Below are 223,003 nucleotides of genomic sequence, written 5' to 3' on the forward strand. Positions count from 1 at the left end.
AATATTACGTGTGACTTCGTTAGCATTATCGATATAATTAGCCTATACTCAGCTAATCAAATATCTAAAGAGTATGTTTTCGATAATAATGCATATGTTGACTCGTTATATTAGCTGAAATTGGTTATAGATCGCCCCTTGCTGTTGAAGCATCGGACAGAGACAAACAAATCCATTTGCTCGTATCAACATCATCATACGCGTGCCAATGTCCCTAATATTCCTGCGCATTTGACAGCGTACAGAACCCACAAATGATGGCCTTGATTAATCTGGTTCTCTCATGCTTGCTATATGTCACTTTCTGTCCAGTGCATTCGCAGCTAACTTCGTGTAAGGATGCCTATGTACAGGGTACAGAACCAAAGCTCCTCGAGGACCTATACGGGGGACACTTAGTCGTTCTTTTGGCGGATGTCTACACATTCCAGAAGGAAGGAGACATTGTTGGCTGGCAGCTATACAACGCTTGCAACTGCAGTAGTTATTACGTTGATGTGTTCAGGCCAGTGCCAGTGTTTGATAATTCGAATACCTTTGATTTGGTTCATTCCACAGAAGTTGCGGCACCATGTGCTGGACAAATGAACATAGTGGAGTCTACACCATTTAAGGTACGTACATGTATGCCTAACTAGATATCGCAAGAACATCTCGTTAGGTTTTTGCTTCCGTTTTGTTCAGGACACTGATTAAGAAGTTACTTTCATGTGAAGCACAAAAGCAGTGTGTTGGAGTGTTGATTATTTCAAATGCATTTAGCAGTAGTGTGACTGATACCGCTAGGCAATACGCAATGTTTCATATTGACAATATCTGTATGTATAAAGGTCCTTGCTTTCAAGGTTCTTCCTGGTGATCACATCGGCTTTCACAGCGTTGGGAAGGATGATTATGGGCTATCACATTCTAAAGAGTCAAACGAAAACCAATGGCCAGTGCTGGCAGAAGGGAAATATAGCAGCGATATCACTGGAAGCAACAACAGGGTTGTTTTTGATGCTTCTACCCAAGGGAGGCAAGTTGCTGTCAGAGCCATTCTCATTACCAAGGATGCTGATGCAGGTAAGAAAACGTCCGAGCTTTGGAAACTGTTCAGGTCATATTAAACAAGTGTTTCATAATGTTGTTACTGAAATTGTTGAAAGGTTTGTACCTTATGGGCAAATTCAAAATTCTACTTCAATTATTTAGAGTATGGCCTTGTTGCATCAACTTTGCATTCACACCCTGCCGTCCCACACTTATAAATATGTACAAAAGCAAGGAGCAATTATATGTTAGGGTTAAACTTCTCTTTCTTTAAGAATTATCATGAATTTTCTTTCAGAGGAAAGTTGTCATCTGTCTTTCCTCCAGCGGGAATCGTCTACCATAACTTCAGCGCCTTTTCAAACAAATCCCTGCTACAGTGAGCTCGAGTGTGCCCGGTCCTGTACGCACAGCCTTGCTTGTACTGCATTCCAGTTCGATTCTGACAAGAAAACTTGTGACATGTACCTCCCTGAGTTCACAGCGGTAACACAACAAAATGTGACACAGACATTGTCTGTATTTACAGCAAACTGAGTTTGATGGTTAGTCGTAGCCAGATATTGAAAGCAGCCTCTCTTGTTTTAAAAACTTGTTAAATATCGGTACAACTTTTAAAGGATGTTGGCGCGCGAGTTTTACGATATAGAGCCGTAAACTATTTTCATTGGCTGGGAGATGGCAAACACGGACCAATGATATTTAACCGTACTCGATCACGTAAGAATGCTTGTTAACTCGATAATAAACTTAGTTGCTACCAAAGGAAGTACTGCTCATTCTGTAGCTCAGTCCGTGTAATGGCCGCTCGGCGCAGAAACCGTTCTGTTTTAACGGAAACAAACGACAATCTATCGGCGGTAATAGCCTTGTTTATGCCGGCGACGTGTTGTGTGGTATAATCACCTCAGTGGCCCTATTAGGGTAGTTTGTTGTATTGGCTGTCTGATTTAGTGCCCAGGCAGTTTCCGGGCGGACCCCGTCAAATGAGACATTAGTTCTCTACGTGGACCTTCTCTAACGATGTTTACTTCGCTCTGTAATGTATCGTGGACGGTGGCGGTGGCCATCTTGTGGTCTTGCGAAGTTATCAAGAAAGTTTTAAAAGCTGATGCAGTTGAGTCATAACAGTCAATACGTAAACTCTAACAGCTTGAACCAAAATACGCTCAATGTATCTCTCTCTTCCTCTCGTTTTCATTCTGCCGAACACTGTAACAAAAAACACATTAGTCAGCAATCTTGTTAGAAGATGTGATGTTATCAAGACCATATGATGATGACGATTTATTGACTTGTCAGCCCCGTCAAAGTAAGATCCTTAGACTTATGATGTGACATAAACTGCCAAACAAGCATGCAGCATACAAGCGAAAACACTGTAATTGGTAATTTTCATTTTCTCGTCTTTCATCAGCCTGCAATCCACCGTACTGGAGCTGGGCCAGCATGTTATTAAATCGACGTCAGCTTCAAGAGCAAAATTACCATATTCTAATAAAAAGGCTTCCCTATGAAGAAATTAGTCCAAAAGTAATTAACTGGGACTCAAAGCGGTACAACAAGATGAGATGTCTGTCCTCTATTATCTTACGCTGTTGCTAGTTGATGGCTGCGGTGAGTGGAATAACTAATGAACTCTGAGCGTTGGGTTTTGGTCAAAGAGAAGAAGAACAGAGATTCTGGGAAAAACGTTTTCTCAAGCCGGGAAAAACAACGTAGATGCAGTGGTGGCCTTCGTATTCAAACATCTTCATTATTTCACAGAAAATAGAAAGCCGTTTCTTTGCAGAATTCGTCATTTGAACACAAAGATTCTCTTATTCAGCTTTTAACAAAGCCTCTGAATGTTTGCATTTCTTTTAGTTCAAATTAAAGGATTGAATGATGCATTGCCGAAGTCAACTGTAAGAAGCATGACATCATAGCTTGATAGTCTTTTCATGGCGACACTCACCGTAAACAGCATTTCATACTTTGCAGCTCATTCAAGATGATTATTTCCTTTGCCCCTGAAATCAAATTACCTACTTCAAACAGAATCATACTCTCAACTGGAAAATGTAATCGTCAACATCAGAATAATTGATGAAAGGAATATGTTTGCTGTGCATTTGGCTTCCATTGACTTTGAGTGCAAAGTGTTGTGGTGAAGAAAACCCACACCAGAGTGAATGTGCAATCTAGCGCCTTTTCATCGACTTCTTAAGAATATCAGGCCGCCAAAGTAACAGCATTATTATTAGAGAGTGGTTTTATCTTGCTTCATGAAATCCGCTTGTGTGATGGTCTCTTTCTCTTCTGATTCTAAGGCTTCGTGCGCTATTGGAATTTAATGTTATTATTGGAATTAAATGAACATGCAAGGCAGGGATCTCACAGGGACTTTTGGTTGTATGGCAAAGACTGATCGGGAGACCATGTACGAGCTTTTACATTCGTATAGATCGCATTATATTCACTTAAAAATAGAGAACAAGATTTGCATCTTCTTGTTAACGGAACTAGGTTATTAATATGAGACTAAGAGCTGTTGTTCTGATGTTCCAGGTTCCATTTGTGAATGCCATTGGCGCTTCGTGTCGAATGAAATCTTAGACAAATGGCTACGATTCGCGCAAAAATGAAAAAGGCGACAAAAGTGACAATTTAGACGAGAGTAATTTATTGCCGCCTCGAAATGCAGCATCATTATTTTTAAGAAATAAAAAGGCAACAGCGCTTGCTGCAAAGATTCAACTCCGTACATCTACTCGTTCAAGGTCTTCACCAACAAATGGTATAAACAGGTGAAAGGTGAAATAACTTTTAAGCACAAAAAGTAGCCTCAGACACTTAATTCCCATCCTCCGAACCACGGCTGACATTCAAGTATCCTTGTCTCGTTACAGCATCAGTAGCGAAGCCTCGCAAGGAACCATCCGTGCATGCAGAGCTGATTACAGCCAACAACATACAGCTCAGAGGACTAATATCATTTGACGTCTACTGTGGCTGAGGCCCTGGGCGGCACAAGTTGACATATCGGGATCTCGGCGCCGCATGAGGAAGTCATTTCCCAAAGCCACAGGGCGACAAGACTGTTTGTGCGCGGATGATCACATTCACAGGGTTTCATATCACAATTGCCTCAAGCTCGTGTCACAGTTTACTTGGATTTTACCAAACTTCGTTCCGACTAAAGTGAGCTGCGACATTTCCAATTCCCAATATCGAATTCGATTTAAATGTGTGATAGCTTTGTAGTTGCGCCGTTTGATGTTCTCGCGTGACAAATTTATTGTACATTTACATCGCGAGTTGGAATTGGTAGTAATGAAGGTTCGTGGTGGTGCCATTATGTTCCTTTTCTTGTGGCAATGGAGTAGTTGTTCTTTACACCACGTACATGTAGACATTGAGTTGCACATTAACTACGCTGTGTATCTCTCACTTGTTGCCAATTTTGGAAGAAGTAGACACTTGATTCGATTTCTCCGAAGCCCAACGCAACATACGAATTGACTAATATGTAGTTGAACTTGCAACGCGACTTTGTGCCTTATAATGCAGTTGAAGAGATCTCGACAAAATCATGAAATGAGACTTCTGTCTTTTCCCGAAGGTTAAGAAGGAACCATTCGGCGTCATTGTAAATATAACGCTAATGGTGATTACAGTATAGAATTCCACCCTCGTTATTGGAAGTGGCGCATTTAATGGAGCAGAAAACCTATTCAGATCAAAACCAATTTCACCAAGCATTCATCTTGATCCAAAAGCGATACGTTTGGAAAATTACCCATTTGCTGTAATTAACAAACTAAATAGAAGACAAGGCAGTAAATATTCCATCTAATCTTACTTTTAGATGTGGAGATTGCATCTTGTTCCCATGTGATTTTACTAATTACACAGCCTCATTTTAAATTTTGAAGTTTCATGCTGATAACAGAACTTTGGGTGAGATATCAATGTTGAACGCGAAAAATTGCGTCTGGCGTCTGGCACATCAGGTGGTGTTGATCAAAAATGGTCATTCCTGCAAGACAATTGTACAATTTTATCGCCACGGTCCATTGTGTAAAACTGAGTAATGAGGCTGAATTTGCACCATATCATTTAAGCTATTTGAAATTCATGGCTAAACCTCCGCTCACTTATCCACCTTCTATAAGTACTTCTACTAAATCATAACTATATCATTCATCATCATCGCAATTTCCCGAAAACACGATTCCAATCATGCTCAAACTTTAGTTACAGTTTTTCGCTCATGATTTATCGAGCAATCGGGAGACAGACTGATCGAGTTGGCCGGCCATTTATTCACGAAATCCTGAAGAAATGTGTTTATTTTACGTCGAGGAAAGATATGATCAAATTCGAGTGATGCGCTGTAATAAGCCTCGAGTAGATCGATTTCTTTCTCTAACAGGAGAAATCAATTGGAAGCAAGCGTTTCTTTCAGAATGTCAACATTTGCGTTTAGAGAAATCTGCATAGCAAACAGATTGAAAACATATGACTGTTTAGAGTATTTTTTATTTTTGTGGAGCCTTGCTTGTTATGAGTATCCAATATGGGGTCTGGAAGTCGACCCCCTTTATATTTCACTCTGAGGTCACCATTCATACTTAACGTAATTTGTCTGCCATTTGTCTGCCAGTAGTTATACCCATCAGCCTTTACAAATAGCCACCAATAGCAAAATGGGAGGGTCCCGTGATGCCATCTATAAATTCAACGTTCAGCTGAACCGTTGCAGCCGAGGGGCTGGGTTCTCATCAAGAAAACCAATGCAGTACATTAACGGTAGCAATGAACAGCCAATGTGATCTTGATACAAAAGAAATATTTTATTATCAAAAAAGGTATACTGAAGATGTGACTCAACTGGTTGCTAATGACTGTATCATGTCGGTAGCTTGAACCCGAACATGATCATGCCGTTGTCGTTTTCCCGGACAGAAGGGCCCCCTACTTATTTCAGTTGAGCAATTGATGCTTCGTTTATCTCTCCAGTCACATGTTGCTTAGTGTAAGACGCTCAGCCATCCGATGTGCTATTTCCTGCATGAGTGTCGGATGAACCCAAGTCATCATGTCACTTCACTTGTGAAAATAAACGCCGACATCAGCTGCGTGCACTGAGTATTTTGGGCTGAAAAAATAACAGAGTATAAAGTTGCAAGATGAGACAAAACTAACCACCGTAGATAATGTAGCCTTATTTGATTAGCCTGTATGGTATCCATATGAACTGACCTTGGTCCTATTTTGTTCATAGTTCTAACAAGATACGATCGGGGCGTGTATTGAAATGTTGAATTGGCAATTTACAGACATATATAGGAGTGACCATCGTGACAATATCAGGCCATTACACTCCATACATATACTTACTTCCTCATGCGTAAGGAGGAGTCGTGTAGAAGACCCCGTTTCAAGAGGATGAGGAGTGACCAAAACAATTACCTTTTTAAAAGCCTTCTTCTGTGAAAGAAGATGATGAAGCCTGTCACGGCGACAGCTAGGAGGCCTAACACAGTTACTCCGATACCAACTCCTAGCATGGTGTGGTTGCTCACAGAAGCATCTGAAGTAGTTACAGAACACGATTTAACAACTGAGGAAATGAAGAAAATAAAATCGTTGAAAAAGATTTGAGGACCTTGAAGTTCAGAACCCTTCATGAACTTCATGACGGATTATATGGAAGATATAGCCTAGTTTGAGTGTTACTCTTACATATCCAACAAGCAGCTATTAACTGTCACTATAGTGCCAAATGATCAGAGAAGTGCCCTAATATGGAGTCGCGGGACAGCTTTTCAACAATGCCTTCTTTCTAGCAGTAGGGTGAATGAGTGCCGCGCTACATTATCGCTAGATGCCTACGGCTGAAATTGCAAATTACGATTTCAACATCCACAACACTTTCCTTACCTTGGCCAACGGGGGTGTTTGTCGTCGATGTTGTTTGTAAGTTGGTTTGAGTTGACTCAGGGAAAGTCTGTAAAGTTGAGGAAGGTACCCGATCTGTGACAGCATTGGTGAAGTCGGCAGTCGTATGCTCTGAAGTTGGGCCAGATGAACTTAGTGGCTGCTCCGACATCACTGTTGATGTCACTGTTGGGACAGTTGTAGGTAATGGACTCGAAGGCTGCACAGTTCCTGTTGATGTTGTCGATTGCCCATCGTATATGTATGTGTACATTGCTCTAAATCCTTTGGAATTGATCGAGCTATCAGTGTGGAACTCAACGTAAAGATAGCGCCCCGAGGAGACCATGCTCTCAAGGTATTGTCCCTCTCTCCCGCAAAACCTTCCTATAATTTCCCCTTCCGCACTTTCTCCGTCTCTGAGTTGCACGTAATCAGTGTCACATCTCAACGCCACTGTGATATTCCTTCCCACAAGCTGTTCGTATGAAGGTTCTTCCAGTTCGAAATCCGTGAAGTTGAGTGCGATACGCGAGTTTCCCGGTGCCGTTAGCAGCCAAGCTTCATCTGTGTTCTCTTTGTATGAGGGAAAGCCAGGATTTGTGAACTCGCCTGACCCAGTCTCTGATGGCTTTATCAAAATCAGCGATTCGTTTTCTGAAATTGTAGATAGGAGAATGATAGTCAAGAGTTTTATTCTGGAGCCCTGAACGCACAGTCTGTCAAGCAGAAGACAGGTTTTTACACACGGAAGTGTTGGTGATTAAACTAATTATTTTGACAATTCACATATTACCTTTTTTTTCATTCGAATTAGGGATCATATCAGGTTCAGCAAAGTATAGGTCTGCCTACCTTCTGTTGTAGTGAAGTTATATCCGTTATCTGAGAACCGAACCAAGGCATCAAACCCTACACCAGTTGTCCCTTGTTGAGCTGTAAACTGAATGTAGACCATACCGCTGGGCACGAGGATGGTCCTGTTTGTCCCTTGGTCGCCGCAGAATGTTCGGAGAATCTTCCCTGATGAGGCATCACGACCTGATTTAACACGCAGAAAAAACAACAACCGATATTAGAATGGTACTGCAAGGAACAATGAATGCCACATTTGCGACGATATTGTCAAAATCGATTACTCTAAACTTAAATTGAAAATAGCTGCAACACTATAACACCTTACCTTCGTAAATGTTGATAAAATCTTGATCAGCACAGTCCAGCTTGCTCATCCCAAGTTCAAATGTGTGGAACGTAACTTCAATCGGGAAGGACTTTGGATGAGCTATAAACCAATAGCACGAGTCTCCGGTTCGGTAAGCCGTGGGGAAGTTGGGCGAGGCGATGTGTATGGTGTCTGTTCGGAGTGTTGAGGTGACATTGCATGCCCAATCTGGAAGACAAAACCATGGAACATAAGACACACACAGAATGGATCAGATGGACAAATCAGGCATGTTCATTGATGACAGGTGCTTCTTATATACTATGCTCATTGGTTGATATACTGGCCACAACAGCCCTCACCACATCAACGCCGCCCTATCAAATTAAGTGCTATTCAGTATCTCTGAGCCGGTACATGTCGATTTAAAAGGACAAATCACCAGGTTTACCATTTGTGTAAAATGCCCTAAAGCCTTGACCATGTCCAAATCCATTTGACTCGAAGTCCACGCGCAGTTGGCTATCATCAGAAACGAATGTCGCTTCCGTCGTGTTGGGGATGTGGCACAGTGAGTGGTAGAGGCTGTAGGAGCCCAATAGAAACACTTTGTCAATGCAAGCTTGGCCAGTCCTCTCTAGATCAAGATGGGAGAACTTCAGCCGGATTACTCGGCCTGGTTTGGTCTGTATGAGCCACTTGCACTTCTGATTACGTAGATAAGCCTGGGGCCAACCAGGTGATGCTATGGAACCTTCATCATCATGCAGAACGATCGGGTCGCCGCAATCTGGAAGAAAGTGCTTGCAAATTATCACCAAAAGGAGTATCGCATGTTGATCAAATTCACTCGTTCATGTGCATTTGCCATTATGATAAAACACGATGTTGGCAACGCGGTGCCGTTAGCATTTTAGCCATAGGTCATATACGGAGGTTCAACTTCTCTCGTTTCTGACGTTGCATTTACAAATTAGCTTATGTAGACCTTCAATATGGATAACAGATTTCGAAAGACGCAACGAGTTCCGTTTTGAGGTGCTCACCGTATACCGGATCCAGTTGAAAATGAAAATATGAAACAATTTCCATGTAGGAGAAGATACTGAATATGGTACTCTCTGTGACCGTGTGTAGACGGCAAGTCTTATTGGCCATGACGAAGTCAAACGAGCGACATATCATACTCTCGTTCCTGGCGCAGCTGGTGGAGCAGGCCTCCAGTCCATCACGGGAAAGCTCCACGCTGCCATCCTTCACTGTGATCACCACGCCCGCACTGGCGGAGAAATGAGACATATCGCCAACTGCAAACAGACAAAACTATGGATGATGACTTTGTTCACGTGTAGAGTTTCGTGATCTTGATGCATCAATATTATTATTCAGAGAACTTAAGGCTACCGTGTCAACAACGAACAAAATCGGTGCTACACAATTCTTTCTGAAAATGGGCTCTGCGTTTGTGAGGTCAGGGGCAGAAACAGCTAGCTGAAATCATGAAGTTCCATTTCTACCTTCATGTAGTCTATCTGGTATTTGGTCCTAAGGACACGCCAATGACATCTAGAGCCAAGTGACATATCTGAAAGGTTTAATCTCAGGAGGTTCTCTTCCTGAAAACAAGTTAACGGGTTACTTACGAAGTCGTTCAAAATGCCCACCAGTTGAGCTAAAGTCGAATTGATTCAATCCATCATCCATCTTATACTCGAGAAGGTCTGGGTTATCGCTGGCAGTTACGCCATACAACTCACAGGAACCGTTGTTTGTGGAGTAAGTAAAGGATTTGCACAAGAATGTGGTCTCCCTTTCGCAGCGATTGGCACACTGTTCCATTGTCAAATCCTCCACGACTTTAGTAGGAGATATCTTCAATGTGTATGGTCCGTACGTGAAGAAGTCAGCAAAGGCAATACCTTAGATAAGAAGAAAATGTCATTTCAGTACCGAAATCTTGGACTTGACTGCAAATAGAATCAGATCTATATTTGGTAGCTTCTGTAAGAAGAGATGAGCCCAGTGCTCAAAACAGCGAGTGCGTTTGATATATTTGATACCACTCATGAGTTTGCTTCGGTTTCGGTAATTTGACACAAACTGATATTAACAATTTACTAGAGCATTCTTTTGCCTACCTGCTCTTCTTTCGAATAGATTAATTCCGGGCGCATGCACGACGCCTCCATTAATGTTGATATTCCTTGGTGTGAGGGTACAGATGGGGTACCCGAACCGAAAGTCATGGTTGAAGGATAAACATGTGAAGGTTGTGGTAAAGAGACACTCCCTGGCACAGTCTTCTTCAGAGATGAGTCTGTCGATGATGAGGATGTCAGGGTCTGTGTAGCCGATGGCATGGTTGGGGATCAGGGTGAAGAGGTTCTTGTATTGAGCTGAAGAATAACATGCACTTCGTTTTAACTTTGTTCCGCTCATTCTCCTTCAGGCAACAGTGTCAGGGTGTACCAAGAAGCTCTGCCTGCAAATTAGGTTCATGCTGATACTATGCATGTTATACTTACTGAGGTATACGTCGTAATCCGGTGCTGATTGAATGTCATCTTCAAAATCAGCATAGTTGTTGTCTGTTAGATAACATATATCTGCGTCGCCGGTCGATGCATGCTGCGTCAGGTAATGCATAAACGATCTGAAAAACATATTCATCGAATGAGACCATCTTTGGAAGATGTTAGAACTATGCTATTCGCGATCACCTACATGACTATAAACTACTGAAAACCGTTGTATCGTGAGAGGAGACGCCTGTTTGGCTTGCAAATGAATTCTCACCTACAGTCAATCTGAACACTCGTAACACATCGTTGAGCGCATTCCTCTACCCCGATATCGTAAATGACCACCACTCCTGGGTCCGAGGTGGATACGACCCAGTCAAGAACGTACGACTCGGCTCTCCTGTCAAATAGCTTTAGATAGGTATCTGGAACCAAAAGCGCAACTCAAAGAAACGGTTTCAAACGATATTTAGGTGTGCAATGATGATTTTAACAAAGTGTACATATAATACGTCATAAATACACAGCGACACTGTACGTAATAACATGATAATACCAAGACCAAAGTTAAGATATGTCAGGTCGGGTCGATTCGCCCGCGTTATCGCCTTGTCTTTACATAACTTTCTGCGGTGGGTGCAGTGTCCATAGTTAGGATGGACTTCAGCAGTTATTACCAGATATCATTTTGTATATGTACAAGCTTGCCCGCTCGTGGTTGTTCAATAGGGCGACTTAATGAAACTTTTAAAATGTACTTATCATGAAAGATATTCGTCTTCATCGAGTACTCACTTTGAACAGATGATACTAATGTCACTTGAAATCCACTTAAGATCAGCGTCAGGAAAGAGTAATAGTAGCATACACGCATGGTGACCAGCGATTGGGTGGATTGATTCTGTGCAAAATATGATAAAGATGGTTTCAGAAATTACGATGCATAGCCAGATGACGAATTATGGCAGGTTTGAGGTATTGCTCGATGATAATTTGCGCCCAAATGCTTCAAACAGAAATAACGGCACCTGTGTGACTTTTAAAGAAGGGTACGTACCTCTCATGATTCCAAGTGTCATGTAAACGTTTAAGAATGCCAAAGTGACCTCATGTCAGCATTCAGTTGCTGACAGAATTGTTGTACTTACCCAAACTATTCAAGGTGCAGACGTGAAAGACCTGCTAGACAATTTCGTGCTTTCCCTCTTGCTTTCCTGCACATGACTCCCACATTTCATGTGCAGCCTTCCTCTAGGCCCAAACCTGTTTGCCCGATAGGCTTGTGAGCGGACCATGATCGTTGGCTCCTTGGTCAGGAGTCCCGAAAATATCAACATGTTTGACAACAATATTGGTGTCGTTATCGCAAATGTTATCGGTCGGTGATCAGCGGGTTATTATACGATTATGTGCGCAGTGGTGTTATTATGGTACGACAGCAATTTCTCCATCCTATCCCAATGGCAATATTCTACTTCATACTTCCACAAGCCATGTTAGTAGAATACGTTTAAGTGATTTCAAGGTTGCATCATTCAAATGCCACCTGTTTGACATCAATTGATACTGTAAAATAGTCTTCGCTCGAGGGACATTGTAGACAAACTATTAGGACCATGATCATCACATCAACATCAGCATTGGCTGAGGACTCCATTAGTTTATTACTCTCAACTTGACAATGACATGAACGGGAACGCCAACAATGAAATCGTCATGACGTGAAAGAGTGCCATTGATCAATCAGCATGGAATTACTGACTATTGTCTGAAAACAAATGATCTTTAGCGGTGCCATTTGGATAATCATGAGACTGTTTCAGATACGAATGCTGTCAACAGCAACAATTTCATAACAGATATTCTGTAGTTCAGAGGAGGCCGGCCTGTGACCAATTGAGTAATTCCCAAGTGGACCAACTTCAGAGACCTGTAGGCTGTATTACGTACGACTCCGGGCTACACCAGTACCATACTAACATTGTGATAGTGAGATCCCCATTACTGACGGCTGTTACATACATGTGACAATCTTTACCATGAATTGCTATTGTATCATTGTTTGTTGTGACGGTGACAGCAGTGTGGTCTATGTAATAAATAACATCATATGGTGACACCCTCACTTAACGTTCTTTCAACTTACGTAGACCAGTTCCGAGTTCTGATCTGCAACACTAGATAATACGATAATGGAAGTAACGGTACTACGTGAATCGTTCTGTCTATTTCACATTATGGCACGTGTTGTCTCAAGGGGATATACCAGTGTGTGGTGCACACCACGTTACTTTTGAGACTGGGCGTTTCCACAACGGAACAGATCATCGCTTATGAGAAAGTATGCCCAAGACAGGATATACATCTCAGTCGGAACAGGTGGCATGGGCCATTGTCATTAGCTTTTATTCGAATCTTGTAAATATGTTTTAAAAGGCAAACAATAATGCAGCTGACCTCGATATTCGCCAATCAGAAGCCAGTCGATATCTAATTCAAGTTCTCGCTTCACTAGCGTTTAGTCATAGCGTAGGGCGGACAATGAAGCAATGTGCCGCGCCGCTCAACCCTTTCATGAACCAGAGCTATCAAGCATGGTATTGGGTGGGACAGGTTACGCTTTGGATATGTATGTGAAAATATGTGATATTGCCCAATGACCTATTTAGGCCTACCGATAGAGAATATTCGGATTTCCTCTTGTCGTGGGGATTATAGAATGACTTGACAGGTATCAATTTTGACTTGAGGATTATCACTCGATTACCGTGACTGAGGAAAGAAAAGGAAGATGGGGTCAAACTGTGATATTCATTGGACAAAATGGACTTTTAAAATCCTCGCTTTTATGTCAATATGGATTTGTTCATTATGTCAACAGGTAAGAAAACAAGTTACAAGAAGTGTTGTATATGATAGTCACTTATACATGTAGGAATGCACTATCGTTTGCATTTTTCATTTTTTCCCAAATATTCCGAATTACCAAACGTACACAAATTGTTAGTAAAAGAAATATGGTAAATTATGTGAAGTTTTGTTCATAGGGCCTATCACCTGGAGAAGAAGCATCATTTCAAAAAGCGTTAAACATTCGCTGAGTAAATCTGTGTTCTGTGTTCTGGACAAAGAGGTCATTCGTTCTTTATTTCATGTTTCCCGTTCAGTCCTTTCTGTCATTATTTGTACACACGAAGACAAGACACATCGCAATAATATCAAAATATAACCGTGGTCGTCACCGCCTGTATATGGAAAGACAAGTAAAAATACAACCCAACGGCCTGAGGCATTCTTGGAGCTAGCTGACGGTGTATGAACGGCCTATAGCTGGGCAAGAAGTGCAGTCCACCTTTGAATCTCTTTGGTATAAGGGAAGCCAATGGCTTTAAACCCCTCCCTTCTCCCCCGCCCATTCGTCGGCATTCCGTGGATTTGAGGTCGGCCTACTGAATACCAGTATGGGATGGTTGACCAAATCAGAGTACCGGTGTGACAGCGGATATAGTCCCCCTGGAGTCATAGTCCGGTAGCATTGTATTTGATCAATTAAGCAGCATGATCTATTGTACCGCTAACCCTAACCAAAACATTTAGCAATGCGGGCTATTGTTACACGGACTATCAGCCCTAGGACTACTATCCCTTGCACACCTGGACATATCAACACCGTTTTCGAAAACTTGTTCAAGAGGTTGCATATGAGTGATTGAAACATTACAAGCCTGCTCGAAGATATCATAACGACTGCAGGAAAGCAGCAGTATAATAATTCAAAATAAAGTTCAATACAATAACAGTAAATATATACTTAACGGCCGTACATGACATATCATTCGCCTTATATCGCAGAACCACAATATCATTTGGTTATAAAGCTTTATTATCAAATCAATAAAAGTAATGGTCCAGTGGCAATATCAGCTCGTGATTATTACACCTAAAATAGGCTGTGTTAGATCGTTCAATGTACAGTGAGCACCAGGAGGCAACTAGAGAAACCCATTAAATAGATTGAATGAATGTTTATACAATAAAGTACGGTGGCTGTATGGGAGAGACCCTATTGGCGATTTCGTGTAACTTAATCTTGCCCATACCTGCCTATCTTGGCTGCTGCCTCCAGACTCCCTTTATGGGTCCGCTAAAACTGGCTTGATATTTTCAATTGCACCAAGTGCTACAAGACCTTGTCCATCAATATATCATTTCTGTCAGTGTAAGGAAGGTTTAACCAGTTTACCCCGAATGACTGCATTATTGTACGCGTATACATTTAAGGATAGTCAAGAGATTTCTCGCTATATTGTTCCGTTACAATCATTTTATCTTGCAGGGAACAATAAACGTTTCGTGTCCAACGGGTAAGAGAAATAGATAGTTTGTATTTCCTTTCTCCAATTCAGTCATCTCATACACATGTTCTCTGCATTTTCTCACTATCAGTAAGGGATAGTTTTCAGTAGATATCTAGTTGACCACATTTACCTTGACTATCAGTAAGGGATAGTTTTCAGTAGATATCTAGTTGACCACATTTACCTTGACTATCAGTAAGGGATAGTTTTCAGTAGATATCTAGTTGACCACATTTACCTTGACTATCAGTAAGGGATAGTTTTCAGTAGATATCTAGTTGACCACATTTACCTTGACTATCAGTAAGGGATAGTTTTCAGTAGATATCTAGTTGACCACATTTACCTTGACTATCAGTAAGGGATAGTTTTCAGTAGATATCTAGTTGACCACATTTACCTTGACCAAGAAAACAGTACTTAACTCTTTGAAACATGTTCACGTGGTGATAGCTTAGCTTCAAGGCACAGTTTGATGCATTTAGCCCTAAATTCAAAAGCTGTGATTGGTTTGTCACAAGAAAATGTATCACGATAAAAGCCATGGCAAATTCACTTGCGAACTGACTGATCAGTCGACGAAGACGAAGAAAACTAAATCTGTTTCTGGGGTCTTTGCCCTTATCAGCCTAATATCAAAGAAAACGTTTTAACTGTCTCAATCAGGTTGGAAGAAGGTGGATCTCGACTGCTTCCAACTCAATACAGCAAAACTCACATGGGATGGTGCTCTACAGCAATGCCAAAGGTATGCATTTCCTTATATTCTTCATAATTCTCATGGTTGACTCCAAAATGTTATTGACATTAATTCATAGAGCGATAATGTATTGGTTCTCTTGATAATAGACAACATTGTATGCCATGCAATGCTGTCGATGCGATGGTGATCGAGCACTGTCAATTGGGTGAAAAGCCCTGCCGAGATAAGGCTGAGTCGCAAAAAGAGCATCTATTCTATTCTAGTCGTTCATTCTTTCTAAAGTATGCATTCGTGACACAATATCGGCACGGGGCCTAGTGATATGCAGATTACCGGCAAACTAAAAATGCTTGTCCGTCGAATTTCACTTTTTAAACCAGTTTCATTGATGATCTATCCCTTTCAAAAATGCTTTATGTCCTTCCATTTTAGCGTTGGTGCAACTTTAGTGACATTAAAAGATATATATGATATAGAAGAGATAGCAAATTACGTCCTGACTCAATCAAAGGGCAGCATCAAATCATACTGGATAGGTAAATTGACATTAACATTAACAGCAACAAACTTTCACCACATCTCCGGAAACATCTTGCTGTTGTCACAACACATATATCGGGCAATTTTCCTTTCTTGGCTAACTCTGTCAGGAATGGGGTGTGCGGCAGGACACATCGATAGCCTGACTCTCTTAAAACTTGAATTAAAACAGGGTAAATGTTGTACTGGTATTATGTTGAATTCCTGGTCAAACAACATACAAATGCATTGCATATAAAAAGCATATTTTGGAGTCTGCTGTTACTTGCCCCAATTTACCATTCATCGTCTCTTGCAGGTCTTTCAAGAAAAGGGGCCTCAGCAAACGATACAACGGCAGTCACTTGGAACAAAGTGACGGCTACCAGTACAAAACATGGCTACTGGAACATCTACCAGCCTGACTTTGACTTCAACAAGGAATGCGTCAAGGCGCAGGAAGGCACCAATTTACAGCAGTGGTCCTTTTACAAGCCGGGGACGCACTTATGGTCTTTCACACTCTGTTCAGACAGGTTGCCATTCGTGTGCCAGCTGCCCGTGTGCCCGGCAGGTAGGTAATGTGTTGTAACATGGCGAACGATTCGATAAAAGAAGATCGGAATCATTGATATTTCTTGTCTAGGACATCAAGTCTCGTCAACTTTGTGGGCGTGCGGTGATTTGTATTATGATTGAACTTCCTGGTTCCTTGGCGAATATTTCTGTTCCTCGGAGAATTTTATTTGTGGCACATCTAAATAACACTGTGATTTCTCTGCGAAGTTATCAGTTGGCGCTACCTTTCGGCAGATTACCATGCAGTTGATTGATCAAATGATATATTAAATGAATATATCAGTCTAATTGCTTATGTGATTACTATCGACATCCACGGTATACTGATTTCCTTCATTGCCTTCAGCTTTCTTCCTTATCTCGTAGATTAAAACCAAACTGTTGCATGAAAACTATAATAAGTTTGCTCTAGCTTCAGCAGGCTTTATTGCTCTGTCAACGGGGCTTTTGTCATTGACAGGTTCTGTGCGTTACCTGTATACTTATATGTACATATATTTTCATTTTACTCCAGGCTACTTCCGCTGTAGTGATGGCAAGTGCATCCAGCAGTCGTGGAGATGCGACGGTTATAATGACTGCTCAGACGGTCAGGATGAACTACCCGCAACATGCCGTAAGTAGTTGCGAAAATGAAACGGTCTTGTGATAACCCAAACAAGCATATTTATGACTCTCCACGCATTACAGCTCTGGGTCTGGTTGTGTCATTAACTTAGCTTTAACTTTAAATCTGCGTTATCCCCCTCAGTTGTGTCCATTAGACTAAATGCTAAGTTCAAGTACTGTTGGGGCAAATTTATTTTGAACAACCCGGCCCTGTTCTGCAATATGAGGATGAGAGTGTCCCCGAGAAACCGATGGTGGACTGTGAAGTTGATATATATCCTTTGTCACGAGTCGTCTCATCAGGTATTTTGCTGCCAACTAATCAAGGCTTGAGGTGTGTGGCAGTTGTATAAATATGCGTTCCATCAAGTGGAGACTGGCGGGCAGAAGAAGGTTTGTGGTTCTGGTTGTGGTTGTGTTTGGCGGATCCACTATTATAGAAGATGTAGAATCGATATTGTGGACATATTGACAAAAAAATTATACTCGCCGACCTTTCCCAAAAAAATTGACATCGGTCTTCTCAATGTTTATTTTGCAGCTGAAAAGTGTGATTATACACTGAGTGGTTCAACTGGTAATATCTCAAACACCGATTGCAAACCGCAATACGAAAACAACATGAGCATTGTGTGGAAGTTGAAAACGAATTCGGCAACCCGTATATCTCTGAAGGTATGCTCCAACAAATGTCCGAACTTGCCTTAGTTAATACAATCTTGAAAAAAACTTTTAGCGACATACTGCTCATCTTTGCTTCACTCATCCCTGGTCTACATAAGTTGGATCTTTATTCGGTATTCGCCGAGAACGTAATATCGGATAGTCATCTCTTTGTAACCGCAAGGTAACAGTAATGACTCGGTTGTTCACTGTTAGAAACATACATGTGTCGCATGCGACGCTGATCTGTAGGTGTTGCATATTGTTCGTCTTTGCTTCTTAGATAAACACTATTGACATTGAAGAAGGGCATGACACTCTCACCATCTACACTGGAGATGTACAGCTGTCCATGAGCAAGGTCCTTGCCCGAATATCAGGGTCAAATCGGCCATCCTTACGAAACCAACAGTTTGTTAGCGAGAATAATGTTATGGTTGTGCGATTCCAAACTGACAACTCAGTGACGAAAAGTGGTTTCAGTGCGACTTGGACAACTGGTAGGTACCTGCTGTCAGTTATCGAATAGTGTAACAATGAAACAACAAGATTCGATTGCGTATTTGAAGTTACCTACAACATAGGAGATATCAATTAAGTGGAAGACCGTAGCGATTGCTTGCCGCACTTGATGCTGCAAGGAACTGATATTGAACTCTTTCATGTTGATGGTTGTTACAATCTCCAATGATATCTCAAGGTGATTGACAATTTACTGCGAGGATATTTTTCTTCTTTCTTATCTGAGTACATGACAGTGCATATCAATATGTTTAAGGCTATGAATGTAAAACGCTGTCCCTACTCGGCCGGGCCCAAACTGGAGACGCAGCAGAGGAAGTAGCAGCTGCTGATGCATCCACCTGCGCAAGCCTGTGCAAAACTAAACCAGCCTGCATCACTGCGGTTTTCTCGGCCGCGAAATGCAAGATTTACAATGATAAAGGGAAGATGACAGTTACTTCTGGAAGCGAACTGATTGCCAACTCTTGTCCAAGTAATTTGAAAACCAAACCAGGTAAATCTCCAGACCCTACCAATGAACGACGTACTCGTAGGGTGAAGACTCTGAAGGAAATATTTGAACACATCGTTAGCCGTGATGTATCATACCAAGAAAGAGTGTCCCACACTTAAATAATACTGGTACCTACTGTATATACAGTAATAATCACAGTAATGGCTACAGGATAGAGTGAATGTTGAATTCTACATAACACGATTTAACAACATTGGTTTTCAGTGATAGCAACTTCACCAATTTACGGAGGAGCACGGACAGCTACTGGTGTTTGGAAGTCCATCTCATCCCCTCTCTATCCATTCTACATCCCTGGGTACCAGAGTGTCACATGGACTATTGATGCAAAAGACGCAAAGAGTTACTTGTCTATTCGGGTAGGTACAGATTCGTATGTTCTCAGAGCATATAAAGCAGGCCTGCTGGAGTCTTACTATAGAATTTTCATATTAGCATGCATGTACGTCATCTTGATGCACGATCTCTTGGCAGCTATAGTAACACAAAATAGACAAATGTTACTGAATCAGGCTGCCGTTGACTACTACTGTCCCTAATCGCATGGCCAGATTGCGTGGGGACGACATTTTTTGGTGACAATGGACCAGACTGGTATCTTGTGACTAGTGTGCTTTAGAAACGTACGGAGTGCACCCGTCTAGGGTTCGTTTGAGAAAAACGAGCGGGTCTATTGTTGCCGGAAATGTATTCCTCGTCCAATACGGTCGCACGATTGAGTACCGTGACCATACAGTTCATTATTCGAGGTAAAATCTGGGAGGTGACTGAATGAATATTCGTGTATTGAAATAGATATATCAATGCGTCAATCATATCCAAATAGAAATGTCAAGTGATGAAACGTTACGTGCTCTTGTCGAATGCTGGACTGAAGAGTTACGCAAATTACGACCCATCTCTTAGAAATAAATAAAAGTCAAATTATTTTGGACTGATGTGAGCCTGAATGCACATATTCCAGATCGATGACCTTGACCTACAGCTTCCTGAGTACCTTGAGGTCAAGGATGGCAATGATAACAGTGCTTCCGTGCTCGCCAAATACCCGGGCTCTGGCGGGCCGACCACTTACTTTACAACTGGGGGATCAGCTACAGTTACTTTAGTCACCAAGCAACAGAACGAAAGGAGAGGATTCCGCCTGTCTTATATGCAGAGTAAGTGGCTATTTCATTCGAAAGACAACTACAGCAACATTACTAAAAAAAACATCCGAAAGGATTCCTTCTCTTATATACATGTACGCAGGGTAATTCGCTATTTCATTGGAAAGACCGAAAGATCGCTTCTGTGGAGCTGTTGTTTGTTCTATCCTCTTTAGTATTGCCTCTAAGAAAGATCAGACTCGTGAAAAAATCTTCATCCGCTAATTTGAGAATTGTTTGGAAATGACGTACGAATGAGATGATGAACTGAGCCACATGTAACATGTCAAAATAGTCGAGTTTCACTGCCTGTAACTATGAAATGTGTGAGTTAGAATTAAACAGCTCCAAGGACTGAGCAAGCAAGTATTATACTTGTTCAAACTGTGCTTTTATTTTGTCTTTCCAGATCAAATGACCTGTCCCTCTGGAAAGGACTTCCAATGGTATACTAAAGCTGATACAGTACTGAATACAACGCTGACGAAGAAGACAGTTACAGCCGCAACCCTTGCCGAATGTCGCACCAAGTGCAAAGATGAAACCAGCTTCGTATGCAAGTCAGTTGAGTTTGCTGCTGGCAATTCAACTATGAACTGTGCCCTGTCTAAGGTCAACCGTGTATACATAACGGTGCTGGGAGTCGTGGAAGAGGCCAAGTCTGGGTTCACCTACTCGGATTGGGTGTGTACCAAAAGTAAGCAGTCTGATTATTATTCCAGCATGTTTTTAACTTCAACCTCTCATGGTCATTTAGTTATAGGCAAACGAGCGACCTTCAGCGACTGGGTGATCAAGTACATTGTATCAGAAAACATCATTCAACATGAGTTGAATCAATTACATTGTATAACATTTGTATCGGAGAGAATCATTAAATATACGGTGAATCAAACTCCATACGTGCTGCATTCACCAAATTTGAAAAATCGAAAGACTCCAGATGAATTGTTTAGAAGGTTTAAATCATCGATTATCTGATGATCTTTGGTTACAGAATGTCCGGCAATCTCTGTCGATGCTAATGCCAAGATGCACCCATTACCTCTATCTGTGCTCTACCAGAGCAAGGTTACCATATCATGTAATGATGGCTATTATTTCGCTGTGGACAAGTACACCAGTAAGACGTCAATATCTGTCGAATGTTTGTTTGGCGGGAAGTGGAGCATCTGGAACATACCAAAGTGCACTCGTAAGTCCGCCGCACACCCCTATTCGATGAAGAATTAAGATTGCATAATCACTTGTAATGTGTCACTCTCACTTTTATCATCCTTTTCCTTGTCATGCTGTCAGAATCAGTCTCACTTCAACTGTCCAGACAGTAGGGCCTAAGTTTCGTCTATAAGCAAGTTGCACATAGAAACCCTGAAAGTACGCCAGTGTAATGATTATCAAAATAGTTGCTGTCTTCAGTCATCACCAATTAAAACTCCTTCATGATTGCAGCTGTCTACTGTGGTGTTCCTCCGGCGGTCACAAATGCTTATCTGAAGTCAGGTGGTGTCCTCTATCCAACAACAGCAGAATATGCCTGCTTTGAGGGATTTGATCTACAAGGAAACTCGACAACGGCTTGTCAGAAGGTGGCAAATTGGACGGCACCACCTACATGCAAGGGTAAATTGTAAAAATATACCATCATGTCCAAGATATGCAGTGCCCAGTGAAAGCGTTAGATTAACCAAGATTGGAATAACTGTTCCATGTTGCTGGTGAATACTGACGTTCTTGTTTCGACTCTTCGTTGTCAGTGGCATGCCGTCATGGATGAATCGCATTTCAAGTTGTCATTTAACCACGTCTCAACATGTCACACTAACGCTAGTATCATTGAATACGTGTTTGTTTTCAGCCGTGGTATGCCAGGCCCTCTCTAATGTTAACCTGGCCACTGCTTCAAAAACTGGCACGGGGACATCCGTTGGATCGACGGTTACCTACAAATGTGATGCTGGCTACCAGATTGTGGGAGCACCTAAATTAGTGTGCAATTCTAGCAGTCAATGGGATAAGACGCAACCAACATGCACGAGTAAGTTTAACACGCAGTCTGTTGAAGGGTACACATGACATCTTTGTCAACAGCATAATATCTATCATTGAGGAAGCTACAATCGAATAGTCGTCAGTTAGACACATAGATATTGAGATGTCCCAACCAGTTGACAGAAACACAGGGCGGTTCATATTGGTTTCATCAGATCAAGTCTTGTACCATCCAGTGTTGCAAAGCGTGTGGAGTTCGAAGTCTTTGTAAAGAATCTGTAAAGAAACGAAACAGTTATTATTAACCCCTCAGGCTGCAGCGTTCACGATCAGCTTAAAATCTTTAAATAAATGTACGATTTTCAGAGCTTCAGTGTAACGTACCAACTATCATCAATGCTATACTCTCAAACCAAACTGGTCCGTTCTTCTTCGAAGACAAAGTGACAGTCAAGTGCAATGACGGATTCAACTTCAGCGCAGGGTCTGGAGACCTAACTTGTGGAGCAGATCAGACGTTCGGGGTGCTTCCAAACTGTACTGGTAGGTGGTGTCAAACCGATAAATAAGACAGCATCGTGCATTATGCTGGAAATTCGCGCGTGGAATACTTACTTATTGCTTATTATCACTGTGCCTCTTACCAACACATCAAATGTCTTGAACAACACGGGCAACACACCGAATGTGTTACACAACTCGGGTAACACACCGAATGTGTTACACAACTCGGGCAACACACCGAATGTGTTACACAACACGGGCAGCACATCGAATGTGTTACACAACACAAGCAACACATCAGACATTGAAATACGATCGATACACATCATTGTGTTTAATTTAAAAGGAATGTCGAATAACGGTGTGGGTGGGCACTCTGAAGTTCAAAGACATTGCCTTTTCTCTTTCATGCATGCCTTTATTCAGTCTTGTCTCATATATCTATTCTTTTCAGATATCGACGAATGTCCGGCTAAATGCCAACAAAAATGCGAGAACAGCATTGGTAGCTACACTTGCAGTTGCGATGCAGGGTACACTCTGCATAGTGATAAGATATTGTGTGCAGGTATGCCTATGTCTTTTATCCATTTAGACTAGCCCTGGTGACATCAGTTAGATTGACACATACCTCTCCTATCTTCTAGGATCTATACAAAGGACAATGATATGCGAAGGTTTAGTTACCCACAGTGCAGGAGCAAACGACGGAGTCCGTGGGTTATAGTCACCATTAGCATGATGGCGTTCTGTGAAACACAAAAATAAAGAGAGCTCAAAAGTACTTGCAGTCCTTTAATTTCAGTTCAATTATAAACTATGAAGATATCGCAGACATTTTGAGAACTTCCTTGTTCTCCGTCAGCTATTTCTTCCAGCATCAATGCTTCTTTACATTTCCGCACAAAAAGGCACGTTTTGAACAAAAACACCGCTTTGGGTTTGAGACAGACACCTGATTATGGTTTGCATAGCTGGACATGATTCGCCAACACCCTGACTATACATCTCCCTGACATGGTATTGATGTATTTGGAATAAATCTTTAGATATAGATGAATGCACTACTACCAATAAGGGAGGCTGCGGACAGAAGTGCGTCAACTCGGAAGGTTCCTATACATGTAAATGTGATACTGGCTTCACCTTGTTCACGAGTGACGGTGTGAATGGATTCAATGTCAGGAGCGGCGAGACGGGAACACGAGAGGGAGACGTTTACTACATCAATCACACTTGTGTTCGTAAGTAGAGGAGAAGGCAGCCTCTTCTTTCACCAATGAGAAATTGATACCTCCGCTCAATATACCTTTTCTAAAATTGTTTGATTTTATTCTTCCGAGCGAGATACACCAACCAGGGCACGATAGTGGTCGTTTCGTAGTAAACTGATGGCACTGGACTTTAAGACAACATTCAAGATCCAGCAACAGTATGTTTATCCGTTATGCCAAGTATCGATAAGTTTGAGAATCGACATCTCCAATATACACTTGGCTATACTTCATAAATATCGAAACGTATTCTCAGTCTCAGTATATCTCTCGTTTTATAAAATGTGACGAAATGTCATTGATTTGCAGCTAACAAGTGTCTGCCACCGACTTCCTTTGCTAACGGCGTGGCAACTCAAGACCTGAACAGCCTCTACCACAACGGCAAGATCACATTTGATTGCAACATTGGCTACAGTCTCCAGGGAGCGTCAACCATAACTTGCAATGATACGACATGGGACTACCCCGCTCCTACGTGTAAAGGTAAGTTCAAGTCCAGAGAATAAGATATTCTATGGCACGAAAGTGTCAAAGTTTATGGTCTCGCTGGCATATATCGAACTACAAGTAGCACAAAACAAATAATCGTTCTCGGGATGGCTGCTGTTGACTTTCACAACGGCAGACATGTGCTTTCAAATTGGTCTAGGTGAAGGAGGTACGTTGCCTGCAAAACATATTCGTATACTGAATATGTTAGTACTGTAATATGCTAGTTCCAGTTGGCAACATTGCCTTTGACTCGTTTCTCCAACTCAACCCCTGTGTCTTATCCAGTGGTGCGGTGCGATGCTGATGATCTGTCTGGTTTGAAATACAAGCCGACAGCCAATCCGACAGGGAAGGTCGACTATCTGGCTGACGTCACTTATACCTGCACCGCCTTCCTACCATCGCAAGTGGTGAGGAAGAGAACGTGTAGATATGACAGCAAGACGAAGACATACGTTTTGATGGGAGACCAACTTGAATGTCCAGGTACGTGAAATCGATAGAGGTGTGGATTACATGCGGACAGATCTTCCCAATTCCATATTCCTGTACTGACTTGGTAATTCCCAATATTCCGAGATGCCCGCCTCTACAAATACATGTACTGCATGTCCCAATTGTGATTTCATTTCGAGCTAGCTAGCTAGCTTTGAGCAGGAAAGTTGGCTAAACCAACCATTCGGAAACGTCTTCGAAAGCCGATGACACCATAACTACTCATAAATACCGTCAGCTTTCTTCTCCTCCAGTTGTTGATTGTGGACCTCCAGCAAATGTATCGGGCGCCCAGACACCGTCACCAACGAATACCTTGTTAGGTACCAATTACACTTTCGAATGTGTCAATTCTAAGTGGAAAATTCTTGGGAAGTCCGAGCTGAATACTACGGATGTGATGTGCACCGCCGGTGGATACTGGGACTACGGAGATCTTAGGTGTTCTGGTAAGTAGTAGAAAGCCTATAATGCAATGTTGTTGTATTCACTTTCTATACGAATTTGTCTCTGGAATATTATTAAGTTAAAGCCTTTAGATCGCTGCGGACAAGGAAAATGACACCGAGATGACTCTATTTGTATAACAATCAGTAGGTTGTTACAGCGCTAGTCGACCATGCTCTAAGGCTGACGTTACATAGGCCTCATTCGTTCACTTCCCACATGTCACGTTCCCCTTAATGCGTTCGTTCCTCACTGAATGCATGCCACAAGGCCGTGCATTCACCGAGGAACGTTAAGTAAAGCTGGAACGTGACATGTGGGAAGTGAACGAATGAGGCCTATGTAACGTCAGCCTAAGTTCTGCGACATAGATTATAGGACGCTATTGTAGGCGATTCTGTGGATTTGGTGAGGAAATGAGATAACCAGAGGAGTATCAGTCCTACATTTACGATGCCTGACCACAATACCATACAGCTGCTCGAACGACATCCAAGGTAAGTGAGGTTTGGAAAAACTCCCTCTCGGAGAAGAAGCTGCATGCATACGCAATGTATATCGCACACCGTAAAAGGAAAAGGTGTCGGATCTTTTCTTTTTTTCAACCATTTTGATAGCATCGCACAAAGTAAGGTCTACTCTCAATACGTCTTCTCTCGCAGGTGCCACTTGCAAGGACCCTGGTCGCTCCCCTGGCAGCCTTCAGCAAGCAACCAGCTACGAGCTGGGGAAGAATGTCACCTATACCTGCTCCAGGGCTGGCTACGCCTTGAATTCTTCCGACCCACTTGTCTGTACGGAGGGTAGTGGATCACCCCAGTGGAACAAGCCGATTCCAATATGTGTCGGTATGTGTTTGTGGTCTATCAAATATACTTGGTTTGACTATCCATAAAATCGCTTAATTGGTTTGACAAACTGTTGATAAAGTCCTTTAATTCGACATTTTTATATCTTTATGAGAATTGCCTTCTGTTCTAACCAGTTTGATATGCGAATTCTTCACCTTGATTTCAGACAACGAAAAGCCTAAGATCACCTGTCCTACCGGCCAAACTGTTAAGCTACTTAACAAGGTCATGTTAGCGCTGCCTACATCAAGTGATAACACTGGTATTGCCTCAATGGTAACTGACCCTCCAGGATTCCGCGTCGACCAGATTATTAACAAAAATACCAGTGTCAAGTTCACTGTCCAGGACTTCGCCGGCTCGACTGCATCCTGCACTGTTGACATCAACGTGAAAGGTAAGCTATAGCTAGCATTCAATGGGCTTTTTTCTGGACTGCAAATGCATAATGAAAGAGCCACGACGTCTTCAAATCAATCTTGAGATATGGTTTATTGGTAGCCAGCCTTGTAAATGTTCTCACCTGTGTGTAGCGATGGTAACTCAGTGTGTAGGAATTTCCCGGAGATGATTGCCTCTCCAAAGTAGTATTTTCTGTGCTTTTTTTCAGATGATCTTGATCTTCTCCCACCAACTGTGAACTGTCCATCATCCTACACAGATTACGTAACCCAGTCGGGGCAACAGACCATAACGTACCAAGGCGCCGCAACAGGCAGTCATGTTGGTGGAGATAACGTGACCTTGACTTACTCGCCAGCTGACAAAACCCTCCAGAAGAGTGAGGCCTCACTATATGAAGTTCATACTGTAACAGTAGAGGCCACGTCAAAGGCAGGACTCAACGCCACGTGTCAATTCCAAGTTGATATCAAGCGTGAGTAATGTCCTGACGAAAAAAGAGAATAGCGTACTGACATGACTGATATATTCTTGCTTGCTGTCAAACGTTTCATATGTGCCTTTGTTTTTGGCGGCGCATTGGTTTCTGTGAGTAAGCTACGCCTGTACAGTACAGCTGTTGCCCACAGACATACAGTTTAATACCGACCATGAGTTTACGCACAATTAACATGGTTTAAACCATTAAACCCAAGCATTTCATCTTTGCATTGTAACATGAAGGTCCTTGGTAGCTCGAATGCAAATATAAAATAGATACACATGATACTGTCGCTATTATCATCGTTAAGGTGTTATTGGCCATCTTGGGTTTTTGCCTTGTTTTTTATTATTTTACTCATCCAATTCCTCCTTCAAAATGTTCTCCAGCTGCCCTTTGCTCCCCGTGGTCACTCCCTGAGGCGAAAAACGCCACGAAGACATGTGTTGGTAGCGCCGGCTCCAATTACAGCTGCGACTACGAGTGTGACACCGGTTACCTCTTCCACGACAACACCGCAAAGAAGAGCTATGAATGTGAACCAGGGAAGGCTTGGACTCCTAACAGTTATGTGCCAGACTGCAATGGTAATTGATCGATAATAATTGTTCTTTAGGTTTATGTAAGAGAGAGATTGATAGATGCCGTTTCGATGTGAGATTTCTCGTCATTTGTCAGATAATTGAAGAGGATGGAAGACATTACGTGAACTGAGTTTCTATCACATGTGTGTAACCGTGGCATTGCTCCTTTGAAAACAGTTGGATTACTTTATCGATGTGTAGAAATCGTTCATTAATAATGCCGTCACACTCTTACTTCACCAATAGAGGATTCGGTCGGCTACATATCAACATGGAGTCGGCTCTGCTCACCAGTACTCTCATGTCGGACAGGCTTCCCGTAGAAAAAGCGACCTTGTTTGCTATTCTAGTCAAATCAGGTACTTTTTGGTTAAAATTTGTAGAAAGATCACACCTCGCTTTATTGTTTCAGTGCCATTCCTCTCCCCCCAGATGGAGAGGTTCACCATAAGATATACAGCCTCAGCGGCACTCACCGACTCGTGCGCAAGTAGCGCAATTGACGAATTGAAAACGAGGGCTGTGACCTTTGGAAAAGATTTGACCGCTCTTTGCCATTCCACCATTACCGGAGCTGCAGCTGATAACGTGAGCATAACAGTGCACCAGGATCGGATCATGACAAACTACAAACATGTTCCGCAGGTGAGGTTTTACTTTAAGTTGCTGACGACAGGGCGTACATTTTCATTGATTGTGTCAAAATAAATTTTAGCAACTACTCTTGCCTTATTTGATTCATAATATAGTGCACTACTGTATCTCTTGATGATCTGGCGATGAGGTAATTTAAAACTTTTGACTGATAAGGGTAGAGAGAGTAATGATAGGTATTCGTATTTTACTCCAGAATGCAGGTTTTATGAGGCTCTCCTGTTGAAGATGCTCTCAACGATAAGATGTTCAGCTCACTGTCTCTAAATAAAACCCCCATATGATCAGTCTGACAAACTTCATGCGTTCTCTCTCCAGCCGACAAACAACTACATTTTCATCAATATTTCAATCTCGTCTGCACCAGCCAGCAGTAAGGCCGACAAGGCTTGTGCTAAGAGCATCAAAGATCACTTGGACGGTGGTGACCTATCTCTCAATATCCAAGTGGCCTCCATCAACAATATCACGGTACTGACCTGTCCAATACTTAACAACCCATTTGGGGAACCGAACCAATACACTGATGTATTACCGTGCCCTCCAAATACAGTCAGGGTGGCACAAACTGGGAACGATAATGACTTGTGTCGTAAGTATGACCGGACTCCGTCTGAAATGTACTAATATATTCACGTGATAGCTGGGTTCAACTGACGATTTACTACGAAATCTAACTTGAAAGTCATTTTAATTTCTTTAAGGTCTAAATATGACGTGACTGTAACTGTTCTTCCACCAACCAGGTTATGCTGTATGTTGCAGTTCTATATAGCGCTAACACTTGCGCCAACTATCACAGTCTGTATAGGTTTGTCAACACAAGTGTCTTTTTCTCTTCAGTGTCGTGTTCAGCCGGTTATTTTCTGGACGCCGCCAATCAGACCTGTGAGATGTGCCCAGCGGGAGAGTACCAAGCTGAGAGTGCGAAGGGCAAGTGCGAGAAGTGTCCTACTGGAAAATGGACTTACGGACGGCAGTCCAAGTCAATCTCAGACTGCCATGGTAAGATACCCAATCTATCACAAAACTCGTCACTTTGGGAAACTTACAGAAGTCATGCTGCGGTGAAACCAAATACTACAATAAGTACCGTAAGAGTGATCGCCGGAATCACTTTGGCATTCCTTCTCGTGCGATCACTCTGGCGGTACTTATAGTGCATGAAACGTCTTCCCCAGCCCATGCAGACCAAATACGGTGACCTTTGCGGCCAACTAAAGCACGGTCACTGAGATTTATTCGAATCGTTATCCTGATCATGTCCATCAAGAGCTTGCTAGTTTGGTCCGGACAAATCGTTGGAAGCTGTAGATGATGTAATGCCAATGACATGAGCGTTTTATTTTTTTTTATGATCTCTTGTAATTTACTGTATTATATCTGTGTATCACTTGCTTGTAAACATCTAATGGGTATGATACATTGCCTTTTTCTCTAGATACTTGTGACAAATACGCCATGATATCGAGCACCAAGCTTCCGCCGTGTCACCAGTGTCCGGTAGATCAGACTGTTGATGATAGCACCAAGTGTAAGAACTGTCCTGGAGACGAGAAGACCTTGAACACAGGCAATTGCACTGGTAGGTACTTTGTACAGGTGAAGACCTTGAACACAGACAGTTGCACTGGTAGGTACTTTGTACAGGTGAAGACCTTGAACACAGGCAGTTGCACTGGTAGGTACTTTGTACAGGTGAAGACCTTGAACACAGGCAGTTGCACTGGTAGGTACTTTGTACAGGTGAAGAACTAGAATTAAAAAGATGGAAGATAGAAGAACTGCTTCGACGAACTATGTTGTTGAAGTTAAACATATGTTCTATGATGTATATGTCTCTGTCAAAGAAGTGTAGAAGGTGCACGGCAAACGTTTTATCGTACGTTTATAAATAACCCTGTCTTCTCTACCATTCAAATACTTTAAAGTTCCTGTATTTTCATCATCTGGTGAGACTGGTGGTAGTTTGTTTCTTGTATTGTTCAAGTGTCATACTCCCTTTAGGAAAATGTCCCGCCGGCGAGTATTCCCCAGGTGGATATCCTCCGTGTACGAAGTGCCCCCAGGGCTACTACCAAGCTCTCACTGGACAGAACAACTGCAATGAATGCCCGCATGGTCAGGTCACACCTACTGAAGGGGCTAAAGCTTCGACTTCCTGCGTAAACGGAGGTAGGTGTTCATGACATCATATTTTCATTTCGAGGGTTACAATGTGACGTATGTCAACTCGTCACTGGTGAGATCTATGCTTGCTGTATTCCCCGTCTTAAGACATTGATCCCAGTGATGATGGGAAAGCTGTTAGAGGGATGGCATTCTAGTTCTTCAGCTAGAAAGTAACACCGGTAAACTACGACATCCCAGTAACCCTAATTCATTAAGAACTGAAGTCAAAGATCTATACACAAAGCTGGGTAAGGTTGATGTGAAATGTTCCTGGCACGAAATGAGGGATATATGCATTGAATGTTGACATCTTAGTGTTTACGTTGCAAGATATCCATTGGTTGCATTACTCTTCTTGGTTATTACCGGCCCGTTGAAGATTGACTTTTTTCATATTTTATCATTATTCACTTACAGTTGCCACCCTGTGTAAACCTACCGACCCCTGTCAAAACAATGGCACTTGTGATGTACCGATACATAACGTGGTGTGCAACTGCCCTAAAGGTAACTATGTTTTGGATATATTATGTTGCTTAAAATGCATTAAACCCAAGTTGGGATCAATAATTTTTCCATCTTTCCTTGATTGCCTCATATTCTAAAGCATGGATGCTAGTTGTTTGAGAAAATGATATGCGCCTTTTTCATATCTGAAACATGATATTCAAAATGGAAGCCATTCCATACGTCTTCTACTTTGGTCCTCATTACCTTTATTTCAGGCTGGAGTGGTTACGGATGTGAAGACAACATCAACGAGTGTCTCTCTCAACCGTGTTATAATAATGGCACGTGCACCGAAGGGACAACTCCAGGAACATACAAGTGCGCCTGTAAAACTGGTAAGATGTACAGGTTTGGAAACTAACGCCGCTACCCATCACCCTGATTACCAAAAACACTATTATTACTGCCCTTAAAGTACGGCTCGAGACATTCTAGAACATGTTGCTCCACCCTAACACTTGTACAGTCCTTTGGTTATCTTCTTCAGTTAATCGTATATATCACTCATAGGATATTCAAAAAAGGCTTCGATAATGTTGTTGTTGTTGTTGCTGTTCAGAGGAACTGAGTCTATGGACATACCATCCATTTGGTTCCATCATTTGCGTGATGTCAACGTGTTCTCTTATGCATGTCCCACTCTTGTCTGAAGGTTTCTCAGGGGGAAACTGTGAGGTTGATACCGATGACTGTACAACATCATCTTGCGAGAATGGTGGTATGTGTCAAGACAAAGTCAATGCAGTCAATTGCATGTGTTTAAGTGGATATACAGGAGCTACGTAAGTGAAGAACTTTCTCTGAGAATCATGAGAGTATTCGATACCTCGATGGAGTGAGCCTTTCCTTTCACTTTAAACTCGTTTAGGGCTTTTCCATCAGATGTAACTACATTTTTAAAAGACGGAATGAATTATCATTTCAAATACAATTAGTTGTATTTGAGGTAAAGTTAGTGTTTATTTCTGTTTCTAGTTTTGGCTTTCCTCAACTTTGCCTTACCTTATTCAGGTGTAACACAATAAAAGATATATGTAAGCCTACCCCATGCGAGCACTCCGGCGAATGTGTCTCTCTGGGGAACGTACGCTACAGATGTAAATGCAAGACAGGTTACACTGGTCTGAAATGTGAAACAGACATTGGTAAGTCCAAGACATTGATAAGTCCAGATCTTTTTGGATTTGATAGCTGCCGCCAAGGTTTGGCAGGGCCTCCGTCTTTACGGCATACACGGGCTTTCTCACGATCAGGATCACTTACCACTGCAAGAGTGAGAAATTATCACTGTGATTCGATGCATTTCGCTACTGTAGCCGCCAACGACCTCAGGGTCATGCGCATGTCATATTGAAGGATCGCTTAATCATTTGTAAAATTATGAGAACGGACTTATAAATCAATACGATAAATAATGTAAACAAACAGAATTTTGATACCAGCCTATCATCTCTTCAAAGCTGTTTCACTTTGGATACGTTTTTCAACAGAAGATGGCCTACTAGAGAAATAGTGTTGCTGATAATGATAGAGGTAATATGACGTTAATGTTTTGGGATGCTTGTTAGAGGTGAGACCTTTCATCAAATACCTCATATTGTTTCAGACGAATGTGCTCCTAATCCTTGTCTTAATGGTGGCACGTGCACACAAGCTGTTGGAAACTACAGCTGCAAGTGTACCGACGGCTACGAAGGCAACAACTGTGCGATCAGAAAGGACCCATGTGCAGTAGCGGGAATGTGTTCTGGGAACGGCCAGTGTATAGACGTCTTTCTGAATTCTACCACGAAGTGCTCCTGCACACCGGGATTCACACCAAGTAAGGCACTTCTTGGCTTGAAGCGCTCTCTCTTTTGTCTCTGATTGATTTCATTTGACACGAAGTACTTTTTCGGTTTTTATCTTCATAGTCTCGTTAATTAACTTGACTACGCAGTTGATATAATTATGAGTGAGCTGTATAGAGAGGTCTTCATTGGCAGACAAACGTGACTGTACATCATCGTTTGTGTCCTAGAAAGATGGGATTCTTATCCGAAAGATCTACATTGTAAGTCATCAATCAAGTCGTAGTATAGCTGACCTGCTCTGTCTTCAGATACGTCGAGCAACACTTGCGACGCCATCGATTTCTGCAGCAGTAGTCCGTGCAATGAGAGTAAAGCTTGTGAGAGTTTGGCCCTGGGTTACAACTGTACCTGCAGGACTGGCTATGAAGGCTACAACTGCCAGCATAACAAGGATGACTGCGCCAGTAAACCTTGCCTCCATGGAACCTGCCAGGATCTTCTCAACAGCTACGAGTGTTCTCCGTGTGATGAGGGATGGGAAGGTAGAGTCCTCTTCAAGCATCTGAATGCCAATTAGCCGTTACACCATCTACTTATAATGAATTGTCATACCGATCCTAAAGACCATGAAGTGGTTTCAGGTTCACAACATTGAAAGATTCTTGCAAGAGACCATTGGTTGCGTCCACCTAAGACCTACCGCTTCTTAAGGATAATAGGCGTACTATTATAGCCAAGCTACATGTAATTCATCTTCTTTTTTCCAGGCCCGAATTGTGATAAGAAGAAAGATTACTGCATGCCTTACCCATGTAGTACAGTTGGTACTACAAAATGTAACAGTCTGGCGACCACATATAGGTGTGACTGCAAATTGGGGTATCAAGGGAGAACATGTGCTGTGAGTAGGACGGTGGTTCCTTCATAGATGACGCAAACAGCATTCAAAGGGCAGTTGCGGATGTGAATTAGGCTGTGACCGAACTTCCAGTTACAACCTGTATCCTAAGATGAAATTTGCTGACGTTCTGTTCTATGGGCTAGTAGGCTGGGGATGTAGCGACCTGCATTAGTTTATCTTTTGGAAAGTCATGCTTTTCAACGTTCATGGTAACTATAATATTTACCATTTACGATATCCATCGTTACTCTTTGTCTTTTACCGACGTCTTCAACCTTGCAGGATAACGTAAACGACTGCGACTCATTTCCTTGCCTGCATGAAGCTAAATGTACTGACCAGGTGAATGACTTCAAGTGTGATTGCAAGCCTGGTTGGGAGGGGAAGCGGTGTGAAAACATTACTGATAGCTGTAACAAGACGCCATGCACCTCCAACAACTACGACTGCTACTATGGTTTTATAGACTCGGTTTGTGTGTAAGTAAAGTGGAACTCCGGCCGGCGACCACCCGGTAACGCGACTGCCCCGCTATGACGACCAAGAATCGTCGGTCCCGAATGGTTTCCTCTCTAATTACCATTACAAGGCCCCCGGTAACACGGCAACCCCGGTACCCAGACCACGACCACTGGATTGGGCCGTCCCAATGACCGAATTCACCCCTTTAACCCGACCAAAGGGCCTAATTGCCGTGAAAAAACGAATGCTGCATCGACTTCTGTTGAGAAATTGATTGCGGCAAATTTGTCATACAACAGATGAAAAAAAAATGATCAAGCCTAAATATTTTTTCACTTGTTTTTTTCTGCTGAAAATGAAATAACAGCATCAGCCCCCCAAAAATGTTGGCTTTGAAAATTTTTCAGAATTTTGAACTTTTTCGTCATTTCCCCGAAAATTCTTGAACCTGCCAGCCTATTCCAAACCAAATGTACCGCTTCATTTCAGCTGTAAGGCTGGATTCTTTGGAGTCAAGTGTAACGAAACCTTCGATGCCTGCTCCACTCTGAAGCCTTGTGTCGGTAATGGGAGTACGTGTGTCGCAACTGCTGGCGTTCCAAAATGCACTTGTTCAAACGGTAAGGTATGGTTAACCCTCCCGTCTAACAAAATGGCAATGCAATCTCACATCATGACTTCGATGACACCAATAGTGTTCTGCCTCAGTTTAAAATACCCGCCAAGTAACTCAATATGGCGATAAAACAGGTGGTTTCATCGGCAAACCAGAACTTTCGTTGAATATTCTTGACTCAATTCGTTTATTGATTAATAATGCTGATCAATCCGACATTTTCATAACGTGTTTGCCCCTTACTTCCCAGTTAAAATAATTCAGACCTATTGACTTTAAACAAAGTCGCCTCGCAACTTTTCCCGTTGTTCTTCTGTGGCAGTGTCTTATCAAAGGGTTTGAGGGCAAATCTTGACAACATTGTCCCCCCGAGACAGCTTTAATGGCGGTCAATAGGCCAGACGGCAAACGCACTATTGATCGACCTTTGGAAGGTTTTAAACAGAGATTCACTGATGGCAACTAGTAGGCAGGGGATAATCCCATGCCAACCTGGAAAATACGAGAGAAACGCCGATACCTCAGACGCAGCTGTCTCAATCAAACTAAATAACTGACGAGTGGTTGTGTAGGGCCCTTCTTAACTGTATGTTGCTTTAAACCGCGAGCCTTTAGTCCCTTCTGCTCCCAACTTAGTACCAGGAAATCGACATTTACCTCAGCTGACGCAATTTTGCAATGAGAAATTAACGCATTTTCATGTATGACCCTTGATCTTCGAGAAAATCGTTATACTTTCATATTCTACATTCCCATGTACAGAGCATTTTTTAATGAATAATAGCAATGGACTTAACAGAACATGAGACATTATGACCCCAATCAAATGCCTGTTCGTTATATTGACTTCTTCTCAAGAGGCCCTCGACCATCTGGCTTCTCCATGCTCATGCTGGTTCTGTTAAGTACAAGTACATTGAGCCATGCATTCGATACAATCATATGAAATACCTATGTGTGAACATAACCTTATATGCCAGTAATGCCAGCAACAAGCCTTTAAAGGTGCGGTATGGTAGATAGTTCACATTCAAGCCTACGCAACGTATTTGAATTGCCACAGAACTGAGAACGACCATCTTTTTTGTAAAATCATTGTACAAATGTCATTTGTTAACAAATATTTTACCCTTTGAATGGATCGGTCTGATTGCAAAAGGTGGAATTCGATAAAACCAACTACGATTCTTCGTGGTACGATGATTTATTTGAGGAAACGTTCACGGACTTGGTCACAGTATAGTCAAGTACCAGCCATGGTTTGCCTGTAAAACGATTGTTTGGAAACCTTGACCTAAGGGTTAATATAGCATCGTTGACTTTTTCGCAATCACTTAATGAAGTTACGAACAACAACACTGGAAATGCTGACTTTATCTGTGAAACCCAGCATCAGAATGCAGCTACGTATTGTATCGATGATATAAGTGCATCATCAAAAAGTATCAGTTGATTGAAAAAAACACACAAGTTTTTAGGAATACAATATATCAGCGTAAATCGATATGCTGGTATAGACGCCCAATTTAGGCAGCGCAGCTATCACATTTAGAAGTATCACCGGCAGTAGTGTATCCCGATTCATCTTTCCCGTTTCTTGTCAAAGTATCCAAGTGCACCAGTGGTATTCACTCCACAATCACCTGTCAGACTAGCCAAGTACTCCACTCACCGATGTCTTTCACTGAGCAATCCCCTGTAGGTAACCAAGTACACTAACCTTTGACATTGTTTACTCAGCATCATTGCTTTAAGTGATTATCCAATTTCACCACTCCTTGGTGTAGGTTCGTTTCGCATCTTAGTACATCACTCTAACTTGTCTTTTACTCTGAAATTATCTGTTAAGTACAGCCATGTTCATCACTCGCCTATGTCTTGGGCATCCGCAACTTTTCCTCCAGTTCGTTGAATTGAAATGCCCCGTTGTCAAACCCTTGTCCCCGACCTTTGTTTTTGTTTCCCTTAAGGTCATCCGTTGGTATGACCTTGATCCCGACCTTGGTAGCGTGTTCAGTGGCATTACTCTCAGGTATCTTGTCGTCCAGTTCGTTACCTTGTGACAGCCGCCTCTCGTTAAGAACTGCGAACTTCTGTGCCTCAAGGGAGACTTTTCGTTTCATGTTCTGAAGTGTGCTACACTTACTTACGTCGCCATCATCAACGCAGACTTCTCCGTCATTTTGTTCGTCTCTTGGATTCGGCGGTGGGGACCCAGGCGCCATGTGTCTGTCAAAGGAACTCAGCTGGGCGTCGCTGACTTGCTCGGCGTCAGAGTCTGCACTGAAAGCCAGCTGAGCTGCCTGGACGTACTGCGGTGGCCCAAGGTATATGGGAAGGCCAAATTGGACTGCTTCCGGCGGTAGGCCAGCAACCTTACCTTCTATATGACCAGAGTAAGAATTCCCTTCGCTCCCCTTACCCTTTTCCCCTTGCTGATTCGGTGTCGGCATAAAGACGGGGATCAGCACGAGATTAGGTGTCTTGTCTTGCTTTATTTTTCTTATATACCTCATGGCAGTCGCTTTAACCCACTCCTCTTGCTCCGGTAGCTCTTGAGAGCAACCAAAGGCATCACCAGCTTTTACAGATTGGCCAATACTCGGTGGTATTTCCAGCAAGGCACATATGATCAACAGGGCATCAATTACGACACGTGATTCTAACCCCACGGCTGTCTCCAAGTCATTTGTCTTGTAAGCATTTGCTTTGGCAGCTTTATACTTCATATTGTCCCTTTGCAAGGCCACAACATGTACAATTAACATCCCCGCCGCACAAGCCACGGAAAACACTGACAGTGCTAGGCAGAATATGATCTGTAGCCTGCTCTTACTGCGCGCACTCACGACCCCTAGGCTCCCAGCGCATATGAATATAGCACCGCACCACACTCCCATGGCGAAACCACTATTCCATATTTCGTTCACGATGGATGGTATCCCAATTAGGAAGGATAGAATGCCCACTGCTATCTGCATGCCGCCCCATCTTGTCGCCCAGTAGTCGTCGTATGACCAGTAGATCTGGGTCTGGCCAGGAGACACGGGAGCAACCTTTACGTTATGTCTCTTTAGCATGATGACCGTATGTCTTGCTTGGCAATAGTCACCTCTTTGAATTGAGCCATCATTTATTCTTAGACCTTTAAAGAAAAAGAAATACATGTTTTGAACATGTGGGCATCATATCATCATCAGTAAATTGATAGGCCATTAGTCATCATTGAGCTTGTCCTCGACAAGACACTTTATTGAATAAACCAAACATCGCAATACCCGGCATCAGGCATTTTTCAACTGGTCCCTGTTAACGATTCATTATGAAACAATAACTTAAGCCCTACCTCACTCTCCTGCTGCACTGGTGTCTTACATTGTCCCCTTCAATTCCCGATGTCATCCACAAACGATTCACCAACAGTAATATAAATTTAATCCAACTGGTGTTGTGTCTTCCTCTCTTTCTATTAAACTACACCCCATACCTAAAGCTCAGTGCAGACATGTGTCCAAATTAATCTCACCAACGACGCAGATACTAGTATCATTATAGGCGTATACCGAGCACATGTTCCAATCAATCTTTCAATGGTACTTGATTCACATTTCGTACCATTTCAATTTATCTCTCGACGTCTAGTGCTTCCTTTCCTACTAATAATTTGATCATTATTGTTGTCGATAGAAAAGTGGAAAAACAAATTATCGTTACATCTCACATTTTAGATAAAGATGAATACAGGAAACGGGATTGGGCAAATGGGTGCGAGCGTTTCAAAAGCGGCAATACACAAAGGTGTTGTACCTACGTCAAAGGGTCTCTCGTTCTCCTGAACCCTTGGTCTCTCGTTCTCCTGAAGCCTTGGTCACTTGATCTCATCCGTAGAGAGCTCCATCGTCAGCACCAATGTGACATTGTAGACTTGGCCGTTTACCTTTGCTTGTTCATGTAGTCAGCGTATGGGTAACCTCATGACTTACTGTGTGCTGGTATTCCCGTACTGGCACCCACCACCCACCTCGACCGTAAAATATGACAAAACTACGGTACTGTTTGTTGCGCTTGGTCTGCTATTTCCTCATGTATTTACAGATTACATGGACACTGGCTGTCATATTCGGAAAGACAACACTATTATCAACGTAGAAGACCCGACCAGTTCCGTTGGGAACTACAGTTGCCTGAATGGTTTCTCGGGCAAGAGCTGTCACACAGTGGACATGGTGTGTCCTACGGCCACGTGCCCTGCTGGGGCCACGTGTCGTGATGACGTTGTGGCCCACCAGTGCGTTTGTCCAATTGGAAAGGCGGGACCTACATGCAAAAGTACGTACAGTCTTATGTCAGCCTGACCTGTTTTGGTCATCGTTTATTCTGATCTCTGTTTGCTCTCAAATCAACGTTTATCATTTGACTGCTGTGAACAGTATCCTTCTCATTGATAAGGTGATTTGTATCTAGGTTTCATCAGTACCTTTTTGGGAATGGTTAGGTAAAAAAAGGGCCACTTTAGTAAGCCGAAAATAAGATAATATTGTTCTTAGAGAAAATGCAAGACTGTCCAACTTTGATTCTGAACATCAGTTTCATTTCCCCAGCCATTGCCCAAGCGTACGACCTGTGCTTCAGAGGCTCAGAGAAGGATTCCTATGCCATGCTATCCCAGCCATTCGCCATGAAGACTGCCACCTTAACGATCAGCCTGGCAGTCCGCTTCTTCGAGGATAAGACCAGCGGAGGAATCTTCACTTTATACGGGAAAACGTAATTATTCTCTCTTCTTTCTGCATCTTTATCGAAAGTATGACCATGAATTTATTCATTCTATTCACACCCAAATAATGCCAACATGTCTTATCGACATCTTTCCAGGAAAGCCTCTCCATTTTCATAACCCTCATTGCTCATGAATATTTTACCCCAGCTTTAGGATTCACATTCAGTGTATGTTGAGAGGCCTAAAACTGGCGCAATTCATGTCATCATTATTTCCTCAAATTAAGATGCTGCATTGGTCTTACTTAAGTGGTTACTTTTCCAGATTCTGGCAAGACAAATCCGATGCCACCGAAATCATCCACATAGGCACTTCAGGTGTCAATGTCACCTTGGGTGGTGTCACAAAAACCCTGCCCTTCCCTCATGGTAGTGTTATTGCCAGTGGAAAATGGTTACGTATCACTGTCGAGGTAGATAAGGGGAGTGTCAATGTACGTCTGAAAATTATGGTCGACAACAAAAGTGCGGCTAATTTTTCCTTTACAAGTGACCTTCCAGCGTTGTAAGTACCAATAATCGCCAAATCACACCATAAATGCCATGTCGCCTTATATGACTAAATCCATCTCCAGCACTGAGCATAGAGATAATAAAGCTGATGCTTTGGTCTCCTCTTGTAATCGTTGTGGCTGCAGGCTGTTGCCTGCATTCACAAGTCAGTTTTTACAGATTCTTTCCCTCTATTTCCACTCTTGAGTAATGTTGTCTTAAAAGCCATCATGGCAATCAATGAACGAGTTGATATCAGTTTTAAGATAACGAATGCATTGGAGGGTAGTCGGTTTATCTTTGACAAATGTATAGCATTACTTTTGCTTCACGCTTTCAGTGGTTTGGTGGTACTGGGCAGCGAATTGGACATGGGTACGAAACAACCGAAAAAAGGGACAGGTTTCAATGGCTGCATCGCCGAAGTTGGGGCGTGGAATAGAACTATCACAGATCAGGAGATCCTTGACCTCAGTGCCAGCAAGACCGTAGTCGATGGACAGCTCCTCGGGTGGGCGGGCTATGAGCTGTACGGAGATGTAGCGTACACGCCGTCACCACCAATCAGGGGCCTGGTTTGCCCAGTTGGTACTGGAGGAGCCAACTGCGCAGATTCAGTCCCAGGTACATCCACTAGAATTATAAAATATAATCGAATCAACGTAATCTTGTGATTATTGACATGAATAATTCCTGATAGCTCTCAGGATTTCAGTCTCTCGCAGTTGCTTGTCCAGAAACGAATGCAAAAGAAAGAACAGTAGCACGTCTTCGACAGTGTTCATTGTAATGCCTATACATTTCTATTCTGTTTCAGACAAACGACCCCCACCTATAACTTGCCCGAAAGATGTCCACAAAGACCTTGGTGAGGGGTTCACCGGGGACTCGACTACCGTCACTTGGTCACCTGCCACTAGTACGGAAAAGTCATTAGCCACGAAATATAGTCATTCACCAGGTAAGCACATCCTTCGCCATGTTCTAGTTATTCCGCCCCAAAACCCAATGGCTTTATCGTGTGGTGTCATCAGGTGTCATTGGCAAAGTTTTTTCTGTTGACTTGCAGGTGCTACGATGACCTGGGGAAGACATACAGTGGTTTACGAAATGAAAGATGCGAGTAACAACTCTGCTTACTGCCGATTTCATGCGTACGTCCGTGGTAAGTCAAAATAACGATACCGGTAGTGAAGATGTGTTTTATTTCGTTAGTTAATGAACAGGTGATTGTTAGAACCAGAATCAGAAATTGTGTGAGGAATGCTGGGTTGCTGTCTTCATCTATGAGTAATGATTATTTCATGATTTTATCAGTGACCTCCGTAATACAATCAAAATAATCACTTTACTAAAAGTGATTAATTGATGGTGACTGTGGTGTTGTTATCTTTAACGACATTATCAACTCTTGTCTTTCGGCCTGGCAGATTGAAACTTGTGCTTGTTTGGCATATATCGTCTTCTACAGAATGTCAGATCTCCTTACTTCGAGCAGGAGTTAGTTATGACAATCATAGCTTTTCTCTTACACTACAGTCCAGCAGTGCTCTACACTGAAAGATCCGAAGGGTGGAAATCAGACTTGCGAAACAGAGGGGTCCTACACAATCTGCAGTCCAAGTTGCAACTCACCGAACAGAACATGTGTACCTACTCCTAAATTCTACACTTGCGGCCCGTCGGGGCAGTGGAACTATCAGGATAAATTCTTGAGCATGAGATACCCTACTTGCAGCGCCCGTAAGTCATGCTGATTCAAAGTCAATGCATTTGCTGTTTAATGTCACAATATATAAACTGACACAGCTGAAAAACTATTTAACAATGTTTTTCGATGACCTTAATGTCTGTCTGGTATGTTGTCATTTAAAACAGAACATGGCTGCTACAAAAGTTCCCGTCTTACGTAGGCATATACGTGATGATTTCAACAAGCTTGGAATGACCATAATTTGTCACGCCTTCTTAGTTGATACTGCCGCTATACGACTCCGCACGTTTTCCAATCTTCTTGTCACTCTGAAAAACTGAATAATATACCAGGTCAGTATGCTACATGTATGATACATTCAGTGCATCATTTCGTCTATACGTATTATCAAGAATTGGTAACACTAAGTCTTTAAAAACTCTGCTTATACTCTCCTTCAGCTACGACCTTGCCTGTGAACTACACACTGCGCTTCAAGTTTGTCTATCCAGGTCTCTCAAATTCGGTGACTCCAGAAAAATTGGCTGATGCTGTAAGAAGTGTATTCAACACTTCCACTACCGGCATCAACGACATTTGGAAGCCATCACCATGTCCATCAGAAACAACTTGTAAAATCACAGCCACTTGTCCAGCGCCTTCCACCAAGAGTGATTGTTCTGTGCTCATCGTCTCGTCTCCTGTACAGTAAGCAAAACTGATACTTCCTCCTTCATCTTATTATTTCGCAAGATAGTTTTGGAACAGTTCTCATAAAGCCTCGCAACAAACTGACTATCATAAACCAAGAAAATTTGTGTGAATGACCAATGGCCAATGTCTGGACCAGTTTCTTCATCCTAGGTCTCTATGCTGAGGTTTAGAAGTTGATGTACACAACTCCTCTTATACGCTGTGAAAACTCATTGCATTTCTGACCCGTTTGTGGCCTGTTATAAATACCGATGAAACATTTTGTGTCAAATTCGGTTTTGAGTTGCGTCAAGCAAGCATCTAACTACGTTTCAGGGCATCGGTAAATTCGTCGAGTAATGGAAGAAGAAGGAAGCGAGCAGCGAATACCATTGATGTCGTCCTCAGAGATTATGCGACCAATAAGAAGTTCAATAAGTTGGTGAGTAAAAACTTGATACAATAAACCACGTACCTGATACATTGTCCTTTAAAGTGACCCGTATACACCCTTCTCCGTATGCAGATGGTCGGGGGGGGAGAGGGTGATACCTGTTCTTTCACCAAATAGTGTGCAATTGTGTATCTCTTGGTGATTATAACATAATTCAGATTAAATTGATCCTATCTGCTATTTCAGCCTCTTGCACCATCTGAGATTGATCCGAAACAGACCCTAGTCATCCTCGAGCCAATATGTGAGCGGCTCTACCAAGCAGTGGGCGATACCTGCGGTAAGTGTTCAAAAGGAATCTTCCGAGAAGCGTTCGCGAGAAGTTGATGTATTATCAGGTCTACGATTTAAACAAAGCTGTTTTAACTCGTGAGAAGATCGAAATACGAACATGGTCCCAATCGGAGACATTCTTGAACTCTAACGACTATTGCAGAGCAAGTTACCATCTGCGAACCCCTGAGCCCGAGGACGATCTGCTCTACAATCATAGCAAATAGAAACTCGGACCAATCTTATATCAACTCAGCGCAACGGATGGCAATGTACCATCCACGGCCTGAAATCCCAAAAACCTTATCCTGCTAAGTTGGGTGAACCCACTGGTATAATGCCATGGACACAGACCACAGGTGCCGGAGTACGAAACATCCGACCAGAGAAAAGAAAATGATATGGATCGCCATTTCTTACTATATTTCTAAATTTGCAATGCTTTCTGTTTCCAGTCATCTGTGGCCCAGGTTATTTCTACCAAGAGACCACAAAGACATGTGAGAGATGTCCCAATGGAGAGTACCAGCCTGACTCTGGGCAGACTGAGTGTATACAGTGTACGGGTCAAGGCCAGTCAACTAAACTCCCAGGTTCATATGAAGAATCAGACTGTAAAGGTACGGTCTCCGCCTTGGCCTTTATCTTGAACACGCTCAACCACCTCTCGGCGTCAGTGTCATTACGCCCTTTAAAAGGACCACATGATTCATGAATTCATCTGCGATTTTAACCTGAACAGCTTGGAAAATACTTTCGATTTAACACATCATCTTACATGTGGTTACTTCACAAGGCCTAACGTAGACGTATGTGTCCAGTATTCGTTCTGTCTGACAGCGAATGAATTGTGAGACTCTAGTGTTCTCTTCTAGATCTATGTTTCATATTGCACGAGATTATCATTTTACCATTGTTTACTTCAGTAACCTGCGGACCAGGAACCTTCTTGTCCACCAATAAAACTATGTGCATCCCATGCCCGAAGAATAAATACCAACCACTAAATGACACGACCGTATGTATCTCATGTGCTGCTGATCACATCACCAGGAACACAGGCTCCAAGTCTAAATCACAGTGCATCGGTGAGTGAATCGTATATTTCACGGATCAATTATGAAAAACGAAATATAACCAAAGAGCGAATTAGACTTGTGGTGTCCGCTAAAACTGCTGAAATCTGTCATTTTCATTTTTGAATACTATTTTGTGCATATTTCTTGATTTAAGTCTCAAGACAACTGGAGAGAGTTCGCTTATCTAAATGTTGAAGGCAGCCGTCGGAGGGCTTTGCCTGGCTCCACTACGTGACAGTATTTTGTTCCTTACAAGTTTTTATCAACTTGAAACGTAGGATGAAAACGCAACTAGGGATAAGTCTGCCTTCAACATGATTCATACTATCTATGTATTCTCATCACAGAGGATTGTCCATCAGGCCAAGGTCTAAACGCCACAGACGCATGTGTCACTTGCTTAAAAGGGACGTACCGAACTAAAGGGGACACATTGGAGTGCCAACCTTGCCCGGCCAACTTCACCACAGAGTTAACTGGGTCCACCTCAAAGGACAACTGCAGTGTTGGTGAGTAAGATATCGCGTGAATATCTTATTTTACGAGTGATTTTAGGCTGTTGTGTTTCTTAATAAAGTGAGATTTGCAGATCTACTAATAATGTTGCGGTGTTTCTGACTCATTTGTGTGCGATATAGTCGAACCGGTTTTATGGACGATGTAAAGGAATGGACGGGAAAAAGGACCGGAGATATGCTGATCTTTCCCCTCCTTAGCATTATGTCTTTGGTATCACCATGCTTATATACCATTTTAAACACTTTCAGGCGACTGTAGCGCCGGGAGCTACAGAGATAAGCTCACTGTGGTGGAGAAATGCATCCCCTGTCCGAACGGCCAGTATCAGTCGGACAAGTGGCAGCTTGAATGCAAGAAATGCCCACCGGGGAATGACACTGGCGGTAAAAATGGGTCGACGGCAGCCACAGACTGCATCAGTAAGTTCATGGGAATGTGCTCGATTGTTGAATGATTATATTGATTTACTGGCCTTTTGCAAAGCAGTCTCCCTTTAAGCGTGCAGGTGCTAGTCTTTCCCGAAACAGGCTCTTCTTTAGCAAGCGTTATATGTAGTCAAATGGTTGCCATATGTTGATATCCTTGCTGAAGCATTTTCACAGACTCTTTAGTGTGATCAGACACATAGTGAGATATACATTTGATAGAACAACTACATGTATCATGAGCAGCAAATGTGTCCCTAGTAATCCATCAACACATCATTTTGCCGTTTTCTTTCAAGCTTTGAACAAATGTACTACGGGTGCGATAAAGTGTTCGGCCAACGCCAAATGTGTTTACAACGACCAGTCTACTGTGACGACTTGTGTTTGCAAGGCAGCTTACAGTGGTAATGGATTCACATGTAAACGTAAGTTCTCCAACAACGAAATGGCATTATGAGAATTCGATTGTCAAAGAACGTAGATATCATTCGTGACAGGCCAATGATGACAATTACTGTAAATGCCTCAAGTGTGTCAGTCACGATCAGTTATATTTTTACAGGTGATGTTTTCCTATCGATCCCATCTCTGGATGGTCCATGCGTTAACTGGTAAACTGTGTCCATGTGCACCTTAACCAAATCAATGCTTGAATTCGTTTGGTTACCTTCATTTGTGTAGCACCTAATGTCGTTATCTTCTCTCTAGACCTGTGTGATGATGCATACTGTAAGAATGGCGGTACCTGTAAACCGGATGGTGTCAAGGCGGTGTGTGAGTGTGCTGAAGACTACGAGGGCGATACCTGTCAGACTAGAAAGTGTAAGTGTGGGTGGATGAACTTCAGAGTTAGTGAAGAGGGACTTGATTTGCAATCCTCAACACGTCAAGAGGACTAGACGAGCACTATAACATGCGACACGTGATTGTTTTTATTTCCTTTCCCTATATTTGCTTCACGTTTTCCAATATGATTTTGCAGAACTGTGTTTTACGTTGTTGCTTTGATATTGTTGATACTGGTGATGCCGTTATTTATGTGATACTGTTCCCAAGGACAATAGCACTACCGTTATCCCAATTCATGTCTCGTACATTACATGAATTGCCCTCATGGCATGTGGTTGTGTACCTTCGTGTTAGCAATCGGAGGTAGTCCGGCCACATTCTGTCCTCATTTGCCTCCAATGAAGCTGCAGTGTCCGTGTTTCCTCCACATTCCATGTAGAAAAGGATAGAAAATTTGATTTCATCTCCTTCCAGTCCCAAAGACAACTGACAAGCTTCCGCTGATCTTTGGTATCATAGGAGTTCTCGTCTTCATCATATTGGTGGTCCTGCTGGCTGTCTGGATCTGTTACTGTCTCAAGTAAGGACTGTTTGGTCATAGGGGTCGTTAAAACAGATTAGGAGTCTTGGAATCTGATACAAGCAAAGTGTTTTTATCCTCTTTTAATGATTCTGGATTCAATTTACTTAGGAGGCGATCATCACATAATAATGAAGCCGATCTCCCCAACCAGTAGTGAAACGCAGTTCATCATATAATGACCAAACCGAAACACAAGTCATATATTCTGACAGATGTAAAGTTGACACATATCAAGAGGACACTAGTTACGGTAGTCGGAGATCCGAGGAGTCTGTACTTTTCTTTCCTTTCACTTCAGGAAACGAGCGGAGAAGAAGCCGCCATCGGTAGATCAAGACGAACATGACGGAATTGGCGCCTATCTTAACCCATTGTACGATGACAAGCGATCTATAGCCGCGACACCATTTGCCTCGCAACAGTTTTCTTCGGGGACCATGCGAAGCTTCTTCGCTCCCTCCTACACTCCTTTCAATGATGACACAAGCTCAATGGTCGGAGGAGGTGTTGCACCCTCTGTCATATCCGCCTCTGGATCGATAGCTGTGTTCGCGCCACATGATCGCTGTAAGTGTAGCAGATGTATGTACATGTGGCATCTTACCTTAACGTGAAGTAACAAATTCATGGTTGCATTGCTGTTGGCTACCACACAGTTGATACTTTGGCAAAGCTCCGTGTCCTCAGTGGTTTTCATCAGAAAGCTATTCTGCAGTGCTAAGTCCTACTTGAGAAACGGCACTCTCTACATCGTTGTTATCATTTCTTATTTCAGACTCTACCAGAGGAATACCCGAGTAAGTGAGTCGTCTACAGTTTGAGGGAGGGGCTTTCATTGTCTCTTCAAATTTATTTTTGCTGTTGATGTGTCCATCTGTGCTTACGATATAGCCTTCAATGCCTATCCTTGGGCCCTATTCATATTGTCCTTTGCTTCCGGGGTAGTTTTATTCAGAGATGGAAGGCACGGGTGACAAATACGCTAAAAGGAAAGTAGGCCAGCATGGCTTTACCGACTTCACCCCAACCAGCTATGGTGGGTGTGAGCAAAGCCATTTTCGCACATATTCATTAAATCATTGTTTTATCTTCTTCAAGTGGAGGTCAGATGACCATGGGTAGGAGCCCCAAAGCGCTGCACTTTGATGACGACACCAGTGATCTATTTGATCCAAACGCGGAGCCATTAAAGTTAGAGTAAGGTAAGTCGGGCAGTGAATCTAGTTTCTTTACTTGTAAATACATGCTTTCTTTTAGCTGTCGGTTTTAAGTCGTACTTTGTGTATGCTGCTCATGTAATATAACATTACCTTGTCCTCTCTAATCAAACGCTTCCTTCTGACTTGCTTTATCTGAAGCTTTACCTAGGATATGAGACAAGGATTAAGAATCAAACTTGGCGTGAATTTCGTCTGATCATAAGTTATCACAATGCATTCTTAGACACCAGTGTTCACAGTGTATAATGCACTGTGCGCCGTTTTGGCGTCGGCAGTTATTGTTAGGTATGTTTGAGGTGTTGTGGAATAGAAACTGATATCTAACTTAGTTTCACCAAACACCTTTCACAGTGGAGTTGTCATTCGCCCCTAAACCTCTACGAGGCGCCTCGGTTTTTGTATACATTGAGCTCCAATCTCTCGGTGTCTGGTGAGAAAACCAATACCTCCTCCAGTTCGATATCAATTCCTTATAACATACGTCAGGTACCGAAACAAATGAAGCGCGTGCATTGCCTTATAAAATAAATACAGAGCAAATTATTTCATTTCAGCACTTTTCTACTTCTATGGTAATATATATTGGGCATGATCTCTTCCTTGGAAGGTTCTCTTTTCTTTGGTGACAGACATTATCTTCAATGCGGTGTCTCCTTTCACTTATTCACAAAGCTTGCATACATCATGTACATGTACATACTATCACAAAACAAAGTACAAGGCGGCACATTTGTAATCATCACAAAGCATTCCACCGGCAATAATTTACATGTAATACAAAGCAAAGTGACCAAAAGAGGATATGTTGTGTACATTGACATGTGTTTCGCATCCCCTAAACGGTAAAAAGTGAGAAAGCTCTATCTTTTCGAGGTAACCGTATTATCGTTACAGCCTGTTCTTGAATTGGGTGGATGCCATCTAACTGCGGTGTGCGATGCCATCTAACTGCGGTGTGCGATGCCGTCTAACTGCGGTGTGCGATGCCGTCTAACTGCGGTGTGCGATGCCATCTAACTGCGGTGTGCGATGCCATCTAACTGCGGTGTGCGATGCCATCTAACTGCGGTGTGCGATGCCATCTAACTGCGGTGTGCGATGCCATCTAACTGCGGTGTGCGATGTCGTCTAACTGCGGTGTGCGATGCTATGTAACTGCTTTTTGTGTCTAGCACGAAACCTCAAGGTTGCTGGGACTTGCTTGGAATATAGATTCTGAAAGATTTAGCGCTATATATAGTCATTCCTTTATCCTGGTTTGGTTATGTTCTTGTCGGAATTACATGTATTACCAATAAAGCAGAATCGTGTAATGGACGTGTCTTTACTGCTTGAGCACAATCGGGATAAATTATCGGCTTGAAGTCTGCTGCACCTGTAATGGCCGAAGGGCAGAAGTAATAGTGACCATTGACAAAATCATTCTTCGTGTTGACGTGTCGTAATGCTGGCAGCGCAAAACATTGGAACTAGCAGCCAAATCTTGTATGGTTATTCTTGAGTAGCAGATATAATGTTGTAATATGCGGTGCCTGTCTCTATATATTCCAGTTTGATGCAAGATAACGTTTCAGTCGGCGGAAGCAGTTGGGTGGCTTGAGAGGAAGGGAGCAAAGGCTAGCTTGTTCTTCATGTCTACTCCAAGCGACGAGTTCGATTGGCCAGTTCATATCACTTGTTTTGATGATTGACTAAAGATTATATGCACTTGACTTTGATATCATCATTTTGTGTAAATAAATGCATATTAATGCAGGTAAAGTTATATATTTGAGCAGCTCATCTCATGAGTATCTGCTGAAAGGTTCCTGGATAGAACCGGGTCGAAGTGTGGAGCGATAACCTCCATGTTAAGTTGATATCAGACATTAAGCTTTATTCCGTCCGTCTTGTTTTGAGGTCATCGCCTACAGTAAGGTCCATATTGATAAAGTGGTCGGCACGCGGACTGATGTATGAAGTCAAAGACTCATAACTGCGAATGCACGAGATGTCTGATCGTACATTGTGATGTACATTCTTGGGGTGGGGTGGGGTGGGGTGGGGTTGGGTGGGGTTAGGTGGGGTGCCCTATGTATGGGTCCATATATCACAGAGTAGGAGAACGTTCCGTCTACTCCAGAATAAACCGGTTCAAGTGATGTGAAGAATTATAATGATATATGTTAAATAACGAATTGTTTGTATACAGACACATTTTATATGTTAAATGTAGATTTGATACCAAAATCAATTCAATGTTTTATGTAAACACACTGTAAAATAAAATCATTTTGAATAAATCATATCGGATGCAAATTTTCAGCTCAGGTTATTTTAAAGAACGGACGCTAGGTCAATGTGGGAGAGATGAAGCATTCTCACCTCGATCTTGATCCTGATGTAGAGGATGAAAGTCATGGTTGGTAACACAGTGGCATCAGCTGCTTTGCATAATAATGCATGTATATAAACCCTTGACCACCACATGCGATGACAGGGTCTGCGATGCCATGCGTAATCAACGTCCACTTCGTGCGTAACGCTGTCAACCTTTTTCAAAAGTTGAGTCATTTCCGTGGGGGATGAGATTGGTAGAAGCTTATGTCCCATATAATTGTCTGACACAGTTGGCCAGTTATTTTACTTGGTATGTTCATGATTTCCAATGCAAATTTAGCCATAAATTGTATGAGATCGCTCGTGTGGCTATGATTTATTTGATAGGTGTCTAATCCAAGTTCGACTATGTTATCATATTTTGTCCTGTCGGCAGCAAAATCTTCTATACATGCATTTTGTAATAAATCAAACGTTTCGTCGCATTCTCGAAGTTATGTATGAGAAATAGAACTTTCGCTCAATCAACACGGATGAGATATTTGACATTTTAGCTGTTTAAATGACTTTGTCACCAAACACAATATAGCGATAGACTCGCTCCATGCACTCAGTTTTGATAGGTCTGGCTCGTGATTAAAGTTGCCAAAGCACTAGCATATTATCTTCAACGAATGTTAGAGAAACTGACTGAACTCGTCCTGCTCAAGGCAGTTGAAGTCCGATGCATTTTTCTTATTGGCAGAATCGGACAAAGCATGAATAAGAACGAACCATTTGAAACGAATTACTGACAACTATGTCCCCGTCCAAGCCATTTGGATTTTTTGCGAGCAGTACCATTTTTCGTGAAATGGACTATATGTCTCATTAACCCATATTTCGTATCCTACACGTATCTGTTATGAACAGACCTACCTAGTGGGGTGTCCAGAGTAGATGCAATAATGTCATTCATCTGTACATTAACTGTGAATAACCACGGCAAGTAAAAGATGTCAACTTTACAATATTTCTGTCCACCATTGATAAGTAACTGTTAGCCAATGAGACCAACGTGTAGTTGTATGGGTGAGTATTGCACGAGTTATAGTTATGACAGCCTAAAGTTTATACAGCAGAGTCTTTTGCTTCGGCGACGGATATGACCGCTGAAACATTTGTCACCTTCTCAGTCGCGCCTGGTGGTGTCTTTATATCGAGGCTATGTACCTGTTCTTCTGCGGGCTCGTTGTGGCTGGCTTCTTGGACTTGTACGACCGTGGCCTTGTTTTCTGGATTTTTGTCCTGCATCTCATCAGCTAGACCATCAAGGTCATCATCATCCGACTCCTCCTCGCAGCACCCTACGATACACATCCGGTAGAACTGGAGTATAATCGTGAAGATATTCTTGGAGACGAAGAAGAGTAATGTGTTGCTGAACTCCTTGAAGCTTATCATGATGTAGAGCCTCACGACTAAAAAAGGGATGTCCTGGAGGAACAAGGTCATGACGAGGGCAGAGACCTCGACTTTATCACACCGGCGCTCCTCATTGTCATCGATCGTCGGGGAGATGGAGGTCTTTCTGTGGCTGAGGAGCATGTGGCTGTGCTGCTTATTCTCAGGTGTGAAAAACGCCATCCGCGATCTACGGGCGCCTGACGACGCCAACAGAAATATAAACTGAATCAAACTAACAGTCCAGACTGCGAGCACAGCTATGAAGACGGCTTTGTCTTCCATGACGGCCGGTATGTCGTACACGTCTAGCAACTCGATGATGTCAGCTCCCAGGGCGATATAGACCAGTAGGATCTGTGAGAGACGGTCGCGGGTGATCTTACCCCTTGGTAGGATCCAACGGACGGGGATGAGGAGGAGGATGAACGTTTGTTGTAGTATCTTCACCCACATATCGCTCTCGAGTAACAGAGGGATGTTAAACTGAAAGAAGAGATAGAACACTGTGTTGATGGTTTAATAGACTTAAATTCATTGCTGGGTTGAAAGGTAATAATAGAATGGCATAACCAATTTGCTATATAATCCCGTATGCTTAAACCATACAAATCAATATTTCTTAGTTCTCCAAGCTGATACAGGAAAGAGCAATAGTCCAAATGTGTTGTTTCCGTTCGCCAGGTCTTTTTGTTTTTAAAACCATTTGGGCTTGAAGAAAGATATGTTGATTGTCATGCTGATATATACAATTACGAAGCAATATTTAACATATTTAGTTGAGGCAGAAACATAAACATAAAGCCCCTTCTTACCCCGGCCAAGCTCGCGAGTCCTTCCGCCTTCGATTCGTCGTCGGTTCTGTTAGTGGCATCTTTCAGTTGATGATAGCGCTCAAAACGGTGCAACTCCAACAACCATATGGGAGGCACGGCCGCGATCAAGAAGGTTAGGAAACTAGTAGAAGCCCTGTGGAAATGAAGTGGAATGGATCAGTTTCATTTTTAATGCCGGAGAAGATTGTTTGTGGATGGTCACGGTGGACAGGTAGAGATTTGTGACACTACAAAATGTTCTCATAAAGTTGTTGATCTTTACTTACCACATTTGTTAATACGTTAAAGCGACAATGTCATGTTTATGATAAAAAAATATCCATACTTAGGATCGAACGTTGATGAGGAACTTGTTAACACATTTCGCTAAGGCATTGCTTGCAGGTTAATTTTACCCAAAATATGAGCACTGCATACGATGGCAAAGTGCACCATGGCGGTTTGCAGTTTTTGCATTCGATCGGAAATATCGAAATTGTCGCCACGTTCCCAATGTGGTGGAATCCAACTGAGTAAAGTCAAGCTGAGTCAACTGAGTAAAGGCGTACTGTGGTTGAGCGTGTGGACTTACCATTTGAATTCTTGACCTTTCCTCTTGGCGATGGTAAAAACAGTGTCAATGATCAGGAATATGACCAGCAGCATGAGATACCAGTAGACTTCTCCTTTGACTGTAGCCACCCTCCACACAGACATGAAGATGTGGATCAGGAAGAAGAATCTGGAAAAGAGCGTCTTCAAGATGTTGAAGCTCACGTTGTTTTGGTCGCATTTACCCATTGTCTAATGTTACTGCTAACGGTCTCGCGATTCTCTATAAAAATACAGTTTTCTCCGATTCCGTCAGAACATCATTTGGTTCATCAAAAGTGAAAGGTGGTCAAACTACGCACCAGGTTCGGCAGCGAACGTATCCTGAACTGGTTGACAAGCGCGTTGGAGTCTAGGAGTTTCTCTGTGGAACTATTCGCTTCGATTGCCTTACGAGAACATAATGATCTCGACGTTGGTATATATATCTTTTTTTTTACTCTCGCATGTCAAAAATAATAGATCACATCATTGTCACGATCTTACGCTTGGTCAACTGAATTGATCCATTTGGCAAAACTTATTGAAAACCCATTAACCCACGGTTAATAAATGTTTTTTTACAGATGTGTTGTTGTGACATTTCTGGCGTTTGGAGGATATGCAAGGCCGTAGCTTTGAAAGGCGTGTCTGACATAGATATTAATAGAGTGGATTATATGAATAATTTCCGAGAAGAGTCGAATCAAATACGAGGAAATGCTCAAGTTTGCATTGATATAAACCAGAAGTAAACTCTCCTGATCGTTTACGGTGATATCTTTGGACGATTGGTCGGATTGGGTAATTTTGAAAATATGTTGGAAGAATAACCAGAAAGGAAGTACGAACCTTAACAAAGAAATTCGAGAAATTGATAGAATTGCACATGCGTGTATGACAACAACAATAAAAGCCAACTTTCTTGTTGTGTCAAGTCTATACACAATGACTCACAGGTTTTCTAAATCGCTGGCATCAGTAGTGATTCTATTCAGCTACGAGTTGGTAAAGTTCGAATTCAGAGGTTTTCTTCAAGATAGTAATGATAATGATAATGATATTAATAAGAATAATATATGACGTACATGAATGAATAGATAACAACAAAACAACAAAATATGAAGAGAAAAATGTAGTCGTGGATTCACGGGGAATCGAAACTGTGACTCCAGCATTCTAACCGTTGAGCCACCAGTCAGTTACAGAATCGCTCGCAGGTTTTTCTGAATCGCTCAGCCGGCACGCTCATACCAGACTCAGTTTTCAAATATTTAGCTGAACACAGTTTTCACGGTTATTCGCTGAAGTGTGATATAAGTGTCAGACGTAATTCACTTTTTGAAACTCGTCCATATGTTATCGAGATAGACTTGGTGTCCCCTGTCCACGCTCGGCTAAACAAAACACGATAACTACACTTAAACCTCTTCTTTATCTCTATCCATTTCCCTGAGACTGACCCCATTTCGGACTGACACTTTGAAAAGAAGCAAAGAGCTGTGTCGATACTCGTCGCGAATTCGATATCAATGACACGGACATATCTGGACACATTTAAAACTGCAAATTGTGTGGCTGTTTATTCTAATAGATTGTCCTTTTTCGCGTCAACGCATTTCTCAGCGTATACATGTGCATGTGTGAGTGTGTTCATGTGTGAATTCGTAGAGTGTTTGGAACCTTTTGTCAATATTTGGGGCCTATTTGTGTAAAGCCATACATCCGACACACACATAGGCATTTACACTCCATACCCGGGGTTGCCCACTTTATGACTTCCACTGAAACACGACCTAAAAGTAAAAGTAATCATGTTGATGATGTGCGCTCTCCTCTTGCTGGGCAAACTGATGCTTGCTTCATCAGGTAAGTCGAAACTTTCAGTCCTTTCAGAGTTGTTGAAGTTGCGAGATCGGTATATGAACGAATCGTAAACTGTTCTTCACGGACGTTCGTTTCTATCACCAAAGAAGTTATAAAGTGCCTCCATGCTGTCCCATAGCGCATTTTTCGCCAGACGGTACCACATGTACGACCATTCTGACAGCTGGGTGCTGCATGTTTTGCCCTTTGGACTTCGCAATGACATAGGACATACTGTAACTATAAAAACAGAATTGATTTCTAAATGAAGCTGTCTTGTGAGTGCTTTCGTCAGCGACTATGGGTTATCAACTTCCCTGCAGCATGCTTGGCTTTCATGTCCTCGACCTTAGGCGGCCCGGGTGTATTTTTGAACCACATTGTGTCCATCCCATAGTTTGTTTCTTTATTTACCTGCGGTCAGCGGAAACAGCGCAAACAGCGGCACCCAATACCAAGCCAACGATCAATGCCAAGACCGTTGACGCGGAATACATCAGCGATGAACACACCCTGCGTCAGAAACTCTTTGCCAACTATGACCCAGACATGCCACCCTTCAAAAGTGCGAACGACAACCTTACTCTTCAGTTCGAAATCGTAACGCTAAAAGTGGCTGATTTGGTGAGTTGGTTCATAACATCAGTGAGCTCTGTTTGCAAAGTGAGGCCATGCAACTCCAAGATACAAGTTGCTGTCTCTGTCGAAGTTCATGGCATTGATGACTTACATGACTGGTCTATCAACTTTTCCATGATGCACTTGGTGTATATACTAATCTGATGTAAATTTTTTTTTAAAGTATGGTAGGAGAAGAACGCCCACGCGATCACAACTCTTGAGTTGCATGACTTGATCACATTAATTTTTGTTGCGGATTCGATAAACCGCGTAATCACAGGGTGACGGCGTGACGGGTGACTGATATTCCCTTCCAAATTTGAAACAAATAACCAGTGTATGTAGCGCCTTTTCATTACTTAATTCAGTTATTCTTACATATATCACTCCAATTTCAGGATGAGACCAAGCAAACGTTTACCGTAGATGGGTGGGTCAAGATGGTGAGTTGTACATATATTAAAGGGACTTGGTAGAATTAGACAGGTCCCGTGTTCCTGGTCTAGTGATAGGCTGTAGAGGTTTGAAAGCCTGGCAAGGTACACTGATATTGACACCAACTGACATGCTATAACCTGCTGCTGGACTAGACTGTAACGAAGCTATAGCCAAAGATCACGTTCATTCTGATCGCTGTCGTCTTACCGTGTCTCGTTTATAGACACGTCTCTTTTCCTTGCATTTAGCCATGAAAAACCTCAGTCCTAAAGCGAGAATCATCTTTTTGATTCTTCAGGGTTGGGTGGACGTCCGCCTGGCATGGAACGCTACAGAGAGCAAGGTCAACCAGATCCACGTCTCGCCGAAGAAACTATGGATTCCTGACATATCTCTCTTCAATAAGTAAGTATCATAACAAAAGGTGACGCGAGTCCATGATGGTCCAGGGATAGTCACATCAACAAAGTACTGTTCAGTATGTTTAAAGACGGTTACCAACACTGACGTCGTTTTCTCAACCATCTTTATGGTCCTTGTATGTTTGAGGAGTACTAAAATGACACCTTGTCAACCACTCGTTCTCCTACGCTACATAACGTAACGTAGAACGTTTTTGCCAATCTCGTGGGTTGAAGAGAAAATATTTAACCCGTTTGTTGGACTCCTGGCTTTTCTTCGCACTGGTGTAACGATTTGAGTGTTCCGAGTGTTTCCCCTCATTGTTCAAGGAAAGATTGATTGACTGGTTTATTTCTCAGTACTTCCCCCTTTTGAAAATCATGGTCTCTCTAGCGGCTGTTGTATGGAAACACTGAAATACGACCAAGAACATTACACCGGGAATGGTTTCTAGTATACAATCATTGTATGGTTTTCATCCTTGATTAAATATTAGCGGAGACGGCAACTACTCCCCTCACAGCCTTGAACACCCTGCGTTAGTCTTCCCGACTGGCTATGTACTCTTCGTTCCGATGGCGAGACATGTTTCCCATTGTGAGATGGACATCAAGAGGTTTCCTTTCGATAAACAGTTCTGCCACCTCACCTTCGGATCGTGGACCCATGATGCGCACAAGGTAGGCTTTTCTCGAATATTTCAACATAACCTAGTCTCAATGAGGTCGGACCTTAAGGAATCTCTTACGTGCATGAATACTCTGATGAATGCAGGACCATGCTGCGTTCGCAAATACTGCTCTCGACCTCGGGCGCCAATATAAGCTACTTAATGTTCGGTGTCTTCAAATTATAATGAGTGGATATAGAGGCTTGCCATTTGGACCGGTGCTTTGGAACCATATTAGTTTCGTATCTTGCAGACTCACATCACTCTGTATATCTCTGTATACTTCTTGCTGACATTTTAGTCCTTTTTATGAGACTATACGCTGTGGCACAATGACCAAATGATGTACGAGCGCACGTTGCAGATTGCATCTGGCTCTTTAGTGAGTATAGACATCTGACGATATAAGCTTACTCTACGATTCCTTTCTTCACAGCTAAATGTAATCCCTTTCAAAGGAAGGGATTTCACCGTGGATACTTCATATATGATGCACCACACGGAGTGGGAACTTTCGAAATCTAACGGCACCAAGAGTCTGCGGTACTACGCCTGCTGCCCAGAGACGCCCTATGCCGATGTGACATTTATCTTCGAGTTCGACCGCAAGTCCGGCTTCTTCGCACATGTGTTTATTAGTCCGGCGGTGGTGTTAGCTATCCTGATTCCGTTCATGTTTACCATGAATCATGAGTATGGAGAGAAGACCACTTTGGGTAAGAAACTACAGTCTGTTTCTACGCCTTCATCTATGTCTGTTCGATGCGTGGCTGACGCGACAAGTGTCTTTCGGAATGAAGGGATACCAGTATCCCAACTGTCTGATTTAAGATTTGGTCTAATCATTGACAATCAGATACGCACGACATGTTCTACTTCCTTTTGTGTTCTATTTCAGGGGCTGGCATCATGATCTGTCTGGTGCTTATGATCCTAATTATGGAGAACATGTTCCCCTCGGCTATGATAGGTACCCCTCTTCTCAGTAAGTTTCAGAAGGGAGATCCCAATCCGATAGTAGCATGGCTAAACTTAGCTTCTAAAATAATTCCTTCAAAGCAGTGATTTAATTGTTTGACGATTCTGTAGCCGTTTCTTATATGGCATATTCAATGTCGTGGAGGTCATAAGGTGCCAAGGTGTTTTGTCGACAAGTGCAACCTCAAGGAATTCTTCCGTCAAGTGCATTTCAGATTATTGGCAGCATGAATGATGTTAGTGCATTGTTTACACCGCCACTTGATATCAGTATGTGTCAAACCCAAAGTGTGGTAATCGTAGCTTGATTTAAAAGTACCAGTATGCACACGTTGGTCCGAATGTTGTTAAAAATTAACTTGATAATTCATAGCTGATTGCTGTAGTTATCGCTGACTGCCGCTATTTTGGACATTGGAAATCAGTAGTTGTTATACAATATTAATCGTATTTCCAGCCCAGTACTATGCAGGATCCTTCGTTCTGGTTGCGATATCTATCGTCTTGAATATCTGCACGAACAAGATGATGCGGACTCGCACACGGGCTTATCCCAATAAGGGAGTGTCGTGGGTATGTGATATAAACGATTTGTTTAGCTACATCTTCGCCTCGTGAACTGTGAGTGAACTATCTTCGTCAAGTCCACTGTGCAACATTGAGTGAAGATCCGCCTGACGCGGACAGTACAAGGAAATTATTGTTAAGGCCACAATTGACGATTGTGGAGGATGTCACCAAGGTCTGTCTTGGCGCAGACGAGTCGAAGCACATGCTCCTCACACCATAGTGATTGCAGATCGATTTGGCCGTGAATTCTTAGGTGAAAACACGTGTTCGTCCAAGACATACAAGCCTGCCAAGCTAACATATCATTGAGATTCGTTAATTTCTTCTTTTCAGTTCTTTATCGACTTGATGGGGAAGTTCCTCTGTCTGAACAAGGATGCATACCGCCAGACAGCAGAGGAAGATATGCCGAGAAGCTTCGAGACGGAACTAGGTGATGATATGGATACCCCTAGGGTCCAAACCATTGGCAAGATGAAGCCTGCTCAGCTGGAGTGGATGATGATAGGGGTGGTCCTAGACCGGTTATTCTTCCTCATATTCCTCATTCTTGTTAGCATTGTTACCATTGCTATGCTGAATAATTAACCAAGCAAAGCGAATAGATTGGGATTTCGTGAATCTTTTCAAAACATTTGATTACGCACGCCGGCATATTTTCCTGTGAGATCTAGATAACGCTGTACATTTGTATTGAGTGGAAACAGCGCCAAAAAATGTAACGGCCCTTACTCATATACTAGGCCTCTGTGAAACAGACACGCCAAAACCGGCTAAATAGCGCCTACAGTATTCTAACTTACTGTTGTTTTAGTATTGTAAGAGTTTCACGTCCGAATCGATAGTAAATTGATCACTAATAGATTGCGACTATGACGCCCTGTACAACATGTTTATACATGAACATGTAGATCAATATCAGATTGCATGAAAGATACCTTTATTCGCAAACAATTTAAACCTACGCGGATCCTTCTTCGGGTTAAAGCAAACTGCTTATGCGATTACAAGAATGTACAAAGAAACAAAGAAACAAATATAAACAATACAAATACAAAGAATAGAGAAAAGTGAGAGGTAGAGGAAGGCGATTAGGCTAAGACCCTGTTAATGTTAAAAAGGTTATCACTTCCAAAATGTCGTATGGCTAACCCTTACCAAAACCGAAGCATTTTCCAGTGACTCTTCAATCAAGCCGAATGGGGGATTTGTCGAGATTCTGCGAGCCAGTCATTCCTTCATTCTGGTTTTAGTTGTGGTTGTATATGTATATTGTATACTAGTACATGCTAAATAAATATATCTAACTTTTTAACTTTGCGTTTACGTAAATCTTTGTCCATGCCACGTCGGATTCAAATCATGCTAAATAAATATATACTGTAGTTAACTTTTTAACTTTGTGTTTATTTTAAATCTTTGCCCATGGCACATCGGTCGGATTCAAAATAGGTAGAACCAGTAAAGCACCATTATTGACATTAGTGACGCCGTGAGTCGGGAGGCCACCAATCCGAAACCTCCATTCAAAATGGCGAACATCCGAACTGGTGCACCACTTCCGTCATATATTTTCATTGGGAATGCGTAGACAGTGGCGCCGGCTGGTGGTACTCTACTGAGATTGGCGACCATCTCGAAGCCCACTCTGTTTTTCTCTCCGAGTAAGTACCTGCAAATGTGTAAATCACAGTTTAGGAGACGATATGGTGGGTCTACTGACTCCCATCGGACCCATACTTATATACATATACGTATATCGAGCATTAGGAGAAAGACCCTCGGTCGGACCGCAAACTAACCAACAATGAAGTGTTAACATGCCTGCCTTTCAGGCGATTATAACGGGCAGTTCTGCTCCAAACATGAATGTTTAAACAACTCTCTGGTTGCATCAAGTTGACCCTATTATATCAGCTTTTCACCGCACCTGTGCACGGGGAGTGTTTTTGTGTGTGTCTTCTCAAACGAAACGGTATCGGTACCAATACCAATAATGTATCTCTGCTCCACCAGCCATTTCGTTGCCTCCAGGCTGAAACCGGGAGAGTGTAATTCAGAAACTATGTTCCATTGGTCGGTTCCAAGAAACGCTTTCTTGTCCATCCAATACTTCTCCCAGCCCGAGTTGCAAAAGACGAATGCTCTGTAGGAAGTGAGAATAGATATTTGAAGCCTGTTCCGAATCAAAACTCTCAAACTTTAAAATTATTGCACAACTGACTTTTAACGCAATGAAACGCAACGTATTACGACCCTAAGTCATACGAAATATATATTTTCCCAACATCTTCTTTGCTTCTTGTTAGAGCTTGGAAATGGTCCTCCTAAAACCCGTTCTTTTGTTGTATAAAATAGCTTTATATAAATCACCAAACCGGGGGGGGGGGGGGGGGGGGGCATGTAAACCACGTAAACCATGTAACGACGCCTCATTGGCACCTCAAGCCAGAACCTACCTGTTCGGAATTCTCCCGTACGTCTCTTCATACTTAAGAACATCTTCCAGCAACAACTCTGCATCCTTGTCCATTTTTGCCTTTTCACTGATATCGATCACGACACCGGGGCCAATGAGGTCTTGGTCAGGAATCTGATGGACACGGCTTTTGCCGCCGACGTGGGATGGCGCGTCAATGTGGGTGGCAGTGTGCTCCGAAAGGAGAATTGTGTTGAGCTCCACACTGGAAAACACGTATGGTGTGATTCTTCAACACTGATATCAGTTTGGCTTCTGTTTGTTTTTGCATAATCGTTGGCAGAATTGCTTATAAATTGCTGGTGAACTACAACAAGTCACGCACGGATATGCTGACTTTGCCGACAATGCTTTCACATATCGCATAGGATTCGAATTTCATGCAGTATTTTATCAGCGCCCAATAGTAAAGACTCGGCAGAGCATGGTGAGACCCTATCAAAAAAGCATGTGGTCGAGACTTACTTAACATTATTCAAGAGTTTGTAAGGGCCTCTCACATTGATGGTGAAGTTGTACGGTGTGTGGCCTGGGTAACTCGGCATCTTCCCATTGTCGATCAGTGCATGGGTCATGTCGATCATGTGCCGCCTGGCGGGGGCAGTAGTAACAAGGACTGGCAGCAGCGCCAACAGCAGTAGGGGAACCATATTGTGATGTTTGGAGGGCTGAAAACAAGTTACTGCTTGCAGTTTCTGTGATGAATGCAAACCTTTCATGTGTTGCCATACTCGGATGGCGTTATAACACAATGTTCAAGCCTATGTTTGACAAGCCGTGGGTTTATTCTAGTGCATGACCTGCATGTACGTACATTGCCCGTAGTCGCAAATGCCGAAGTAGTAATTGAAGATGCTAGTGCACGAGCTAGATGCTAGTGTCTTTCTATTTGAGAAAGAGTGAAACCAATACAGTGGGGGCCAATGGAAAATGTATGAAGATAACTAAGTTCAATGCATCACACTGGCTTACTGTCCTTGGCAATATGTATTCACGCTCCTGGAAAAGACTAGTAGGCCTACGCATAATCAAAGGCCAACTCGACCTCTTCTTGCACTAGGTTATATCTCTCTGTTCCTCGACCGGCTACATTTTACGAGCTTAATGCCAACTAACAGTAGTATCGGCCTTGAACACTGCGACTTCAGGTGTCAGCAAGAGGACTCCTCTTTAATACTTGAGAAAAACCTGTTAAAGCTTCTCAATGCACTCGATCTGTCCACACTTACCTTATCACGTGAATCAACGAGCCGCTTCCTCATAGAAAGAGCGAGACGGAAGGCCACATTTCAGGCACTGGCATTTCCGCTTGGTGTTAATTGTCTTTAAAATTATCTGATGAATAATCAGTTAATAATTGATAATCACTGAACCAATTTCACCAGATCGAGCTTGTATGGTCTTCAATCTCGACATTGTTTCAAATTATGCGCTTGCCGGCGATTGCAGGAAAAAATCTATTGCCGAAAAACAGGTCAGTGGAACGCTATCTATTTGAATATGATTTTTGATATTTTCATGTGATCAGTGGGTTAAATCTGCATCGACTTGCCACCAGCTCAGTGCAATACGTTTGGAAAGTGTTACGATTCTAATCAAAGCGTTCACAGGGAAGCCCCAGTGTTGCTGAACATTGGAATACATAGCTCGGTCGTGTTTCAAGCTTTTTCCATCATGACTACAACTCCTCTGCTGTCGACCCTCTGCAAACCTGGGCTCAGTATTCCATTGAAGTGATGACCGTCCCGAGCAACAATCTCTGGCGTAGTGTCCCATTTTTCAGCATTAGAAGCAAGATGATTCACAACTGATGCGATGGCCAGGCCTCACGCTCGCAGCCCGGTCCTCATAGCCCTGTCATGCTTTGATCTACAAAGGGAATTTGCCAGTGGGTCCATCACGTCTGCAGACCACTTCGCCATAAACTTGAGTGAACCTAGCAAAGAATTTGAGCTAAAACAGTCAGTCTGTTGATTTATTTCAGTACTACATGTACAAAATAGTTTCCCATCTGGTTTTCGACCTCTGTTGCTTCCCTGGCCGCCAGACAGCAGAATGATGTCCCAGGTTAGACAAAGGGAAATCGTTGTATCATCATACTGTGCGAGAGGAGCCCGACAAAGCAAAGAATGTGGACTAAGATTTTTGGACTAAGGAAGGAGCAAAAAGGCAAATTGAAAGGATTAAACAACACAACTTTGTATCACGATCGAGCCTCTTGATATTAAAATGGTTCACATCCTCAAACCATGCTGATCACATTTCAACTCCGCATGCCATGTCTATGGCCGTCCGACGCGACGCTTACATCCCGACCGAATACGGTTATTATAAACGAGTTATTTATCTGGATGGTCGAGGTCCATAGCGACGTTCACGTGAGGTTCTGGCAGTCCCGTGGTTCTGAAAGTATTGAAAACTGGCTTTGTACAAGAAGCAGGCAAAGAGGAAATCGCCAAAATAAAAGCAAATAGATGTCAATTGTATCGACATTGATAGATAGCTAGATCCATTAGCGTTGGTGATCGGACACATCGAACGCTTTGCCTCAACTTTGCTCTCCTCGGAGTGTAGTTCGGTGCTGGCATCGGAAAAGCCAACGTAATGTCGACTATATATGTCAGAGAGGCGGGTCGCCTTTCTGTTTGACTGCCACAAAACACATAAATACACGAACGCGTTCTCCTTGGACGATATCATAGTCCATTTATCACTGTTTACTTACTCTGGTTCTGAAAGCGTAATCGAGCCTTTACGACGGAATGGTGTCGGTTCTGGCTGCAGACCGCTGACGACTGTGCAAGATCCCATGCCAGTGATGGACGTGCGAGATGGACGCTGTCAAAAAGAACATAACTCAAGGCATCAGTAACTTGGCAGAGTAATGGCATATCTATATAGACACTGCACTCCATGGAGATTGTCTTACTTCACGATTATTGAAAAGGCCTCGATCCTTGTTATAAAAGGGACAGTATCTTAGAAAGACATTCGCGGGCCTTCACCAGAAGTCATGTCTAACGAATTTGAATGCATTTCATAGGATCCAACTTACCTGACCCAGATTCGGCGGTAGAGGTCGTCTCGGTAAAGGCGGCCTTCTTGAATATACGCCAAGGATTATGCCATAGGCAAGGAACGCTGCACCGAACCCCATCAGAATCGGCCCTCCTGCTCGATGTCCCCGAATGACTCTGAAATGCAAGATTCAGCACTGAACGGGTCGGTGAAAGCATTTTCCTTCACCCTGTTTCGAAACTGACAGATATTCTATAACTGTGCTTCTGCATGCAGTTACAAAGAGTTTGGCTAAGTTAGAGCAAAACTGCGCATGAGTGGAGAAAGAGCTTGAAATTCTTTTTTAAATTGCCAGCACCTTTCAAGACACCTAACCATGAACGAGTGCTTACACGATTTCCAATGCACTGTAAGGAGTCGTAGAATGTCCAACACAAGTTAACGCTAGTCCAGTCAAGAGAAAGACTATCCCTACACAGATGAAGCTGGCGAAGATACAGATTTGGAGGTGTGCCATGTCATAAAGGTCACCTCCACTTTGTTTTCTATGCTCATGTTGTTCTTGTCGGCAGATTGTGTTCTTTGTTATATGCGCTACTGTCGGCTCTGTTCCGCTCTTGGGGTGATGTACCGCTGATGCAGGCTCCGTAGTGACCTCCAGAACTGGCGGTTCTGAACGTGCCTCGTCTTGGTGCGAGATTATGACGTTCGGAACATCCTGCTGGTGTTTCTGCCTATCTTCGTGAGCCATGTTCACGAGTTACTCAAGAAAACTGGAAAAGAACTTTTAGAATTAGATTACAAGTCAAGGCTTTGATCATCTCGTAGCTCTCAACTATAAAGAACATATCACTGACGAATACCTCCTCCGTTGCACACTGTATACACCAAGTAAGCCCTATATCACATATCATCCTAACTTGCAACCGACTCCCAGCCCCCCTTCCTAGGCAATGCAGTCTACCAGCAGCAGAATGCAGTACAACCTCATTGGCCAGGCGAGAAGCACCGAGTAAGAGGACTACCTCAAGGGCTGCATATCCACATGTGATCGTGTGTGTAGGGATTCCATGCATTGATCATTGAATGCACAGATCAATCGACTTGGCAAGTACTTCACTCATCAAGTGGCACAGGTTTGCAGCATGTGAATGTGTACCCGCCATTGATACACTAGGCCTTATAGATACTTAAGTGCTGATCCTATCGAAAAACTAGCAACAACACTGGCACCACCACATATCGTCGGTGATGATGGAGAGAGCGGTAGCTGGTACTTATTCAGCACGGTTCACTGGCAGTTCAATGTGCTCATGACGTGACGAGAGCAAATCTTTCGGGTGGGGCGGAGTCCGCCATATTGCTGACATCATCGGCGCCAACAACTATTTCTTTTGACCCTGCCCGAGTCTATCAAAACAATTCATTGATTGATTCTGACCCTGCTGACCTCGATTTTTAAAACTTTTAAAAAAAGGCCATTTAAACTCCAAATCAACTGCAAGCATAATCTTTTATATCACTGAGGTATATGGATACGATATGTTGAGAAAAATCTATAGAACTATCGAAATATAAGACTGCTTGGAACTATTTCGGCGAATCACTCTGCCACCGGCGCGACCTTGTCACAATTGCGGCGCGCTCTTTTGCATATCGCATATAAGTGGCGAATAAAATCTCCCTTATCGTATGAAAGCCTTGACGGTTCAGTGCTGAGAGTGTATGACTGTGGACCGGCTGGTCACGGGTTCGACTCCCGATGAATCTGCCGTAGTTCTTTCTTCTTTTTTTTCTTCTTCCGAATCTTTTATCTGATCATCCATGTACGGATGTCAAAATTTTCATTATTATCCGTATCATATACCGCACCCAAACTTTTCAAACTGCAGCACATACTGATTCTGGGCGTTCGAGTACTACCGAGGATGGTTGGAATCGGCAGCTAGTATTTTCGAGGCTACATTGCGGCAAAGAAGTATAAGTGTCGGACCGTGACTTTGCCAATCAGAATTAGTCAAAGGGTATCCTGAGCTTCGGGCTTTTTATACTCCTTCGTCATATCGAGAGGCGGAGGATATTGAAAACCACGGGTGCCTGGATGGTTAAAGGGGTACGGCACATATCGTCGGTGATGATGTAAAGAGCGGTAGCCTGTACATATTCAGCGCGGTTAACAAGCAGTTCAATGTGCTCATTACATGATGAGAGCAAATCTTACGGGTGGGGCGGAATCCGCCATATTGCTGACATCATCGGCGCCAACAACTATTTCCTTTGACCCTGCCCGAGTCTTTCAAAACAATTCATTGATTGACTCAGTCTGACCCTGCTGACCTCGATTTTTAAAACTTTTAAAAAAAAGGCCATTTAAACACTAAATCAACTGCAAGCATAATCTTTTATATCACTGAGGTATATGGATACGATATGTTGAGAAAAATCTGTAGAGCTATCGAAATATAAGACTACTTGGAACTATTTCGGCGAATCACTCTGCCACCGGCGTGACCTTGTCACAATTGCGGCGCGCTCTTTTGCATATCGTATATAAGTGACGAATAAAATCTCCCTTACCGTATGAAAGCCTTGACGGTTCAGTGCTGAGAGTGTTTGACTGTGGACCGGCTGGTCACGGGTTCGACTCCCGATGAATCTGCCACAGTTCTCTCTTCTTTTTTTTCTTCTTCCGAATCTTTTATCTGATCATCCATGTACGGATGTCAAAATTTTCATTATTATCCGTATCATATACCGCACCCAAACTTTTCAAACTGCAGCACATACTGATTCTGGGCGTTCGAGTACTACCGAAGATGGTTGGAATCGGCAGCTAGTATTTTCGAGGCGACATTGCGGCAAAGAAGTATAAGTGTCGGACCGTGACTTTGCCAATCAGAATTAGTCAAAGGGTATCCAGCTGAGCTTCGGGCTTTTTATACTCCTTCGTCATATCGAGAGGCGGAGGATATTGAAAACCACGGGTGCCTGGATGGTTAAAGGGGTACGGCACATATCGTCGGTGATGATGTAAAGAGCGGTAGCCTGTACATATTCAGCGCGGTTAACAAGCAGTTCAATGTGCTCATTACATGATGAGAGCAAATCTTACGGGTGGGGCGGAATCCGCCATATTGCTGACATCATCGGCGCCAACAACTATTTCCTTTGACCCTGCCCGAGTCTTTCAAAACAATTCATTGATTGACTCAGTCTGACCCTGCTGACCTCGATTTTTAAAACTTTTAAAAAAAAGGCCATTTAAACACTAAATCAACTGCAAGCATAATCTTTTATATCACTGAGGTATATGGATACGATATGTTGAGAAAAATCTATAGAACTATCGAAATATAAGACTGCTTGGAACTATTTCGGCGAATCACTCTGCCACCGGCGCGACCTTGTCACAATTGCGGCGCGCTCTTTTGCATATCGCATATAAGTGGCGAATAAAATCTCCCTTATCGTATGAAAGCCTTGACGGTTCAGTGCTGAGAGTGTTTGACTGTGGACTGGCTGGTCACGGGTTCGACTCCCGATGAATCTGCCGCAGTTCTTTCTTCTTTTTTTTCTTCTTCCGAATCTTTTATCTGATCATCCATGTACGGATGTCAAAATTTTCATTATTATCCGTATCATATACCGCACCCAAACTTTTCAAACTGCAGCACATACTGATTCTGGGCGTTCGAGTACTACCGAGGATGGTTGGAATCGGCAGCTAGTATTTTCGAGGCTACATTGCGGCAAAGAAGTATAAGTGTCGGACCGTGCCGACTTTGCCAATCAGAATTAGTCAAAGGGTATCCTGAGCTTCGGGCTTTTTATACTCCTTCGTCATATCGAGAGGCGGAGGATATTGAAAACCACTGGTGCCTGGATGGTTAAAGGGGTACGGCACATATCGTCGGTGATGATGTAAAGAGCGGTAGCCTGTACATATTCAGTGCGGTTAACAAGCAGTTCAATGTGCTCATTACATGATGAGAGCAAATCTTACGGGTGGGGCGGAATCCGCCATATTGCTGACATCATCGGCGCCAACAACTATTTCCTCTGACCCTGCCCGAGTCTTTAAAAACAATTCATTGATTGACTCAGTCTGACCCTGCTGACCTCGATTTTTAAAACTTTTAAAAAAAGGCCATTTAAACACTAAATCAACTGCAAGCATAATCTTTTATATCACTGAGGTATATGGATACGATATGTTGAGAAAAATCTATAGAACTATCGAAATATAAGACTGCTTGGAACTATTTCGGCGAATCACTCTGCCACCGGCGCGACCTTGTCACAATTGCGGCGCGCTCTTTTGCATATCGCATATAAGTGGCGAATAAAATCTCCCTTATCGTATGAAAGCCTTGACGGTTCAGTGCTGAGAGTGTTTGACTGTGGACCGGCTGGTCACGGGTTCGACTCCCGATGAATCTGCCGCAGTTCTCTCTTCTTTTTTTTCTTCTTCCGAATCTTTTATCTGATCATCCATGTACGGATGTCAAAATTTTCATTATTATCCGTATCATATACCGCACCCAAACTTTTCAAACTGCAGCACATACTGATTCTGGGCGTTCGAGTACTACCGAGGATGGTTGGAATCGGCAGCTAGTATTTTCGAGGCTACATTGCGGCAAAGAAGTATAAGTGTCGGACCGTGACTTTGCCAATCAGAATTAGTCAAAGGGTATCCTGAGCTTCGGGCTTTTTATACTCCTTCGTCATATCGAGAGGCGGAGGATATTGAAAACCACGGGTGCCTGGATGGTTAAAGGGGTACGGCACATATCGTCGGTGATGATGTAAAGAGCGGTAGCCTGTACATATTCAGCGCGGTTAACAAGCAGTTCAATGTGCTCATTACATGATGAGAGCAAATCTTACGGGTTGGGCGGAATCCGCCATATTGCTGACATCATCGGCGCCAACAACTATTTCCTTTGACCCTGCCCGAGTCTTTAAAAACAATTCATTGATTGACTCAGTCTGACCCTGCTGACCTCGATTTTTAAAACTTTTTAAAAAAAGGCCATTTAAAAACTAAATCAACTGCAAGCATAATCTTTTATATCACTGAGGTATATGGATACGATATGTTGAGAAAAATCTGTAGAGCTATCGAAATATAAGACTACTTGGAACTATTTCGGCGAATCACTCTGCCACCGGCGTGACCTTGTCACAATTGCGGCGCGCTCTTTTGCATATCGTATATAAGTGACGAATAAAATCTCCCTTAATGTATGAAAGCCTTGACGGTTCAGTGCTGAGAGTGTTTGACTGTGGACCGGCTGGTCACGGGTTCGACTCCCGATGAATCTGCCGCAGTTCTCTCTTCTTTTTTTCCTTCTTCCGAATCTTTTATCTGATCATCCATGTACGGATGTCAAAATTTTCATTATTATCCGTATCATATCCCGCACCCAAACTTTTCAAACTGCAGCACATACTGATTCTGGGCGTTCGAGTACTACCGAGGATGGTTGGAATCGGCAGCTAGTATTTTCGAGGCTACATTGCGGCAAAGAAGTATAAGTGTCGGACCGTGACTTTGCCAATCAGAATTAGTCAAAGGGTATCCTGAGCTTCGGGCTTTTTATACTCCTTCGTCATATCGAGAGGCGGAGGATATTGAAAACCACGGGTGCCTGGATGGTTAAAGGGGTACGGCACATATCGTCGGTGATGATGTAAAGAGCGGTAGCCTGTACATATTCAGCGCGGTTAACAAGCAGTTCAATGTGCTCATTACATGATGAGAGCAAATCTTACGGGTGGGGCGGAATCCGCCATATTGCTGACATCATCGGCGCCAACAACTATTTCCTTTGACCCTGCCCGAGTCTTTCAAAACAATTCATTGATTGACTCAGTCTGACCCTGCTGACCTCGATTTTTAAAACTTTTAAAAAAAAGGCCATTTAAACACTAAATCAACTGCAAGCATAATCTTTTATATCACTGAGGTATATGGATACGATATGTTGAGAAAAATCTGTAGAGCTATCGAAATATAAGACTACTTGGAACTATTTCGGCGAATCACTCTGCCACCGGCGTGACCTTGTCACAATTGCGGCGCGCTCTTTTGCATATCGTATATAAGTGACGAATAAAATCTCCCTTACCGTATGAAAGCCTTGACGGTTCAGTGCTGAGAGTGTTTGACTGTGGACCGGCTGGTCACGGGTTCGACTCCCGATGAATCTGCCACAGTTCTCTCTTCTTTTTTTTCTTCTTCCGAATCTTTTATCTGATCATCCATGTACGGATGTCAAAATTTTCATTATTATCCGTATCATATACCGCACCCAAACTTTTCAAACTGCAGCACATACTGATTCTGGGCGTTCGAGTACTACCGAAGATGGTTGGAATCGGCAGCTAGTATTTTCGAGGCGACATTGCGGCAAAGAAGTATAAGTGTCGGACCGTGACTTTGCCAATCAGAATTAGTCAAAGGGTATCCAGCTGAGCTTCGGGCTTTTTATACTCCTTCGTCATATCGAGAGGCGGAGGATATTGAAAACCACGGGTGCCTGGATGGTTAAAGGGGTACGGCACATATCGTCGGTGATGATGTAAAGAGCGGTAGCCTGTACATATTCAGCGCGGTTAACAAGCAGTTCAATGTGCTCATTACATGATGAGAGCAAATCTTACGGGTTGGGCGGAATCCGCCATATTGCTGACATCATCGGCGCCAACAACTATTTCCTTTGACCCTGCCCGAGTCTTTCAAAACAATTCATTGATTGACTCAGTCTGACCCTGCTGACCTCGATTTTTAAAACTTTTAAAAAAAAGGCCATTTAAACACTAAATCAACTGCAAGCATAATCTTTTATATCACTGAGGTATATGGATACGATATGTTGAGAAAAATCTGTAGAGCTATCGAAATATAAGACTACTTGGAACTATTTCGGCGAATCACTCTGCCACCGGCGTGACCTTGTCACAATTGCGGCGCGCTCTTTTGCATATCGTATATAAGTGACGAATAAAATCTCCCTTAATGTATGAAAGCCTTGACGGTTCAGTGCTGAGAGTGTTTGACTGTGGACCGGCTGGTCACGGGTTCGACTCCCGATGAATCTGCCGCAGTTCTTTCTTCTTTTTTTTCTTCTTCCGAATCTTTTATCTGATCATCCATGTACGGATGTCAAAATTTTCATTATTATCCGTATCATATCCCGCACCCAAACTTTTCAAACTGCAGCACATACTGATTCTGGGCGTTCGAGTACTACCGAGGATGGTTGGAATCGGCAGCTAGTATTTTCGAGGTGACATTGCGGCAAAGAGGTATAAGTGTCGGACCGTGACTTTGCCAATCAGAATTAGTCAAAGGGTATCCAGCTGAGCTTCGGGCTTTTTATACTCCTTCGTCATATCGAGAGGCGGAGGATATTGAAAACCACGGGTGCCTGGATGGTTAAAGGGGTACGGCACATATCGTCGGTGATGATGTAAAGAGCGGTAGCCTGTACATATTCAGCGCGGTTAACAAGCAGTTCAATGTGCTCATTACATGATGAGAGCAAATCTTACGGGTGGGGCGGAATCCGCCATATTGCTGACATCATCGGCGCCAACAACTATTTCCTTTGACCCTGCCCGAGTCTTTCAAAACAATTCATTGATTGACTCAGTCTGACCCTGCTGACCTCGATTTTTAAAACTTTTTAAAAAAAAGGCCATTTAAACACTAAATCAACTGCAAGCATAATCTTTTATATCACTGAGGTATATGGATACGATATGTTGAGAAAAATCTGTAGAGCTATCGAAATATAAGACTACTTGGAACTATTTCGGCGAATCACTCTGCCACCGGCGTGACCTTGTCACAATTGCGGCGCGCTCTTTTGCATATCGTATATAAGTGACGAATAAAATCTCCCTTAATGTATGAAAGCCTTGACGGTTCAGTGCTGAGAGTGTTTGACTGTGGACCGGCTGGTCACGGGTTCGACTCCCGATGAATCTGCCGCAGTTCTCTCTTCTTTTTTTTCTTCTTCCGAATCTTTTATCTGATCATCCATGTACGGATGTCAAAATTTTCATTATTATCCGTATCATATCCCGCACCCAAACTTTTCAAACTGCAGCACATACTGATTCTGGGCGTTCGAGTACTACCGAGGATGGTTGGAATCGGCAGCTAGTATTTTCGAGGTGACATTGCGGCAAAGAAGTATAAGTGTCGGACCGTGACTTTGCCAATCAGAATTAGTCAAAGGGTATCCAGCTGAGCTTCGGGCTTTTTATACTCCTTCGTCATATCGAGAGGCGGAGGATATTGAAAACCACGGGTGCCTGGATGGTTAAAGGGGTACGGCACATATCGTCGGTGATGATGTAAAGAGCGGTAGCCTGTACATATTCAGCGCGGTTAACAAGCAGTTCAATGTGCTCATTACATGATGAGAGCAAATCTTACGGGTGGGGCGGAATCCGCCATATTGCTGACATCATCGGCGCCAACAACTATTTCCTTTGACCCTGCCCGAGTCTTTCAAAACAATTCATTGATTGACTCAGTCTGACCCTGCTGACCTCGATTTTTAAAACTTTTTAAAAAAAGGCCATTTAAAAACTAAATCAACTGCAAGCATAATCTTTTATATCACTGAGGTATATGGATACGATATGTTGAGAAAAATCTATAGAACTATCGAAATATAAGACTGCTTGGAACTATTTCGGCGAATCACTCTGCCACCGGCGCGACCTTGTCACAATTGCGGCGCGCTCTTTTGCATATCGCATATAAGTGGCGAATAAAATCTCCCTTATCGTATGAAAGCCTTGACGGTTCAGTGCTGAGAGTGTTTGACTGTGGACTGGCTGGTCACGGGTTCGACTCCCGATGAATCTGCCGCAGTTCTTTCTTTTTTTTTTTCTTCTTCCGAATCTTTTATCTGATCATCCATGTACGGATGTCAAAATTTTCATTATTATCCGTATCATATACCGCACCCAAACTTTTCAAACTGCAGCACATACTGATTCTGGGCGTTCGAGTACTACCGAGGATGGTTGGAATCGGCAGCTAGTATTTTCGAGGCTACATTGCGGCAAAGAAGTATAAGTGTCGGACCGTGACTTTGCCAATCAGAATTAGTCAAAGGGTATCCTGAGCTTCGGGCTTTTTATACTCCTTCGTCATATCGAGAGGCGGAGGATATTGAAAACCACTGGTGCCTGGATGGTTAAAGGGGTACGGCACATATCGTCGGTGATGATGTAAAGAGCGGTAGCCTGTACATATTCAGTGCGGTTAACAAGCAGTTCAATGTGCTCATTACATGATGAGAGCAAATCTTACGGGTGGGGCGGAATCCGCCATATTGCTGACATCATCGGCGCCAACAACTATTTCCTTTGACCCTGCCCGAGTCTTTAAAAACAATTCATTGATTGACTCAGTCTGACCCTGCTGACCTCGATTTTTAAAACTTTTTAAAAAAGGCCATTTAAACACTAAATCAACTGCAAGCATAATCTTTTATATCACTGAGGTATATGGATACGATATGTTGAGAAAAATCTATAGAACTATCGAAATATAAGACTGCTTGGAACTATTTCGGCGAATCACTCTGCCACCGGCGCGACCTTGTCACAATTGCGGCGCGCTCTTTTGCATATCGCATATAAGTGGCGAATAAAATCTCCCTTATCGTATGAAAGCCTTGACGGTTCAGTGCTGAGAGTGTTTGACTGTGGACCGGCTGGTCACGGGTTCGACTCCCGATGAATCTGCCGCAGTTCTCTCTTCTTTTTTTTCTTCTTCCGAATCTTTTATCTGATCATCCATGTACGGATGTCAAAATTTTCATTATTATCCGTATCATATACCGCACCCAAACTTTTCAAACTGCAGCACATACTGATTCTGGGCGTTCGAGTACTACCGAGGATGGTTGGAATCGGCAGCTAGTATTTTCGAGGCTACATTGCGGCAAAGAAGTATAAGTGTCGGACCGTGACTTTGCCAATCAGAATTAGTCAAAGGGTATCCTGAGCTTCGGGCTTTTTATACTCCTTCGTCATATCGAGAGGCGGAGGATATTGAAAACCACGGGTGCCTGGATGGTTAAAGGGGTACGGCACATATCGTCGGTGATGATGTAAAGAGCGGTAGCCTGTACATATTCAGCGCGGTTAACAAGCAGTTCAATGTGCTCATTACATGATGAGAGCAAATCTTACGGGTTGGGCGGAATCCGCCATATTGCTGACATCATCGGCGCCAACAACTATTTCCTTTGACCCTGCCCGAGTCTTTCAAAACAATTCATTGATTGACTCAGTCTGACCCTGCTGACCTCGATTTTTAAAACTTTTAAAAAAAAGGCCATTTAAAAACTAAATCAACTGCAAGCATAATCTTTTATATCACTGAGGTATATGGATACGATATGTTGAGAAAAATCTGTAGAGCTATCGAAATATAAGACTACTTGGAACTATTTCGGCGAATCACTCTGCCACCGGCGTGACCTTGTCACAATTGCGGCGCGCTCTTTTGCATATCGTATATAAGTGACGAATAAAATCTCCCTTAATGTATGAAAGCCTTGACGGTTCAGTGCTGAGAGTGTTTGACTGTGGACCGGCTGGTCACGGGTTCGACTCCCGATGAATCTGCCGCAGTTCTCTCTTCTTTTTTTCCTTCTTCCGAATCTTTTATCTGATCATCCATGTACGGATGTCAAAATTTTCATTATTATCCGTATCATATCCCGCACCCAAACTTTTCAAACTGCAGCACATACTGATTCTGGGCGTTCGAGTACTACCGAGGATGGTTGGAATCGGCAGCTAGTATTTTCGAGGCGACATTGCGGCAAAGAAGTATAAGTGTCGGACCGTGACTTTGCCAATCAGAATTAGTCAAAGGGTATCCAGCTGAGCTTCGGGCTTTTTATACTCCTTCGTCATATCGAGAGGCGGAGGATATTGAAAACCACGGGTGCCTGGATGGTTAAAGGGGTACGGCACATATCGTCGGTGATGATGTAAAGAGCGGTAGCCTGTACATATTCAGCGCGGTTAACAGGCAGTTCAATGTGCTCATTACATGATGAGAGCAAATCTTACGGGTGGGGCGGAATCCGCCATATTGCTGACATCATCGGCGCCAACAACTATTTCCTTTGACCCTGCCCGAGTCTTTCAAAACAATTCATTGATTGACTCAGTCTGACCCTGCTGACCTCGATTTTTAAAACTTTTTAAAAAAAAGGCCATTTAAACACTAAATCAACTGCAAGCATAATCTTTTATATCACTGAGGTATATGGATACGATATGTTGAGAAAAATCTGTAGAGCTATCGAAATATAAGACTACTTGGAACTATTTCGGCGAATCACTCTGCCACCGGCGTGACCTTGTCACAATTGCGGCGCGCTCTTTTGCATATCGTATATAAGTGACGAATAAAATCTCCCTTACCGTATGAAAGCCTTGACGGTTCAGTGCTGAGAGTGTTTGACTGTGGACCGGCTGGTCACGGTTTCGACTCCCGATGAATCTGCCGCAGTTCTCTCTTCTTTTTTTTCTTCTTCCGAATCTTTTATCTGATCATCCATGTACGGATGTCAAAATTTTCATTATTATCCGTATCATATACCGCACCCAAACTTTTCAAACTACAGCACATACTGATTCTGGGCGTTCGAGTACCACCGAGGATGGTTGGAATCGGCAGCTAGTATTTTCGAGGCGACATTGCGGCAAAGAAGTATAAGTGTCGGACCGTGACTTTGCCAATCAGAATTAGTCAAAGGGTATCCAGCTGAGCTTCGGGCTTTTTATACTCCTTCGTCATATCGAGAGGCGGAGGATATTGAAAACCACGGGTGCCTGGATGGTTAAAGGGGTACGGCACATATCGTCGGTGATGATGTAAAGAGCGGTAGCCTGTACATATTCAGCACGGTTAACAAGCAGTTCAATGTGCTCATTACATGATGAGAGCAAATCTTACGGGTGGGGCGGAATCCGCCATATTGCTGACATCATCGGCGCCAACAACTATTTCCTTTGACCCTGCCCGAGTCTTTCAAAACAATTCATTGATTGACTCAGTCTTACCCTGCTGACCTCGATTTTTAAAACTTTTAAAAAAAAGGCCATTTAAACACTAAATCAACTGCAAGCATAATCTTTTATATCACTGAGGTATATGGATACGATATGTTGAGAAAAATCTATAGAACTATCGAAATATAAGACTGCTTGGAACTATTTCGGCGAATCACTTTGCCACCGGCGCGACCTTGTCACAATTGCGGCGCGCTCTTTTGCATATCGCATATAAGTGGCGAATAAAATCTCCCTTATCGTATGAAAGCCTTGACGGTTCAGTGCTGAGAGTGTTTGACTGTGGACTGGCTGGTCACGGGTTCGACTCCCGATGAATCTGCCGCCGTTCTTTCTTCTTTTTTTTCTTCTTCCGAATCTTTTATCTGATCATCCATGTACGGATGTCAAAATTTTCATTATTATCCGTATCATATACCGCACCCAAACTTTTCAAACTGCAGCACATACTGATTCTGGGCGTTCGAGTACTACCGAGGATGGTTGGAATCGGCAGCTAGTATTTTCGAGGCGACATTGCGGCAAAGAAGTATAAGTGTCGGACCGTGACTTTGCCAATCAGAATTAGTCAAAGGGTATCCAGCTGAGCTTCGGGCTTTTTATACTCCTTCGTCATATCGAGAGGCGGAGGATATTGAAAACCACTGGTGCCTGGATGGTTAAAGGGGTACGGCACATATCGTCGGTGATGATGTAAAGAGCGGTAGCCTGTACATATTCAGCGCGGTTAACAAGCAGTTCAATGTGCTCATTACATGATAAGAGCAAATCTTACGGGTGGGGCGGAATCCGCCATATTGCTGACATCATCGGCGCCAACAACTATTTCCTTTGACCCTGCCCGAGTCTTTCAAAACAATTCATTGATTGACTCAGTCTGACCCTGCTGACCTCGATTTTTAAAATTTTTTAAAAAAAAGGCCATTTAAACACTAAATCAACTGCAAGCATAATCTTTTATATCACTGAGGTATATGGATACGATATGTTGAGAAAAATCTATAGAACTATCGAAATATAAGACTGCTTGGAACTATTTCGGCGAATCACTCTGCCACCGGCGCGACCTTGTCACAATTGCGGCGCGCTCTTTTGCATATCGTATATAAGTGACGAATAAAATCTCCCTTACCGTATGAAAGCCTTGACGGTTCAGTGCTGAGAGTGTTTGACTGTGGACCGGCTGGTCACGGGTTCGACTCCCGATGAATCTGCCGCAGTTCTCTCTTCTTTTTTTTCTTCTTCCTAATCTTTTATCTGATCATCCATGTACGGATGTCAAAAGTTTCATTATCATCAGTATCATATCCCGCACCCAAACTTTTCAAACTGTAGCACATACTGATTCTGGGCGTTCGAGTACCATCGAGGATGCTTCGAATCGGCAGCTAGTATTTTCGAGGCTACATTGAGGCAAAGAAGTATAAGTGTCGGACCGTGACTTTGCCAATCAGAATTAGTCAAAGGGTATCCTGAGCTTCAGGCATTTTATACTCATTCGTCATATCGAGAGACGGAGGATATTGAAAACCACTGGTGCCTGGATGGTTAAATAGGTACGCCGGTCGTTGACGTATATTTACTGCAGTTTGAAAAGTTTTGGTGCGGGGTATGAAATAAAATGTTGACATCTCTACGTGGATGATAAGATCACAAGATAAGAAAGAAGGAAAAAAAGAAAACTTCGGCAGATTCACCGGGAGTCGAACCCGTGACCTGCCGATCTACAGTCATACACTCTCACACTTAACCGTCAAGGCTTTCATGCCGAAATGGAGGTTTTATTTACTTCTTATATGCGATATGCTAACGAGTGCGGCGCAATTGTGACAAGGTCGCGCAGGTGGCAAAGTGATTGACCGAAATAGATCCAATTAATCGTATATTTCGATAGTTGTACCCATTTTTCTCATCATATCGTACCTATATACCTCAGTGATATAAAAGATTATCTTTGCAGTTGATTTAACGTTTGAATGGCCTTTTTTAAAAGTTTTTAAAAATCGTGGTCAGCAGGGTCAGAGTCAATCAATCAATTGTTTTGAAAGACTGAGGCAGGGTCAAAAGAAATAGTTGTTTGCGTTGATGATGTCAGCAATATGTCGGATTTCCGCTCCACCCTTGAGATTTGCTCTCGTCACGTCATGAGGACATTGAACTGCTGGTGAACCGTGCTGAATAAGTACCAGCTACCGCTCTCTCCATCATCGCCGACGATATGTGACGGTGCCGGTTATTATGACAACGGACAGCTTGATATTCAAGGCATAATTATAGTTGATGTAAAATGAGCGGCAAAGAACATAAATAACTTGTTTATTTTGATTATTCCAACAATTATATTCAACTGTTTCTAATATTTTAGACATGTGCATGCCGTGTGTTGGGATACGAGCCCAACATAACCCATATGCATGTAAAGTATTTGTACTATGTCGGTGTATATCAATACATTGTACTGATTTGTCATGTAAGAGAAGTTTTTAAATTAGGCCTACTGCCGCTTCATGGACAAAAAGGAGGCCTACAAAGGAGTGTTATTACTTTATGGTCAAATAGATTACTACAAACAAGGTAAGCTTTTGACACATAATGGAAATAAACTGAGCATATCCCGCTGATGATATACTCAATAAATGATTGATTTTCAAAAATTCCAATCTGGTTGGCTGAGTTAAATGACGTATCTACCGGTAAAGATACTCCGCAAATGAGATGGAAATATCAAATTTTCTAACCAATGAGCTCTAACCTGCTTCTTAACGACGAACTAAATAATACCCTTTGTTGTTGGCATATCATATCACCGATCAGCCGTCGTGACCGATTGTAGTCTTAAAGTAAAGCAGACCAATTGAATTCCACGTAAAGTTTTAACTTGACATTGATTTCATTGAAGGGTTTTGGAGATCAGTTAGCTTTGGCGACAATCTTCACACCTTGATCATGGGATGCTTGCTAGCCCTACTGTGCTGCTCTGCTTGCTGTGACGCTATGACGAGCAATAGGGTTGATGTTTTGGAGACCGACGGTAAGTTACCCTCTACACACCAGTTTCCTATGTACCTCATCCCACCGCTTTGGCAGGGGCGTGAGACTGGAACAAACGTACTACGGTCCATGGTGCCACTGACTACCTTCGATTCTAACATCATCTCCATTATGACTCTCATGTTATCTTACATATTCTGGTCATGACGTATAGGCTCTGTATTTGAAAGCGTCAACCAAGGACCAGTGAGAAAACAACGTACAATATAATACGATTTAATCCACCAGGATCTTTCACATGAGGAATTGTAATCTCCATATCGAACCCAAGGACCCATGCGCGGGTTCAGAGGTGGCGTTGCTGATATATAGCATGTATCGTATCCAAGACTCTAATCCACCACATTACGCGTTCTACAACAGCAACCAACGAACGGGCCCTTTGACACATTTCCAAAAGACTTGTCCCTTTTGTACTGCAGAATCTGATGCATTTTTTGTTCTGCGTTTAAGATGGAGAAGTTTACTATGTCGAGAGGGGCTTCCTCAACGACACCGTCACCAGGGTGGTATGACCCTGAAGGACGCGATGAGGATACGGACGGCACATTCTCTGCTTATCAACACTACTGTAATAGGGAACGTATCTTTAGCATCTATCTTACATTCAGTGAACATCGTTTTCCTGATGATGACCAAACGCCCATGAGCAGATGTACGAACTCTCCGTTCTTCATTGACGAACCAATCTTATCTTTATTCCAGACTTAGTGCGTATCAGACAACTTGGACATTTTCATCTCCAAGAGAACGTAATGGACATTTATTATCAGCAAGTATCGCTAATTTTGGTTACATGAGGAATGAAAATATGCGATGTCTGATTCTTATGATAAACATTTATTTTTGATCCCATTATGAAATGTGAAATGTTGTTATTGCTCTGTTCAGTGCCGACCATCAGTAGCTATCCTTTAAAAAACCCAGGAACTTGGCCTACCACAGATGTACAATTATGTTCTGTCTCTAACTGTGACAATAAGTAGGCCTATTCCCAGGGGCTAAGTTTACTTTAATAGTTTACCAGATTTATCATGGTGAGATTCTTCTTTGTGAGAACCAGGAAGTTTGGAAGCTTTTCATAAAATGTAAGTCAAACTTGATCATCTGAAGTCCTAAAATAGAAAAGAGCAACGTTTTATAAACAGACACATATTTCAGTGATCTTTTCACTCGTGTTAATTCATCATTTCAAAAAGGAAATATCAACGTTTACCACTTGGCGACCATGCGAATGTATATGGAGTATGCTGTAATCTTGTCAGAGACACAATACATTTGTGTTGGCCTTCCTGTCAAAACAATTTCACTGAATGCCGAAGTAATCCAAATGGATGACACTCAGTTGTAAGCTTGCATGTACTGAGGAACAAGTGCTTGGCCGTCATTTGAAAAAAATAAAATTTGCGTTACTAGATGCCTATTTTTGTAACCTGTTGTTTCAGCTTGTTATTACGGTGTCACTTGCAAGTCATGGCAGCTCGTCGCAAAAAGGGTAATGATTTCGATCGTAATATGGGTTCCTGACACGGACACAGCAGGTTAATCGTGAGGGTAAACAGCTTCATTTCTTTCGCCTCGTCATCCTCCTTGTAAAACCGGGATTCCTTCCTCATACATTGCTACCGGTCTGGTTCCTCTCATACATGGATGCCCGGTGTGAGGGGGAAGTTAGTGGAACGTTTCTGTCATACCCGTAACTCAGTGTTATTCCAACTGCAAGATTCACAGATGCCTCCTGTAATCATAGATTCTTGTAGACAGAGACCTACTTGGGCCTTTTGGCAACTCCTCCAAATCATTTCCACCTGATGCATCAACTACATGTACAAGCTGTTTGTTTCGTCATATGTAAAATAAAATACACATGCGTAGACAGAGACCTTTCTGAGTTACTTTCTTAGGACAATTTGTTGTTACAGCTCAATACAAACTAGTCTCACACCAAGCATTTGCCTGATGCATGCAGCGCTCTCTGCATCCAGGAGGAGAAGTGCACTTCTTTCAAGCAGCCAAACAGCGCCAACTTCCGAGTGGTTCTGTACTTGTGTCGTGCTGGTACAGGCGGCTGGTGTAGGCGACTGCATGCTGGATAAATGCATGGCGCAGGAACGATGGTGTGGTTTCAAATGTACTGTTTAACAGTTACACGGCTAGAAAGCTTCCGTTTTTTCAAGTATGTTTGTTAGTCCAGTGAAAATGAACGGAATTATGAAGCTAGTGGATGATACCAGAAACAACCTGCTTTTAATCAGTAAAAAAGCGGATGGTCGGTTTAACATGATCTCCAAAATGGACTTCTAATATGAAGGTCACGTCTCCGTGTAGAACTTGAGAGGGATTATCGAATCTAGTGTTTTGATTTGAAAGCAACTTGCTCAGAGTCAGCCGTAGGGCGTACGTGTGTATGATCTCCGAAATAAACTTGGAAATTTGAGAACTCTTGTGATATAAGTGAAATCTGTGTTCCGGTGTTGAGTATAGGAAAAGGATTTCTCGAACACCATTGACAAGATGACACGGCGGACGACCAAAGTTAAGCGATGCTGCAAGAAGTTCTTCTCCTTCGTGGCGATGGTGAAGGCCGTCATTGCCAGGTTTATCTTCTTCCTTCACGGGTTGGTAGCGATATGGAGAGTGTCAGACATCACAGGGGAACCTCTCTTCTGGATATTAGCAATAGCATTACTGGCCCTGATAGCCGAGTTTATCGTCTCGCTAAAGTTCAAAGGAGCAAACGAATCGAAATGGTAAGGTCATCTCTTGTTTGTCCTGCTGTCTTTGTCTTTGTTCTTCCTTAAGATAAACATTCTACTCTTCAAAAGTGTCACAGTTGAAATATTTGATTTACAAGCTATAAATTTCAAATTGACTCGCCCTTACTTTTTTCATTTTCTTGAAACGGACAATGAAGCCTTTTGTGAATGCAGATGAGTCGGGCTTAAGATGAAAGTGTATGAGTGGTTTGCTGGAAGCGGCTCTTGCTATGGCTAAACCCAAGATACTGATTTCAGTAAATTATCATTGAGCCGCTTGAACCTAGGTTAACGAGAAACATGATAATGCATCCTTACTCGTTTATGTGAGAAGGAGAGAGATTGCCTTCAATTGGAAGGATTAAACTGTTCAGGTCACTCTGCATCAGAAACTTCCCGAGGGATCTCCGCGCAGCTTCTTGGATTAAAAAAAAACTTTTATGCCGAGTGATATTTGTTTCTGTGGGCAGAGAAAGTTTATTCGGAAGAACTTTATACTGCAATTTCAAGCAAATACATGTTGCCCCCGACAGAAATTTATCGTGGCCACGAGCTGGCTTTTATTCTATACACATGTAAGCTGTGGTCGGTGGGTAATTACAATTTCCTTTGACATCAAATAACACTTAATGACATCAATCTTGATTTTAAAACTTTTCATAGATTTTACGCCGGTAAAACATGGCATACCTGAATCAACAAAACATAAAACGAGCCGGGCGCAGTTGGCAATGACAGATGTAATCGGTTTTCGTCTGGTTGCCATCTGCAGCATTGTCATCGCCGAATGGCCCAACTCCACGGTGCCCTCTGTCAGCATTGTTCCAAATCGATTTTCGTTTAACTTTTGCTTGTGTGCGCAATATGATTAACTTGAAACAAGCATACATTAAGAGTAAAACAGCATATGTGCAGATGCTTCAACGACCATTTTTCTTTTCCGCAAACATTTGAATGGCTAAGTATATAATAGGCTTGTCCAATGATTGCCAAGACCAGGCATATGTGTAAATTGAAAAAGACGCTACTGCCAGTTGTTGATTGCAACCATCATACAGAAAGCCAACCTTCACCTCACAATTTCACCTGGTCACTTATAATCGAAGTAAATACCTTCGTTTCTAGGTTCTATAATCATCTTTTAAAAAAACTTTTAGTTATTGGTCTCGCCAAGGAAGCCATACATGAATAGTTTGGGCTAGAAGTGCGTACTTCCCAGTGCAGACAGAGATACGAGATGTTGCAGCTTTTATAATTCATTTTAATATTCTCATCAGCCTCATCATTTCGATGTAACTGTCATACGATAGTCTATAGGGACCTGTTATCATTACTTATTAAAAGCACATAATGACGCAGCAACATGGTGAGGCCACCCTGATTCTGTATCAGCTACATGTTACTGCTAATAACTTGCGCCGAGCATCACTACTTTGTGTCTTGAGAATGTCTAGAACTGAAGAAGACGGACGTGTGGAAGAAAGGAATAATGGATATGTTTACCTTTCCGACGAACTAATGAAAAGGTCAAATTGATTAACAAATATGCCGTCTCGAGACTCGGGCATTCATTTTTAATTCCGTCTTATTGGCAGCTCAGAACAAAATCTTGGCCAATAATACATAGTCTGCTGGTGTAACCGGCTGATGATTTACCTAAATGTGAGTCTCACTATCGGACTATCGTCGACAACAGACAGACAAGTAACCCCATTCCTTGAGAACCTCTTATCCCTTGCTACATGTACAAGAGGATTGGCCAATTTCGGTCATAAATAATCAACCTACATTTCCAGCCAATTCAAGAAATGGAGAGAAAAAACTCCAGTTAACAGAAGTCCAATATAAACAGATGATTGTTTGACTGTTTTCAAGTGACAGCAATACTGTTTCACAAAGTACATATGTATAGTGTTACGCACTTTTCTCCTAATTAATACATTGCTAATTACACTACCAGCCAAAGCTTCGACGGAACAGCTGCATTATGATGTTGCGTTGAGTACCACAAAACATGATCACGAAGAGTCTCTAAAACTACAGTCGGTAAGAGTAGAAACGAAAGTGCTAATGATATCCAAACCGTATGTGTTGGATATGGTAAAGGCTTCAAAGTAACTTGTGACGAACCTTTATACCTTTCTATGAATATGTACTCGGAAGTTGACACTGATGGTATTTACTACGTATGTTGCTAGCGAATCACATGCATTTCACAATTATTGGATTATTATTTGACAGCATAAACAATTCCTCCACATTTAGTTCATTTCATGATTACATGCAGTTGCAATTTAAATCATGTAAGTGTTCGCAAGACCGTTACAACACTGCACCAGTATTTAAGCAGAAACTATCAACTTGTGAGCGAGGTGGATTTCAGTATTTTGGCAAAGCAAAAGCCAATTCATGAAAGCTATGACGGTTCTTTTTAAAAGCTTATCGACCAGTTCGTGGAGGATACTCAACAACAACGATACTACGAGTAATGGCCTCCATGTGATCTTCATCTCCTTGACACTAGTCTCCAATCAACCCAGAAAGGAGATTGGTGCTAAACGTCTTACTGCTATCTTGAAGATTTCTCAATTCTTTTTATTCTTGTTTTCATATTTTGTACTGTCATACTAGCAGAGTGTCAATGGAACATACAGAGAGACAGACCAGCCAACAGTACACTGTAAGGTTTGCCCTTCCCTTGAGTTTTAGATTACTCTATGCCGTGACATGAACCGCGTTACTGGTGGGTCAATGTGATGACTGCGCTGGTACTGGCCGGGGGTGAAGATCGCTCCACATCTATAATTCTTGGTGAAAAAGCAGATTCTTAGATTCGATGGGATGTAATGGTGATATACTGCTGGATGGAGCAACTCCTGACAGGGAAGATAAAATATGAAGTGCTGGTTGTTTTAGATGATGCTGTGGCAAAGACATAAAAAGGAGCTTTATAACCAACGCTGCAGGCAAATAAGAAAAATGTATTGGGTTACTCAGCAGATTATCTAAACAGAGCGTTGTGCATCTCTGACATCCATGATTCAACGCCTGCACGGCACGTGGTTGCAGCTAACATGACCGAGGAATCACTTCGAATCGAAGACCAGCGAGTGGGACAGTGATTAAGGGTAGACGAACAATTTCAGATCATTTCCTGGATGTATTCATGCCTTGGGCCTTCTGGAACTGTCATTACTTACCACACCTTTTCTCTTGGTCGATATAGATGACGCTTACGCATTAGCCAGAGAGTGTCGGCATGATTCTTTGAAAAGTCGATTTGTTGCCAAAGACCAAGAATATTGGTTCACCACATTCTGAGAATGGTGTCCCTAAAAGTGATGCGTGTGACCGCTCCCCGCTAATGAACGATCAGAAACCTTGATTCGGGTGAATGTGGATCGCTTGAAAGTAAACCCCACTCCCCAGGGGAACATGATGACTTATTGGAGTAGTTATGCCGAGGATTAATAGAATTATTTCCGTTTTATCAAATCAAATGCTTGAAATGGACAATCGTATATCTCGGACATATCCGATTACCAATTCCTGCGCTGCCGGAACTGGCCAGAGTAGGGAATACATCGCCGTAGATTCCACCGTACGCCTTGTGCATGGTCATGCATTAGCGATTGTATCTGACAGGTCAAGATGACAAAGTTCATTGTGCCCTGGTTCGTTCTAATATTTACCTCCCCTTCCATGTCTACAGCCACTCAAGAATTAGTCCGCCGAGGCTGACGAATGTCACATTTACGGGATGTTAGGGCGAATTTGATTTGACACTTTGCACGGACACCAGCGTGCAATTTATTGAAAGATTCTTGTCTACAACTCAAATGCATCCAGGGACTTTAAAACACTTACATTCACCAGCACAAAGTGAAGAAGAATTAAAAGCATGTCAACGCCTAGGGGGTGACGCCGACGGTGGACGGGTCGAACCCAGCCTTGCGAGCGCTTGCTCTACAAATATCAACACAATATTGGTTTCGCAAGCATTTTTCATGTAATTAGCGTTTTGATCTCTGTTCTCCGATAAATATTGAAATTGTATTTGCATTGAACAGCTGTTGCATGATGTTTTTTTTCAACTTGGCCTATTTACCTCCATTCTAATTGTCAATGGAAATCATTTAATCGGACATCAGGTTTATTTGATGGTTGTTTGGCGTTTCGATGATGTTTGTGTGAAAAAAATAATGTTATCGGGCTGGAGTCTAGGCAGACCACTCGAGAGGATGGTTTGAACCGGAGAATGGAGTACGATGTTCCATCTTACGTTAACTTTGTCGACGGGGAAGAGAATCTTAGTGGTATCATCCAGGAGTATTCCTTCTCCAATTGGTGGTGAGTGCTTTCGCATGCCACTACGGTTAAGTACTTGGATTTGCTAGCCGAGGGAATCCGTCTTCGGCCGGCAGACTTTCATCGATGTCACTACTGCTGAAACGTTTGCGCGACGAGTTGTATCGCTGTTTACTTCTCTCTAATCAAGAGACAATGGTCGTCCCCTAATTGATATGGACCACAATAGCTCTCCAGCCATTCAATGACATGTACTCAGCAATAAAAGTCTTAAATGCTCCAATGCCAGCTGCAATTTGACTTCTTCTTTGTGACCCTTCTAGACTGTTTCGGCTCCTTCTTGAGTCGTACTCACGTCTCTCAACACCTCTCATCCCCATCTCGATCACGAGTGGACCTATAATGGTCGGACACATCTGAGAGCCTGACCATTGTTAAGAAATTAGATTGCTGGTCTTAACCGCCACTTTGGCACATGGTTGTTTGTAGCGGCGAATGTTTGGTGCTGTTTCTTTGAACAAGCGCCTGTTCGGTAGTCTCCAAACGTTGCGGTCTGATAAAGTATGCTACATGTAATCGTAGCGTCATGTAGCCTTGAGATACAAGGCCGAGTCTTTGCTTTGAGATGGCTTCTTGGTTTGACCATATTTCAGAAAAGGTTTCCTCCGTCGTCGATCGCTGCGTATTTCAGAACGCAAGGGTAATTATGATGTCCTGCTGCTGTCTAAAGCTATATGTACGTTGAGAGCACAGCAACTAGTCGACTTAGATAACATTATTCTAAGGAGGTACCATTCTACAAACGAAGTCCCTTTGTGGTACACCACTAGCACTGACTCGGATTCCTTGATGTCTCCTTCTAAATATTACAGGCACAGAGACTCCTTTGTCTATTCTTTCTATATTATAGCTGAATAAAAAGTGATGATGAAGTGCCATCCAGCTTTATTTGGCAGTGAAATGAAACCACAGTTGTTACAAAGTGCCAGGGATGATGACGAAGTGTTATCAAACGAGATGGTGGCAGGCCTCGCGGCGAACAAACCGTCTTTATTAATATCACTATTCGAGTTAAGGAGCTCCAACATCAAATATCAAAAAGCTTCTGCGGAAGTACGTCAACAGTGTCATGATGAGAAACAATTGAATGATGAAGTATGTGTCAAATATTGGGGAAGAACTTCATTTTCTCATTCAGTGGTAATTTGCAGCTGCATGTTCTTCTACAAACGTTAGGAAGGCACGTTCTGCCCAGCCGAGATGTAGGTGTAATCTGAACCGTGTTGTTATGTTTGTGGGGCAAACAAGGCGTTTTGCGTGTAGGTTTAATATGCGTTCAATCAAGATTGAACTCTTGATGCAATATCCACACCTGGTCATTTGTCCGCAGTTTCATGCTCCATCGGTAGATGAACAATCAGTTATGCAGCTATCTGGATTACAGTAAATTCACAATTCTATTTCCGTTTAGTCGCCACATGACTACTAAATAGAAACCGGCGTTGGATTCTGGTATCTTTCGCTTATCCCGATTAGCAGCCTTAACTATCTCACTGAACAGCTCATTTGGGCATTGATACATGATGCTAAATCTTCGGAATGGACGCGATGTAATTTGCAACACATTCACTGGGATTTGCAGAGTCGTACGTTATCTTTTTTTGTAGCTAAATGGAGCGGTAGGAACCATCGGTAACATAAAACATTGCAACTCATCACCTTTCTCGCAGAATCTTGACCTTGCCTAAAAACAGGATCTACTGGTGAAGTTCTATACTCCGTTATAGCATGCCGGACGAGCCAGCTGTGTTGATGAACGGGTTGGTCTCCACAAAGGGGCATTACACCCCGGACGCAATGGTATGGTCTCGTCTCATCAGGCTGCTTGGGGAGCCAAGCTGACACTTGCTCGTCCACAACACGAACTTTGATGGGAAAATAGTAGCAAAAACACTGACTGAATAACGTGTCGCCAAAAAGGCGGCCGAATTACTAACCCGTTATACAAAGAAAAGCCCATTAACAAGAGGAAATCACGTTATATCCTCTTGCCATTAATCATATTGACATTTGGCAGAATGTCTTTTGTTGTTGGTAGTTTAGTTTTTTTCAGTATGACTTCGTCACTTTACTAGAGGTGGTGACGTATCATCGATTACTGGCATTGATCTGCTAATCTGGAACACCGTTACGCTCGCATGAATCCAGCCGTGGGTTTATCAACAGCATCAGACACATAGTTCAATAATCAATGCGCTAATGACCTGACTGATGCCAAATAACTATAAATTATTTTACCATTGAATGCTTCAGTGGCAACAAGGAAGAGTGGACATGTCGCCTCTTGTGGCGTGTCTGAGTGGATGTTAGAGCAGACGGTAACTTGATATGCAGTTAAATGCCGGTGTAGAAGTAGAAAGGTTTCCGGCCCTACTCTATTCTGACGGATCATGGTGCATGCATATCGTTCCATAGAGGTCATTATCGTCAATAGCTATATAGAGATTTATAAGCACGTAACAGAATCCTCTATTCCCTGGATCTTCTACCTTAGGACATTTCAAACTAGCCGGCTTATTAATGTACATGTATCTGCATTCTTAATCTTTCCTGCCTTCTCAAGGTCGTCTTGGCGATAATATAAAGCATGATATTAAAATCTTTCTTTATGTTTTGACGGGCCCATTTTCTTTCTTCACCAAAACTGAAATTAATATTGACACTGCAATATCAAGTGGCATACAGTGTATTACATGGTCTTGGTATGAACAGAAGCCAGATCCTATATGCTGTGTACAGGATCTACCTTCCTGAATCTTCTACAACATGACTTTCACATTCCATCGTCCGATCTTACTTTTATCGTGGGTTAATCTAATCCAGCAATACATGATCCTGACTACCCATTCCTCGGCTAAAATTATTTCACGTGGTCGTATATTGATGGATTTCTTAGCTATCGTGATACTCCATAGGAGTGCCTGTTAAGGAAACGTTTTCCAAAGGAGAGTTGACGATCTCGGCTCAAAAGTACATGTAATGTACACTGGTCCTCTCAGCACACCAATAGCGTCAACCAAACGAGGAAGAGTTAGCAATTGACCTCTCATGTAGCCAGAATCCGTGTCATACAAATCATTGAAAATGTTCTTTAAAAGGTTTCAATCTGAAAACAGATATAAAATGTTTTGGTCGGTTTGCATGAAACCTCAAGGGGTACAGGTCAAATGCTGAGTTGAACGAGGGTTTCGGTAAATTTCGTTGTGTTTTGTTGTCCCAGACATTGATGCTTCAATTCGAGAGAAAAAGACATCAAACGATGTGGCGAAAGTGGCCAAAGACAGAAGGTTGATATAGGTTGTTAGCATCTTCAGCTCAATATTATTTAATGTTCGGTTCAGTGCCGGAGCATAGAGCTCTCTCTCTCTTAGTCAGTGATGCTTGTCTGCAGTCATGGTTCTTTCCCATCCGACGAACCTAAAGGTTGTGCCTCTGCCTACTTGGACTAGCATTCATACTCTCGTCGTCCTAGATCCCGAACAACATTTGTCATGGCAACACATTGATCACCAATGATGATACATGATTGTACAAAACGTGTGGGCCCACCCTTGATGTGGTGGAACGAACCCCACACCACTGTTTGTACCATACTCGAAAGAGCCATTTAGTTGCCACTTTCCAAGACATGCAAACATGAACAGAACACCAATGACTTTATGCTTCTCTCAAGCAACATAACATGATATGTTAAGAAGTGGAAGCCGATAAAGCTTGTACCAACTACATGTATGTACGAATGTCGTGCCACCTTCAAGTACTGTTAGTCGACTCGATTGATTTGGCCTTGGTGGTGCTTCTTGCATGTGAGATCGCAAATTCTTTAACATACTGGTATAAGTTTGTTTTATATCTTGCGATATTCGGCAGTGGATAGTGCTGGATGCCAAAGTGTGGATCCAGAGGAAATTTGCGTGGTTCCGCCTCCAAGTATTGCTTTGCAATAGATTGGTCCTGTCAGTTTGGAGCTGATTGGAATATCTCCACCTATCAGTCTAGGCCTGGAAAGACTCACCGATATTCTTGTTGATAACACTTAGGTCAACACACCTGGCTGATGAGGTAAAAAGCATTTACCACAACAGCACGATGGCCCTTTTGATTATCAGAAGAACATAGCCACCCAAGACTTCGGTGAAAGACAGGTTTATCAATTCGGTATGGATATTTTCAAAGCTATGGCGCAGTGTACGCCACTTAGTCGGCCGAAGAAACTTCTTGTTATCGTTGAAAATGGATAAACACTTTCTGATATCCCAGCGAACGTACAAACAGTTATTGGCTGCTGTTATAAGAAAGCAGTTCCTCCTGATGATACTTTTACTGTTCAAAATACTGAAGAGAGAGGTGGGCGTACTAGGACATTACTCGACAATGCAGGAAAGTTTCTCAGCAACTGATGGCGTTTGAGGAATTTTTACCCAAGGCGATTAATTAATCATATCAACAAGGTAAATGTCGTGGGTAGTACAGATTGAATTAGCCGATTAGTCTTGGTAAGAAGCATGTCCTTAGAATGGTAGGATCAGTGGTGATAAAATACCTGTGGTTTGAAGGAATTACTCGATCTGGAGACCGACCTGTGCGTCAGAAGCCATCTGACGATATGCTCTTATAACTGCAATGGATGATAAAACTAATGATATCAGTGATAACTGGTAAATGCAAACTCACCGAGCGGCCATTAGGTGTGTTTCAACCGCGGGAGTACTCTGGGGAAACCATGTAGCAGGTGAAAAGGATGGTAAAGTAAGAGCAGATAGAAGGCACCTCGAGACTGGGCGTGAGGGGGAATACAGTCATAAGATATCGATGAACACCGGTACCTTTATTATCATACATTATGATGTTAGGGAAAATCATATACATGTAGTGGTCGAACGTGCCTTGCCAACTTAATAGGGAAGTGGCGCTGTCGTCTCCAAACCATTTACCACTCTCCTCCTGATCAATTGACTCATTCATTGATGGACTGGCTGGCTGGCTGGCTGGCTGGCTGGCTGGCTGACTGATTCTGATTCGGCAAATTGGACCGGAAGGTTAAAACAGCTGCTTGATGACAGTGACGCCATCCCTATGTTCTGGTTATGTTTTTGAGATTCTCATTCTTTGGCAGGAATGAAAATTTCACATTAAACGCTTGTTTATTAATAAATGAGGTTAGGTTTCTTCAAATATTTGTAGTTACTGTCATTTATTACGTTGCCTCTCGAGAACGGCCATCATCATTTACGACCTTCGGCAACAGATTTTAGAAACATGATAATCTTATTGAAGTGCTGTTTATACGTCAAACATGATAAAGTCCTCCCAACGTGCGATTCATCATTTCGTATTGCGATGGGCATCTGTTAATGGGGTGCGACATGGTCGATATAGCAACAACCTCACACCATCATCGCATTAATAACTGTATTCTTGGTATGATGAAATGAACTCTGAATATTAAGAGGTGATCTGCGCTCTTGCTGGTGACCCAACTCGGCTATCAACCGAGGCCGGGCAAACAACATTAACTCATCAAGGTTGTGACGTCAAAGCCTTATAGAAAATAGAGTGAACTTTTCGTCTTTGTTGACCTTGGTGAGAAACACTTATTTGGCTTCATGCATAGCAATCTGAAGTAGTGGTTTCGCTTCCTCTAAGCGAACCTCCTTCAGGAGCAGTGATTCTTTGAAAACCTCATCATGGTGGACCACATGATCAACTACGATGTCAATGGAGTAGGTCTCATCGATTCAGTTTGTGGTAACTCAGCCTAGTAGGATCTGATTGAGGAAAGGCAAACTATACACACCATCCATGCAGCGTCCAATACCAGTGCTACCGAATAGTTGTCTGAAGCGCTTATGCAAAGTCCTTTTGATAAGTAGCTAAAATACCGCATCATCTGCATTGAAGAATCTAACATGAGTATTGTCTAACCCAATACTACTGATAACCCGTTACACTTATTGTCTTTTATTTGCCAACCAGAGTGCCATGAATGGTTGATGAGAACCAGTATGAATAATAACTAAGAGGTTACAAGAGGAGAACATACACCACTTTCAGTATCTTCTTCCAGTTGGCTTCACCGGTTCATGTTTCGTATCATTGGCATGTTGCTTAGAGTCAAAGAAGAGGGAGAATACACGATTGTCTTAACCATTTGCTACCTTCTTTTTGATAAAATCAAATCAGCCAGCGACCAATCAACCTCAGTCCCATGAGTGCCGTGTTACCGGGGTTCCACTGTATTTGTTTCCAATTATTTTTAATCGTTCTTCTTGCCTCTTCAGGTTCTCACCAGTGGTCCTCCTGTACCTGGCGTCCGTGGTGCCCGCCATCTGGTTCCTCGAGCTTGACTTGATGAAGAAGCGGATCCTTGTCAGAGACATGGAACAAGCCAACAACGGTTCGCTCGACCTGCCAATGGTCAGCGCTCTGGGGAAACCAGCGCTTGAGTCCGAACACGGTCAGCCTGTCAATGACACCAGCGGTGAGGATTTGGATCACGCAGAGGGACTTTCAGGCATACACGCCCTGGGAGTAAGTTGTTTCTGTTATAAGGCTCTTTCCGTTGAGCTACAAGGTGCAGTTTTTAATTCTAGACTACTGACTGCGGATAGAGTATCAGGTCAAAGTAGGCTCAGATGTATGTGTGCTACTGTGCAGACATAGCCCATCAGTCAACTAAAGGTTGAGTGAATCTCAACATCTCCTCTATTCGGGAATATTCACAACTTAACTTAGCAATATTGGACATGTTGAAAGCAATTACAAATTTCCTGACATGAAGTGTTGGGGATCGATGAAAGTACATCCGTCGCATTATCAGCCAATTTCTCAATATAACATGAAAAGACTACACATAAGTATATCATAAAAAAGTATGGAAGCCTGAATTGCGGCTCTCCGGTTGCCTACAGTTATTTGGCACCAAGCAGCGAAAGCTGTCCCCATTTCAAATCGTACTACAACTACAAGAAATCGTACACTGTGACGAAAGGAGAAGTTAATGGCATCATTGAACTTAATCAAAAGGTTCTGTTATCACAAGCAAAGTTCTGAATCTATGTTCTTCTGTCTTCAACGACATGACTAGCTTTCACAACCTCGTCTCTGAATTTCAGCTGGACATTCACATCCCAGTCGTGATGGCGCCGAGCGAGTGGGCAAAGATCCTGGAACAACTTCTTATGCTTTTCCTCATCGTAGGAAGATGGCTGCTTCCCAAGGGGGACCTGACACGTGACCAACTCTCGCAGCTCTTATTGGTCAATATTGGAATGGCCGCTGACATCATTGAACTATTCGAAGCATTCAGGGAAGAAAATGTGAAGTATAATAAATCGTTGACGGTTGTGATTCTGTCGCTTTGGACGTCGAGTTTGATGCAGTTTACGTTGATAATGACGGCGACAAAGGCGCGGAAGACGCGAGTGGCCATGACCCGAACTGATGAGGAGGATGGTAATGTGCGCTGCTTCTGTTGCGAGACCGAAATATGGGCCATCATGACTGTCCTCTTCCTACAAGACGTCCCGTTCCTCTGTCTCAGGATGACACTCATCTTCCATTTCTCAGTCGTCAGTTATATGAATATATTTTTCACATGTAAAAACTCGTTGGTTATCATGCTACAGCTGTATCGTATAGGCGTCATCCAAATGGAAGAAACCAAGAAAATAAAGAAGAAAAAACGTGGCGAGATCTCAGACAGTGACGATGATGAGTCGGGAAGCTATATGAACAGGTCCTATCCGCACAACCTGAACGCGTGTCGCGGACCACCGCCTCAAGTCACAATCGTCGAAAACAATGAATATGAGCGCAATCCCGCGGTAAAACCAGTTTTGAAGAGGAGTTATGGTTCAAAGGAGGATGCCCTAGACTCGAGTGAGGATATTCCAACGCGACAGGGGCCGTATTTCCGCAGGCCCCCAAACCCGTACCGCGAGTCTACTCCTCCGCCGAGAGGCGTGACCGCTAAGAAAAATAAGGTCGGGGAGATGAATCCGGGCATGAGCGAGCCCCCGGGCTGGCTGGCTACGGGCGAGGACAGCCCCAGTCCGGTGGTCAGGGAGAAGCTCCCGGAGAATCATGCCATGGCAGAGTTGGACAATGCCATATCAGAGTTACAAAACATTCACGCTTCCATCGATATCAAAAATGGGATTAATAATGCCAACATGAACAATGCGGCCAATGTGTACGTAGTAGGGAATGATACTGATTGATGGCGGGGGTAGGGCAGCCATCATATCTAGATGGGGTCACCTGACTTAGAGGAAGAGTTGTTCCAATCACGTTTTACACTGCAACTTACCTCAGTCCTACAAGAATGCCAGTGGTATGCAAAATAAAAGCTACTGGTCACAGCTAGCTGAGTCAGGAGACGGGAATTCACTGAGAACATCCATTGGTAGGCCTACAGGCGACTGACGTCGAGGCTTGGAGAGACAGGTCAAGTTCTTGATGAACGGCAATTATCTACTTAACGTTAACGATTGAACAACTCTGCCTGGTTTATGCTCAAAGTTGTGCAGCATCTCGGATTAGGAACTTCGATCATGGCGCATTCTCGGCGCATATTTGTCAGTTGGGGGAGTTGTTGTTTATAACGTTAGCTACATATCAAGAGTTACTTGCCACAACATCATTTAAATATGTAAATATTGAGTTAAATATAAGGTAATGAGAACAATAAGATTAGTGTAGAATAGGTCATAGTATGTTGTGGTGACATTGATAGAAAGACATAAATGAATTGAATGTTGATGAACAGCAGCTTAGCAAACTAATAAAGGGAGGCAGTCATATTGGATGTATGCATTCATAGGCCAACGTTGGAAAGTAATGAATGATATAGGAGCTTAGCTGATATAGGACAGCCTTGAAGACACTTCTTAGTCTATGCCAACTCTGTAAGATTCCTCACGCTTACAAGACAGATAGAGACTTTATCTTCCGCTTCATTAACCCTCTCCTTCTCTCATTGTCATGGCATCGTCATCTACAAGTTATTCCACCACCATGATTGCACATTTCCAATGATCAAAGTTCGACGAAGCTGTCATATTGCACAAAAGTTTAAACTTCTGTGACATTCATCGACCATGGCATTACTCATCAGCCTTCTTTCATCTCACGTACATGTATAGTTCATTATTCATTTCACTCATTACTCTCACTTTATCTGCTAAGATTGGCAAGCCGCCGGAATAAGACCTGGTATACAGCCACCCCTTCTTCATCTTCTGACGCCTTCAAATCTCTGTAGAAAATTCCATTGAGAAAACATACCACGTATTTCCCGCGGCTCAAATAAGACTATTTGATTTGGCTCCTTTGCTAGTGAGAAAGAGACTTTCATCTCATGAACGAACCCCGTGACATCTCAAAAACTCATCAGTTGCTTTCATCAACGCATCCATATGTCTAAACTCGTACCGTAGGTCGAGGTTGAATAAAGGAGATGTATGTTTATTTGCTCATCCTTCTTTTGATGTCTTCTGTATTCTTGAGTCGAACCTTTACGGCTCCAAGTCCTTGGGTCGCTTGTGCTGCAGTTGCAGTCCAGAATGCGAAATCTAAGATGGCTTAAGTGCCTGGCGGCCATACTTAAGGGCGTTATCGTTCAAACTTGTTGAATGGAAACTGCAGCAAATACATAAATAGCTTCATTGTTTTCCAGGGACAAAACTATTAGTCTCTTGGCGAAATGTACATCCTAACTCACATCTGATTGACAGGCATCAGAAATAATTCGCTACAATTATTTGGGGGCTCAGCTGGTTGATGTGTCTCTTAAAACCAACAGGGTGCGAATACACGAGTTCAAAATGGGAAGTGTTTTGACTGCATTCCTTCTAATTAAAAAGATGGTTGACTTTTGCCGCAAGTCTTTTGCAGAGACGGGCAATCCGGCGCACATGCTGCTCTGAGGTCTAATGAAGAGACCTGCAGTCGTTCCAATGCTGCAGGGACGGCAACAAGAAGATTAAGCCAGATATCGAGACGAACAGCCAGATGGGTTATGCCTCGTGGAGAATGGTTGATGCAATTATGATTGTAGACAAGTTCGTGTACATTCGTTCAGTGCAGTCTCATTCACCCACGAAGAGATCAGTAACCTTTTGTTATGAACTGCCAGTTGATCTTTGAGCATGAGACTAATCCTAGGGCTCCTCTCAACGTAATAAGTGCTTCAGTATACACCTTTCCAGAAATGGGGCGCCGAGTGTCCGAAATAGTGATGTCATAAGGGGAAACTAGGTGTAGGGACAAAGGTGATAGTCATGGTTGACCAACACACTTGAATGCCTTTAATGACGGACAAGGGGGAAAAAGTTAGTTCCAATGCAAGCCACCAATTTCGGGAAGCATGTATAGGACGTTATTTTGGGTATCTCAGTGATGAAATTCGGGCATGTCGTTAAACAAATGAAACAAAGCAATATTTTTTTCAAAAAGTAAATTTATAAAGTCTAAATCCTACAAGAATATATTTTTATAAATAAATAGAAAACTTCGAAAAGGTTATCCACAATCCGTTATATCGGAAAATAAGTTGAGGGACAAAAATTCTCCAATTTCAGCAAGTCTGGATTGAAAAAACAAGACTGTCGTGGCAAAACATGGTACAATGCTTTATGCATTAGAACCAAAGCTACATCGTGATATGCTACAACAGGTTCATCATAAATAAGTAACTGTCAACTAATGTAAACCTAACAACTTGTAAAGTAATAAAGTGTATAAAATATGGCATACCTGTCATGGCTTGGACGGTGGATAATTTGGTATCAAACTTATATCACAGCATCTCAATAGTATTATCATATCATATTTTCAAGAAAATATTTAAAACTTCCAAAACCTAAATTTATTGTTTGTAAGGTTTTCAGAGAACAACATTGATTACATCATTCATTATGGCACATTATGTACATGGTTGAAACTGCCTTTTCTTACAAAAGCAGCTGTATAATACAGCACTCACAAACAACCATAGGCAAAGTTCTATCACATATAGCTATTAATGAATAATAGCAACTGAACAATGTTTACAAAGTTTACATAAAGATTATATTACATGTACTAGGCTCATCAGAATCAAGTTAATGAGCTGTACCATAGGTGAGACAGCTGTCAACGTATATACTGAATCATTCACAGCCAGTAATTATCTTGACATGTTTGATGATGGAGTGAAGCTCCACCTATTGAATGCTCAATAACTTGACTGTCTCTAAATGACCCTCACATATCAGGTTCGTAGGCCTTGTTCACGAATACTCCAGAGTCCTGAAATTAAATGTGATATGATTTACAGAAAAATAATAGACACTTCATAAATTACATCTCAAACATATGAAGACATGATATGATCAGTTCTTCTACCGACACTCGAATACTTGGAGCATGTACTCGTTGATTCAGGCAACACTGCCACAGTTTGATAAAGATGAAAATAATGTCAATTATTGTGACGGCTAATTCAGAAAATTGAGTGTTCAACAAGAGGAAACTGGTTAACCACGATCTGAATTAACTAATCAATTACCTTGTCCATTCTCTCTTTCCAAAGTGGATTCACACTGAAAAAGTTCAAAGATTAAATAAGTGAGTGATTGAGAATCCAAAGAAGTTCTATACTCAGCATGAAAGATTGAATTCCATTTGCCCAGGCTAATCAATATGTCTGCTTTCTATTTGAAGGGCAACAGAAATAGATAAAAGAAAGTAAGCCTATAAAGGACTGTTGCTTTCATGTCGTGGACACCTCTGTAAGCACGACACCCTCACTGGTCAAGACACTGATGATAGTCTAAAACTGTCCATACATCATCACCTAAGAGGAGGGAATCTCTTTACTGAGGTCACTCAATCTGAGAAAAACATCTCAAGGCAGATGGTCACAAAGGAGATGATGTAAAAATACTTACGTTCCTCCTGGAGTGGAGGCCATTGGACCGTCATTCACTGAAACAGACAAGAGCATGGAGTCATTATCTCGCAGAATTTAATATCCTCAACAAAATCTAATAAGTCAAGAATATTAAGCAAAAGTCTGCAGCTATGTTTTGTCTGACTTGTTCGAATAGATGTCTTGTGACCAAGACTAGACTCTAGCAGCAACTTCTCCATGCAGAAGACCAGTGAGCTTTGAAAGTGGCAAAAGATCTTCCTCTGACCTTGGGAATATGTAATCAACTGACCATGATGTGACAATCACAGATCTACTCCCAAACTAGATCTACACTAAACTCAGGTAGCATTCTACAGAAGATGCCTAGCTATAAAACACATACAAAACAGAGACACTCAAATCTATGCTAATTCAACGGAAGAATGGGAGGAGAGATTATTCAACATTTCCAGCTACTATCAGTTCTAAATCACACACAAAGCCTGAATACAATCTCACACAGTAAACACTATGCAAATCCCTTCAACTGTTACCTGCCAACTGGACATCATACGAAAACATGATCTGAGACTCAACTAGAGATGACAAGATGAAAGAGTGTGGGCAACCCAAATCCATGTTAAAAGGGCGAATTTGATCAATTTGGGACATGTATATCACAGTATACAAAGGACCTGGGCATGAACTGCCCAAAAAGATTAGAACAATACTGTACTCCATAAATAATCATGTGTAGTTTGACACCCTTTCTCCAGTAATTGCACAATCATGGATTGGAATCAACATGATTGTGTTCTACATGAGTGACTAGAGAAGCCCTGGGGTCTGAAGGACTCACAAAACAGAATTGTGTTTTCTTACGACACTTGAGCCATAGGCCAATTGCCCTTCCTCAACTATCAGTATAAACAGTATTTATGACTTACCATATTTTGCCTTTCTCATCTCCCTCTTGTACCTGAAGAACAACAGGCAATGCATGAGACTATGGAGTAGATAAATCAAAACAAGAACAAAAATCTCAAGGTCAATTGACAACTCTCATTGCATGTAGATTTCATTCACTCAGAAACATGGCAGTTATTATAAGAATCAAGGACATGTTTTACTACACACCCAGTAGTATAGGCAAACATTCAGTTGACACTAGATTGGTTTAGCAGCACTGAGGGATGAAATGTGGCCATCTAGAAACTGTGTCTTGGTGCAGTTATTCACAAGATCAGAATTGACTTAGATGGACTTCATCTCAACTAACATCAGTAAACTCAGCCTATCTGAGAGTACAGGAGAAGATGATTGATGGACAGGTATTTGACTTACTGCCTGTTCAGAAAGAAGCAGATGAGGCCAAGGAGGACGAGGGCCACGATGAGGATGACCACGATGATGCACATGATGATAAACACGGGATGCAGCGTCATCTCCGACTCCTTTACTTCCTGGAAGACAAAAAGGTAATGGCACATGACGGTCTGTGCTTAAACAACACAGAGGAAACCCCATTGAAGGCCACCAATACTGAGCCCAGATATGAACGGTCTGTGCTTAAACAACACAGATGAAACCCCATTGAAGGCCACCAATACTGAGCCCCGATAAGAACGGTCTGTGCTTAAACAACACAGAGGAAACCCCATTGAAGGCCACCAATACTGAGCCCAGATAAGAACGGTCTGTGCTTAAACAACACAGAGGAAACCCCATTGAAGGCCACCAATACTGAGCCCCGATAAGAACGGTCTGTGCTTAAACAACACAGAGGAAACCCCAATGAAGGCCACCAATACTGAGCCCCGATAAGAACGGTCTGTGCTTAAACAATAGAGGAAACCCCATTGAAGGCCACCAATACTGAGCCCAGATAAGAACGGTCTGTGCTTAAACAATAGAGGAAACCCCATTGAAGGCCACCAATACTGAGCCCCGATAAGAACGGTCTGTGCTTAAACAACACAGAGGAAACCCCATTGAAGGCCACCAATACTGAGCCCCGATAAGAACGGTCTGTGCTTAAACAACACAGAGGAAACCCCATTGAAGGCCACCAATACTGAGCCCAGATAAGAACGGTCTGTGCTTAAACAACAGAGGAAACCCCATTGAAGGCCACCAATACTGAGCCCAGATAAGAACGGTCTGTGCTTAAACAATAGAGGAAACCCCATTGAAGGCCACCAATACTGAGCCCCGATAAGAACGGTCTGTGCTTAAACATCACAGAGGAAACCCCATTGAAGGCCACCAATACTGAGCCCCGATAAGAACGGTCTGTGCTTAAACAACACAGAGGAAACCCCATTGAAGGCCACCAATACTGAGCCCAGATAAGAACGGTCTGTGCTTAAACAACAGAGGAAACCCCATTGAAGGCCACCAATACCGAGCCCAGATAAGAACGGTCTGTGCTTAAACAATAGAGGAAACCCCATTGAAGGCCACCAATACTGAGCCCCGATAAGAACGGTCTGTGCTTAAACAACAGAGGAAACCCCATTGAAGGCCACCAATACTGAGCCCCGATAAGAACGGTCTGTGCTTAAACAACACAGAGGAAACCCCAATGAAGGCCACCAATACTGAGCCCCGATAAGAACGGTCTGTGCTTATACAATAGAGGAAACCCCATTGAAGGCCACCAATACTGAGCCCAGATAAGAACGGTCTGTGCTTAAACAATAGAGGAAACCCCATTGAAGGCCACCAATACTGAGCCCCGATAAGAACGGTCTGTGCTTAAACAACACAGAGGAAACCCCATTGAAGGCCACCAATACTGAGCCCCGATAAGAACGGTCTGTGCTTAAACAACACAGAGGAAACCCCATTGAAGGCCACCAATACTGAGCCCAGATAAGAACGGTCTGTGCTTAAACAACAGAGGAAACCCCATTGAAGGCCACCAATACCGAGCCCAGATAAGAACGGTCTGTGCTTAAACAATAGAGGAAACCCCATTGAAGGCCACCAATACTGAGCCCCGATAAGAACGGTCTGTGCTTAAACAACACAGAGGAAACCCCATTGAAGGCCACCAATACTGAGCCCCGATAAGAACGGTCTGTGCTTAAACAACACAGAGGAAACCCCATTGAAGGCCACCAATACTGAGCCCAGATAAGAATGGTCTGTGCTTAAACAACAGAGGAAACCCCATTGAAGGCCACCAATACCGAGCCCAGATAAGAACGGTCTGTGCTTAAACAATAGAGGAAACCCCATTGAAGGCCACCAATACTGAGCCCCGATAAGAACGGTCTGTGCTTAAACAACAGAGGAAACCCCATTGAAGGCCACCAATACTGAGCCCCGATAAGAACGGTCTGTGCTTAAACAACACAGAGGAAACCCCATTGAAGGCCACCAATACTGAGCCCCGATAAGAACGGTCTGTGCTTAAACAACACAGATGAAACCCCATTGAAGGCCACCAATACTGAGCCCCGATAAGAAGCCCTTTACTCCACCAATAGATACAGTTAATACAAGACTGCCCAAATGAGACGACTACAATCAAATACATCTTCTTGAATGTCTATGAGTAACTTGGGACACACTTTGGATATTGCCAGAGACACACACCCTCAACACAAGGAGCTTCTGCACCTGTAAGGGTCACATGAACTTACATTAGCCATATGAAGACAAGATAATGTTCTATAGAAGTTCATATTGCTGGAGTCTTCAGTGCCAATGATATAACTCCAGTGATCCCAACCATGGATTTATGTTAACTGTACTGTAAGGAAACAAGTGAGGCTGGCAAGAGGTTCTTATACCACAAAAACAGATTCACTTACCACAGGATTGATATCAAAGATGAAGAGGACCTTGTAATCTGAGAGGAGGGCTTTTTCAGAAGCAGCTTTCATCATTTCGACGACATCACTAGCAGGGTAGATCGAGTTCTGGTTCATGTCCACTACATGCACAATCAAGTCAGCTCTAAAAAAACATTGACTAGGGGTGAGCAGGGCATGGAGGGTGAGAGAATGAGAGTACAAATGGTAGCACTTTAGACCCAACTTGAAAAGGGTGGCAGATCAGTCGGTCTATCTGGACAAGTTGCTGTGGAGGTAGATCCTGATAGAGATCTCAAAGAGGGTAGTAACTTCACACAAGGTACATGTCCACAGTTAAAGTATCAGAGTGGATGTTCACCCTCACCATGTGTAATCATCTCTAATCCTACATGTAACCTTGTTACCACTTACTTGTCAACTTCAATGATGTTTTCTGCATTGATATGATATCGCGTTGCTTCCACGCACACAACCTTTGATTTCAGCGACTCAGCAATAACCCTCTTGTAATCCTTGATATAACGGTTCACCTCATCTGGTGACCGGTTGATGCTGACTTTGACCCTTGTGGCCGACTCTGTCACATAAACCTGAAATATGCAACATATGACAATCATTGAGAGATCACTGTCGAAAGTTTACTAGGAAGAAACAGGAGCCTGAGAGGGACTATTTCATCAGAGAGTTGTCTTCACTCTGGCCTTCAAATGAGACATGTAAAGCTGAAGGTTCCTTGTGTCTGGTGCCTACGCCATGGCAAGCAAGCAAGATCCCACCCGAGTGGACTGTAGGCTGAGAAGGACTCCTCCACATGACCAATTGGTGCCTAACTGGAGTGGCACATTAGAAAGTTGGGTACACACTTACACAGAATGAGATGCTGTGAGCAACAGTAGAGAAGAGGAGACATAGATTAATTTAGTCGCTGCTTGGGCAGAGGATTTAGGCAAACCACTGACAGCTTCATTTGAGAGCAGTAGCTGAAAAGTCAGTTGATGCTTACCCTAGCACTGCTGGTACCTTCTGTTTTGGTGGAGTCATTATTGTAACCAACGACCTGCATATCAAAGTAAGACTTGCCATCCTGGTTATATAAAGCATTCGTATAGATGGTGCCATTGAGTTGACTGACAATGAATGCTTTCTGTCTCTGGGTAGACTGACCATCTTGGCGAATGTTCTTAATGTCACGCAGCATGTAGAACACCCTCCCCGCTTGGCCTGTGTCCTTGTCGTGTGCTTTTACATCCAGGATTGGTTTACCAAAAGGAGCATCTACAGTGACACCTGTACGAGAAACACAACCTGACTATGAATATTGGAAACTCAACTGAGAATGGTTTACGCACCCTGCAGTCTGGCAGTACAGACTCATATCAAAAGATATCAGACAAGACATCATCTTCAGTATTCATCCTATTTACCTCATGGTTTTAACCTTGGTTACAATTGCATGGTCGAAAAAGTAGCCTTGTCTATATTGCGCGTGTACATTTCTATGTAAATGTATATCTGGGCATGACGTTTCTACCAGACACACCAGATGGCAGTCGGTTTGAACTCTGTTAATTGATTTAGGGAGATTTTTGTACAGAAATCTCTACTTTGAAGACTTACAAGACCTGTAGTCGGGGAGTTCAAACTGAGGTGCATTATCGTTCACATCCGTCACCAGTATCTTCACCACGGTGGCGCTAGCATCTTCCACGGCCCGCTTCTTTCTCCCAGTGTTGAGGGAAAAGCTTGTTGCACGGTTCGATGCCCGACACAACAGTTCAAAATTTGAAATGTCCTCCCTGTCGACGATCTTGTTGATGTAGATATAGCCTTTGTTGTCCCTGTTTTCAATCCTGAAGGTATCCCTGATGTTGCCATCTGAAACACGAGGAAAACAATGGGATCAGCCAGAGCAATAATAACAGCACGACAGGCTGTCACTTCAGATCACAACTCCTAAAAGTCTTTTTGAGAAAGCTCCATTCTTGCGCTGTTGATCATCTAGTCAGCATTAGTTGAACTGGAGCAGTTCCAACCTCTTCTGAGAAGCTGTCACCTCATGGTTGCTTTCCACACTCACAGGACCATACATTTATGACGAAACAACAAGTGGTCCATGACAAACACGACAGACCCACTGACCTCACTGGTCGACTGACAGGTGGCAGTACTACCAATGTTTACATACTTACTGACGATCGAGTACTTGATGGCTGTGCTAGCCTTGGTGTCCTTGTCTGTAGCTTCAATGATACCAACCAGAGAGCCTGGCCTTGCATCCTCTCCCACTGAGAACTGGTATGGCAAGACGGATCCATTCTGAAACAACAATGGTTACCTTACTGCAAGAGATGGTGAAGACTTTATCTCGAATTTGATCAACCCAATTCTGTTGTTACATCTTCATGCAATGAGATGGATGTGTCTTGATCCAGGCAGTTTAGTCATGGTCTAGATCATGACCTCATGGAATTACCCTGTGTGTAAATGGTTCCAAAAGGTTCAAGACAAAGGAAAAGTAGCACAATCACTTACTCTGAATCTTGGGAACTCGGGTAGGTTGTCGTCAACGTCCAAGATGAGTACAACAAGGTCGATGGTTGTGACAAATGATGGGACACCATGGTCGGCAGCACTCACGTGCAGCTGGAACAATAACAAGTGGTCACTGTCTTGTGAGATCTGCAATCTTCGCTACAGGTATTCATAGTCATATATCATACCATTAAGATATAAAATCTAAAGCAAACTTCTTAACCTACAGCTCACATTATTACTGAGGGCTCGGTTGCTCAGTTGGTGTCAGTCGTCACGCTGGCATTAAGTCCTAATGATATATTCTTAATGAAATAGGAGATACATGAAGATGAGCTAGTGCTTGTGTCTTAACATAGCTGCTAGTAGCTTTCACATAAAGGGAATGAACTTACAAGATACTTATCTGTTTCCTCACGATCAAACACTCGCTGGGCTCGAATCTGGCCGGTTATGTTGTTTATGCGGAATTCATTGGTTTTTTCCACCATTTTGTTGTTGACGCGGAAGCCGTAAGTGATTGGGCTGTTCAAGTCGCTGTCAGGGTCTTTCGCACGGACCCTGTACACCAGGAGACCACGGTACTGGTTCTGTATGGAGGCATGAAGATACAACAGATGAAAGACATCTCAGTACATATAAATATGCCAAATCAAAACCTGGGTGTTGTTCGTCAACCCAAATAACTCATCAGTAACATTAATGACACTCATTCTATCAGCACCATAGGATTACAAGTTAGTCACTAGATTGTTGCAGTTTCACTTGTGAAAGTCACTAAAGCTCCATAATGGCTTTGATCTCTCAAATGCGGGTAAAACTGCCAATCACTGATTTTGATATTGCTCTCGTGCTGGTGTGATCATAGATTCTTGTTGAAGGGGGTGATGTTAAACAAGCCTTCTTTACATGAATGCAGATCACGTAATTAAACCTGCTCCTTTGTGGGGTGCTTTAGCTTCAATTGGGTAGACACAGTATTCTGTCACCAATGAACAGGGCATATTATACCTAGATGACTGAATCACCTACCTCAAGCACAGAAATAGTATAGTTCCCCAACGGTGGGTGAACAAACACTGGTGGTTTGTTGTTTGCATCAATGACACTGATCGTAACCGATGCTGACACACTAAACTTCCCGCTGCCAAAGCCATCTCGTGCCATGACATTAAAACGGTGGGAATAAGACTCCCCAATCAGTGACTTATTGACGGTGATTCGACCAGTGGTGCCATTCACATTGAAGAAGTCTGCAAATAGGAAAACAAACTTAAAAGAAAGTGTAGATGACTTGCTACACATAGGGACCATGGTTTCCAAGTGAAGGCTGGCCATTGTCATGAACAGTCACAGCTTTGAAAGCTTTCAATCAACACTTTATCCGAGTATTATCAGTTTCCCCATTTTATTCCAGGTTTGACCTTTGTTAGCACCTACCTTTTACATCACCAGTATTAGGGATCTTAGTATACTTGATCTGTGCATTGATACAGTTGCACGTTTTGTCTCCATCAGTTGCCCGAAGCTGAAGGACCGACGAGGTTATTGGGATGTTTTCTGTGATCTGGGCGTAATAGTTCTGCTCATCAAACTTGGGAGGGTGGTCATTGATATCGAGTAGAGTAATCACCACCTACATGTAGAGCAGAGGAGAAATCACTTATTACCTGACTCTTGAGCATATCTCTGTCTACCAAATAGATTTGAAGAGAGCTGCAGAGTAAACTTGCTATTATCGCAAGTCAAAATATGGCTGAGTAAGATATAACCACAAACTAGTTTTACCTGCTGTGACAGAGGAAATAAAGTAAATAATTGGTGATAAGGATTTTTCATATTTACATTAGGATTTTATTTCCTACATCTCTTATGTGAACATTGTCACTGTCTTTATCACAAGTAAAATATTTAAAAATCTCAAATTCAAGTTCAATTTTCAAATTTTGAACTAACGATGAAGGCCTTTAGGACACATTCCATCCTCTCCTTCTTTGTGCTACCTTGCATGAGGTGACTGTAATGATGAACCACTTACAGAGACATAATTAAAGTTTCTCCCCTGAGCTTTCAATGGACTGTCCCAGGCGGCCACCTTCACATTGATAACTGGAGTGAGCTCACGATCCAACACGGCACCTTTGGCGACTGTGATGACACCCTGCAGTATAAACACGTCGACGGTTATTTTACATACATTGTAGGGGGGCAGGGTCTCTGGAAGGAAGAAACCTAAGAGCCAGATATGTTATCATTACCTGGTGCTGTTGAGACAGGTTGTTCCAAGAGCACCAAGTTGAGACTTAAAACTCTTCCAAAACGTGGAAGCAACTTTGAAAGTGACATACTATCCTTAACCACTGACAGTTCTACTTACGGTAATGTTGTCGACTACGAATCTCGGGTCCGTCATACTAAAGCGGACGACTCCGTAATCACCAGAATCAAGATCAGACGCGGAAACTGTAGTGACATAGGTCCCTTCTGGAGAGTGCTCTTGGATAACTGATCTGTAATCAGACTGAAATAAACGTTTTTATGACTTAGAATCGTAGCAGGGAAGTGAAAGTCAGACCCTCCATCTGTTTCTGCCGATATATCTCACTCATTCGTGGCATGGCGCCTTAAGAGTAGCGATGTTATTGTCTAATTGATGGTGTGATAGATGGCCATCTTTTGATGCCAAAGATCCAAAAGGATCAGAAAGGCCTAGATGATGATGATGATGACCATGGACAATCAGTAACAGGGAATTAAACCCATCTTGACAAACAAGACATTGCCATATTCTAAAACCTCTTGCTTTTGGACTTGGTACAGCAAAATGGCAAGGATGTCCACAGTCAATTACTCAAAAGACAAGGAAAGATCTTTCTTGAGGCACGATATCCCAACATCAATATGAATTATCATTGCGGACAGTTGCATCGACTTACTTGATTGAACTGTGGCACATTATCGTTCATGTTGATGACGGATACAAACACAGTGGCACTCGCTGATCGTATTGGAACACCCACGTCATACGCCATGACAGAGAACTGCAGTTTTTTAATCTTTTCATAGTCGACGCGCTTCTTGATGGTAACGACACCTGGAAACAGGTTTACACAACATAAAAATATATTCTAGAAAACCATTCGCTGATGTCATGACACTCTCCTTTTTATATTTTGATCTATTAACATTTCCTGCACATTTTCACTCACGCAGCCCCCCTCCCTCCACACACACACCCCACACAGAAACTCTGTAACTATGAGCTGGCCTGAAATGATTACAACACAATGCTCATAAATATCATGAGGTTCTGATAGTGTACCTGTTCTTGTTTGAATGCCGAAAAAGCCATTGTCATCATCAATCATCTTGTATGCTGATATCTGAGGACTGTCAACATCCGTGGCAACCATCGTGACAACAAATGTATTGAGCGGGAGCTCCTCCTGGAGGGTGATGTTGTAGTGAGGGAACGATAACTTCTCAGTGTCAATGAAGACAGGGTCGTGCTCATTGATATCCAAAATCCTTAGATACAATGTTCCTAGAGAAGAGAGGCAACAATGAACAAGACTTTACTGACTGACTTTATACAAGTTCCAATTTACACCATTTTCAGGGGAATGTTAAAGAGCAGCTACTGAGCGCTCACTTAAAGTGCCTCAGTCTAGGAAGGGACATAAACCCACAACCTCTAGGTCAGGAGTCTGATATACTAACCAATTGCCAAAACAATCCCCAACCGATTAGTCTTTGTACATGAAAAACTTAATGAGGAGTCTTACTAATTCAGAGAGGAATTGATAATGTCCCAAAATGGCTATAACCAATGACAGATATTGGCCGCAAAGCTCATACATGTCAGCTTAGTGCCTTCATTAGACAACGTGTCCACCAACCTGTTCCAGTTTGGAGAGTAGGAGCAGCAATATCCGTCACCACGATAGGGATCTCAAGTTCAGCAGCCTTCTCGTAATCTAACGGCAGAGTCGTGCACACTACGCCAGTCGTCCGATTCAAGCCAATCAGTTTCTACAATAAAGACAGAAGTTATATACTCTACAGTGACAGACCTCTTCCTAATATGCTCTATAGGCACAGACCCTTAGAGTTGGCAAAAGCCAAGATTCAGGAACAAAAAGTAACTGCTTCAAATAACTCTAAATTTTACATTTTTCAGTAGATGGCAGGCTTAAGTTACTCATTCAGTAGGCAGCGCAACTGCAGATTATCATAAGTTTCCATATGTCTCAGAATCTTAACATGGCTTCCGTTTGATGACTCTGCTCTGTCATTTAACGTGACATGATATTTCAATCACTCACATCAGTGGAGAAACTGATACTTACTGTAAAATCAAACGCTGGGGTCTTATTGACTTGGACACGACCTGCTAGGTACGCCTTCATCCTGGAGAGATCAAAATCGTACACCAAGCTGGCATTGGAGTCGGGGTCTTGTGCCTTCAGGGTCGTCAGGCAAGTGCCAACAGTAGCATCTGAAAACAAGCAAAGCTTCGGTATCAAATAATAACATTATTCCTCTTCAGTGCGTTCAACACTGGCCACCGTAAAACTCAGTCAAAAAGACAGCAAGTGTAGCTCTGGTTAATTCAGTATGGTCAACACGTTTATCCCTCCATACATGGTAAAGTGGCTAGCAGATACAACATGTAGCAGTGTTCCATGTCACATGAATGTCTCACATTGTTTTCCTCGGGGCTGAAAGAGAAGGAGTTGCCTTGTGTGACTGACTAAGTGGAGCAGGACGGGGTATCCAAATAAAGTGACAAGATTAAGGATTGGATACGATTATCTAGACAGACGAGGCTGTACTTACTTTCAAGGATACTCTCCCTGATGGTCGATGGTAGGAGAAGTGGAGACTTGTTGTTGCGGTCAAGGATATTGATCGTGACAGAGGTTGTACCCGTTTTTGCAGGGAAGCCCAAGTCTTTGGCAACAACCTGAAATGTTATTGAATTTGACCAGTGTAATCAGGACACCGCTTACATTGTATTGTGAAGCAGAGCATTTGTCGAGTTCCAAATGTGTCTACAATGTGTTTGAGACTATGACAATTCTTTATCTCAGTAAGTCACTCATCGTGCCCTTGAAACACAAACTAAGCAGGAAAAAGGGAGTCAAGTTCAAGTTTGAAGATCAGCCAGAAATCATTATCAAAGGATGGCAATAAGTGCTTCAATGAAAAATACATGTGATTGTGTGTTGAATTTAGTGGCAGGTGCCACATCTCACCTTCATTAAATATTGCTTTTTGTTATCGTAATCAAATGAGGCTCCTCCTGTTACCGTAATATTTCCTAAAAGAGGGTCAATTTGGAATTTTCCAGCAGCACCGAGCTCAATGCGATACCTGATCTTTCCGTTGGATGAGGTTTTCAAGTCCTTATCAGAAGCCGAGACGGTCAGGACGAAAGTCCCCGGGGGAGTGGTCTCAGGTATCGACTGCTCATAGTTGAGGTTATCAAATGCTGGCGTGTTGTCGTTCACATCCTGAAAAAGTCATGAAAAACAGCTAATGCCACTTCCTTCCTGATTGATAGAGAGGTTGTGCATGCTTCCAACTCCAACAGCATCACCTCATTTTGATTGACATATAAAATACAACGCATTCATCACTGGAGCACGAAAGTAGTTACATGTAGTAAGTGAATTCTTCAGTCAGGCTGAAAACGTTTGAATCAAAGTTGTCTCTTGACGACTGTGATTCACTCTCAAAGTTGAAGTAATGTGGGGGTGATAAATGATGATATAAAACCTCTGTAATACCACTATTATGCGCTATTACCTACATAGGGGTTCAGTCTCGGCTGCCATTTGGCAGTCGATACAGTTTTACTGCTTGCTGAGAAGCAGTTGATAAGGGTCTTGATCAAAGGGAAAAAAAAAGATGGATCGTCACTCACCAGTAGAGTGACGACAGCTTGGCACTGGCTACTAAACTTGGCATCTCTTACTTGAACTATCATCCGGAATCTAAAATAGAATAAGGCAAGGACAAGAACCCTTCCAGCAGGTTACTCACATAGTGTGAATGCCCTTAGTGAGTCGATGGGTGCAGCTTTTATCAGTAAACTCACTTCGAAGAAGACTAATATGCATATTTAGATGTAGCGCAAATATAAACATAATCATAAATTTCTTTGCTCAAACAAATTATCTACAATATCATCAATTAAAAAACACTGTTAGTTCTCTAAAATATTAAAGAATAAGTAATCCTACATTGTAACTTCTCGTTGACGTGTATATGAAAATTGAAATGCAATGGAAACTCCACGTTCTAGCTATGGCCTACTTACACTCCACCATTTGGTGCAGATTCGAAATCAATAAGATTTCTGGCAGTAATGTTGCCAGTTGAGGAGATGTCAAAGTAGCTGGCTGCATTGCCACTGATGATACTGTATTGGATGGCATTGTTACCATTCTTGTTGCTGTCTGCATCCTTGGCCTGCAATGACATTTCAAGTTCATTTACTTGCAAGTTGACTCTCAATTAAGAGATTAGAGACAGAAACCTCAGACCACGCTCCTGATATGTTACTTTACAATGCTTGTACAAATATTACAATTCAAAATGACTTTTACTTATTCGTGAGCACAGCATTTCACACCTTTTTTGTCCAATGCCCTGTGTCCCTGGTGCCCTGTGTCCCAATGCCCTGTGTCCCAATGCCCTGTGTCACAATGCCCTGTGTCCCAATGCCCTGTGTCCCAATGCCCTGTGTCCCAATGCCCTGTGTCCCAATGCCCTGTGTCCCAATGCCCTGTGTCCCAATGCCCTGTGTCCCAATGCCCTGTGTCCCAATGCCCTGTGTCCCAATGCCCTGTGTCCCAATGCCCTGTGTCCCAATGCCCTGTGTCCCAATGCCCTGTGTCCCAATGCCCTGTGTCCCAATGCCCTGTGTCCCAATGCCCTGTGTCCCAATGCCCTGTGTCCCAATGCCCTGTGTCCCAATGCCCTGTGTCCCAATGCCCTGTGTCCCAATGCCTTGTGTCCCAATGCCCTGTGTCCCAATGCCCTGTGTCCCAATGCCCTGTGTCCCAATGCCCTGTGTCCCAATACCCTGTCAGTGTCCCAATACCCTGTGTCCCTGGTGCCCTGTGTCCCAATGCCCTGTGTCCCAATGCCCTGTGTCCCAATGCCCTGTGTCCCAATGCCCTGTGTCCCATTGTCCTGTGTCCCAATGCCCTGTGTCCCATTGCCCTGTGTCCCAATGCCCTGTGTCCCATTGCCCTGTGTCCCAATGCCCTGTGTCCCAATGCCCTGTGTCCCAATGCCCTGTGTCCCAATGCCCTGTGTCCCAATGCCCTGTGTCACAATGCCCTGTGTCCCAATGCCCTGTGTCACAATGCCCTGTGTCACAATGCCCTGTGTCACAATGCCCTGTGTCCCTGGTGCCATGTGTCCCAATGCCCTGTGTCACAATGCCCTGTGTCCCAATTCCTTGTGTCCCAATGCCCTGTGTCCCAATGCCCTGTGTCCCTGGTGCCATGTGTCCCAATGCCCTGTGTCCCAATGCCCTGTGTCCCAATGCCCTGTGTCTCATTGCCCTGTGTCCCAATGCCCTGTGTCTCATTGCCCTGTGTCCCAATGCCCTGTGTCCCAATGCCCTATATGTCCATCATATTAGGAAAATAACATCAGGAATGAGTACCTTCCAAAAGAAGTTCATCTTGAAAGAGAGATTATCATAGCCATTCCAATAGGGTTTAATTTGCATGGAAAAACATATGAATCAATAATGTCGATGATGATATACTTACGGCGACAACCAGAGGAGGATCAGGATACAAACTAGTCTCGAGCATGTCTGACTCATAACTTGGACGCACACAGTATGGTCTATTATCATTGACATCGAGTATTATAATCTTTAGTGGTGTTATAGCTTGACCACCAACGTTATTGGCAAACACGGTCAGTCTGTACTCTCTGGTCTCCTCGTAATCGATACACTTGCCACTTCCAGGTTTGTCGGGCGAGCAGTCTGCCACTGATACGACACCGGTCTTGGGATCCATATGAAACCTGGCAAAGAAAGTATAGCAATGCATTGTACTGGGGAACCTCTCGAAGATAATACACATCGGTCGATATATACAGTCAAAAAGTTTGTCAAATTATGCGTTGAGCTATCAAAATCTCGGATTCATTGAAGTAGAGGACTGGTGTCAGCTTTTTGCATTACGTTCTCAGTATCAATTATTCAAAGCACCGTGGAATACAACAAACAGACTTACTTCTCTTCGCCAATTCCCTCCAATTTGTACACAATGCCATCTTGACCAAACGCTCCCGAATCTTTGTCAGTTGCCTGAAGGTAGTCGACACACGAAGTTACATGTATGACATGTATGATATTTTGACATATACAATGGAAAAGACTTGTTCGTCTTTCCAGTGACGCAAGACCTGACAATACCAGTCAACGTACATGGCCCTTTGCGTCCTCTGACCAATATTTCCTCAGGCTCACTTCAAATGATTATTTCCTAGAAGCAAGACAACACTGATATTTTCTGTCAGGTTTTTTCCCTCTTCCTGACCGTTTAGCCTGGGACACATTGCCTACGGGGTCTCTCCAGTGCTTTTCCTGTTCCAGACTGCCATGTGACACATTCTGGTCTATGATGGTCACATTCTTGGACGAGTGTTCCAGAGACAGCCTTGGTCTGATATTGTGACCTCAACTTACAGAGACGGTGATGATGGACGTATTCATAGGCGTATCCTCTGGGATCGCCTTCTCATAGCTCTTGCCAAACACTGGTGTGTTGTCATTGGAGTCTGTTAGCATGATCGTCACAGAAGCAGTGCCAGTTTTGTAATTTGGCGACGTCTCTTTTGCTAATAGCTGAAGTTCAATCATCAGAATTAGTTGGTCTTGCACTTACGTTATTGCTTCTCACCAAACACTGCTCACATTCTACATAATTATACAATTGTTTGTAAAGACAACTAATCCGTGACATTTTGGTATCGAGTCACAATAACCAGTCGCAGGGCTTTGATGTTTGCACCTCTCCTGCTTTTAAACTTCAAATTTAGCAGTTATTAAACTGGAGTAAACTTCTTACCGGCAAAATGTATGTTTTGGGGGTGTTAGGATCATCATAGTCCAACTTCTTTTTCAGTTTGATATAGTGAATGCCAGATTGAGATACGTTTGGGTTAGTAATGCCGAAAATATCATTATTCCTTGTGATAGACACAACATATCGTCCATAATCACCCTGCAATAAAAAACAATTCTGTTAGTAATAACCCAAGAAAGGTTACGATGGGTTGGATTAGCCGAAGATGTCAGAAATATCTAAACGTCTACCGTGATGCGAGTGTGACCTAAGTCTCTCGAGAGTAGGTCACTAAGATACTGCCCTTACATGGGGTAGAAAGCCCTATCTGCTTCACAATATGATGTCACGCAGTGCATATAGTAAGTGATAAAATATCATTCTAAATCTCAAGCTGGCCTAACGCATTGTTTGGCAAGCTTGAATAGACATTTAAATCCCATGTTTTACTGCGCAGGCCTATATCTCAGGAATTTCTAATTCTGGCAGCATTTTTCACAAAATACCAAATTTACTGACCGTGTCCTTGTCAAATGACTTGATACTTGGGTCAGTAATATCGCTGTTAACATCCTGACTTTCAGACATCTTGATCACCATCCGATCCGGGTCAAAGTACGGTGCATTATCGTTTACGTCCACGATGTTGACCTGAAGAGTACCAGTAGCAACCTCATCTGCCCCTGTACCACACTTGTTCGTTGCTGGAATGACTTCACTCACCTACAAAGACAGACAATCAAAGTGACAGCAGTCAAAGATATTTCCAGAAAATATCTGCGCTCACCATCTCCAAGTGTTAACTTCATGTAAAGCTCAGCTGGGAGCGTCACCAGTTGTTCAATAGCTTCAACTCGATCAGGTGTATCAACCAGAGTTGAGGTCAGTGCCTAGTGAGAGAAAGACGCTGGCACGGGAACCTACGATTGAAGACTCCAACAAAGCTGACAGCACAATCCACTAATGACGATCATTGCTTAGACAAAGTTGTCCAGGTATCTTTCAACTCAAGTTTAACCTTTTTAAACTGTTTGGTGATGGCCACATTGTTCTACACTAGACTACCAGAGATGTGTCCTTACCTTGAAGAGGACAGAAATGGAATTACCAATGGTTTCCCGGTCGAGATGTTGACTGATTGTAATTGCGGGTTTTCTCTCATCACTGATAATGAGATAATCTTTCCCAGTCCCTGAAGAGTCACATTGAGTTATAGATTAAATAATCATTCAGGCATGGTACAGTATCACAACGTTTCAGTGTGCCCTACCTTACGGTACCTGATCATTCCAGTTATTTGAATTATTCATAAATACATCTTCATCTAAGTTGTTCTCAAGCAACTTACATTATTTTTTCCACAAAAATGACTACGAATAGCACTCTGCTAGCAATGGACATAGTTACCAAAATCTTAGCAAAACTACTCGGTATAATAACACATTGTGAACCTTGAAGTGTTTGTGTACCGTCTATTTTTGCTTTTATTGAAAACCATGAATATATGGCAGCAAAAAAGAAATCAAAGTTAACCTAGTTTTACTGGGTTAAAGGGCCATTGACAAGTAGGTCTCCTCCTATGATACATATTGGTGTGAGAAGCCTCATTGACTTACCGGATATAATGTGGTAACATAACTGTCTTGGTGCTCCAGTATCACCATCTGCGGCTACTATGTCATAAACGTTATATCCCTGAAAGGCAATGATACCCGGTCATATACAAAATGACAGAAGATGGTAGTGTGTTAATGTGATAACAACAAGAATATTTTGAGGCATTCTTGTTCTCAAATTGGGGGGGGGGGGGGCACCTGGGTCCATTGAATCTTTATGTTGCGGCTAGATAAGGTTAACAAATGGATAAGACTCTATCTTAGCCTTGCCCTTTTGGGCATGGCTGCATTGTCTTCATCAGTTACAGCTACTTACAATCGCTACGTTCTCCTTGACCGATTTGATGGCGTGAGAAGGGTCGATAACTGGAGGTTTATCTTGCTGGTCAGTTATTTCCACCAAAAGAGCCTCAGTATTGTTGTTCTTACCATCCTTTGAGGAGAAAGAAATGAGTAAAGGAATGCACTCTAAAGTGGTTAAGTGACTGGTTTACGCTTTCTTTAACAAGTTGAATCTCTCATAAACGAGGTCCACAATGTTCAGTTGGTATTAACTTTATGATTCTGAGTGACCTTCTTTAACTCAGTCCAAGCAGATGATTTAAGCTCCAATGAATCATGTCTGAAGTTCAATCAGTAGGAAAACATGACCACCATTTTGAAATGCTTATAACAATTTTATGTTCAAGGCAATGGTGCTTGGCTTGCCTTGTGCTTGTCTTTCCCATTCTACCATTTGTGACAAACAGATAATACTAAATCAAACAGATGCTAAATCAAACAGATAATACCTTCACCAAAAGACATTGATTAGTCTACCCAAGGTGATAAATGCACAGGTCAAAATGCGATTGTGAAATAAAGGCTACTGATGTCGACCTCACAGACACTTACGAAGGCTTTGACTGGAATTGAATATATCGCCCGAGTTGTCTGACTGCTGCCGCTTTTTTTAAACTTCTCATAATCGATTAAATTCCCATTAGGGACAATGACTTTACCAAGCCAGTCTTGATTGGAGCGCCTGATGGTCACAATGGAGAAGATATCACATGGATGGAGATGGCCAGGCTGAAGAAGAACACAGTTAAGTTTGAGGTGCCTTATACATGTTTAACCAACGTTTTTCCCAAATTTGTGAATAATTTGATTATTTTAATTTATCTTCAGTTACAAACTGAACAGACAGAAAGGACTAACTTACCTTGAGTTCAGCTGATTGAGCAGACAGAAAGGACTAATTTACCTTGAGTTCAGCTACGGACTGAGCAGACAGAAAGGACTAACTTACCTTGAGTTCAGCTACGGACTGAGCAGACAGAAAGGACTAACTTACCTTGAGTTCAGCTACGGACTGAGCAGACAGAAAGGATTAACTTACCTTGAGTTCAGCTACGGACTGAGCAGACAGAAAGGACTAACTTACCTTGAGGTTAGCTACGGACTGAGCAGACAGAAAGGACTAACTTACCTTGAGGTTAGCTACGGACTGAGCAGACAAAAAGGACCAACTTACCTTGAGTTCAGCTACGGACTGAGCAGACAGAAAGGACTAACTTACCTTGAGTTCAGCTACGGACTGAGCAGACAGAAAGGACTAACTTACCTTGAGTTCAGCTACGGACTGAGCAGACAGAAAGGACTAACTTACCTTGAGGTTAGCTACGGACTGAGCAGACAGAAAGGACTAACTTACCTTGAGTTCAGCTACGGACTGAGCAGACAGAAAGGACTAACTTACCTTGAGGTTAGCTACGGACTGAGCAGACAGAAAGGACCAACTTACCTTGAGGTCAGCTACGGACTGAGCAGTTTTCTCACATTCCACACGCAACGGAGCGTTAGAAAAATCCTTATCCTTCACTTCAATGATAGGAAAAACAACGGTACCATTGGCAGGATTCTGTAAAACAGTGTGTCATAATCTTTGGTTGATATTTTAAAAGGAAACTTGTTTAAATATCAACTTTATAAACAAGGGTTTTACTCTAGATATGCAACTCATCCCTAATGGCCTGGGGAACTCTTTTGACTGCTATAAAGTGTACATAAGAAGCGACTGAATCAGTAGAGACAACTCTTGCAGAAAATAGCATTCTGCCAATATTGACATTTGAAAGCTACAGATTGACCCATGCAGATTGTGTCACCTCATGAAACTAATTTTCAATGAATTGAGGCACAGCATTGATGGAATATCAGCAAACATGAGGCCAAACATGACTTCACCTCAAAAATAGGTATTCTGGTCTTAAGACTGTAAACTTGCATTTGATCAAAATTCTGGCTTATTTTTCATTCTGAACACTACATATAATGTCCTTTCAATCTCAAATATAAATATTCATGAGAAAGAAATGGGTTACCTCAGGAAGATACGTGAGGTATGTTTGTTTGGTGAAATAGGGCAGCTCATCATTCTCATCTTGCAGGAGAACCGAGCATGAAAGTTGATCAAAATCGTTAGCGGAGACAAACGCCTTCACTACAAACGACAATTTGTTGTCCTCCTGTATAGAAATGGGAAAACATCAAGATTAAATGAACCACTAGACAGGTTAACAAGAGGTACTGAATTATGTTTTGTGTTCCATCGCTCCACCTGCCTTGACATGCAGTAGCAGACACACTTGAGTCAAAGGCGATGGTATTCAGGTGTCTGACAGGTGAGTCAGAGGCCACTCAACTCAGATTTCTGTTACAGTCCAAGAGACAAGTGAGTTAGAGGCCACTCAACTCAGATTTCTGTTACAGTACAAGAGACAAGTGAGTAAGAGGCCACTCAACTCAGATTTCTGTTACAGTCCAAGAGAAAAGTGAGTAAGAGGCCACTCAACTCAGGTATTCGTTACATTCTTTACAACGTTTTATTGCAACCTTTAGATTCATAGGTAAGCTGACCTGAATAATGACACAGTCTGTGATTCATGCTTATTGTGAGGAAAACTACAAGACCCGATATTAGCATTACCTCATAATCTAGTCTTCGCTGTGGCCCAATTATTACTATACTACCGCCAGTGTTGCTGTATCTAACTCGGATAATAGAAAATGCATCTGTATTCTCTAATTCAAATTGAACTCTAAGACCCCTATCATGGTGAGCCTCAATCGCAATTATTGAAGTACCTGCAACCAAGAGACATATCTTTACACGATGAAGACTGGCAGAAGATTGGGGAGAGTGGCAATGACGAATGTTTGCTCTTGTCATTAAATCATTGATTAGAATTTTCAAAAGTCAAAATTTTCAAAGGTACGCTCTCAAGAGGAAGGGGTTGCCCAAAAAGGGTCAGTCCCTGTTGATTTCAAGTTGTGTCCCTACGAAAAAATCAATGGCCATTTTGTTTCCCCACAAATAGTACTACTTACCAATTGGAGTGGATTCTGAGAGACCACTGATTCTACAAAGTCTTGTTGTGAAAGTTACTCGTCCTGATGCATGACCTAGAAGTTGAAATAGAATTAATGAACTTGAAAATCAGTCTGTACCAAATCCCAGTATGAGTTGATATACTGAATCCTAGGGTCATCTGAGTAGTCTGAAGAACTCTCAACCAGGGATGGCAGACAAATAAGTGACAGGGGTTGGTATCGGGCAGTCGCAGAGAACCTATAAGGATGTAGTGGCATCATAGATGATTTCAGTCAAAAAGGTAACAAAATATGAAACCTACCTAAAATAGCGAGGAGCAGAGTGGTTGCCAAACCAAATCCACTGAGTCCCTTCATACTGGTGTGGTGAGGAGGGGCACCAATTGGCAATCTGCAATGAAGACCACACCAGTAAGGTTGTTATGGTTTATCCAAGGTAGAACACCAGAGCGCAGAGGAAAATAGACTTCATGCACTTGACATGCTTGAACACTGCTGGTAGGTCAATTCAGGCCTATGTAAGGCCTGAGCAGCTAAGCTCAGTTTCATTTCTGAGACGAGCTGCATGAGACTGCAAGTTACTGTCACTGTTCAATCTTTGAGCTTGAAGGAATCAGATGGCATTGGGGGGCGCCATTGGCATGAAAATATAGCGGGGTGACGAAGAATAATGATGTATGAATGAGAGCGTGATGATAGGCTTATCATAGTGATAGACCTCTACTGGGACCAATGAAGAAATAAATGCCTACCTTATGATTATGTATAAGTCGTCCTCAGCAGTGTTGTCAGATTCAGAATTGGCTACTGAAATAAGGATGACCTGATAAACTAAACTGCCTCAGAGATGAATCCCGCCCTTAGCTCAATTTACCATGATTTGCATCATACAGGACAGAGGAATTCAAGGCAATAGAGACATGTATACAACAAAATACACCTGGACCCCAGGTGTTCAACAAGATCATCATGATTTCTAAAGAACAGGTAGATTTACTGTCACAAAGTGGGTCATCTTTTGTGGGTCATCATTTTTACTAGAGGCTCAATAGTCTGGCACTCAGCTGATCATATTTAATCAGGCTAGCATGGTGAGTTTTACCATGGCAATTTGATCAAAACAATGCAGGGTCAGGATGCTTTGATCAAACTTTTGGCATGACAACCAGCGTATCAATATTTTAATACGCATTGATGTTTTGAAACTTAAGCCATGTGAAACCATTCTTGATGACCTCCTTAACATGTGAATAGTCAGCTGAGCAAATTGATGCTGGTTACTAGCTTTAAGGGAAGATTTAGATAAATTGCCATTGAGGAGGCAATTCCCGAGGGAATTTATGTATTTCATAGCAAAGTATTTCATTGGAAATGTTAGTATATCCTCCCCCATCCCCCCCCCCCTCCCCCTGTTAATGTGCGTTCTGGGATTGAGTATGAATCTGTCATAATCAGTTTTATTGCATGATATGCCGCTTTAAAAGTTGCTGTTGGATGTAGTAGTATACTGTTAAAATACAGTCCCAGTTTTACAAATGGAACTTTATAACCGTTTGGTTCGTCTGCTCAGTTGTCTATATTTGTCAGAAGATACCAGTGCGATCGCCAAGAGCGTGAAGACATGAAGACGGTCTCAAAGGCACAACCTGTCCTCAGTTGTGGGGTACTATACAACTATCGATGCCCCACGCACGCATCTGACCTGATGCCTGTGTCTGGAGATGACAGGTGTGTTACCATGGTTGCACACGTGCACGATTGATCACTGGTCCAGGTTGCCCTTGGTGGAAGGAAGCGTGTTGCGCTAGTCACTCTACCAGGGAGGAAGGGAGAGCTCTGACCCCACAGAGGCTGAACATGTGAAGCACCTTAGAGTGAGGAAGCACTAGTGATGACAGGTAAAGTTGCAGTTTGGCCTCTCCATCCATTTCGCCTAGAGGAACGCCATGGGAGTTCAACTTTCATATTCCCACAACTTGTGCTGACCAATAGGGCACGCCCCCTTCTGCCCCCCCCCCCCCCCCCCTGTAGGCCTATTGATTCTTCCTTTCTTATTCTATGACAATGTGAAGCATACATCCCATCTTTCTTTGATCATGAGGAGGAAATGGACTTCCCCTTGAGTCTACATAACGAATTTGCATATATGTATATATTCATTGGAATGGTGACCAGGTGAGCACAATGCACCCCAAAAGTTTTTTCTTAAATTCTCAATTTGTTCATAGGCCTTAGACTACATGTAGAGCCTATAATACCTGGGACCAAGATTGCAGCCTACCATACATTTATGTCACTCACACTTTGACAACTTATAAAACAGTAGACCCTCCGTGTATATGGCATTGGCTGGAACAAGAATGAAATGTTTATGCTTGGCTGAACCTACATGAACCCGTGAGATGATAATTTCAATTGGAATTTCAATATCGGGCCTCCTATTCAACATCTCAATAGACTGAGTCCTTTCTTCTGTGTATGTTGGTAGGCCTATGTCCAACATGCATCATTGACATTTGGTGGATTTAGGCCAGATTGACATTATGGAATAACAATTTAGGCAGGGCATCTTTCGAAGGATATAAGGTAAAGATATCAACTTTTAACATCAAAGTTTGATTTTTTTGGGAAATGTCCGTGTACATGTTAGGTTTTTTCTTCCTCAAGAATGTTCTTCTTCCCTCAGTATTAAACTGTGTCAAGAGTTCCCTAGACTGCTAGGTCTGTTAGACCTTTCAAATCTGCTGCATTTTTCAATGAAATTTTCTCTTGGTAGCTTGTACATAGTAATATCTTGTTATAACAAATCCTGAGAAATCCCGCTTCTACTCTTTGATTATACATATAGAGTGTCGCAAAAAATGTTTCATCGACCCAGCGATGAAGTCTGTTCGTTGTGAAAGGGTAACTTATTTCATTGCAGAGATTTAAATACTACCCACCATGGCTCCAGCCATCAGTCAGTTGATCCAATGGCAGGTGCTGGTCGTCCTCTTCCTCGGTAAGTTTGATACTTTCATCAACTCCCACATTGTGACAGTCACATACAAAAAGAACATCCTTCTTGGAGACATGTCTTCTGAAGACCAGTCTGAGATGGTCTCCTCAGAAGAAGAGTCCAGCAGCTCTGAAGAGAGGCATCTGTTTTTCTGAAGACAGTCTTCTCCAAAAGACAAGCTCCTCCTGGGTGACATTTGTCTCCAGCTAGGCCTATATTGTGAAAACTGATCTCACAAAGGCCCGGTTGTCCCTATTGTTTTGACACATTCTGTGAAGCAGCAGTTCCAAGGGCAATCACCTTCAAAGACATGCTTTCCTTGTTAAGTTCAAGACAGATTGGTTTCCACAGGGCCCTCTTTACGTTTTCAGTCCCAGTCCAGGGGGTGGTAGGCTCTCTGGGGGGGGGGGGGCAAAACACCAAAAACACGTTTTTTTTCGGCCATGTTTGGGAGGCCTGTCGTTCTGAAGACGAACTCAAGTGACAGTATGTTCAAGCTACAGCTGAATAAAGTTTCTTTCAAAGACAAGGTCCTTGTATGTTGGTTGTTAGAGACTTGGTCTGTCGACTGATGCGGTTAATCTCCGATCGTCCTTGCATTGCATATTTCCCCTCTTCTGCTCTTACTACATGTGACTTATAGACTTGCCCTGTTCACAGTAGTCATATGAGATATGGAGAGACAGTGGTAGTTGGGAGAAATTGCTTTTTACAGGAGTAAAAATGTGATGTAATTTCTATTCAAGTTGAAGCAAGGATGGCCACAGGAGTTGTCCATCACTCCCGACAGAAAGTAAACAAAAGTTTCCCAGAGCAAAGTGCACTACCATCTCCTGCTGGCGACTGGACTCATGCTGTATTATTTTCCCAATATTGTCCTTGTTCCTTTTTCAGCTTGCCATGTCATGTCACAGCGTTTGGTTTGGGCACCTAATGGCGAACCGCCCGGACGTTTAGAAGTTCTGGAGAGTGCTTCTGAAGGTATGGGCACTCCCCAATGGCAGAGTGAAGGTCTATTTGGGGACAGAACTAAATCCAAAGTCTTCCAGCAGGACTTGCAAAGGAGGTCCAACGAAGACCTTCTTTATAACAGAAAATGGCATTAATGTATGACCCAAACTCCGAGAGTAACAATTCTTTATAGGCAAATGCTGTCACTCCATCAAATCTACTACTATAAGAATGCACTAGTACCTTCGCTGGCATAATGTCTTCTCTTTATTTCTAATGACAAGGTGCTGTTGTATGGTGCTGCATTGAGGCTGTTACCATGGGAGTTTCCTCGTCCAATCCAATTACATACACTGTCGACTCGACCATTTTCAAAATTGGTGGAGCGAACAATAATGCGTTGGAGCTTCGTGCCCCACTTGATAGAGAGGTATGTAAGCTCAGGACCAGCTCAATACACACTAATTGGGGAATATACCCTAACCTACTGTACAAGAGTTGTCAATTGTTTCAAGGCGCAATCGAAACTGACTGAGCCATCCTTCTTCAGATGAAGGACTGACTCGGTTTTGCCTCTAGGATTTTATGGGTTATTTGAAGATGTCTCCGAATAACACACAGTTGGTAGGTCAATAGCCAGTATTGGCAAATTAAAAAAACACACCCATATGAGGATTTGTATCAATTTTCATATAACCATAATGAAATTCCATCATGTCGAAGTGATACAAATACACTGCTGAAACTGTTGCATTTTCTGCCGTCTTATTCCGTTTTGGCTTGATTTGCAGGAGACAGGTACTGTCAAGCTACGTCTGTCAGCCAACACCAAAACCAACTCAGGAGATCCGGTAACTTTTCATTTCCTTTTACATGTAGTGCAGGTGTCCTCTTTAAATGAGTCTGTGACGTCAAACATGATTGTTTATTCCTTACTGTGTACATTCCACTTGATATAACTGGTCATTACAACTGGTGACCAACCAATAGAATTTACTGTCTTGTAGAAAGGTTTTGATTTGAAAGACTTGGTGCATGTCTGGTTCTTCCAGCTTCATTCCAAAGCTATCCTGACATCATGTATTGCCTGCCAACTCACTGAGACAAGGGCACATCATGTTTTTGGACCAAAAGCAGCTTTCCTATTTATATTACATTAGACAGGTCATAGATCTTGAGGCTGGAGCTTCTCTCTGGTGGAGTCATTCAAACTGCCTTAGCATCAGAGATCTTGAGGCTGGAGCTTCTCTCTGGTGGAGTCATTCAAACTGCCTTAGCATCAGAGATCTTGAGGCTGGAGCTTCTCTCTGGTGGAGTCATTCAAACTGCCTTAGCATCAGAGATCTTGAGGCTGGAGCTTCTCTCTGGTGGAGTCATTCAAACTGCCTTAGCATCAGAGATCTTGATGATTGTGTTTGTTTGTTTTAGGTCGTACTTGACCATGACATCTACATCGCCATCGTTGATGTCAATGACAATGCCCCCGTGTTTACAATACCAGGGGCCAACGGTGCTGGATACAAGGAGTTTTCCACCGAGATCAAGGAGGTAACATATAATTGCATCAAGGCTGATGATTATGAAATTTAAGACTAAGAGTTTTGCATCATGATGTAATGCCTTGTCATTATGATAAGCTTAGTTCAGAGAAAACCTGTTGAATATGCTAAGAGTACCAGCCTAATGCTATTATGTGTGTTGGAGGTTCTACTGTTGGCTATTGCCCTAAAGCAATACTTTACCTAATTTGCATCTGTCTCGCCGAAGAATCAAAAGTGTACATCCATAATTTCAAAACAAAACAAAAAGCTCTTTTCCTTAGTGATTTATATGTCAGTTCATGATGATGAATTATCTATGGCACCAGAGCACCCTAACCAGCAGAGAAACATTTCAACTGACCTACTGTCTTACCATTACAGGACACCAAGGTTAACACCACGTTCTACGCTAATAAGATGTGGGGCATTGATCGAGATGCCTCGTCAACCTTCAGTCGGATTGTTTTTTCTTGTGATGCCGATGGTGATCAGAATCAAGGCAACAATTCTGTAGAGGTAGGTGTTGGTAGCTTCTGCCTTCTCTGGTTACTGGAGAGGTAGGTGTTGGTAGCTTCTGCCTTCTCTGGTTACTGGAGAGGTAGGTGTTGGTAGCTTCTGCCTTCTCTGGTTACTGGAGAGGTAGGTGTTGGTAGCTTCTGCCTTCTCTGGTTACTGGAGAGGTAGGTGTTGGTAGCGTCTGCCTTCTCTGGTTACCGGAGAGGTAGGTGTTGGTGGCTTCTGCCTTCTCTGGTTACTGGAGAGGTAGGTGTTGGTAGCTTCTGCCTTCTCTGGTTACTGGAGAGGTAGGTGTTGGTGGCTTCTGCCTTCTCTGGTTACTGGAGAGGTAGGTGTTGGTAGCGTCTGCCTTCTCTGGTTACCGGAGAGGTAGGTGTTGGTAGCTTCTGCCTTCTCTGGTTACTGGAGAGGTAGGTGTTGGTAGCTTCTGCCTTCTCTGGTTACTGGAGAGGTAGGTGTTGGTGGCTTCTGCCTTCTCTGGTTACTGGAGAGGTAGGTGTTGGTAGCTTCTGCCTTCTCTGGTTACTGGAGAGGTAGGTGTTGGTAGCTTCTGCCTTCTCTGGTTACTGGAGAGGTAGGTGTTGGTAGCTTCTGCCTTCTCTGGTTACCGGAGAGGTAGGTGTTGGTAGCTTCTGCCTTCTCTGGTTACTGGAGAGGTAGGTGTTGGTAGCTTCTGCCTTCTCTGGTTACTGGAGAGGTAGGTGTTGGTAGCTTCTGCCTTCTCTGGTTACTGGAGAGGTAGGTGTTGGTAGCTTCTGCCTTCTCTGGTTACCGGAGAGGTAGGTGTTGGTAGCTTCTGCCTTCTCTGGTTACTGGAGAGGTAGGTGTTGGTAGCTTCTGCCTTCTCTGGTTACTGGAGTGGTAGGTGTTGGTAGCTTCTGCCTTCTCTGGTTACTGGAGAGGTAGGTGTTGTTTGCGTCTGCCTTCTCTGGTTACTGGAGAGGTAGGTGTTGGTAGCTTCTGCCTTCTCTGGTTACCGGAGAGGTAGGTGTTGGTAGCTTCTGCCTTCTCTGGTTACTGGAGAGGTAGGTGTTGGTAGCTTCTGCCTTCTCTGGTTACTGGAGAGGTAGGTGTTGGTAGCTTCTGCCTTCTCTGGTTACTGGAGAGGTAGGTGTTGGTAGCTTCTGCCTTCTCTGGTTACTGGAGAGGTAGGTGTTGGTAGCTTCTGCCTTCTCTGGTTACTGGAGAGGTTGGTGTTGGTAGCTTCTGCCTTCTCTGGTTACTGGAGAGGTAGGTGTTGGTAGCTTCTGCCTTCTCGGGTTACTGGAGAGGTAGGTGTTGGTAGCGTCTGCCTTCTCTGGTTACTGGAGTGGTAGGTGTTGGTAGCTTCTGCCTTCTCGGGTTACTGGAGAGGTAGGTGTTGGTAGCTTCTGCCTTCTCTGGTTACTGGAGAGGTAGGTGTTGGTAGCGTCTGCCTTCTCTGGTTACTGGAGAGGTAGGTGTTGGTAGCTTCTGCCTTCTCGGGTTACTGGAGAGGTAGGTGTTGGTAGCTTCTGCCTTCTCTGGTTACTGGATTGGAGCGATTTGCTCAGAAAGATGTTACCTTTATCCCAAATTTAAAGATGTTTGTGACACTTAAATTGCTGCAAGAATGACATTTTACATATCAGTACTTCCCCGATTCTGACTTTTTTGGGCAATTTCCAAGATGTAATTGTCAACAATTGTCATTTGTTGCATAATAGATCATACTATATACAATACATGTATAATTGAGCCAGAGCGAGTTGGATGATATTGCCAAAACTTCGCTGTGATCACCTTTTTAATACAGTAATCCTTTTATGATGCATTCATAACTTGACTTTGTTTTTGATTTTCAGGCAAAGATTGCATGTGAAACATTTAGTGTTTCAACCCAACAGTTGACAGGAAATGGCAATTTCTCCGCTCAGTTCAAACTGAAAAAAAAACTCAACTACAGGAAGATTAAACTGTACATCATGACTGTGATGTTGAATGTAAGTGGATATGCCTGTACTGATTAACCCTTTCCTAGCTTCCTATCTTCTATTGAAACTGACACCTCTCTATTAAGGACACTAGTTTTGGTCCCAAATATTTCATTCAATTTGAACTCTCTAATCAGGACACCTCTCTATTAAGGACAGTATTTGTCAGTCCCGAGGGTGTCCTTGATAGAGAGGTTTTACTTCACTCTTTTTGTCTTCTTGTCACTGTTAATTTAATAGTCATTCTAAAAATTAACTGAAGATAATGGATACTGGTACTATTTGCTTTATTTTCAGGACTTCAATGAAGATGGCACCGTCAAACATCAGGTGAATGCTTTGTTGCTTATCAAAGTGATTGACATTCAGAATGAGAGTCCAGTCTTCTACCCTCCAATCATCACAGCTAATCTCAAAGATGGCACCGAAAAGGTTAGAGAATATTATATTGTTCTTTTTGTCAAGGAAAGTTGCATGTCATTCAGCTACCGGGTCATGCAGTGATACCACCAGAGTTGTTAGGCCCAGAGCTTAACAGCCTTATACAACATTAACCATTCCATGTAAAAGTCGTCTCAAGTATTATTACCTGAGAAATGATGGTTGAAATAAATGTCTCATTTCTAAGTCATGATGTTGCATGATTTTGTTTTTAGGACGTTACTGTGGCCAATGTCAGAGCTCAAGATCAAGATATGGAGAATCCGATTGATAAAAATCCGGTTATATTGAGTATCTTGAAAGTTGAACCAGGTAAGAAAATTGACCTATGATCCTTATTAACACATCACTACTTTTGCTTAATCTAAGAAGTTACAATCATCAGGCAGACGTGGCAGGAATTAAGGCATGTTGAACTGTAAAGCATCTCGATATACAGTATATGAAAGTTGTTTTTCAAAACTTGATTTCATTTCAGCCTTAAAGAATGGTTTCTATCTGAAAGATTTTAACTGCACTAAAGGCCAGTTATTTCCGGAGAGTTACTGTAGTGCTGTAACTACCAAAGAAACCTTCGATCGTGAGATGCATCCGAATGTTGGTACATATACGATTTTTGTCCTTGTAAGTACTGCATGAAATGTATTGAAGAAGTGTCATGCTGGTTTAAAATTATTTCAAATGTGATACCTCAGAAATCTAGTCCCATTCGATCGACATGACAGGCTTGATTCCACATCTTTAACCCCTCATCCGATGGAAAGAAAAGATGGATTCTTAAAACTAAGGAGTTTAACTTTGATTGTGGATCTGAATTCTCTTTGTGTTGGCCTACATCAAAGACATGATTGGATTTGTTGCAGACAGTCCTAAAGGGGAGTGAACTGAGGTAGTCAGCACTCAAGATAATGGGTTGTGGTGCCAGGATGCCTTCATTCTTTCATCTTGATTGATTGCAGGCCAAAGAAACTTTCAAAAATGGAACACCTAATGGATATGACGCCACCTGTCAGATCTTTGTGAATATAATTGACAGCAATGACAATGCTCCGTTGATCAACCCAGCGAAAAAGACTGTGAGCATTGCAGAGGGACGCACTGATGCCTTTTTGGCACTGGAAGTTGTAGACCTGGATTTAGTGAGTTTAAACTATTTGAAGTCAAGTTTTACCAACTTGATATGATTTGAATGCCATCCTGCTGTGCTAACTGAATTGCAGTCATGTTATGGTTTGTCTCAGATAGTAGTTATGAACTGACAAATGCCTGAATCGAAGCCTATTACATGGAGCTACAAGCTGTTGGATGAGTTGCCATGTTTGCAAGAGAGCCTGAGTCCTTGATTGCAGAGAACAAAAGGTTTGTTTAATCTATTAGATTGACGCAACTAAGCAACTCTATTTCAGCCGGAAAATGGGCGTTTCAACCTCAGTCTTCAGCAGCCTAATAATAAAGCATTTAAAATCATACCGCAAAATCCACACGTTGGGCGGACCAGTGCGCAAATTACGGTGGCAAACCAGACACTCATTGACTATGAAGTACCAGCATATCGGAAACAAGTCATAAGGGTAATTCGTTTTCACACTGTCTCATCCTTATGATAATTTCAATGATAGACCCAGGGAATTCAATCTTTGCCTGTTTTGTGATACATTGTTTAGTATATCTCAAGAAATGCAGCAAGTATAGCGTTAGAGTCTTTCAATGAGACATTCTTATCTGCCTATTCACATGCAGAAACTATGCAGAGCAAATGGAAGGTTTACCCATAGGAGACACAATAGCTATCTTTCTATCTCTTAGATGAAGTTGTCAGTCAATTTCTCTGAGGCAAGGGGGTTCTTTATGATAGTAGTAATGGTATAGTATCTTCTAGTAACACCAGATCCATTTGATGAGCGATATGAGGCCCTACTTTGCTTGTTTTTTGCTTCACAGGTGATTGCTACTGAATACGGTGAAAAGGACAAAGTCAGTCCCCTTCATACTATGACAGGAACTTACACCATCAATGTTATTGATGAGAATGACAACGCACCTACATTTGCCCAGAACATTTACACGGCAGATGTGAAGGAAAACTCGCCAGCCGGAACCTCTGTCATCAAGATGACCGTAAGCTATCTTTTGATTTGACATATCCGGCTTTACCTCCCTCAACGGTCATCAAGATGACATCACCCCTACCAAAGAAGAGCATATGCTGAGAATGGAGCATGTTGAATGTGTGCTACAGATGTGCACAATGCACTTTCTTCAAATGCCAATATCGATCTCGCTCACAGTGCTTGTTGATAATGATCTGTTCTCTCTCATAGGAATCTGACTGATTATTTCAGGCAACTGATGCTGACTCAGCTACCTTTGGGCCCCTCACATATAAGATTGAAGGCGACAGCAAACACAGGTAAGAACACGTTATCCTTACTCTGCTTGGCGGTGACCTTAACCGGGGGGGGGGTCATTTTGCGTGCTCTTACATTTCAAGTCTCTCAAAAACTCAAATATCTGTAACCACATCTACCCTGTCACCAAATCTTTGATATTAGTTGAGATTTCATACTAGGTTTTGTACATGTACCGGTATTGGTTTAGTTTCTAGACAATTTCTGCACGAGATAAGATTTTTGTTTTTTTAATTTGATGTTTATCTTTCCAAACATGTGCATCAAACAATATCATTGTTATTTCAATCCTTTTTTAGTGGAAATGCCAGGTTTAAAACATAAATGCTTATGTAATTTAGCACTCTGCAGGAAGATTGAGCAAAAGGCTGTTCACATCGTCCGAAGTCAACAGTCTTCAACGCAAGCTCTCTTGGTTGACGTCTTAATATTCCTACACCTGTATTTCAGTTACACACATCACATAAACGTCACATCTTTCACCATGAGTCCTTTCGAAATGTATGAAATTTTAAACGAAGTCAATTAAAGAGAAGACAGATCAACAATAGAGGAATAACACTCATTTTCATTAACATTAATACCATTAGCATGATACAAGCGTCCAATTGCCAAGAATTAGGCCTTGGCCATATGATTTTAAGCCGTGCACCATTCACCTCATACTTTAGCAGCCATTTTCATAACCACCAACATGGTTTGCTTCACACTAGAAACTGTTCATCTTGAGCAGAGCAGCACACACCAGATATCTTTTTCAGGGTACTCTCCTGCCCTATCATTTTTATTATCATACACCTATCATTTTAACAAATGTAAATGTAAAGAACCATTCTAGAATTTCCAAGTAGGTTTTATGTATGGTGTAGCGAGCAGTTCAGCTGATCGATCTCCCCACACTCAATCACAACAACCAAGAATTTCATATTTGCATTCATTTTACAAAGGCCCTGACATAACTATTGTCCTGATATATATAACGGGGATATGTCTCGTACATCTACAGTTCACAAATTAGGCTGGTCAGAATTAGTCATGCAAAGATGCCATTGATTCCTAGCTGGTCAAACCAGTTTAGCAGGTTATGAGTGTTTCATAAACAGAGTTTTGGTGGCTTATATAGACTTGCTTTATAGTTTAATACCGGTACCTCAAGAGGAGGTTCAGTATGTATGTATTGTACGCCCAGATGTGAGTCATATAATTCAGTGGAAGGTGGTGCACATAGACCTTTGAATGATCAATGACTTTAGACATTAGTCAGTCCAAGAGATGTCACCACCTTACAGTTCCAACTCCCACTTCTCTTGATGTAATGTTAATGATGGCCTCATGACTACACCTTACAACATCTCTGTATTGTTCTACACTCACACATTGTATCCCTTTAAAGGCCCACTCTTATCACCTCATTTTAATTGATATTAATAACTTGAAATTGCTTCTTAAATTTCAGCATCGGCCATGAGCGGTAAATTATGCAACAATGCACCTTACAGTAATGCACTAAAATAAATGGAAGATTTAGTTGATGACTTTGATGAAGTCATCCTCACACTGTTTCACAGTATTTCAAAATGTGTTCGATTGTAGACATAGATACAAATGTACATGTAACAGTTTTCCGTTTAAATGTGTTTTAACCCTTTGAACCTCACAGAATCCTGAGGTACTTCCATCTTGGTTAAAAGCACTAATTGATTCAATTACATTGCTTGGGTGTCTCACCCAAACTGTGGTGCCCCCAGTTGGCTTCTAAAAACAAATACATATTTTTACTAAAATGCATCAACATTTGCTTTATTCTCTTGTACAATATCTTACAGCTACACAGTTTTTTTGGCCTTGAAAATTTTCAGAATTTTTAACTGAAAAAATTTCTAAGTCCAACTTTCTTTTTTCACCTGTTTTTTTTCTGGTCAAAATGAAGCAACATCATCAGTCCAAACATTTTTTTGGCCTTGAAAATTTTTCAGAATTTTGACTGACTCTGGTCTGAAAGATGAAAAAATTTCTAAGTCCAAATATTTTTTTCACTGGTATTTTTCTGCTCAAACCAGTAAGAAATTAGAGTTTTCAATGAACTTTCGATTATTTACTCGCATCGGCACTCTGTGACTAACTCTGTGACTAACATCAATGATCAAAACTGTTCTCCCCATGTCCACTGCAAATGACATGCATTAACATTACCCAAGGTGAGCACATGGTCCCTGGACCATTTCATTTGTCCTTTCATTTGATGACAGAAGTTTCACAACTTGTTGTGGTTCAAAGGGTTAATTCTAGGGCATACTCGTACTCAAAACAACACAAATATAGGTGGATGAGGTGAACTCATTTTAACTCATAACTCAACACTCAAGACAAGGGGTTCTTCCCTTTCAATTGTTGCCAATAGTTTACAATGTGTTCTGCTAAAACAAACTCACATCACATGAACACATGATTAAACATGCTAACATGCAATTGAGGTGTCTGCAGGTACATCCTAAAGCTAACAAGGGATTCTTGTTGCAGCGATCTGCAATTATTATTGCTTGCAACAAAAATCTCTTGAAGGGACAAGAATCTATCATTAATGCCACGACCTGCAATAAATATTGACCACAGTGAGGATCTTGTAGGTGCTCGATCTTCGCAGCGATATTTTTTGCAGGCGGTGCGATGAAAATCACTTCTTTAGGGCCGGGACACTAACATATTTGACACCAATATAATCCAAATATGATATCAGTAACTGACACATTTCAAACTACACCACACTAACACAAGTGATTATGGAGTCTAGCTGTAGGCCTACACTATGATCACCATCAAGGTCCATGTATGGTGCACCTCTTGCAAGAAATCTACACGTCCCCAAGGGTTAACTTTGGAATATTGCCGTGCCCATTATCAGCATGTGTGTCCTTCTCAAGAGACGCCAATCCTAAAACCCTTGTGGTGTGAATATGGCGAGAGATGCATTTTAGTGTAGAACGTACACTGTCAAATGGATCAATATGTAAATATGAGAAAGTGTGTGATGACATCTCATAAACCATTTCCTCTATCAAATCCCAACCTGTCCTCTAGCGATATCTTGTGAATAATAGTTGTCAGTGATCCTGGTTTGTAGCTTCAAATCAGACAACTCATCCATCTGCTTCAGAAATGTCTGCAGTTGAAGGGGGCAACTTTATCAAATGTTCTCACAATAGTTATCCTATCGTTTCCAGGTTTGCAATCAACGCGTTGACAGGATTGGTCACTGTGGCTGCCGGAGCTGAAAATATTGATTATGAAGTTCAGCCAAAGTTTAACATCTTTGTTGTTGCCACGGACAAAGGGAAGAAGGAAGTTACGGTCACGTTAGAGATTAACGTAGTCAACGAGAACGACGTCAATCCAGTCTTTGAGAAGCTTATCTATCATACGAAGACTATTGAGAAGACGACTGTGATGAACCCTCAAATTGAAGTCTCGGTGAGTGTGGCCAGGGACGGCAGTGTAGTGCTGAGATGCAGTTTTCTGATCATGGGATCATTGGTAAAAAAAGTATGCAAAGGGACTGTGTTGGTAAACCCAGTTATGAAAATATTGAGTTGAGGGCTGCGTGTCAACTATGACATCATGAGCTCTTCAAACAGTATTGGTTGATTTGTAGTTGTTTAGGATGAAACTGGGGACCCCGGAGGAAATGTGGGCCTTCACCCTCTCAACCACAGGAGTATACTGGGACCAACTAGGAATCGAACCCAGGACCTCAGAGGTGAAAGGCGATGATGTTTCCACTGCACCACACTGACAGCCCATATTGGGTGGTATGGATTTCTTTTAGTATCAACATATTTAGTAAAGTACATGCCACTTCCATCTTCAGGCCACTGATGATGAGATCAAGACAAACAAAGTGTTCTACAGTATCATTGATGGCAACACTAAAGATAATGCGTTTGTGGTGGGCAGGAACAGTGGAGTCTTATCACTGAAAAGGCCTTTGAATTATGCGGAGGCACCTGCTGGTACATTAGGATTGTGAGTAGTCTTTATCTTAGGGGCGCTGTTGCTCTGCGGAGGTTGCTTTTAATAGCTAAATAAGTGAAATTGGCATCGCTTTTATTCCCGGGTGTAAGGATGTTGAAAGTGTCTGCCTAATTCAGGGTATCAAAATAGAGTCAGTTGTTCATTGCATAGTATTCAGGACAGTTATAACATTGGTGTGTTATCATGTTTAAATTGCCATAATAGGAATGAGACAATCTCATACATGAGTGGCATTAGTCTGGTTATACCTAGATGTCGAGAGTCATCAGTTATCAACCCTCGTTTTTAAAAGCTGTAGCGCTAAGCACTCAGTCGTCCAATACTATTCCAGATTCAGTGTTATCATTGAAGCAAATGATGGAGGTACTCCACCTGGGAAAAGTAATGCAACTGTCAGGGTCCAAGTTGTGGTAAGTAAGTTATAAAAGTGTCTTGTCATTAGCTGTGGCTTCAACCACTTTGTGTAACAGACACGAGTCCTGCGGTGGTCAATTCATTATGAAAGAACACTTAGATAATTCCAGAGGAGATCTCTTGAGAGAAAAAACAAAATGCTAGACTTCCACTCCAGTAGCTGATTGATGATAATCATTTGAGAACCTCCATACCAGAGAGTGTAGGCCTAGACGTACTCTTGGTTGACCATTGACTGACATCGTCAAAAGGCTATTTCACTGTTCCCACTGTGACGTTATGAGAAATGCCACAACTTATGATGATGTTGGTGCAAACATTGCTGATATGTGGTTTTCATCCTGTAGGATGTGAATGACTTCCCTCCAGTCTTTAACCAGTCGACATACAAAGGCTCCGTTTCTGAGGCTGCAGCACCAGGTAAGAGGTCAAGTGGTTAGGTTTCTGAGGCAGCAGCACCAGGTAAGAGGTCGGGTGATTGGGTTTCTGAGGCAGCAGCACCAGGTAAGAGGTCGGGTGATTGGGTTTCTGAGGCAGCAGCACCAGGTAAGAGGTCGGGTGGTTGGGTTTCTGAGGCAGCAGCACCAGGTAAGAGGTCGGGTGGTTGGGTTTCTGAGGCAGCAGCACCAGGTAAGAGGTCGGGTGATTGGGTTTCTGAGGCAGCAGCACCAGGTAAAAGGTCGGGTGATTGGGTTTCTGAGGCAGCAGCACCAGGTAAGAGGTCGGGTGGTTGGGTTTCTGAGGCTGCAGCACCAGGTAAGAGGTCGAGTGGTTGGGTTTCTGAGGCTGCAGCACCAGGTAAGAGGTCAGGTGGTTGGGTTTCTGAACCAGCAGCACCAGGTAAGAGGTCGGGTGGTTGGGTTTCTGAGGCTGCAGCACCAGGTAAGAGGTCGGGTGGTTGGGTTTCTGAGGCAGCAGCACCAGGTAAGAGGTCGGGTGGTTGGGTTTCTGAGGCAGCAGCACCAGGTAAGAGGTCGGGTGGTTGGGTTTCTGAACCAGCAGCACCAGGTAAGAGGTCGGGTGGTTGGGTTTCTGAGGCTACAGCACCAGGTAAGAGGTCGGGTGGTTGGGTTTCTGAGGCAGCAGCACCAGGTAAGAGGTCGGGTGGTTGGGTTTCTGAGGCAGCAGCACCAGATAAGAGGTCGGGTGATTGGGTTTCTGAGGCAGCAGCACCAGGTAAGAGGTCGGGTGGTTGGGTTTCTGAGGCTGCAGCACCAGGTAAGAGGTCAGGTGGTTAGGTTTCTGAGGCTGCAGCACCAGGTAAGAGGTCGGGTGGTTGGGTTTCTGAGGCAGCAGCACCAGGTAAGAGGGCGGGTGGTTGGGTTTCTGAGGCTGCAGCACCAGGTAAGAGGTCGGGTGATTGGGTTTCTGAGCCAGCAGCACCAGGTAAGAGGTCAGGTGGTTGGGTTTCTGAGGCTGCAGCACCAGGTAAGAGGTCGGGTGGTTGGGTTTCTGTGGCTGCAGCACCAGGTAAGAGGTCGGGTGGTTGGGTTTCTGAGGCAGCAGCACCAGGTAAGAGGTCGGGTGGTTGGGTTTCTGAACCAGCAGCACCAGGTAAGAGGTCAGGTGGTTGGGTTTCTGAGGCTGCAGCACCAGGTAATAGGTCGGGTGGTTGGGTTTCTGAGGCAGCAGCACCAGGTAAGAGGTCGGGTGGTTAGGTTTCTGAGGCTGCAGCACCAGGTAAGAGGTCGGGTGATTGGGTTTCTGAGGCTGCAGCACCAGGTAAGAGGTCGGGTGGTTGGGTTTCTGTGGCTGCAGCACCAGGTAAGAGGTCGGGTGGTTGGGTTTCTGAGGCTGCGGCACCAGGTAATAGGTCGGGTGGTTGGGTTTCTGAGGCAGCAGCACCAGGTAAGAGGTCGGGTGGTTGGGTTTCTGAACCAGCAGCACCAGGTAAGAGGTCGGGTGGTTGGGTTTCTGAGGCAGCAGCACCAGGTAAGAGGTCGGTTGGTTGGGTTTCTGAACCAGCAGCACCAGGTAAGAGGTCAGGTGGTTGGGTTTCTGAGGCTGCAGCACCAGGTAAGAGGTCGGGTGGTTGGGTTTCTGAGGCTGCAGCACCAGGTAAGAGGTCGGGTGATTGGGTTTCTGAACCAGCAGCACCAGGTAAGAGGTCGGGTGGTTGGGTTTCTGAGGCAGCAGCACCAGGTAAGAGGTCGGGTGATTGGGTTTCTGTGGCTGCAGCACCAGGTAAGAGGTCGGGTGGTTGGGTTTCTGAGGCTGCAGCACCAGGTAAGAGGTCGGGTGATTGGGTTTCTGAGGCTGCAGCACCAGGTAAGAGGTCGGGTGATTGGGTTTCTGAGGCTGCAGCACCAGGTAAGAGGTCGGGTGGTTGGGTTTCTGAACCAGCAGCACCAGGTAAGAGGTCGGGTGGTTGGGTTTCTGAGGCAGCAGCACCAGGTAAGAGGTCAGGTGGTTGGGTTTCTGAGGCAGCAGCACCAGGTAAGAGGTCGGGTGATTGGGTTTCTGAGGCAGCAGCACCAGGTAAGAGGTCGGGTGGTTGGGTTTCTGAGGCTGCAGCACCAGGTAAGAGGTCGGGTGGTTGGGTTTCTGAGGCTGCAGCACCAGGTAAGAGGTCGGGTGGTTGGGTTTCCGAGGCAGCAGCACCAGGTAAGAGGTCGGGTGGTTGGGTTTCTGAGGCAGCAGCACCAGGTAAGAGGTCGGGTGGTTGGGGTTCTGAGGCTGCAGCACCAGGTAAGAGGTCGGGTGGTTGGGTTTCTGAGGCAGCAGCACCAGGTAAGAGGTCGGGTGGTTGGGTTTCTGAACCAGCAGCACCAGGTAAGAGGTCGGGTGGTTGGGTTTCTGAGGCAGCAGCACCAGGTAAGAGGTCGGGTGGTTGGGTTTCTGAGGCAGCAGCACCAGGTAAGAGGTCGGGTGATTGGGTTTCTGAGGCAGCAGCACCAGGTAAGAGGTCGGGTGGTTGGGTTTCTGAACCAGCAGCACCAGGTAAGAGGTCGGGTGGTTGGGTTTCTGAGGCTGCAGCACCAGGTAAGAGGTCGGGTGGTTGGGTTTCTGAGGCAGCAGCACCAGGTAAGAGGTCGGGTGGTTGGGTTTCTGAGGCTGCAGCACCAGGTAAGAGGTCGGGTGGTTGGGTTTTTGAACCAGCAGCACCAGGTAAGAGGTCGGGTGGTTGGGTTTCTGAGGCAGCAGCACCAGGTAAGAGGTCGGGTGGTTGGGTTTCTGAGGCAGCAGCACCAGGTAAGAGGTCGGGTGGTTGGGTTTCTGAGGCTGCAGCACCAGGTAAGAGGTCGGGTGGTTGGGTTTCTGAGGCTGCAGCACCAGGTAAGAGGTCGGGTGGTTGGGTTTCTGAGGCAGCAGCACCAGGTAAGAGGTCAGGTGGTTGGGTTTCTGAGGCAGCAGCACCAGGTAAGAGGTCGGGTGGTTGGGTTTTACTGCTATGTTGGCTTGTGTGAGTTAATGATACACGAACTGGTGAAATTGAGGTGAAATGATATGATGGGATGTATTCAAGATTGAGCTTGATCGGTTTATAAGGCCGCGATCATGATGTTGATATGATATCCTATCATTGTTGCCTTATTTTCCTGTCGCTTTCATATCTTATTACAAGCGTGCTCTAGCTTTTTGAGGGTTGAGTTTTGCCAAACTGTACCTTAGTCTACGTAAGAAAATCTTATTGTCTTCATCTTCAGAGTTCCTTGTCCTGAAAGTGGCTGCCACGGACCAGGATGGTGGACCAAATGGGGAATTCAACTATCAGTTGTGGGGAAGTCAAGATAGGTTTCTCATGCGACAAGATGGCTGGATTACTTTACCCCCACAGCCAAGTCTTGACCATGATGTGCAGTCTCGATATGAAATGGTGGTATGTATGAGAAGGGTGTGACAGTCAATGAAGTACCTACCTGTATTTTGACAAGCTTGCATCAGGTTGTTGGGATTCCATCTTAAAGCCCAACTTGATTCAATGCAAGTTCTACACAACTACATCAATGTCAGGAGGCAGAGGGCACTCTGTAGTGATGGTTCTAGTGTCTGCAAATGTGAGAATCAGTTATGATGAAATAGTTTAAAGCTTAACACATATTGATCCAGCGCTGAAGAAAGTTGTCCTTGCCCTGCAAATGATTCACTTGTAACTATTTCTAGGTGTACGCAATAGATAAGGGTGCTCCCCAGATGACTGGCAGCTGTAATGTGATCATTGAAATCAAGGATGTGAATAATAAGGCACCGACGTTCAATAAGACCACGTACTTTACAACTCTCCCATCAGGTAATAAGTGAGAGTTGCATGAGTCACGTTGATTTTAAAAACAAGATTGACTTAATGTTGTAGACATTTTGACCGTTGATCCTCTTCTCAATCTTGCAGTTCTGTTTAGCAAAAACTAATCCCTCGTGGGTAATGATCTTCATTAAGATGCCATTTTTCATAATCATATACATATACATGCAAATGAGCCCAACCTTGTTGACTGGTACATGTATCATACTCCCAAGTAGGTCCAATAAGAGACGTCCAACCATCCCTCTGTAGATGAATTTCCTTTATAGAATTGTAATTGTCATACTCTGCCCCCTGAAGTTAATCAGTTACTGAGAGAAATGAAACAATATTCCACTTTACCTTAAAGACTGAGCTAATGGGAAGCTTGTCACCATCATACAAGGTTCAGGTGTACTGCACAACAGACTAGCTGTGCTAGAAGACTACTACTATCTTTGCCACTTTTCAGATGCACAAAAGGATTTCGTTGTTCAGCAGCTCCAGGCAGAAGACAAAGACACCAACCCAAAGTTGGAATATAAGATTCCATGGAACTCATTCGTGGTCCAGGATGTCAACAAACGAGTAATTAGTGGATCACCACTAGTAGTAAGTAGCACACAGCAAATAAATCACCACTTGTTGTCCTGTCAGAACCTTGGCGACTTTGAGAGAAATCCAGCTCTCACCGATAGGTTTGGTAAAAAACAAAAACTCTAATATGAACGTACATGGATGATGCAGCAACACCTCTGCGATGCTGTCAAATGAAAGTGACAAGGGTTATATTGGAAAGGTGTCCTTGTAAGAGAACTGAGGGTGTCCTACCCACTTAGAATGGTTGCACTGCTTGCAGAAATGGGCCAAGTGTCAATTCATGAAGAGTTTGTTTCGTATTTTCAGCACCAACTGGCAGTGGATAAAACGGGCCGTGTTTACCTAATGGTGAATCTGCGACCAGAAAATGCAGACACTTTCCGGTTCTCGGTTACAGTAGAGGATAAGAATGCTGTGTCACTAAATCCCCAAACTGCTACAGGTGTGTTTCCATGCTTCAGTGGGGGCCTTGTGTCACATGATGAAAGGCAAAGCAAGGTTGACATGGGGAGAGATACAATGATGTCATTTGATTTGCAAATGCATCATCATAAAGTTTAGCGTTGTAACCTATCTGCGGGCAGACACTTCTTTACAGTAGTTCAAAAGCTGTTTAAGAACAATTATGTCTTAATTGCCTGAACATGACTTAAATCTCTACATTATGCACCTGGTGAATTACACTAGCCTGTTGGCTGACCTTTTTTCTCAGTATTCATAATCTGTATTATGAAGTCAGTGGTGTTGTCCAAAAGAACACTTTGACACAATCCTTTTTAAGAACGGGTTTGAATGATAAAATCATCTTTTTCATTGCAGCCACGGTTATTGTGAATATTTTTAGAAACCAGGGAGAGACACCAGTGTTCAATTCGCCGTGGACACCACAGAATCCGATATTAACTCAGTCCATTCCTGAAGAGCAGGGCAACCAAACATCTCTTCTGAAACTGATAGCCCGTGACCCTAAGACCAATCAACGGCTCGAAGACTTTGTGAAAGTGCCTGGGTCAGATCCCGATGGTTTCTTTTCAGTGGATCTGAAAACAGGTTGGATATTTCTCATCTTATTTAGATTGTTTTTATTTCTTTAAGTTAAACCCGATTCTTTATTTTACTTTTGGGCAGGATTAATGCATTAATCGCAGCCCCACTTTGCCTTTAGTTTAGTTCAGAGCTTTAAGCATGTGCAACAAAAATAGCTCTACACAGGATATTGAATGAATTCATGAAGTCATAGAGACAGAGAGAGATTTACAAGTGTGAGGAATGAAAAGTCCAACCGGGAAAACTCAGGACTGTGTCAGTGATGAATTTTGTGTCACCCTGTGTAAGCAGTTCATTCCCAACTTGTAGGTGAGGTTCGACTGGCCAGGAGTGTTGATTATGAAGCAATCAATCCGAAGGTGATCCGCTGTGAGGTGGTTGTCACATCTGTCGATAGGAAGAGAAATGCCACCGCCAAGATCATCGTCAATGTACAAGACATTAACGATAACAGCCCAACGTTTGCTAAGCAGGTAGGTCATGTGACTTCAGGGGAATAAGAAACTTTAAACATCTCGGCCGACGGACACACTGGGGACTGAATAGTGCTGTCCTGGGCCAAGGGACACACTGGGGACTGAATAATGCTGTCCTGGGCCAAGGGACACACTGGGGACTGAATAGTGCTGTCCTGGGCCAAGGGACACACTGGGGACTGAATAATGCTGTCCTGGGCCGAGGGACACACTGGGGACTGAATAGTGCTGTCCTGGGCCAAGGGACACACTGGGGACTGAATAATGCTGTCCTGGGCCAAGGGACACACTGGGGACTGAATAATGCTGTCCTGGGCCAAGGGACACACTGGGGACTGAATAGTGCTGTCCTGGGCCAAGGGACACACTGGGGACTGAATAGTGCTGTCCTGGGCCAAGGGACACACTGGGGACTGAATAGTGCTGTCCTGGGCCAAGGGACACACTGGGGACTGAATAGTGCTGTCCTGGGCCAAGGGACACACTGGGGACTGAATAATGCTGTCCTGGGCCAAGGGACACACTGGGGACTGAATAGTGCTGTCCTGGGCCGAGGGACACACTGGGGACTGAATAGTGCTGTCCTGGGCCAAGGGACACACTGGGGACTGAATAATGCTGTCCTGGGCCGAGGGACACACTGGGGACTGAATAGTGCTGTCCTGGGCCAAGGGACACACTGGGGACTGAATAATGCTGTCCTGGGCCGAGGGACACACTGGGGACTGAATAATGCTGTCCTGGGCCAAGGGACACACTGGGGACTGAATAATGCTGTCCTGGGCCGAGGGACACACTGGGGACTGAATAGTGCTGTCCTGGGCCGAGGGACACACTGGGGACTGAATAGTGCTGTCCTGGGCCGAGGGACACACTGGGGACTGAATAATGCTGTCCTGGGCCGAGGGACACACTGGGGACTGAATAATGCTGTCCTGGGCCAAGGAACACACTGGGGACTGAATAGTGCTGTCCTGGGCCGAGGGACACACTGGGGACTGAATAATGCTGTTATGGACAGAAAGGTGTACCTTGGATACAGTGTTAATGGGTTCGATGCCACCATTCTGGACAAAGATATGTGTCCTTGATAGAGAGGTCTTCCTGCTACTGAGGTGTCTGCTTCCTTTCCTGGCGGATTTGTGCGGAAGTGTCGGCTAGTAAATTGAAAGAGTATGTAGGTCTACATCATTATTACTCTTCCACTCACACAGGAAGTTATTCACTTTGCATACTTTCACTAATCTGTTCCCTGCAGTCAATTTTATCATCTTTTTCAGGCATTTACATTCAGTATTTCAGAGGGTTCCAAATATCCTTCGTTTGTCGGTTACGTGCGAGCGACTGATAAAGATTCGGGTGACTTTGGCAAGATAGCTTATACTCTGACGGGAGAACGTTCACAGGACTTCATGATTGATAAGGACACAGTAAGTCACTTGGGTCGACTGAGCACTTTGATGTGTTCCAGCTGAATGGCTGAACAGGCCATCCTATTGAAGTCTCCCCCATCAGCTTGTATAAACTGGGACATATTAGCCTGGGCCAATGCCCCCCCCCCCCCCCCCCACTCGGCCCTCTTGGACCCTCCCCTGCCTTACTATATCATGACTCTATAAATAAGTGATTATTATCCATGTTTCTTGGCCTTATACATGTAATCTTATTTTCTACCACAGGGAGATATTCTAGTTGCTGGAAGACTCGACCGTGAGATTTTCCCCAGATATCAGCTACTCGTGACAGCGGAGGACAATCTTATTTCAACCAAAGACAGGAAGTCGGGAATCGCAACCGTAAGTTAAAAGTTAGAGGTTGTATGGTCCTAACTATCACCAATGAATTACAAAAGCGACCTTATCACACCAATGCTACAGGACTTACATTAATAAGGCCTACTAGTAAGACTCCAGTTCGAGATTCTGACAATTAGTGTTCAAATGCCCAGCATAACTAACAGAACTGATACTGGCATACAAGCCTGGTCTACTGAGAACATCCATCTCTCCACACCAGCGTTAAAGAGCGTGAGCTTTGGTGCAGAGCTTTCAGGGTCGTGGCTTCAGCACTCTGGAACAGTCTCAACCATACATGTAGTATACCTCAGATGGACACTTTGAGCAAGTTCTAAAACATGCTTATTTGGGAGACACTACGCATAATTGACTGTTTAGTGGGGGACTGTCTCAACATTTATGTGTTACGGAGAAACGGCACCTTGCAAATTGATAGCACTAACTGCTTACTTACTTACTTTATACCATGAAGGTGACGATCAATCTTGTGGACGTGAATGACAATTCACCGCAGTTTGAAGAGACGGAGTACAAGATGTACACAATGGAGTCAACTCCAGTGGACACATCACTTGGGAAGGTCCTCGCAGTCGACAAAGATGTAGGCATTAATAGCCAAATATTCTACTCGATTGTTGACGATAATTCATTGGGTAAGTGAAAAGATGTCTGAATAACTGTAGAACATATTGCAAGATGCTTGTAACACTAGTTAGTGTGAATTGTGAAATATCTACTGAACAGGACCAGAAGACTTGCCATGTCCTGTTGACCCAGCAGCGTGACCGAGATGATAGGCACCCTAGGTTGGCCCATCCTTGCGGAACAAAGACGCCAAGCCAGGCTCCTGCTCTTCTTCAAAATCCTCCAGCTGCAGGTCGTCGTTGAACACCACCTCATCGCGACAACCAGAAGGACCAGACATGGCAACTCAAGATCCTTCAGGCAGGACCACACCACCACCGAGGCCCAAAGAAATTCCTTCTTCCCGCGTACGACCGTCGACTGGAACAGCCTACCTGAAGCCACAGTGACGGCCGAGAACACCGACGCCTTCAGGAAGATGCTCACCACTTAGACCAGCGCTGATTTTAACTATTTTACCTTGCACGACCTTACATTTTATCAACTTTTACCATCCACCAACCAAGCTTTTATCTGTTCAACATGCGCCTGGGACTAATGGTCTGCTTAGACTGAAACCCAGTATTGGAAGAAGAAGAAGAAGAAGAAGAAGAAGGCCTAATGTTGTTTTTAAGTCGCTGTTGTTTTCCAGGCTTCTTCAAGATCGACCGGCTCCGTGGTGTAATCAAGACTGCGACTTCCCTCCTAGGACATGCCCGTGGTGCCCCCTATTTAGTCATCGTGGAGGCGTTAGATAATGGTAGTCCAAGTCAAAGATCAGTTACTACAGTTCAGATAACAATACAGGACCCACAAGCTTTCATTGGTCGACCTACTTTCATCAACCCTACACCGGGAATGGTCGTAGATATCTTTGAGGTAAGGTGTGTGCTGTCTGCTGATTTCAACAGTTTCCTAAGGACAGAGTACAGTTGATTTTGCTAAGGCTTTGTACTTTGTACTGATTTAATGCTTGATTTATAGCGGCCCCTTACTATCTGTTCAATTACAAATCAATGCATGAATGAATACATGGGAGAAACATGCTGTCGAGGCTGTACGATGCTAGTCTTTCTCATTAGAATATTGCTATGAAATTCATTTGACTTCCATGCAGTTAGCGTTGTAACTGTTCATAACCATTGCTCTTCATCCTCTTTACAGGAGCAGCCTCCCCATACTCCCGTGCTGACATGTAAGGCATCAGACTCAGATGGCCCAGCCTCAGCGATCAGATTCAGTTTTGTAGCGTCAAGGAACCCTGACCATGCCAAGTTTAAGATTGATCCCATTTCTGGAAACATAACAACTGCTGAAGTGCTTGACAGAGAGAAACAATCACATTATGATGTAAGCCATTGCCACCTAGTGGCTCTTTGTATCCTTTGATGGTCAAATTGTCCTCTGGAGATGACCGGTTGAGCTGATCTTGAACCTGTCTCTGATGCTTGACGTAGTAGAGTCATTCTCTCTATGATGTAATCAGTCGATGCTATCTTCCTCACAGTCAGTCTAGGGTAGTGCAGCTTGTTACTGACAAGGTGTTTCTGCATGATTTGACACTCTGCACTTTCTTCATCCACATGCAATACAGTATAGAGATGCCTCAGAGAGTAGAGTTTTAGTAGTCGTCATGACACTTAAGCCAGCTGCCAGTAATGTGTGTTTCATTGTTTTTCCAGCTGCAAATCCAAGCGACTGATGGGACAGGGAACGTCTCTGCGATCATGCTGGGAGTTCGGCTCATTGACATTGATGACCATGCGCCAAGCTTCTATGACTGTAACAATGATGTAAGTATACGACCCACTGATGACCTGTTTCAGGTAACAAACCATTCACATACACAATGCTTTGCAGTTTCGAATTGCAGTTGTATGATTTAGATATCAAAGGTCCATTTACTCAACTAAAATGTTCAATTCCTCAGTGTGGTCAGAGCAAACTGCTGCTCTGACTGTTGGGAGTAATATCATTCAGACTCTGATGTAAGTGGGGAACAACAGGTAAATCTTCTCCATTCTAACAGGCAAAGAATCCACTGACTGGCAGCATCTATGAGAATGAGACACCACCCAATTTTGTGTTGACGGTGCTTGCTTGTGACTTGGATACTAGTCCAAATAATCTCCTCTTCTTCAAGATTACATGTAAGTCATTTTCATTTTGAACATTGATTTAGTGTGTTTGAGTATTGTAGGACCTCTGTGATGAGGACACCCCATGAACTGATATTGGCAGGTGTCCTGAATACAGAGTAAGCTGTCAGATTGAAGTGAGATTGGTACCAAAGGTTTACCTCCAGGCGGAGACACTTGCAATGTTTCACTGGCATTTCAGTGTGGTGTAATATACTAGGTTCAAGCTAAAACCTCTACTAAATACAGCCAGCAGTCACCTCCATGGATCAGTTTGCCCTCAAGCTCTGAGCTGTGAGATGTGTCTCTGTTAGGGTCCCTCTCAAGTCCTGTTTTTTCTCTCATTTGGTCATCTTCTACTCCTCTGAACGTGATGTTTATACAGGTGGTAATGAAATGGATCACTTCACCATCGGGTTGCGTGACGGCATCATCCACAGCAAGTCTTCCCTTGATCGCGAGAAGATTAACCAGTACAATTTATGTGTGACTGTCTACAGCGCTGACCCAGGCACAACCCGCAAAAAGAGAGCAGTCAAGCCCATTAGATCATCCACTATTGGGGTTAAAATTGAGGTCTTAGACAGAGATGACAACGGACCCACATACGCATTTGTCCCCAAGAAGACTTTCACTACAGGTAATCTTTACAGAAGTCAAGTATTGACAGCTGTGTTGATGCCATTGCTTCAGTTGGCCACTCCTTGGTAACATCTTTAGGTTGGAATGTACAGGTTTCTCCTTGAGACACAACTATGGTTTAGGGTCTGTCACAAGTAAACCATTAGTTAACACTCAATTATTTATGGCTTTCGTTAATTTCCCTTGCACATTTTCGTTTCCAGGTTTGCTGATAAACGCTGCATACAACAGCCTCGTCATCGACGCACACGCCAAGGACCCTGACACGCCCAAACACTCCGTCACCTTTTATCGATTACTCAACATGCAGTTCATGTCTGCAGGACAGATACGCAGCGCCCCAGGTGCCTTCCAAGTTGACATGACATCCGGTGAAGTCAGAACGAGTATCGCATCCTATTCCGACTACACCAATGGACGCTTTCAACTTAATATTGAAGCCTATGATACACTTGGACGCAAGGATAATGCCACAGTTCTGGTGAGTTCTCCTTCCATCTGTTCGAGATCTGCTGGTGACAAAGGCTGCCAATTTGACATCGGTCTGAAATCACAACCATGTTTGTAGAATACAGATGATGAGTGGCATGTCAGACGGGGTTAGGAAATGCAACCGAACCATATCGCTTGTGATCTCTGATGTAATGCTGGAATTCCACTAGACATCACAAGTCTGTTACATGCAAATCATCTCTACACCTTACCACCCGTAGGTGGGTGATGTCACCCCTCACCTCTGTATAGTATCTGTGAAGTCGATTAGCTCATTGGTGATTTGGCCAAATCAGTATCATCAAGTCCTGTATCTACAATTAGACGAAGGATGTAGGGTAGACACTTCTCACCACTCTGATTTATTGCATTACATACTCCAACCTCAACCCAATTGCAAAAACTGCTGTTTGATATTCAACTGATCATGTTCACCTGTCTTTCCAGATCTATGTGCTGACCCAGAGCCAGAGGTTGAAGTTCATCTTTGCGAAGACACCAAGTGACATCCGAACCATCACTCCGACATTCATGAGGTAACATCATCTTTAAGTCATAACCACTGTGCTGCTTCTTTCAGTGCTGAATGAAACAAAATACTGCGGTGATATTTGACCGCCTGGACACAAAATATTGCTGATTTAATACAACAGCAGTGACTGTGTCCCTGCTCCCTACCACCTCATACGTTGGAGCCTATATAAATTGTAACATGTCAGAGGTTTAACAGTTTTGAATAGACTCATCTGGTCGTAGTGATAGACACAAACGTCTGCTAAAGCTTACTCTCTTTCTCCTGTAGTGATGTGAGTTACGTGGTCAAGGGGCGGATAACAACTGATCTAATCCGGTTCTCAGTCGGAGATGCTGCAAACTTCGATTTCCAGAAAACTGACGTGTGTTTCCATATGGTGAAAGACAATGATATCCTCCTGTATACTGATGCTGTGACTCTCCTGTCTGCCACCAAGCCTGAGCTGAAGAAGATCTATGAAACATATGGAATGACAGAGATTGGGGTAAGTGATGGATTGAAATCAGTCTTGTGGTTTGAACGGCCAGGTCTGTTTGTGTCCAATTGAAATGACAACCCTCCAGACCACGTGTTGCAGGTGGTAAGCTCATGCTCTGAATTTGAAGGCCACGGAGAAGAGAAAGGTATTCTCACTGTGGGTATTGGTGATATACAAAATAATGCATATTTGGGTAGAATTGAGACATGCTGTACTCAGTGTTGACAAATGTGGAACTTAGACTGGTTATTGTTGGTTATCACCTGCCTACGACAGACATGACTCAGTCCCACTGAGCTCACTCGTATTGTATTTCAGCTGTGTAACATCGGAGTGAAGACATACACACGTTACACGGAGGTCAGCTTCTGGTGGGTGATCATCGTGCTGGCGTTGTTCCTCTTCATCTTTGTCTTGATCTGCGTCCTGGTCATCATCTGCCTGTGGAACCGGTACAGGAGGTTCATGCTGACCAACACCTCATGTAAGTACCTATGGTCATCATCTGCCTGTGGAACCGGTACAGGAGGTTCATGCTGACCAACACCTCATGTAAGTACCTATGGTCATCATCTGCCTGTGGAACCGGTACAGGAGGTTCATGCTGACCAACACCTCATGTAAGTACCTATGGTCATCATCTGCCTGTGGAACCGGTACAGGAGGTTCATGCTGACCAACACCTCATGTAAGTACCTATGGTCATCATCTGCCTGTGGAACCGGTACAGGAGGTTCATGCTGACCAACACCTCATGTAAGTACCTATGGTCATCATCTGCCTGTGGAACCGGTACAGGAGGTTCATGCTGACCAACACCTCATGTAAGTACCTATGGTCATCATCTGCCTGTGGAACCGCTACAGGAGGTTCATGCTGACCAACACCTCATGTAAGTACCTATGGTCATCATCTGCCTGTGGAACCGGTACAGGAGGTTCATGCTGACCAACACCTCATGTAAGTACCTATGGTCATCATCTGCCTGTGGAACCGGTACAGGAGGTTCATGCTGACCAACACCTCATGTAAGTACCTATGGTCATCATCTGCCTGTGGAACCGGTACAGGAGATTCATGCTGACCAACACCTCATGTAAGTACCTATGGTCATCATCTGCCTGTGGAACCGGTACAGGAGGTTCATGCTGACCAACACCTCATGTAAGTACCTATGGTCATCATCTGCCTGTGGAACCGGTACAGGAGGTTCATGCTGACCAACACCTCATGTAAGTACCTATGGTCATCATCTGCCTGTGGAACCGGTACAGGAGATTCATGCTGACCAACACCTCATGTAAGTACCTATGGTCATCATCTGCCTGTGGAACCGGTACAGGAGGTTCATGCTGACCAACACCTCGTGTAAGTACCTATGGTCATCATCTGCCTGTGGAACCGGTACAGGAGATTCATGCTGACCAACACCTCATGTAAGTACCTATGGTCATCATCTGCCTGTGGAACCGGTACAGGAGATTCATGCTGACCAACACCTCATGTAAGTACCTATGGTCATCATCTGCCTGTGGAACCGGTACAGGAGGTTCATGCTGACCAACACCTCATGTAAGTACCTATGGTCATCATCTGCCTGTGGAACCGGTACAGGAGGTTCATGCTGACCAACACCTCATGTAAGTACCTATGGTCATCATCTGCCTCTGGAACCGGTACAGGAGGTTCATGCTGACCAACACCTCATGTAAGTACCTATGGTCATCATCTGCCTGTGGAACCGGTACAGGAGGTTCATGCTGACCAACACCTCATGTAAGTACCTATGGTCATCATCTGCCTCTGGAACCATATTGACCACTGACTATGGCACAATCATTAAGAGCCCCTCCGACTTAATCAATCCCGATATCACATCTCGTGTTCCTAAACTAGCCATCGGTCACTTTCCTCATTTCAGATATTGTCAGGATGGGAACTGGTGGAAACCTTTTGACCAATCATGTGCTGATGTCCACTGACATCTCATCATCCAAAATCGCTGCCAGTGAAATGAAGAGAACCTCCAAGATCAGCTATGATGAAATTGATGTCAGTTTACCTGTACCAGCTCCTATGGTGAGCTCAACTGAGACAACAGTGCTAACCAAGACCGATGGTGGTTACACTAACTACGGCTATGATAACACGGAGACTTCAGTCATGTCCACATTTCAGCCGGGAGTGTATGAAAGCCCAGAGAGCATGATGACCACTACAACTGAGCGCACCAGTGATGTGGTCGGTGGTACTGTTGCTGTCACTGGTGGTGTTGTAGGCGGTGAAAGCACCACCACTGTCACCAAGGAAACCACCACCACCCTGGATCCAAGCAGTGGCTCTGATATGAGAACCATCAATGCTGGTGGAACACCGACAGTCCTCAGGAAGATTGTAACAACGACAACAACCGTGACGGAGGAAGTGGTGGAAGACCCATCACCGACATCTGGCGTCGTCATCACAGATGTCACATCGCCAGCTCAGCCGATTAACGATAGGTACTGATTGTTACAGACAGGATGAGGTGCTTAACGTTACCAGGTCTTATGCACCTGTAGTGATTTAGCACCTTCTTTATTGACCGTTGAAGACTGATTACAATTTCAGTAGCCATTTTGAAGACTGCAACTAGTGAACATCCAACTACATTTGTTGATCTGAGGTCCATGAATGGCCTATCACTGTGGGAAAATATCAGAACTCTTTCTAGACTTGCATGTGGAAGAAATTAAAATGTTCTCTATCAGTCTTCGTTGGGTTAAGTCTAATGCACACTGTTACCTAGCGCCTGTCACAACCATGTCTTAAAAGTGAAAAAAAGCTTCCACCGCTGTCGAAACCTCCCTAGCACTGGTGAAACCCAACATCCCAACCAAGCTGTCGAAACCTCCCTAGCACTGGTGAAACCCAACATCCCAACCAAGCTGATTGCCTGATTAGTATGCTTCACACAAATTCATGTTTCCTTCCACACCCTTCTTGTACACCTTTCAGGCCACCTGTCCCCTCATCATAAAGATCTGGAATCTCTGACTTTCGCTTTTAATCAAAGATGTTGATGAACTGGAATCTGAAAGAGGAAAGCTTCATTGAGGACTAGCCTAAGTTGTTTATGGCTTTCATTAACGAGACAGTTCTAGAGATTCTCCTTAGATTATAAGCAACCCAGTCATTTCTTCAACCTATCTTATTGATGTTGCCTCTGTAATGTGTCACTCTCTATTTCAGTTATGATCTCTACGCATCAGTGCGCTAGCATCGAGGAGGAATAGCTTGCACCACCAACAATTCGTAATTCGTGAATGCTGGAGACATTGTCCGTCCAGTTTGTTTAATTCACAATAAGGAAAAGGCCTGTGTTTTTCCTTTTAGAAGAGACTACATCCATTATTTGTTCACCAGTTCGGTCAACATAAATGACTTCACGTTGTCAAACAAGACTAGTTTTGATGACCAACCTTTTTAATGCTTTATAATTATGTGATATTTTTATTTTGATCAATCTTATGTCAAGTAATATTCCAAAAGCCCCCACATCGAGCAAGCTGGTCTGTAGGGTCTATTTGTCTGAACATGATTGCGACGAACTATACATTATGTACACTGTTAGTTGTATGTTAGCTTTATTTGTTAGAGAACTTTTTGTTTTTACGTGTTGTGATATTTGTGCCATATTTTGTACATAGCATTGTAACCACTAAAGTTGGAAGAAGGCAATGATTTTTGGAATCATCTACCAGTAGTTGAAGTGTTGTAATAAGGGAGAAGTTTGTACACCCGTTCTCAAGCATATTTGTAGGGCAACCTCCGCCTGTAAGACCATTTCTTGCTGGGATTTACACTTCCAGCGTATGCTATAAAGCATACCCCATTTAGGTTTGTAAACGAGTTTCTTGTTTTGCTGAGGTTGGAAGCTGAAACACCATTGAATTGCCTTTGAAGCCAATCTAGAGATTTGACTTGTACCTCCTTCTTGAAACTATTTTGTTTCCAATTGTCGTGGATCTGTTTATAACCCCTGACTGTGTCATTCTACCCCTTCTTCTTTAGTGTGTCCTGGTAGGTTATATTTATTGTAGGCCGGCAATATGCCATTATTTATTGTCATATTTACAGAAAGTGTATATAGCAGCTATTTTCATATCAACAGCCATGACTTGAACTCACATTTTTGTAGTTAATTTTTAGTAAATAAAAGGTTTTAAGACCATGAAGTCCGTTTTCATTTTCCCTGACGACTTACAATCATTTAGGACAATGGTAAAATGATGCTTCATGGAGAGTGTCTGTGATAGGAGGGTGTCCCTTACAGTCTACAGTGTCTACAATCTAGAGGCAGTGTGTGAGAGATGCTTCTGCAATAGGAGGTTGCCCTTCCTCAAGGGGTATCTGTAATCTGAGGCTGTACATGTCTCACATAAAGGTGTCTGCATTAGGACGTTGGCTCTCAACAATACAAGGTTGTCCCTCTTTGAATGGTGTCTCCAACTGGTGGTTGTCGCCTCAGATAGAGGTGTCTTTAAGCTATATCCCTCACAAACAGGTGTCTGCAATGGGAGTTTTCCGTCTGGAGAAAAGTCCAGCGAGATTAGGAGACAGGTTTTCGTTTACTTCCAACTATCTATACCAAGATTGCTCTTTGTGTCCCGGTTGGAAAACAGCGACGAAAGGAGGTTGGCCCGCATTCCCAGAAAGTGTCTCAATTTCACCATGGTAAATCCACAGGGCTGGCGACCTGTAATTGACACCCAGAATTGACATTCAACACTGATAAAATAGATATCTCTTTCATTATCGCGCAGACCTGTTTATAAAATGTTTACTCAATATTACTCAACTGTGAATTAATGAGCTGGTAATCCTTTAGAGGCTAAGCCGAAACAAGCTTGACCAATTTGGCAAATAACTGGTCCAGGTATCAAACAAAATTGGTTGTGACCTCGGCTGATACCTCATGATAACCAAGATATCGCTATAATAGACTCCTCAGATAGTTGATATGAGATTATCTCTGAGCCGATTTGTCAATGTCCGAGATTAAAAACGGACAAATCTATAAATGACAAGCGTAAGATGACAGGTACCGACAAACAAAGTGTCATTGAATCGATGTTCTAGCGACAAGAGACAACTTCATGCGCGGTCCTCTAATTGTCACAATCACGTTTCTCTTACGGCCCAGAGAGAAAACACGTTTCGGACTCGACGAATTATACTCGGAAATCGACGGTTAAGTCACCCCTATGAATGATGTGAAATGCGAAAATGGTCCTGGAAAATGCCGGCTAAAATAGGCCTATGCACTGTAACACACGAGCCTGGGACGAAGCATCTTGTTATCGGTGTGACACTATATCAAAATGCAATCGAAACGCCTGGACTATAGGTTACGACTTATTATCAGAGGACTTAATTTACTTCAACATCGGCTTCTCAAGCTTATTACCTTTGAAGACAAAGTCACAATCAAGCCAGAGGACAAGACAACATTGAACGATCATTGTCGTCCGAATTATTTCGAAAAGTTTGAAATGACGATCTTCGGATATCCTAACAACGGCAGTCTCTGCCGGGTTTATTGTCTTCGTTGTCTTAGTTCGTCTGATCCTGGCCGAGTCCGTTTCACGCTTTCAAATTTCAATCTCTCCAATTTTGGTATTACGAATAATGAAGTCAGACTTATAAAGTGATCATGTTTAAATTCAAGGCTCAAGTGTTATCAAGCTTACATACTGGAGGTGTTACCCCCGGATTGGTTTTAATAGCTTGCAAATCGCCCCAGGATTACTCCATTTAAAGATTTAGAGACACAATCTCGAAATGATCCTTGTTGACTTTTGGTGATATCGCAACGACTGGCGCCAGTGGCGGTAACAATCAAAAGCTATTGCGCTACCCAGACGAGCTAAGAACCAAATATTACACCATTGCCTATTTCGAATTTATCATATTTGATAATGTCTACATTTTGATAAGTTAATCCTTAACTGATACAATTCTTATGATATGTTTGTTTACCTTCGATCAAATCATAATTTCGGGGTATATAGGAACTATCTTGACACTTTTCATTGTCGTTATAACTATACTGGACTAGTGGCACTCATATCAACAGCTTTTCCACCTCGGAGACACCCATGTTCTTCAAAACTTCTCACCCCAAACTTGGCTGAACCAGAGTCTTTCTATACAAAGAGATAAGATAGTGTATAGAAAGACTCTGGCTGAACCTATCGAATTCGATGATTGCTGCTGATAGCTGTTTTCCACTGCCACGCTATAGTTTCCTTGTTTGCTCACAATGTGTCATGGCGGGCTTTATGGATACGAAAAAAGTGGAAGGTCATGTTTCTTTATGAACGACTTAACTCGAGAAAATGTGATATTTTATCTCTAATGAGTGTTTTCCGTGTCCGGATTACACGCTGCCTCTTCTGAGATTACATACAAAACAGATGAGTTTTACCAAATCTCCTTATAATAACTTCTGCGTCCTTTTTTGAATATTGCATCCAATAACGCTGGTGATGACAAGCCAATGATGCCTGATAGAAGTAACTACTTCTCCAAGTGACATTCCATGATCCTTAAGGATCCTTTCGGCATATTCGCACATTATTAAAACTTCCACCGGCAGCGCAAAAATTGACAACCAAAATCTCTACTTAAATTTTCCGCAAGGTCAGAAAGGATGCTAAGTCCCAAATCGGCGTCCATGTGTAGCGTTCCTTGTGAATCATCACCTGCAGGGATGATGAGGACTTAATTTGGGCTTTCAACGTCTCAAATATGACAAGACAAAATATGGAGCATGGTGCTGTGACCAGGACAATTAACATCTATTAGCCTCTCTGACGGAGGTGATGACATTTTGGGCTTAGCTCGGGATGTGATGTAAGTCCTGGGATATGCCTGGCATAACTAGGAATCGTCTTCCATATCTTTCGTTGACATGTGTCATCATTTTATGTATGAATCCAGCTAATAACATGCATTATATCTCTGACCTAATTAACAACAAGATACGATGTGCATTTGTCTTCGAAAGACCCTGGGTAACATTTCGCTCACGCCCTCTCTCGGCGTTCTCGTACTATATCTTCTCGAAGTGTCTTTGAATTACCGTGAACAATACTCTGTCAATAGGATGACTGATGTATGAGTAGGGGAACTGATCTCTATCCTCGGGTCCTTCTCTTACTTTATCATACTTTCTCTCACATTCTGTGTGAAGGAATGCGATAAGTACAATACAATATTTAGATTCAACAAAAACATAAACTCCCATTCGCGTATCGCCTCGCGGTTTCTGTCCTGACGCTATTTGCATGATCGGGGCATTCAAACACAAATTGATCTAAGCTGATGATGCGCTTCACACCTCATGTCATTTCCACCTTACTTTTCACACCTTCTAGCAAAACTTTCCTCTTGGGCACCATCCTAAGAATATTTTGATGGGATTGATATTTCCATATGAAGTGTCTCGGCATGAACTAAATTGGGTTCCATAGAAGACAGTTTGGCCAGTAGCGCAGGTACCTTTGGTCGCCGTTCCAAATCCGCCGCTTACGGCCTATTGTGGTGAAAATCCTCCTGATATGTTGGGACAATAAAATGTGCATCATTTCGGATTATGAATACAAAGAATACAAAAAGGTGTGAGCGTGTATAGTGATTTATAAATCTACAGTTTAAGTTTTGAAAATAGGCGCAAATCCCCGGGAATATTTAGGATAATACTTGGGGTGTTGAATAACCACGCGAGCCAAGTGATCGAAAGGCCTCATCATAGAGGCGAAATTTCGATTCCAAGGCGAGTCCTTATTTCCGTTGCTATCGACCTCATGTCGGAGGGGGGGAGGGGGTGGCTGGTTATGATACAGCGTACCCCGTGGACCAATGTCGAATCAAAGAAACAAACACTTAAGTTATTTTGATGAACTCATCTTGTCCTCTTCTGTCAGCTCAAGTATGATTCCTAGTTCCTTGCCCCCCCCCCCCCTGCCTCGTTGACATAAATAGAAATGCTGCAATCTTGACTTAGGACAGAGGCGCAAAATACTGACAGAGAGCCTGTATATACTGAGGTGGACATTAAGGTTTACTACCGGTAAAGTTGGGAGAGTGTTTCCTTCTTGCCAACCTAATTTACATACTGCCGTTATCAAAATAACATACAAAATAATTGACCGAACTCCAACAGAAAGCCTAATAGCAAAATGATTGGGTGAGAAAGTGTTTGTTTTCCTAATCCCTTTACACATAATTATAATTATTCGTCAGCACAACATGGCCGCGACGGTTCATTAAACAACAAGTTGCAACAATTCAAGTGACGGTTGACCTTCCAGAAAAAAGTTGTAATCGTTTAAATCATTTGTATTAACACGTATCACAGGTTCTGACAATGCCAAACCTCTATTGTTGTCTACCCCAACTCAAATGTTGTGTTATTGTCTGACTTCTCTGTGACAGGTTCATTCGAAGGCCCCAAATGGGGTGTTTCGCCGTGAATTCCAGCACAGCGCTTATGAACTCTGCTACCAACTTTATAGAAAATCGCCCTGTAAACGCTGTTGCTGATGTTTTCAGCAAGAACATGTCTGAATTTCGTTCAAGAATAAAATACCGATGATGTGAAAATGTGAAAAACACCTATAAGTAAACGCAATGACATTCAGTGTAATGAAGTAAGAAGATTTTTTCAACTTTCTGGTTTCCATGATCAACACTTTGGTTTGGTCATATTTGCACATTATACCGACATGAAATACAGTGTTTCAGTATTGGAAACAAAACCGTTGAAAAAGTAGTTTTGACAGCTTCGTCGACAGGAATGGTTCAGATGAACTGGAAAGGAAAGGAGTTGTCAAGTCGGGGGTAACCAGGTTATGCACGAAACCACCAGCTGACTCCATCTTAAGCCAACTGAAAGTTACCTGCAGTGAGGTGTCGAACAAAGTTGCATTTCTCCCCGCCTTTATAGATGAACAGGGGATAGGATTCGATTTCGGCACTTCATTTGCCAACAAAATAGTGAAGCATTCCATAGGATATGTGCTCACGGTTCTGAGCCTCTCAGGTCTTTCCACCGCAGTGCTGGGTGACGGATTTGCATTACAAGTAGCATTACTTTGCTGAAAAGATCACGATGTTTAGCTATTCATGAAACCGGCGGGCACCTCATTGAATTATGTGCCGGTGTGTTTGACACGATGAATACAAGAGCAGCCCACTGCAGTCCTATCATCAAGGACAAACCGTTGTTGTGTATGAGAAGGTTCTGCACTTTTCAGCAGCATTCACAAATCGAAAATCGAGAAAGCAGCCCCAAAGTTTCTGAATAGGGTGTTGATTCCACATGAGAGGATGGTCTTTCCGAAGGAATAACAGAAAAAAGCACTGTTTGCTCGATGAAAGGTGCTTAAAGGTCCAGCGTCAAGACTGAAGCTTAGCCTGGCGTTACCTCCGGTATCAAGCACCAGAGAGAAGACTAACGCCAAGTTCAGTACCTAAGCGGGTCCTTGTCTCGAATTTTTGACTACATTCATCAGTAAGAATATATCAGTTGAAACGGAATTGGCTACAAAATGAACCAATATTTGATCAAAATGGGAATAAAAAAAGTACAGAAGTTGACAAAAAGATAATAGTCGCGGTCAATGTTGACCAAGTTAAACATCGTTAAAACACCAATCACCGAACCTCGAGCTCTCATCACGACCACAATCAAGATAACATGTTTTCTCTTCGAGACTATAACGTGTTTGTTTTTCAGATGTTTTGAATCCTAGACCAGCATCCTGTCACTCAAACACCATGACAAGCTGCTGAAGGAGTCTGCCCCGCTACTTTGAATAAAAACTATCAAAGATGGCTACCTAAACTTCAGGACTCATTAAATCCTGCACTCTTGTGTGTGTTTTCTTTAACTCTCCACTTATCACAGCGTGCAGCGTCAGAAAAGAAATGTCTTGTCTTACAAGTTGAAATGCTCGTCTGTTTCCTGTGGAAGATTGCTCTCAGGTTTCTGCTTGGATGCCTCAAGGATTGACCCGGCTCAGCAACGCCTGCCACCAACTACACCAACCATCCACCACATCGTCCAGGGCGCTACAATTCAAAACATCGAACACCTCATGAAATTCCTTTACGAAATCTTTCGCAACTTTGGTTCAAATCTTTTTAAATGTGCAGGTGTTTTATACTGTATTTTGCGCTTCTCCACTGAATACTCCCCCTACGCCTCAGTTGGCGCGAAACGCACTTGTTCTAACCGCGCCTTAACCTTTTTCCGCCCAGCGATTTGACTAAGCCTTGGACTCAGGGAAGTAATTGACTGCAACAGCAACAAATCCAGCTGATACTTCATCCTCGGCTTTACCTCATAATAACACCACTTGTGCTAATGACACGTGGACTACAAGCGCACTTGCTCACTAATTTACTGGCTTATGTCATTAGTAATGTTTACCGCCACCACCACCAGCTCAGGGAGACAAGGGCAGCAACTTTATCAACTTTATGATACTTTAATCCTAAAACTTGTATTCAGATGTCCATAGCATGCAGAAATCAATGTACATCTTTAATAACAGTTGGTCAATTTATATTACTCTTGTGTTCATTACCTAAGTTTGACTCTAACGTGTGTTCATTGCTTCAAATTTAATCCCTGGTGTCTCTCGTGTGTTTATGAGCAAGTTTTAGCATCTGTCTTCATGGCATACTGCGTCCCTGGTTTCTTTCTATTCAGTTATCTATTTGCTCTGTCAATTTTTCTGATTTCATTTCCCTCACAAGCGATAACGTGGTATTTGACTTGTCACTCACACTGTCATTTGGACTGTATCCATTCATAAGAAGTCAAACTGTTAAAAGTACAAAGTAAACAATGACGAATTAAAAAACCGAAGTGTCTTGTTCTCTCATTCGAGCTGAGAAGCTTCGGTCGCCGAGTACGTGAAGTCAAAGTTTACCCCCACCCGCTGTCAGTCCTTTACAATCAGTCTCATGTTCCTGTCTCTTACAGTACACTTCACAGTGACTCTCTACTAAACTGGAAACAAGAATTACCGTAATTGTACACATACAACAAGACTCGAGTTGTAGTTTCGAATTCTTTTACTAACTGCTGAGACGCAGGAGAGGTTTGAAACAAACGAAAATATACAATTGTGGACGCAGCATGTTTCTTGGCCATATGTTCCGCAATTGCCTGGAGACCCACTTGGGAGAGGCAAATTTGGGAATGTATCGTTGGAACATATGGTTTTAGGGAGGAGGACACTTAGAATCACACGGATACAAGACTCACTGTCTCCGCACGACACCGGTGGCAAAGGTCTGCTTTAAGTTTCACTGATAATTGGCATCAATGGAGCGAACGGAGAGAAACTGCCAGTGAGCGCGGCTGGCGTGATTGACAGCTCAATTAGCTCCTAATTACCAGTTCGATTCTTACAACGAGTTTGCTCATCTTCTGTTCAGTTTAATGATTCAAATTTATCGCGTTTTTTCTTCAAGAAAAAGTACCTCGCGTCGTTGGTAACCATGGAGATTGCATCTCCATCTTACAAGTCCTAACAAGCGTAAACTCATGGACTATAGAAAAGGCGGGAAAAGGCCGGCGAACCGTTCGTGTCTCGTTCCTGGTGAAATGGGTGCATGGTGTCATCTTTACCAGCTACAGTTGAACACGTCGGTTATATCTGAAGATACCTTCTTCATCATTGAAGTGAATGGTTTAGATTATCAACCAGTTTATAGTAGTTTTTGTTTTCTCTTTTCAGATCCATTGCCACTTTTGTTTCAGTACTAGGTACGAACATGTAACCGTCCCTCGAAACCAACAGAAAGAAAACACGGTGGTTTGATTCATGCTTTCTCTCTTTTTATCCTTGAACATCTCAGATGGAATCTGCTATTACCTTTTTATGATGATTCTAAATGAGCAGTTATTTGTTTCGAGGCCTGGATGAGTTTACTAGTGTCATCCAAGTGCACTCGAAAAGAACCTCAAAGAATTCTTCCTTATCAGAGAAAAAGAAATTTCAAAGCGTCTGCATTTCCTCAAATCAATGAAATGTATATTTTGGAGGGAAGACGAGTACTTTGCTCACCGCACGCCAGGGGAAAGACGGTTTCAGAGCAAAGGTCAGCGCGGTTTCTGAGTGCAGGCTCCGCGGCGAGCAGGGTAACTGGATCCTGACTTGCGCAGTCTCGGCCGGCTCTCGCTGAGGCAGCAGGGGCGATGCGCCTTACAATGTTACCATCCCGGGGAGAACCTCAACCGGGCGACTTGTGATTCATGTCAAAGTTCTACTCATCTTCGCCTACTGGTCTACCTAATTCGTTTTGACGTTTAGACTTGATTTAATTGGAAAATAGCGTATCTTTTCTGCCTGCCAATTAGTTTGTTTACTGTATAGTTGTGACATTTATAAAGTAGAGATTACCGTCATTATTAGTAAATAAATTCCTAGCATTTCGCGAATTTGCTTTTCGATGCAGTAAAAAATCCTGAGATTAAGTACTTTTATGTCAATTTCTGATCGAATGATTTCTTAATCGCTCGGGTTATCGATAGGAAGAAAAAAGTTGAGATCAGCAGGCAATTATGATGGTTATTATTGGTGTGCTTTTTTATTCCGTGCTTATTTAAACTTACGATATAGGGACACCCACGTTCTATCAGAAGGAACATAGAAAGGCAGAAGTGGTGTGCTGAATGGCCCTTGAATTTTAAACGTACAGCCGTAAACCGCCAGAAAGTGCATGTAATGTTGAACAAGCTCCCCAGATGACAACGTTGTCTATTTTTGGTCTGAAAGAGGAGAAGTCACCCATGTTTCACCAAGATGACTGGCCTTGACCTTTAGTTCCCAAAATCAAAATAAAAAGGTCGAAAAAGGATGGAAGTGGTCAAGGTAGTGGTGGTTGGTGACATGATTCAGCCACCACTACCCTGCTAGTACATAATCATAATTTTGGTTTGGATATGATATGGTACAGCGGTTCTGCACTAGGACCAGGAAAGGGTTGTATAATTCGTTCTTCTGCCAATCAACCAGTGTTATAAATTTGGGTTGCACGGCAAAAACACCAATGAAAGTGACCGATGATATTTTGAAATAATTTCATTGGCTTTTGACACTGCAGGCCTTCTCTTTGCTGAATACTGTGGCTTTTAATAGAAGGGATTGCAGGTTTGCATAGTTTCTTGTTCTGTGGCTGATTGAATAAGTGATTATCAAGTCACAGCCAAATACAAAAGATAATGTTTACTTCTTTAAGGAACTTCTTCATTTGATTCAGCTAAAAATTGCGGGCGCTCAGTCAGGATGAGTTTGTTTGTCTTAGTATGGGCTCGACAATGACCCGGTTGTTCATCAGGAAAGAAGTTGAACATTGGCAAGTTTGATTCAGAACCATTCCCCCTTCAACTTATACTCTGGTGTGTATCCCAAAGGTGCAGGACTAACCCGGCACAAATTTGGCGAATGCTAATTCTGCCCCAGTCCAAGTCAGGATTGAGTTGTGGATATAGAATTGATGCTCTTTGTTAAGACAAATAAAGAGGTTTCTTGTTTAATCTTGGTTGGACCTCTATTGATTTCAGACAAGTCCGTTGGTGGTTTTTCAAGTATGGACATGTTGAAACCAGCTTGCAAATCAACCATCTTGCAGGAAGAAAGGACAAAACGGGCCACGAAAGATGATAAGCAAAACACAAACCTGTGACAAAATCTATGGGCCCCAACTACTCCTGCCGTTGATATAGAGTGATACATATCCTATCCTATCTTGTAGGGTGAACTTCGAACAAATCTAACACCTGAACGGGATAAAATCGTTGGAGAAGCTAGCTGCTCTCCCAAAATCAAACATGGCCGCCAAGTGGGCTTTGCCGGTCCAAATTCCTTCACATCAAATTCTGAACGAAATCTTTTCGATATGGGCAATAAATCGGTTAGGATCAAACCTAAATGATGCTAGGTCTTGTGTTACCTTGTTAAACAATGAAAAATGTATGAAAACACGTGTGCTCGACTCCTCCATTGACTTTATTTAGATTTAGGCATTTCACCCACCTGTTGACAGTGAACGAACTGCATCGGAATGGCGGTGAAAATTCCGAAACAGTTCTCAATATTTCCTGTCTACTAAACCATCTAAAACTGGCTCAAAACAACTTTACTCATTCTTGTCTTATGCACAATGCTTTGTTGGGGGTCTTTATTGACTTTTTGTTCCCCTACTCAGAGGGCTTAATGAGTAGGTATTTGACGAGTCGTTCTGATTGCAATTAGGTCGTCTGCAATTAGCGCGTCTGCGGCAATCGGGTCGTCTACGAGGGCTGTGTTTGATCACGTGATGTTTAGGGTCTGAGGTCAATGAGTTACTTCAGCCATGTTGTTTCCATGGACATTTTGTGCTAAGATTTGGTTTTCGGTTCAGACATGTTCGACTTTCTGGTGTAACATGTTCACTTGCAGAAACTTCAAATTGTCATGAATGTCCTCCGCTTGTAATCGGGACGGAAATGATTTCTTATAGAAGGGGTCCAGAAGAGGGAGAGATACCAGATATTCAGTCGAATTTGAGTTCGGGGGTAACCCATGTCTCAGGAGGGGCGGTTTCCACTAATATTTGAGACGAGGAAAGTTGTCCTTATTCCCAGCTGCCAACTTGGCTCTTCCAGGCCTTCTCCTCACTTCAGTGAACTCCTCGCTTTTCAGATATGGGAAAATACCCTATACATGTAGCAATGCCAGGGCTTTCTACAGAGTGTCAGGAGGGTTTTACAAATCGTGACTCCTTGAAATCTGGTCATGGGCCAAGACCAGCACACCCCAGCGGGCCCCTTTCATTTTGGGCTATTCCTCCGCCTTTCATTCGTTCTCCTTCACATGCAAATTAGCCTTGGAGCAGACAAACAAACGAAAAGGCAAACTTTGTGATACTTAGACATTTTTATTGTGGTTATTCATTCTCTTGCCAATCCATGAAAAAACATGATTCGATATGAAAAACCATTACAGAGAAAAATAAGAAAAATCAGTGGGATTTGGTCCTGAAAACACGCGTGGCTTGTCAATGTTTGGAGGGTGTTTGGTAACAGAGGAAACCTAGGCCAAGACGATACATAATAAGCCTTGAGAAAACAGCAAGAAATCCCATTTTCTTAGCACAAAATAATCACCTGATCCAATAACGGCAAATCAGGATTACTTTTATGTACATTACTAAGCCATTGGTGTATAATTGACTCAAGTGCAAGAAGAGGTAAAATCGGTAAAGTTCTTAGTGAAACACCAGTAAAACTGTGTTTGAGAGTTGAAACAAGAAGCTGGGGAAAAAGTTCAGTCCTCTCAGTCTCTTAACAAAACAAATTGATGGGTAGGCCTACTATGCTGTCGTCACAGAGTACTTCCGTATGACTGTACCGATTCAAGTCACTTAAAATGCAGGTTGAATTCAATATAGTGCTGACTAGTCTTTCTAGAAGAATTGAAATGCAACTCACACAATAATACCCAACGAAATCGACCTTCTTATAATAAGCAGAGTCTTTCAAATATGACAGACTCAAGGTTGCTCAGACACTGACGGTCAAACAGCTTCATAATTGATTAACTACATTTGTTTGTGTCTGAAACTGGGCAGTCAGAAGTTAATTATTTCACACAAGTATGTCTATTTCAATTTTCGAAAAGATACATGTATGCATGATTATTACGATGCAGTTACAACTATTTCAGATTTCACGGGAAGTTTTGGTCGACATTGTAACATCCTACGAACTCACTAACACGAATTCCTACATATTATTACGATTTCAAGTGTTTCCTTGTAATGTAAATCGTCTTTCACTTGTCACGAAGTACAAGTAGCCTTGTACATGGAAACCTTTGATGATGTATCATAATGTGTGGAGGTTGAAACTGGCGGAGAGGACAATGTACCCAATGTTCCATAAAGCATTCTGACCCCATGAAATGTGTTGATATAGAGACTGATGAATGGGGGAGTTCTGCCTGGCTGCTCATTAGATACAAGTGCTTCATGCTCTACCATCTCAACAGTCTGATTATCATAATCGTATCTTCATGATTGATAGTATCATCATACCAATGATGTACAGTCAAGATAACTTGGTTTTTCTGTACTAATTTCCTTCTTGTCTTTCAAAGGACAGTGAGAGAGAATAGAAACCGTCAAATGCACTTGGAGTTCGACAAGACAACTTAATTAGACAACTCTGACAAGAAAAAAAGAGAATAGTTTAGGCAGTCGAATTCATCACTGCTGCAGCACAGTGACTCTCATTTCACAACATTATAAAATAATCTGCATACTGTATCGAATATATTATCAACCACTAATTAATACTACATACATAAACCTATGGCCGCAGCCAGAGCACACTCGGATCTCGAGAAGAAATATTTACAAAAGGATAGAAGTTTTTGAGAATGATGGTACACCCTGTATGCTGGTTGATACCCAAATACGAATACGGACATACTCTTTGAAATCATCAAAACATTCGCTTTCACCCACAGGCGCAAGAAGATCTATAATCAATCAATAGCTTGATTATTCAATCAGTCCATTTAAAACGCCACCACAACTGACAACACGTGTTCACATCAGTTGGGGAGGTTGATAGAGTGAGCGATCTATTAATTGATTGATTCGAGATCTTCATGTGCCTGTGGATGATGTGCAAATGGTCTATCGATTGATTCTACATGCAGGTCATCATGCCCGGTGTTCTATCCAGACTTGGAAAGTACGTCGGTGGTCAAACAGACCGGGCCAATAATAATGATGATTTGGTCCTCTCGACAGCAAACATGGTTCAATGATCATCACACAGATTGTACCATCATCCTCAAATCGATAGCTTGCAGCACAATATGTACTGTTGTTTTTGGTTTCATATTGACTAGAAATAGACCTGAAACTGGGCAAGTGAGTCGATGGTTACAGCTGTTCCATGACGAAAACGAAGAAACTTGTAGATGACGTACGCCTTTGTCAAGCGCAATACGTGAGTGGGCGTCACATCCACCAAGACAACCGCGACAAAGACACAACCACTACTCTCATATCTGTCGTTGTCTCGCGCTCCTTAGCCCAGCCCCGTGCCTCACCAGAGATCTCATGCTCAAAGTATGAAGTCTCTGTTTTGATTTTGATTTCCTACACACTTACAAACCTATAAAACTACCATTTAAATTACAACCCGCCGTTCATTTGGAAATATCAGTAGCAGCACTTTCTTCAAATAGCGTTGATTATTTCAGAGACGTTTGACTAACCAAGACATGCAAGACGAGCTCATGTGCGCGTCCGTTCAAAGGTCACTACAACATCAGCCAGTGTTATCGCTATTTGAACAACTCTTCAACTGAGGGACTCTCGGATTGAACGAATTATGTCGGCTTCATGTTTGAAACAATGTTATACTGGCGACCACTCTTGATGTCCAGCTTGCCAAAGTTCCAAGTCGACAAACAATGTTACAGTTCTTCAGCCAACCATCTTCCACTTTATACACAGGAGGTATTCAGTTCATAATCCCAAGCATATCACGTGAAATAGAAAGATCTGTCATTGCCTATTGGATTCTCACATGCGTGCGCACCCAGTCCACCCATACTCTGAACATGGTCACCGGTTGAGACACTGCTCTTCGAGTTCCTCTGATGACGTTAATGTCATGACACAGAAGAGGTCATGGATTTGCTCGTGTCCTTGAGTCCTCCCGCGTTACCTCACACCGCCGCTCCCTGTCCCACCGATGCGTACTGACACGCTGACAGGGTGGGCTGTCTCGAAGACACCGGTGCATACCCAAATCCAGTGGAATGATGTTTTGCTTTGAGTCTTAAAGCAGCAATGCTGTTCGAGCACTGATCCCTGTTGTAGGTGATGTAAGGTGGTGCGGGTGTCGCGTACGGGCAAGGCGTACCCGCTGCACTGTTCATTGTATTCGACATAGAGGGTACACTGGGTACGGTCATACTGGGTACCATGGTGGTTGTGATGCTATTGGGAGATGACGTGAATCCACCGATAGGCTGACTAGACACAACCGAGGATAAGTGGTTAACATGAGAGTTCAGTCCCCACGGAAAACCTTTGGAGCCAAGGGGGCTCGGCACCTTTGACGCCCAGTTATTGTACGTTGAATAGCCCGTGTATAACCCGTCATCGAAAGGCTGTACGAGTCCATTGAACTGTGGTCCAAAACCCGTTTTGAACGTCTCCATGTTGCGTTCTCTCTTTCGCCACTTCGCCCGTCTGTTTTTGAACCATACCTGCAACGACAAAAACAACAGCATGTCATTATTGAAATGAATTCAGGGATTATAACCGGTATGTGATGCCCTATCTATGGCCAAGATGGCCGCCATCATCTTCAATCTATGGACCGCTATCCGAACAGAATTCATGAATCTCTGTCATGATGGTTTTTGTTTGTCGTTCTTACTACGGTAAATGAATTGATGTGGCTAATTGTCTGTTGGTAGATGAGAAACATGAGACAGAACGGGGGCAGGTGTCGATAGGCGGATGAGTGAGTGGTTTTCATGAGAAATATGACCCCTGGCCCTGCCAATGCCCTGCCTGCTCCGCGACTTTTTACCTATTGTGTTGTTGAGGACAACAATGCGTCAGGTGAACATGAATGAAAAGCACTCACTGTAATTAGGGCATTATTTACTTTACAAAAGATAATTCAAAGGTATTCACGGAATTCCAAAGAACAGAAGTGGATTACAGAACATTAGTGTGTCGAGTCACTTTAATTGCAATCAGAAAGTCTAGAAAAACAACGCTAAATAAAGACTAACAACCGAAGCGAGGAAAAGTGTGACCAGTGGACCTTCGCCTCAAGGTCAATACTACAGGATTTGACGAATGGCCCAAATGAGGTGTAACTCAAGACACAGTCCACGAGAATGTAGTCCGTTGACGATCCATCAAAAGAGATCAAATCGAACATAGTATCATAAGAGAGTGTGGCGATATCATTGTCTACCCAAAGCCAGGTTCAATCACCGGCAAGAGATGCGCTCAATGCCTTCATGTATCTCCTCTCAACCGCCAATTAAGACATCAGGACATGAGCAGTCCCAATTGTCACTTGAAATATCACCTTGGTCTGTCTCTCCCAGAACTGATAAGAAGCGATGCCAGGTCAATCACCGGCAAGCCGTGATCGTATGCATTATGAATTAGCTGAGGTGATAAGTGCCCTCAAGACGCCAATAAACCGTCACCTGTGTACAGAACGCCAGCAATAATGAGCAAATCACGCCGGCATTGCCGAGATCGTGGTATCCTCCGGGAGCTGAACCAACACGTCCAATAAACGAAACCGCTTGAACGACACAATGAGAGAAACAATCATCTTGCATTCTATGGGATGTTGTGTTTCCCATCATCAGAAAAGGAGGAACGCCACACTGATAACTTCCATTCAAACTATTTTGGTGGGACTTTTTTAAGGGCGTACCCCCCCCCCCCGCCTGCTACCACTTGTTTATATAGTTTACATACTCGCACAAATCAACAACATCCATATAATTGATTTATACTGGTAAAATATCAAACTAATGAAAATATCGACACAATGATTGCGTCCATGATACAGCCATTAACCCCAGTTTGCTCAGCCAATAGAGATGTAATTAAAATCCCTTTGCGGGCTGAGGGGTTTGGTGGTCATGTAAACACAACACACTGTGATTCCTCACCAATCGCTCCGATCTCGTCTCATCCCCAAATAACGCCACTGGTGAATTATTCATGCCACCGGGAACCGAATAACTGTAACACATCTGCAGTAAATCTAAAGTTAATTTGTTGTCATTTGGCTTGTCTTAGTCCAATCTTGCTGGGTCTTAACTGGGATCAGCAAACTTGATGGAGAATTTGATGAGAGCGACACATGTATATTAAGGTTAAACAGGACGGCGCTGATTCATCGGACATGGCAAATAAAATTAATGCTGAAGATGGTTCGAGCAGGTTAATGATGTAGGGGGTTTATAGGCGTCTGGGTTTCTTCCAAAGGTGATGATGTGGGGGAGGGGGGGGGTTAGGGGGTCTTGGGTCTAGCAGGGTAATGACATAAGAGGTTTAGGGCTTGTGTTTGCTAGTAGAGTAATGATGTAGGGGTTGAGGAGTTTTGGTTTCTAGCAAGGTATTAACAATGTAGGGGGTTTACCCTTGGCTTCTAGCAGGGTAATGATGAAGGGCGGATAATTGGTCTTGTTTGGCGCCCCATATGTTTTGAAGTCTGTATTGCCAAGATGGCCGCCATCGATAACCTTCAGTCACTTTTTTCAGCGACCATGACAACTGTATCAAACAAGAAACAAAAGTGTGAGATCATTGATACTCAATATCATCTTAGTATAGTTTAAGAATTTGACGATTGATAATGTGGGTAAAGTATGAGTCTGATAGAAAAGCCAATAGAAAAGTTAGTTTGACATCATAAAGTCTAAATACCATCTTACACCTATGAATTAATTTGAGTTTATTTTGAGCTTCGACAAATTCTGTTGCGAGCTCAAGGGCTTTGGGTAAACAGGGGAAAATAGACAAGCGTAAAGCCCCAGAGGCTTCGCCAGATCAATTATAAGCTTTAATATCGGTTTGTCCATAAGTCTCGGACTATCTGATCACGATATTGCCGCCACAAATTGGATTGCGACGGAATAGGCCTTTATCTCCGGAATAGCCAATAAATATTTATCAAGTAATTACCGGCTGGCAGTCGCTCTGAATATTTGGCGCTAATGTGGATGGCAATGTGATGTTGCTGATGGCCATTTGAAGTGAGAACCTGTGGGACATTCCTTACACCCAACTTTCCAACACTCTTGTCACCTCAAAGCTTACAGATAGCGATGGTGTGGATGTTTTGTGACGGTAATTTTTGCCCATTGTCTCAGCCAGCACGACACATTCAAAACCCATTCCCCAAATCCTTACCAGGACAATAGGTAATAAAAGCAGGCTTAGCGCAGTGAATGACTGCTGTTATGATAAAACCGATGAGAAAGAACCACCACGGCAAACTCTGAAATAATGCAGTTGACTTTAATGTAGAGGTAAATCTTCTGTTTCCTTGCCGGGATTAGTGGAAAGCTGGCAAATGCATAGAATCGCCTGTCATTATCCGTTTAATAAATTAGAAAAGTCTCGCATCAACTTTCTTGCCTCGTATCAAGGAAATCTCGCTCGGGAACTAATCCGGCTATGATTGCTGCGCTGAGCTACAGTAATTGTTTAGATATATTGATGGTTTACTGAAGACCCTAGAGAATTCCGCCGGATTACGCCGCGAGAATGTCGCAGGCAGTTCCTCGCCGTGATCGCCCCTTTATTGGGATGGAGGGTCGCCCGGGTTAAGGAGGGTGGCCTGGCATCAGTCCACGCGGAGAATCGCTGAATATGGAATGGTAACTTATGACTCTGTTTATGTATTATGATAAAATAATGTGTAAATTACCGAGCGATTTGGATTAAGATAAATCGTGGATTGCAGATGGAAATTTAATTTACGACACCCCAGCTGTTCAGAGATGGCGTACGAGACCCCGGTGATCAGCGTCAACGATGCACTTCCCTCTAACAAACCCTGTCGTTATGGAAGTTATATCGCAACATGTAGGCCTATATCATAGAATACAATAAAACATAGGATATCATAGAACATCAAAATGTTGCCGTCAGTTTCGGCCACGCGATGACAAGGATATTAGATTCTAAATCCATCATCGCCTATGGAACTTCAAAAACTAACTTTGACCAAATCATGCCGGAGAACTCTCTATATATTTTAGCGCGTGTTATTCTTTTGATCCCGGACCAAGTAATTAAGACAACCGTGTTCACCAGTTACAGAGGGATTACTTTTTGACAGCGCACTAATCCAGCATCAGGCCGCATCACGCACTTTCCTCTGCCGCTGAATCACAATCTGATTGAAAGATTAATACTCTGGTAATGACCAACATACATGTACATCACGCTCGCGGGCCCCGCCTCAACCAATCACTGATCTGGATAATTAGCGATGATGCATTATCAGAGCGATCGCTTTGATTGTAGCGCACTATATTTTGTCACCGAAGATGATTTTGGTTTACAATTTGATTGGATGATTGGAAAATTATTGTAATTAACTACGGGATTGACGAGGTAGAAAATGGCGGCTTTTGACCGCGGCGCTAACATCATGTAATCAAATCAAATCGCCTCTGTCCAGTATTGTATTTAGGAAATCAGCACGCATCTTATTAGAAATAACAGAATAAAAAGACGGTATTACTTGATGTCCTTTTATAGTTTTGTGAGGGAACCTCCACTGACTGAGCTCGAACTAAAGACTCTCAAGTGTGGCAGCGGTCAGACAATCCATCCATCATGCAATTCCCTCATCCCATCCTGATACGAACTTACCATTCAGACAGTGACCACCACCGCTAAATCACGTCCCATAGACATTTATTCCTTGCGTACAAATTTCGATATGAATTACCCCATTTATGTCCAGTTATTGTTTAGGCAAATGACCGATTTGGGAAGCATCTGACAATTCCTGTGATTGCTGACCGCGTAATATGGCCGTAAAGCAGCCACACTGGATGAAGAGCGCGGGAGCATCTTCGCTGGTGGACTCTTGAAATAGCAAGGGAGGAAAGATAAAATGTGGCCCAATTCCCCAAGTGTATCTTTGGGTTATTCGTTATGTTTTCTGTTGTCTTACTGATCTCTGTCTGATTGGGTTGTAATGACCATCGTAGAGAGATAGTTATAGTTGTACGTGGTGTACCTTTAGAGGCTACGTAATCATTTATAGTCGCTGTCATGAAGTAGATTTGCTTATTTCTTCCAACACGTCACTAAAACAGACCAGCAGTAGTTTGATTTGGTAAACAGTTATTATATTGATGATCATATAATCAATATTCCTCGTCAGGATGAAACTTTTTCATATCATGTTCTCCCTCGTCATGTTTACAGATATTGCATTGTTCAAAACTCCACGGAGATTTAATTGGAATTTCGCAACAAAAGCTTCATGAATACATATATATTTTCAAACATAAGTGAGAATAAATGGTATCCTCTGAGAACGAACATAACAAGTTCATATTTCATTCATGTTTATTTTTCGACACCATCATTCAATTTAAATTAACAATCTATGAATACGGGATTAGGTTAATCCTCGTGTCAACTGCTTGTCTTTGCGCAATTGGGACCAAGCCGGCTGAACAGACCACACTGTTTGCAGAGGAATCGAACCAAGAGAAATAGGACTACGCATCCAGTACTCATCCTAGGATTAGTGGACAATGCCATATATCACTACACGACATGCTGTTACACATGTACAGCTGCCACTAGTAGATTCATCTTGACATGGATTGTAACTCATTTGATAAATCTCTGAAGACTTATTAGTTAGGGGATTAAGCGCTGTTTGATTGGGAAACGTTGTGCTCGTGAGCGTATCTATTGGTAGGGAGTAGACGCATCCGGCGCGCTGAGAAAGGACATATTGAAAGGAAATCATGACCGTCTCAATGGCATTATGCTGAGAAACTGACCACAGGACGAACAAATGAAACAGTTAGCAGGCTTTGTGATTTACAAACTCGTTAAATCATTTTTGTGTGATTATAATCCATTGACAATAAGCTTAAGCACGGTAGTGAAACGGTTTTTGTTTTCACAAACAATACACGCAATTTTACTGCATGTTCTCATACAAGTCATACATGTACATCCGAATCTAATCACTACGCAAGTACCTTTCATCATAAAAACAAATCATAGACTTGGTTCCCTTTTTGTTTGAGAGTTGTAACCTTTCTGCTACAACTTGCCTGAAACTTTGTTAATTTCACTAATATACCCGTCAACTCCACTCAAGTCAGGTGCCAGTGAAATGTACAGTCATCCGTGTTTGTATATTGCAAATACCTAAGTTCATCCCAGTAAAACTAAGGTGAATTCTTGAGTAAGCCTTTAATTGCCCAAGAGCACACCTCGATACGGTGCTGGCTAATAGCAGGATTCCACCAGAGGTTTATACTGTGATTTAAACAAACTAGAACATTACAGCACTGGAGAATGCTGCTCTTTGCCATTCCAACTAATTATGACCTTGTTGGCGTCCCGTGGAACCCATAGGGAAGACGCCTGAACATTTTACAAGTTCATTAACGAAGACAGGGTGAATGTGCACCATGTTACCAAGTGCAAACTCTCACCATTGGGGTTTGCAATCTAATTTCTTTCATTTACAGAAATAAGATGCCGTGTTAAGAGATTTCAAATGTTTGGCCTGCAACCCTTACTGGATACTCAAGCTATTTGAAATTCCTTGAGAGCCAAGATTATTCGGTCAATATATCGACCGGCTTTGGCCAAATCAGTAAATGTGATACGCTCACTCTTTCTCTCTCTCAAATTTGAGTCGACACCAGACTGCCCACCCTGACTGCCTGAATGCCTGTCTGCCATCCAAGAGGGAAGGCACCATCCACTGAAGCAATGATGTTCGTGTGAAGCTTGAAACCAACATTTCATTCTGTGGCTCGTTCAGGTGTGGCCAATCGCAAATGTTTGTTTTTGAGAAGTAGCACTCGCTCTGGGTTATTAAGTGCACAGTTGAAGACACCAGAGTGAAAGCATTTCCAGCTGCAATAAGATTCTATTAACCAATGTATTGTAAGAATGTGAAACTGGCTGCTTACTTGAAGTACCTCAACTTTTCTCTTTCATGACAACGGGCTTGCCCTCCAAACGGGCCATGCGGATTCTCGCTCAGACTTTTGCAAGAGAAATACCGTAGTCAAGGTCTGGTGTCGGTACCAATCACAGCAGAAACACCTTCTAACTAATATCAAGTTTTATCAACTTCAATTCAAGTTCAAGGGCCGTTCACCACCGTAAGAGTACCAATGCAGAGGATTAACAGTTCCTTTTTGAGGATCGTATTCAGAGGTTATTGTTATCCTATAGGCTTCGAAAGTAGCTTCGCCTTTTTGATAAATGACCACATTGAAGTCCAGGAAACGGACATTAATTGGCTGGTAATTATCAGATATAATGACAGTGTCGTGTTTTTCCGACTGGGGAAAGGCGACAGGGGTTGAATCAGACCAGGAAGCGCCAAACTGGAAACATTTTCTAGTCTTTCATCACGTTTTATCGAGGGCGCATCTTACAATCAAAATACCATGTGAGCCGAAGATACTTGAACTCTTCACGGCCATTCAAATAGAAGACAATATTATCTTGACCCGCTCTCCAGACTCTGAGGTAACAAGTCATGTTCGGGAGTTTAGTATGTCGCGTTCGTGAGATAGAATTCAAAGAACAAACATGATTTGTGTAAATCTATTCTTTTCAAAGACATAAATAGGGAAATTCAAGGATAGGTATTGACTTGATACTGGTCATATTCGTGGATCTTTTGACCAAAAATGAGCGAGGAACTAATGCAATCCATGTACACTTGTAACGTGAAATGAACGAGGGTCAGCAAAAGTAAACTCGGTATAAAAACAAACGATGGACGAAAGGAAAAACATAGGTTTTCACTACTTAAACCGGCCCTTGGGCTGTCAAGAGATATTCTCGAATGAAATTGCCCTCATTGTCTCACAAACAGAGCCGTAGTAGAAATAATGTAAAATTGAAACCAGTGATTCGCATTGGTGACGGAACAGCTATAAATCGGTATCTTCTCGGCAATAAAACACAAGACGTGAATGAATAAAATGTAAATCGCAAGGGGCAGATTTATCGCAATCACGGACTCAGATGAAATTAAATGAAATGATAAAATCGCTCGTGAAACTCGAGCAATGAAGCGACGGTTGTCGGGAGAGAGCCAAACGAGACTTTCGAGGGGAGAGCGAGAGAGAACACTTCGGGAAGAATGTTCTGGTGCATAATGGAAGACAATTAGACCCTTACCCTGACTCTAGCTTCCGTTAAATTCGTCCAAGCGGAGATCTCCTCCCGCGTGGCCATATCTGGATACCGATTCCGCGCAAATGTCGCCTCCAATTCCTGTAACTGTTGACTAGTAAAATGCGTTCTTTGCCGTCTTTGCCGGCGTTTCTTTTTTATATCGTCCTCCGTGGCACTGTCCTCTGAGTTGGCTGGCTTCGCATTTTCATTGGTTTCACCTGAAACGAGAAGATAACAAAAGAATAAGTAACGACTGTGTAGAGTAATAATTTGTGTCCTGACGATCTTTTGTTCAGCACAATCAGAACCGTTGTTATCCTCAATAACTCATTGTTTATCATTCTTCTGGAATAAAAAATGACGTTAAGCAAGTTCATGTATAATCAATCCAGCCCCAATTGTTGTTCCACAAAGGAAGGCCTTCTACATATACATGTCCTGCCATCAGCAAGAAATGAAGAAAAAAATATTCCCCCTAGGGCTTGTATTATGTGTGTATCAATTGTGTATTTGATATGTTGAACAGCGTCTTCTCGAATCACGACAAAAAGACATCAGAATCCCAGGGAAAACTCATAATTGCTACTTTATAGTCAGTATCATTTCAACTTGCAACAGCTCGGAAAGCACAAGGCAGAGTATACACGATATGCTAATGGTGGGCTTACTCTAATCCAGGGCTTGGCTGTGGTTTACCTTAGGATTGACTACCTCCGTAACTGGGCTTTAGTGGCTTGAGCCTTCCCGATATAAACAAATTCAATGAACGATTGGTTCTCATATAGACAGATGGCGTCTTCGATTGCTAATTGAGTCTCTGATGGGGATTTGGGAGTTTGTTTAAAAGATGAGAGGGTCTCCAGAAATACCACTGGTCAGCCTTGTCGAGTGAATGATGCTTTCAGCAAAACAACTAAAATTCCAATAATATTCAATACCAATACCAGCGTCAGATATAGATTTTAATAAAGGGATCAAAACTATTTGATCAAACTTTAAGATACACTAATGCCCGGCAACCATAGAAGGTCACAGAAGAAGGCCGCATAAAAAACTGCGACTTTTTATACGAAGGTTGCTTTATTTCTTACAAAATCTTCTCCTTCATTTCAGTAATTGATACCAAACTGCTGGAGGTCGGTTGCCTCACCAAAGCGGTCACCGGCCCAACTACAGCTAGAAAGGCCTATTTACTGCATCTCTGAAATTCTCACAGTGACACCAGCAGAGAGATACCCTGCGAAGTTGCTCTCTGACGAGAAACCTCGCAGTGGTTGGACTGGCCTTCCAGCAAACAGCCAAGTCAAGATGCACAGCAATCTCGAGCCATCGGCAAACAAATCTGGTCGAAATCGAAACTGCAATTATAAGGACATTTACTATCAGATTGTGCTGGGAATGATTGGCACTTTGAGAGAGACTGGGACGGGGCAGCAGTCAGATGAAACATGGCTCTGGCGAGATAAGCGAGAAACCCTGTCCTGTCGGGACGCATTAGGCGTAAGGATGCAACTTCCAGATGCGACTTCCCAAATTTGACAAAGTCATTATTTTGAATAGCGCCGGTTTTGCCAATGAGAGTTTTCCTTCTCTGAATGTTTTCCCTTTAGGGAACGCTAGAAAACAATGTAACATGTTGCCTTGTGCTCAGAGTCATGGCCTCCCCAGCTGGGACTCAAGCAGATCTTGATTGAAAAGTAATGAAAAGAAGAGTGCTTGCTGTGTGTAGTTAAATATTCTGTGAAATATTCCTTTAATCATCAAATGCATTTATTATGTCTGAATTTAATATGTGGAATAACTTGGGAGAAATTTTTAATTTAGCACTAGCGTGCGAATCCTTCACTATAGTTTATATCACAGTAATTATATAGTGATATTGAAATGATAACGATAACTTCATGTTCAACAAATATTTGAAGCTGATCAAATCTGTTGACTCTAGTCATGACAAGCGCGGATCAATTCCCCCGAAAACAACCCACCCGCATCATCAATCCAGTAACCTGACCTTTTAATTCCTCATCACAATTTCATTCTCATTGAAATGTCATTTATTCTCTATTGGCAAACATTTCTCTCATCCCTTTTTGCGTTTTTGTTCGAGGAATACAGCAACCTATTTGGGGTACCGAGTCCGTGTCAATATTTAGAGTGATAGCCAATTGTTGAATAAATCATTTAGTCAATTCTTGAATCAAATCATGCGGTCTGATATTTTATTGAGTTACACAGGTGTAAGGATATACTGCTGAGAACAAAACGTCTATTATATAAAGAAACAAAAATGGCTAAAAAAAGTTTGAGGTGGATCAATGAGATACAACTAGGATTCTTTTGTGAGAAATAAAACTGTCAACGATGCAGAGAATTACATTTTTCGCCAATTCGTAGCGTACGTTTCATGATCGCGCAGCTTTTGGACAGAAAAAGATATAATAAGAATTATTGCCGGGCAATTTGTTGACAATATCACAAAAGAATAAATATGTTACTTTTCCCGGGACTGGTCACTGAGAGGTTCAGAATTAGCTATCTTGGATTTCATTGAGAACGCACTTCTCAAGAGATGTTGTCATTCAAGCTGTGCTTATTGTGATATCGTCGTGGTAGTGAAATGAATGTGACAGACACAGCAACAATAGGTAATAGGGAAGTCGAATATTGTTGGAAACAAAAATAAATTAACCCATTGATGTAAGAGAGGCGCCAGAGTATTTAAGCCTGTTTTAAAACAACCAAGATATATTCTATACTTTTTGGTACAGAGTAGTCGAGCTTTTTTGTCAGTGGTGGAGAGGCTGAAATATTAAACATGTTTTTGATATTCAACCAACAATATTTTTGATGCGGCGATGTGAATTGAGTAAGAAGACCGGGTCTACGAATTATAATACATGTAGTAAGGCGTAATAAAATGTTTCTTGAAAACCCCAGAGGTTTGATGTAATTTACGCGTCTACCAATGATAACTTATAAGTACAGTTTTGAACAATATATATAATAATAAAATAGTGAATTGAGAGCCATGACACAACTGACACCACGCCAAATGCACTCTGCCCGCGCTTGTCGCAGAATTATTTTACGTAATCGTAATATCAATACACGTAGATATCATTTTAAATCAAATTTCGGTCATAGTATGACTTAAATCCATAGCAAATAAGATATTGTCAGAGATATTTTCTACTGACAATATAATAATCAGGTCGTAGCATGATAGGGGTTCGATGAACTTTAGCGTTTGGGGCGCCGCCGTTTACTGTTAAAAAGTGTGTTTCGCGTATTATGAAATCTATTTTATCAACACTAATTCGACTGTTAGCGTCATTCTGTGCTGTCTTACTGAGAAGAAAAAATAAACTAAGAATAAGTGAATATCATGTCGTCAATCATTCTCAATTTTTTTGTTTTGTCACAGCAGTTTCAAATCAACTTAAGATACATGTATCTCCAAACCTCAGAAAGTCAATTTTCCGCATACCATTTTGATTAGTGTGGAGCATTCGGGATGTTAATTGATACGTGCGCGGTGTGACATTGGCGGGCGTATTATGGAGTTTTGCCGGGTAATTTTCGGCAGCGTTCGCGCCAACGTCACAACACATTATCTCCCGATTGCTAAAGATACGGAACCATGTTCGCTGAAGCTGCGCGGAGGAATTGTTGAAAGAAGCAATTATGCTGGTGGTGGTGGGGCGGGTCCTTGCTTTCATCCGCGCTATTGAGAGCCTTCCCTATTGTCATGAGTGAATGCGCACCATGAAATAGTTTCCATGTCATCTTAGAATGATTTGAATCAGAATGTGGCTATTGTCGAGTGGTGTGTAGGAACAGGTCCATGCACAGGTTGTGTACATCACTGCGACAGGTGCCGAGGGGCGGTTTATTAAGAAGTCGACCCAAAGGAAGATGGCATATTCTAGTTTCATCACTTTCCCGTCAAATTAATGTGGACATCTATTGGCTCTAATTGATTTTATATTTGCAACATTTGGCCGCTGAGAAAAAGGGAATCATTTTTACAGGTTGATATGCCAAACTGATGATGACTGGGTACTGGCAGACAGTTATAACATTGTTATAACATTGTTATAACATTGTGCAACAAAAGTTACTCAATATAATAAAATGATATGAATATGTTATGCAATGACGTGTTTTGATAGTGTAATTAAATCGAATAATTACATTTTGGTATGAGATTCAACCCAAGGAGACAGTCTGAATTCCAATGGTGTCTCGAAGGTCATTGCATAACAATACAATGTATGTATGGACTTGAAAGTGAAGGTGATTAAGCGGGATGATGAGGCTGTTCCAGGTAGCTAGACACGGCGTGGATGAGTCAAATAGTACGACCTCCGCTAACTTGGCAATAAGAGTCATTAAGTGTCTATCAGATAACTGATAAATATGAATGAAGAAAAGATCTTAAAGTAAAGGGGAAAATGCTATCATTGATCTACATACTAAGTAATATCCATGTCACGATTTGTATTGAAGAACATCTTGATAATGTAGTAATTGACAGTATGGCAACATTATCGTAGTCCACATTTCAATTAAGCATGATTTGATAATTAGTATGCTAAACGCATGGTGAAACCAGCGTTTAACTCATTAAAGGTGAAATGATGCCAGATTGTCACATGTTCCAGCGCGATAATCTCAAAGTTGTACTCAGCTGCCATGAAACAGTTGTCAAATGAATTGAATGTATATTAGAGTTTTATGAGGTTTGCCTCATCAATCAATCTGCGAGGAATAAACTGAGATGAACTTAATGGCAAGCGGGAAACTAAACTGCGGGAATAAAACGGGTCTGCTAAAGTTTGGCACAGATGTAGTGGCGGTGGAGACTGATACGGAGTGCCCCTTGGGGTTTGAAAACGATGTGATTGGAAAGAATTGCTGGAGGTTGAAGGTTCTTTAAAAAGTAATCAATGTGAAGTTGGTGCAGAAAATTAACATGTCAGGCTCGTAAAGCATGTCGTGATCGTGTGACGTATGCAATATTATGATTTTATGTGTGAATGTGATAATAAAAATGGTATGAATGAAAATGTTTACCTCCTTTCGACTCCGGCCGCGTGTCTGTCATGTCTGTTAACGTAGACTGCGTCCCTGATGATGATGAAGATGATGAAGCAGGGGACGTTAACCCTGAACTAAGCACACTGGTATCCGTACTGACCAAACCTTGCACGGTCATACTGCTCACGTGAGAGGACTGGCGACTATCACAACTTGCTACCAGTTCTTCTAAACACAACGTTTCATTGAGGGAGTCCATTAATAATCAGTGAAGGATTACTATCCAAATACTGCGCCTATGATATCTAGTGTTCGCCTCAATTGCTAGATTTGGTTGAAAGCCTTCTCGTAGTTTTGCTAAGTCCGCCTGACACTCGCTTCCTCCTCGAACTAATGACTTCTAAACCACTTGATTACCGGAGGAAAGTCAACTCTGCCAATGAATAGGCGTGCAGTTGGCTGCCAGTTCTATTTACCACTCTTTAGGTGTTCTGAGGTGTTATAAGTCAACCATTCCTGATATAAGTGTCAATCATGATGCACTCAGCGCTCTGATTGGTCACCGCAGGCGGCCATTGAAGGTTGGCGCTACGTCACGGCTTTGTCCCGCCTATTGGCGCTGGGGGCTATTGGTAATGATCTCATAGTATTCCAATAGGCTGTGATTCATGGGCGGACAAGCAAAACTGTTGATTCTGAGATCAGACTAATATTCCGAGAGTGCTTGAGAAACATGTCAATGTTATTAAGTGAAATATGTCCGAGCGTCTCCCTTTAATAACCAGAAGGCCATTTTGCGCTTTTTAATTTGAAAAATAAATATTGTCCGCCAATGGAGAGAATTAGAGTTATGTAAACATGATGGAGGGAACATTAATGCAGAAAATGGTAAAAGTCCCATTAGGGTAACCATTAGCTGATTACATTATAATTTGTAAAGGGACGATGGGAGCTGGGATCCTGGTGGATTATGTCTGTATAGTGTTCAGCGCGGACTGTCCTCCAAGACGCTTCATCAAGACGACAAGAACGCTAGGACGCGTGCGCCGTCATAAATAGCTAATACAACACCCAAAGTCAATTTATTATTGTAATGCATTAGTGTTCCTTAGTCCAAGAGATATATCTGTGGCGAAGACATTGAAAAGAAATCACTTGCTTCTGAAGGAACCATCTCGGGTATTTAATCAAGGCTGCGAATAGCAATTGCGGGCTGGTTAAGCCGGCTGACATTCGGACGCGGTGATGAATATTCTAAGGCGAGAAATCATGAGAAAACACGCGGAATACCAGTCGAAACATCCTTTTCTAATATTGATAAGACAATTTATCACCGGGAAAAAGTGGTTACATTTGATTTGGAAAGTTTTATTTTCTCTTAATCAATTTCAGAGCACGGACACGCAATTGGTTCTAGATGATTTCTACATGAATTGGTTGAATAATGCATACAGATGCACTCGGTGCACTGTACATCGTGTATGAGTCGTCACAGTACAGATAGGGTGAAATGAATTAAGGCTGTTCATACTCTGAAGCCCCTGTTGGCTCCCAATTGATAATTAGGCTTTGTTCTTGATCCTGCCAAGCCCCGCGCGGTGCATCCAACTTGTATCAAGTGAAGCAAGCGATCATCCCTGAGCTTTGTTTGTCGTTACTGGATAATGTATGTATTGACGGCGAGGCTTTCATGGACTCACTGATGCTCTGAGGTGCCTTGGAGCAGCGAAACGTCGAGTCAGCGGCCGTGTCCATACAAACAAATTTACAGGGACTGGATTTATATGAAATCGCTAAAGTGTTACGCTCTCAGCTCAGTCATCACCGGAAGCTGGTGGGTGGCTCAGGATTTCAGCGGGTCGTCCAACTGTAACCTTTGAAAGCGTGAGATGAGGCAATGACTTTAAGAGGTGATCACTTCAAGAAGAGTTCTCACCAATTTGTCTCTTGCACCAGTAATTAAAACAGATAATGCTTGTCAGTTGATCTACACACACATGCACTTCAGATTGACGGCGTCTCATTTTAGGGGGATTTAGGGAACACCGTACGCGATGGCAAAGATAAACGTAACCGTCGCTCAACGGCGAAAAATAAACTTTTTTTGATGAAAATCTACGAAACGTCGATAGTTAAACGGTGAATAAAATCTGTGAAATTTGCAAATTTCGATCTTGGCGTGCATACAATGGAAATGAGTTATGAATTATCGCGACTCGGGTATTAACTTCGCGGCCAAGTCTGTTCATTTGACTGGCGAGAGTGAGCAGTTTTTGAGGCTACATACCCGCTGTAATCCTACATAAGCCCTCTGAGACAAACTTATATTTGTACCCCGGCAATAAGGACAGGACTAATTCCAAAAGGATTAAGCGCGCGATAATAATTTGCGAATCGAGATGGCAACTGGTTTAGCGTTGATGTTCCCATCCATCAAGTGAGACTCAATTAACTCGCTAACATCGCTACATCTGAGCAAGCCACTTTTAGACGTGATAAGTACGCCAGGTTGGTGACAAACACCACAAATCTGCCGCATATATTTGAAAACATTTGATTTACCCATTAAGAATTCCGCAAGACCAATTTGGATCAACTTTCGACGGTGCTGACACCCCGTGTTAAGTCACTTAATTGAATTCGGCAGGTTTCGAAAAGCCCGGTGGCTTTTGAAAGGATTTGCTGGTTGGCTGATGTGGCGTGGTTGAGCCATTGTTATACTCTACAGCTCCGTGTTATAGCCTGTTAGTATCACACGGGCTCAGCGAGATCCTGGGGTGAAGTGTAAGTGACTGCAGGATGATACGGGGATGAGCATCGGCATCATGCCCAATTACAGTGTCTAATGCCGCAACCTGCAGCTGAGCCAAGGCATGTACCCAAAGATTATCTTCAGTTGAAGAGCAAATCGTGTTTTTTTTAGTTTATTCGCAGCCGACTGATAAAAGAACATGGAACTCACACTGATACTGGTACAATGTACATTGTTTACATTAGCCTAACTAAAAGCATGGCGATACCGGTTCCTTGCCGTTGCGTAATGACGTCAAACTAAAGTCTGAGGAACTGATGGAGGTGTTGGTACTGCATGGCATAGGTTTCTACATGACGAGCAACTGATTTGTCCGAGCGCACAGCAGTCAGAGATAGTCATTGCCACTGTCACGACTGTGTCTTCTAGCCGAGCGTACATGGCGAAAGCCACTGCCAGTGTCTCTTAGCCTATAGCGTACAGTAGCCGGAAATACTCATTGCCACTAGCGTAGCGTAATAACACGGGTTTTTCATCTTGACCAAAATCGTTCCTCTGAGGTTTCAAATCAGCATCCACGAGACGAATGGCCAATGGCTTAAAGAGAAGCTCTGACATTATGATATAAGCTCCGGCTACTACCACGAATTTTATCAATTTTCGTGGCTATTAGTTATCAAAGGGCAGAGAGCGGGAGAGCGTCCGCCTTGCCAACGACTCCCAGTGGGGTCATTTTGTCCGTCATATGTCCACTACGGCCGATGACGACAAGGATAACAATTACCCTTTGAGACAATCCACGATTTTAGAAAGAAAATTCCACGGGAAACTGATAAATTGCTACGATAAGAGTGTCCGGCTAAATGAGCTGGTTGAGATGACCGTAAAAATAACACGAGTTTGCATTTGCCCCGTGACACGCGCGGGATTGTGACGCGCTGGGGACACCTCGAGCGTCTCATGGTGGCACGGCATTGTCTCTTTGACACTGATAAGGTTAACTACCCTATTCCCATTGTTCTTCCCTTCTGGCTGGAAATGACTGATCGCAGAGCGCCTTGTCAAGTTAAGGTGGCTCTATCAGAATCTTGCCGCGAGTTGACACCACGGACTTTTTAAGAAGCCATATTATTCACCCTTTTTAACGTTTTTCAGTTCAGAGACAATGAAATTGACAAGCCAGCGTACGGCTTATTTCTTGGAAGCAGGGTCACATAACACTCGAGTTGAAACGTTGTCTATACGAACTGGTCCTTTTGTCAAATTTTGGTGGACAATACATGATTATTTGGTTTGCTTTTGGAAAAAATCCAACACTACATGTACATGTATATCTTTAAACAAACAAAAGATTATAACTTATAGGATTGGTCTCAGCTGCTAAATCATAGCGAGATCGACCACGATGAACCTTGCAAGGCCTGGCTATGAAAATCGACGAAAATCACCAACCAATATGAGCGCCTTGGTGGTTCAGCGGTTAGAATGCTGGACTTTCGATCTGTTGGACACGGGTTCGACCCCCGTGAAGCCACAATTTTTTTTATTTTTTTTTTCTCTTTTGTTGTTATTTATTCATTCATGTACATGTATTATTGGTATTATCCTTATCATAACTTGATCACTGAAATGCCTGTTCGTATTCTGGCACTGGAGCCAGAACTGCAGGCTAATCCGAGTTTAGTCCTTTAAATCGGCATTTACCGTCTTTCTCAGCTGGGAACCCCCCCCCCCCTCAACCGAGAGTAGAATATGATGTTAATGCCCTGCGTTACGTGATGTAACCTTAGGGGTCCAGGTAAAGAGCTAATGATGAGTGAAATACGCGTGCTAACTGGCTGTAGCGGAGACAACGAAGATAAGCACTGACTGGTTTGCCTTGACGGATCGCTAAAGCTTTTCGAGAGACAAGATGATATTGATGAAACTGTTTGGGATTCTGCGCAATTTTACGCAATTTTGTTTCGGGTCAAGCTTAGGTTGCTTTCTTTGAAGGTCAAGTCAACAGTTGACTGTACAACCGGTGTAGTTGTAGAAAATGTTCTCCTGGAAATATTATCCGGCGCTATTGTTGACGTTGGTTAACGGTGGTCTAAAATAGATGGACTTAGAATACAAGTCCCTAAGTTGGATAACAAAATCAACAGATTTCCACAATTAGCATACTGGCAGAGTCTTGGCATGTTACTGCCGGTTTTTCCTGTAGCTGGCACAGAGCCTTGAAGAAAGAAAGGTATTCCTTCGCCAGAATCCCCTAACATTGTGTAACCAAGGTAATGGAAGCGCCTCTAATCCCTGGACCAGCCGTAGACATCCCAGTGCCCTAGCGCGCCAACCCTCCCTGCCCAACAAGGATTAGAGGGATAACCTAGACATTGATCTTTATGGTTACTCATGGCTTTGTCTCCTGATCGAATTCTGATTAACCGATCATAATTAATGGTTTAATTAAAATGGAGATGGCAGATCCCGAAACAATGGACCTTCCTTATGTTCAATATTTCAGGCATAAGGGAAGTTCTGTTTAGTTAACATGCACGCGAATTGAACTTCACACGATAGAGAAGTATCAATAGGAAAAATCATCGTCAATGTCTGTGGAAAATGAAGGTTGTTATAGACAATCCATTATATGTATAAGAATAAAAAGTTGTAACTGAGGTGTTTAAGAATTGTCAATCATCAGTCCACTTGCATCTGTAACAGATCACCGCTTGTATGACCGGTAAACGGTTATTTGTCCCCTTCACCCTGGCGTCTGATTATAGACCTATATCGCTGCTCCGATTAGTTATCTCGTATTGTCTAGGGGATGGGGCCAACTCCCCTATCAACTTCGATCATTCAGAAGTCAAAAGTCAATTACTAATATCACTGGATATTATCAGATGTTTGAGAATGAAGCCCGCCGTCGATTATACTCGAAATGACTAGCCATCGGATAAGAGTCGAACTCGCCTCTGATGGGACCATCTCAACAAAAGACGATTGATTCATCACCGTCCAATACATTTGAAAAGGTTTCGTTTTCAATGATGTTGCTTCAGTTCCCTTTGGTCGGTTTGTCGGCATCCTGAGCTTCAGGCCAACACTGACACTCGGCACTTACGACCAAGCTTATGTGTGCGATTAGGGGAGGAGGATACGACTGACTATATATGGTTTTTCGAGGATGGTATGGCGTTCTTAGAGGAGGCGATCAAACAATGGTTTGGGATGGCTACGCCAATGTACAAGGAGAGGTTTGACAGCACACCCACTGCGTACAATGCGGACACTAGAATATCTAGTGTGATTGGGAGGCATATTGAAACTCTGTATGGATCGAGATAAAACGACTTGTGGACAATATCGACGAGTTTGCAAATGACCACACTGGTAGTACGTTGAAGAGGCAGCGACATTTGATATGAGCATTACCGCCACTTCTCTGGTTCAATGATCAAGCGTTCCTGCTGAGTGGGTCCCCTAAACAGCCGTATTTGGTTCTGTTATTGACTGATGGTATCAGAAGTGACGCAGCGGACGCCACCCCATCTAATATATTACACGACACAATCTCCTCCAACATCTTACGCTCTCGGCATATTGCTTTTTGAAAGGGCAGACCCCAATTATGTATATATTGCATCAGTTTTGATAGATCTTGCCAAATGGCGTGTTCTTTACCGCTTTAATCAGTCCCTGTGGGTGGTGATGATTTATGATATTCCTCTTACCGTCAGGGAGTAGAGACGCTGATCGAACGCTGGGAGAAGCGCGACCTGCTCGAGCAGAACAGTCCTTCTGTTGCAGTGAGGAGGAGCACTGGATACACAGATATCATATCTGAATGCGCTCCTTTCCGTGATAAAAGTGATGTAAATGATGTTCTGAGAGGTTAAAATCGTCAATAACAAAATCAAAAAGTGCCCTTGGTTTAATTAGAAACACGTTCATCCATCTTAAGATGTCGCAATCACAAAATGAAGCCAGAGTCAAAATGATTTAAAGCCAAAAGATCCATCAAATTGGAGTAAAAACTCGCCAATGCATTTCATGGGTGCGCTGTTCAGATAGCGCATCGATAATGGCAGGACTGTCAAACAAGTAAAGATAGCGGAGAGAAAAAATGGAACAAGTCAAAAATGAGATCCTACTTGGCGGGAATCCGCTAGAAAGATGGAGCTTTAGCCTGAATCCAACTGGATCAAAGTGATCCCTTTAGCTAATCAATGATGGAGAAGCTATTCCAACCTAAACTGGCTTGTTTCACGTATGCTTTGGATAAGGTCGCTATAATGAGATGCATAGTCGTATCAGGCAAAGTCAGGTGACACCAGTTTTTGTATATCTTGGTATTTTCTGAGATTTCTGAGCAGTTATTACATTTACGGTTGCTATCTCTGATCTATTGTGATATTAAAGCATCACAACAAAAGAAGAAATGGATTCGATCAATTAATCTCCCGGGTTTATAAGCCTCGTACAATGGCACAGGGCGGGACCAGTACCCCTTACGTAAATTACCCCACAGCCCGACAAACGGCTAAAGAAAATAACCACTATTTGATAAATTCGTTTGGCAGTTAACGTTCCCGCAGAGAGCCCGGGGGAGAGGCAAATGAGAAAGTTCACTCAATTCAGTTCAATTGTAGCCGCTTGCTGTTTGACACTTTTAGCGTTATTAAAATGAGCATTATGAAATCAGGAGTTGGGTATGATGAATGTTAGCAAGGGGCGCCTCTGCCATGCTGTATCTGAGAGCGGGACGGCTAATAAAATAATAAGACAGGGGATCAGATCTGAGATGGTATACTCGCTTCTTCCTCCCCAGGGTTACAGAAACACTCAGCTGATTGCGTTAATAAATTTCACGGGAAAGCGACAGTGAGTTAGTGGAGTTTTGGGGGATTATTGGAATCAATGGAGAAAGCTTGGCATTTCAATGCAGAGGTAGAAACCAACCAGATATCAGGAGAGCGAGCACTCCAGGGAAGGCAAACTGGAACATTGCTGACTTCAATTAATTTGGTTTGTTAAACAACCATTCTACAAAAGAAACTTATATAAATGTCTGATGTTCAATTTTGGGTGATCCCCGTCCGTCTCTGAGGAGATGTTGATATTGGTTTGTTCAATATATAATTTTAATCATATTTTTGATGGATCGTCTCCGGCAATATTCCATCCATTATTCTTGTTACTCTATTGTGAAATCAGTGAGGATTAGGATCGATACTGCTGTAAGGCACAGATGTCTAACTATTGTTCACTATCATGTTTATTGCTAAATGAAGTGGACCAAGCTTACAGTTGGAGATTTATAGACGATTTCATTGATGCAGAAATCGAAATATACGCCTCTGACATCTTTATCAGTTCTGATCAAATATTAGAATCCACTGCATTTTGAGGCCTTAAAATGGTATATATTGATATCATATTTCAAACGAGTCATACTTTCTTCAATTCTGGCAGTCGCAGAGAATTGCAAGATTGTGCTTTCACTGCCGAAATGAAGGGTTACAGTTGTCACCCAAGAAAACTTAAGGAAATGTTAATGAAGCTTTTAGAATTTCAGCCACGCGTTGGTTATCAGGCCGGCCATCGCCACCAATGCGAGCAAATCACCCATCATCGGGTTTGAGCCTTGTTTATTAACTTGAATCTCATCTAAAGTGGGGAAAGTAAGTTCCACAGTTATTCCTCAAGGAGTCCCGTACCGTCATGATAGCCAAGATTTCTATATTAGCCCTAATACACGTAGCGTTTAAAGGCTTAAAGGGGATGAACTAGGCATAAAACTCTGGAGTGCTTGAGCGGTATATTACTCGGTTGAGTGTAACGTTGCCCAGACCAGATCGCTACAACTCAATTATTACATGTTGGTGAGCGCTTATCGATGCAAACAAGCAGGGAACCTGGAGTGTTTAGAAGCTGAGGGGGCTTTAGGGGATCTTAATGATAGATATGGGGTGCATGGTGCATGGTCCAGGCCCGTAACCCCGAGTCTGGAGCCGCAATTGCCTCATCAAAACTAATAATTGTATAAGTAGCAACTTTCCTGGTAAATACCAAACAACAAAGTTACGTGTTCGTTGCATTGAATACCAACAATCATGAAAAATAGTTGGCACTGGCATTGTGAGAAAATAACATAAATTCATTGATCAGAAATTGAAGAAATCCAAACCAACTTTGATGAAAGTATGCCATCGCTGACCAATATATATATATAACATTCTGGTGATACATGTCTACAAGAAGAAAGGCCAATGTTGAAACAGTTTTTTAGTCATTTTCGGACATTTTCAAACCAATAAATGCTACACGAACAATACAAATTCGCACTTCAGTATCAACTTTTTTTCACCACAAACATATCAACATATTCTCCTTGTAACTCCGGCATGAGGTATGATGGTGAAGCCATCGATGCTGGATGAGGCCTTTCCAGAGGTAATCCCAAGATACTGGTGAAAGTAAACAAATACAAGTATAGTTTGTTGTAGTTACAGACAAGAGGAAGGAGGAATAGCTAATTGTAAGTAAATCCTTGGTTTGTATCTTTCCTAGACATCAGTATCATCAGGGGTTTGGGTAAACCTTGGTTTAATAAGTCAGATCATTGGATGAATGTGTTTAGATAGGGATCCAAGTGTAAAATGGTGAAGCCATGGAGATTCAATGGGGCTTTGTTCAATAAGTGATTTGAATGCTCATCCTGTTTACGAGTGTTGGTATCGACTTCATCTGAGATCCTGGAAATAGTTCCGAACTCAGCCGTATATCATGATTAAATACTACCAGGGCTGAAATCAACAAACTAAGCTTTCAGTTCAAATTCGCTTCCTAGATCGAAGTGATTCTATTATCTTAATATGAGTGAAGACAAAATTCAAATCGTATGTTGGAGAACATCATAAGCCATCGGTTTCATGCAGGTACGCGGGTTGATAAAATAGTATAGTACTGACTGATTGATGAGAATCTCTATGTGTTGTGAAGAGAATTCCCCCGATCCCTTTAATGTTCCAAGCTTCAAACAGATTTCATTGGACATTAACGAAATCCCTAGATAATTTGCCTAAAACTGATTTTCATTCCTTAATCAACCAAAGTCTTTCTTTGCTTTCATTCAAAGCTAAAATCTCTCCTCAATCTCCAAGTCTATTACTGAAATCTGCCAAAGCGCTGCACTCATCCGCTGATGAAGCTATTGCCTTAACAAACATGTCCCCTCCATCCCTAGATCATCTCATCTAACTCGCGAATCATCGCCTTACTTAAAACAAACTCCTGAAATGTTAATTCTAAGATGCTTTAAATGTTTTTCGTCCATTAAATTCGTCTCGGTTTCAGAGCGAGATCCGCCTAGATTTCGAGTGATTTAATGCAGTGTGTCCGTATTTGGTCCACAGTCATTTCATTTGCTGAGATTGCTTTCAGTGAAGGAGGATTAGCTGATGGAATGGAATGAGGTCGGAGGAAGCCAGAATACAAATTAGCGCACCAAAGTATCCCTCTTCCTCCTCACTGGTTCTAAAAGAAAAATGTGGATTTTTTTCTGGCTTTGCTAATGATGATTCTATATACGATTGAGTTTGCTATAAGTTAGTAATAGGTTCATAGTTTGTTGTATGAGATATGGTACATTATGTACCAATGTGATATCTCGGGTTAATAACTTGCGCTTCGAGCTAAGGTTTGCAAATCCTCTGGATTTTCGCTGGTCTTCAATCACTGTAATTAAAGAGTGATGTATAGTCTATAGGGTTGACAGGGCGATTTAATTCGCCATCGAGTGGAGATTCGACGTCACCCCAAAACAACAGATCGCTCCCATTAATAACCATTAATAATGCATTCCGTGGACGTAGACACTTGGCTGTTTTACGATCTCCCGGTCTATCCAGGGCTTCGCTCCGGCTGACCTGGCGGGCTAGGGGACCTGCCTATCTCCCGACCAGAGAGGTAGGGCTTTAAGGCTTGAGGAATCCCGCCTTGCTTTATGGGTTATCAAAGCCGTTCTAAAGGAAGGTATACTGAATACAAATTGACTTAAGTCTCTTGGAATCAATTCGCTTCAGATAAGTTTAAAGTCAGAGGATTGCTTTTTGTAAAATGTCCAAGGTTTCTCTTATCTTTTCAAAACGACAGCTCAAAAGGATAGTTATTTTACAAAAGTTTTTGATGTAGGATATTTTGAATGCGAACGGTATATGAAATGTTACTGACCATAATCCAAGTCCAGTACACACCGATATATCAACATTAGATGAATGGCCAGTGAGAGTTTGTTTGATCTCATGATGTTCCAGCGATGTAGGTTACATGTACATGGTCGGAATGACGAAACCTGGCCCTAGACTTGGGTGTCAGATTCGCATTGCTTTCTTGGTTCTCAAAAAGGCCGCCCTTGGTCCTCCCTTGAGCCGCCTCTATACCGCTTTTAAGCAGCATGTAAGAGCAACATTATCGTCACCTGGACTGTGGAGTGTGGTTCCAGGGATTAATGAGCGGTCCTCTGATATACAATAAGGGACGAGGAGTACCGTATACATCTGTATTTCGTTTTTACCAACAGCCTCGCCACGTGTTTATGGCCGCCCTCGCCAATCACAAACACTTTGAAAAACCCATGGTGAATACAGCGTAAAAGAACAGTGAAAACAACTGTATCCAATAATAATCCGACTGGATTCTGCATATCTGTTTTAATCTCAGTTATTAGTTGTAATAATTCCCATCTCATATTTCATGCCATTGTTATATGAATTCAATAAATCATGCTTATTTGCCCAGGACTACATTGACTCATCATTAGAGAAGCCCGAGGTTCCTGACAATAAGAAGAGACTTGGACATCCCGTGTAATAATGTCCATTTGTAAACATTCTCCATTCCCTGGCGATGTGAAGGGACTGCGGATGAATGGCGCTCTTTTTTTACACACCATTCTATTGACAGTTCGAATTAATTAATAACCATCTGATAGATTTTATAAATGTTTGATTAAAACCCATTGAATAGCAATAAAGAAGATAGCGCAGCCACTGAGACAAGGTAATAATATCTCACGGAGACGCACGGAGAACATGAGAACTTGAAATTTCACAATGGCGCCCTTTTGCAGCATCTGAACGCCAGTCTTGCGGTTGGTCATAAAAGAAGGAATCAACAAGCCGGAACGACCAGAATTTCCGGAAAGGAAGGACACGTGTCCGGTTCAGCGTAGATTCGTGCTCATCCGTTTATAGTAACAATATCATGTCCGATTTAGATATATTAAATTAGATGACAATAGAACTGTCATCATTTGAGGAGTGATCAAATCTGGTTTAATCCTTTATGTGAGGTCATGAATGGGGAATAGGAACTGGATGTGGCAACAGGCTCTTTCAATAGAGTCTGCTGAATCCAACTGTTGCACATAGTAAATTCAATCTCCCTTAATTAAAGTATATTTTATAATGTAGTGGAGATTCATAATTGAGATCTGTCATGTACAGATCATGCTGCTGGCTGCGAACTCAGATCATGTTGTACTTGCTGTGGGAACTTACTACATGTAACAGTAAGCTGATTCCACTCACATTGCTTTTCATACCACTCTTACATTACATTCGTGTATTCATCATCTATATTCCACTTACCAATAGTTCCGAACATCCAAATTGATTTCACCCATTTTTCATACTTTAAGTGATAGAATCGTACCGACGTCCAAAACAACACGCAATCTCACTCCCAAGTCTCACCACATTTTCTCGTCAGCAACAGTATAGCGCCCTTTCTACTGAATTCCTCCCTTACATATCCTTGATCGAAGGGCGTTCAGATTGTTCTTTGGGGGTTGCCTATTTGTGTACCCCTGGTGAAATCAATTGTAAGTTTCAATACGTTAATTAATCACATAACAGAGATGTTGTCTTCAACAACCAATTCACTCCAACACCTATTCTTCCTGCTAACCAAGCATAATATGACATCAAACCGCGAACTGCAATTCTAGCGGAAGAAATTAATCAACTAAAATAAATAAAATTGTTTTTGAATTGCGAAATCGTTCATGAGTCATTTGCTTTGTGAAACTCTTCACGCCCCTAGAAGCAATTACTGAGAATGGGGCCAACTCAGGGTATCGCTTTCTCTCAAGTGACAAGGGGGTATGGACGTGGGTGGGGTCGCGTGGATTTGCTATTCCAGTCCCTTTCATGTCAACTGAGCACCCATATGTCACGAAATTAGCGTGAAGTCGCCCGCTAATTTCCCCGGCACTCTCTGCCGTCACTTTCTGCGCTCTCTCCCAATGCCTTAACGATATGCTAGTCTCTGCAAAACCGCTGACAATAAACCTAGCATTAATGACGTTTTTAAAGATCCGACATGGGACACAGCAGGTGTCCACGAGGTTGTACTTTTGGTGTCGCACTTCTAATATTTACATGTCAATGGCCCAGAACGATTGTCTTGAGCGCATTGATATTCCACCGTTATTGTGTCCAAGTCCTCCCGGTATGGCGCGCATGCAGTTACATTACCATTTCGGTATTATCACTATTATTCCAGGCTTTTGTCTAAGCCCCCGTCAATATATGAATTTAAATTCAAATTTTATTAATGGCATAAGAAGGGATCTTTTCACTAGTGAAATCTGTTCGGCAATTTCGCGGTGAGGAGGGGTATGATTTGTGTGATTATCAACCATCCCACGAGTCCCGATAGCTGGTGCTGGATGTAGGATGACCCGTCTGTTCTCAAATGTCCTTGGCAAGGAAAGATCTAGGTGACCGCATGTCCTGATACTATGATACCAGGCCAGGAGGCGAAATAACCAAACCATGGCAAACTGGGACATCTATACTTATGCTTTTATGTCAGAGACAAGATGTCCCCTGTGCTGATTCCCATCCAGAGGAACTTGAAGAGGTTAAACTGAATCGGAATCACGTCAATAATCACCTTCAAATCCACTATAGCCACCCCTACCGACAGTCAAATTGACCCCTGCACGGCCCATCTCATCAACAGCCATTCTGTCTTAGCGATAGCCCCGGGCTTCCTCGTTAGCTACCTCTAAATTACTCCTCAAGAGAGACTTCGGGGTTGATTAAGACCAGCTACTCGCACTGGTGTTGTAGTTAATCACACACTTCACCCGAGTGGAGCACAGCACATACTGTTATTAAGTGGAAAGAAATCAGTTACATTTCTTGCAATATCATCATACGTTTTAATGGTCGAGTTTGGTGATAAATCTTATGTCTCAACCCACGGCACTGATATCTTGTGCAAACTCTGTTGCCTGATTGCTCGCACAAATCACACGAGATTGTGTACAAACCATCCTAGTCGTGTCAATTTCCTTGAGTAAACTTGGAGTCTTTAATCTGGCAATTTCATTGTTAAACCACGGACTTGACAGTGTTGTGTCAACAATGTTGTGTCTCTTCGCAACAATGGCGGGGTGTTTCTCATCTCGCGAGAGCGGCCATGATGAGACCGAGAACACGATCTCAAAGAATCAACAAGACAATATGTCAATAGAGGTGACTGTAGGATGGTTGATATTTAGGATCAGCGGTGAGTAGGTCAATGTTGATATAATGTATCAATCCACGCTACATTATTCATCAGGTAAACTCACACACAATATTGTGACCACGCAGGAGACTAAATCTCGTAACGTTACAGCGCTCCATGCACCGGGGTTATAAAACTCACATAAGCTTACTTCCACCACACCCCAAAAACACGTTTCTAATGACAAATGATAATAAAAACATGCTAAATAAGATGGCAGAACTCTGATATGTCCATTTTGTCATTTGTCCGTTTCGTGGCCGAATATGGCGCAACCCTCGGGTGAGTGTGGCCTCTCCAGGGGACAGGTGTCGGGGCCGGCGTAACCATCCAATCTGACAGTCCCATCAAGCAGCACACTGGAGCACTCAGTCATGATTTTCTGCTTCTGGCCCCGTGTCACCAGCTTGAATAATTCAGTGCCAGACGGACAGAGGTCAGTGCACGGATTTAAACATTTAATGACTCTATTTGTCGCGGCTGCTTGATGCTGTGGAGCTGCCATGAAAAGACAAATGGATGGCTGTAACACCCAGAAAGCCTCTTCAAGGATGTTAACCCTTCAAAAGCTCTCATTGACGGTAGAGAGACCTACGAGTTGGTATGGACGTGGTAATGCTGCTATTAGTGAAAGGCCATACAACTATATAGATTGGTGTTACATCAGGAAATGTTCGGGATCGGTGTTTTACTGCGAGCATTGTGATCCGATGCTCTCACCATTAGAAAGACGCCGATCCTTCATGAAGTAACACTGACCAAACGCTCCTTTAATATCTAAGAGTTTTGCAACGTGAGAGGATGAGGAAAGATCGTCCTAGCTCCTTTCCGGCAAAATCCATTCACTGCAATGACTCGAAAAAACAGAAATTACGAGTCTATCCGAAATAATGTACTTTTTGTCGACCTTTTTCTCAACACTTTCTTCGCAATGACTGCTTACAACCAGCGCGCAGACCCTCTCGCCTTGCGAATGTCGTGGACCTTATGCTGAGGGCACGAAAGGTTGCGAAAGTTGGTTTTCTTAAGAGCGGGTAAACTGTGGTTTCATTATCAGTATGTTCGGTCGAATAAGCTTCAGATCAACATAGGGAGGTCCAGTGCCTTTCAGCACTGTTTTCATGGGTCGTTCAGGATCACAGCCCAGTGACCTGAGAGGGAACAATTGTCGTCTCCCGCGACCTGGTAACAATACACGCAGTCTTTAACCTTTTCTAACTTAATTAAAAGATCAATATGATAACTCTCCGCCGGACCCGCGAAGCCAGAGTTATAAGGTGACTTGAATTGAGTTGAATTGCATCGCTCACGCCTGAGTTGGGCGACATGTGATATGCATATGTTGGCAGTTTGGGACCAGATTTCTGTCCATGCGTCCCTTCTGTCACGACGTACTATCCCCAACGCCGGCCCTCCCATCTCTATCAAATGCAAATCGCCGTTATATCTGGTCGCGAGTCTTGCTAAATTTAACGCCTTTTACGCGCGGATATTAAATGCTTTCAGCCAGAGACAAAGCACTTTCGCCGGAGGCGTTGGACGCGTTTGGGATGAGGGGACATGGAGATGGCGGCGGTGGTGGAAAAGAAGGTTTGAAACATATGTTTCAAATTCATTTTGAGGTGGAATTAGACTAAAATGATTTAATGTAATGATACAGTAAACGTAATACCACCATCTGGACTAATATGAATTCTAACGATTCCGCAGGAAAATGCTAAAAGAGTTGAAACACTAAAAAACCAACTGCTGTAATTCCACTGATTTTATTGAGAGATCGGTGATACTGTGGTCAGAGAACCATTGTAAGGGTCGCAGCAGGTTCGACTCTTGGATGGACCGTAAGAAGGACACTTTCATTTTGTAACTCCTTAACTCAATAACAGCCTAGAGTGATAACCATATACAGCAATTCCGCTAACCGGTTTTATATTGCCATCATAATGTGTTGACAGTGATTTAGGATGATTACATCCACTGATCAAAGCGCGAGTTTGATGGCCTGTAACAAGCCCCTCAGAATAACTCATCCACCATCATATGGTTCGCGAGCCCGAGCTAAATCTCCAGGATCGGTGACATGAAATATTTATGTCATAATTATTGAATGCATCAGTCCGGGCTAATACCTAACGACTCCGCTTATCCTCCAGGATAAATCGTCCGTTTGTAAAGTAGTGAGTAGTAACGAAGTACTTGGCACCGTAAGCCTGACGACTCTTCAGCTTACCGCCTTGCACACTCTAAGTCATTTGGTGACATCGAACATTGAAAAAGCAGTGGTTTAAACTCATAAGCATGGTTTTCACCAGACATCTCAATATTAAGAAGTAGTGGTTTAGACCCGTAAGCCTGGGCTTCTTCTCGGCTTAACGCTACGCACCCGTGTGATCATGTAGGCTTTTTGGTGACATCTCAATTTTATAAAAGATACATGTACCAGCGGTTTTCATGAGAAGATGACTAAAGACGTATTCAGTGATTATATGCTAAGCTAAGATTTAACTAGCTTGACTCGCGCTTTGGAGAGATAATTCAATTCTGTGTGCCAAGGATCAACACATTTGTATGGAATAAGGATGTTCAGCGCCTGTTTCTACGCCCGAGAAATGGCCTACCGCGCCGATATCCTCTCAGTCAATCACCTGATCAATATGAGGGAGCGGGTGTGGTATAAGATCTATGCGTGGCTGATTATGCGAGGAGGGATGGCCATGCAGCTCTATTGGAGCAGCGGGACGGATGAGATCGATATTCCATTACCGTGGAGAATCGCTGAGGGACGAGTAATGTTATGTGTGTTAATGCTGGTTCTTGTTTTCTAGTTGGCAGGCTATTTTGAATCTTATACTCTTTTGAATGATATACTTATATGTTTTGGAGCGTTATGATAAGCAACGCCAAGAAACTATAGCCAAGTGGTAAATAGTCTCAGAACGTTTCCGGCGAGCTAAACGTCTGACACGGCGAAACATTCGCCGAATATGAAACAGATCTCAGCTGAAGAACAAAAATATGAATATATATACGAATACACATTTGAATATGTGAGGAAAATTAGCTTACCAACTTTCTTTTGTACACTTTCCATGGAGACCAAGGCACTTTCAGATTCTCCTGAACTTCGATGGGACGTCAACATGTCGTCTGCCGGCCCAGACCCGATTTTAGACGCATCCGTTGAATCTATCATGGCGGCCGCTGTCGTCTGCTCGAGGGCGAAATAACTTGCGTGTTCCTTCTTGACGCTGGCCACTGATGAGTGAAGTAGGCTCAGCTCATCAACAAATTGCCGACTCACCATCATAAGTATCCTGAAATCAGACCAGAAAAACTTTATTATGCCCGAAGCCTGCTGAGGAATACGAGGTACTGAGCGAAAGTGTACACCCAGAAGCCTGCGTCATCCAGTTGAGCTGCGCAGTCTTCTCAATCCAGGTCAGGGAACGCCGCACGCCAGTTTGCGCAGCATAAACGCTTGGATTATGTTGCTTGTGCAGCTAAGCTATGTAATAATGACGAATCAGATGAGATGGTGATAACTAAGGAAGTTCACTCCTCGCTACCTTAGATTGGTCTGATGAGAAGGAGACATGAAATAGGCCTATATTATCATGGCCGGGAAACCCCACTCGCAGACCACATTCGCCAACAAGCATGAAACCTCATTCACAGGAAACCTCTTTCGCCAGCAAAGCAAAGTTAACATGGAGACCTCAGTCACAAGCGAGATGAGCAAAGAAACTAACTCATTCATTCACAGGTATAGCCTATTAAGTGGCATTGCACGTGGCTATCATGGAGCGCGACAATATCGCTGTCTTATGTCAGACTTTACATGAAGAAAAAAGCTGACTGCATCTTTGGTGATATAATGAAATAAGACAAGCGTCCTGAGTCCCTCGTATGCTCAACTAATCATTGATAGTCACCATGAGAATGGTCGCTTGGCCAGTCAGTCAGACGAGACAGTTACATCTGGACCGGCTATCCGCCTTTTATACAGGATCGAAAGAAACAGCTGATAGAGTATGATCTGCTGTTCATAAATCTGTATAAAAAGCATGTTTTTATTCCGAATCACAAACTTATTAGACAAGTCATCCAGTTAGTACTATTTTGTGTCTTATAGATATACCTGCACAACAGAGCATGTATGCCATCCGTGTCTGACTGGGTGTTTTTAGTCAATCGGAGAATCTCGAGGTTAATAGAAATGTCTGACTGTTGTTTGGAATCCATGATGGTCTAGTAACCTACGTATACCAAGACGACGACAGCTGACAAAGGCGACAGCAGATTAAGTTAAAATACCTCTGCGTGAGCAAGTAACCAACAAAGAACCCCCTTCCTGTGCTTCCTGTACTAAAATGACCTTTCATTTACAAGATAAATTTGGCAAAAAGATACCCATCTTCATTTTGCCATAAGAAAACACCATCTCGAGAACGAAGCCCAAAGCAAAACAGAGACTGCTATCCCCGGCGGAACACACCCCGATCAAGTTAGGCACAATGATATGCAATCGATTCTAAATTCAATTGGATTGTCAAAAGGAATAAATTTAGCGTGAAATAATAGATTGAGAAGGTTACTGAGATAGCTGTTATTTTCCGCCCAAGTTGTTTTCGAGATTCTGGATGTGTTGGAGTGGGGTGCCACGGGAGTTGGTTGCTTACGGCGCCATGTCGAAGGTCGGGCTCACGGACCAGGGGCCAGTTGTGGGTGAGAGGACAGGCGTGCGCACACTGGCCGGGGTGAAGAGGAGGCTGGCACCAGGCCGTGTGCCAGAGTGATTGGGGACATGAAGGGGTAAGCAACTGGAATATTATCAACAGTCGTGTTGTGATTACTTGGTGAATCTAAGAAGAAAGAAACGTGTGCGTGAATATTGTGTGTTGATGGACTGTCGTTTTGGATACGAAGTCTTAGGGTATGGCCATGTTAGCCGTGATGAGATGAGCAGACTATAGAAAAATATAGGTGGTGACCAGCAGTGCCTCCCGTCATCAAAGAAGTTTAACAAATCCACTGCTGTTTGCTGAAGTTTAGGTCTACATTTCTATAAAGGTTCTGCATCTCAAAGCTCTTACAATGGAAGTCAAGCTCCGTGGGTTTGAATATGAGTCGCAAAATCGAAGCCCGGCGAAGAAGCTTGAAAGAGTCCGACGCTTGGCAAATTGATAATTAAACCTTGCCAAGACCTGTCACTTCTGTAAACACGCAAGGCATGTTTCTTGAAAATGAGGATGACATGTGAAGAATTCTACACCCATCTCGTCAGACATGGTGCTGACAGGGAATGTTTAATTGTAGCGACACGGAGAAGATTCCCTTTAATCTGACCTTAAGAGTTTAGTCAGGGGTGCGATGGGACGAGAAAGCCAATGATTAAGTCATCATCGCGGGGACTCGGGTGCCAAGACAGCTCACGTTAATTTGCTTCTTCTGGCACTGGTAATCCGGGGAGATCATTGGTCTCGGGAAGGCTCTAACGACCTACTCCCTCTCAGTCGAGATGAGAGCACGGCCCAACGCAGCCAACATAGAAATAGGCTTCTGAGGAATCCAAACTAATCAGTGGCGATGCGCAATTTTGTCGCGGAGGGATTTACCGCGAATTCGTGCCCGTAGTTAAAGGTGTCGGCGGATGCCTGGTCACGCGTCATGAGTGATGTATCCATCCTCACAATAATAGAAACCCGGCTAATTTGGCCGAGTGGAATTCCTGCAAATGAACGAGTCGTTTTAGTTGATTTAAGTAAGGATGGCCAATGAATGCGGGTATTAATTTGGCTGCTCTTAATCATATTGGAGCAAAGTAAACATTCTATAGGGTCACGCCCGTGTGGCGGAGGCCTTGATAAAATGGTCTTCAAGTAGGACGTCTAACCATCCTATTGTTAAAGGCGAAGTAAATGTCTCTCGTCTTTTCAATAGAGCCTCCTAACGAGGGGGTGATAATGTACACTTCATCACGCAGAGCCATGACATTTGTTTCATCTTAATTTCATTGTGAATAATCTCGAACAAAATCCATCGAATTTAAACTTGATTGCCACCGTGTTTGGGAAAAGAGCAACTTGGAGCGTTGACCAAATTTAGCACTGCAGCAAATAATTTAAATATGCTTTTAAATTTCTTCAACATACTATGGATTAATCTATGCTTGGAATCAATGAATGTTTTCGATTCGTCTCTTAATATTGTAAATTTTCGACTGGATCATCTTTTTCGTGGCCATCCATATTTCTTTTTTGTCATCCAAATCAGTGCCAAGCCAGTCTAATGCAAGTCGTGATGGGTGAATAAGTGACTAAACACCTCATATCCATCCGGCGGTGATCCAATTAGAAGAGATTAAGCCCGGACTGTGAGTTAACATAGGAAGAATTAGGCTAGGGTTGGTCATTAGGTTGCGACCTCAGGCTGGGGATAAGAGGTCGGCCTCAACAGGCTGACACTCCTCCTGACCGGCTCTTGGTGCCAACCTGGCAATTCATTTCGTGTCTTGGAAAGACTCTCACTGTCTACAATACTCGAGGGTCTGTCGGATGAGACTAAAAGCCGTGGTCCCTTGTACCTGAGTGTCTATGCCAGGGCAAGTAAAAGATCCTACATAGGTGGACAGTAGCCTATAGTGGACTCCATACCTCCGGCAAAAATCCAATAGGGTTACGACGCCGGTAATGATATGATGATGATGATAAATAACTGCAAGTCTTAACCCTGGGACTTGGACTTGCTGTCAAGTCCAACACTTACATTCAGTGTTTTCAAGCTAATTCCTTTACCAAACCAATGCACATTAAAATGAGGCCTTCGACTTTCACTGCACGGTGAGGCCATTTATTTGGACGCATGATACATGAACGACGAACTGAGCATTCATTTCAAAAGCTCAGAAAGTACGCCAGATTTTTGGCCGTCCCCTATCCGGATGTAACATTCACGTTACCACCGACTGCCGGAAAGCGGACCGTGATCACCGGCCATTGGTCGTTTGTCGGCCACGTGCCTGGTCACGAGGACAAACAATGTAACGCGTGGACGATCGTTGGCTGCGAATTAGGCTATTGTGCGGCGGAAGCGATAGCATTTATCAAGCCCGCTCAAAACAAGGAAAAGGTTCATTGAAAGCGTGTCGAGAGGCTATCGGCCAGCATGTAAATCTTCTCTCTAAGACCTATTGCGTAAATCAAAAATCTTTTATGTTTTCAAGTGTAAACTTAATAGCGAATTATTTTGAATTTAGTTCGATGGAGAAATAAAGAGCATCGATTTGAAGAAAATAGTGTTTAACATGGCGTAAGGGCGTAATTTGTCGGTAGCCAGGGGGCTTGGAAACCGAGTGAACGCGTGAAATGGCTTGCGAAGGTTGACAGCGTTCATTACCAGTCGAGAAGTTTAAAAGCGAATTTGATCGCGTTTTTGGATAGAATAGCCTAAGTGTACAGACAGAGTGTCCCCAAAGGTCGCCTATTCCATGAGGTGATACGAACGTGAATACAAACGGCCTTATTAATTTCACAAATATATTGACTTCCAGGCCAAAACATCAGATATTCAATTCAATAGATTACTCTAAGTCTCGTATCAAGCAACTCAGAAGAAAGTATCCCGATGGCAGAGATGACAGGCAAAGAATACACGTGTTTAAGTGCGACGAACCTGTAGTTAACCATAAAATGGGCCAATATTACGGAGATAGGGCCAATTAACCAAAATCCTGGCATTCCCCCGCATGCCTCTCGCAGCAAACCGATCCTCCGCGTCAACTATCTTGCGGCGTACTTTGAGCTGCGGTATGCCTAGCTTAAAGATGGATACAGGTATACAAACACTGACTTGGTTATTAAATCAATGGTCGACTCGACTCTATAGAAGGGGACTAGTTTCAAAGACTTTGTGTAGATCAGAAACTGTCGGAGAGATTTAATGAGATTTCCCTAGACTTAACATAGAAGCAGAGAATTATTGAAGTATAAAATGGTTGATGAGATGAAAGCTCCTTGGCATACAGATATAGTAATTACGGCTTTATTCAGTATTTTCTTGAGTACGTTCAGAAAGCTTGCTTGTTATCATTTTATACCCTAATTAATGTTATTTAGTTTGTATATATCTAACTACTTCAATGATCTTGAGAGTTTACCGGATGATCATACATTTGTATCCCAATTCAGTGCTAATGCGCAGTAGTCGCCGGCAGTGGACTCAACAATGTACCAACGTACTTTGATTCAGTCCATCATATCATATTGTTGATTGCTCAAGTAATTTCGAACTTACCATTGTGACCAGTGGAGTCATAGTTGTACTCAATATGATTGGTTGGAGAGATAATTGTCATTTGAGTCAAGAAACTGACAAGAAGTTTCTCTACTCGTTGTCTTTGCGAGGTTAAGGTGTTGATGAGGACACGCAGTGATCAAAGCAGAGAATGCTTTCTAGCATCATTCCACTAAACTCCGAGAGGGCTTACCTCTAAATCAGCCGGGATCCCCGCCGCCATAGGAACATTCCGATTAATTTTGCGCATCTAAGTACATTATCAAGACATTGAACGAGCAGTTAGCCAAGGCTTCTGTCGCATTGAGGGTCCGATCCCGACATCTCTAGCGAATAAGTCCCAGCTTCAGCGACCGATAGCCTTTGACCACAGTTAAGTCACTGGATCTTAGCATCTTTATTTTGAATTGGTCCCATTCCTCGCTATGATTACCCCGCAGTGTCGGAGATACTGTGCTATTTTGTTCTGGATCCACTGACAATCTTGCCCAAATCCCTCTATCTTCAAACCAAATGAACTATGCATATCTCGCCGGGTAATTTTACGCTCATTAAAGTCAGATTATTCGGCTAGCACGGATAGGTCCAGAAAGCCAGGAATCATATTTTAAAATCAAGCGGGCTATCAGTGCGGGATCAGTGAGTGATTGGGTACATTCTGGCGGAATAATGCTTCAATCGGTCGCCACTGAGCGAGAGATCCGACCTGATTCTCAATAAATACCACCGAATCCCCAAGACAAAACTGCGCAAAGCCCGCGGATATAAGGCCCAACTTATACACCTTTCTGATGCGCATAATTTGGCAACAGTGTTTGTTTTGAAATCTCCTAAAAGCGATGGATTTATCAACTGATTTACACCGACTTCATTTTAATTTTATCAACTTGAATACATGTCCATGAAGTGTTTATGATCGACGCGTTGGTGGCTATTCTGATGATCAGCTCCCTTTCTGTGGTTCTTAGATGCATCTATGTACCGGTCCTTTTGCTTCCTGGTCGTTTTCAAGATCATGTTTATATATACAGACTTTAGACAAGAGACAGTCCGTCATTAGAGTAACGAAAGAAGGCAGGTTCGCAAGCCTTGCCCTTAGGAAGAGCTACAGATGACGACGTGTGGAGTAAAGTAATAGTAAATGCCTTTTATCGGCGATTCTTTCGAAGATTTCCCCCAATTCTTCTGTAATCAAGTATAGCATATGATTTGACGGGTGTCGTGCAAATGAATTAGCGCAGGACTTGATGACACCACAGACATTCCTACTTCGTTCATCATCGTTCATACGGATAGCGAAACCTGCCAAGATCTTACCTTTTGGTCACCGGTCATTCCTGCCAAATAACGCAACAAGAACGATTTTAAACAGTGCTCAAGTACTTTACAGACGATATTGCTTTTTAAAATTATTGACAACCCTACTGACAATGTTCACTTCTTGACCACTGTTGCCGAAAGTATCCATTGTGTTTCGACAACGGGACGTATCTAAGTACATAAACTTAGTTTGTCGTATTGATATAGCTCACTGTGATTTAGAGGGAGAACTTGGGTGTGCGATTAAGGTGACCAGGAGGATAATGCACCAATTCGCCTCCATGCGCCTCCTCGATGTAGCGAGAGACTAATTGCTTATCACTAATAACGATTCCCTCAAGTGTTGTGAGGTGGTTTTGGACATTCTACAGTTACATTCAGTTAGAGTTGGATCATCGGTGCAGTCTGATGTCAGTGTGTGTTCTTCAGTTTAGGTTCAGGGGTTTCATGATAAAAATCTTTATGATGATAATAATAATATTAATAATAGTATATGTACATGATTGAATAAAAAAAGTAAATGAAGAGAGAAAACAGATGAAAAAATTTGTGGATACACGGGGAGTCGAACCCGTGATTACCAGACCGAAAGTCCAACATTCTAACCGTTGAACCACAGAGAATCAATGTTAGAGTAGAGATTTTCTTTGCGTGTAATAGCCAAGCTATGGCGATATGAATCTTGTGTGAAATAGAGCGACATCTTTATTTCACACAAGCTTCAGATCACCATGATGTTGATTTCATTGGTAGTTTTTGTTGTGGTTGCCACTTTGACGGAGGCACATTCTTGACGCTATTAGAAAACTCACATAAAGATAAAGTTTTTGGCACCAATGATGTCAGTCATGGCGAATTTGCACTAAAGTTCGAGTGGATTCTCTTGGAGTCAGGTCTGCATTCATGTATTATCTGATGAGATCTGGGCCCGAATCACCAATCACAGATTCAAAGTCTTTCATCAACCACTCTTTGATTACTGTAGCCTTCAATCAATGCGCATACGATTGATATTTTGGTCAACATAATACTACACAGTAAGCTTATTCATGATAGACTTGTATGGGTATTTGACCCTGTAACGAAAAAGGGTGGATATTTTGTATCCTTTGTGATCTAGTTTCTGCTTCAGTTAAGGCAATTAAGCAAAACAAACAGGACTAAAATCTCAAGTTTGTCTCAAGAAATCAAGTTGATATCAGGATACCTTTATAATACACCATAAGCATCATTTTGCCATCTAGGTGTAGACTATCCTCAACTTCTAAAGCCAAGGGCTTGTTGAAATAATTGATAAGTAGATTGATGTGTTATTATTGTTTGGATATCTCCAGCCGTGTACCTCTACAAAACAAATGAGACATTTGAAGAATAATCGTCTCTTTGGTACTGACGGTCACTTCTGGAGTCTGTGACGTGGGATGGGAATACAGCAAACTGTGCATAACGCTTTAGAAGTTATTTGCCTTTTGGTCGATGGCATCTTATAGATGAAAGTGAACACTACCAGACAATGTTATTCCGAATGCTTAACCCAAGAAAAGGACACATATAGCGGTTAATTCATCCACACAGCTTAACCATGAACGTAGCAAGAAAAATGTTCAAAACCCTCCTAGGCCAACATTAACAAAAACTAAATGTTGAAGTGCTAAGCTATGTGGGACGGGGTGATGAAGTTCTAAATAAACATTCTATCAAATTCGGGATTTCTGTCCCTTGAAAATGAAATCGAGGCTGCCTGGTGAAGCAGACGATAATTTTGAAAAACAAGATGGCTGCCTACCTGTCGTTCCCGATCACCAACGAATATCGATTAGAATGAGTAGAAATGCTCGAGTCTTGCCTCCTCGGGTGCCTATTTAATAATAACCAAGTGAAGCCAAAGGCTGTACGGTTAATCGATCCATCAGAGCAAGCGTATCGTCCCAGTTCTTCCAACCCCCAGCAGCGCATTGGACAACCATGACGCCGCCATTTTATGATTATGAAAATTTATCAGCTAGATCTCAATAAATCAAGCAGTTTATTCCTGCGAACCATGACAATTAGTTACATTGTAAGCTGTCACTTCTCCGCCGTGATTTCGCATTTTATTTTGTAATAATGTAATAAGGAGTTGATTAGACCGCGGTAAGTAACTGAGGTGATTAAATATTTGAGTGCGGTTGATCACGGCTGCTGCTGTGTCACCATCGGTTACGTATCGTCCGTTATAGACAGTGGTACTGGCCAAATGAAGCGTCTCTCTGAACCCGCTCAAATGTGGCAAAGTTATCTTTCTTCTAAATTCATATCCTCAAACTTTCATTGGAAAGGGTAACTGACCCGCCCTACGGATGAAACCCATATTGGAAACGACACAAACTCATTTGAGGTCATATCTCCTTACGTGATGTTTAAATATAATCCAAGAGGATTCGGAATCTTGTAAGATATTCCAGATCGCGATGTGAACCCACGCCGGAATCTTGTAAGATATTCCAGATCGCGATGTGAACCCACGCCGGAATCTTGTAAGATATTCCAGGTCGCGATGTGAACCCACGCCGGAATCTTGTAAGATATTCCAGATCGCGATGTGAACCACGCCGGAATCTTGTAAGATATTCCAAGTCGCGATGTGAACCCACGCCGGAATCTTGTAAGATATTCCAGATCGCGATGTGAACCCACGCCGGAATCTTGTAAGATATTCCAGATCGCGATGTGAACCCACGCCGGAATCTTGTAAGATATTCCAGATCACGATGTGAACCCACGCCGGAATCTTGTAAGATATTCCAGATCGCGATGTGAACCCACGCCGGAATCTTGTAAGATATTCCAGATCGCGATGTGAACCCACGCCGGAATCTTGTAAGATATTCCAGATCGCGATGTGAACCCACGCCGGAATCTTGTAAGATATTCCAGATCGCGATGTGAACCACGCCGGAATCTTGTAAGATATTCCAAGTCGCGATGTGAACCCACGCCGGAATCTTGTAAGATATTCCAGGTCGCGATGTGAACCCACGCCGGAATCTTGTAAGATATTCCAGATCGCGATGTGAACCCACGCCGGAATCTTGTAAGATATTCCAGATCACGATGTGAACCCACGCCGGAATCTTGTAAGATATTCCAGATCGCGATGTGAACCCACGCCGGAATCTTGTAAGATATTCCAGATCGCGATGTGAACCCACGCCGGAATCTTGTAAGATATTCCAGATCGCGATGTGAACCCACGCCGGAATCTTGTAAGATATTCCAGATCGCGATGTGAACCCACGCCGGAATCTTGTAAGATATTCCAGATCGCGATGTGAACCCACGCCGGAATCTTGTAAGATATTCCAGATCGCGATGTGAACCCACGCCGGAATCTTGTAAGATATTCCAGATCGCGATGTGAACCCACGCCGGAATCTTGTAAGATATTCCAGATCGCGATGTGAACCCACGCCGGAATCTTGTAAGATATTCCAGATCGCGATGTGAACCCACGCCGGAATCTTGTAAGATATTCCAGATCGCGATGTGAACCCACGCCGGAATCTTGTAAGATATTCCAGATCGCGATGTGAACCCACGCCGGAATCTTGTAAGATATTCCAGATCGCGATGTGAACCCACGCCGGAATCTTGTCAGATATTCCAGATCGCGATGTGAACCCACGCCGGAATCTTGTAAGATATTCCAGATCGCGATGTGAACCCACGCCGGAATCTTGTCAGATATTCCAGATCGCGATGTGAACCCACGCCGGAATCTTGTAAGATATTCCAGATCGCGATGTGAACCCACGCCGGAATCTTGTAAGATATTCCAGATCGCGATGTGAACCCACGCCGGAATCTTGTAAGATATTCCAGATCGCGATGTGAACCCACGCCGGAATCTTGTAAGATATTCCAGATCGCGATGTGAACCCACGCCGGAATCTTGTAAGATATTCCAGATCGCGATGTGAACCCACGCCGGAATCTTGTAAGATATTCCAGATCGCGATGTGAACCCACGCCGGAATCTTGTAAGATATTCCAGATCGCGATGTGAACCCACGCCGGAATCTTGTAAGATATTCCAGATCGCGATGTGAACCCACGCCGGAATCTTGTAAGATATTCCAGATCGCGATGTGAACCCACGCCGGAATCTTGTAAGATATTCCAGATCGCGATGTGAACCCACGCCGGAATCTTGTCAGATATTCCAGATCGCGATGTGAACCCACGCCGGAATCTTGTAAGATATTCCAGATCGCGATGTGAACCCACGCCGGAATCTTGTAAGATATTCCAGATCGCGATGTGAACCCACGCCGGAATCTTGTAAGATATTCCAGATCGCGATGTGAACCCACGCCGGAATCTTGTAAGATATTCCAGATCGCGATGTGAACCCACGCCGGAATCTTGTAAGATATTCCAGATCGCGATGTGAACCCACGCCGGAATCTTGTAAGATATTCCAGATCGCGATGTGAACCCACGCCGGAATCTTGTAAGATATTCCAGATCGCGATGTGAACCCACGCCGGAATCTTGTAAGATATTCCAGATCGCGATGTGAACCCACGCCGGAATCTTGTAAGATATTCCAGATCATGATGTGAACCCACGCCGGAATCTTGTAAAGCACACTAAGCCCGATTTATACAAGATCTTGTAAAACGTTAGAAGCCAGACTGGATTCTTACAAGACGTGGCTGAAGGGAATCCATCCCACGATTTGTATGATCTTTCAGTCAAGGCCAGAGTTTCATAAGATCTTGATGGTACTTGTGTAATGATTCTTGGTGTTAAAATATATACCAACCAAGAAAACACTTGGCCATTCTTTCTGCGTTGGCATCCTTATTATTCTTTGCCGCTAGTTACATGTAGCATGCCGATAGCTTTGTTTCGATCAGATCGCTTTTCCATTTCTTTTCTCTGCTGAAATTATGCAGGAATCAGTCGGATCCATCAACTCTAAATATCGTTAAACAGACTAAATTAGACTGCATAACGGACACATATCGGAGTTCTCATTATTTGTTGAACAGGGCACAGTGACGAACAATAGCGAAAGTGGCACGCTTCTCGGCAGTCTCGGCTGAAAATGGCTCTCATTTGGACGCTAAATTAGATATTTAAATGTTCACGGTTTTAATTTTGGACCGGGAGACCACTGCCTGTGACGCACAGGGGCGATGTATGGGGCAATCACGCCGCTATTGTAAGTTTCCCAGGCGGTAATCATGATACCGCGCGAGCTACGGCCAGAAATAGGCTATATCATAACATTAATATTGAAAGGATAAAGGATCAATTTAGCTAAATTCGAGAGAGATTTAATAAATAAGGCGATGCAGTGTATTATTCGTTTGGTGCTATTCATGTGGTCTTAATCTAAAGCTCGATCGTTATGTTGTGTTATTAAGCAGAATAAAAGGCCTTCCGGTTTCATTTAGGCGGGGATCTGAGAGAACTGTAAAAGTAAGCGATGGATTGACTTGTCCACGGGGTGCGCGAGGTGATGGCCAAATAATGGAGTGATGCTGATGGTATAAAGACTGGGGCAGGAAAGAAGAGAGAACTACTGTTTTTGCTGGGTGTAACCGTGATCGATGACAACTTTAGAACGTGTCCGCCCTAGTTCAATGAAGTTGGTATACATATACGTAATAGGTAAAGATCATTGGCTTAAGATTCGATGGACATTCATCCACGACACCGACACATCATTGCTTATTAGTATTTTAACATGGCTGGTTAACGTAAAATCAGCAGGCAGCATTGCTGACGCTACCTTCTCATCTGGCTAATTACCTCCAATGTTCTATTTATCTATTCGAGAATCAACAAGCCCAGCGTAGAGACGTGATGGTACAGAGAAGTAACACGCTATGGGCTCATCTTAAAAATGACCTTCTATACCATGCATTCACTGTAGTGCTCTGTACAACAATGCACACCCGTATCAGCTCAGGTTGTTTTGAAATGTTCTGTGTTGATATGAAAGATCGGTATCTAAGATGGCGAGTTAGATAGGTTGATATGGTAATAATGATCATCGCCGCCAGAGGTTAAGCAAAGATGGCAAATGTTTTTCTTCCAACGAAGCCACTTTGAAAAAGTAGCGTGTAAAGATACTGACTGACTTACCAGGGCGAGTAAATTAATTGCTAATGCTTTGAATGATTGGTTTATAGGTTCCACAGACCATCGATTATCTATCATGTGACCACGCCATCACAAATGATAATTCACCCGACTCGATCTTGTGTTATAAGGGGAAACCCAGAGCTGCCTTTACCCACAGTGGAAAGGTTTTCGGCAATTTCGTATTGATCTACAGCGTTCTGAGTGCAGCTATCCGAACGTTCTTACACCAAAAAACTCTTGCTCACAGCTTAGAACTCTAAAAAAAACGCTAGAAAGAAGTACGGACTAAGGACAGCCACAGACCTGTAGAAATGAAATTTTGAGTGAGAATGAAACTTAGCTTATATTGCTTACTTACCATCCGATACGTTGATGAATGATCACAGTACAGGTCTGACGAAACGGTGTGCAACTTAGCAAGGGCGACCAGACAGATGTAGAGCAGCCAGTGACCGAGTCCGTCTCGGGTCTTACTAACTCAGCCACTAATTAGCTTTATTGACTTATATGTTCTGTTGGCAAATTCACCAAGTGTCACAAAAATAACTAATTTGTTATTCAAATAAGCACGGTGAGCATTTCGAGAACGCCTCCCGATACCCGAGCAATATCCATGTTTATATTCACCCAGATACGCATCTAACATCGGCGTATTATAAATAAAGAGGGAATTCGCAATATCAAAGGAATAGCTATAGGTCAGATCAGACACATAAGAATCTAACTGATAGACTTGTAGATATCATAAGATTCTGACCCCTCATTACAACAGTTCTCTTGGCAAAATGCTGAAAAGGTCAATATTTAAGGTGACGCTTTTGTTGAACGATTTATATTAAACGATGAGATGTATGAGAAATCTGTCCTCCGTAAAGTACCAGGGAAGCCACCTACTAAGCAGAGGAGGAACTATCATGCGTGCACATTATTATAGCGGTTCATAGCGCAGGCGAGCTATTATAGTACTGTCTGCTTCATATTGATATCAACACTTACATCCTCCAAAACTATAACCGTTTTCAATGCGGTTTGCAAAGAGTTGTCAAGAATGTTGTTGTTTGTATGATCATCAGCACTATATTGAAGTGCTTTATTGTCTTCATTGTGTAATCAACTATGTAGGCCTACTCAAGTTTGACAAATATCGTTACCATTGTTGAAGGTAATACTGTTGAAGAGATCGGTAGAAATAACAAAATATTGAACAGCAAATGGTCATATCATCATTGGAGGCGCAGCCCATCGGAGCTGGCTTAACTGACCACACTGCCATCTCGGAAGACCGTGGTAGCTCTTCCATCAACCTGCCCTTGACAGGGATCCAAGTCGGCGATGCTACAACTGCTATCTGCACGGGGAAAGTGGAACGACAGGCTGCCGGAGATTCGTATCATCTTCCATGTGCAGATTCCCATATATTAGTTTTCTGCTTCCAACGATCTATCAATGCTAATGGGTTCTGTTACCATGCAATTACACATCAGAGACGTGAGTACTCGAGGCATAAACGCAGATATACTTTATTTTTTCATTCCGTTTTTGACCTCAAATATTCTTTCAGTAACCAGAAATTCCTCAGCGACAGCGCTGACGCGGAGTTACTCGTTTGACAACTGCAAATAAGAATAAAGACAATGTTTGACAGTGTTATGGTCGACATGAACAGTAATATCTTGGTGTCTAGATCGCCATCAACCTGTCTGATGATAGATATTAACTATAGATTCCAGTAAACGAAACTCTAATGTTTAATTAGTTGCAACCCTATTCTGAACTTCAAATATTTTAGCCGGTTAGCTAGTAGTTTAATGGTGGTTTAACTCTGACACAGTTGTTTAAATGATTCTTACGTCACAGATGCCCTTCTTTTTCGGGTCGTACTTGAACTGTGTCGAACACCAAGCTTCACCATTCTCACTGCCATCCGTAGTGCAGTCGTGGTACAGCATGCCGTTATATTTGAATGGGAGATGACATTTCGTGCTATCCTTGGTGTATCGGTACCGTGGGCTCTCTGAAAGCAGGAAGAAAGCAACATGAACCGACAGAACCTATTGAGTTACCATTGAGAATGTCTGCTGTCCACCGGTGTTTTGTTTGTCACACCCAGAAGCCAGGAACAGATATTTTCATTCCATTGATTCTCATACCTGAGGCCTACACACGCATACACACGACAGAGAATTGGGTTGTTTACCTGTGCAGTATCCCCACTTGCCATCTCGGTCGTAGTTGTCAGTGGTAGCGCACCATTCCTTGTCCCTGCCTTCAAGGATACATTTATTGTTGTATTGACCATTCGCCCAGAACTTGAAAAAGCAGTAGGTTCCGTTGGCGTTACCTCCGATCGTTGGGACCTTTGCACCTGGAATATTATGATACCGATGGCAACAAGTATATACCACAAGTAGAAGACAAAGATGTTGGATGGATGTGTCCTTTCGTTTCTCTTTGCAACCGGCTGAAGACCGTTTGTATTCGCAACCAGCCGCAGAACGGTTGTGTGCATTTGCAGCGAACATCATAGACATCGACTCCACCGGTCTGGGAGCAGAGAGGTCCGGCACGGAGAACATCGATCATGTCGAAAGTAGACCTCTAGATTAAAATATAAACAGTGAGGATCGAACTGGCCCACAATATTTTGTGCTGCCTTTGTTGATGTTCCCGTTGACCTTACCAAAACGCATAAGACTGTCGAGAAACACGATCGATCCCTTCTTTTTGCAGATGCAATGAGACTCGTATACCCCATTGAGGAAGCAGTCAAAGTTACTCGTCATCGGTCCAACACAGCCTCCATCGGCGTTAGGACAGTCTGCAACTAAAAGTTGATACTGGATTGTTAGCGAGTCAATGTGATTTCTAGTTCATATCTATGCAACTGTAACCGTTATTCACGATGTTGAGTATTTGGTCCGTTTCCCGTCTACTCTTCTTGTAAGAAACAGAATACGCATTTGATGAATTCCAATCAGCAGCCAATCGATAATCAACAGGCCATTCCTAACTGCCCCACCATAACCGATACCTTCCCATAGGCCCCTTCAACACGCATGCTTTGCAGAAACTTTGTCATCATAGCGGGGGTGCATGAGGAGGCACAGGACCACTTGGGACTACTTACCGGTACTGATGAATTTGATATTGCTGCGGATTTTATTGTCAGCCTTGGAGCGATTGATTTCACAAGTTCTCTTGTAACATCTGTCATCTCTGAACTCAAATCCAGGAAGGTAACAATCGTTTTTGTACCAACAACCTAGACATGGAACAATGAGAGATAGCCGTTCAGGGACAATCAATTGGAGCCCTACTGATGTAAGGAAGGCCAATGGGGCGATCCAGTTCAAGACAAGCATTTTTCCACCGAATATGTAATGTCGGAAACATACATCACTGAACCATGCACGTGTGTGAATAAACTGCATAAACACCTTTCGATACACGACGTGTCGTTGTGATATTAAACATATATTTTGGAAATGAGGAGGTCGCTTACCATCATATTCACTGATCAGTGCCATATCGAATTGAGCAGTCTCATATACCCTAAGGCAGGTATAGGTCTTGCAGTCCTGGGTCTTGACGGATTTGCCCAAGCCCAGATTTTTATCATCTATAAGACCGAATCCTGGTTCATCTAACGGCAGTGTACAAGCTGGAGAACAAGGTGAAATGGTCAAAGCTTGGATCCAACCGAATATGTTTCATGTAGAAGTCCCAAATCTTTCAAGTCCACCTTCAGATGGCATTCGCTATTCCGCGCCACAATACATTGCATTGCTCCACAAGATGACTTACTCCTTATTTTAATTAAGTTCACAATAGCACCCATCTTTATATTGACGCAATACAAATGTACTACATATGACCAGATCCATGAACAAACATTGCATCATGGAAACTCCTCTTTACCTGCAGTGGCTGCGTTCGATAAACCTTTCGTGTAGGCGTGGACGGCCACCAGTCGTCTTGGGTCGTCTGAAACAGAAAGCAAGGTGTTCTAACATGTGAGGCATCTTTCAACTGTGGAAGATAGTAAAGTATAAAAATAAATGAATGCTGCTGGGACCGGGCATAGGAATAAACTACAACCCATCTACCGTCTTTCTAAAGATCGATGGTTAGGCAGTACAGTAGTATTTTATCGCTCATCATCCGTCATATCAACACATTCCCAACCAATTCCAAGCCATGGAACTTAGGTGTTCTCTCTTTTATGACCGCTAAGTTTTATAATTGAAAGGATTTGGTATACTTATATCTGCTGCAGCTTACCCGTTACGCCTGGTATGTCCACATCCAAAAAGGCAAGTTCCGCTGAAGAAGCAAAGAAGAATCATTTTCGATATGACTGTCGGACTGGTTAAGAAGTCCACCCGGGCCTATGATTATCTTCCGTCATTATATCAGATCATGGTCTTTCTAGCTTAAATTAAACTTAATTTACATATACATGTACGTGATGAAAGGAGGATTGTGAGGTAGGCCTACCACATTCGTATGTCGACGCACTCGGAAACGGAGAGAACGCACGTGCTGATCGTGCACGCGCAACACATTTGGTAGAGAATTGTTATAAACGGCAGACTTGAAGTTGGAGTTAAAGTAAAACTCATTATGGCTTTACTACAAGGAGATGACTGTGGTGTCGAAGTGTGAGAGGTAAAATGGATCACATAAAAGAAATATCAGTGCACTGCCTAATGAAGATAGGTCAAACATTCTCGTTATGAATCGGGTGGAGGACTGTGACATAATAGCGAGTTCTTAAAATAGCGCCTTTCACTGTATCATCTACTGTCTCAAAGCGTTTTACAATCTCAAACATCATTACCCAGGCTATCCAGAAACCTTCCTGGGGAACCAAGAGTAGCCACAATCTAGCGCACGCAAGGACATTTCAGGCCAGTATAGAGTGTTACAAAGTGGCACCGGCCGGCCATCGAACCCGGGAAATATAATTAGAAACTAAGCCTACCTGGAGGTACCGTTGGGGCAACTGTTACAGATGGTTTGGTCAGATATTTCACAAGCTCTGCAATGCCTATAACAATCCCAGCAGCAGGGGATATCAGCCCTGCTATCACCTTAGCCACGGTGGCCTTGTCAACTTTGGCCATGACCTTTTCAGGGTCATCTTTTGCTTCTAGTTCCAAACCTGCAAATACCCAATTGTGATGGAAATCAAATGGGTGTTTTTTGTGGCATGTTTTGTTTGTGTAACACCTTCGTTCACAGCTGAAAGCGCTCAAATCCCAACCTTCCTCACCGCAGTGTCTCTCGTATTGCTTTCATGTGATCCATTTTATGAATGTTTCAGCCACCTTCAGCAACATATTCTGCATCTTTTGTTTGGTAGCCTGGTTTTAGTTACGACCTTTACCGCTTCCTGTTTACCTTTATTAGCAAGATCAACCTACCGTGCGCCAGGCAAACTGTCACCAGCATTACAAAGATCTGAGACGTCTTCATCTCTCGCTGGAGAAGAGAAAACTGACTATTGTTTCGCAAAGGCACTCTTCTATTGCTGGATATTTTTGCTTGTTTTTCTTCCTTAACAATATCTTCCTCTCTTGCTTATTGAAGTCGTTTGCAGCGTGCCAATTTTTCGTCAGTTGATAGGTTTAATCATTAGAGCTGTAGTACTCGAGACTGTTTTCTAGTATCTAACACGTGACTCTTTCCAATGCTTTCCCCTCTATCCTGCAGGATAAGTCATACTCAAATACTCAAAACTAATTAGGACGATGTTGAGGTATACATACATTTTCTAGGTTGTCGTTGGTCCTACTGCTCGGTCGAGTTTCTGTCTGAGAATGGACGGGGACGTGCGCAGGTGGTTTCTGTTATCGTAATATCGACCTTCTACCCACTGAAAACGCCTATGTTTGTACAACAGAACTTCTGCTAATGACTATCCTCATCACCGACTTGCCTTTATCACGAAATGCATTTGATATCTCACCTAGTTTCTCACTCCTGATGACAGCTGACGGAAGCGAAAACGACAAGTTTTTTTATGTGTTCTAACAACATCAGGTTTGGAAGCGAGTGGATCAAGAACAGTTTCCAATGTGAAGGGAACAAAGGTATGTAGTGACGGTAATAGCTATATCATATTGAGTTGTTTGGAACGACGGACAGTGCACTCGAGTTTCAAATTTCGAAAGTAGATTTGGAGTTAAACGAAGGAGAACTGAATATACTTACCAATTTTTTGCTGTTTGGGTGTGCCAAGACTAGAATAGACCAGCGTTGTGCTCGGTTATAAATAGAATAAAAGATCATGTATATATATCAGGACTCAAGTTACATTCCTTAGGTTCAAAAGCAGACGCTATATATAAATGAGGAAGAGTGCTATTCTCAGACTGACTGCCGCGGTACAAATCACCGAGTTCATTGTTCGGTTGCCATCAGTCGCGTGAAGGAGGCCAGATAATCTAGCTATGTGGGGAAGCTTTCGGATTCGGCAGGCAGACGATTGGATCCAAGGTTCCAAAATTCCGCCATGTAGGCGATGTACTTCTCAGTGATAATTCCAAGTACATTTGGTGGTGGGAACCTCCACTTCAGTTGAACTCCACGCTCGATTGCCAAACGACCATCTCAGCACTTTTTTTAATGAGAAGCTACAAACTTTTTCACGCAATGTTGGAAAACGAGAACCATTCCGTTCTGACGATATACTTCACGAGTTCAACGCATTCAGCATCTATTGACGAGAGTGAAGATGACATATTTGCCTCATTGACATATCTTGTAGTGCATTTTGGTGTCTACGTCACGGCGATCGTTCTGGTATCGGGCATTTTCGGAAATCTTCTGTCGATTGTGATATTTTTCCGTGTCCGCCATCGAGACATCGTGACTGCAACCTACCTCGGGCCGCTGGCTGTAGCCGACCTTGTCAACCTGTGTGTTGGTGTCAATCACTGGCTGGACAAAGGCGCCTACGCCTTTTCTGGGCAAACGGTTTACGTCCAAGAGGCGCTCTCTGACGGTCACTGCAAGTTTCAAATGTTTATGTTTATGTTCTGTGGCTCTCTTTCAACTTGGATCCTGGTTACTTTCTGTATCGAACGATGTGTGGCAGTTTGGCGCCCGCTGGAAGTCACTTCTATATTTACACAGAAGAAACGAAAAATCTCCATTTTGTTTATCGTTTCTGCATCTGTTTTACTTGGCATGATTACTGTACCTTCCTTTCAACTGTTTTACGTAATGAATGATTCTGGCCATGTTATCAACGAATGTCGACCAGCACTGACGGCGTTTTGGCATTTTGTAATATTTCAAATAGTCAATCTGGGAATATATTTGTACATACCAATATTAAGCGTATTTGTCTTGAATATCTTCATAATATATGGAGTGCATCACGCCGATCATACTGATGGTTTGACCAAAACCAGAGACCACTCGAAACAGAATGAACGAAAGATCATCAAAAACCTTGTAATGATCTCTGCTGCCTATGTCTTTGCTGTGACACCACTGGGAATAGCCGGCAGCATACAGACGATTGGGGAGGTGACGGCCTGGAGCGGCATGGGTCCGAAAATGATCAACTTTATCTACCAGATGGCTGATTTTGCCTTTACTTTCCATTACATTAATTACAGCACCAACTACATTATCTATGTCGTCTCGTTGGACTTCTACCGAGCAGAGTGTAAAAATATGTTCTGCTGTCGAAATTTATGAGTGCACGTTTCTCCTTGTCATGTCACTGCCAAGCCCGTCACTGAGATATGGGATACAACTAAAAATGATACACCAGGCCTATATCCCAGTAACCGCGAATTGTTGAACTCAGGTCAGTGTATGGAAAACGAGGCTCGTTGGCTAGCAGGTTGACCGGGCGCATGGCACTCCAATCGTCGGTTCGCCGATCTGATTCCCCGGGATGGAACTGGAACTCCAAATAGGCCGGATGAATATCTCTGAATCCGGTTGATCTTGAATATTTCCAAGTCTTGCCATTAATTGCGAGGAGCCTTGGCTAGACAGGCTGAAATATTGCCAAGGTCTACTAGCCGGCCCCTCGGTCTCGTGGCATGGTTTTCGGCGATGGCACGAGGCCAATGCAGGAGTTGAGAACTCTTGCTTCCTTTGAGGACTCAAGATTCCAGACGTCAACTTACTTTATTCAACACTTATATTCACTTTGTGGACAGCAATGATTGTGACAATCTTTGCACGTGAAATAGCGATTTCACCTCGCAGTTAAATGAGTAAGCATAGGGATGATTCTTTAACGTGAAAACATCAAACGACCATATTTTGGTGCCACAAAAATCAAATAAGTCCCTTTCTTGGCCTGAGTGCAATAACTTGATCTGGTACTCTCTTTATCAAATTATGCTTACACAATTCCCCATTCGTACTTTCATCCATGTTCTCACGCTCATGTGAGGTGACTGCAACTTGAAACTTGTTATCTGAAAATAGTGTAATCAATTTAGCTTTTCAGGAATAGAAGTAGGGGATGGTTGAAGCTCCAAATATAGGGTTGCATTTACGGAAGTTGAGTCGATGATTGATAAAGACATGGACACATATACATTATTAAGGTCCGGGAAAGAGGTAACTTGACGAAGGCCTTTTTTGCCGCATAAATATTTGAACATTCCCTGCCAACAGAAAGCCGCATCTATATTCATGGTCCATGTAGGGAAACTGTAACGTGGAATTTCGTCCTTTTGTAACCAACGGCTTCAAGTCTTCGTCATGTGACTCTTAGTACTGAGTTCATATAGCGAGGCAGGAAGCTAATGGTCATGTCACATCAGACCCGCGGCAGCATCGCTCGGACAGCCTGTATATAAGTCAGGTTTTTCTTGAACGTACATGGACGAATATCGGGCAAATGATGGCAACAAATGACCATGCTACAGTTTTCAATGTAAGTTCAGAAAACGACAAGGTTCTGACGATCACTTTTGCGACACCAACCAATTTTACGCTAGTTCTTGAGAGTGCAGCCAACATCTTGTCGGCATTCACGGAATTCGTGTCACATTTTGGTGTCTACGTCACGGCGGTCGTTCTGGTATCGGGCATTTTCGGAAATCTTCTGTCGATTGTGATATTTTACCGTGTCCGCCATCGAGACATCGTGACTGCAACCTACCTCGGGCCGCTGGCTGTAGCCGACCTTGCCAACCTTTGTGTCGGTGTCAATGGTTGGGTCGACAAAGGCATCTACGTCTTTTCTGGGGGTAAGGTTTTTGTACAGGAAGCACTTTCTGCAGAACACTGCAAGTTTCGTATGTTTATGTTCATGTCGTGTGGTTTGCTTTCAACGTGGATCCTGGTAGCTTTCTGCATCGAAAGAACCGTGGCTGTTTGGCGCCCTCTGAAAGTGACTACCATCTTTACGCAGAAGAAGCGAAAGATGGCCATTCTGTTGATTTTCACAGTGTCAATATTACTTGGTCTAGCGACGGTTCCTTCTTTCAATCTTTTTTATTCACGGGACGAATCTGGTCATATCATCAACGAATGTCGACCTGCGTTGGTGGTGTTTTGGCATTTTGTGGTATTTCAGATTGTTAATTTCGGACTGTACTTGTATCTTCCTGTTTGTGCCGTGTTAGTCTTGAACATCTTAATCGTGCATGGGGTACAGCACGCTGATAGATCTGTCGAACTCTCCGAAAGCAGATACCGCTTGAAACAGAATGAACGGAAGATCATTAAAAACCTAGTTCTAGTATCAGCAGCTTACATCTTTGCCATGACACCGCTAGGCATTGTTGGAGGCATCCATGCAGTGGGTGAGGTAACAAACTGGGCCGGGGTTGGTCCGGATCTAATCAAAGTAGTGTATCAGCTCACCGACTTCACCTTCACTTTCCATTACATCAACTACAGCGCCAACTACATCATATATGTCGTCTCGTTGGACTTCTACCGAGCTGAGTGTAAAAAGCTGTTCTGCTGCCGCAGCGCGCTAAAGTAATATATAGCGACTAGACGGGTGAGCCAAAAGGGATGCTCCGGTGAACTGATCGAGGCTGTTCAAAGTGGACTTGCCCAATGGCTGAACTTTCATAATGATTTGTATTGTATGGGTTAAGTGTTCGAGGTTCGAGTATTCGCCAAGGATGACAATCTTTCTTATCGAATATATGCGATAGAATTCAAAAGCAAGTAGCAAATAGCTTTTAGGTTTTACAGAAACATATAAAAAATCTGATAGCCACAGCTCCGTAGCGAGAGTAGTTCTTGAATGAAGAATATTGCTCACATCAACGATGGTAGGCAGTCTTTGCTCACATCGATGATTTCCTGCAACCACGTTCAGAAGCGAGAAGTGAACGTATAGTCCTAGAACGACGTTCACCGAGTATCACCATGTTCCCTTCCGCTATCTTTCGTAAAGCGAACGCCATATAGTCGCCAAGGTTACTGGTCAAGCCTCTTCTGCGGAGGTTTCCCATTCAGCCACGTCCTGCGATATGTTTCATCACGCCACTTCCGCTGATGCTTCTTGTCATGCCATAGTGATATCCACCGAGGCTCCTCGTGAAGCCACTTCCTTTGATGTCTCTCGTCATTCCACGTCCTTTCAAGCCTCGCGTGAAGCCACACTAGCTGAGACTTCCCGTGAAATGACGTCCTGTAAAGTCTCTTATCAAGCCCCATTCCGCGTTTTTTCTTCACACACGTTTCGCATGATTTTGGGCAAAAGAAACCCAGATCTCCCTCCTTGTCTTGACACTTCCCCGAGTCCGCCCAAACTGGACACAGCTCTCGATACATGTCCAAACAGCCTGGAGTGATATCAGCTGGAAATAGGAGAAAATAGTTTCACTAATGATATATCAGTGTGGCGTTTGATTACAAGAACCACCAACCGGGATCACTTAACGCTTGACGTTTATGAGCATGATGGTCATACCGTGTAACAGGTCTAGCAACATCAATCAAGTTGCGTGTTTCATCAGTCCTGCCATGGACGTGTGCTGAAACGGGCATGATATCTAAAAGGCAACATTATACATCAGAATTTATGCATTATCCAAGCATTTGAGCCAGGGCCAAGTCGAAACTTACCCTTTCCACAAACGCCGCAAGAAAGCTGACATTTGCTCTTGAAGTGGTCTTCAGCCGCACAGCGGTCTTGGAAGCGGGCGCCGTGCCTGCATTCTACCCGCCCCAGCTCGTCAAAGCACCCTGCAAGGCAAAGCAGAAGACGGTTAGGAGAGGTTTTCCTCAAACCTTCAAACCTTCTTCTTCTTCCTATTGTCAGATGTATCATCACCTCTGGAGCCCAAACGGTTAGGAGTTTTTCAATGAAATTTGACACATCAGTTGGGGGACATGAACGAAAATGACTTTGTCCTTTTTATCATTGATTACGCAATTATCCATGGGGCAACCCTTTTAAAACCAGATCAGTGCCAGCTCTGGGCGATGGTTTATTAGGGGAACAACCTATCTTGAAGACAAGCATCTGCTAGCTCTGAGCGATGGTGTATTGGTTTTTTAAAGGAAATCGGGGCATGAACATGTTTTTAGCACAACGGGCCTAACGTGTGCAATCTGACAAATTCGTGATGCAGAATAATGAGAGTCATCACTTGCAAGTTTGGCGTCACAATAAAGTAAGGTGAAAGAAAAGAAATAAACTTACATGCGTCTTCTTTGGACTGGACCAACATGAAACATCCGAACAATACCATCAGATGACTGACACCCGCTTCCATGACTGGCACACTCGCCGTGCACTAAGCTAGCCAAGAACAGATACTAGGATACATGGATTAACATCAGCTAGTGTATGATATCAACCAAGCTGCCAAACGCTTCTTTGAGCAGCGAGCACAATAATGGTGAATATACAAGTGCATTCATGAAGATATCATCTTCTTATACATTATTCACAGACAGCCAAGTGTTCACAAAGTCAAACATTATATCGTTGGCATCACCAAAGATGCTATCTTCTCGCGATGGGCTTTCCAGCCATTTTTTCAAGCTCCACGGCATTTTAGACAAAGAATCAACCACTTGGAGTTCTTCAATGACAATAAACTTTTTAAAAGATACCGTTTTTGCAGAGAAACCATTGCTTTGATAGTTGAAATGCTCAGGGAGGACATTGAAAGTGCGACCGACAGAAGCCATGCAATTTCGCCTGAGGTGCTGTCAACACGGTGGAGCAGCCAGGACTGATTCGGCCTGGCTGTGACTTCATCATCTCTCTCATCATGTTGTCAACACGGTGGAGCAGCCAGGACTGATTCGGCCTGGCTGTGACTTCCTCATCTCTCTCATCATGTTGTCAACACGGTGGAGCAGCCAGGACTGATTCGGCCTGGCTGTGACTGCCTCATCTCTCTCACCATGTTGACAACTTGGCAGAGCAGCCAACAAGACTGATGTGGCCTGGCTGTGCCTGCCTCATCTCTCTCACCATGCTGTCAACACGGTGGAGCAGCCAAGACTGATGTGGCCTGGCTGTGACTGCCTCATCTCTCTCACCATGCTGTCAGTACGGTGGAGCAGCCAGGACTGATGTGGCCTGGCTGTGACTGCCTCATCTCTCTCACCATGTTGACAACTTGGCAGAGCAGCCAACAAGCTCCATCGTGTTGACAACATGATGAGAGAGATGATACAGTCACAGGCAGGCCAAATCAGTATTGGTTGCTCTGCCAAGTTGTCAACATGGTGAGAGAGATGAGGCAGTCACAACCAGGCCGAATCAGTTCTGGCTGCTCCACCGTGTTGACAATAATCATGGTGAGAGAGATGAGACAGTCACAGCCAGGCCAAAATCAGTCTTGGCTGCTCTGCCAAGTTGTCAACATGGTGAGAGAGAAAAGGAAGTCACAACCGGGCCGAATCAGTCCTGGCTGCTCCAGCGTGTTGACAGCATGATGAGAGAGATGAGATAGTCACAGCCAGGCCACATCAGTCTTGTTGGCTGCTCTGCCAAGTCGTCAACATGATGAGAGAGATGAGACAGTCGCAGCCAGGCCGAATCAGTCCTGGCTGCTCCACCGTGTTGCTAACATGCTGAGACAGATGAGACAGTCGCAGCCAGGCCAGATCAGTCTTTGCTGCTCTGCCAAGTTGTCAACATGGTGAGAGAGATGAGGAAGTCACAGCCAGGCCGAATCAGTCCTGGCTGCCCCACTGTGTTGACAGCATGATGAGAGAGATAAAACGGCCATAGCCAGGCCGAATTAGTCCTGGCTGCTCCACCGTGTTGACGAGACAAGACCACTAATGAATATTCACAGCCGGTTGGAGGGTCGAGGCCTATCAATTAGACGAGTGCATGTTTTTAACTCTCAAATACATATTTGGAGAGGTATTGAAAAAATATTTGTTGTGGCAAGTCTACAGATATAAAGAAATTATTTGATGAAAAAATTAATTTCGAATTTTGCTAATTGGGTAATAGGGGGCGTGTTTTGAGTTTTTTCTGCCAGAGTGGAAATATCAAAGTCTGTCTAATTTGTCGATTATCAAAAAATTTCCGTGGTCAATCACCAGTTTATTTTTCACCATTTACTTGCCCGACTGTCCGGAATAACATAATCTAAATTTCAGATTCACAACACCACGCATTCTTTGATGCGTCGCGGTCAAACATTGACAATTTAACTGCTAAAAGGCTTAAAAAATCAATTGTGGTCTTGTCTCTGACAACATGATGAGAGAGATGAGAGAGATGAGATAGTCACAGCCACAGTACTTCGATCGTTTCTCCTCCGCACGTGCTAGGACGTGTCTGTCGGAGCTGACAGCTGTATCGATGATTAGGACCTCCTTTTCCTTCTCACAGAACACGAGCATGTCGGGGTGCCGGTGTTTTATAGCCGGGCGCGTGGGGACTAGCGAGTCCCAGAGCAATCTCAGCTTCCTTCCATCCAGAGTACGAGTGGTCATTGGAACCGGCTTCTCGAGACCACATACCGATGGTATCCATCAATATGTCTCCTGTATGTGTCTGATGTAGGATGTAGGGGCATGCAATGGCTGTATGGGGGATAGGTCATACCCCAGACATCTACAATCGGTGATCCTCAATATTGGTCACCATGGCATGCATGCATATCTTAGAATGAATTAACTGTGTTGCATATACATGGCTGTATAGCAAAATAGTCAAAAATTAGCAAAGATATGCACATGTCACTGTGCTACGAGTATTTGGTCAGCAGGCGTTCGTCTATTACGCGATCACGACTACTTCAAATACGTTGAGCAGAGAAATGAAAGTTTGATACCTAACTAATTTCTGAAAGATCAATATTTTGGTTTTGCTAATGTGCCTTCACTAATATGTTCTTTCGTTTTCATCTCAAGAAATATCAACCTGAAAGTGATTTTGATTTTATCGATAGATACCTCTTACACTAATTGATATTCTAATGTAAGAGTTTTTTTAATATATTTGTCATAACAATTTTACAATACCCAAAATATGGGTCATACCAGCAGACCACAGGCCTAGTCTACATATAGGCCCGTACTATAAATCAGATACTTGGTCGTGGTCAATTGGACAGATTACCACTCGGAAGAGATTGTCCCCATGTTTATTAGAAATGTCTTGAGGCCTGTCCATATGATTATTGGAGATGTCTCTTGGACAAATTTCTCTTCGAGTAATTTCTAATTCAGGAGCCAGCACAATTAAATACTCCATTGGCATGTGTGATGTTATCATCAGTATCTTTGTCACAATTCTGTATCCACTTTCATCTCGGTTGTGTTGGCATTTGTTTCAGGTCTCGCACATTCCCAGAAACCCAATGTTCTGTTGATTGTTGTGG

The 223,003-nt window shown here is 42.9% G+C and overlaps 11 protein-coding genes and 1 long non-coding RNA gene across 22 annotated transcripts; 6 read left to right on the top strand and 6 right to left on the bottom strand.

Annotated features, from left to right (window-relative positions):
• The first annotated feature begins 244 nt into the window (after positions 1 to 244).
• LOC135482798 (uncharacterized) lies at positions 245 to 1,801 on the top strand. The gene is made up of 3 exons (XM_064763193.1): positions 245 to 614; positions 846 to 1,065; positions 1,331 to 1,801. Exons 1-3 carry the CDS (start codon positions 255 to 257, stop codon positions 1,567 to 1,569), a joined length of 819 nt encoding a protein of 272 aa, XP_064619263.1. The 5' UTR covers positions 245 to 254; the 3' UTR covers positions 1,570 to 1,801.
• An 11,127-nt stretch (positions 1,802 to 12,928) lies between these two features.
• LOC135496149 (uncharacterized) lies at positions 12,929 to 49,925 on the top strand. Of its 3 annotated transcripts, none has more exons than XM_064785308.1 (60): positions 12,948 to 13,525; positions 14,981 to 15,008; positions 15,669 to 15,750; positions 16,138 to 16,241; positions 16,544 to 16,798; positions 17,318 to 17,419; positions 17,954 to 18,087; positions 18,359 to 18,575; positions 18,854 to 19,093; positions 19,319 to 19,473; positions 20,079 to 20,274; positions 20,672 to 20,959; positions 21,260 to 21,457; positions 21,715 to 21,885; positions 22,121 to 22,300; positions 22,621 to 22,797; positions 23,213 to 23,326; positions 23,808 to 24,002; positions 24,342 to 24,518; positions 24,813 to 25,013; positions 25,277 to 25,471; positions 26,132 to 26,317; positions 26,487 to 26,717; positions 26,931 to 27,197; positions 27,593 to 27,790; positions 28,200 to 28,432; positions 28,760 to 29,033; positions 29,285 to 29,446; positions 29,883 to 30,026; positions 30,449 to 30,616; positions 31,031 to 31,120; positions 31,339 to 31,458; positions 31,776 to 31,905; positions 32,135 to 32,268; positions 32,730 to 32,945; positions 33,225 to 33,458; positions 33,684 to 33,817; positions 34,100 to 34,296; positions 34,769 to 34,899; positions 38,991 to 39,224; positions 39,497 to 39,662; positions 39,940 to 40,179; positions 40,507 to 40,790; positions 40,984 to 41,127; positions 41,236 to 41,331; positions 41,706 to 41,909; positions 42,321 to 42,567; positions 42,889 to 42,994; positions 43,193 to 43,286; positions 43,735 to 43,899; positions 44,206 to 44,367; positions 44,706 to 44,867; positions 45,126 to 45,296; positions 45,602 to 45,730; positions 46,014 to 46,127; positions 46,569 to 46,674; positions 46,976 to 47,244; positions 47,453 to 47,474; positions 47,776 to 47,879; positions 49,449 to 49,925. In XM_064785308.1, exons 1-59 carry the CDS (start codon positions 13,436 to 13,438, stop codon positions 47,876 to 47,878), a joined length of 9,966 nt encoding a protein of 3,321 aa, XP_064641378.1. In that variant the 5' UTR covers positions 12,948 to 13,435; the 3' UTR covers position 47,879; positions 49,449 to 49,925. The 3 variants fall into 3 exon arrangements, 2 of the variants coding, with proteins under 2 accessions (XP_064641378.1, XP_064641369.1); XM_064785299.1 differs by having other exon boundaries at positions 47,776 to 47,874; XR_010448622.1 differs by lacking the exons at positions 42,889 to 42,994; positions 43,193 to 43,286; positions 43,735 to 43,899; ... (8 more) ...; positions 47,776 to 47,879; positions 49,449 to 49,925 and having other exon boundaries at positions 12,929 to 13,525; positions 41,687 to 41,909; positions 42,321 to 42,456.
• Positions 49,926 to 50,091: 166 nt separating this feature from the next.
• On the bottom strand, positions 50,092 to 53,472 carry LOC135496167 (transmembrane protein 26-like). 2 transcript variants are annotated; one of them, XM_064785331.1, is made up of 4 exons: positions 53,389 to 53,472; positions 53,067 to 53,216; positions 52,475 to 52,628; positions 50,092 to 52,145 (listed from the first exon to the last, which is right to left on the bottom strand). In XM_064785331.1, exons 2-4 carry the CDS (start codon positions 53,189 to 53,191, stop codon positions 51,327 to 51,329), a joined length of 1,098 nt encoding a protein of 365 aa, XP_064641401.1. In that variant the 5' UTR covers positions 53,192 to 53,216; positions 53,389 to 53,472; the 3' UTR covers positions 50,092 to 51,326. The 2 variants fall into 2 exon arrangements, with proteins under 2 accessions (XP_064641401.1, XP_064641392.1); XM_064785322.1 differs by having other exon boundaries at positions 53,067 to 53,468.
• A 1,108-nt stretch (positions 53,473 to 54,580) lies between these two features.
• On the top strand, positions 54,581 to 59,925 carry LOC135496180 (neuronal acetylcholine receptor subunit alpha-5-like). Its single transcript, XM_064785345.1, has 9 exons — positions 54,581 to 54,934; positions 55,356 to 55,555; positions 55,951 to 55,995; positions 56,289 to 56,395; positions 56,889 to 57,072; positions 57,499 to 57,778; positions 57,961 to 58,047; positions 58,498 to 58,613; positions 58,944 to 59,925. Exons 1-9 carry the CDS (start codon positions 54,880 to 54,882, stop codon positions 59,196 to 59,198), a joined length of 1,329 nt encoding a protein of 442 aa, XP_064641415.1. The 5' UTR covers positions 54,581 to 54,879; the 3' UTR covers positions 59,199 to 59,925.
• Positions 59,534 to 62,377, bottom strand: LOC135496186 (isatin hydrolase-like). Its single transcript, XM_064785357.1, has 5 exons — positions 62,319 to 62,377; positions 61,555 to 61,757; positions 61,070 to 61,294; positions 60,541 to 60,756; positions 59,534 to 60,282 (listed from the first exon to the last, which is right to left on the bottom strand). The coding sequence occupies exons 1-5, from the start codon at positions 62,349 to 62,351 to the stop codon at positions 60,054 to 60,056; spliced, it is 906 nt and encodes a 301-aa protein (XP_064641427.1). The 5' UTR covers positions 62,352 to 62,377; the 3' UTR covers positions 59,534 to 60,053.
• A 696-nt stretch (positions 62,378 to 63,073) lies between these two features.
• LOC135482806 (uncharacterized) lies at positions 63,074 to 65,202 on the bottom strand. Of its 4 annotated transcripts, none has more exons than XM_064763222.1 (5): positions 65,133 to 65,202; positions 64,500 to 64,880; positions 64,145 to 64,283; positions 63,815 to 63,927; positions 63,074 to 63,492 (listed from the first exon to the last, which is right to left on the bottom strand). In XM_064763222.1, exons 2-5 carry the CDS (start codon positions 64,856 to 64,858, stop codon positions 63,429 to 63,431), a joined length of 675 nt encoding a protein of 224 aa, XP_064619292.1. In that variant the 5' UTR covers positions 64,859 to 64,880; positions 65,133 to 65,202; the 3' UTR covers positions 63,074 to 63,428. The 4 variants fall into 4 exon arrangements, with proteins under 4 accessions (XP_064619292.1, XP_064619299.1, XP_064619284.1 ...); XM_064763229.1 differs by lacking the exon at positions 65,133 to 65,202 and adding an exon at positions 65,094 to 65,110; XM_064763214.1 differs by lacking the exon at positions 65,133 to 65,202 and adding an exon at positions 64,971 to 65,105.
• A 13,850-nt stretch (positions 65,203 to 79,052) lies between these two features.
• LOC135482826 (uncharacterized) lies at positions 79,053 to 80,716 on the top strand. The gene is made up of 2 exons (XR_010446275.1): positions 79,053 to 79,264; positions 79,738 to 80,716. It is a non-coding gene; the product is annotated as an uncharacterized LOC135482826 (long non-coding RNA).
• A 635-nt stretch (positions 80,717 to 81,351) lies between these two features.
• On the top strand, positions 81,352 to 95,887 carry LOC135482830 (transmembrane protein 26-like). The gene is made up of 3 exons (XM_064763252.1): positions 81,352 to 82,034; positions 92,690 to 92,939; positions 93,524 to 95,887. Exons 1-3 carry the CDS (start codon positions 81,799 to 81,801, stop codon positions 94,628 to 94,630), a joined length of 1,593 nt encoding a protein of 530 aa, XP_064619322.1. The 5' UTR covers positions 81,352 to 81,798; the 3' UTR covers positions 94,631 to 95,887.
• A 969-nt stretch (positions 95,888 to 96,856) lies between these two features.
• Positions 96,857 to 119,596, bottom strand: LOC135496192 (cadherin-87A-like). Its single transcript, XM_064785370.1, has 39 exons — positions 119,508 to 119,596; positions 119,058 to 119,146; positions 118,753 to 118,827; positions 118,352 to 118,509; positions 117,747 to 117,890; positions 117,167 to 117,283; positions 116,275 to 116,451; positions 115,697 to 115,813; positions 115,381 to 115,459; positions 114,847 to 114,956; positions 114,284 to 114,487; positions 113,768 to 113,923; positions 113,386 to 113,544; positions 112,931 to 113,004; positions 112,454 to 112,718; positions 110,986 to 111,137; positions 110,590 to 110,659; positions 109,919 to 110,176; positions 109,500 to 109,626; positions 109,010 to 109,158; positions 108,560 to 108,692; positions 107,983 to 108,204; positions 107,597 to 107,754; positions 107,038 to 107,181; positions 106,699 to 106,821; positions 106,101 to 106,296; positions 105,693 to 105,913; positions 105,056 to 105,250; positions 104,661 to 104,771; positions 104,318 to 104,444; positions 103,746 to 104,003; positions 103,132 to 103,415; positions 102,540 to 102,718; positions 102,126 to 102,270; positions 99,649 to 99,767; positions 99,252 to 99,283; positions 98,342 to 98,378; positions 97,960 to 97,993; positions 96,857 to 97,700 (listed from the first exon to the last, which is right to left on the bottom strand). Exons 2-39 carry the CDS (start codon positions 119,110 to 119,112, stop codon positions 97,656 to 97,658), a joined length of 5,409 nt encoding a protein of 1,802 aa, XP_064641440.1. The 5' UTR covers positions 119,113 to 119,146; positions 119,508 to 119,596; the 3' UTR covers positions 96,857 to 97,655.
• A 1,593-nt stretch (positions 119,597 to 121,189) lies between these two features.
• On the top strand, positions 121,190 to 151,272 carry LOC135496201 (cadherin-23-like). 3 transcript variants are annotated; one of them, XM_064785400.1, is made up of 40 exons: positions 121,190 to 121,341; positions 121,679 to 121,756; positions 122,648 to 122,734; positions 122,989 to 123,134; positions 123,496 to 123,555; positions 124,133 to 124,252; positions 124,627 to 124,761; positions 126,585 to 126,722; positions 127,011 to 127,145; positions 127,370 to 127,466; positions 127,633 to 127,778; positions 128,114 to 128,293; positions 128,561 to 128,725; positions 129,096 to 129,272; positions 129,497 to 129,564; positions 131,019 to 131,033; positions 132,784 to 133,030; positions 133,428 to 133,582; positions 133,923 to 134,001; positions 134,353 to 134,425; positions 137,653 to 137,825; positions 138,110 to 138,236; positions 138,700 to 138,839; positions 139,134 to 139,269; positions 139,647 to 139,877; positions 140,184 to 140,347; positions 141,631 to 141,780; positions 142,030 to 142,146; positions 142,619 to 142,799; positions 143,423 to 143,649; positions 143,935 to 144,120; positions 144,453 to 144,563; positions 144,800 to 144,920; positions 145,294 to 145,548; positions 145,754 to 146,031; positions 146,490 to 146,578; positions 146,845 to 147,061; positions 147,374 to 147,539; positions 148,977 to 149,582; positions 150,287 to 151,272. In XM_064785400.1, exons 2-39 carry the CDS (start codon positions 121,699 to 121,701, stop codon positions 149,561 to 149,563), a joined length of 5,937 nt encoding a protein of 1,978 aa, XP_064641470.1. In that variant the 5' UTR covers positions 121,190 to 121,341; positions 121,679 to 121,698; the 3' UTR covers positions 149,564 to 149,582; positions 150,287 to 151,272. The 3 variants fall into 3 exon arrangements, with proteins under 3 accessions (XP_064641470.1, XP_064641452.1, XP_064641460.1); XM_064785382.1 differs by having other exon boundaries at positions 148,977 to 149,556; XM_064785390.1 differs by lacking the exon at positions 131,019 to 131,033 and having other exon boundaries at positions 148,977 to 149,556.
• Positions 151,273 to 162,017: 10,745 nt separating this feature from the next.
• Positions 162,018 to 204,017, bottom strand: LOC135496221 (pituitary homeobox x-like). 2 transcript variants are annotated; one of them, XM_064785411.1, is made up of 4 exons: positions 203,845 to 204,017; positions 195,513 to 195,760; positions 173,090 to 173,304; positions 162,018 to 165,393 (listed from the first exon to the last, which is right to left on the bottom strand). In XM_064785411.1, the coding sequence occupies exons 1-4, from the start codon at positions 204,012 to 204,014 to the stop codon at positions 164,848 to 164,850; spliced, it is 1,179 nt and encodes a 392-aa protein (XP_064641481.1). In that variant the 5' UTR covers positions 204,015 to 204,017; the 3' UTR covers positions 162,018 to 164,847. The 2 variants fall into 2 exon arrangements, with proteins under 2 accessions (XP_064641481.1, XP_064641490.1); XM_064785420.1 differs by lacking the exons at positions 195,513 to 195,760; positions 203,845 to 204,017 and adding an exon at positions 178,163 to 178,616.
• A 5,683-nt stretch (positions 204,018 to 209,700) lies between these two features.
• Positions 209,701 to 214,104, bottom strand: LOC135482838 (uncharacterized). 2 transcript variants are annotated; one of them, XM_064763267.1, is made up of 11 exons: positions 213,968 to 214,104; positions 213,623 to 213,680; positions 213,181 to 213,360; positions 212,478 to 212,519; positions 212,115 to 212,180; positions 211,699 to 211,857; positions 211,324 to 211,458; positions 210,877 to 211,020; positions 210,394 to 210,561; positions 210,047 to 210,210; positions 209,701 to 209,809 (listed from the first exon to the last, which is right to left on the bottom strand). In XM_064763267.1, exons 2-11 carry the CDS (start codon positions 213,672 to 213,674, stop codon positions 209,795 to 209,797), a joined length of 1,125 nt encoding a protein of 374 aa, XP_064619337.1. In that variant the 5' UTR covers positions 213,675 to 213,680; positions 213,968 to 214,104; the 3' UTR covers positions 209,701 to 209,794. The 2 variants fall into 2 exon arrangements, with proteins under 2 accessions (XP_064619337.1, XP_064619346.1); XM_064763276.1 differs by lacking the exon at positions 213,181 to 213,360.
• Between the last annotated feature and the right edge of the window lie 8,899 nt (positions 214,105 to 223,003).

The sequence above is a fragment of the Lineus longissimus genome, chromosome 1 (assembly GCF_910592395.1).
Source record: "Lineus longissimus chromosome 1, tnLinLong1.2, whole genome shotgun sequence".
Classification (NCBI taxonomy): Eukaryota; Metazoa; Nemertea; class Pilidiophora; order Heteronemertea; family Lineidae; genus Lineus; species Lineus longissimus.

Coding starts and splice junctions, on each gene's coding strand:
- LOC135496186 (XM_064785357.1), bottom strand. CDS start 62,351: ATGAGGAAGCGGCTCGTTGATTCACGTGATAAG. Junction 61,758..62,318: donor TCGTTGATTCACGTGATAAG/GTAAGTGTGGAC, acceptor ACTTGTTTTCAG/CCCTCCAAACATCACAATAT. Junction 60,283..60,540: donor AAAACACTCCCCGTGCACAG/GTGCGGTGAAAA, acceptor ACACATTTGCAG/GTACTTACTCGGAGAGAAAA.
- LOC135496221 (XM_064785411.1), bottom strand. CDS start 204,014: ATGCGCTGCTGGGGGTTGGAAGAACTGGGACGATACGCTTGCTCTGAT. Junction 173,305..195,512: donor AAGTGTACAAAAGAAAGTTG/GTAAGCTAATTT, acceptor TTCTCGTTTCAG/GTGAAACCAATGAAAATGCG. Junction 165,394..173,089: donor TAACGGAAGCTAGAGTCAGG/GTAAGGGTCTAA, acceptor TTGTCGTTGCAG/GTATGGTTCAAAAACAGACG.
- LOC135496149 (XM_064785299.1), top strand. CDS start 13,436: ATGGGGTCAAACTGTGATATTCATTGGACAAAATGGACTTTTAAAATC. Junction 39,225..39,496: donor GGCGGGACCTACATGCAAAA/GTACGTACAGTC, acceptor TCATTTCCCCAG/CCATTGCCCAAGCGTACGAC. Junction 43,900..44,205: donor TGAAGAATCAGACTGTAAAG/GTACGGTCTCCG, acceptor TGTTTACTTCAG/TAACCTGCGGACCAGGAACC.
- LOC135496192 (XM_064785370.1), bottom strand. CDS start 119,112: ATGAAGGGACTCAGTGGATTTGGTTTGGCAACCACTCTGCTCCTCGCT. Junction 105,251..105,692: donor ATACTATTTCTGTGCTTGAG/GTAGGTGATTCA, acceptor GCCTCCATACAG/AACCAGTACCGTGGTCTCCT. Junction 104,004..104,317: donor CATCAAGTACTCGATCGTCA/GTAAGTATGTAA, acceptor CTCGTGTTTCAG/ATGGCAACATCAGGGATACC.
- LOC135496167 (XM_064785322.1), bottom strand. CDS start 53,275: ATGGGTAAATGCGACCAAAACAACGTGAGCTTCAACATCTTGAAGACG. Junction 52,629..53,066: donor AAAGGTCAAGAATTCAAATG/GTAAGTCCACAC, acceptor TCATTTCCACAG/GGCTTCTACTAGTTTCCTAA. Junction 52,146..52,474: donor GACTCGCGAGCTTGGCCGGG/GTAAGAAGGGGC, acceptor CTCTTCTTTCAG/TTTAACATCCCTCTGTTACT.
- LOC135496180 (XM_064785345.1), top strand. CDS start 54,880: ATGTTGATGATGTGCGCTCTCCTCTTGCTGGGCAAACTGATGCTTGCT. Junction 56,396..56,888: donor GACATATCTCTCTTCAATAA/GTAAGTATCATA, acceptor ATTAAATATTAG/CGGAGACGGCAACTACTCCC. Junction 57,779..57,960: donor TGGAGAGAAGACCACTTTGG/GTAAGAAACTAC, acceptor GTTCTATTTCAG/GGGCTGGCATCATGATCTGT.
- LOC135482798 (XM_064763193.1), top strand. CDS start 255: ATGATGGCCTTGATTAATCTGGTTCTCTCATGCTTGCTATATGTCACT. Junction 615..845: donor TGGAGTCTACACCATTTAAG/GTACGTACATGT, acceptor CTTGCTTTCAAG/GTTCTTCCTGGTGATCACAT. Junction 1,066..1,330: donor TACCAAGGATGCTGATGCAG/GTAAGAAAACGT, acceptor ATTTTCTTTCAG/AGGAAAGTTGTCATCTGTCT.
- LOC135482838 (XM_064763267.1), bottom strand. CDS start 213,674: ATGAAGACGTCTCAGATCTTTGTAATGCTGGTGACAGTTTGCCTGGCG. Junction 210,562..210,876: donor CGACAGTCTTATGCGTTTTG/GTAAGGTCAACG, acceptor ATAATATTCCAG/GTGCAAAGGTCCCAACGATC. Junction 210,211..210,393: donor CAAGTGGGGATACTGCACAG/GTAAACAACCCA, acceptor TCCTGCTTTCAG/AGAGCCCACGGTACCGATAC.
- LOC135482830 (XM_064763252.1), top strand. CDS start 81,799: ATGACACGGCGGACGACCAAAGTTAAGCGATGCTGCAAGAAGTTCTTC. Junction 82,035..92,689: donor GGAGCAAACGAATCGAAATG/GTAAGGTCATCT, acceptor TTGCCTCTTCAG/GTTCTCACCAGTGGTCCTCC. Junction 92,940..93,523: donor CAGGCATACACGCCCTGGGA/GTAAGTTGTTTC, acceptor TCTGAATTTCAG/CTGGACATTCACATCCCAGT.
- LOC135482806 (XM_064763222.1), bottom strand. CDS start 64,858: ATGGCTCACGAAGATAGGCAGAAACACCAGCAGGATGTTCCGAACGTC. Junction 63,928..64,144: donor TACCGCCGAATCTGGGTCAG/GTAAGTTGGATC, acceptor TCTTTTTGACAG/CGTCCATCTCGCACGTCCAT. Junction 63,493..63,814: donor ATTACGCTTTCAGAACCAGA/GTAAGTAAACAG, acceptor CAATACTTTCAG/AACCACGGGACTGCCAGAAC.
- LOC135496201 (XM_064785382.1), top strand. CDS start 121,699: ATGGCTCCAGCCATCAGTCAGTTGATCCAATGGCAGGTGCTGGTCGTC. Junction 137,826..138,109: donor AGTCTCGATATGAAATGGTG/GTATGTATGAGA, acceptor AACTATTTCTAG/GTGTACGCAATAGATAAGGG. Junction 140,348..141,630: donor GCCCAACGTTTGCTAAGCAG/GTAGGTCATGTG, acceptor CATCTTTTTCAG/GCATTTACATTCAGTATTTC.